The sequence below is a fragment of the Felis catus genome, chromosome D3, assembly GCF_018350175.1.
Source record: "Felis catus isolate Fca126 chromosome D3, F.catus_Fca126_mat1.0, whole genome shotgun sequence".
In the NCBI taxonomy this organism is placed as follows: Eukaryota; Metazoa; Chordata; class Mammalia; order Carnivora; family Felidae; genus Felis; species Felis catus.
Genome location: NC_058379.1, coordinates 31,758,435 through 32,030,166, shown reverse-complemented (window position 1 = coordinate 32,030,166; position 271,732 = coordinate 31,758,435). Strand labels below are relative to the sequence as shown.

The following is a 271,732-nucleotide window of genomic DNA, read 5'->3' as shown; positions in this document are numbered from 1 at the left end:
AGACAATTAACAGCACTAGAATTTATATCCACAAAAGTATATTACTGAAACATAGTTTTTCCCTGTACAATTGCTCTCATTTTGATCAAAGATAATCACAGCAAGACTAATTCATCTGCAAAACAAATCTAGTTTCAATAAAGTTGGCCTGATTATTTACATAAGTACATCAAGGATAGTAATTGACCACTAGGCTCTTTTAAATCTACTTGGCTGGACCTTTTTGTAAAGAATCTACGATTGAATTTTTAAAAGCCTCTTGAGGCTAAGAAGCCACACCAAGGACTTGCCATAAGACTTTGCCTGCAATACCTAGAGATTTAGACGAATTCTCCTCTTGTCAAGGTCCCCAAAATATCCTGAAGTTCCTGTGCTTGCCCTGAAGTGACTTTCCTTACCTAGTAAGGCTTCTGGGAACCCTGTAAGCTGGTACCAGGCCAATTTTTACAATAGGCTTTATTGGCTCCATAAGGTCAACGTTAGCTCCTTAAAGCTATCTGGTTGCATCTAAGTCTATTTATATCTCTCTCAAATACAATATTTAGTTAAAGCCTTGGTATTTTAACCATTGTTTCCAATTGTGTCCTGTTACAAGGAGAATAGATTCTTATTGAACTTATGTCAATAACTATATTGCATGAAAATAAGAATACTCATTAAGAGTTTTTGAATTCTGGAGGGATCCGGTAGGGAGAAAAAATAGAAAATTTTCAGCTCTACTTACAAGGAGATAATTTACCAAATTTCTTTTTTTGTTTGTTTATTTATTTACTTAGAGAAAGTGAGCAGGGGAGGGCAGAGAGAGAGGGGGAGAGAAAGAATCCCAGAAGGCTTCACACTTCCAGTGCAGAGTCTGATGCGGGACTCGAACTCACAAATTGTGAGATCATGACCTGAGCAAAAGTCAAGAGTCTGATGCTTAATCTACTGAGCCACCCAACTTACCAAATTTCTGTAAGTCATAGTTAGCTTGACAGGAAAGATTTCTTATATCTGAAAAATAAAAATTTTTAAAAACAGCAATATTTCCTTTTTTTTTTCCTTAAAGTTTGTCTGTTTGTTTATTTTTAAGAAATCTCTACATTCAACATGGGGTTCAAACTCAAGACCCTGAGATCAAGAATCGCATGTTCTTCTGACTGAGCCAGACAGGCACCCCAAGAATTAGCAATATTTTAAACAAAAACTCATAAATAATTATAATTATCCTCCTTAGATCATGTAGTCCCATGTAATTAATAATTGTTTTATTTGAATCCAGGTTGTTTTCTTTGCCATTAGTTCTGGAAATTCTTACCCAGTTCAGTTTTATGACCTTAAAATTACCAGAAACCTGTGTTAGTCAAAATCCTTTCCACGAATCTCTTTGAAGATGAAACACATTTGCAAAAGCATCAGAGTAAAACAATAACTGTCTATAAATAGCAAAAAACTTAAAAATGCCATGGTTAAAGATATGATGAAAGTTCATTATAATGTAATTGACAAGGGAATTGGGTTGTTTTTATGACATACATCTTAAGAGAGTAACTAGAACTATGACTATACTAGGACATAATAGAATTTTAAGAATTTTATACAATATCTAGAACTCTTGTATTAATGCTATTTGCCCATACAATATAACTTAAGAAAGTTTATCATCATTTATTTGACAATGCTTCCCATGTAATTTAACATACCACATAAGTTTAATTAGTTTAATATCTCTCTTTTATAAAAAGAGATAAATCCTTTGAGATGTTCCAGGGATCCTCTGGAATATCTTATATCTCAAAGTTAGTTCTAAGTCAAAAAGCCATTTTTTAAAAAATGTTTTTTGTTTATGTATTTTTGAGAGACAGAGACAGAGCGTGAGTGGGGAAGGGACAGGGAGAGAGGGAGACACAGAATCCAAAGCAGGCTCCAAGGTCTGAGCTGTCAGCACACCGCCTGATGCAGGGCTTGAACTCATGGACTGTGAGATCATGACCTGAGCAGAAGTGGGACGCTTAACCGAATGAGCCACCCAGGTGACTGAAAAAGCCTTTGTTTAGAATTTGTATTATGGGAAATTTGTCAAAAATATCAAAAGGTTTGAACATTTGATTAAATAGGATCATAGGCCAATATGAAATAATACTTATCTATTTAACCAAAGTGACAATAAACATTTTAAAGGCAAATACAGAAGATTACATAGTTGTTAGCAAAACCTAGCTCTTATAATATGGAGAAGATTGAGTTTTCTTAAGTAATCAGAGACCTAATTGAGACAAAGCAAAGGACATTATTTTGACAAAACACAGAAATTTTGTTCTCTAGGTAGATTACTTTAAGAGCAAAGAAAATCCTGTTGCACCCAGGTGGCTCAGTCGGTTAGGCAGCCAACTCTTGATTTCAGTTCAGGTCATGATCTCATGGTTGGAGAGACCAAGCCCTGTGTTAGCTCTGTGCTGACAGCATGGATCCTGCTTGGGATTCTCTCTCTCTCCCTCTCTCTCTCTGTCCCTCTCCTGCTCACACACTCACTCTTTCTCAAAATAAAAGTGTGTTTTTTTTGTTTTTTTTTTAAGAGCAAAGGAAATCCTTTCACAATCTTTTATTATCAAGAGCAGGGGCACCTAAGTGGCTCAGTCAGTCAGGCATCTGACTCTTGATTTTAGCTCAGGTCTTGATCTCACAGTTCATGAGATAAAGCCCCAAGTTGGGCTCTGCACTGACAGTGCAGAGCCTGCTTGGGATTCCTCTCCTTCTCCCTCTGCCCATTTTCTGCTCCCTCTCTCTCCCCAAATAAATAAACTTAAAAAAAAAAAGCAAACCAATAGTACAAGAAACGTTAGTCCTTTTAACAGAGAGAAAACCAAATTTTAATTGTGCACCAGCTTATTTTGATATTAAAACTTGTTCACTTAATTAAATTTATTCAATCCTAGACAGTCCTGACTATGCAAAACAAAACAAAAAAATCCTTTCCAAAGATTCCTTTTCTACAAATCTTTTACAACACACACTTGATTTTCCTTGCACACTAAGATGTTTCCCTTATTTCCAGCATCATTAATTAATATGGGAAACAAAGGCAAAAGAAAAAATTAAATTTCCTTACAACTTACAACCCATTGACAAGTCCTTGAAACAAGAAGAATGACATTCCTCTAGGATCTCAGCTGCCTCCATGACGACACTTTGCTAAGGGCAAAAGGCAATCTTAGCCCAACCCCTTACCCCAAGATCCTGTAAGTCTACTTTAACATATAAAAATTCCTTTGAAAACTTCCTTTATCTCTACCCCCCAAATATATGTTAGCAATCATCCTCCAAGGATATGGCCCACTGATAGGCATCTGAAGGGTCTCATGCCTGAGGTTTTACTAGACAGTTATAAGTGACCTTTTCCTAACAACAGCTAGCCCCTTAGGATCCTGCAAAATTTTGCTGCCAAAATTCCTTAGAGACTTATGCTGTCCCTAACCCCCTCCCAATTTGAAAGTATATAATCAGTCACCCTTCACAAGCCCAGTGCAGCTCTTTCTGCCCATGGGTTCTGTCCCTGTGCTTTAATAAAACCACCTTTTTGCACTAATGACATCTCAAGAATTCTTTCTTGGCTGTTGGCTCCAAACCCCAACATTTTCCACATCATTAGTCCCATATATTAATTAGAATTCTTAGCCTTTAGAAACCTTAATTCCTAGTAAAAACTAAAAAGTAAGCAATTGTGAAGTGTGTCATACCAGCACTCTTTACATTGGCAAATTTATTAATCCATTTCATAATTTCTAGAAGCATAGGCTTCTTCACAGTATGATCTTTCAATGTGACACCTATTTACCAACAGATCCAAATATCTTTTTCTTTAATGGTGTTTTTAAAAACCCACAAAATTCAGGGCACCTGGGTGTATCAGTCAGGCATCTAACTCTTGATTTTGGCTCAGGTTGCGAACTCAGGGTCTGTGGGATTGAGTCCTGAGTTGGGCTCTGCACTGGCAGTGCAGAACCTGCTTGGGATTCTCTCTCTCTCTCTCTCTCTCTCTCTCTCTGTCTCTCCCTGCCCCTCTCCCATTCATTCTCTCTCTCTCTGTCTCTCTCTCTCTCTCAAAAATAAATAAAAAAATTTTTTTAACCCCACAGGGGCACCTGGGTGGCTCAGTCCATTAAGCATTCAACTTCAGCTCAGGTTATGATCTTAGGGCTCTCTGCTGTCATCGCTGATCCAGCTTCAGATCTTCTGCCCCCTCTCTCTCTGCCCCTCCCCCCTTGTTCTCTCTCTGTCTCTCTGTCTCTCTCAAAAATAAATAAACTTAAAAAAAAAAACCCACATGGGGTGCCTCGGTGGCTCAGTGGGTTGAGCATCCAACTCTTGGTTTCGGCTCGGGTCATAATCTCGCAGTTTGTGGGTTCGAGCCCCGTGTTGGGCTCTGTGACATCAGGGAGCCTGCTTGGGATTCTCTCTCTCTTTCTCTCTCTCTGCCTCTCCCCCACTTGCTCTCAATCGCTCTCTCTCAGAATAAATAAACATAAAAAAATTCTAAAACCCACAAAATTCAACTGAGTAAATTTGAATATGTAATTGGCAAAATTCATGAATCAAGCAGAATCCCATGTAGCAAATGGAAAGGAGTTCTGTGGAGCTGAACAAAATGGAAGGCTTCCATAGGCAGAAGAGCTAGTAATAAATGTTCAATATTTTTTCTTATTTGTAAATTATCTAGATATTTAATGATTATCCATCATCTAATTCAGCTTAGCAAAACTCTAAGGTTTTAAGTTACCAAAATGATTTGAGGTAAGTATTTAAGTAAACATACCTTAAAACATAAATATTATGACAAGTTCATTCATAAATTTTTATCTTACTTACATCTTATTTAATTCACTTTTTCTTAACAACTATGTTTAGATTAGTCATGAAAATTTCATGTGACGTTAAACAGCTAGCCATCATCTTAAGTTATCTTTCTTGCTGACAAATTCTGTAACAGAGATAATTTGAGTTTATTTGACCTTTAGTAAACTTAGGTGGAATAAAAGTACTATATTTAATACCTGTCTGTATTAATTAAACCAACAAACTTAAACTAGCTTTTATTTTACTTAAAATTATCCTAGATCACAAAAACTCAAAAACATTTGGGTTAATTTCTATTATATTTCTGAGATTTAGAAACGCTTAATTTAGAAAGGATTAATTTTAAGCCAATTAAATAGAGCTCTTTTATAAATTAATTTTAACAATACATTCAGAGGCAGAAAAATATCACACATCTAAATATACACACATAGCAATACACAGACGTATGGATAGACACAGAGATTTTGTAGTTACTAACATTTGTGGAGAAGATTTTTCCTATGCCCAATTTCCTATACTTCCTCTCTCCTCTTTTTTCCCCCCTTGCGATAAGAAACTTCTCTCTAAAGTTTGCATTTCGAAGAATGGCTCTTTGGTTATAAAGAAAATGGGAGTAGAAAATCTTCATCACAGGGGCTCCTGGGTGGCTCAGTTGGTTAAGTGTCCAACTTCGGCTCAGGTCATGATCTCACGGTTTGTGAGTTCAAGCCCTGCATCAGGCTCTGTGCTCACAGCTCAGAGCCTGGAGCCTGCTTTGGATTCTGTGTCTCCCTCTCTCTCTGCCCCTCCCCTGTGCTCTCTCTCTCTCAAAAATAAATAAACATTAAAAAAATTTTTTTAAAGAAAAAAAGAAAAGAAAATCTTCGTCACAAAGGTACAGAGAAAGTACCCAAGATCCTCCAACAAAAATGTTGGTTTCCTGAGGACAATACTTACAAGCCTTTTGAGATAAATAAGGGAGGTTTGGGGATTGGTAAAAGGGAAAGATTGACATTGAATTGTTTCTGGGGTCATGTTTCTAGTTTTGCAAGGATTTGTAAAATAAGGACAGCTGTTTTTAATCCCCAAGGAATTGGGTTGCAACATCAGTGACATCATAGACTGATCTACCCATCCAACTACATTATCTTGAATATTCTACTTTCCCCCTGGGTACATAGTTTTTCTTTAGCTTAGGAGAGAAGGTCTTTAAAATTTTCTATCAGGCTCTGAGTAGCAGCTTCCAATCTGGCCAACTTTTGACTACAGAGCTACATTAAAATTTTTTTTTTTATTTTAAATATCTTGTCAGTTTTCAGCCAGGACAAATAGCATTTTCAGGGTTTAATGCAACGTGCCTTTGTGAAGTCTGCATAAAATGTTTTAACAGAGGCCTTTCTGAGTGTGCAATTCAACCTTGAATTGATTCACCTTAGGGGAAAAGTCTATCAGTCCTTGAATATTGATCCTCAGCTAATCATTTGTAGGAAGGCCTAGAAGAAATTCTGATCACCTGTTTCCTCTGGAGGGGGGATGTTCCAGAGGGTTACGTGGCTAGTCTGATAACTACAATATAATCATGGATGGGAAGACTACCCCTTAGAAGCCAAACAAGATCCTTCTGAGTGGGTTTGTAAATAGCCATTAATTCTTTTTAATTCCTTTTAAATTCAGTGGGATCCTCTAAAAGTGGGGAGAAAGGGGCTTTATAATTTAAAGAATCTGCTGCTGTCTATGGGACATTAATTCTTTGGGGAGTGAGAGTCTAGGAAATATCTGCTAAGATCATTGCATAGGAAGACCTGAAGCTGGGAGAAGCTAATTACAGAACCCCACAAAGCAAGCATTACTGCCAGTCCCAAGTGATTCTGCTAAATTCACTTCCTGACTTTCAGCTTGTACACAAGTAACCTGTATACCTGGACCTGGAGATCAGGCCAGAGCGCTCTCTGTAAATCTTGTAGGGAAAAGGAAGTTAAAACAGGCAGTGGGGCTGGATTGTGAAAAGACCTTTATGTTGGCTTTAATTTTTGTTGTAAGTCTAATTTCTGTTCTTTCATCTTGTTAAGGAGTCCCCAAGGCTAATCTTTATATTTTTGTGTGTCCTCTATTTAATTTGGCCCTTTTATAGGTACCAATAAGACAGTTGTGTCAGTTTAGTTTCTGTTTTTTTTTTCTTTTCTTTTTTTTTTTTTTTTAACAACGTTTATTTATTTTTGGGGGGACAGAGAGAGACAGAGCATGAACGGGGGAGGGGCAGAGAGAGAGGGAGACACAGAATCGGAAACAGGCTCCAGGCTCTGAGCCGTCAGCCCAGAGCCCGACATGGGGCTCGAACTCGCGGACCGTGAGATCGTGACCTGGCTGAAGTCGGACGCTTAACCGACTGCGCCACCCAGGCGCCCCAGTTTCTGTTTTTTAAATTCTTTTTAATTAATTAATTTTGAGAGAGAGAGAGAGAGAGAGAGAGAGGAAAGGACAGAGAGAGAGAGTCCCAAGCAGGCTCCACACTGTCAGAGCAGAGCCCGATGAGGGACTCAATCCCACGAACTGTGAGATCATGACCTGATCTGAAACCAAGTGTCGGACCCTTAAATGACTGAGCCACTAGGCTCTCCAAGGCAGTTGTTTAGGATGAGAGTTCTCTAATTTTTTTTTTTTTTTTTTTTTGTCTTTCAGATATAGCCAATTCAAAGGATCCATTGTCTGGCCACTGACAAGCAGGATCTCATTAATCTCAATAGCGACTCAAACCAATAAGCCTTTTTTGGCTAGACCAAGGATGCAAGAGGCACCACAAAAGACATAACCCTCACAAGATCTAGAAAATTCACTCCCAGACTTAGACTGAGAAAGCAAAGGACTTAATTGCACAGGTAGTAAGGATAATGTAGTGAAAACAGTGTCTCCAGTTTTCCACAAGAATGTAAGACACCTCCAGTCACCCTGCCAATTTGTGACTCCAGGCAGGTACTACTGGAATGGCACTAATAAGATAATGAAGGTTGAGACAGAAAAAAGACCACCTTACATGCTGGGACCCTTTATATCAATGTCCCCTAAGAGATGGCATAGTCAAAGAGAGCATAGCTTGTGACTTCATGTCTGGGAAACCCAGTCTATTCAACTGGCCACCAAGATGTGGTACCCTTGTAAGTGCACCTTCCAGCTGACAGAGACCAGAGAGAATATTCTCACTGGTCAAAAAGTCAAGCTCTTAGGACATAGAATAAGACAACAAGAAAAACCTCATCTGGTTTTTACTTAGGGGACCCACAGTAAAGTTTGTCTAGTCTAGTGAGAACCATGAACTCACCAGTCTATGAGTCTGACTTGAACAGCAGGTTTATAGGGCATATGCCTGTGGTCTGCCCTATGGTTTTTCCTCCCTAAGACAAACAACACAATGGACAGAGACAAAGGAAAACAGCAACCATCTTTGGGTGGGAAAGGATCAGTAAAACCAGGAGTATTCATAGCAAATCTTTAGCAGGGTTGCTATACCCAAGGAAATAGTTCCACAAATATTTTCTCTTGCTAATCTAAATTTAGAAAAATAAAAAAGATTCTCACCACTCTCACTTCCACCTGACCCTGAAGGTAGAGATCCAGGAGACTAATGTGGTAGGAATTTTTATCCTCTCTGGCACTTGTCAGAGGCCCCAGGATCTCTCTGCTGTGGCAGTGAGCAGTGTCCAGCCAGCAAAATATCCTGCCAGCTGTACCAACTGTTGGGGAGGGAAAAAATTTTATTATGCCCTTATAGGTTCTTTGGCTGGCCTAATAATCAAGTTTACATGAAACAGATTGACAGGAGAAAACCAAATTTGATTACATACTTTTGGGAGATCCACAATATGACACTCACAGACCAGCCTGGCAATTGAGGTTTATATGCCATCTTGAGCTAAAGAATGGGATAGGGGTCTGGGCTTCAAAGGGGAGGAGGTGATTCACAGGATGATAAAAAGAGCAGACGTTTGGTAATTCAATGTTTGTCCTGCCAGACAGATAAAAAAGTTATCTCTTGGGGATAGTTTTCTTTCTGGACCATGCCTCCTACCCAAATTATTTTAGGGAGTTTAAGGGAGAGGTGAAAGTTTTTCTTGAGTCTGCTGGGTCTTGAGTGCCTTCAGCTGAAAATAGTCCATAGCCAAAATGGTACATTTTGGGGAGGCTTGTTCTGAACCTCTTCAGCATTAACCAGCTCATCAGGTTGCTTTCCAATCTGAAAATATATGCTGTTCTATAAGGAAAGGAAACACATTTGCCCACTTAAATCAACTCATTTTCTTCAAGGTTGGCAATATTGGGGTATTTCTACAAAAGGAATAGCATCTTGATCTAAAAGCAACAATTCTGTCACCAGATTTTTACCACCCTTTTGGAACTCACTTGTCAACCTCCCTAGTTGGGGAAGTAGTGCTTGCCCCTCTGACAGTCAGCCCATGTTGCTGAGAGCAGCTAATGTTCTAAGGCAGTAGATCTCACCAGCATTATCAACTGTGAGCTTGTTAGAAGTGCAAATTTCAAGCACCAGCCCAGCCTACTGAATCAAAATATCTGGTGATGGAGTCCAGGAAGTTGTTTTAACAAGCTCTCCAGGAGACTCTTACACATGTTGAAGTTTGAAAACTATTGCTCTAGAAGAATAGGTGTACAAGGTTTTCCTAAAGCTCAGAGATGGAAAGAAAACAAGAGAGTAACTTGTTTCTAGATATTCTGTGTACAGAGTATGGCTTGTTCTCTGGCATATAATGCCCAAGTCAACCAGGTCTTACCTTACCAATTCCAGGGACTGCACCTAGATCTTTGCCCAGTCTAAAGTTGAGATCAGAAGTTTTCAAGATTTGGGGTACCTGGATGGCTCAGTCAGTTGAGCATCTGACTCTTGATTTTGGCTCAGGTCAAGATCTCAGGATCCTGAGATTGAGCCCCAAGTCACACTCAGCTCAGAGTACAGAGCCTGCTTGATATTCTTTTTCTCTCCCTCCCCCTCGACCCCTCCCAGCTGTTGTGCAGGTACTCTCTCTCAAAATAAATAAAGAAAATGTTTTAAAAATGCCATTCTTTAAGAAAAAAAGAAGTTTCCAAGATTTTTAAGTTAACTAAGTATCCTTAGCTTCTAAATTGTTGAAGTCTCCTTGACAGTAGCTATACTTTTATGTACATAGTTTTATGTATTTAAGAAAATACACAGTGAACAAAATCTGTTAATTTAAAAATTCTTTTTAAAATAAATTTCAATTGGGATACCTGGGTGGCTCAGTCGGTTGAGCGTCCAACTTTCACTCAGGTCATGATCTTGCAATTCGTGAGTTCAAACCCGGTGTCGGGCTGTGGTCTGACAGCTCAGAGCCTGGAGCCTGCTTCAGAGTCTGTGTCTCCCTCTCTCTCTTCCCACCCCCCCCCCCCTGCTCGCACTCTGTCTGTCTCTCTCTCAAAAATAAATAAACATTAAAAATTTTTTAAATAAATTTTAATTTGAAAAAGCAGCCACGTGTATTTTCAAATCTATCAATCTATTTATTCATTTTACAGATAATGTTTGATGGAGTGTATACTTGAACCCATAGTAGTGTCTTGCCCCCTTCAGCTTCTGCTGCCACAGATTGGGAACCACTGGCCTAGACCAAAAGAAATGAAGCATAACAAGAATTTAGAGTCCCTTCTTTTACTGGACTAAGGCCTACCTTCTGAATTTCAGTTTCCTCTCTAAGAAGTTCCTCTTCCTCCAATTAACATAAGAAATTTATACCCCCTTCAGGGCAAATGTACCTACTACCTTTAGTAGGGACAAACATATCAAAATATAACTCAAAAACTTATTGTCTGTATAGAAGATATACATTTACAGAACTGGGCAGACATTTGTTGTGTTGCATAGTTTCCAGTGAGAATGGAACTTCAATTTAGTGTGTGTATATATTCGTATATTTTTAAATGTTTAGTTATTTTTGAGAGATAAAGAGAGCGCAAGTGGGGGAGGTGCAGAGAGACAGGGGACAAGATCCAAAGTGGGCTCTGCACTGACAGCAGAGAGTCCAATGTGGGGCTCGAACTCACAAACTTTGAGATGAAGACCTGAGCTGAAGTCAGACACTTAACCAACTGAGCCACACAGATGCCCCCTACATACATATTTTTACAATAAAACATTTATCAGAAAAATTTTTTAAGTCCAAAATGGAGTCACTTGTGCTAGGCTCTATGTCAGTAGACCAAGACCTCACACCTGACCTACTTACAGTTTCAGCTTCTCGCAGGAATGTAACCTCTAACCAACCAATCTGGAATCACCTGGTCAGCATTAGTGAGGTAACTCACTTGGTAGACCCCTTCCCCAATAGGAAGGTGAGCTTGTCTGAAACAATCTACTCTGTTAGAATAACTTCCTTGCCATGTCTTCTTCTGCCTATAAAAGTCTAACATTCTGTACAGCTCCTCGGAGCTCCTTTCTTCTTGCTAGATGGGATACTGCCCAATTCATGGGTTGTTGAATATAGCCAATTTGATCTTCAAATTTACTCAGTTGAATTTCATCTTTTAACAAAATATATATATGGGAATAGACACAAGTCATAAATGTGTAACTTGTGAGTTTTTTCACAGTGAACACAGCTGTATACCAACACTCAGGTTAGGAGCAGGAACTCTAGCTGTCCTCCAGAAACTCCCTCTCACCCCGTCCTAGATACCGCATTCACCCTGGGAAACCAGCACACTGCCCTTTAACACCTCAGATTAGTTTTACTCTTTTTGTACTTTATTATACAGAGAATACTTTTTGGTGTCTAATTTCTTTGGCTCAACATGTTTGTGAGATTCTTCCATATTGTTGCATGTAGAAATAGTTCACTCATTCCCATTGCTAAAAAGTATTCAATTGTTTGATTATTCCACAATGTATTTATTTATTCTAAATTTGGTTGTTTTCAGTTTGGGGTTATCATGAAGACTACTGTTATGAATATTTTTGTACTTATCTTTTGGTGGATATATACACTCATTTCTCTTGGGCATATATCTAGGAGTAGGGTGATGGATCATAGTGTATGTGCGTGTTCAAGTTTACTATATATTGTAGAACAGATTTCTGAGTGGTTTTGCTCCCCTCCGATTGGACATGGGACAATGGTGCCCACTATTATCACTTATGTTCAATGTTTTATAGCCATAACAACAACAGAGAAAAATTAAGAAATGGTACAATGAATGCAAAATATGGAACAAAGTTAATATTACTACAGCCAATATATTATACAAACAGAAAATCCGAAGTAATCTACAACCAAACTATTAGATTAATAAGTGAATTTAGCAATGTCACCGAATACAAAGTCAATATTTACAAAAATCAGATTGTAATTTTATCTAATAACAAATGGAAAATAAAAATTTTTATAATATAAATCATTTGGGAAAATATTTAACAGAATAGCAAAACTTCTAGGCCGAAAACCACAAACTACTACTGAGAGAAACAAAAGAACTACATAAATGGAAGGATATATGATGCTCATGCCTTGAAAACTTTAGTGTTATAAAGTTACCAATGCTTCCCAAAGTGAGTATGGATTCAGTTTAATCTTAGTTAAAATTCTGCCAGATCTTATTTGGTGGTGTTAAAAGAAAACTTTCTACAGATGATTTACTGATCTAGTAGGCTTTTTTTCAGCAATTCATGACATGGGTAGTACCCACTCTAGAACATAGAGAGGTGCTCTGAAGAGCCATACAAGGTGAAAGATTTGTATAGACAAAAGTGAGCAAAAGACTTTTTTTTTTACACTTATTATTTTTTTAAATCTGGTGCAAAAGGAAATTATACTGGGCATTTGCTGATTGGTTAAAGTGGAGTTATTTTCCTTGTATAAAGGAAAGAGAAAGAGAAGTCTTGGCTGTGGATCAGACAACTTGCGCTGAGTGGGCAAGTACTAACTGCTTGACCTAGGCCTTCCTATTCTGGGAGAGCCAAGGAGGGAAACTTGGGTGAGTTCTGTGGAGCTCAGCAGGAGCAAGTCCATTTTAGGACTAGGCTGGACACTTCCATAGCATAAATTGACTAGCTGAATCTAACATTTATGTAAAAATGCCAGGGGCCAAAAATAGCCAAAATAATCTTAAGGAAGAGGAAACTAGAGGTTTTGCTCTGCCAGATATTAATACATACTCTAAAACTACAATAATTAAAACAGTGCAAAGATAGACAAATAGAATGAAACAGAATAGAATCCAGAAACAAACTGTAGGTTCCAAGAGTAGACAAGAAGAAGAATGGATCTGGAGAACTTCATCCCCCCAGATACCAATATCTATTATAAAGACAGTGTGATATTAATGCAAGGGTTGACAAGCTGACCAGTAGAACTAAATACAAAGTCCAAAAACGGGCTCATGCATACACACTTGTGTGTGTGTGTGTGTGTGCGCGCCTCATAGAGGCAGACACTGGTACAATGGGGGAAATGATGGTGTCTTCAAATGGTGCTGGTTCCAAAAAAGTATATACTATATGTTTCCATTTATATGAAGTTCAAACATAGGCAGCAGACATTTAAATAAAGATGATATAAAGTTTGAGAAGAGACAACAGAATAGTGTTTACCAATGGGGCAACAATGGTGTGATAGGGATGTTTGTTTTTTTTTTTTTAATTTTTTTTTCAACGTTTTTATTTATTTTTGGGACAGAGAGAGACAGAGCATGAACGGGGGAGGGGCAGAGAGAGAGGGAGGCACAGAATTGGAAACAGGCTCCAGGCTCTAAGCCATCAGCCCAGAGCCCGACGCAGGGCTCGAACTCACGGACCGCGAGATCGTGACCTGGCTGAAGTCAGACGCTTAACCGACTGCGCCACCCAGGCGCCCCTGGGGATGTTGATTGTGAAGGAGCATGAGAGTACTTTCTGGGATCTGGAAATATTGTATATATTAATCTGGGTTATACATAATATACACATATTTGTGTATCTGTGTATAAAAATTTATTGAACTTTACATTTAAGATTTTTGTACTTTATTGTATGTATGCTAACCTTAATAAAAATTTAAAATTTTAAATAAGTAAAAGTAAGTGATGCTTTCATTTTCTTTGGGTAAATACCTGGTAGTGGAATTATTGGTTCATATGGTATTTCTATTTTTAACTTTTTGAGGAACTTCCTTACTGTGTTCCACAGTGGCTGTACTGATTTATTTACATACCCCCCAACAGTACATGAGGGTTCCTTTTTCTCCACATCCTCACCAGCACATGTCATTCTTGTTTTGTGTTTGCGTGTGTGTGTGTTGAGATGATATATACGCCTCTCTGTTTATTGCAGCATTACTTACAATAGCCAAGTTATGGAAGCAGCCAAGTGTCCCTTGATAGATGAATGGATAAAGAAAATGTAAGATATATATGTAATGAAATATTACTCAGCCATAAAAAGGATGTGATCTTGGGGTGCCTGGGTGGCTCAGTTGGTTGGGCATCTGACTTTGGCTCAGGTCATGATCTCACGGTTTGTAAGTTTGAGCCCCACATTGGGCTCTTGCTGACAGCTCAGAGCCTGGATCCTGCTTTAGATTCTGTGTCTCCCTCTCTCTCTCTGCCTTTCCCCTTCTCACACACACTCTCTCTCTCTCAAAACTAAATAAACATTTTTAAAAATTAAAAAAAAAAGGATGTAATCTTGCCACTTGTGACAACATGGATGGATCTAGAAGGTTTTATGCTAAATGCAGTAAGTCAGACAGAGAAAGACAAATACCATTTGATTTCACTTATATGTGTAATCTAATCAAACAAAACAAATGAATAAACACATAGCAGAATCAGACCTATATATACAGAGAACAAACTGATGGTTGCCAGAGGGGAGCAGGGTCAAGGAATGGGAAAAATGGGTGCAGTGGAATGGGAGATACAGGCGTTCAGTTATGGAATGAACAAGTCAGGGGAAGAAAAGGCACAGCATAGGAAATATAGTGAATGGTATTATAATACCATTGTATGGTGATAGGTGGTAACTATGCTTGTGGTAAACACGGCATAATTTATAGAGTTGTTGAATCACTATGTTGTATATTGAAACTGATGTAACATAGTATATCGACTATACTCAAATTTTTAAAAAAGTAAATGGTGCAGTTATTTAGAAATAAAAATAGCACACAGGATCTCACATGATATTTAACAGGCTTATGACATCTAGTGAATATAGCAAGAGACTATACACAGTTCCAAAGCCACACAATGCACCTAGATTTTCTCAAATTGCCAGTATCAATAAGGTATAGATATGAAGATCAAGGGATTGAGATGAGAATTCACTCATTCCATATTCTGGAGCCATAAACTATACCTGCTGCCTGAGTTTGTACCAAATACAATCAATATATCTAACAAAAATGCTAATACTTACTCAGCTTTATGTACCACCTCCAAAATGGCTTTGGTAAAAGCCCAAATAAGTTATAGCTTCAAAGAAACAACAGGTGTTGGCAAGGATGTGGAGAAAGGGGAGCCCTCTTGCACTGTTGGTGGGAATGCAAACTGGTGCAGCCACTTTGGAAAACAGTAGGGAGGATCCTCAAGAAGTTAAAAATGGAACTACCCTACGTCCCAGCAATTGCACTACTAGATATTTACCCAAAGTATACAAAAATACTAACCCAAAGGATGAGTGCACCCCAATGTTTATTGCAGCATTATTTGCAATAGTTAAATTATTGAAACAGCCCAAGTGTCCATCGATAGATGAATGGATAAAGATGTGGCATCTATATACAATGGAATATTATTCAGCCATAAAAAGAATGAAATCTTGCCATTTGCAATGCTGTGGATGGAGCTAGAGAGTATCATGCTAAGTGAAGTAAGTCAGTCAGAGAAAGACAAATACCATGTTTCACTCATATGTGGAATTTAAGAAACCAAACAAACAGCAAAGGGGAAAAAGGGAGAGGCAAACCAAGAAGCAGACTCTTGCCCTCTAGCTGCCATCTTGTGTCCCCATGTGTATGCAACTAATCTCAGCTGGTCCACCTGAGCCCCCTTGAGCACCAACCCTAGTCCCTGCATGGTCTCATTTCCACTCCAACAAAATGAAAGAAACTATCATGAACCAGGAGAAACTTGCCAAACTGCAAGCACCAGTGCATATTGGTGGGAAAGGAACTGCTGGCCGAAAGAAGGTGGTTCATAGAATGGCTACACAGATGATAAAAAAAACTTTCAGTTCTCCTTAAAGAATCTGTGGACGGAAAAGCACCACTCTTCAGGGGTGCCTGGGTGGCTCAGTCAGTTGAGCATCTGAGTCCAGCTCAGATCATGATCTCCTGGCCCGTGAGTTCCAGATCCACATCGGGCTCTGTGCTGACAGCTCAGAGCCTGGAGCCTGCTTCAGATTCTGTCTCTCTCTCCGTCTCTCTCTCAAAAATAAATAAAAACAGTTTTTTTTAAAAAAGAAAAAAGCACCACTTGAGAGAGAATGATGATGATGAAGTTCCAGATCTTGTGGAGAATTTTGATGAAGCTTCCAAGAATGAAGCAAACTGAACTGAATCAACTTCTGAAGAAGATAAAACTTGGAGAGTTACTGGGAGCTATTTTATATTATGATTGCTTTTTAAAATTTTGTTCATGGATCTGATACAATCTAGATCTCTAATATTTTTAAGCCCTAGCTCCTTGGACACTGTAACTCTTTTCTGTTTTTGCTTATTCACAATTCTTCTTTGCAGCTAATTAACCTGAAAAGCCTGGGGATACAGTTTAAAGGTTAATGAAGTTCTTTGCCTAGAGAAAAGAGAAGGGAAGGGAAGGGAAGGGAAGGGAAGGGAAGGGAAGGGAAGGGAAGGGAAGGGAAGAGGAGGGAAGGGGAGAGGAGGGAGGGGAAGGGAAGGGAAGGGAAGGGAAGGGAAGGGAAGGGAAGGGAAGGGAAGGGAAGGGAAGGGAAGGGAAGGGAAGGGAAGGGAAGGGAAGAGGAGGGAAGGGGAGGGGAGGGGAGGGGAGGGGAGGGGAGGGGAGGGGAGGGAAGGGAAGGGAAGGGAAGGGAAGGGAAGGGAAGGGAAGGGAAGGGAAGGGAAGGGAAGGGAAGGGAAGGGAAGGGAAGGGAAGGGAAGGGAAAACAGACTCTTAATTATAGAGAACTGATGGTTACCAGAGGGAGGGAGGCGGGGGAGGATTAAATAGGCGATGAAGATTGAGTGCACTTGTGATGAGCACCAGGTGTTGTATGGAAGTGTTGAATCACTATACTGTACACCTGAAACTAATATTACACTGTATGTTCACTAACTGGAACTTAAATAAAAACTTTAAAAATTTTTCAAAACTAACTACATAGCTCAGCTACACGGCATAAGTGGTAGACTTCCAAATGAACTTTCATGATATTTGAGTATGATGGTTATCAACTTACTGCCTTTAAGCTCCAAAGTCTCCCTTCTGGTCTTCTCTGTGAAAATAGATCTGGGCTCTTTAAACATTTTCCCTCTGCCAGCTGACACAATGTTAAATTTTATTGAGATCAGTGAAGAGACATTGCAAGAGAAAAGGATTTGCTTCCTGGCTCCCGTGTGCTTGCTCAGCAGTCTTCTACAGCTCAGGAGGCTTCTCCAGCACTAAGCCTGCAGCATCCTGTTCCTGGGGTGGTTTTGTAGCAGAGTGCCTTCCATGAGACATCTCACATGAACAGCTTTCCTGTGCATCCTAGACAGCTATTTCCAGCAGTGAAAGCAGTGTAGTGGGTTGAATGGTGGCCTTCCGAAAATATGTCTCCTCCAAACCTGTGAGTGTGGCCCTGTGCAGAAAAAGGATCTTTGTGGATATACGAGTCACGAGACAAGGTCCTTCCAGATTACCTGGATAGGGCCTAAATCCAATGACAAGTGTCCTTACAAGGGCAGAGAGATATTTGATGGGGCGCCTGGGTGGCTCAGTTGGTTAAGTGTCCGACTCTTGATTTCAGCTCAGGTCATGATCTCATGGTGCCTGAGATCAAGCCCCATGTAGGGTTCCATGCTGACAATGTGGAGCCTGCTTGGGATTCTCTGCATCCCTCTCTCTCTGCCCCTCCCCTGCTCACTCTCTCTCTCTCTCTCTCTCTCTCTCTCTCTCTCTCTCTCTCTCTCTCAAAATAAATAAATAAAACATTTTTTGAAAAGCAGGACAGAGAGATATTGAGACAGGAAGCAGCAATGTGAAGGTGGAGATGGAGATTGGAGTGATGGAGCCACAGGAACACCTGCAGCCACCAGAAGCTGGCAGAGGCAAGGTAAGAGTCCCTCCTGGTGCCTTCAGAAGGAGCACAGCCCAGCAGAAACCTTGATTTCTGACTTCTGGCCTCCAGAACTGGAAAAGAATGAATTGCTGTTGTCCTAAGCCACCGAGGTTGTGGTGATTTATTATGGCAGCTGGCTTGTGCAGGATTTCCAGCAAGTTCCCCTGCTGCAGTGCAGCACCATAGGGACTTCTCTGCCATTCAGTATATCAGGGGCATGACTCCTCAAGGAGGTCTGGCTCTCAGCCCCAAAAGGGTGTCTGTGGTAGGAGGTGAATAGAGGCAGGGGGTGCTTTTTCTTGGACACTATTTCAGCTAGAGGAGGAGATGGCTGTTTCTTATACCTACTACTCATATTTAGAGTTCCATGTACTTTTTCTAGTAAATCCCTTGTTTCTCCAACATCCTGTTATAGTTAATAAATCTTTACATTAAATTTTCTTTGTTCAAATTATTGTGTGATTTCTCTCTTCTGATTAGACCCAGACTGATACTCTGAGAAATAAGAAGACTCAAAAAATTATGTTTCTAAATTTAACTTCTTGAATGAAGAAAAAGGTACACTTTCTTCTTGATAATTGGATATAACATTTAATTTCTTAATGAATGAATGAATGAATGAATGAAGAATGATACACATATCTATGGAATTCACCTACCCTGACTTATGTGCTGCCTACCCTAATGAATAATCATGTCAAAAAGGAGGGGAAAAAACATAAAGTAAATGAGGCTAGTTCATTGAATAAGCATACGGAAAAATTAATCTTGACCTACTGCAGACCACTCACAATGAGCAATTCTGATAGACTAGAGACCTAAACATGGAAGATAAAATAATAAGGCCTTGAGGGAAAAAAGACCTATAAAAAGACACAGAAAGCGCTAAATGTAACAAAGACAAAAATATAAATTGAGCTACTTTAGATTAAGAACTTCTGTTCAGCAAAAGACAGCATTAAGAAAGGGAAATGGTGAGCCACAGACTGGAGAAGTGTCGCAATGGATAGATCTAACAGATGACTCAGGTCCAGAATGCATAAAGAATGGCTACAGATCAGTATGTAAAAGACAACTCAATAGGAAAATGGGCAAGAGATCTGAATAGGCATTTTGTGAAAAGGATATTCAGATGGTCAATAAACATTTGAAAAGGTCACTAGAGAATGCAATGTCAATCTGCAGACAAAATTCCTCATCCCCACCAGAATGGCGAGAGCAGGAGTGACCACAGTCCTTCCACCCTGCTGAATAAGTACATTTGGACCGGGAGGAAGTAAGGTTCTAGCAAGTCGAGCCACACTGAACCATTCCAGAGGACAAAGGTGGCATGAAAATCTGTTAAAAGAGAAGTTGCCTGAGGGGAATAAATATGTAACTTGCCACATCATTTTGCCTTGAGCAATCTTGGAAGGAAGTATAAATAATGGGTGAGGAAGGCAAAAACTAGGTAATGGTGACTAGGATTCTAAAATGATTCACTTTTAATACTTTATTACAACCATATTCTCTTGTGTCAGATGGTTCTTTTTTAAGTTTGTTTGTTTGTTTGTTTGTTTGTTTATTTATTTATTTTGAGAGAGAGCATGCATGCAAGTGGGGAAGGGGCAGGGAGAGAGAGAGAGGGAGAGAGAAAAACCCAAGCCGGCTCCACACCACCAGTGCAGAACCTGATGCAGGGATCACGAACAGCAAGATATGACTTGAGCTGAAGTTGGACACTTAACCCACTGAGCCACCCAGGCACCCCTGTGCCAGATGGTTCTTAAATCTCCTCAATTCTTGAAATTTAGGATGTATCCATTGATATCCTAGGAAGAAATAGTTGGTACACTCAAAAGGGTAATTAAAGAGTGTTGAAGAACAAGACAATTCACAAAGTTGTGACCAATATTAAAGGAAATCAGTAAAGCAGGGTGACACACTTTAGGTTAGCAATAGTGGAGAAATCTTAGCATGTATGGGTCTGAAGGTACAAAGGAAGGGAGCAGTTACCAAACCCAGACAGTGGCCAGGAGAGGGCTGCCAGATGGGCACAGTGACCTTCTTTAGAAGAACACAGCCGCCACAATCCAATGACTTCAGCAGGAAGACACACCGTATTAGTCTCCTTTTGCTGCTGTAACAAGTTACCACAAACTTTGCGAATTAAAACAAACTTATTTATATTAAAGTTTTACCAGTATAAATTCAAGGTATTGGTGGAGGCTCAAGGAGAAAAATCTGCTCCTTGGCTCTTCCAGCTTCTAAAGGCTTCCCACATCATTCCAGCAACGGCAGCACTCTAACCTCAGCACACATTGTCACATTGGCTCTTGTATTCTGCCATTTCACTAACCTCTTTCATCTTTCAAGGCTCCTTGTGTTTTCATGGGACACACCCAGGTCATCTCCCCATCTTGAGATCTTTAACTTAACCACATCTGCAAAGTCCTTTTTGCCTGGTGTTGGAGATTAGGACATGGACATTTGCAGGGGACCATCATTCTCTCTGCTACACATACCCTTTCTCTCTCCTGCCCCTGATATCCTGCTGGTGTCTCTCACTGCTGAGAAACAGGTAGCCAGAGGCAAGGAAGCCACTGATGTGTATAGAAGTCAACCTCTGGGGCACACAAGAAGGAGAGAAGGGTGGAGTACAGATCTGTAGTTGCAAATGCCAACTATCAGGCACAAAGGCAATTAAGGATTTTATACATACTGGGGGCACCTGGGTGGCTCTGCCGGTTAAACATTCAGCTTCAGCTCGGGTCATGATCTCACTGTTCCTAGTTTCAAGCCCCACATGAGGCTCTGCTCTCAGAGCAGAGCCTGCTTTGGATCCTCTAACTCCCTCTCCCTTTGCCCCTTCCCCACTCAAGCTCTCTCTCTCTCTCTCTCTCTGTCTCAAAAATAAAAATAAACATTAAAAAAAGGATTTATACATACTGACAAGTAACCTCTTTGTTCTGATTAAGAAAGTAGGGGCACCTGGGTGACTCTGTAGGTTAAGCATCCAACTTTGGTCGTGATCAAGTTCCAGCCCCTTGTGGGGCTCTGCGCTGATAGCTTGGAGCCTAGAGTCTGCTTCAGATTCTGTGTCTCCCTCTCTCTCTTTGCCCCTCCCCCACTTGTGCATGTTTGCACTCTCTCTCTCTCATTCTCTCAAATAAATAAACAAACATTAAAAAAAGAAACTAATATATGTGCAGCTGACCATAGATGCCAAACTCCAGCTGATCCAATTAGAACCTCTCCCAAAAATTTAGCACTGAGCCTATCAGTTTGTCTCAGTAGGTTAATGGAATGAAAATACTACACCATTATTTCACCATTAAGGCCAAAGAAGCAGAGGAAACATGTATCTATGAAGAATGAGGGGCTCCTGGGTGGCTGAGTGGGTTAAGCATCCGACTTTCGGTTTCTCCTCAGGTCATGATCTCATGGGCTCTTGAGTTCAAGCTTGGGATTCTCTCTCTCCCTCTCTCTCTGCTCCTGCCCCGTTCACACTGTCTCTGTCTCTCTCAAAATAAATAAATAATGGGCATTGAAGAGGGCATCTTTTGGGATGAGCACTGGGTGTTGTATGGAAACTAATTTGACAATAAATTTCTTATAATAAAAAAATTGCAAATAAATAAATAAATAAACTTAAAAAAAAATGAATGGCATACACTTGTAGAAGGGAGCAGAGATTTTGAAACTCTCAATCAGTGTTAGAGTTAGAATGTATTTTCAGACATGCCAAAATATATGCATATATGTTATATATAAAAATTAAAAGTGATCCAATTATCTACAGAAAAATATGATTGTCAGAGAAAGGAAATAGCTTCTTTTCCTGCATTCTCTATCCCAGCTAATGGCTCATTCAGGCCACAAAACCGGAAGTTATCTCCAATATCTCACTGTCCTTTATCTTCTGTTTTTAATGGGTCACTTGGTTCAGTTGATTCTTGCTTTCTAAGAAATCTCCCAAATCTATCTATACTCTACGCTTTACCTTATTCTGTTACTATCTTTGTTCAGGTTTCATCATTTTCCTGTTTGTCTCCTGTTCTATCCAATTATATGACATTTTGTTTGGCTATCCTGAGTGCCAGCCTAGTTCCTGGAATATAATAGATGCAGAATGTATGTGGTTGAGAGAATGACTGAATGAATCTTTGTTGGACATTTAGATTGTTTCTAATTTTCCTATCATATAAAAATACTGTAGTATCTGTTTTGGATCTAACTAGTTCCTCTTTTTATAAGGACTATTTCTCTTAGATAAACACCAAGAATGAGAATTATTGGCAAAAAAAAAAAGTATTGCTACTATCTCCATTTAGATTTTCCCAGAAGCAAGCCCTGCAGTGGAGATTTGAGTATAAGATTGCCATGTGGGAGGGAATGCCAGGAAACACTGGCAAGATAATGTGGAAGGGAGGCAAGGCAAGGATGGAAGCTAATAAAGGGTTTGCTAACAATCAGTTACCACCATAGGCAACTGGATCTCAGTCCCACTGGGGAACTCCGAGAGGAAGTCTGGAGCATACTGTTGAATTATTCAAACTGAAGGGCAAGGAAGCTGGGGTATTATCCACTACCAACTCCCCAATTTGAAGAATGCTTCTAGAGGTTATTAGGCCTCTGGCACTTCTAGTTTGATCTGTGTGAGCTAAGTATGTTCCTGCTATAGACTGAATGTGTCCCCACTAAACTCATATGTTGAAATCTTAACCCCCAAGGTGATGGTATTAGGAGATGGCAACTTTGGGAGTGATTAGGCCATGATGTGGATCCCTCAAGAATGGGATTAGTGCCCTCATAAAAGAGACTGCAGAAAGCCCTCTTGCTCCTTTTCCACCATGTGAGGACACAACAAGAAGACAGAAGATAGCCATCTATGAACCAGAAAGCTGTCTCCTCCCAGACATTAAAGCTGCTGGCACCATGATCTTGGACTTCCCAGCCTCCAGAACCGTGAGAAATAAACGTTGTTTAAACGATTCAGACTATGATATTTTTGTTAAACCAGCCTAAATAGACTAAGACAGTGCCCATGGCTAGAATATCTTTAAGCAGAAAATAGCCTCTGAGAGTGGAGGTGAATGTTGAGAGGTTATGGGCAGGGCACCTAGAGCATCTACTAAGGTGTTTTTACAGCTTTTGAAATGCATTGCTAGGGTACCTGGGTGGCTCAGTCATTAAGTATCTGACTCTGGCTCAGGTCATGATCTCATGAGTTTGGGTTCTACATTGGGTGAACTCGAGCCCCACTTCAGGTGAGTATGAGCCTTGCTTTGGGTGAGCCCCACTTCTCTCTCTCTCTCTCTCTCTCTCTCTCTCTCTTTCCCTCTCCCCCCTCTCTCCCTCTCTCTATCCCTCTCTCTATTTGTCTCTCTTGTGGGATTCTCTCTCTCTCTCTCTTTCTCTCTCTCTGCCCCTCACTCACTTGCACCCTCTCTTTCTCACTCAACAAAAAAAAAAAAAAAAGAAGAAGAAGGAGAAGAAAAGAAAAAGAAACACACTGCTAAATTGCTTTATGAAAGAATAGAACCAACGTATACTACAGGTAGAAATCTAAAATCATACAAGTTTACCCACATCCTTACTAACATTAGTAATCATAATTCCTTTTAGCAAACTTAGATATTTGAGTGCATTATGTTGTTTTCCTTTTGCCTTCTTTTTTATCTATAATTATCCCACTTCCTACTATTTTATGCTTGTGTGTAAATTGGGCTGCTTCTTTTTTTTTTTAAATATATGAAGTTTATTGTCAAATTGGTTTCCATACAACACCCAGTGCTCATCCCAACAGGTGGCCTCCTCCCTCCCACCCCCCATCAGCCCTCAGTTTGTTCTCAGTTTTTAAGAGTCTCTTATGCTTTGGCTCTCTCTAAATTGGGCTGCTTCTAAAGGGAGTTATAACTAGGGGCACCTGAGTGGCTCAGTCAGTTGCCTGTCCAACTCCTGGTTTCAGCTCAAGTCATGATCTCATGTTCTGTGATTTCAAGCCCCATACTGGGCTCTGTGCTGACAGTGCAGAGCCTGCTTGGGATTCTCATTCCCCCCTTACTCTCTGCCCTCCCCCACTCATGCTCTCTCTCACTCTCTCAAAAAAGTAAATAAGCTTAAAAAAAATAAGGTGAGTTACAACTAAATTAATATAAAATCACAAAGAATTAGTGCTTGTTGCAAAAACACTTTTACTCCTAAGTGGGACAGAAACTCTAGACAGTTTTAATTAATATTTTTATTAGAAAAATTCAAGTGAAATATATTCTTGCTACCGGATATACATTCAAATGCCCGAATCTTAGTCAGTTGCATTCAGCATCATAGCAGTGTGAATTCTATCTCTGAACACGTTTTACTTCCTGATGCTGTAGCATGGCAGACCCTAAAGAACCCACTATTCATCCAAACATGCATAACTCAGAATTGCAGGGAAGTTAGCACCAGTGGGACCACCCTTGACGAATGATGATCTCTTCTTTCATCCTTCAGGGACACAATTCTGAATATGTTTTTTAAGGTTTCTTATGAGATGCAGGTAGGAATGGGCACCATCTGTCTCTAGAGATGGTCAATATGATAGGGCGTTTTCCTCCTACTAGCTCTTTCTCCTTACCTGTTCCACCCCCCCATTCTTTTTTTTTTTTTATTTTTTTTCAACGATTTTTATTTATTTTTGGGACAGAGAGAGACAGAGCATGAATGGGGGAGGGGCAGAGAGAGAGGGAGACACAGAATCGGAAGCAGGCTCCAGGCTCCGAGCCATCAGCCCAGAGCCTGATGAGGGGCTCGAACTCCCGGACCGCGAGATCGTGACCTGGCTGAAGTCGGACGCTTAACCGACTGCGCCACCCAGGCGCCCCTCCACTCCCCCATTCTACACCATTGCTCTTTAGAAGCACTTTTGCGGGTAATGCACCTGCACATAAGCCCTTGCCTCAGACTCTGCTTTCAGGGTATTCAGACTAACTCCGAAGTTGCTATAGATAGCAGACTCTCTGGATGGGATTTTGGAGCTGTGTTACACAGCAAGAAGGAACCCATTGCTGGAGGTAAGTGCATGCAGTAACATCACAATTGCTAAGGATCTGACCTGTGGTGGCTTGGGCTGAGGTGCAGGTGGAAGGTGAAACAGTGGATATGTGGTAGCCCTAGCATCTAAATGGTATTGAGGCAAGGGTTAATTTTAAAGATTTTGGCCTTTTCAAATGCTTTGGAAGACTTGAACAAAGTAAAAGACAGGTTTTGGTCACCGTCTATCAAGTTGAGTCAGGTTATAGAAGCAAGGGGGCCTGATGGCAGTGTTCAAGGTGACAGGTTCTTAGTCACAGATTGTGTAGAATGAAAATCAGGCACAAAACCTTGTTATGAGGAAAACAGAGGGGCGCCTGGGTGGCTTAGTCGGTTAAGCCTCCGACTTCAGCTCAGGTCATGATCTCACAGTTCGTGGGCTCAAGCCCCATGTCGGGCTCTGGGCTGACAGCTCAGAGCCTGGAGCCTGCTTCCAATTCTGTGTCTCCCACTCTGCCCCTCCCCTGCTCATGCTCTGTCTCTCAAAAATAAATAAATGTTGGGGCGCCCGGGTGGCTCAGTCGGTTAAGTGTCCGACTTCAGCTCAGGTCACGATCTCACGGTCCGTGAGTTCGAGCCCCGCGTCGGACTCTGGGCTGATGATGGCCCAGAGCCTGGAGCCTGCTTCCAATTCTGTGTCTCCCTCTCTCTCTGACTCTCCCCCGTTCATGCTCTGTCTCTGTCTCAAAAATAAACGTTAAAAAAAAAAATTTAAAAATAAATAAATAAATAAATAAATAAATAAATGTTAAAAATTAAAAAGAAAGGAAAACAGAGATGCAAAGGAGATTAAATGCATATCCATAAAAGATCTCTTCACCAAAATCAAACCATTAGGATCATTGGATGGATAAGCCTGGGAATTTTGCAACTCTAGTGTCTTTTGGACCCTGCAGGCACCAGATGTACACCCTCATTCTTGCTAGCCTTATTAAAGACCTCACCTGAAGAGGTGTCCAAAATGATGCTTCTATGTCTCAAGATTTACCCTTGCCACCACTCATTACCTCTTGACTGATAATCAAGGTGCACTCTCAGCACAGCTTGAGTGGGGGAAAACAATTCATTCTCCAAGAAGAAAGTATATACAATCAAAAGAATTGTAAGACCTGGCCAATATGGACAAATAGGAAGAAGAAGAAAATGGGCAACTGTGAAGATGTTGCATGAAGGAGAAGGCAAATATAAAGATGTGTAGAAGAGGATTTATTGATATAGGAACACACTCCAATGATTTGGAAGCCCTAGTGAAAGCACCTGAATCCACTCTGATTCACTGCTGAGATAGCTTCTTGAAACATGGACAGGATCATGACCTACAATGAATGAGGTGAAGATGTTTGAATTTCCTGCGCAGAGTTCTAGAAAAATTCAGGGAGGTTGGATGTTAGAATGGATTCACTACAGGGGCGCCTGGGTGGCGCAGTCGGTTAAGCGTCCGACTTCAACCAGGTCACGATCTCGCGGTCCGTGAGTTCGAGCCCCGCGTCGGGCTCTGGGCTGATGGCTCAGAGCCTGGAGCGTGTTTCCGATTCTGTGTCTCCCTCTCTCTCTGCCCCTCCCCCGTTCATGCTCTGTCTCTCTCTCTGTCCCAAAAATAAATAAACATTGAAAAAAAAAAAAGAATGGATTCACTACGTGAAAGCCAAGAGCTCAGCATCCTGACCATGTTCCTTAGGAGAACTCAGAAGAGACACTCTTCACAAAGCACAAAGACAACACTGCTGAGGGAGGCATGGGCATCTTTGAGAAGCATGGTAGGGCGTGAGCTGACCTGGGGGAGATACTGCCAATGGGCTGCCAAGCATCAGTGTGCATGGTGGGATTCTGAACTAGTAGAGGGGAGGCACAGCACAAGGAGGATGAAATTACTGTAATGGGCAGCAAGGCCAGAATGGCAATTGGAGTGCAGAGATCAGTAGTGATGACTAATAAATCATGGAGCTCTGTCCCAATAGGTGAGCTAGAATGAATATGCCAGCCAACTAAGGTGTATTTTGACATAGATAATTTTAAAAAAGAAAACATGGAGTATTAGAAAGATGAAGTTTGAAATTAACCACAGTAATGGAAAATCACAATCCCTTACTCAATTTCCAAAGCTAAATCAATCCACAGATGTAAAAGCACATTGATTGAAGGGAAGGCTGCCAGTTCTCCTTCATTAAGGACTCTGCAACACTGCTAAAAGCAGAAATGATAAATATTACCCCAATCATTCCCCCAAGGAAATCTAGAGCCATATAATAGCACAATGGTGCCTAAGGAAATGGGTAGAAAATTTGGGTTGACACAGATACCACAGGACCTGAAATACCATTATGTCCCTCCAGTTTGAGTTGGGGCTTATGAAGGGCAGATGATACATGCAGCTTGATTCAAGTACACCCTACAATGGATCCACTGGGTCCATTGACCAGCCTGGTGGTTGCTTTCCCAGTTCCTACATGTGTAATAGGAATACTTAGTAATTTGCAGAACGCTTTCAATGATTTCTTGACATGTAGAATAAGAGACATAGAGAAAAGTCACTGAAACTGCCCCAAACCAGCCAAAGTAAAAATTAGAAGCAATCCTAGGAAGAATTACAGAATTAGCACCACTATTAGCACCTCGAGAGACTTCAAAGATGTAGTGTGGTGGTCCCCATCAATTTACCTGACTGGCCCTTGCAAAACTCAGGTGGATCATGGTAGACAAGAGTGGACGACTTCAAACTTAACAGTGTAGTAGCCCCAATTACAGGTGCTATACTCCATGTAGTATGGACTGAATAATCAACACAGTTTCCAGAACTTGTTATGTGGCTATTGAGCTGTTAGTATTCTTCTTCTCAATATCCATTACAGAAAATAATCAAAAGTAATTAGCTTTTACTTGGAATGAACAACAATACACATTCACTATTGCCCTGGGACTCTACTTTCTGCTACAATGTAGTCCGCTGGGATCTTGATCTATTTGGCATCTGTGGAATATCAGACTGGCTCATTATTTCAGCTGTTCATTCCAAGTAAAAACTAACTCATTTTTTAAAGGTATTTATTTATTTATTTATTTATTCATTTATTGAGAGAGAGAGGGAGAGAGAGAGAGAGAGAGAGAGCATATGCACACAGGCAGAGAGAGAGGAACAGAGAGAAAGAATCCCAAGCAGGCTCTGCAGTGTGCAGAGCCCAACGCAGGGCTTGAACTCACGAACCTTAAGATTATGATCTGAGCTAAAGTCAGACACTTAACCAACTGAGCCACCTAAGCACCCCAAAAGCTAACTACTTTTGATCCTCTTTACTGATGGCCTCTTTGTTTACATAGGTGGTCTTTGGAACATGAGAATCATTCGTGTATGTTTTCTTGGGGCCCCATTTGAAATTAGGGCATCAGTTTAATTTTGTAATTGGTAATATTTAATTCTTAAAATTTAGATCACATAAAATATGACACAATGTTAATATTTGTTCATTCCAGGTGGTAGCTATAGGGGTATCTGACTTTTTTTTCCCTTTTGGTATTTATTTTTTTTCTATTATGGTAAAATACACAAAATTGAAAAAAATTAAATTAAAAAAACTAAATTTTAAAAAACTAGAAGCTTAAAAAAACACAAAATTTACCCCTTCAATGTGTACAATTCAGAGATGTAATTCTCAATGTTATACAACCAATACCACTATTTCCAGACTTTTTCATTGCCATGGCTGAAAAACCCATACCTTAGATTATATTTAAATATTTTTTAAATTATAGGGGTGCTTCAGTAGTTCAGTCAGTTAAGCATCTGACTCTTGACTTTGGCTTAAGTCATGATCTCACAGTTCATGAGATTGAGCCCTGTGTTGGGCTCTGCACTGACAGTGCAGAGCCTGCTTGGGTTTCTCTATTTCCCTCTTTCTCTACCTCTTCCCTATCCATTCTCTCTCTCTCTCTCTCTCTAAATAAATAAATAAATAAATAAGTAAATAACATTTAAAAAATTTAAAAACAATTTTAAAAACTAAAACCAGAACAGAATTTTTCTTCAGGGGTGTTAACAGGGTGGCAATCATGATCATGCAATGCTCAGCAGAAAAGTGCAGTGGGCAAGGACACCACAGTGTGGACCTGCATGATCTTCACCATCTGACTCACAATGACTACCTGTAATCTGAGCCCTTGAATGAATTCCCTCTTCTTCCCATCCCATGGCTACTCCATCCATCCATTATTTCCTCTGGGAATTCTTTCCTGTTACTTAAGACTAAACTGTATTTCCTCCTTTGTTGAGAACAGTGCAGGTGTTATCTTGTAGCATCTATCACTCTATCATAAATTCCTGTTCATTCATCTCATCTCCTAGATTGCCAGCTTCTTAAGGACAGAGACTATGTGGAATCCATCTTTATGGCTCCCACCCAGCACAGTTCCCAGCTCTGAGGACATGCTTCATTAATTTCTGCTGCATCCCATAGATTCTTGGACAAGACGGTGTGCTGGAAAGGGAATCTATGCTGCCAGAAGGCATAATGGAGATGCCAGTAGGAAATATTCAACACAACCACCTACTGGAAATTGTATTGCTTTATGCTGATTCTCAGGAAAGGAAAGTAAACTCACTTCTTTTTCTTTTTTTTTTTTTTTTTTTTTTTTTGAGTAGACTGCATGCCCAGCATGTAGCCCAACTCAGGGCTTGAACTCATGACTCTGAGATCAAGACCTGAGCTGAGATCAAGAGTCAGACGCTTAACTGACTAAGCCACCCAGGCGCCCCAAACTCAATTTTAATTAAAAATGTAACAGTTGATCTTCAGGTGTCATTTTCATTTTAACAGTTCCATTTAAATGTCTCACTACAATTGATTTAATCAATCCTCTATTGTTGGACATTTAGATTGTTCCAACTTTTCACTATTATAAATAAGAGTAAAATAAAAAGCATTTTGACGCATGTTGCCAAATTTCCCTCTAGAGAAGCTATACTAATTTGCTTCCCGTCAGAAGTGTGCTCTGTGTGACTGAGGCACATTAGCCTGGAAATATGAATATATTTCCTCCAACTGTGTCTTTTCTAGATCCCTTCAGGTTGTAATCACTGTACTCCTAGAATGTGATCTCTTTCAATGATTACCCACTGTGCTTGCCATACCTAACACCAGGTGGGATGAGGGCCCAACCAGAGGTGCCCATGGACTGACTGAGCAGCTCATCCTGAAGGACTTAAGACTGACCAGATAAGATAAGACATCATAACATTGATTGGGTGCAAGAGAGAACATCAACTTGAAGGTCTTATTGGGGTCTGATAGCAAAGGCCACACAAGCCCTCAGAAGAGCTGGCATATGGACTGGTGTCTGCAGAGGGGCCAAAGTTACAACTTTGTGTACTGGAAGGGGTGCATACGGTAAAGATACCTACTGCCAGCCCTGCTTCCCTCAGGTGCTGTTGATTGACTGCAGTCAGAATCCAATCTAGATGGGCCATGTGGGTCCACACACACAGACTAGTAGCAACTTAGAGCTCTGAACTTGCCATGTACCAAAGGTGATTGAGAGTTACCAAAACCAATGTGTTAGCACCACGGTGGTGACCCAATCTCTCAGATTCTGTGAAAGAAACACTATACCAGTAAAAGGTTGTGATCTACTCATGATCCTCCAGGAACTTCCTTGGCCATAAGGCCTGAAACTACCCCATCAAAAGAGAGTCCTCAGTTTCACTCCCTACCTTCCACTCCTGGCTAGATCATTGTCAGGGGGAACAGAGAGTCAGGATGCACCCTAAAGGAGAGAAATGGGTTCCAAGCTTCTGAGGTATCTGGTGTGGGACCAGAGTGGCCACCCAGAGAGCCTAGCCTCAGAGGGAGACAGAAAATATTGAGAAAGGCAGTACACAATGGACTTCTGGCCCTAAATTCCAAGAACATCACCCACAGCAATGACTGAACGATTGCTTTTGAAGTATATTCACAGAGAGTGAAGATTATTTTTGTTGTCACTGTGGGTGGTAAGTGTAATATCAGTATCAAGCAAATGTGGAAAGTCTTATGCCCTCCAGCCAGGGGCACCCCAGTGCTCGTTAGCCAGATTGTTGGCAAATGTACAGGACTGGTTTATAGAATAGAGGAGGGAAAGTATGGGAACACATAGTTCTCATCAACTAAAAATAACTTTTCATGCTTATTTATTTATTTTTTTTAGTAATACTCTTTCAGCTATAAATGTGCTTTGTAGGCTATTGGACCCTCTACTCTCCTTAGCTAAGCTCAGAGACTAACTTTTGTTAAAGTGTTATTGCAAGGCAGGCTAATGTTTTCATAGAGCTTGCCAAAATAGATAGGAATGACTTTTTAAAAAAAACAGTTCCAGGAAATATGTAATGACTTTTTTTAAACAAAGAACTCAGATTCTGGTTTTGTGAAAAACTCTGTATTGATGCCCCTATAACATTTTTGGGATCTTTAAAAGCAGAAATAATAGTTTAATTAACAAAAATGTGTGTTTTGAAGGACTGTTTGTGGAGTTGTTGAAATTTTTTAAAATGAATTTTTGGCCTTTCATAGGCTGGTAAGGTCTTTTCTATGTATTATGAGAGTGAATAATAATTGTTTCTTCATTGTACAGACCTTAAACATAATAAAAATTTTAGTCTTTAACCATCCTGTATTCTTTTTTTTTAATGTTTATTTATTAATTTTGAGAGAGAGAGGTAGGGGCTGAGAGAGAGGGAGAGAGAGAATCCCAAGTAGGCTCCATCCTGACAGCACAGAATCCAATGTGGGGCTTGATCCCATGAACAGTGAGATCATAACCTGAGCTGAAATCAAGAGTCAGATGCCTCACTGACTGAGCCCCCTGGGGGGCCCCTACCATATTGTGTTCTTTAGGCTCTAGCCTCAGCTTTCCCATGAAAACTTAACATAAGCAGTTCTGCCCTTTTGATTTTCTTCCATGGAAAATAGAAGAGAAGAAGGAAAAAGAAGGAGGGAGGAAAGAAAGAAGGGGAAGGGGCACCTGGGTGGCTCAGTCGGTTGAGCATCCGACTTCAGCTCAGTTCATGATCTCGCAGCTCATGAGTTCGAGCCCCGCGTCGGGCTCTGTGCTGACAGCTCAGAGCCTGGAGCCTGTTTCAGATTCTATGTCTCCCTCTCCCTCTCTCTCTGTCCCAACCCACTCGCATTCTGTCTCTGTCTCTCTCTCTTAAAAAAAAATAAACATTAAAAATTTTTTTAAATAAAAAAAAAGAAAGAAAGAAGGGGGAGAGAGAGAGAGAGAGAAGGAGAGAGAGAGAAAGAGGTACAGAGGGGGGAGGGAGGGAGGAAAGAAAGAAAGAGAGAGGCAAAATAGAACATTCTGGATTCACAGTTAATGAACCATCAATCTAATGACACCCATGTTATGGTGTGTTTGAAGGCCATTACCAGCAGATGTCCCTTCAACCTGAATTCTCAGCAATGCCCCCTTAATAAGACTGCTTGTTGTATTTCTCTCTGGTCCACATGACTAGGTTGTTTGGGGGCAGGCAGGAATTGATGAGAATTATTTTGGAAAACTGACTTCTCTCAATCAGACATAGCTTTTCCGGAGCAGAGTATTTTCAGAGCATTTACTGGCAGCATAACATAGATGATATCACAGAAGTAATTCCCGCACTGCTGAGCTGCCTAATTCCCCAGTTAAACACTGCTCTGATGTCAACAGCCTCACAGCCAAGAAGACTGCCAAAGTCATGTTGCTTTTAAAAAGACTTCTTACCACCCCAGGGATGCCACTTTCCACTAACATTAATTTCAAATAATAAGTTATTCTTTTTCCTAATCAATATTTGATTTATTTTAGATATACAGATTTAGACATACTTTAGTTGGTTGTAGAGATGTGAAATTTTTAAACAAAATGTAAAAATTTCAAATGATTGAGCCTGATCCTATCACTACACCAACAACATGCAGAGTGAGGGATATGAAAAAACATGAATTTGTAGATTTGCATGTTTGCTACACCTTTGTCCCAGGTAATACATTATGTAAAAATATGAAAGAATCAAAGATATTGGCATTTTGAGGCACCTGGGTGTCTCAGTCAGTTAAGCAGCTGACTCTGGCTCAGGTCATGATCTCACGGTCTGTGGGTTTGAGCCCCAAGTTGGGCTCTGTGCTGACTGCTTGGAGCCTGGAGCCTGCTTCGGATTCTGTGTCTCCCTCTCTCTCTGCCCCTCCCCTGCTCGTGCTCTGTCTCTCTCTTGCTCTCTCAAAAATGAATAAACATTAAAAAAAAAAAAAGAATATTGGCATTTTGTAGGAATGCAGATTCCCTGACAACAGAAAGACATCTAACAAGATATCTAATCCCCTTAAATGTCTAGCCCCAAGTTTCAACATCTGTAAGATATAAAATGACATTTTTGTAGATAACCTCTGTGGTCCTTATTATTCTAAGAATCCATAGTTTCATCCCTTGCTTGAGCAAAGGAGATAATTTAGTGGCCAAGATAGACCTTCACTACTAATAACTGTCTTGTTCACATTATGTTGTAACTCAACCCGGAGATGGGTGAGTATCTTGTCTGAGAAGGTACTCTGCTATTACAAGGTTGAAGGGTACCAGTTCAGTTTCAGCTAATCAACTTCCAGAAAGGATCATATACATGTCTTCATCAATCATAGAACAGAAGGCATCCATGGCTGGAATTTTAAGGAGGAGTTAATGTGGGGACTATTTTCAGAGCTGTGGGCAGGGTTCAGGGCACCCACAAGGGATATTGAGGTACCCAGGGCTAGTAATAGCAGAAGATTGTGTTACAGGAACCCAGTGAGACTTGGCCCCATCCATGGCACAGCCCACAAGGCTGGGACTGACACTTTTCACCCAGGGAGAACCAATACACCAGCTCAGCTAAAGCCAGTCAGGTATTCTTTCTCAAGAAATTGAACTCAGTAGCCAGAGATCAAGCCAGTCATATGACATAAGACCCTCCAGCTCTAAGCTCCAGTGGAACTGCAGGCAGTCAGTAAAAGCCATGTGAAAGCAGAAATTAAGAGCATCACAGAGGAGTCTGGTCTGAAGAGAGAAGGGGATAGATACAGAAGATGTAGGAATTAAAGCCCAGGTAGCCCCAGAAACATAGACAGAGAGATGGCCTCTCTAATATCTTTAAATCCCCAGTGCAGCCCAGCTAAGTTCATTTCAGTCCTTAGTCATCAATGACTCACAGCACTTAACACCATTTGGTTACCCTGGCCTAGAGCAACTCAAATTTTCCTGAGACACCATTAAGTATTCAACTAGTTTGTAACCACTGTAGCATAGTCCACTTCATGAAATAAACAAACCATAGTTTATTTATAAGTCTCCCTATTTCCAACATTTTGCATTATAAACATCCTTGTAATCTGAATACATATATCATTTTTTTTCTAGAGATAAATTCCAAGAAATAGAATTGCTGGGCTATCTCGATAGTTTGATGTATATTGTTTATTGCCTTTGGTTCGGCTAATTTATACTTGGCAAACAGTGCATGGCAACCCCTATTTCAACCTATTATCTAAATACTGTCATTTTATCTTTTCACATATGCCAATATGTTAGGTTGAAAACAAGTATTTCATTGTTAATTTTTATTTTATTGATTGAACTTTTTCTCAAATACTGATGGGCACTTATATTTGTGTGTGTGTGTGTGTGTGTGTGTGTGTGTGTGTGTGTGTATCTTGAGTTTACGACCTTTGCTTACTTTCCACTGCTGTAGTCAATTTTTCTTATTGATTTGTAAGAGACTTGAATTAACCACCCATTATGTGTTACCATGCTTAAATATTTTTCTGGTTTATTGTTTGATTTTAAAATTCTGTTTGTGGTTTTTGAACACATAGAAATCTTGCAAATTTTCTCCTGAAGAGATGGTCCCTCTTCCTCTATAGGCATTGTCATGTCTGGATTTAGTGCCTAGAAATGTAGCCATGTTGTGATTTTGAGAACATCTGAGGACAGGGCACCTGGGTGGCTCAGCCAGTTGAGCATCTGACTTTGGCTCATGTCATGATCTCACAGTTCATGAGCCCGAGACCCTCATTGGGCTCTGTGCTGACAGCTCAGAGCCTGGAGCCTGCTTCAGATTCTGTGTCTCCCTCTCTCTCTGCCCCTTCCCCACCTGTGCTTTCTCTCTCTCTCTCTCTCTCTCTCTCTCTCTCTCTCTCAAGAATAAATAAACCAACAACAACAAAAAAGAATAAATAAACCAATTTGACAATAAATTTCATATTAAAAAAGAATAAATAAACATTAAAAAAAATTAACAGAACATCTGAAGCCATATGCTTGTTCTTTAAGGCAGACAGCATGGAAAGAAACCTCAGGACTGGCTAACATTGCTAAGTAGCTCGATCAATCAAGGTAAAATCCAGTTACCTCTTGAGTTTTTGTAATGTGAAATAAAACATTTCATTTAATCTAAAACACCACTGATTGTAAGATACAACATTATTTTATGTGCCACTAAGAAAAGAAAATGCTGCCAATTAAACCACAACAGCCATCAGTGAGAAGAATTGTCCTGATTTCAGAGATTTTAAAATGTAAAAGCCTGGATTTTAGAGTTGATTACACATGATCACACATTTCTTCAAGTCAAATGAGTCAAGATATTTCTGCTACTTGCAGTTGTAAGTATCATATCTAATACATCCAAAACTTCTCTACTTCTCACAGGTGTACTAGCATATGTACATGAAGACATATGACAAGAAAATTCACAAAACATTATTTGTAGAAGAAAAATACTGACAAAAATTAAATGTAAATCATTGGGAACAGACTACATAAATTACGGAAAAACACGTAATGAATACTGAGCATACATTTAAAAAATAAAGAAGAGGGGCACCTGGGTGGCTCAGTGGGTTAAGCGTCCGACTTTCAGCTCACGTCATGACCTCACAGTTTGTGAGTTTGAGCCCCGTGTCAGGCTCTGTGCTGACAGCTCAGAGCCTGGAGCCTGCTTCAGATTCTGTGTCTCCCTCTCTCTCTGACCCTCTCCCACTCACACTCTGTCTCTGTCTGTCTCTCAGAATAAATAAACATTAAAAAAATTAAAAAATAAATAAAAAATGAAGAAGAAAAACCAAATGTTGTGGAGAACAACTTTCTAAGATTTATTACGAAGTGAAAATATAAGCATGCTTTATGTGTTTGGAGAAGTGTGTATGGTATGCTACTATATTTTTGATATATATTTGAAAATATGTGTATACTTAATACACACACATATACAGACACACATATATTTGTTAATCATATCTTTGCTTCAAATGGTACTGAAGAACTAGTAAACATAGTTGCTTCTTAGGGAAAAAACCCAGGAGCTGGGAGATTAGGAAGGGAGAACTTTTTCTTATACACACCTTTCTGCTATTTGATTTTCAAAATATAAGCATGTGTTTTTATACAAAATTACATATATTAATGACAGAAGCTCTTCCTCATGCCAGGAATATATAATATTTTTATTTTGTGATATTATACTTTCCTGGTTTTCTTCCAGTTTCAATACTATTCTTTTTCAATCTATAAATCCCCTCAAGGCCAGTTTGGGGCCCTGTTTTCATCTCTGTCTATACTTAACCCCTTAGTGATTTCATTTAAATGCATGTCTTTAAATATTATTTATACTACTAAAATACTATTTTAAAGAGATTTAATCATTTTTCTTTTTCTTTTTATTTATATTCAAATTAGTTAACATACAGTGTACTCTTGGCTTCAGGAGTAGAACCCCGTGATTCATCTCTTACATATGACATCCAGTGCTCATCCCAAAAAGTGCCCTCCTTAAAGCCCATCACCCACTTAACCCATCCTTCTACCCACTCACCACCTACAGCAACCCTCAGTTTGTTCTCTGTATTTAAGAGTCTCTTACGGTTTGCCTCGCTCTGTGTTTTTATCTTATTTTTCCTTCCCTTCCCCTATGTTCATCTGTTGAGTTTCTCAAATTCCACAAATGAGTGAAATCATATATCTGCTTTTCTCTAACTGACTTATTTCACGTAGCATGATATCTTCCAGTTCCATGCACACTATTGCAAAGGGCAAGATTTCATTCTTTTTCATCACTGAGTAGTATTCCATTGTATATATATACCACATCTTCTTTATCCATTCATCAGTTGATGAACATTTGGGCTCTTTTCATAATTTGGCTATTGTTGATAGCACTGCTATAAACATCGGGGTGCGTGTGCCCCTTCAAATCAACATTTTATTATCCTTTAGATAAATTCCATAGTGCAATTGCTGGGTCATGGGGTAGTTCTATTTTTAATTTTTTGAGGAATCTCCATACTGTTTTCCAGAGTGGCTGCACCAGTTTGCATTCCCACAAAGAGTGCAAAAGGGTTCCCCTTTCTCCATATCCTCACCAATATCTGTTGTTTCCCAAGTTGTTAATTTTAGTCATTCTGACCACATCTCATTGTGGTTTTGATTTGTATTTCCCTAATGATTAATGATGTTGAGCATCTTCTCATGTGTCTGTTTGCCATCCGGATGTCTTTTTTGGAAAAGTGTCTGTTCGTGTCTCCTTCCCATTTCTTCACTGGATTATTTGTTTTTTGGGTGTTGAATGTGGTGAGTTCTTTATAGATTTTGGATACTAACTCTTTATCTGACATGTCATTTGCAAATATCTTCTCTCATTTCATTGGTTGCCTTTTAGTTTTGTTGATTGTTTCCTTGGCTGTGCAGAAGCTTTTTATTTTGATAAGGTCCCAATAGTTCATTTTTCCTTTTATTTCCCTTGCCTCCAGAGACATGTCAAGTAAGAAGTTGCTGTGGCCAAGGTCAAAGAGGTTGCTGCCTGTTTTCTTCTCTAGGGTTTTGAGGTTTCCTGCCTCACATTTAGGTCTTTCATACATTTTGAATTTATTTTTGTGTATGGTGTAAGCAGTCCACTTTCATTCGTCTGCATGTTGCTGTCCAGTTCTCCCAGCACCATTTGCTAAAGAGACTGTCTTTTTTCCATTGGATACTCCTTCCTGCTTTGTTGAAGATTAGTTGGTCATATATTTGTAGGTCCATTTCTGGTTTCTCTATTCTTTTTTAAATCAGTTTTTTTTTTAATTTTTTTTTCAACGTTTATTTGAAGAGAGAGACAGAGCATGAACAGGGGAGGGGCAGAGAGAGAGGGAGACACAGAATCGGAAACAGGCTCCAGGCTCTGAGCCATCAGCCCAGAGCCTGACGTGGGGCTCGAACTCACGGACCGCGAGATCGTGACCTGGCTGAAGTCGGACGCTTAACCGACTGCGCCACCCAGGCGCCCCTCTGGTTTCTCTATTCTATTCCATTGATCTATGTGTCTATTTTCATGCCAGTACCATACTATCTTTATGATTACAGCTTTGTAATACAGGTTAAAGTCTGGGATTGTGATGCCTCCAGCTTTGGTTTTCTTTTTCTTTTTAATTTTTTTTTAATGTTTATTCATTTTGGGGAGAGAAACAGAGGGTGAGCAGGAGAGGAGCAAAGAGAGAGGGAGACACAAAATCTGAAGCAAGCTCCAGGCTCTGAGCTGTCAGCACAGAGCCTGATGCGGGGTTGGAACTCACAGACCGCGAGATCATGACCTGAGCTGTAGTTGGACACTCAACCAACTGAGCCACCCAGGTGCCCCTGGTTTTCTTTTTTGACATTACTTTGGCTGTTCGTGGTCTTTTGTTGTTCCACACAAATTTTAAGATTGTTTGTTCTAGCTCTATGAAGAATGCTGGTGTTATTTTGATAGGGATTGCCTTGAATGTGTAGATTCCTTTGTGTAGTATTGACATTTTAACAATACTTGTTCTTCCAATCCATGAGCATGGAATGTTTTTCCATTTCTTTGTGTCTTTTTCAATTTCTTTCGTAAGCTTTCTATAGTTTTCAGCGTGCAGATCTTTTATCTCTTTGGTTAAGTTTATTCCTAGGTGTTTTATGGTTTTTGCTGCAATTGTAAATGGGATCAATTCCTTGATATCTTTTTCTGTTGCTTCATTATTGGTGTATGGAAATGCAGCTGATTTCTGTACATTGATTTTATATCCTGCAACTTTGCTGAATTCATGTATCAGCTCTAGCAGTTTTTTGGTGGTGTCTTTCCGTTTTTCTGTGTAGAGTAACAGGTCATCTGCGAAGAGTGAAAGTTTGACTTCTTTGCCAATTTGGATGCCTTTTTTGTTTTGTCATCTGATTGCTGAAGCTGGTATTTCCAACACTATGTTGAACAACAGTGGTAAAAGTGGACATCCCTGTCTTGTTCTTGATCTCAGGGGGAAGGCTCTCAGTTTTTCCCCATTGAAGCTGATATTAGCTGTGGGCCTTTCATATATGGATTTTATGATGTTAAGGTATGTTCCTTCTATCCTGACTTTCTTGAGGGTTTTTATTAAGAAAGGATGCCATATTTTGTCAAATGCTTTTTCTGCATCTATTGACAGCATTATATGGCTCTTATCCTTTCTTCTCTTAATGTGGTGTATCACATTGATTGATTTGCGAATATTGAACCATCCCTGCATCCATGTTCATCAGGGATTTTGGCCTGTAATTTTCCTTTTTAGTGGGGTCTTTGTCTGGTTTTGGAATCAAGGTAATGCTGGCTTTATAGAATGAGTCTGGAAGCTTTTCTTCCATTTCTATTTTTTTAGAACAGTTTGAGAAGAATAAGTATTAGCTCTGCTTTAAGTATCTGGTAGAATTTCCTAGGGAAGCCTTCTGTCCCAGGACTCTTATTTGTTGGAAGGTTTTTGATAACCGATTCAATTTCTTTGTTGGTTATGGATCTGTTCAAATTTTCTATTTCTTCATGTTTGAGTTTTGGTAGTGTGTGAGTGTCCAGGAATTTGTCCATTTCTTCCAGGTTTTCCAGTTTGTTGGCATATAATTTTTTGTAGCATTCTTTTATAATTGTTTGTATTTCTGTGGTATTGGTTGTGATCTCTCCTCTTTCACTCATGATTTTATCTATTTAGGTCCTCTCTCTTCTCTTTTTTAGAAGTCTGGATAGAGATTTATCAATTTTCTTTATTCTTTCAAAAAACCAGCTCTTAGTTTCATTGATCTGGTCTACTGGGTTTTTTTGGATTCTTTATTGTTTGTTTCTGCTCTAATCTGTATTATTTCCCTTCTGCTACTGGCTTTGGGCTTTTTTTCTGCTCTTTTTTCCTTTAAAAAATTTTTAACATTTTATTTATTTTTGAGAGACAGAGACAGAGTGCAAGTGAGGGAGGGGCAGAGAACAAGGGAGACACAGAATCTAAAGCAGGTTCCAGGCTCTGAGCTGTCAGCACAGAGCCTGACATAGGGCTTGAATCCATGAACTGTGAGATCATGGCCTGAGCCAAAAACCAGATGCTTAACTGACTGATCCACGCAGGCACCCCTTTCTGCTCCTTTTCTAGCTCCTTTAGATGTAAGGTTAGGTTGTGTATTTGGGACCTTTCTTGCTTCTTCAGATAGGCTTGAATTGCAATGTATTTTCCTCTTAGCACTGCCTTTACTGCATCCCAAAGGAATGGGATTGTTGTGTTTTCATTTTCATTTGCTTCCATGTACTTTTTAACTTCTCCTTAATTTCTTTGTTAACCCATTCATTCTTTAGTAGGATGTTCTTTAACCTCCATGTATTTGGGGACTTTCCAAATTTTTTCTTGTGGTTGATTTCAATTTTCATAGCATTGTGATCTGAAAATATGCATGGTATGATATCAATCTTTTTGTACCTGTTGAGGGCTGTTTTGTGACCTATTTTATGTTATGTGATCTATTTTAGAGAATGTTCCATGTGCCCTCAAGAAGAATGTATATTCTGCCGCTTTAGGATAAAATGTTCTTAATATATGTTAACCCCATCTGGGCTAATGTGTCATTCAGAGCCATTGTTTCCTTGCTGATTTTCTGCCTACATTACCTGTCCATTGCTGTAAGTGTAGCATTAAAGTCTCCTACAATTATGGTATTATTATCCAAAAGTTTGCTTATGTTTGTGATTAATTGATTTATATATTTGGTGTCCATGTTCAGGCCATAAATAATTACAATTGTTAGCTCTTCTTGGTGGATAGACCCCTTAATCATGATATAATGCCCTCCTTCATCTCTTGTTACAGTTTTTGTTTTAAAATCTAGTTTGTCTGATATAAGTATGGCAACTCCAGCTTTCTTTTGACGTCATTAGCATGATAGTTGGTTCTCCATTTGTTCACTTTCAATCTGCAGGTGTCCTTGGATCCAAAATGAGTCTCTTATAGGCAACATGTAGATGGATCTTGTTTTTCTATCCATTCTGATACCCTATGTCTTTTGATTGGGGCATTTAGTCCATTTACATTCAAAGTGATTATTGAAAGATGGATTTAGTACCATTGTGTTATCTGTAAATTTCATGTTTATTGTGGTGTTCTCTCATCCTTTGTAGTCTTTGCTTTAAGTCTTTCCACTCACAGAGTCTCCCTTAGGATCTCTTGCAGGGCTGGTTTAGTGGTCACAAACTCCTTTAGTTTTTGTTTGTCTGGGAGTCTTTATCTCTTCTTCTGAATGACAGCCTTGCTGGATAAAGGATTCTTGGCTGCATATTTTTCTTATTGAGCACTTTGAATATTTCCTGCCACTCTCTTTTGGCCTGCCAAATTTCAGTGCACAGGTCTGCTACTAAGCTTATGTGTCTACCCTTGTAGGTTAAGGACCTTTTGTCCATGGCTGCTTTCAGAATTCTCTCTTTGTATTTTGCCAGTTTCACCATGATATTTCATGATGTTGACCTGTTTTTGTTGATTTTGAAGGGAGTTCTCTTTGCCTCTTGGACTTGGATTCCTATTTCCTTCCCCAGATTAGGGAAGTTCTCAGCTATAATTTGGTCAAATAAACTTTCTGCCTCTCTCTCACTCTGTTCTTCTGAGACTTCTATAATACGAATATTGTTTCATTTCATGGAATCATTTAATTCTCTAATTATCCCCTTGTGATCTAGTAATTTCCTTTGCCTCTTTTTTTCAGCTTCATTATTTTCCATAATTTTATCTTCTATTTTTCCTCTGCTTCTTCCATCTTCACTGTCACTGTATCTAGTTTATTTTGCATCTCAGTTATAGCATTTTTAAATTCATCATGACTAGTTCTTAGGTCTTTGATCTCTGCAGCAAGAGTTTCTATGCTTTTTTCAAGCCCAGTTATTAGTCTTATGACAGTTATTATAGTGTTTATTTTTTTAATGTTTATTTTTTATTGAGACTGAGACAGAGCACAAGTGGGGGAGGGACAGAGAGAGAGAGGGAGACACAGAATCCAAAGCAGGCTTCAGGCTCTGAGCTGTCAGCACAGAGCCCAACATGGGGCTAAAACCCACAAACCATGAGATCATGACCTAAGCCAAAGTTGGACACCCAATTGACTGAGCCACCCAGGTACCCCATTACTGTCATTCTAAATTATTGCTCAGATATATTGTTTATATCTGTTTTGAGCAATTCTCTGGTTGTAGTTTTTTCTTACCTTTCTTTTGGGGAGAATTCCTCCATTTTGTCATTTTGGCTAAGTTTCTGTCTTTTTCATGTTTTAAAAGCTTGTTACATGTCCTGCACCTGAGAGTACTACTATATAAAAGAGGGATCATACACTGTCCAGGACCTGGCACTCTAGGAAGTATTTTTGGTGCATGTTGCATTTTGGCTGTTCTATCCCACTGGTTAGTCTTATGCAGAGCTTCTCCTTGCTTGTAGTGGTGGAGTGTTTGGACCTTCAACCAGGTGTGCTTTGATTTGTTTGTTAAAGTAACTTTGGGGAAAAAAAAAAAAAAGAAAGGTGGAGAAAGCCTGATCCCATAAAAAAAAGAAAAATGAAATTGGTGAAAAGAAAACTAAAGAGAGAATCAAAAAACTATAAGGCTAATTCCAGAGAAAGAGAAAGGAAAATAAAGAAGAAGAAAGAGAAAAGATGGAAAAAGAATAGAATAAAATGCCTGATTACAAATATATATATATGTATATATAAAATATATCATAATTATATATTATACAATTATACAAATAATATGTATATATATAAATATATATAAATAAATATATTATATAAAAATATATAATATATATAAAATAAGAATGACCAAAAACAAATCAGAAACTATGAGCCTGATTCCAAAAGAAAAAAAGAAGAGGGAGGATAGAAAAGAAAAGGGACGAAAAAAAAGGAAACAATTGTCTCTTGGTGCCTGGGACTCATGACTGTGCTGGTCTGGAGGAGAAGCCAGCTGCCTGGGGTCAGTCAGTCTTGCTCCTGTAGGTGAGCAGTTGCCAGGCATGGAGGAGCAGGGTTTGGTGTAAGCGGGTCTCACCTCCATGGGGGCCGCTGTGCTACTCTCCGAAGTCCCACGTGTTGTTATTGGGGGGAAAATGGCGACATCCCAATCTCTACTTCCTGGACAGGGTATCTCAACCCATGCTGTTCAGGCACCCCTCAAGGAATAGTGAGGGCAGTCAACTCGCCCTGCTCCACAGTTTTCTTGCACATTCTGGGAACTTGGCTGGGATTCAAAACCCTAAGTCTTAAAGGACCCAGCTCGGTGCTGCTCCTTTCCCCGTTTTCAGAGTAGAGTCTTTCCACTCTGCTATAAAAGGCCTTTGGCTGGCATCAAAGTCTGTCCTTGGGGAGGGAATAAACCCTATTCTGAATGTACTCTGGTAAAGGGACTGTTCTCTTCCAGTGCGCCCCTGAGGTTGCTACACTGCGCCATGTACTCTGGGGCCAGCTCCCTCTAACCCAGGAATGCGCGCCTTGTCTCCCAGCTCCTCTCCAGAGAAAGTCACGCACTCCCGAGACCTCGAGTTTCAGCTCCAAAGCCTGTTTGTAAAAAAGAAACTGGAACTCTCGGTATTTCTTGTTCCCCAGTCCATGGACCAGAAAGGATTTCCTCTTGTGCGATGTCAATGCCACACTTTAACAGCCCACTCTCCTTCTTTCCCATTGTCTCTCCACAGAAAGTGTTCCCTCTCCTCTGTGCCTATGTCATTCTCTCTCCCCCAATTCAAATACACCCACCTTGATCCTGCCAAGCTCCCTTCAACTGTAGAAATCATTCTGCCACTCTGCAGATCAATTTCCTGCATTTTCCAAGTGATCTGGCCTCAATACAACTGTGTTTGAGGGGCAAGGAAAATCCTGGTCCCCCAAATTCTCCACCATCTTAATCCTATTTTTTTTTAAATTTTATTTATATACTTTGAAAGGGAGAGAGAGAAAGCATGAGTAGGGGAGGGGCAGAGAGAGAGGAGAGAGCAAGAATTGGGCAGCACAGAGCCCAATGCAGGTCTCGAACTCACAAACCAGTAAGATCAGGATCTGAGCCAAAGTCAGACACTTAACCAGCTGAGCCACCCAGGTGCCCCTACTAAAATACTGTTTATCACTTAAATAATATCTATACTATGCACTCAAGTTTCTATCTCCTACAACTGCCCTCTCTTTTGGACTTCAGACTCAAATATCCAACTGTCTCATTGACATTTCCATCCAGTTATCCAAAAGGCATCTCAAACTTAACATGTCTGAATCAAATGGAATACTTTGAGCTCCGTGTAATATAACTTGGATTCCAGGATTTGTTGAAAAGTCCTGTGGTAGATTGTAGACCAGCAGTTTTTCAATGAACAGCATGACTTCACTCTTAGCACTGCCCTCCTGTGAGGCTTCATCCTCAAGCTGGATTCAAGATGATTGCCACAGTACCAGCCTCACTTCTACCTACTATGGCATCCAGAGGAAGAAGAGACAGTATTTTTTGGTGGATTGCTCTTTAAAAAGAATAATCTTTGTTCTCATAAAGCCCCATGAAACCCCTCACTTGAACCCATTCCTAAACCTTCCCTCTGGCCAATGGAATGCCTTACAATGATTGGCTTAGGCCAACTCCTTAATTAGTCAATAACCAGGAGAGATAAAATTACCTTTAGACCAAATAGGCCAACTCTGGAGAAGAAGGTGAAGCCAGCTTTTCCTAAATCTCTTGGGTATATGAAAAACTGGTAAGTAAAATGGTGCTGGGAGAACTGGACAGCAACATGCAGAAGATTGAAACTAGACCACTTTCTCACACCATTCACAAAAATAAACTCAAAATGGATAAAGGACCTGAATGTGAGACAGGAAACCATCCAAACCCTAGAGGAGAAAGCAGGAAAAGACCTCTCTGACCTCAGCCGTAGCAATCTCTTACTTGACACATCCCCAAAGGCAAGGGAATTAAAAGCAAAAATGAACTACTGGGACCTTATGAAGATAAAAAGCTTCTGCACAGCAAAGGAAACAACCAACAAAACTAAAAGGCAACCAACGGAATGGGAAAAGACAAATGACATATCAGACAAAGGGCTAGTATCCAAAATCTATAAAGAGCTCACCAAACTCCACACCCGAAAAACAAATAACCCAGGGAAGAAATGGGCAGAAAACATGAATAGACACTTCTCTAAAGAAGACATCCGGATGGCCAACAGGCACATGAAAAGATGCTCAACGTCGCTCCTCATCAGGGAAATACAAATCAAAACCACACTCAGATATCGGCTCACGCCAGTCAGAGTGGCCAAAATGAACAAATCAGGAGACTATAGACGCTGGAGAGGATGTGGAGTAATGGGAACCCTCTTGGACTATTGGTGGGAATGCAAATTGGTGCAGCCACTCTGGAAAACAGTGCGGAGGTTCCTCAAAAAATTAAAAATAGACCTACCCTATGACCCAGCAATAGCACTGCTAGGAATTTACCCAAGGGATACAGGAGTGTTGATGCATAGGGGCACTTGTACCCCAATGTTTATAGCAGCACTCTCAACAATAGCCAAATTATGGAAAGAGCCTAAATGTCCATCAACTGATGAACGGATAAAGAAATTGTGGTTTATATACTCAATGGAGTACTACGTGGCAATGAGAAAGAATGAAATATGGCCCTTTGTAGCAACGTGGATGGAACTGGAGAGTGTGATGCTAAGTGAAATAAGTCATACAGAGAAAGACAGATACCATACGTTTTCACTCTTAGGTGGATCCTGAGAAACTTAACAGAAACCCATGGGGGAAGGGGAAGGAAAAAAAAAAAGGTTAGAGTGGAAGAGAGCCAAAGCATAAGAGACTCTTAAAAACTGAGAACAGAGGCACCTGGGTGGCTCAGTCGGTTAAGCGGCCGACTTCTGCTCAGGTCATGATCTCATGGTCCGTGAGTTCGAGCCCCGCGTCGGGCTCTGTGCTGACAGCTCAGAGCCTGGAGCCCGTTTCAGATTCTGTGTCTCCCTCTCTCTCTGACCCTCCCCTGCTCATGCTCTGTCTCTCTCTGTCTCAAAAATAAATAAACGTAAAAAAAAAAATTTAAAAAAAAACTGAGAACAAACTGAGGGTTGATGGGGGGTGGGAGGGAGGGGAGAGTGGGTGATGGGTATAGAGGAGGGCACCTTTTGGGATGAGCACTGGGTGTTGTATGGAAACCAATTTGACAATAAATTTCATATATTGAAAAAAAAGCTGGTAAGTACATGAAAGAAAATCAGAATATTATTAGGCAGGGTGAAATGGACACTGACCAGAAAAGTCAACCATGTCCAAATGAGATTTTTTTTTAATTCCCCCCTCCCAATTAATTTCTTCTTAGTTCTCCCAACCTTAGTAAATGGCACTGCCATAATCACAACTATCTAGGACAAAACTCTAGGAGTCATATTTCATTCTTCCAGTTATCCACCTATTACTGACATACATTTTATTTCTATTTTATCTCATAAAAGCCATGATATATTGTTATTATTTTTCCTTAAGCAGTAAATTGATTTTTGAATAAATTAAGGAAAGAGAAAAATATATTTTATGTTTTACACATTTCTTTACTATTTTCTAGCACTCTTCATGTCTTTGTATAGATCTGGGTTTCCATCTGATATAATTTCCCTTCAGCTTTTGCTTAATTGAAAATATCTTTATTGTACCTAGGTTTTTTGAAGGATATTCTTAACTGCATATGGAATTCTAAGTTGACAGGCTTTTTTTTTTCTTTCTGTACTTTAAGAATGTCATCTGAGGGAGCCTCGGTGGCTCAGTTGCTCAGGTGTCTGACTCTTGATTTAGGCTCAGGTTCATGGGTTCAAGCCCTGCGTCTGGCTCTGTGCACTGACAGTGCAGAGTCTGCTTGGGATTCTCTCTCTCCCTCTCTCTCTCTACCCCTCCTGTGCATGTTCTCTCTCTCTCTCAAAATAAATAAACCTAAAAAATAAAAATGTCATCTCATTGTCTTTAGCTTACCTTATTTCCAATGAGAACTCAGCTATCATTTTTGTCATTGTTCTCATGTAATCTGTCTTTTTTTCTCTGGCCACTCTTAAGATTTTCTCTTTATCTTTGGCTTTCAGCAATTAGACTATGATGTATCTAGGTGTGGTTTTATTTATATTTTTTTCTGCTGGAGTTGTTTGTGTTTTTGAATCTATGCTTAATGTTTATTACCAAAATTGAGAGATTTATAACCATTATTCAAAATATTTTCTGGCCCATTCTTTTTTTTCTCCCTTTCTGGGACACCAATTACATGTATGTTGGACTGATCCATATTGTCCCAGAGGTCACTGATGATCTTTTTATTTACTTATTTCTTTCAATTATATTCTCTCTCTTGCTTCAGCCTGAATAATTTCTAATGAATTCAAGTTCACTGAATCTTTCTTCTGTTGTATCAACCTGATGTTAAATGTACCCAGTGAATTTTAAATTTATGTATACATATCTATATCTATATCTATATCTATATCTATATCTATATCTATATCTATATAGATAGATATACATAGAATAAAATTTAAATAGAATTTCCATTTGGTTTTTTAAAGGTTTCTATTTCCCTTTTGAAACACACATCTCTTCATATATATAACATACATATATTATATATGTGTGTCTATCTTTTAACATATTTATCATAGTTTTTTTTTAAGTTCTTGTTTGCTAATTCCAATAATGAGTTATCTGTGAATCTGCTTCTATTGACTATCCTTTCTATTGATTATGGGTCATATTTTCTTTTTTCTTCATGTGCATCATTTTTGTTTGTTTTATTCTTTACATAGTGCAAAAAAGAACAGTGGAGACTAAGGTATAGATTTTGTGTTTGTATTTAGTTTATTTCCAAAAAAAAAATACAAGTAATTTCCTTTGTCTGGTACTTAAGGTGGAGAACTGATCATTTATAATTCTCATAGAGCTAGATTGAGTTGGTGTTGGGCCACAACTTCAATTAGACTGAGCTTATGTGTGATTGTCTTAGCCCTAATATTCTATATAGCAGTTACCTTTTTGATCTTCTCAGCCTTTCTATGGAAGGAGTTGGACTGCAACTTTAGGGTTTTTTTTTTAATTTTTGTTTTGTTTTGTGTTTTAGAAAGAGAGAGAGAGAGAGAGAGAGAGAGAGCACAAGTAGGGGAGAGGGGCAGAAAGGGAGAGAGAGAATCTTAAGCAGGCTCCAACTCAGCATGGAGCCCAACATGGGGCTTGATCCCATCACCCTGGGATCATGACCTGAGCTGAAATTGGATTCTCAATTGACTGAGTCACCCAGGCACCCTGCAACTTTAGTTTTTTTTTTTTAATGTTTATTTATTTTTGAGAGAGAGAGAGAGACAGAGAGAGACAAAGCTCCAGTTGGGGAAGGGCATAGAGAGAGGCAAAGGGAATCTGAAGCAGGCTGCAGGCTCTGAGCTGTCAGCACAGACCTCAAGGCAGGGCTCAATCTCACAAACCATGAGATCATGACCTGAGCCGAAGTTGGACACTTAACCGACTGAGCCACCCAGGTGCAACTTTAGGTATTTTTGATTCACCTTTGGATTAAATTCCATCAGGATACCAGAATCCAAAAGCTCTGAGGAATGCATGGGTCTATTTGATTATTCTCTGCTTACCAGCTCCTCTTCCACTACCCCTTTTCAAAATGTGGAGGCAAGATGGGGGATTATTCAGCCAAATGTTTTTGCACGGGCATTTGCTTTGTACTTCTAGATTCTAATCAATCCTGCTAATCCTCACTTTCATCTAAGGCTTAGCCAGTCCCTCCTCTTTAAGTCTTAATTGATTGCAGGCTTGTTACTCCTGCCCATTCGTGCTTGCCTCCAGATATGAAAGCTGGTGCAACTCTATTCACCTGTAAAGGTCTCCTGTGGGAAATAGGTTTAAGAATTCTCTAGCTTACACCAACGGGTTAAGGTTTAGGGCAGAAAAGTACGGCAGGGTGAAAGCACCCAAGTCTAGTCATTAAGTAAAATAAATTATAGGGCAGAAAGCTGCCACAAGGCTGGGCAGAAAGCCGCCATAGGGCAGGGTGAAAGAGTCTAAGGTTAGCTAGCAAGAGTGACTATAGGTTGTTATCCTTAAAGCTGCATGCTCCATCAAAAACTTTAGAGATGCAAAAAAACATTACCATCTGGCACCAGTATATCATTGTGCTTTGTTCACAACTTCAGACCCCCTTTCCCCCCACACTCTTCTTACACAAACAAGTTAATGGCTACTATCTGATCGTTTTCTTCTGCAAGTTCATCAAGTATGTAAGATCTTGAGAGCTCAATAAATATGGAGAGAAACCCCTGTTCGGGGCTCTTAGCCTCTCTCATTTTCATTTTTGCGTCCTCTCTCTTGCTGTACAAGAGAGAAATCCAAGCTCAAAGTGCCACAGTTTCCTTTCTCTTTAAATTCATTTTATTGAAGCTTATTTCCCCCACTATTTATTAGGTCTATAGAAATGTATGATTATTATTTTATTCAGGTTTTTCTTGTTATTATGAGAGGGAAGAATTTTCATTCTCACATCCTAACTGGAATCAGACTTTAGGATATCTTAAATTTCCTTGATTTCTTTTCTTTTCTTTACTCCTCATATCCAACTTCTCTGCAAATTCTGACAGCTACATCAGCAATACAAATTCTGAATCCATCCACTATGCTGTCTCCAGTGATTCTACTGAAGTTAGCATCACTCATGTGCGTTACTGGAGTAGCCTACTAACTCATCTCCATGCTGTATTCTTGATAACCTCTATATTCCATTCTCCAAAGAGAAACCAGAATGCTCATTTAAATGAAAAATCAGATTCTCTTTCTCAAAATCAATCAGTTGTTTTTATTTTATCTGGACTAAAATCCAAATTCCTTATCACCACCCACAGTGCTCTACAACATGTGAATATTGCTTACTTCTTTACTTGCATCTCATACCACACTTTTTCTTACTGACCAAACATCCACCCACACTGATTTCCTTACTTTCCTATCACACCCCAAGATCTGTTTTTCTTTTTGCTTCCCACTTACTGGCCTTTGCATTGCTATTACTTGCCAGGAAAGTTCTCACAACTTTTGGCTGTCAGATATGTTCTTCACTGATCCTGTCTGCATTGCATGGTACCCAAATCTGCAAACACATTTCCTGAGATCCCCTTGCCTACTAGGTTTTGGCTAGGTTCCACCAAAGAAAGGCACTACCAGAGGTTAAACAGTAGCAGGAGGGGAGTGATTGTGGTATTCCCCTCACCTCTCTGTGAAGAAATATCTTCAGTAGTGATTGCATCTTCTCTGTGGTTCCAGTTCTGGCCTGGCAGCTCCTGCCATGGTTATGGTAACACTACCTCCTTTGTATTACTTCCATAGTACTAGGAGTGGATTCCCTTCCTGCTCATCTCTGGGTTGTCTTACCACATCCTTTTTTTTTTTTTTTAAGTTTATTTATTCATTTTGAGAGAGAGAGAGAGAGAGAGAGCGCACACAAGCAGGGGAAGACCAGAGAAAGAAGGAGAGGGAGGGTCCCAAGCAGGCCTGTCAGCACAAAGCCTGACTCAGCAGCAGGGCTCAATCCCAGAACTGTGAGATCATGACTTGAGCCAAAACAGTGGGATGCTTAACTGACCGAGCCACTCAGATGCCCCACCACACCTTGTAGACTTAACAAGTCTTCCAACACCCATATTAAGTGACGTGTATTTAGCTACCTGTTGTAATTGTTTTGTTTTGGTTTTATTTCTGATGTAATTTGGCTGATGTGTTTAGCTATATGTTATCACTCAATTCTGAGCTCACATAATATCTCTTCAAAAAACTATTCCCTGACAATCCTATGTATAATAGTATCCTAGTAACTCTCATAATATCACCCTTTTTATTTCATTGCCCATCTTCTCCCAATAGAACACAGACTTTAAGAGAGCACAGGCCTCATTAGTCTTACTTAGTTCTGTCTCCCTGTGTCTAGAATGGTGTCTAAAACACAGTAGCACCTCAATAAATATTTGTGGAATAAATGAAAAACAATTTCTAGTACCTTTACAATTTTAAACTTCATGTTTACATTTTAATTCATCTTTATTTTTGTATATGATGTATAGATATAATTTTTGTGTTATATAGCCATTAGCATAAACCCATTTATTAAAAAAGTATTCCTTTGGGGTGCCTGGGTGGCTCAGTCGATTAAGCACCCAACTCTTGATGTCAGCTCAGGTCTTGATCTCAGGGTCCTGATCTCAGGGTTGTGAGTTCAAGCCCTGCATTGGACTCCATGCTGAGTGTGGAGCCTACTTTAAAAAAAAAAAAAAAAAAGCCCCATATTGAAAAACTATACCTTCTGCCCTGTTTCATACTGTATTACCCTTTATATACTGTATCTTTATATATATTGAGCTTATATGTGTTACTAGACTTTCTAATCTGTTTCATTGTTCAACCCATGAAAGCAATACAATATTTAATATATTGTAATACATTGTAGTAACTGGTGGGCCAAAATCTCCCCTCTTTCTAAAAAAATTGTAGCAAAAATATATCATTTTTATTGATCTAGATGTACTTGAGAATAAAATTTAGAGGCCTACAAACATCTTACTGGTGTTTGTTGAAACTGTTTTAAATATATGGATTATTCTGAGGGAAAAATGACTTTATAGTATTGACTCTTCCCATATAAAAAAACAGTATTTCTTGCCATTTTTTTTTCAAATCACTTATGTATAGTACAGCACTTTAGTAAAATTTTAGAATTCTTCTTGTATAAATCCTGCATAATTTTTCTTCTTAATATTAACAGCAAATATTTATTGAGCTCTGACTATGTGTCAGGAACTGTTTTAACTACTTTAAATGTATTAATATAATTTAATGTGCATAATCATATAGATATTTACATCTACTACCATTATTCCTAAATAATTTATATTTTTGTTTTTATGTTGAATGGAATGATTTTCTTTTGCATTTTCTAACACTTTATCTCTGTCTGTCTGTCTGTCTCTCTCTCTCTCCCTGTATATATATATATATATATATATATATATATATATATGAAAGCTATTGATTTTTATAGATATATTTTGTAACTGGGGCATGTCTGGTTTTTAAAAAACCAGTTAAAGAAATTACCAGTTTAACATGCACTTGAGAATGCTGCTCTATGATAGATAACATATGATTATGCACATCCACATTCACATAAAAATTTTATTATACTTTATTTAAATATTTGTCATTAATTATATTTAACAATTAGAATTACTACTATCTAAGAAGATCCCATTCTGTGACAAACACTATGCTTGACACTTTATATATATGATCTCTTTGAATCCTTGGCACAACATTCTATAGTAGGAATTATTATACCCATTTTACAGATGAGAAACCTGAGGCTCAGAGAAAATAAATAGTTTCCCTAAGTTCACATATTTTTATTTTTATTTTTTTTATTTTTTTATTTTTTTTCAATATATGAAATTTATTGTCAAATTGGTTTCCATACAACACCCAGTGCTCATCCCAACAGGTGCCCTCCTCAATACCCATCACCCACCCTCTCCTCCCTCCCACCCCCTATCAACCCTCAGTTTGTTCTCAGTTTTTAAGAGTCTCTTATGCTTTGGCTCTCTTCCACTCTAACCTCCTTTTTTTTTTTTTCCTTCCCCTCCTCCATGGGTTTCTGTTAAGTTTCTCAGGATCCACATAAGAGTGAAAACATATGGTATCTGTCTTTCTCTGTATGGCTTATTTCACTTAGCATCACACTCTCCAGTTCCGTCCACGTTGCTACAAAGGGCCATATTTCGTTCTTTCTCATTGCCATGTAGTACTCCACTGTGTATATAAACCACAATTTCTCTATCCATTCATCAGTTGATGGACATTTAGGCTCTTTCCATAATTTGGCTATTGTTGAGAGTGCTGCTATAAACATTGGGGTACAAGTGGCCCTATGCATCAGTACTCCTGTATCCCTTGGGTTTGCTGCTTTAAATAAATAAACAGTTGTTATAACAACCGTTTTCATTTTTATTTTTTATTTTTATTTACATGTTTATTTTTTTAATATTATTTTATTTTCGAGAAAGAAAGAGTGTGGGTGGAGGAGAGGGGCAGAGGAAGAGAGAGAGAGAGATAAAGAGAGAGAGAGAGAGAGAGAGAGAGAAAGAATCCTAAACAGGCTCCACATTCAACGAGGAGCTTGGCAGTGGGGCTCAATCCGTGACCTTGGAATCATGACCTGAGCAGAAATCAAGAGTTGGACGCCCAACCAACTGAGCCACTCAGGCATCCTTGTTTACATTTTTAAAAGTGAATTATATAAAAGTATAATTAGATTTTGTAGTAAAAGATGAACATAAATGAGAAGAGTAAAAAATGGTATAAATTTCAGTAGCACTGCACTCTTAAATTTTTTATTTTGGAGTGAGGGTCTTTATCCCTTTGTGTAATTTTACTATAGTTTGAGGCATGGAGGTGTGATGTTGTCTGATTCTATACCGCTATGAATGTTTTGTTTGATTCTCACAAAGCTTTAATTTCTCAGTGTAGTGAGAAAAAAAATTTCAAAAGAAAATTATGTATAATAAAGATACGTAGAAGTACTGAACCAAAGAGGGGAAAGACCTGTACTCTGAAACTATAAAACATTGATGAAAGAAATTGAAAATGACACAAAGAAATGGAAATATATTCCATACTCATGGATTGGAAGAACAAATATTATTAAAATGTCCATATTAGCAAGGCTATCTGCAGATTTAATACATCCCTATCAAAATACCAACCTCATTTTTCACAGAACTAGAACAAAACATCCTGATATTTATATGGAGCCACAAAAGACCCCAAACAGCCAAAGCAACTTTGAAAAAGAAAAACAAAGCTGGAAGTATCACAATTCCAGACTTCAAGTTTTACTAGAAAGCTGTAGTAAACAAAACAGTATGGTGCTGGCACAAAAATAGATAATAGATCAATAGAACCAAATAGGGAGCCCAGAAATAAACCCTCAATTATATGCAATTAATCTTCTACAAAGGAGGAAAGAATATCCAATGGGAAAAAGACAAGCAAATGGTGTTGGGAAAACTAGTCAGCTACGTGCAAAAGAATGAAACTGGACCACTTTCTTACACCATCACACAAAAATATACTCAAAATAGGTTAAAGACCAGGGTACCTGGGTAGCTCAGTTGGTTCAGCCATGGACTCTTGATTTCGGTTTAGGTCATGATCTCACGGTTTGTGAGTTCAAGCCTGCCATTAGGCTCTTTGCTGTTAGCATGGAAGCTGCTTGGGATTCTCTCTCCCTCCCTCTCTCTCTGTCCCTCCCCCATGCACGCATGCTCTCTTCCTCTCTCTCTCTCTAAATAAATAAATGTTATCTAACTAAGTAAATAAATAGGTAAAGACCTAAAACCATAAAAATCAGGAAGAGAGCACAGGCAATAATTTATCTTATATGGGCCATAGAAACATTTTTCTAGATATGTCTCCTGAGGCAAGGGAAATAGAAGCAAAAATAAATTATTGACCCCACATCAAAATAAGAAGCTTCTGTACAGTGAAGGAATTAACAAAACTGAAAGGAATCCGGAATGGGAGAAGATATTTGCAAATGACATATCTGATAAAGGGTTAGTATCTAAAATATATAAAGAACTTATAAAACTCAAGATCCAAAAAAAACAAATAATCTAATTTAAAAGTGGGCAGAAGGCATGAGCAGACATTTCTCCAAAAGAGACATAAAGATGACCAATAGACACATGAAAAGATGTTCGACATCAGGGAAATGCAAATCAAAACCATGAGATATCACCTCACACCTGTTAGAATGGCTAAAATTTAAAAAAGACAAGAAACAACAAATGTTAGTGAGGCTATTGAGGAAAAGGAACCATCTTGTACTGTTGGTGGAATTATGAACTGATGCAGCCTCTGTGGAAAACAGTATGAAGATTCTTCAAAAAGTTAAAAATAGAACTACCCTACAATCCAGTAATCACACTACTGGGTATTTACTCAAAAAATACAAAAACACTGATTCAAAAAGATATATGCACCTCTACATTTATAGCAACATTACTTACAATAGCCAAATTATGAAAGCAGCCCAAGTGTTCATTGACAGATGCACAAAGAAGATGTGTTATACATCTATAACAGAATATTACTTCAACCATAAAAAAGACTGAAATCCTGCCATTTGCAACAACATGGATGGAACTACAGAGTATTATGCTAAGTGAAATAAGTCAGTCAAAGGAAGACAAATACCATATGATTTCACTCATATGTGGAATTTAAGAAAAAAACAAACGAGCAAAGGGTTAAAAGAGAGAGAGAGAGAGAGAGAGGCAAAAAGGGTTAAAAGAGAGAGAGAGAGGCAAATCAAGAAACCCAGACTCTTAACTATAGAGAACAAACTAATGGTTACCAGAGGGGAAGTGGGGCGGGGGGGGGGGGGGGGAGGGTGTTAAATAGATGATGGGGATTAAAGGGTGCACTTGTCATGAGCACCAAGTGATGTATGGAAGTGTTGAATCACTATATTTTACACCTGATACGAATATAACACTGTATGTTAACTATACTGGAATTTAAAATTAAATTTAGTTTTAAACAAGAAAGAAAATTATGTGGATCACTCCCCAGCCCCCAAACTATTTGCCCTTACTTTTAAGGTCTACTTTAAGCTGTACAAAGGCTTTACTTCAAGCTATCTCATACACTTTACCTTTCTCCTTTATTTTGCTCAATTTGAATTAACTCACTAAAACCATTATCAATGCCACCATTAAGTTCTTCCACTCTCTTGAACCTGCCAACACTCAGACTGAAATTATGACAATGCTGTGAGGTTATTCTGTTTCTGGTACACATTGCTTGGTGTTTCTCTTTCTCCATCTAATCCAACACTTGTAGAAATTTTCATTTCTTTCTTGCTTATAATGGAATATGTAACTCCCATTTTTCATTGCATGCCAGGCATGTAACTAAAAAAATGTCTTTTTCCTTCTGCTTGGAAATTATAATCTCTTATGATTTACATACCTTTATGATAGTCTCAACTCAAAATTGCCCTTATATTAGAAAGAAGCATAACACTACTAATCGCCAAGGAAATGCAGATCATAACTATAATGAGACATCATCTCAAACCATTAGGGTGGTTACTATATTAAAAAACAGAAAACAAGTATTAGCAAGGATGTGGAGAAATTGGAACCCTTTTGCACTGTTGGTGGCAATGTAATATGGTATAGCTACTATGGGAAACAGTATGGAAGTTTCTCCTCAGAAAATTAAAAATAATATTACCATATGACCCAGAAATTCCACTTCTGGGTATATACTCACAAGAATCAAAAGCAGGGTCTTGAATAGATATTTGTGCACCCGTATTCATAGCAGCATTATCCCCAACACTAAAACATGGAAGCAACCCAAGTGCCCGTCAACCAATGAATGGATTATCAAAATGTGGCAAACTCACACAAGTAATATTATTCAGTCTTAAGGAAGGAAATTCTGCAATATGCTATAATATGGATGAATCTGGAGGACATAACACTGAGTGAAATAAGCCAGTCACAAAGACTCAAATACTGTATGATTCCACTTGCATGAAATACTTAAGCAGTCAAAATAAAAAAGACAGAAGGTGTAATTGTGGTTGCCAGGGTCTGGGGAGGAGGGGAGAATGGGCAGTTGTTTAATGGGTATAGAGTTTCAGATTTACAAGATGAAAAGAGTATGGGGTTGGACAGTGGTGATAGCTGCAGAAGAATATGAATGTATTTAAAACCACTGAATTGTTACCTTAAAAATGGTTAAGATAAGCAAGCAGAGTGTGGCAGCCGAAGCACACTGGGCCCATAACCTAGAGGTTGATGGATCGAAAAATAGTTAAGATGGAAAATGTTGTTATGTATATTTTAAAACAATAGAAATTGAAAAAAAGGAATTAGAGTCCATCAGTATATGACTGAGTTAAAAGTTAAAGTTATTTGACTTTATGTAGATATATAGCAAAGGTTGATTTTACTGAATTCAGGCAGGCCATTTGGTATGGATAGAAAACCTGAATCTAGTCAATGATATTTCCAATATACCTTTGTTGATGTGAGAAATAGTCCATCAATCCAATCAAAAGAGGGATGCAGAGACTCTGAGCACAGTGAAGTGAGACTTTAATCAATGTTCTTGCAAGAGTGGGTGTCTGATGGACAGGCACACTTGAGGGCAGTTACAGTGGACAATTTATCTCCTAGTGTGCAAGTCCCTCTCCTGGTTCCTCATTGGCTGAGTAGTACAGATGTTACAGCCTTACCTGGATGTCGCCTATGCCCATGTAAGGCCAAAAAGTAGTCTGATTGGAACAAATTACATTCCCTGAGGTGATGCAGAGAATTTCAGTCCCTCCTCCCTTTGTTCTTTGGCACAGGCTCATTGGAAATCCTGTGAAAATAAGCCTGCAAAATGGAGAGAGAAAGAAGAACCAGGAAGTGAAGTGTCTAAAGGTTTGGAACTCTATTGTGGGGGGGGGGGGGAATCATATGTATTTCCAATAGGTTGTAAACCTACTATTAACTAGACAGCACAGCTTTTATTTGGTATTTCTGAAAATGCATCCTCTCCTTTACTTCTCACAGTTGAGAAAGAGTTAATAGCCTTCAGCATGATAAATGCTTGTAAAATTTATTAGGTTCAGATAAATAACTTTTAACTCCTTGGTTTTGGAAATTCACACACACATTATTAATAGAAAGGACAATGCCTATGGTTTTGTAAAATGTTACATTAATGAATCATTATTAGAAAAAAGAATCATTATTTTATTAATTTACTGGCTTTTCATAAAAGCTCCTGAGATCACTCAGACTCCTTCATAATGAAAGAGGTGTTGTGTCCCTCATTCCCACTTGCAAGCGTTGTGCCAAACTAAATGTTAAGAAGAACCGTAAAGAAAAGTTTCACTGCCAAACCACAAACTGCGCTCTGAAAGTGCAAAACAGCAAAGAAGTAAAAAGTCAAACAAAAACAAACAAGCCTGGGGCTCTATGAAGCCAGAATAAACCACAAACCAAAGAAAAACACTTTCCTTTCCATGGCCTCAGTATCACCATAGTGGAGGAGTGTCGTGAGCAGGGATGTTTGGGTGGAGGCAGCTGCCATCCTGAGGCCTCAACCCCATCATTTCCCCTCTCAGTAGATGCTAAATGAGGACAGAGTATATGCATGGTTTTGAGTGGTCTCTGTTGCCTCTCCTCTCCACATTGGCACCCAGAGAGTCTTCCTGTTGGCTGCAGCGATCTCTGTATTGTCGAGAAAGATCATCCAAAGTAACTAACTCCTCAAACAACTTTGCCAAATCACATTCATGAGGCATTTGATGCATAACAAGCTTATTATTTTCCAAGTGGGTAGATTGATTAGGAAAGGAGGAAGAGACTCCATTTGTACCATCAACTTGCCCCTTTTAGACTAATCTCTTAAACATTTAAACAGCAAAATAGGCAGGTATTTACCAAAAAGCTCCTATAAGCACGTGAAATTCCAAATTTTAGCTTCTTAAGAAAAAGATATTTAACCACGGGACACTTCCATGAAAATATAAATATTTTGTTTTAATGACTAGTTTGCATCATGGAAAGGAATGAAGTTTGGCATTAAACAGATTGGGATCCTATTCAAAGATCTATAATAAATTTTCCTCTAATGAGAAACAGTTTGTCAACAGCTTAGTAAAGAAGCATTCATTGAAAAAAACACACATCTAGAAAACAAATTTTAGAAATTCGGATTCATTATTCAGGAAATATAAACTGTTCTTTTAGCTACAGTAGGGTCTGAGTAACTCAAAAAGTAATAGGGACCTAAAATGAGATCTCAAGAAACATCACACAGTCTAGAAAACAGGTGGGATATTTCAACTGTAGTTGAGAACAAACTTCCAGGTGTTTGGTGAAATATTTATCAACTATTTAAAACATTTATCAAATATTTCAATCAAATGTTTACCAAATATTTCATACATTCATATCAAATATTTATAAAATATTTTAAACATATTTATCAAACATTTGGCATGCCTACTTGGATTAAAGCACCTTACTCAATCAAATTTATTGTTTTACTGTCCTAATGGTCCAATGTCCATACTCATATCTTCACTCATCCCTCAAAAATGATAGATGAGGTCATGGTGGGGCCGGGTCAATGCAAACCCATGTCCAAGCACAGAGAAATAACAGAAGTCGTTCCCACTGTTCAGACAAGTGGTCCATTCAATCACATTTGCATATGCACAGCAACATTGTTATTGAAAACTGCTAAATTGCTAGCATTCTATTCTCTTTTGTGGAAAGGAGAGAAATAAAAGCCTTGTCTTTCTCTTAAATTGCGGATGGTCTGGCATCAAGTAAATCAAACACATATGAAAAAACATGAGGAGAAACTACAAATCAATGTAGAAACAACTGGTAAATAATAGAATGGAAATTCAGGAGGATCATAAATCTTTAGAATGAGAAAATAGATGGTCCAGTTGCTTTATTTTGCAGGAAAGGCAACTGAGACCCACAAAGGGCCAACATGTAACAGCCAGATCTCAAACTCATAGAGATACATAAATGGATGCAGCAAGGTGGAAGAACAAGTTATTTAAAAAAAATTTTTTTCGGGGCGCCTGGGTGGCTCAGTTGGCTGAGCATCTGACTTTGGCTCAGGTCATGATCTCACAGTTTGTGAGTTGGAGCCCTGTGTCAGGCTATGTGCTGTTAGCTCAGAGCCTGGAGCCTGCTTCATATTCTGTGTCTTGCTCCCTCTCTCTGCCCCTCCCCCACTCGTGCCATGTCTCTGTCTCTCAAAAATAAACATTAAAAAATTTAAAAAAATTTTTTTAATGTTTATTTATTTTTTAGAGAGAGAAAGAGTGTGAGCAAGGGAGGGGTGCAGTGAGAGGGAACCACATAATCTGAAGCCAGCCTTGGGCTCAGAGCCCGACATGGGGCTTGATCTCGCAACTGTGAGATCATGACCTCAGCTGAGGTTGGATGCTTAACTGACTGATGCACCCAGGCGCCCCACAGAGTAACAAGTTATTTTAACAGATAGTGTCACCAGCTAGACCCCAAGACCAGCCCTTTACTGCCTGGCTGCTTATACCCACTGACCTTTGTCCCACATTTTTCCTTAAGCTCTTTTTCTAGTTTATCTCTTAACTCAGGCAAAAGACCCAAAGGGTATAACTTCCGGTGGTGGAAACTGAAACTACTCCTCAAACAATAACAACTGCCCATATGAAGAGCTCTGGTGGCCCAGACCACCTAGACCAATTTGAATTCAACCCCCGACTCATGCCTGTGTAGACGGACCATGGACTGACCAATTTATAATATTAAATTCTTCACCCAAGGAGGAATCTCAGCCTCAGTTACATAATATACTGTGTATGTATAGGCATGTTTCCTTCAGGTGAATGCATGATCTATGCCCACCCTTACATACGGTGACAAGGTTTCCCTATCTAAATATTCATCCTAATTCTAAATAAAAGGAACCCATTCACTCTCTCTGAGGGAGTCAGAGCTTTGGAAATCATTCCCTTTGATCTCCTTATTTGCTGCAAATAAAGTTTTCTTTGTGGGACAGCTCAACTTAGTGTAATTTCTATCTGTGACTCACCAACAAGCAAACTTTTGTTAGTTTGGTTCAAGAAGTCTTTGGGTAACAGTGAGACCTAAACACATGGTCTACAGGAGGGAGGAGAACAAAGTAGTTAGATGGTCTCTCTAAGAAGTGAACAGGAATTTCAAAAACAAAACTTTAATTTTAGAATAGTTTTAGATTTGCAAAATAATTGGAAGGATAGTGCAAAAAGTTCCCACGTACCACATACCCAGCTTTTCCTCTATTATCAATATCCTACATTTGTATTATGCATTTGTCACAACTAATGAGCCAATATTGACCCATTATTATTAGGGTCCATACTTTACTCAGTTTCATTAAAAAACTTCAGTTTCATTAAAAAAAATTCTTCAGTTTCATTAAAAAAAGATTTCTTCAGTTTCATTAAAAAAAAAATTCAACTGAGTGAACTCTGAAAATCTTATTGGCTTTATTCAGTGATTTACGAATCAGGCACTGTCCCACCTCGAAGACAGAAAGGAGCTCAGAAGAGCTGAACAAAATGGAGACTTCTATAGACAGAAGGGGGCAGGGGCAAGGAAGGAGATTACCTCATCTTTCTTTGGGGGTCAAAAATGGTCTGTCAGATGGGTTACCTCACTAGTACTGATCAAGCGATTCCAGATTGACTGCTTACAGGTTACATTCCTGGGAAAGGTTGAAACTGTAATTAGGTCAGATATTAAGTCTTGGTTTGCTGATGTGGGGTTTAGCACAAGCGATTCCATTTTGGGCCTATTGTATCTTTTTTTAAATAACAACTTTTACCTATTATCATTTTTCCTATCCAGGAAACTACATTCCATTTGGTCCTCATGTCTCCTTAGGTTCCTTGGCTGTGAAAATTTCTCAGAGTTTATGTGCTTTTGATGATCTTAACAGTTTTGAGGGATACTTATCAGGTATTCTGTAGAATATCCCTCTGGAGGTTTATCTGACATATTTCTCATGAGTAGACTGGGGTTATGTGTTGGGTGGGGAGGGAAGACCACAGAGACCGTCTCATCACATCATAACAAGGCAACATGCTGTCAACATGACTTATCATTGTTGATGTTGACTTTGATCACCTGGCTGAGGTCCTGTTTGTCAGGGTTTTCTGCTATTTAATTACTCTTTTTCCTCCTGGATATACGTACTCTTTAAAGAAGTCACCATGTACAGCCCACAATTAAGGATTGGAAAGTGATGCTCCACCTTCACCTACATAAATTATGTGGAATTCTGCATGGGAGGGCTGTCTATTCTTTCTCATTTATTTTTCAATTGTTTATTTTTGTTTGTTTTGAGAGAGAGTGAGAGAGTGAGCATGAGTGGGGGAGGGGCAGAGGGAGAGAGAATCTCTAGCAGGTTCCACACCCAGGGCCGAGCCCAACATGGGGCTCGATCTCATGACCATGGGATCATAATCTGAGCCATAATCAAGAGTCAGATGCTTGGGGCACCTGGGTGGCTCTGTTGGTTAAGCATCTGACTTCCGCTCAGGTCGTGATCTCACAGTTTGTGAGTTCAAGCCCCATATCGGCTCTCTGCTGTCAGCACAGAGCCTGCTTAGGATCCTCTGTTCCCTTCTCTCTCTGCCCTTACCCTGCTTGGTGCTCTCTCTCTCAATCTCTCTCAAAAATAAATAAGCATTAAAAAAGAAATGCTTAACTGACTGAGCCACCCAGGTGCCCCCAATTGTTTATTAATATTGGTTTAGATGCATGGATTTTATACTTTGGGTTATAATCTAATACTACTTTATTTGCTTAGTTGCTCAAATTGTTCCAGTGTTGGCCATGGGAGTTCTTTCACTTAGCTATTGTGTCCTTTAAGCTGATACTAGAAACCAAGATGTGCGTACTATATGTGCTTATTGCTACTGGGCAGTTGTTGCCCCCACGTGACAGAACAAGGAAATATATGTGTGTTTGCTAATATCTAGAAATATTTCTATGTGTAACCATTTGTACCTATATTAAACTAACAAGGAGTTCATACTGGTGTCTCCAACTCTAATTCATTATCATATGGATCATTGTAGCTTTTCTCTTTTTCTTATCTGTGACCTCCTATGTCAATGGTGAGAAACTTGTTTACCCCATATATCATCCATTTACTAAATTGTTCAATATAAGTGTAGCAGTTTCAGAATTGTTAACCCCTACCCCTTGAAAGGAATTAAAAAAAAATTTTTTTAACATTTATTCATTTTTGAGAGACAGAGAGAGACAGAGCATGAGCGGGGAAGGGGCAGGGAGAAGGAGACGCAGAATCTGAAACAGGCTCCAGGCTCTGAGCTGTCAGAACAGAGCCTGACATGGGGCTCGAACCCACAAACTGCGAGATCCTGACCTGAGCCAAAGTCAGACACTCAACTGACTGCTCCACCCAGGTGCCCCGAAGGAATTTTGAGGTAGAGTAGAGCAACTAGAGAAAGGAGAGAAGGTTGGGGGAGACCCAAAGAGGCCATCAGTATGGTGGAAGTTGTAAGTGGGCAGTAAGGAACCAGAAAAAAATTTCTGGTGACAGAATGCCAGATTTATAAGAGAAAAGAGTTCTTTAACAAATGTGGAGAGCTGTACAATCTCACTTACAAATAGAGATATGTAGAGTTATGCAATAAGGCCATTGTTATTTATCACATGGGGAAAAATAAAAAACTTGATAATATCCCAGTATTGTCTGGTGACATGAGGATGCTGTTGGGGAAGTTGTGAACTGATAATCTGTCAGTGCTATCACTTACGGTTTACATGCTCTTTGACCCAGCAATTTCACAGCAATCTACTTTGCTGCCCTGTGTGTAATAGCAACAAACTGGAACTAAATGTCCATCAATAGGAGACTGGTTAAAAAGCCTGTCACATAGTAAATGCTCACTAAATGTTTATTGAATGAATGAATGCATATGCAAATTTATAAAATGAAACCTATATAGCAGCCTATTATATATATATATACACACACACACACACACACACACACACACACACATGCACACCTATATACATGTATATAAAGAGGGCCAAGATAAAATGATGAGTGAAAAAAGCAAATCATAAAATAATCTTATTTATAATAGGAGCCAATTTTTGGAAATAATGTTTGTATATGCATAACAAATTTCTGGGAGGATACATAAAAAACAATTCTGGCTATTTCTGGAGAGTAGAAATGGTTGAGGAGAAAGTGCTAAAGAACTATTTACCTTTGCCTTCATTGTTTGAATTTTTAAATGAGGAGTGTTTATTACATTTACAACAAAAAGAACAAATGATCTCATTTCTAGGTCACTTCCTTTGTGTTTATATGGCAATTTCTGTTGCTATTTAAACTGTTCATGTGATGGAGACTCTAGATGCTGGAGAGGATGTGGAGAAACGGGAACCCTCTTGCACTGTTGGTGGGAATGCAAATTGGTGCAGCCACTCTGGAAAGCAGTGTGGAGGTTCCTCAGAAAATTAAAAATAGACCTACCCTATGACCCAGCAATAGCACTGCTAGGAATTTATCCAAGGGATACAGGAGTACTGATGCATAGGGCCACTTGTACCCCAATGTTCATAGCAGCACTCTCAACAATAGCCAAATTATGGAAAGAGCCTAAATGTCCATCAACTGATGAATGGATAAAGAAATTGTGGTTTATATACACAATGGAATATTACGTGGCAATGAGAAAAAATGAAATATGGCCTTTTGTAGCAACGTGGATGGAACTGGAGAGTGTGATGCTAAGTGAAATAAGCCATACAGAGAAAGACAGATACCATATGGTTTCACTCTTATGTGGACCCTGAGAAATTAACAGGAACCCATGGGGGAGGGGAAGGAAAAAAAAAACAGGTTAGAGTGGGAGAGAGCCAAAGCATAAGAGACTCTTAAAAACGGAGAACAAACTGAGGGTTGATGGGGGGTGGGAGGGAGGAGAGGGTGGGTGATGGGTATTGAGGAGGGCACCTTTTGGGATGAGCACTGGGTGTTGTATGGAAACTAATTTGTCAATAAATTTCATATAAAAAAAAATAAACTGTTCATGTGAAGGTTCGACAAAGAACAGGTCCTCTATTCAATTTTAAGTGGTATTTCTATGATGTAAATGTCCTCCATAACTCCAAACCTTCGTTAAACTTTGCCACTCATTTAAATGCTTTGTGTGTATTTATTTTAGGGAAATCAAGGAAAAAGGGTTATGATTTAATCAACATAGCAAAAGGAACACACCAAATGAAGTGGGTGTAAGAGAGGTTGAGAATCCAATGGAGCGAGAAACTTGGAAATAAGGTGACTAGAAATGTTTGCTTCTGGGGAACACTGAGACACATAGGAAGCTTCCAGGTTAGATGTATCAGCCATCCTAAAAGGGGTCTTTGTTGGAGCTATATTTTATTTACATCTGAAAGAAAGAATGAGCCCAGTTGAGACTTAGGTTGCAAATTAAAAACCACATGCTGTGCTTTGGGCCACAGTAGAGATGTGCACCAAGGCTTCTGGGAGCACCCAGGAGTGTGTGGCTGGCACCTCTGTCCATATAGCTAGGAAAACTTCACAAAGGACAAGGTGTCAAGACTGAATCATATAAAGGGAATAAGGAAGTTTGGTAGAAGAAGGGGTGTTAGGGGAACACTTCAGGAATAGGAAAAATCACGTGGTGGTAGACATTAATAGTGCCCACTGACTTCTGGTGACTGTACTTCCTGGCAACCTTGTAGTTAACCAGTGGACCAATTCTGTCCAATGGGCCATGAAAGAAAGTGATGTGCGTCAGTTGCAGACTGAAGCAGTGAAAAGTCCCCGTAGAGCCCTCCAGCTTTCTCTTGTCTTGCTGAGGTTGCCTGGAAGCTGTGTATTTTTTTTATTTTTTATTTATTTATTTATTTATTTATTTTATTTTTGGGACAGAGAGAGACAGAGCATGAACGGGGGAGGGGCAGAGAGAGAGGGAGACACAGAATCGGAAACAGGCTCCAGGCTCCGAGCCATCAGCCCAGAGCCTGACGCGGGGCTCGAACTCCCGGACCGCGAGATCGTGACCTGGCTGAAGTCGGACGCTTAACCGACTGCGCCACCCAGGCGCCCCTGGAAGCTGTGTATTGATGTGACAGAGCCATGGGATGTAAGTGGATGGAATTCCTGAGTCCCTACATGGGAAAGAGCTGTCCTGGAGAGGCGAGGAAGACTGAATAAGCAAAAAATATATACTGCAGTATTCATCCTCGGATATTGCAGATTTAAAGTGTGACTGCAGCATAACCCTGATTAATAGACACATGCTATCTTTCCAGGCTTTGCCTCCTCATTGTATGATACACAGCCAAAGCTGCTTTGTGTGGATCAGACCACTCCTATGGTGTGATCTTTGCTACAGTTTCTGTTGCCTCCAAAGTTCTGTAGGTTCCCACCTATTTTCTAAGTCATATCCTCCAGCTTCCTGTTCATTCTGTGAGCCCCAGTATCTCTCCAATAAATCTTCCCCATGTTTGAGATTGCAACCAAGAAATCTGATGGATATGTATATTAAATGTGGTAAAAACAAATTCACTGTATACCAGATTTCATTTACAGCAAGCAGTACTATTTTTCAGTTCCAGTGTAATAATAAAGGTATCGCTTTTGAATTAGTTTGGTCATTTGCTGGTATACCAAATCTCACTTCATCCCATAAGTAGTTTGGAAATAAAATGAAATCTCCTCACTTCATATGGATGTCAGAATGGAGCTCAGTAATTAGGAAGGCTTCTGGAAGATCAGAGGCTTCAACGAAGAGAGAGGTCCCAAATATTTTACAACATGAATATATGTACACCAATGACAGTAAGTACAATGCACGAGGTTGCTGGTAGACCTATTGATTTAGTTGTAGTGGAGCAGCCAAGTAGGACAACAAACAAAGAAAGTTGCAGAGACACAGAGGTCAAAGGCAAGTGGAGGAGAATTCTTTTCCATGTGGCTTAGGACATAAATAAGTACTAGGAAACCCAACAGATAGTGCTATTCAAAATTGGGCCTGAAGAAGAGAAATGGCAGGGGAAATAATTACATGCAATAGCGTTACACTCCCCAAAATACTGTCATCTAAGTTATCTGTATTTAATCTTCAAAGTAACCTTATGAGGTATGCATTTATCACACCATTTTGAAAATGGGGAAGCAAGCCTCAATCAAGGGAATGTATTCCTTTTTGTCTGGAAGGTCCAAAAAATAGACCCTAGGGCAAAGGCTAAGTCCTTTCTTTTATTAAGGACTGCACTTCTGACGAATAGTAGTACAGGCCCAGAGGAACCAAACAGGAGGAAGAGGAGTCAATCTGAGATCACGGTTTTTGAGGTGGCACTGCTGAGTGCAGGCATGGTCTGTGGGACAGTCCTGGGAGCTGCTGTACAGCTGACTGTAGGAACAGCCAGGGGAAGCAAATATTCACCAGTTCCTGTATCCTGTTGGATGGAACTTTACCTCACAGGGAGTTAACGCCCCATGCTTCCAACGCCCCATGCACTTCTGTGCATGTGTGAGCACTCTTGCCACGCCTCCTTATCAACTGAGAGCCCTGGGCAAGATGCAAGAGGGACAGACAAAGGCAAAGTGCTATAAGGGTGCATCTGCAGGAGCTCAGTTGGAACCATGTGCAGCTGATCCCTGCAGAGGCACCTGGAACCAGAGACAAGCATGTGGAGAAGACCAGAGGTGTCTGGCAGCTATTGAACTGGAGCCGAAGTTTGTTCCCGGTCTTCTGTAATGTGCAGAGAACGGGTGAGTATGCAGAAGTAAAGGAGGTGGCAGCTCAGTTAAATCCTAGGCCATAGATAGCTCAAGATCCTAGAAGGCTTGTTTAGCTCATGAGAATCCCAGGATTAGCTTTGGTATGATGCAGGACTTTCCATTAGTCTTAAAGTCACTGTCCTACAGTCAGAAACTGTATAAATTGTTTACATATATGAGCGCAAAAAAAAATTTAGCATGAAATAATATACAAAGTTGAGTTTCATTCATTTATGATTTGAACAAATACACTTGCCCAATGTACTAATCATACCTTCTAGTCAGACAAAACTACAATGTAGGTACTATGAGTAAGGAAAAACTTCAGCAGAAATTGCCTTCATGTTTCCCAGGGATGGGAAAATTGTTTCTAGGTGGGAGTTCCTGATTCCAAACCTCTTATCTGGAAGTAAACTTCCATGGAGGAGAAAAATATTCCTTCTCACTCCTATCTTCTACCCATAGTATAAATAGGGCTCCCACATTAAAAAACACTCTTGATGTAATGTGAGAAGTGGAATCAATATGCCAATGGATGAATCACAAAAAAACATGTAGACTGAGGTTTATTTTTGAATTGAATTTCATTGCTATTGCAGATTATTCAATGGATATTGAGTTATTATTAGCAAGTTCTATCAGTTGCCTGGAAAACATCCATCACCAGGCAGAACAGCCACTAACCGGCAGAAATAGATGCTGTGCAGAAGAATCCATTACGTTCTCCCACATCACTGGAGAAAAATGACTATATGGTAATTCATTGCAAAGGCCTGCACTCTACAAGGACTTTATAAATAACAATGTCAGCATATCCATTCATCACATATAGTGGCCAATATGTATTTTTCATGCAATTTTCTAAGAATTAGAATTTACTCAGAAAAATATCTGTCATTTATTTTGGTCGGCATTCTAGTTCATAAGCATGAAAACCAATGACTTAATTTGAATTTGAATTTACTTGCCCCTCTTACCATCACCTAAAGCATTATTAAATGAAACTAAATGATATGCTCCTCTTCATCTCTAAGTGGAACTTCACATTCAATTTATTTTAAAACATTTAGCAAAGCAACATCACTTTCGGAAAACACTTAATAATTGCCTGGCAAGTTATTCTCTGATGGCCCAGTACTATTCTTGTCATAGCCAGGAGCATCTTGACGCAGGAAAACCTCAGGGGACTGAATAAGCAACGGCCTCCCTGCTGTAAGGTTGGGCCTGAGGGAAAGAAGCCCAGATTCCTAACTCTGTCCACAAACTGAGACATTAAATTAGCTCAGTCCAGCCATCCTGGCTCTCCATCTGCTCCCGTCTCTCTGCTGCACACAGAGCCTGTCCCTGCAGCATAGATACAGGCACAGGCAGGCAGGTGGGGAGCAGGGCACCAGCTGCAGGTGCATCCTGGGTTTCAGTATTGCCTGCAAACCTGTGCTCGGTGCGACATCCCTGGTTCTACACAGAGGCTGCTTGCACTTCTGCATCCCCAGCCTAGGGGAGATATTAAAAACATGGAAGGGCCAGGACAGCAAGGGCACTGACAAACAGAACAGATGTGCATCACCAGGCTGAACTGGGGCTTCCCAGCTAATGGTCAACCCTGCTTGAACCTGCAACATGCCTCCTTAGCCCTCCATTCGCCTGGCCCCCAGACGATGTTTCTAGGTACAACAGAGTACCAGAACACTTCAGAGGACATAGCCTTGGGAAAGAAATGTGAGAGCAGTGTTCTAATTTGGACAAATAACAAGGTTGGAAGAGCCTCAAGGAAGATGGCAGGAGAAAAAAGAAAGGACAGAGAAAGGAGACAAAAAAGAGACAAGGGGGCATCTGGATGGCTCTGTCGGTTGAGGGGCTGACTCTTGATTTCGACTCAGGTCATGATCCCAGAGCCCGATGCAGGGCTCCACACTGGGCATGGAGCCTACTCTCTCTCTCTCTCTCTCTCTCTCTCTCTCTCTCTCTCTCTCTCCCTCTCACTTTCTCCCCATCTGCCCCTCTCCTCTGCTCATGCTCTCTCTCTCTCTCAAATAAAATAAAATAAAATAAAATAAAATAAAATAAAATAAAAAGACAAGGACACACACACACAGCCCACTGACACACACTGGTGGGACAGGCCCTCAGGGGGTCCCAGGATCTGGTTGAGGTCCTGCCAGGCAGCTGGGAGTTGGTCTCTGCCTCCCCTGGCCAGCAGTGAACAGGTAGGAAGAGCTGGATTCTTCTGCACAGTCTCTGGGAGTGGTCAGGAGGGGTGAAGAGGGGGTAAGACCCCCTCAGAGTATCCAGGGTGTCCTTCCCATGCCTGACAACATTGTCTTCTGCGAGGGAGTTTTAGCTGGCAATAGCATGTCCCCAGGAGGATTCTGAGGAGAACCGTCACATCCAGCTGGGAGGACGCCACATTATTTCTTCCTCTGTGTAGTCTTTTCAGTGTGGAAACGTTTCTGTGTCCTTTGCTTTTAGAGAAACCTAATGCTTTTTTACTTTGCATCTTTTTGTCAATTTTGTGTGTTGTGACACCAATACACATGTTTACACATTTGAAGGTAGATTCCAGAATAATGTAATCTACAGGCCATGGCAGTACCCTACTCCATGCCAGAAAACACATTTTCTCCATCATTTCTTATTTCCTCCAGTTAGGAATCAAGCCTACTCACTGCCAGAGCTCTTGACAAAGGTTAGGATAAGATGTTTTCTGGCACTACAACCTTCTTATCACCTGCAGTTTCTTCTGCTGTTTTCCCCTACTTGATCCTGGGAAAGGAGGAGCAGTCTACAGAAAACTAATTGGTTTGGCTGATTAGTGAGGCTTACCCTTGGAGTGTGTACCTGGCAGAAAGCCAACTTCTACATGATTTTTGTTCAGAGGTCAGCAGTGCATGATGATGACTACTGAAAATGGAGCCCTGTGGCTAGTTGATTCACTAAAACAGTGTGATGTAGCCCTTGGCCATTCAGAGTGTGGCCCATGGGTCAGTATCAGTATCAGCTGGATGGTCATCCATCCAAAATATAAAAACTTGGCCCCCACCAGACCTACTGAGTCAAAATCTGCATTTTAACAGACCCTCCAGGGTATGTAGATTCAAGTTTGACAAGCTCCTGTGTAGGTGTAAGGCCCTGGGCTTGGACTTGGAAATTTTTTTCTAATTTTTTTTTTAATGTTTTATTTTTGAGAGAGAGACAGACAGACAGACAGACAGAGCTTGAGTGGGAAGGTGCAGAGAGAGAGGGAGACACAGAATCTGAAGCAGGCTCCGGGCTCTGAGCTGTCAGCACAGAGCCTGACCAGGGGCCCGAACCCACGAACCGCAAGATCATGACCTGAGCTGAAGTTGGATACTTAACCAACTGAGCCACCCAGTGCCCCTAGACTTGGAAAATTTGACTTCTTGTGACAGGCCTAAGTTTTTCCAACTGTGTGGCCTCTGAGGCTAAGCTTCTTTATCCACAAACTGGGGATGATTGTCCTTTCCACTCCTTCCTCACAAGATTGTGATAAGTTTATCTAACATAAATATGTAAAAGCACTTGTAAACCATACATCACTCTGACCAAAGCACCATGATAATAAGGCCATGCTGCTTTTAATGTGGATTCAATGTTAACTAAACTTATTGGGACCATTTCACAACATATATACCAAATCATTATGTTGTATACCTCAAACTTGTACAATGTTATATGTCAATTATATCTCAATAAAACTGGGGGAAATTAAATTGAATTTTAATTTAAAAAAATTCATAATAAAATAACATAAAAATGAGTTACCTCAAACATGGATTCAATTCCTGTGTTGATCTATTAGCTAGATCTGTGTGTTGTCACAGGCTTAAACAGTTGCCATGCAGACACGAGCCTCAATACCCCCAAAAAACAGGTATGAGAGTGAGCTGGTTTAGTACTACTGAATAGTTGACATACCCAGTGCCAATCTCAGTCTTGAAACTGCATTTGGAAAACCTGCAATGCTAGACTCTGTGTTACTGCCAGCCAACACTGCCCTCCCTACATCTCCTTCCTCCTATTCCCTTCCCTTATTAACCGGGGACAATCTGAAGGACAAGGAGTTAACAAAACAAATACATAGTGGAGATATTATTTTTGAGGTGTTCCTTATATATGTAGAGTATTATAGCCATCCCCTCCTCCCACACTGGTCTTTTATACAGGGCACAGTATTTACTGGTGACTTGAAAAACTTGCCTAAAATAGAATATCGACTATAAGTATGAGAAATTTTATTTCAATTTTTTTAAAGATTTTTTTTAAGTAATCTCTACAACCAGGGTGGGGCTTGAACTCACAACCCCCAGATCAGAAGTCGCAAGCTCTTCTGACTGAGCCAGCCAGGCACCCCCTGAGTATGAGAAATTTTAAAAGGAAAGCCTGATAGTGTCCTGAAGATGCCATAATCCATGCATGCGGTGTCAGTTACCATATTAACGGTTCTGCATTTGATCTCCTTTAGTTATTGTACTTTTCATGATTCTATTAATAACTTTACTTTAGAGGTAAGAAAATGAGGTACACAAGCTATGAAGTGACTGGTAAAGTGATTAAACAAAGAGGCCATTAGACTGGGGTAACTCTAACGCCTTGGCAGCCCAAATAAAGAAACCAAAACCAAAGCCTGTGTCAATGCACTCTGATCCGAGAGAATGAAACTTCAGAAAAACCAATCACAGACAGACAACTGGCTTTCTCAAATAGGGCCACCTCTTAAGCTTCAGCCAATCAAATCGTTTCCTTGCTTTGCTTCAGTGTCTTCTCTGTAAAAACCTTTCCCTTGGCTCCTCCTGTGGAGCACTCATACCCCCATTGGCTTGGTGCTGCCACATTTAGATTCGTGTACAAACTGCTGAAAATTTTAATGTGCCTCATTTTCTCTTTTAACATGACTCACCAAAGTTCATGTGGCAGGCAACTGTTTAAGCCACGTCAACACCAGGCAGTGCTGATTCCAAACCCTGCATGGTGAACTCGATTTTGCCCTCCAAAGAAAAAAAGGAAATAAGTACTAGTCAGTGGTCTCGACCTTGGTTGCATCTTGGAATCACACTAAGGTCACATAGACTAGGAAAAACTGTTCATGGTTTATTTATCTGACAAAAGCATTATATCCAGAATATACAAAGAATTCTCACACATGAATAATAAAAAGACAAACAATCTAGTGTCTAAAAATAGTCAAAAGACTTGAACAGATGCTTTAAAAAGTAGACACATGAATGGCCAAAAAGCACATGGAAAGGTGTTCAACATCATTAGTAACAAAAGGATTGAAAATAAGATGACCATGAGATGCCCTTTCACACCCACCAGAGTGGCTACCATCAAAAAGAAAAAAACCAAATGTTGGCAAATATGTAGAGCAACTGAAACTCTCATGTGTAGCTGTTGATTGGGTGTGTAAACTAATACAACCACATTGAAGACCTTTGGCAAAATGTGGAAATAAAGTAAAAAACACATTCACTCTTCAACCTAGCAATTCTATCTGACATAATGACAGAAATGGACAGAAATGAATGGTTTCCCAAAAAAGACTTCTCCAAGAGTGCTCATTGTAGCATCATTCCAGTTATCCAGTATGACTAAAAAACCACCCCAAAGTTAATGGCATACAACCAACCATTTTTCATACTCAGAATCTACGGTCAGGAACTGAGGAAGGACACAGTAGAGAAGCTTCTTTCTGCCCCACCATGGCCATTCCCAGATGGCTTGTTCACTCATATCTAACCTCTGGGCTGGGATGGTTGAAGTCTGGACTTAGCTGGGACTTTCAGCAACAGTGTCTACAATAGCCTTTTAGCATGGTGAGCTCAGGGTAGTCAGACTTCTTCCACGGCAGCTCAGGGCTCTAAGGCAGGTATTTCCAGAGAACTTCCCAGCTTTGGGGAGTTGCATGGCCTTTTATATTATAGCCTCAGAAATAATGTAAAGTTTATATTAGTCTGCTAGGGTTGCCATAACCCTAGCGTTGCCAAATACCACAGGCTTAAACAAGAGACATTTATTTTCTCGTAGTTCTGGAGGCTGGAAAGTCTAAGATTAAGGGTTGGTGTTTGGTTAGGCCTCTCTTCCTGGCTTGCAGATGGCCACCTTCTCACTGTGTCCTCACATGGCCTTTCTTCTGTGTGTATGCAGGGAGAGAGAACCCTGGCCTCTTTTCCTTTTTTTAACTTTTTTTTATTTTTTAAAATGTTTATTTATATTTGAGAGAGAGGCAGAGACAGAGAGAGGCAGAGACAGAGTGAGCAGGGGAGGGGCAGAAAGAGAGGGAGACACAGAATCTGAAGCAGGTTCCAGGCTCTGAGCTGTCAGCACAGAGCCTGATGCAGGGCTCAAACTCACGTACCTGTGTGAGAACCATGTGAGATCATGACCTGAGCCACAGTGAGACACTTCACCAACTGAGCTACCCAGGTGCCCCCTCTTTTCCTGTTTTTATAGGGACACCAGCCCTATCAGGTTAGGGTCTTGGTTTTCTTACTTTATTTAACATTAATTGCTCCCTACAGGCCCCATCTCCAAATTTAGTCATACTGGGGTGTTAGGGTTCAACATAGGACTTTTAGGGCCACAATTCAGTCCAGAACAGTGTCTTTTACACTATCCCTACTAGTTGAAGCAGTCACAAGCCTACACAGCTTTAGCAGCAAGAGGTAAGAAGACCATTTTCGATGAAGGAGTGGCAAAAATTTTGTTGCCATGTTTTAAAATCAGTACGTAGCCTTACTCATAACAACCCACAACTGTAAACAACAGTAAAATCCAACAACCTCCAAATGGATAAATTACAACATATTCATATAACCAAATACTAATCAGCAATAAAAAGTAATATATAAGCACATGGATGAATATCAAAAACGTTATTTTGAAGAAGCCAGACCCAGGCAAGGTCTGGCAAAAGTCACCTATAGTAATAGAAGTCACAAAGTGGTTCCCTATTGGAGGTGGAGGGTGGTCAGAATTCACTGCAAAGGGGCATGTAACTTTCTCTTGCAGTAGAAATGTCTTGTATATTATTTTGGGCAGTGGTTACATAGGTATATACAACTGTGGAAACTCTTTGAACTGAACACCTAAGATATGGACATTTATTGTCATGTGGACTATTTCTCTATTAATAATAATAATAATAATAATAATAATGCTGTCTGGGTGCTACTCCCAGAGATTCTGATTCAATTATTCTGGGGTGTATCCTGGGTAAAAGGAGCTTCAAAAGGTTGCCACATGGGGCATCTGGGTGGCCCAGTTGGTTAAGCGTCCAACTTTGGCTCAGGTCATTATCTCACAGTTCATGAGTTCAAGCCCCACATTGGGCTCTGTGCTGAGAGCTCAGAGCCTGGAGCCTGCTTTGGATTCTGTCTCCCTCTCTCTCTGCATCTCCCCCACTCACACTCTATCTCTCTCAAAAATAAGTAAACATTAAAAAAAAAAAGTTTTGCCATGTGATTCCAATATGAAGCATAGGTTGAGGCCCTCTGCACCAGGCCAAATTCCTTGGTGAGGGAAGAAGCCTATGTGATAATCAAGAACCCAGTGCTTGTTGTGTATATGTGTTCCAACTGCCGCTATAACAAATGACAACAAATTTAGTGGCTTAAAACAACCCAAGTTTACATCTCTTGCTCTTCTTGATGTCAGTAGGCTCAAAATGAGCCTTAAGAGGCTAAAATCTGGGCTATGCTTCTCCTGGAAGCTCCAGAAGGGACATGTCCCTTGCCCCTTGCAGCCTCTAGAGACTGTCCGCATTCTTTGGCTTGAATCCCTGTTTCCCATCACATCACCTTTTCCTGTGACTCTGGTCCTCCTGCATCCCACCCATGTAATCCAGGGTCATCTCTGTCTCCTGACCCTTAACTTAATCACATATGCCCAGTTTCTTTACCATGTGAAGTAACCTATTCATGGGTCCCGGGGATTAGGATGTGGGCATATCTGGGGGGCACTGTTCAAAATGCGATTATTTAGGGTCATTTGGCTGGTTCAGCATGCAGTTCTTGATCTCGGGGTCATGAGTTTGAGTCCCACACTGGGGATAGAGATTACTTAAAAATGTTTTTTTTTTCTTGGAGCACCTGGGTTGCTCAGTCAGTTAAGTGTCCAACTCTTAGTTTCAGCTCAGGTCATGGATCTCAGGGTTTCGTGGGTTTGAGCCCCACGTCAGGGTCTTCCGTGATGACAGTTCAGAGCCTGCTTGGGATTCTCTGTCTCCCTCTCTCTTGCCCCTCTGCCACTCACGCTGTCTCTCTCAAAATAAATGAATAGGGGCACCTGGGTGGCTCAGTCGGTTGAGCATCCAACTTCGACTCAGGTCATGATCTCATGGTCTGTGGGTTCGAGCCCCGCGACCGGCTCTGTGCTGACTGCTCAGAGCCTAGAGTCTGCTTCCGACCCTGTGTCTCCCTCTCTCTCTGCCTCTCCCCCATTCTCACTTTGTCTCACTCTGTCTCTCAAAAATAAATAAATGTAAAAATTTTTTTTCTTTAAATGCAGTTTTTTCAGATGTCAGAGTGAGAACTGACTCCTCACCTAGAATGTTGGAACCCAAAGGGCTGAGGAACGTCCCACAGCCATCTCAAACTACTTTTTCAAAGTGACCTGCAAAAATTTTCCTTTATCTCTCTTTGACTATATAGCATTGCATGGCAGCTGTCCCAGATAAGCAGGCCCTGGGGTAGTGATCGCATTAGCAGAAAACTCAATTTCCTTTCTCAGGTCCCAAGACAACAAGCCCCATTAAGATGTGAGAATGGGAACAAAAGAAGAGTAACTGCCCTCTATTGTGAAGGAAGAAGAAGTGCAAACATGAGTCAAAGTGCAGTGAGGAATATTTGTAGAGGCATATACTCCCACCTATACTGTGATGGTAGGTTTGTAGAAAGCTGATTTTGAGAACCATGTATGATAGTAGAACCAATTGTGAGACATTGTCTCTCTCTCTCTCTCTCTCTCTCTCTCTCTCTCTCTCTCTGTCTGTCTTTCTCTCTCTGTTTCCTCACAAATATTTTTGAGGGCTTGCCATGTGCCAGGTGACAAATGTTCCAAAAGAAGCTGTTCTTCCTTGCCTGCTTTTATTCTTCCAGTTTCCTCTGGAGGCATGAGCATTCCTAAGACACCACTCTTCTCTGCTGGTGGAGCACTCATAGCTCACTCCTGCCTAGAGGATGAAGACCGGGGTCTCTGGCACTTGGGGGCACTTGTCCTGCCTATGCAACATTCTCCCCAGCACTCACAAAATGAACTTTGCACTCCAGCAGAACCAATCTAAATAGAGATACTTAACTCTTTTTTTATTTTGTCACTCAAAGTCTTGACACAAAACATCATAAAGGATTCTTCCTGCATGTTTCAGTGGAGGATACTAAGGCTGCTGGATTCTGCCACTGTACCCTGTGGCCGTTTCCGACACCCACAGTGCATGGTGCCTAATTCCTCATCCTGCTCAAGGCCACTACCTCCCACCTGGTCACCCCAGCCATACCAGGCACACCAGACCAATCTCTCCTTGCCCAAACTCCAGAGACCTGTCTATTCTATTTGATCCCCAGTCAAAAGACAAACATCCAGGGGGTCAAACGTGTCATGCTAGGAGAGGGTTGGACCACTGAAACCTATATGTAAAGGCTTGACGAGTCCTAGGAGCTCAGTCAAGAAACTCTTAGAGGGGCACCTGGTGGCTCAGTCGGTTGAGCTTTTGACTCTTGATTTCAGCTCAGGGTATGATCCCAGGGTCGTGGGATCGAGGGTCCTGTACTTTTACTCCTAATTTTACTCTTGTCTTTTTAATATATGATATTAACTATGGTAGGAAGTGCAGATCCCAGGGAAGTGACCATGGAAAATTTGTGCTTCCATTATACCTACGATCACAGGCATCCTTGCCCTGAAACACAGACCTTTGCTGGCAGTTCAATCCAACTGCCCTGTGAACCCTTTGAAGGGAAGAGATTGAATCCTTCATCCCAGCCTCAAAAGCTATTGCTTGCACACTGGGAGATAGAGGCTAGAATAGCAAGGGTTTCTCTCTAAAACCTAACCAGTGTTCCAGAAACAGTCTCTATTCTCACGAAGCCTTTGTTGGACCTACATAGGAAGGTGGCCCTCCTGGGCTCTTACCATCTTCCTCTGCCTTTCTTAGTGTGGCTCCTGCCTCTACTGGAGCTGCAAATGCATCGCCTTTTCTCTCTTCTTCTGCCCAAATCAGAAAGGACAATGTGTCCCCCGGCTCTCTGCATCTGGTTTAGATCAGCTCCCCGTTCCAAATGTCAGGAGCAAAGCACCAAAGATCTCTTCTCCATAACTCATTGGAAGGAGATAAGAGGGAGAATGCCACCTTCTCCAGTCCTCAGGAGGGGAACACCACGGAAGGCCACATACCCAGGCTGGTCTCCTTCCCTTCCAAGATCACAGTCTTTTACCCCTGAGGACCGACAACAGTGCTCAGAACCATCTTCTCATTTCTAGAGGTGGACCTCTTTCTCCACCAAATCTTCCAGTGGAAGAGGACCTCCCTCACCCTCTGCAATCCTCCTTTCACAAGATGATTCTCCATGGGTCTCTCATTTTCTGCATGTTCTTCAAGCAAGGCACTGGCTTCTCTGCCCTGGATTATCTTTTCAAGAAAGTTTGTATGGCACACCTGGGTGGTTCAGTCAGTTAAACATCTGACTCTTGGTTTCAGCTCAGGTCATGATCTCATGGTTTGTGAGTTCAAGCCCCAAGTTGGACTCTGCAGCTGGCAGAGTGGAGCCTGCTAGGGATTCTCTCTCTCTCCCTCTTTCTCTGCTCCTACCCCACTAGTGCCATCGGTCTCTCTCAAAATAAATAAATAAACTTAAAAAAAAAAAGAACATTTGTATAGTGAATAGACCTTCTCCAGAGCAAAGGCCAGTTTGCTTACACCAGGAGTAGATAGAGTGTCTTCCTCAGGAACAAAAGGGTAGGTAGGTTTGCTGCCCATTACCACATATTCAGAGTCCTTACACTCAGAGGTCCTTCTGAATTGCAATCACTTGAGTGTGCTGGTGTCATCTGGGTTGGTCATGTTGGAGCTCAGGAAAATGATGCAAGAAAATGTGTGCTGGGGTATTTCTTTTGTCATGAGTAGTCCTGCCAGCCTCCACGAGACTGGGACAGCCTCACTTGTTTGCTTGCAAGTAGGGTGAAATCTCAGACCCGTTCCAGGTGTGGACACTTCCTAGTGTTGGATTCAGGGCAAATTGCCCCTCCCACCCCAAACCCAGGCCTCTAGCCTATTCTGTCAAGGCCTCTGAGTCCTCAGCACTTCACATTGATTGAGTCAATTAGCAGTGAATTTAAGAATGTAAAGATTTCATTTCTAATTTTATGATATGTTGTCTTCTCTGTTATAGATGCTGGAAAATTTTGGACATTGCAGTTACAAGGCATTCCTAAATTCTACCTACGTAAGATGTTCTAGTGCCACCTACAGGCCACTGTCTAATGAGGAATTCTAGATCACACAAGTGGCCCAATTCTGCAGTCTGTCCACAATGCCCACAATGGAGGGACCTATGTAAAGCAGAAATGAATCGCACAAATATAATGTGGAGCAAAAGAAGCTAGATAGAAGAAGGATGTATTGGGCCATTTATAGCAAGTGCAAAACCAAGTGAAACTAAGTGTGTCACAGTTTTCCAGAGAAACAGAACAAATAGAATATATATATTACTTAAATTCCTACAATCTCCCTTACACAAAATAATATATAATAATTTATATAAATTAAATCCATATATGTTCAGGGAGATAAGAGGGAGAATGCCAACATTTATATTTAGGGATTTATTTTGAGGAATTGGCTCATGTGATTGTGAGGGCTGGCAAGTCTGAAATCTGTAGGTCATGCTGGCAGTCTGGAAACTCAGGCAGGATTTCTGTGTTACAGTCTTAAGGCAGATTTTCTTCTTTTCCCCTGTGAAATCTCAGTTTTTGATGGTAAGCTTTTCAGCTGAATAGATGAGACCCATCTCTATCATCAAGGGTAATTTTTACTTAAAGTCAAGTGATTATAGACATTAATCACATCTACAAAGTACCTTTATGGCAACATCTAGACTGGTATTTGACTGTACAACTAGGTACTATAGTCTGGCCACATAAAATTAACCACTGAAGTCAATGCCTTGTCAACTTGGTACCTATAATCATTTCCTTAAGCCATAACTATTTTCCAAATAAACACAATAACAAGGTCATAATTCTATCTAGCATGATACAACTATCCTGCAGGCAACTGAAAAGTGCACCAATCCTTTCCCTAGGAGAGGATGCCAAGTCCTTGAGTGACGTTTACTTTTCTCCTTAAATATTGTGATATAAAAGTCTAAATACTATAATGTAAAGTTAATACATCTTATGTTTCATAGTAAGGGAATAAGAGGGGAAGAAGACAAAGATATTTTACCGCGCGCACACACACACATACACACACTCACACACATTTGTAACAAAATAAGAAAAAAATATTTATTATAATCACCATCCCCATTTCTGTAACTGATCATGTGGTCATAGTTTTTATTTATAACTACCTTCTTCCACTGCTTATTCTGTATTTCCTTTGCCTTTAGCAAGCGTCTCAGTTGGTCATTATTCTTTACCTGGTGCGGTAACCCAAACCTTCATTCCTGCCATTAGTAGTCCTGCCTGAATTGGGTTGTTGAAATTTTCCATTGATCTAATGGATCTAATGTGATAATACTAAGAGACACCCAAAGGGATCTCCAGTATTCCAGACATGTTCTTCCTTACCTCCACTATAGAAGAGTAGCAGCCCAATTTCCCCTTACTAGTCATGACCAATCACCCCAGTCAGCATAGTAACCCCTTCTCTGCTGAGTCAGAGACAAGAGGAGCCTACAGTGGCCAGATAATAGTTTTAATTTCCAATTCAATGGAGTTATTTTTGTGTCTCTGTGTGGAGGCACTCCTCCCTTTAAAACTAAAATTTCTAGATTAGAAGGAAATAAGCATTTTGCTAATGGGTCACTAGGGGCAAAAGCCAGTGGTACCCCTCTCATTCCCACTTCTGGATTCCTGGTTATGGGAAAAACAGCACCATATATTAGATACTGATTCAGAGCAATACAGCCTCCTAGACAACATTGCCTCAGCCCTGCAAGGTATTGCTGTCTAGCTCACCACCTAGTCATTCACTGTAACTGAGTCTTCAAAGGCCATTCTACCATTCTATCATGACTACTGCTTCTGGATATTGGATATAGTAAGATCAGCTAATCCCATGAGCATAGGCTTATTACCACTCTTCATTCACTATTAAGTGAATTCCTTGATCAGAAGCAATGCCGTGTGAAGTATCATTATGATGAAGAAGACATTCTGTAAGTTCACAGATGGTAGTTTGGGCAGAAGCACTGCATGCAGGGAAGGCAAATCCATATCCAGAGTGTCTCTTCCAGTGAGAATGAAACACTGACTCTTCCATGATGGAAGCGGTCCATTGTAATCAGTTTATCACTAGATAGTTGGCTGATCACCCAGGGGAATGGTGCCAAACTGGGGGCTCAATGTTGGCTTCAGCTGCTGGCAGATTGGGCATTCAGCAGTGGCTATAGTCAGGTCAACCTTGGTGAGTGGAAATCCACATTGATGAGCCCCTACATAACCTCCATCCCAGCCACCATAGCCATATTCATGAGTCTACTGGGCAATAACAGATTGGTTGAGACAAGAGGCTAACTGGTGTCCGCAGAACATGCCATCCTATCCATTAGAATATTAAAATCCTTCTCTGCTGAGGTCATCCTTTGGTGAACATTCATATGGGACACAAATATCTTCATGATTTATTTTCCCACTCAGAAAGATCTATCCACACATCTCTTCCCTAAGTTTCCTTGTCACCAATTTTCCAATCATGTTCCTTCCAAATCCCTGACCATCAAGTCACAGATTATGAATTGTTATACAATTTTATTTCTGGCCATTTCTCTTATCAAGCAAAATGAACAACCAGGTGTACTGCTGAAATTTCTGCATACTGGGAGGATTTCCCTTCATCACTGCCCTTCAAGGATGTCCCAGAAAAGGGTGGTAGTGCTGTGGCAGTCTGCTTTTGGTTAGTGCCTGCATAATAGGCAAAACCTCTGTGTACATGATCCCAAGTTTTGTCTTCCTCAGTCAACTGGTTATAGGCAACTCTCTATGAGTCCATAGGTGGTAGTTGCAACAGAGAAGGTAGTATAGCAAGAGTGGGAGCCAAGGGCCCTACTCAAATGTAGTAACTTTTTGGGTCACTCAGTAAACAGGCCAGAGTAGCACACCCAAATAAAGAATACATTGCCTCCAAAGTCCAAAAAGGCCCATTGCATGTTGTATCTCTTTTTTGGTTGTAGGAGGACATAGATGCAACAATGTATCCTTCACCTTATAAGAGAAAACTGCATACGTCTGAGGCCACTGGACCCTATAAATTTCTCTAAGGTGCAAGTCCCCTGAATTTTTGTCATATTTATTTCCTATTCTCTGACACAAAATATCTTACCAATAAATCTAGAGTAGTTGCTGCTTCTCACGCACTAGGTCCAATCAACATAATGTCATCAAGGTAATAGATGAATGTAGTATCTTATGGGAGAGAGAAGCAATCAAGATCCCTTGTGAACTCAAATTTTCCAAGATAAACATGTTTCCAACATCAGGAATCCTTCCTATGTAAATTTTGGCAAGATAATTGAAACATAGTGCATATAGGAAATGTAGTTTGGTTAGGAAAATCTCAAAATAAGATATTTGGTTAGCTTTACTGCATTTTAATTGTTATAGCCAATAACTACAGATTATAATGAAGTTACTTTATTTAATTTTTTAATGTTTATTTATTTTTGAGAGAAAGAGATAGAGGGAGAGAGAGAGTGAATAGAGGAGGGGCAGAGAGAGAGGGAGACAAAGAATCTGAAGCAGGCTCCAGGCTCTGAGCTGTCAGCACAGAACCTGACATGGGGCTTGAACTCACCAAATGCGAGATTATGACCTGAGTGGAAGTCGGAGGCTTAACCGACTGAACCACCCAGGTGCCCCATAAAGTTACTTTACTTAAAAAAATCCCTGTGGGGGCGCCTAGCTGGCTCAGTTTGTTAAGCCTCGGACTTCCGTTCAGGTAATGATCTCACAGTTTGTAGGTTCGAGCCCTGCCACCTTGATGGTGGCACTAATCTCTGCAATCCCAGGAATACAATATTGCTTTTGGTGTACTATTTCCCTACGTAGAGGCAGTTCTAGTGGCTTCCACTTGTACTCCCTCTACTGATCAGAAAACCTAGGTGAAGATTCTGCCAGTTGCTGAGTATGTCTATCCCAATTATGTATTCCAGAACTGAGGAAATAACCACAGGATGGGTTGGGGGACCCCACTGGACCCACTGTGAGATGAACTTTAGCTAAAACTCCTCTGGTCTACCTGATCTTCATAAGCCCCTACTCCAAATGGTAGACCACAGTGATATTTTGGGTCTCCTGGAATTGGTGTCAGTTCAGAGCTAGTGTTTAGTAATTCCTGAAAAGTCTAATTATTTCCTTTGCCCAACACATAAACACTATGGTCAAAGGCTGTAGGTCCCTGAGCAAGGCTGAGAGAAATAGTAACTGTACATATTTTTGACAGTCTAGCATAGTCCTTCCTCAAGTGGATTTGGCCTCCCCTTTAATTCAAGGGTTTTTGGGTCTGTAAACTGGGTCAAGTCAGGAATTCATTGAAAGATTGTGCCTCTTGGTTTTATGACACAAGTTAGGATTTTTTTGTGCATGATCATCTTCCATGATCAACTAGCCAATGCCATAGGTCTCTGTCAATAAAACTATTCTGATTACTGCTTTGAATCTGTTGTCTGTTGTGATAACTAATTCCACTTTGTCTTTGGCAATTATTCTGATATCCTGGGATTCAATTATTACCATTGCATTTAAGGATCCCAGTTTAGAGGCAGCAGTTCCTAATCTTCCTTCCTTCCTCTCTCCCTCCCTCCCTCCCTTCCTTCCTTCCTTCCTTCCTTCCTTCCTTCCTTCCTTCCTCTCTTTCTTTATTTTTTGTTTGAATTCCAGTTAGTTAATATACGTGTTATATTAGTTTCAAGTGTACAATACACTTCCATACACTTCCATACACTTCCATACACTTCCATACACCACCCGGTGCTCATCACAAGTCACTCCTTAATACCCATCACCTATTTAACCCAACCCTCTGCTCTCCTCCCCTCTGGTAACCATCAGGTTGTTCTCGACAGTTAGGAGTGTGTGTTTCTTGGTTTGCCTCTCTCTTTTTTCCCTTATGATCGTTTGTTTTGTTTTTTAATTTTGACATAAAAGTAAAATTTTATGGTATTTGTCTTTCTCTGACTGACTTATTTTGCTTAGCATAATGCTCTCTAACTTCATCCATGTCATTGCAAGTGGCAAGATTTCATTCATTTTGAGCTCTTCCCTTAAGTTGGCTATAGTTGATAATGCTGTTATAAATGCCAGGGTGCATGTATCCCTTTGAATTAGTATTTTTGTATCCTCTGGGTAAATACCTAGTAGTGCAATTGCTGGATCCTGGGGTAGTTCTATTTTTAACCTTTTGAGGAACCTCCATACTGTTTTCCAGAGTGGCTGCACCAGTTTGCATTCCCACCAGCAGTGCAAAAGAGATCCTCTTTCTCTGCATCCTCACCAACATCTGTTGTTGCCTGAGTTGTTAATTTTAGCCATTCTGACTAGTTTGAGGTGGTATCTCATTGTGGTTTTAACTTGATGAGTGATGTTGAGCATTTTTTTTTCATGTAATTGTTAGCCATCTGGATGTCTTCGTTGAAGAAGTGTCTATTCATGTCTTTTGCCTATTTCTTCACTGGATTATTTGTTTTTTGGGTGTTGAGTTTGATAAGTTCTTTACAGATTTTGGATACTAATCCTTTACCTGATATGTCGTTTGCAAATATCTTCTCCCATTATGTCGGTTGCCTTTTAGTTTTGCTGATTGTTTCCTTCGCTGTGCAGAAGCTTTTTTATTTTGAAGAGGTCACAATAGTCCATTTTCGCTTTTGTTTCCCTTGCCTCTGGAGATGTGTTGAGTAAGAGATTGCTGCAGCCCAGGTCAAAGAGGTTTTTGCCTGCTTTCTCCTCTAGGATTTTGATGGCTTCCTGTCTTACATTGAGGTCTTTCATCCATTTTGAGTTTATTTTTGTGTATGGTGTAAGAAAGTGGTCCAGGTTCATTTTTCTGCATGTCGCTGTCCAATTTTTCCAGCACCATTTGCTGAAGGGACTGTCTTTATTCCATTGGATATTCTTTTTTTATTTTTATTTTTATTTTTGAGACAGAGAGAGACAGAGCATGAACGGGGGAGGGGCAGAGAGAGAGGGAGACACAGAATCGGAAGCAGGCTCCAGGCTCTGAGCCATCAGCCCAGAGCCCTACGCGGGGCTCGAACTCACGGACTGTGAGATCGTGACCTGAGCTGAAGTCGGCCGCTTAACCAACTGAGCCACCCAGGTGCCCCTCCATTGGACATTCTTTCCTGCTTTGTCAAAGATTAGTTGGCCATATGTTTGTGGACCCATTTCTGGGTTTTCTATTCTGTTCCATTGATCTGAGTGTCTGTTCTTGTGCCGGTACCATATTGTCTTGATGATTACAGCTTTGTAATACATCTTGAAGTCTGGGATTGTGATGCCTCCAGCTTTGGTTTTCTTTTTCAGGATTGCTTTGGCTATTTAGGGTCATTTCTGGTTCCATACAAATTTTAGGATTGTTTGTTCTAGCTCTGTGAAGAATGCTGGTGTTATTTTGATAGGGATTGCATTGAATACGTAGATTGATTTGGATAGTGTCAACATTTTAACAATATATATTCTTCCAATCCAAGAGCATGGAATATTTTTCCTTTTTTTGTGTGTATCTTCTTCAATTTCTTTCATAAGCTTTCTATAGTTTTCAGTGTATAGATTTTTCACTTCTTTGGTTAGGTTTATTCCTAGGTATTTTATGGTTTTTGGTGCAGAGGGTAATTTCTTTTACTTTAATTCAAGTGATTATAGATGTTAATCACACCTACAAAATACCTTCACAGCAATATCCAGTGTTTGAACAAACAACTGGGCACCATAACTTAGGCAAGTTGACATATAAAGTTACCCATCACACTAACTTATGCCATTAGAAATGAGGATAGTGGTTACCATTGGGTCAGGGACATAATGCCCAGAAGGGTGCATAAGGAGGGCTTCTGCTGGTCTTGTACTGTTTCTTGATCCAATTATGGTTGCATGGATGTGTTCACTTTGGAAAATTCAGCAAGCTGTTCACTTACAATTATGTGTACATTTTGGAATGTACGTTTTACGTCATTAAAAAAGAGTAAAATGTTAAGAAAAAAAAGAAATAAGATAAAAACAATGGAAACAAGAAAAAAAGCATTACATCAATTATGGAGCTTTTTTAATTATAAGAAATTACCAGATGTGGGACACCTGGGTGGCTCAGTCAGTCAAGTGTTGGATTCTTAATTTCGGCTCAGGTCATGATCTCCAGGTCATGAGATCAACCTCCATGTTGGGCTCCATGTGGAGCATGGAGCCTGCTTAAGATTCTTTCCCTCTCTCCTTCTACCAATCATGCTCTGTCTCTCTAAGGAAAATAAAATAAAAACTTAAAAACTTAAAAAAATTTTAATTTAAAAAATTAAGAAATTACCAGATGTAATAAATATCTCAGTGAAATGATTGATTTTTAAAGGAAACTAATGATCAAAATTGACTTGGAAAGGTGAAAAATCTAAAGACACCAATAGTTTTTTAAAAATTTAAGGTAATTAAAATCAAAAGCTCCCTCACTACCAAAGGTATCAGGCCTGTACAATTTTGTGAGTGTCATCTACAAAACCTTTGTATAATAGTAATTCCTATGTTACTTTTTAAAAGTTTATTTATTTATATATTTTGAGAGGGGGGAGGCGTGAGCAGGGAGGGGAGGGGCAGAGAGAGAGAATTTCAAGCAGGTTCTGCACTGTCAGCATGGAGCCTAATGCGGGGCTTGAACTCATGAACTGCAAGATCATGACCTGAGCGAAACTAAGAGTCACATGCTTAACTGACTGAACCACCTAGGCATCCCAGTTCCTATGTTATTTAAACTAGTCCAGAGCAGAAAAATATGAAAGCTTCCTGACTTATTGTTGGTTAATACAATTTAGAGACCATAAAAGGACAAGAACACCATGCATGTGTGCATGCAAAGTACACACAAACTATCTGCCTATATTCCTTTTAAATATAGAGTCAAAAATCCTAAATTAAATATTAGTGAATTACCAGCCATGCATTAGAAACATAATGGTTCGGCATTAGGAAATGTATCAATGTACTAATCAGAAAAGATGATAAAACACTAATTCCTAATGAAGATTCCTCAGAAGCTTGAAATAGAAATTCATTCTTTAAAGAAATTCTACCACATTAAGAACAGTTTCATTTACATTAGAAACGATATGTATGACCATAGCTCTTATTCAACAGTATGTTAGAATTAGCACTGGATTTATTATCCTATCCTTCTTTCTTTCCATAATACAGGAAACTGAAACCTCTGTTAGTTTCCCCAGACTCTTCACCAACTCTCCCTAGTCAGGTTCTTCCTACTAGAGACACTGGTAGGAGATTGGAATGCGAGAGAAAGGAGGAAGGCTTTTTTCCTTTTCTGTGGAGGCATCTCAGATGCTTGCAGCAAAGGTACAAGATGGTGGCAAAGGGCAAGGGTGACTTCCTGGTTAGGAGTGGGATTTTAACGGAAATAGTAGGAGCAGCACCCTGCTCTGGCTCCTGCAGTTGGGGCAGCGGCTCCAGGAACCTCTGCTGTGCAGGGCTTGTGGCCTTCGCTCCTTTGGCTGTGGCTACCGTTGGACACCTGCAGAGTCATCTGGAGAGTTAGCTCCAGGCTTCCTGCCTGTTGTTGATGTTCCAACATCAGCAGCCTGAGGGGCAGTGATGTCAGGCTCTATTTTCTCTTTCACTCTTCCTGCCCTATGGGTGGGATTAGTTTCCTGCAGTTATTAATCTCTAGGTAACCACACGTTTTTCCTTTTTGCTCTTAATTTATGCTTCCAATATATTTATAACTAGTTTTCTGTGTTGAATTCTCTGTTTCAAATAATTTGAATGGATACTGTGTTTGTGATTAAATACTTACTGACACAAAGTATCTATAACTCATTATTTATAGCTGGTGTGATTTTTTTTAACCTATATACCCAAGAGATTCAATATAGAAGCTAAATGAGCTAAGAATGCAATAAGGGATCAAATACAAAATAAACATACAAAATTTAATAGCTCTCTTATAAACAATATAGAAAAAGAGTCTGCTCCCCAAAGAGCCCATTCACAACAGTATAAGAAATTGTTAAAAGATTTAATAAACCTAACAAGAAATGCGTATACAATTATATGAAGAAAATTTTTAGAACTATAGTGCAGCACATATAATTAAACTTATATGAATGAAGAAATAAAGCATGTCTATGGTGATCTTCACATGTTGGTACATTAGCAGGGGGATGGCTAAATAAACCACAATTCATCCATATTTTGGAATGCATAGGTTACAAGACTGAAGGACTGAACTGGGCCCATGTAGAAAGATATCCAAGACATATTGGATATTTTTTAAAAAGCAAAAATCGGTATAGTATTTGTAAATTTATTTTCAAAAACCCAAACAAACTTTCTGATCCTTGGTACACATATATGTTTTATGTTCTGTAAATCCATAGAAAATGGGTAACACAGTAATAATCACATTCTTTGGGCAGGGAGATTAGACTGTGGGGTGAAAGGAAACTTTAACTTTTTATTCTATATATTCTTGTATTTTCAAACATTTCTTACAGCAAATAGTCTTGATAATTATGTAACTTTAAGAAATGGCCAAGAGTAAGAAGATAAGTCACAAAATGGGAGAAAATATTTGCAAAAGACACATCTGATAAAGGATTGTTATCCAAACATACAAAGAACTTTAAAACTCAGAAATAAAACAAAAACCTGGTAAAAAAGAAGAGGGCAAAAGACTTGAGCAGACACCTCATCAAAGAGGATATCAAATGAACATAAGAAAAGATGCTCCATATCATATGCCATCAGGGAAATGGAAATTAAAAGAATAATGAGATACCACTACACACCTATTAAAATGATGAAAATCCAAAACACAACACCAAATACCGGTGACAATGTGGAGTAATAGCAACTCTCACTCATTGCTCGTAGGAATGCAAAATAGTATAGCCAGTCTGGAAGACGGTTTGGTGGTTTCTTACAAAACTAAACATACTCTTACCATATGATACCTAAATCACAGTCTTTGGTGTATATATACCCAGAGTTGAAAATTTATGTCCACACAAAACCTGCACATGGATATTTATAGCAGCTTTATTCATAATTGCCAAAACTTGAAAGCGACCAAGATGTCCTTCAATAGGTGAATGGATTGATAAACTGTGGTACATCCAGACAACGGAATATTATTCAGCACTTCAACTATACTTCCAAAAGAAAAAAGTCATCTATACATCAATTAAAAAACATTATTCAGTGCTAAAAAAAAAAAAAAAAAAGAGCTATCAAGCCCTGAAAAGACATGGAAGAATCTTAAATGTACATTACTAAGTGAAAAAAGCTGATGTGAAAAAGCTACATACTTAATGATTTCAACTTTATGATGTTCTGGAAAAGGCAAAAATTTGGTGACAGTTGAAAGATCAGTAGATGTCAGGGATTGTGGAGAGGGTGGGATGAATTTGCAGATCACAGAGAATCTGTAAAACAGTGAAACTCTTCTGTACAATACTATAATGGTGGGCATATGTCACTATCCATTTGTCAAAACCCATAGAATGTGTAACACCCAGAGTGAACCCCAAGGTAAACTATGAACTTTGGTTGATAGTGATGGTGGTGAGTCAACATAGGCTCATCAATTCTAATAATTGTACCACTGGGGGAGGTGGTGGGGGAGACTGTGTGTGGGGAGAGGAGGCATGTATATGAGAACTCTATGTATTTTCTGCTCAATTTTACCATGAACCTAAAACTGGTCTAATAAAAGTCCTGAAAAAGAAAATCCCCTGTACTTCACTTATGCAACTCTCCACCTGGATAATCTTGGCAAATATTGATCTGTTTAAAATGTTTTTTATTTATTTTCAACTTTTATTTATTTTTATTTTTTAATGTTTATTTTTGAGAGGATGCATGTGCACAAGTGCAAGTGGGGGAGGGGCAAGAGAGAGGGGGACAGAGGATCCGAGGTGGGGCAGCAGAAAACTCAATGTGGGGCTTGAACCCATATAATCTGAGATCATGACCTGAACCAAAGTCGGATGCTTAACTGAGTCACCCAGGCGCCCCTGATTGAAATTTTTTAATTTTAAAAATATTGTTAAAAAGTTTTAGAGCTATAGGTGGCACCTGGCTTAGTTGGAAAAGCATACAACTCTTGATCTCAGGGCTGTGAGTTTGAGCCCTATGTTTGGTGTAGAGATTACTTAAACCTTAAGAAAAAAGTTTTAGAGTTTTATAGATTGATTGGACTTTTATAGATAGTAGGTAATTTTTTTAAGAAATGAGTGTCTTCGACCTTAAAGCAGTTACATTTGTTATTAGTAATCATACCTGCAACTCACAGATGTGGAACCTATTAAAGTACCAGTAACATCTCAATTTGTAGTGGGGGAAAAAAAGGCAAGTGAAGAAAAATCCAGAAAGGCTAAGTCATTTCTCCACCTGCCTCTGCATGTTTCTGTGCAATCCATCAGGGGACAGCTGGGATTAATTATTTTGAAAACTTTCTAGCTTTCTAATCACACCATGCCCTACATTCTTGTCAATTCTGGCCAGAATAAAAAATATAAACCCTTTCTTGCAGACTCATTTAAAAACATTTTTTTTTCTCTTTTCATTCCCCCAACCTAATCTGGTTTCCCATCCTAACTTTACCACTAAGCCCTCTGGAATGCCTGATAAACAAAATACCCTAAATCAGTAAACTGAATACAGGTATCCTTTGCTTTTTGAAAGTTGATGTTACACCACTTTGCTTTTACGCAAGACCTACATTAGTACCTGTTTTTGCTAACAGAAAAAAAAATCTAAAGCGGTTTTTCACTTTTCAGAAAGCGGTGAAGAGCAAAACTATCAGTGTTTATTTTGCAGCTGGCTGTTTTAGAAGTGGCACTAAAGGTGAGCATCAGTGGCGCTGCCGAGCTCCTTCCCTAGGAATTACACAGCATCTGAGCACCAAGCAGCCAGACCTGTGAACTGTGCCTGTGAGTATTTGTGCCTTATGCTGACTTGTGTATCCATTAACAAGATGTGTGGTAAGGTATCAGAAAAGCCTATATCACTTATTGAGTCTGGGAACTCTCAAAAAAACCTTCCATGTACATTTATGGTAATTGGTTCTTCCCTTCATGCCATTTCAGCTTAGAAAAGGTTTCATTGGAATGCACTATTTTCAGCTAGGCAAGGGAAATTTGCATCTCTCTACTTCCTGGGTTTGACAGAATCTTTGATTTGAGGGCTCTTCTTCGCTGGCCCCTTCTCAGGTTTTTTTTTTTTTTTTTTTTTCTCTTGACTTATTTCTTTATTGGGAACTCTGGCTGCAGGTTCCCCAGTCTTTCAGTTCATTTCGGATCCTGCCATTCATTTTCCTAGATGACTTCAACTTTCTAGTTTCTTCATGAATATACATTCACGAAGTCATTATTATTATTATTATTATTTTGAGAGAGAGAGAGAGGCAGAGAAAGAGACAGAATCCTAAGCAAGCTCCAAGTCCAGCCGGAACCCAATGGCCCAGCTGTGGGGATCCATCCCACAACCCTGAGATCAGGACCTGAGCCAAAAGCAAGAGTCCAGTGCTTACTCCACTGAGCCACCCAGGCTCCCCTCTTTATGAAGAACTTTCTAATTTCTATTATCTCACTGCCCACATCTTGATTCTTGACACTACCAAGCCTGTTCTACCTGTGAAATCTTTAAACATTTTGACTTCGGATCCTTCCCTTTTCTGTCCCTCACACCTGCTCTTCCACCTCCATAACCCCCCAGTTTTTCCCTGTCAATCCTATTCCCGCGGTCTTTACTTTTCGGCTGAGCCTGTACTCCTCTGGTGACTCTCCACCCTTCATTGCTCCTTAGTTGTCCCAGCAAAGTTCCTTTTCTTCTCCACTTCTTCCGAGCATTCAGCCCGTGTTTGAGGGCGGTGGGGAATGACGCTGACCAATACTGACTCAGGGCCCAGGACTGTAGATGGTGTTTCTAATTTTCTTAGTTTTCCCAATTATCATACTTCAACAATGAATTCCTTTAATTTTCATTACAGCTCAGGAAAGGCCACTCTCTCCTAAGCCCTTGCCGCGGTTAGACTCTTTCAGGAAACGCAGGCGCAGTCGTCCTCGCCCTGGCCTCGCGGGGCATGACGGGCAAAGGGGTGGGGCACGGCGCGGGGGCGCGGGTGGCTCGCGCTGTGCGCGCCCCGGCGGCGGCGTGGTCCTGGTGGGCTGCGGTCCGCGCGCTGCCGCGGCCGCCCTCTTCGGAGGTGGGAGGGGCAGACGGAGCAGGCGCGGGCCCGGCGGAAGCCATGTTTGTGGCGCGCAGTATCGCGGCGGACCATAAGGATCTCATCCATGATGTCTCTTTCGACTTCCACGGGCGACGGATGGCTACCTGCTCCAGTGACCAGAGCGTCAAGGTGCGCGCGGAGCTTTTGGGTGGGGCCGAGCCCAGAAGGAGGGGGAGTGGGGACTTGCATGACCCGCTGTTAGAGCGGAGGGAACGGCGCGTGGAAAGGGGACTACCTCGGATTTTGAGGCACGCCGTTGGACACGAGGTCTGGAACCCAAGGAGTGTGGGCGGCTGGGCTGCTCCGCCGTGCTTGCCCCAGTATTGTGGGGTCACAGCCGCTCCCCCGCTCTCACTCTGCTCTGCGCTTGCGCGGAGGGGGAGGGCGGGCAGGCGTCTTAGCCACGTGCGCGCTCCCGCCAGTGGGGTCCTGGGCAGCACGCGGGTTCTACCTCCTGCAGGTTTGGGTCATTGTGGGCGAGAGCTAGCGATTCGGCTTAGTCTGCGAGAAGGATTTGTCAGACTGCGCGGGTGGGGGAGTACTTGTCCTGTTACCACACTGGTTCAGCCAGAGGCTTTTGCCTCGCCACCTGTAATGCAGTCGGTTCAACGTGTTGTCTCAAGTGCTGTGATGAGCTTGTTGCTCATCTTGAGATTGTTCTCTCCTTGCGTTCATATAGGAAACAAATCCATTTATATCCAATGAAGTTCTCTACTTGTTATTAAAGAAATGGAGTGCTTGTTTCATAAAGTTCATGTAAATGTCTGCACTACTTTGACCAGAATTTTCTGTGATAAGAGGATGGTCTTTGGGATTTAAGAACTTTAGAGATTATTATAGCGTTACCGACAATAGACTTGCAGATGAAAGCTGGAGTTCGGATTATTTGCATTTTCGACAACTCCAAAATAACTGAAAATCTGAAGGATAGTTTTTATTACTTGCCTTTCACATGAGTCAAGTTTGATACCAGTGATCCCTCAATGATGAATTACAGCTGGTGTTCCCTTTCGAAAAAGTGGTGTCACCAAATACATGGAATAACTATAGCGTTCAAATTCCTAAAAGGTTTAAAATCACTTAATTTTTTTTTTTTTTTTTTTTTTATTGTGGTAAGCTAACCATCTTTAGATCTACATTACAGTTCAGTGGCCTTAAGCATAACATTCATGTTGTGCAGCCGTCACCACTATACATCTCTGGAACTTTTTCATCATTCTAAAGTAAAACTCTACTCAATAACTCCTTTTTCTACCCTGCCCCAGTCCCTGGTCACTTCTAATACTCTTCCCTTTTTTTTTTTTTTTTTTTTTAACGTTTACTTATTTATTTTGAGAGAGAGAACAAGTGGGAGAGGAGCAGAGAGAGAGAGGGAGAATCCCAAGCAGGCTCCATGCTCAGCGTAGAACTGGACATGGGGATCGATCTCATGACCCCTGAGAGCATGACTTGAGCCGAAATTAAGAGTCAGGAGCCCAACTGACTGAGCCACCCAGGTGCCCCTCTAATACTCTTTCTTTATAAATTTGACTCTGCTGGGTATCTCTATAAATGTAACCATATAGTATTTGCCCTTTTGTGTTTGGTTCATTTCACTTACCATGATGTTTTCAAGGTTCATCCATATTTGTAGTATGTATTGTAATTTCATTAAGATTGAATGATAATTTTGTTGTATGTGTACACATTTTCTTTAGACATTCATCTATCCACCTGTTTTTGAATATTGCAGTAATTAATGTCTGTTAACTGAATAGGTCATAGATTTTTTTTCCTCATCCACTTATTACTGAATCTCTAAATCTTTCCGTTTGTAGGTTTTGTTTGTTGGAAGTAGTATTGCAATGGAAATCTTCATTACTTTAAGCTTTTTGTGTTTTGAATGATTTCCTTAGCCTAATTCAAGTAGAGAAATTAGTGAATATTTTAAAAGCTTTTGTGAATAATTGGCAGATTGTCTTTTTGAAGGTTATACAATTTTACAGTTAAAGTACTGATTTGATAGGATAATTGTCCATGTCAGGAATTACTAACATTTTTTCTCTAATTTTTAAAATTGTGGTAAGATACACGTAAAATTTACTGTCATAACCATATTTAAGTGTTTATAGTTCAGTGGTATTAAGTACATTCATATCTGTGCAATCATCACCACCATCTATCTACACAACTTTTTCATTTTGCAAAATTGAAACTTTGTACCCATTAAATTATAACTTCCCATTCTCCCTGTCATCACACCCTAGCTACTACCCCCATTGTACTTTCTGTCTATGAATTTGACTAGGTACCTCATATAAGTGGAGTCCTACAGTATTTGTCCTTTTTGTGACTGGATTATTTCACTTAGCATAGTGTCTTTGAAGTTTGCACATGTTGGAGCATGTGCTGGAATTTTCTTCCTGTTTAAGGTTGAATATTACATTATATGTATTGTAAATAACACATTTTGCTTAACATTTATCTGTCAGTGGACTTGGGTTGCTCCTATGTTTTTTGCTGTTGTGGATAATTCTGATATACATATGGGTATGCACATATCTCTTGGAGAACCTGCTTTCAACTCTTTTGGGTATATACCCAGAAGTGGAATTGCTGGATCATGTGGTAATTCTATTTTTAGTTTTTTGAGGAGTTTATCATTTCATTTTTTAAGAGGTTAAAATGTTGTCTTGTTATAATCTATATTTTTGTTGATAGTAAGATTAAGTATTTTGCTTTTGTTTGTTACATAAACAGTTGGTCCTCATTATTAGCCAGTTGTGTATTTGTGAGTTCACTTACTCTTTACAATTTATTTGCGACCCCAAAATCAATATTCTCAGTTATTTGCTTGACATGAGCAGAGTAGCAAAAAATTGGAGTTGCCCAGTGTGCATGTTCCCAACTGAGGTTAAACAGGGTGACACTGCTTTCTATTTTATTTTGTTTTATTTTATTTACTTATTTTAAATTTATATCCAAGTTAGCATGTAGTGTAATAATGAATAATGATTTCAGGAGTAGATTCCAGTGATTCATCACCTATGTATAACACCCAGTGCTCATCCCAACAAGTGTCTTCCTTAATGCCCCTTACCCGTTTAGCCCATCCCCCCTCCCACAATCCCTCCAGCAACCGTGTTTGTTCTCTATATTTAAGAGTCTCTTATGTTTTGATCCCCTCCCTGTTTTTATGTGATTTTTGCTTCCCTTCCCTTCCCTTCTGTTCATCTTAAATACCTCATATGTGTGAAGTCATATGATAGTTGTCTTTCTCTAATTTCACTTAGCATAATACCCTCTAGTTCCATCCACATAGTTGCAAATGGCAAGACTTCATTCTTTTTGATTGCCGTGTGGTACTCCATCGTATATATATGTTATATATATATATATATATATATAATACATATATTATATATATTACATAATATATATAATATATATTATATAATACATATAATATATACATTATATATATTATATATATATTATATATATGTATACCACATCTTTATCCATTCATCCATCGATGGACATTTGGGCTCTCTCCATACTTTGGCTATTGTTGATAGCACTGGTGTAAACATTGGGGTGCATGTGCCTCTTTGAAACAGCATACCTGTATCCCTTGGATAAATGCCTAGTAGTGTTATTGCTGGGTTGTAGCGTAGTTCCATTTTTTATTTTTGAGTAACCTCCATACTATTTTCCAGAGTGGCTGCACCAGTTTGCATTCCCACCAGCAGTGCAAAAGAGATCCTCTTTCTTTGCATCCTTGCCGACATCTGATGTTGCCAGAGTTGTTCATTTTAGTTATTCTGACTGGTGTGAGGTGGTATCTCATTGTGGTTTTAATTTGTATTTCCCTGATGATGAGCGATATTGAGCAGTTTTTCATGTGTCTGTTAGTCATCTGGATGTCTTCTTTGAAGAAGTGTCTGTTCATGTCTTTTACCCATTTCTTCACTGGATTATTTGTTTTTTGGGTGTTGAGTTTGAGAAGTTCTTTATAAATTTTGGATACTAACCCTTTATCTGATATGTCGTTTGCAAATATCTTCTCCCATTCCGTCGGTTGCCTTTTAGTTTTGCTGCTGTTTCCTTTGCTGTGCAGAAGTTTTTATTTTGATGAGGTCCCAATAGTTCATTTTTGCTTTGGTTTCCCTTGCCTCTGGAGACATGTTGAATAAGAAGTTGCTTCAGTGACACTTTTCTTATTTGGACTCTCATACTGTAAACAAGTCTTTTGTTTTTTTGAAAGAGAGAGAGGGAGAGAGAGAATCCCAAGCAGGCTCTGCACTGTCAGTGCAGGGCCTGATGTAGCACTTGAGCTTGTGAACTATGAGATCATAACCTGAGCCAAAATCCAGAGTTAGGCGCTTAACTGACTGAGCCACCCAGGGGCCCCACAAGTGTCCTTATCATTGTCTATTTTGTGCCACATTTTTGTTTTTTTGTTGGTGATTTCACTGTCTAAAATTGTCCCCAAGTATATATAGTGCTGAAGGGGTGCCTAGTGATCTTAGGTGCAAGAAGGCTGTAATATGCCCTGCAGAGAAAATATGTGTGTTAGGAAAGTTTCACTCTGCCATGAGTTGCTGCTGGCTCTGATTTCAGTGTTAATGAATCAATAATATCCACTAAAGAAGTGTCTTTAAATAGATACATACATGAAACGAGATTATGTATTGATTAGTTGACAAATATTTCCCCTGAGAGCAGTGGTTTGGTATTTGCTGGTTCAGTGTTCACAGCAACATTGTAGAACACAACTACTACGATAACAAGACTTGATTGTAACTGTAGTTGTCTCTGTTACCTATGAGAGCACAGATTCCTTGACCCCCTCCTGCTCAGCCTGGTGCCTGGCACTCCGCAGGTCCTTTTATTTTAATGTTTGTTTATTTAGAGAGAGAAAAACAGAGAGAGAGCATGAGCAGGGGAGGAACAGAGAGAGGAGAGACAGAATCCCAAGCAGGCTCTGCACAGTCAGCGAAGAGCCAGATGTGGGGCTCGATCTGATGAACCGTGAGATCGTGACCTGAGCCAAAATCAAGAGTTGGATGCTTAACCGACCGAGCCTCCCAGGCGCCCCCCCCCCCCCCCCCTCAGGTTCTTAATAAACATCTGAATGAATGAATGAATGTTTACTTACTGGTTGTATTATTTTGTGAATTTATGTTCATTTCTTTTGCCTTAATACTGATTCACTCTTTATGTTTGTCATGTTTATAGGAATATTTTGCATAAAATATGTCTTATTTTCTTACAGGTCTGGGATAAAAGTGAAAATGGGGATTGGCATTGTACTGCTAGCTGGAAGGTTAGTATTTTTAGTGATTTTTTAAAAAAAATTGAGATGGTTACTATTTATTTGGTAGTGTCAGTGACTTGCTCTTCTTCTTGAGAGAATTATAAAATGTATACTTTTCCTAAAATATTTTGATTTTAACTGCTAAAGTATCAAAAATATACTTCAGAAAATTTGAGAGTAGGGAAACGTACAATTTCATAGCATTCTAACATAACTATTTTTAGTGTTTTAGTATTTATTACTTATTTGTTCTTTTGCATATTTTTAATAGTTGTGATATTTTGTACAATTTTTATTTTCAGCTTTATTCAGGTAGAATTTTACATACCATTAGAGTCATCAGTTTTAAATGTGTAGTTCAACGAATTTTAGTAAATTTCTATGTACACTTGCATGGCCCTGAAACTTCCCTTGTGACTGTTTGGGGTCAATTCCCATTCTGTACCCAGGCCCTAGGCAACCACTGAAGTGTTTTCTGTCTCTGTAGTTTTACTTTTTCTAGACATTTCATATAAATGGAATTCTACGATATGTAGTAATTTGTGTCTAGCTACTTTCCCTTTTCCTTGAGGTTCATTCATGTTGTGAATTCAGTAGTTTGATCCTTCATACACAATACAATGGCGTTTACTACATTCACAATGTTGGTACAACTACCGCCTTTACCCATTTCCAAAACTATTGCTCTAAAAAAGAAACCTCCATTTCTTGCCTTTTAATTTAACAACATATTTCGTAAACATTTTGGTATGTTTTTAAAGCTTGTTTAAAAACATAAATGTAGCAGTAAAACATGAATATACCAATAAATATACCCTGTTTTTGTTCAACTTGTGATAGCTGGTATAAGTTGTTTCCTTTTTATTGTGATGAACATCTCTTTGTAATCTTTAGTTTTTAGGTAGGTTGTGCTTTACTGGCAATCTAATATTTAACAGAGTCTCACTGGTCTAGTGCATTCTTTAACTAGTAGCTTATATAAATAATAATTAAAAGTGAAACAAAAAAGACCAGATCAAAAAAAGGATAAAAAATAAGAGTGCAAAGTTTACCTTTGAATGACATATTTACCATGTGGAAATTACACGATTATGAAAGTGTTCTGAGATTATTAAGTGTGAAAGTATTAGATATACAGAAGCATGAAACAAATTTTATAAACATAATTGGTGGACTGATGCTTGTTGTTATACTGTATTTTTACTGGAAAGAACAAACGAAATTCTGTCCATGTGAAATTCTTTCTTTTTCTTTCTTTCTTTCTTTCTTTCTTTCTTTCTTTCTTTTCTTTCTTTCTTTCTTTCTTTCTTTCTTTCTTTCTTTCTTTCAGAGAGAGAGAAAGAAAGAAGTGGGGCTCACCTGGTCTCGTGTTTTACCTGAAGTGGGGCTCAAGCTCACCTGATGTGGGACTTGAACTCATGAACCATGAGATCGTGACCTGAGCCAAACAAAGACAGATGCTTAATGACTGAGCCACACAGGCTATAGGTTTTTTTTGTTTTTTTGTTTTTTTTAAGTTTATTTATTTATTTATTTATTTATTTTGAGAGAGAGAAGAGAGGAGAGGAGAGAGTGGGGGAGGGGTAGAGAGAGAATCTCAGGCAGGCTCCACGCTGTCCTCCCAGCTCGATGTGGGCTTGATCTCATGAACCTCAAGATCCTGACCTGAGCTGAAATTAAGAGTTGGACACTTTAAGAGACTGAGCCACCCAGGTGCCCCGATGTGAAATGCTTTGAGACCTTTCTGTTTTTTTCCTTTTGTCAACACGAGAGTTTGAGAATAGTAATTTGACATTTTTCAAATAATAAAGGTAATGCTACTGAGCTTTAAATTATTTTTTCAGAATACAAGGATTTGGGCTTCTCTGTATTTTATCACTCATTGCCTCACTTCCTAGAATAGTCGACTGTCTAGCCAGGTATCAGAGTCATTTAAGCATTTTACTGCTGTAGTTTCTATATAGTGTTAGGCTTTTGAAGCAAACAGTTTTGGTTAGTCTTATTTATTTTATTAGATGGCTGTTTCCTGTAGAGAGAATTTGCAAGTAAAAAAAACGGTGGACTGATAGATCTTTTTTTTTAAGCTTGATAAGGCTAAACTCTGAAGCAGGTCTCTGTTAGTACTGGAAGAGGTCAACTTTATCCAGCTGGATTTTTCTTTATTAGTAAAATGTCAGGGGGTGCCTGGGTGGCTCAGTCGGTTGAGTGTCTGACTTCGGCTCAGGTCATGATCTCGCGGTCTGTGAGTTCGAGCCCCGTGTCAGGCTCTGTGCTGACAGCTCAGAGCCTGGAGCCTGTTTCAGATTCTGTGTCTCCCTCTCTCTGACCCTCCTCCGTTCATGCTCTGTCTCTCTCTGTCTCAAAAATAAATAAACGTTAAAAAAAAAAAAATTAAAAAAAAAAATGTTAGAAGGACTTGACTCCAGAAGGGCCATAATCCTAAGTAGAGAATATCTTCTAAAAGTTAAAAATTTCCAGAACTTAATTGTTTATTTTAATGTAAAATTGAATAGCATTCTGCTCTTATTGAAGACATCTGTGTTGTTTCCTCAAGTAAAACTTTGTGTGAAATATGAGTAAATTTTTGTTTTTTTTTTTTTAAATAATTCCTCAGACACATAGTGGATCGGTGTGGCGTGTGACATGGGCCCATCCTGAATTTGGACAGGTTTTGGCTTCTTGTTCTTTTGACCGAACAGCTGCTGTGTGGGAAGAAATAGTAGGAGAATCAAATGATAAACTGCGAGGACAGAGTCATTGGGTGAGACATTTGTTGGTTTTGGGGGTTTTGGGGAGGAGGGTGCATGATCGCCAAGGAACATCAGTCTTTCCAAGAACACTTCAGGCACTTGATAAGATGTTATCACTCTTCTCTGTGTTTACCAGTTCTATTTTTCCTCTTCCGTGTTTTTCTCCTACTTGTTTATTTAATTTTGTCTTGGGCCTGAAGTGGTACTCAGGAACACTCATGGCATTGTTTAATGATAACTTTCATGATAAATCTGCAGTATTTGCATTGTCCTAGAGTGAGTGCACTCTAAAAATCCATTAAAATATTGTTTTTTTTCCTTTGTGGTTACCTTTGCTTTCTTATAAAATATACTCTTTATCTGGTTCTGCTATTCTCTGCTCTTCCCTGATTGGATGTTTGATTTTAAGAGTCTCATGCTCTACCGACTGAGCTAGCGGGCATGGATGTTTGATTTTAAATAAGAGTATAATGTGTGTACTAGTCAAGTTCCATGTCTATAAAGTGAGGGAATTGAAGTAGATTACCTTTAAGACCCATTCCAATGTTTTTTCTTTTTTTCTTTATTTCTTTAATAGATAATTATGCACAAGGTATAAATGAATGTATACAGTGACAATTTCCTCCCCTTTAGTGACACAGTTGGCTCCCTAGAGTCAACCACTATTATAAGTTTTTTGTGTATTTTTCCGGATATATTCTCTGCCTTTATAAGGACATAAATAACAGTGTTTCCTTCTCTGTTTACCAGTCCTATCCACCTTCCTCTCAACACTAATGCTTGCATGTTATCAATACTACTCTTTTTTTCTGCTGTATATTATAAATTGTGGTAGGATATACGTAACATAATATTTATCATGGTAACTTAAGTGTACAATTCAGTGGCATTAATTGCATTCACAGTGCTGCGTACACATCACCAATATCTGTATATAAACTTAATTTTTCCCAACATAAGTCAGTACCGTTGAATAGTACCTCCTCTTTCCATTTCCCCAACCCCTGGTAACCTCTGTTCTACTTTCTGTCTCTAGGAATTTGACTGCTCTAGGTACCTCATATAAATGGAATCATAGAATATTTGTCCTTCTGTATCTGGCTTGATTCACTAAGCAAAAGGTCCATCCATATTGTTGCAAAGACCAATTTCATTCCTGTTATGGCTGAATAACATTCCATTGTGTGTATATGACACATTATGTGTATCCATTTATCTGTAGATTGATAGTTGGGTTGTTCCTACCTCTTAGCTATTGTAAAAAATGCTGTAACCAAACTCAAGGGATTTGCCACTTGGGGTGCATCAAATTCAACACAACCCAAGAAAGTGTTGAAAGCAAAAACCTGTTTATTATTTGTTACAAGGAGACAAAGAGATAGCTCCCAAAGCACTGTCTCCTTGTGGAGTTAGGAAGGTTTTATCCAGTGTATTGGGGACAGGGGCAGGGAGCTTGCATAAACACTTGGGTTGCTCATGCCTAGGATGTCAACATGCTAGTGTGTACATCAGTGTTCAAAAAATGGTGGAAAACTCCGCCCATAGGAGATCTTAATATAAGGAGCTAAAAGTAGCTTCAGGATAACTTGGGGGCTTCTCTGCTTGTCCTCAGGTCTAGTCCAGCTCACACTGGATCACGTAAGGGGCTATCAGTATCAGGTAAGACACCTAGTTGGGTGTCTCCTTGGTTAGAACTATTGGTTCCCCAAAACAAAATATATTCCCTGCTTTTGTCCCTTTCCCTATTCCCTTCTGCTGATAGCTTTCAGCCTTCTTACTTGATTAACTTCTTGTTGCATCCTAGCTAGCATTGCTACTATGAAATTTGTTATGTAGATATTTGTCTGAAGTCTTGCCTTTAATATTTTTGAGTATGTGCCTAGGAGTAGAGTTGCTGGCTCATATGGTAGTTCTGTGTTTTAACTTTTGGAAACTGCTAAATTATTTTCAGAATGACTGTACCATTTTTCACTCCTACCAACAATGCAGGAGTGTTCCAGTTTTTCCACATCCTTGCCAATGTTTGCTATCTTTTTTATTTTTCCATTATAGCTATCCTAGTGGGTGTGAAACGGCATCTCCTTTTTTTTTTTTTTTTTTTTAATTTTATTTAATTCCAAGTTAGTTAAGATGTAGTCGAATAATGGTTTCAGGAGTAGAATTTAGTAATTCATCACTTACATGTAGCACCCACTCCTCATCCCAACAAGTGCTCTCCTTAATGCCCATCACCCATTTAGCCCATCCCCCCATCTACCTCTCCTCCAGCAGCCCTCAGTTTGTTCTGTGTATTTAAGAGTCTCTTACATTTGCTTCCTCTGTTTTTATCTTATTTTTCTTCCCTTTCCCTATGTTCATCTGTTTTGTTCATTAAATTCCATTTTTTTTTGCATTTCCCTAATGGTTAATGATGTTGAACACATTTTTATGTGTTAATTGGTTATTTGTATATCTTCTTGCAATGTCTTGATTTATAAGAAATTTATTTTTCATGTATATTTGGTTTTACTAACTCAGTTCCTGAGTTACAACTCCCAGAACCCTTGGAATTTCCTAAGTGTACAGAGTGATAAAGGTATCTTTTATTATGTTAATGAGGTGACTTTGGGAAAGTGCCTAAGGTTGGGGGCTGGTTGCCAGTGAAGCCAACCTTGTGATTAGAGGGCTAGAACTTTCTGTGTCATCCCCAGCCTCTGGGGAGGTAAGAGAGGCTGGAAGTTGAATCGCTTGCCATTGGCTAATGTGTTAATCAGTCATGTCCTTGTAATGAATGAAATCTCCATAAAAACCCCAGAGAACATGGTTCAGAGAGTTTTGGGGTTGGTGAACTTGTGGAAATGTGGGGAGAGTGGTTAGCCTGGAGAGGGCATAGAAGCTTCTTACCCTTTCCCCATACCTTGCTCTATGCATCTCTCCCATCAGGCCGTTCCTGAGTTCTATCCTTTGATAATAAATTGGTAATCTATTAAGGGAAATGTCTGAGGTTTGAGAGCTGCTTAGGTGTCCGAAGTGGGGGCAGTCTTGCACGATTGAACTCTTAATCTGTGGAATCTGATGCTGTTTCTGGGTACATGGAGTCAGAATTGAGTTGAATTCTTGGACAGCTTTACTGCTATCTGAGAATTGTTTGTGTGTGTTGGGGGGGGGGGGCGGGTTCTCCCCCAACCCCCGAACTGGAATTGTTACCAGAATTCTTTACTTCTTTACGGACATGTCTTTTCAAGTCCTTTGACCATTTAAAACAATTTTTTTTTTTTTTTTTTGCTGTTGAGTGGTAGTTCTTTATATTCTGGATATTAATCCCTTTTCAGGTATATGATTTGCAAATATTTTCTCCCATTCTGTGAGTTGCCTTCTCTCTCTCGACAGTCACCTTTGATGTACAAAATGAAGTCCAGTTAATTTTTTTCTTTTGTTTGCTGTGTTTTTGTTTCTTGTGTCATATTCAAGAAATCATTGTCAAGTCCAATGCCATAAAGACTTTCCCCAAAGTTTTATATTAAGAGAATTATAATTTTTAGCTCTTACATAGGTCTTTTGTTCATTTTTACTTAAGTTTTGTATATGGTGTAAGGTAAGGGTACAACTTCATTCATTCTCTCCCCCCCCACCCTTCTTTTTTAAAGTAATCTCTACCCCCAACGTGGGGCTCAAACTTATGACCCTGAGATCAAGAGTCACATGCTATACCAACTGAGCTTTCCAGGCTCCCCCAACTTCATTCTTTTATATGTTAATATCCAGTTTTCCCAGTATCTTTTTTTGGAATGACTGCCCCATTGCCCTTTGTAGTGGCCTCTTTTAGACAACAGGCTTATGCAATGGAATGTAAAAAGCAAGGCAGAAGGGCCCACAGTAACCCCCTGGGTGAATCTAAACAGGCCCATTAGGCAGCCTACCTCAAAGTGTTCATAGGCCCTAACTAACCAATGGGCCACTTACAACCAGGCACAGTTACCAAAAAAGGGAAAGTTCCATATGTCCCCATACCTCCTTTACTTTCCTCCTTTAAATGCAGCCCCCACCTGCTGCCTCATAGCAGACAGCCTGTGCTTTGCTCTCCTCTCCCTAACTCCCTTGTGTTCTATTCGATAAACTTCTATCTCCTTTGTTCTGCCTCAGGTGAATCCTTTCACTGCCCTTGCCTCCAGCTTCCACCCTTTAGGGTTGCCCCACATTTAGGGGCCCCCATCTGATCAGGAGAGACACCACACCCTTTCCCATTTGAGTGGTCTTGGCATCCTTATTGAAACTCAGTTGACCATATATAGAGGGTTTATTTCTGGACTCTATTCTGTTCCATTGCTGTATGGGTTTCCTTAATGGCAATACCATAGTATTCTAGTTACTCTAGATTTGTAGCTTGCATGCTATAAATTTTTTAAAAAAATTTATTTAAGTAATTTCTATACCTAATGTGGCACTTGAACTCATGACCCCAAGATTAAGAGTCACACGCTCTACCAACTGAGCCAGCCAGGTGCCCCTACAGTTTTTTTTTTCATTAAAAAAAATGTTTTTTAATGTTTTATTTATTTGTGTGTGTGTGTGAGAGAGAGAGAGAGAGAGAGAGAGAGAGAGAGAGAGAGAGAGACAGAGCATGAGCAGGGAAGGGCAGAAAGAGAGAGAGACAGAATCTGAAGCAGGCTCCAGGCACTGAGCTGTAAGCACAGAGCCCCATGTGGGGCTCTAAACCCATAAACTCTGAGATCATGACCTGAACCGAAGTCAGACACAAAACTGACTGAGACACTCAGGTGTTCTGTTTTAAAATTTGTTTTGAAGTTTATTTTGAGAGAGAATGGGAGAGAGAATCCCAAGCAGGATCCTCACTGTCAGCATGTAGCCGGATGTAGGGCTCGAACTCATGAACCGTGAGATCATGACTTGAGCTGAGAGTCTGATGCTTAACCAACTGAGCCACCCAGGCGCCCCACCCCCACAATTTTTTTTTTAATGTTAGGAGGGGCTGGTCTTATGTTTGGCCTAGGCCCTCCCTAAGGCAAACAACTGTTTAAGGGGAGGAGAGAAGAGAAATTTATACTAGGGATTTTTCTAGCAGTCAGTCTGAGATGGGTCAGTATCTGTGGTGGGTTGGCTTGAGGAGTAAGTAGTAACATAGGGTTTTTACTTGAACTTAGTTAAAGATATAGGTTTCCCCTGTTATATGAAAGTAAAGCATTCTTAAGGGAACTTTTCTAAGCTGAAATGGCATAAAGTGGAGAAGCAGTTACCGCTAACTTACATAGAAAAAATTTTGAGCATTCCCAGAACCAAAAAATTACTTCTCTTAGGCTTTTCTTTTTTAAATTTTTTTTTCAACGTTTTTTATTTATTTTTGGGACAGAGCGAGACAGAGCATGAACAGGGGAGGGGCAGAGAGAGAGGGAGACACAGAATCGGAAACAGGCTCCAGGCTCTGAGCCATCAGCCCAGAGCCCGACGCGGGGCTCGAACTCACGGACCGCGAGATCGTGACCTGGCTGAAGTCGGATGCCTAACCGACTGCGCCACCCAGGCGCCCCTTCTTAGGCTTTTCTGATACCTTAGGATACACTTTGCTAATGGATGCATATCATAAATTGAGATAAAGCACAGATGCTCAAAGACAGTTCAAAGCTATGTCAGTTTGATGGTGAGATACTGTGTAGTTCCCAAGGAAGGAGCTGGTGGTGCTATTGTTGAAGCTGAGGGTGCTTCAAGTAGTGGCTTGCAAAAGCAATGTTGAAAGCTGTTTTCACTTTTTGCAAAAGCAAAAATGCTCTTCAGATTTCTTTTGGTTAGCGAGAAAAGGTACTAATTAGGTCTTTTGCAAAAGCAAAGTGGCATAACACAAACCTTTGAAGAGCAGGGGATATCTGTATACTCATTTGTATTTAAACAAATTGTAATACAAGTGTAAATTGTATTTAGTCATTGATCATTCACTATTTCAGCAGTTGTATTGGTATTGGTTATTCAGTGGTGTTTGTAGACAAGAGTTTGCAAAGATACAATCTTTGGGGTTTATGTGATATTCTTTTAATATTGAGACTCCTTAAGATGTATTTTAGTGGGGCGCCTGGGTGGCGCAGTCGGTTAAGCGTCCGACTTCAGCCGGGTCACGATCTCGCGGTCCGTGAGTTCGAGCCCCGCATCGGGCTCTGAGCTGATGGCTCAGAGCCTGGAGCCTGCTTCCGATTCTGTGTCTCCCTCTCTCTCTGCCCCTCCCCCGTTCATGCTCTGTCTCTCTCTGTCCCAAAAATAAATAAACGTTGAAACAAAAAATTAAAAAAAAAAATGTATTTTAGTAACCATAGACACTAAAGTGCTGATTTCTCCATTTTGTTGATATTGTCTGTCAGAAATCTAGGTGTTAGAAAGTAGCTTGTACATACCATATTGGAATTCTGTAATTATCACAATGCCAGCTTTGTACTATTCCCTTGGTCTCTAGTAAATGCCTTCTTTTAAAAGTGGATAGTGGTGATCCACACAGGGCTAACTGGCATTTATGCTTGGAAGATGGAAGTTGCAGGTCTTCCATCTTACTGTTAAAAAATCTTAATTCATTTAATTTACTGCTTGCAGCATACTTGGTGAGACAAAGCTACCTATGTGAAAATTTGAACATTTTCTGGTTCAGTGACTGGTCTGCTTAAGGGAGAGTACCTACTTTTAATAAAGTTAGACTTTCTAAGGTCAACTTTTTTCTACCTTAAAGGGAATAATTAAATTCTTTTTATACATTAAAAAAATTTTGTTTTAATTTTTTTTTTAATGTTTATTTTTGAGAGACAGAGAGAGAGAGTGTGAGTGGGGAAGGGGCAGAGAGAGAGGGAGACACAGCATCCAAGGCAGACTCCAGGCCCTGGGCTGTTAAGACAAAGCCCAGGGTAGGTCTTGAACCCATGAACCGTGAGATCATGACCTGAGCTGAAGTCAGACGCTTACTGACTGAGTCACCTAGGCATCCCCCCACCAATTTTTTTTAATGTTTATTTATTTTTGAGAGAGAGAGAGAGAGACAGAGACAGAGCGTGAATAGGGGAGGGGCAGAAAGAGAGGGAGACACAGAATTTGAAGCAGGCCCCAGGCTTTGAGCTGTCACCACAGAGTCTGATGCGGGGCTCAGACTCACGAACTGTGAAATCATGACCTGAGTTGAAGTTGGACACTTAACTGGCTGAGCCACACAGGCACCCTGGCAATAATTAATTATAGGTCACTCTTACTGCTGGCTGTGTATGTGGTATTTTGCTGTGGAGGAAATTGAGGCCTAAGTGATTTTTAAATAACTTTTTCAAGGGTTACATACCTAGTAAAATAGTGTGATTTCAGAGTCTATGTTCTTTCCACTGTATGATCCTTTATTTTGTATATAAATTTTTTTTTTTTTTTTCAGGTTAAGAGGACAACTCTAGTGGATAGCAGAACATCCGTTACCGATGTGAAATTTGCTCCTAAGCATATGGGTCTTATGTTAGCAACCTGTTCGGCAGATGGTATAGTAAGAATATATGAGGCACCAGATGTTATGAATCTCAGCCAGTGGTCTCTGCAGCATGAGATTTCATGTAAGCTAAGCTGTAGTTGTATTTCTTGGAACCCTTCAAGGTAAGCTTACACAGAAAACCTGATAATGTAATCCTAGTAAAACAAATTTCATAATTTTTAAACTAAGCATTTGATGGTTTAATTTCCTTAAAATGTTTTTCTTAAGTAGTTATGTTTATTATTAAAAAAAAAATTGTGTAGAATAAAAATTCTCCCTAATCTACCCTGCACCTTTCATGTCTCTTGTCCCCTATTTTTATTCCACAGAAGAAGCCAACCATTGTAAATATTTTGGTGTGTACCTTCTGGCTTTTCCCATGTAAATACAAAGAAATATTTAATGTGTGTATAAACATACAAATATATGCCAGTATGCACGTATCATTAAAGGTAGATCCAAAACACACAGATACATATAGACATACATTCTGCTTACTTGAAATTTGCCTTTTTCATTTACAAATACATTGTGTCTACTTTCCCATGTATTAGTATAATTAATCCTACCTTATTTATTTATTAATTTTTTAAATGTTTATTCACTTTTTATTTTTGAGAGAGTGAGCTAGAGAAAGACAGAGCATGAATGGGGTAGGAGCAGAGAGAGAGGGAGACACGGAATCAGAAGCACACTCCAGGCTCTGAGCTGTCAGCACAGAGCCTGATGTAGGGCTCGAACTCATGAATTGTGAGATCATGACCTGAGCCAAAATCTGACACTTAACAGACTGAGTTGCCCAGGCACCCCAGTCCTACCTTATTTTTTTAATTGCTGTATAGAGCATGACTCTGACTAGATCATAGTTGGTTTTAATTAAACTATTTTTAAAAATTAAAAGAAAAACGAATCACTTGGTAAAGAAAAAATTTCAAATAATACAGAGGAGTATAAAATGAAAGGTAAAAAGTTCCTCTACCCTCTAAAAATGCTAATAGTTCTGATTTTATTTATTTATTTATTTATTTATTTATTTATTTATTTATTTATTTATTTATTAAGTAGGCCCCATGCTCAGCGTGGGGCTTGAACTCCCAACTCTGAGGTCAAGAGTCGGATGCTCTACTGACTGAGCTACGTGCCCCTAATAGTTCTTATTTTAGATTTTAATTCTGATAGTTGCTATTATATTGTTTTTAATTTTTAAATTTTTTTTAAGGATTTTGTTTTTAAGTAATCTCTACACTCAACATGAGGCTCAAACCCCCAATCCTGAGATCAAGAGCTGCTTGCTCAACCAACTGAGCCAGCCAGGTGCCCCAGTTGCTATTATATTTTTAAATGATTTACTTATGCCTTTGATTCTGCTATGTTAGCTTTATACAGTATTTATAGTCACTGTATGAAAGATGAATTTATCATTTAGCACATTTATAAAGCTTTCCACTTCTCAAGGTATGACTAGAGAGATGTCTTTTTTTTTTTTTTTTTTTAATGTTTTATTTTTGAGAGAGAGAGAGACAGAGTGTGAGCGGGAATGGGGCAGAGGGAGAGGGAGATACAGAATCTGAAGCAGGCGCCAGGCTCTGAGCTGTCAGCAGAGAGCCCTACTCGGGTCTTGAATTCATGAGCTGTGAGATCACGACCTGAGCTGAAGTTGGATGCTTAACTGACTGAGCCACCCAGGTGCCCCTGATACCTTTTTGTTCTTTTAAGATTTTATTTTTCTACAGCTAGTGTGGGGCTCAAACTTAACAACCCTGAGACCAAGAGTCACATGTTCCACAGACTGAGCCAGCCAGGTGCCCGATAGAGATCTTATTTGTGGAAATGTTGATGGTTTTTTACTTATGTTTGTAATTATCATAATTTCAAATGATATATATCCATTTTTCTACTGAGCGATTTATCAATTTTTAGATTGTATATGGACTCACATTTTTTTAAAAAGGAAATTAGCTTATTTTGTTTCTACCTTCCATTCACCTTTCTGTTTTGTTACGTTGCTTATAAAACTGGTAAAATGTACAACATTTATATTTACATTCTGTAAAAATTTAATACATATACTAATATTTAAAAAAAATATTTTTTAATGTTTATTTATTTTTGAGAGAGAGCGTGAAGGGTGGGTGGGGGGGCATGGGGCGCAGAGACTGAGGGAGAGAACACAGAAGTGGGCTCCAGGCTCTATGCTGTTGGCACAGAGCCCTACTCAGGGCTTGAACTCACGAACTGTTGAGATCATGACCTGAGCCGAAGTCGGACGCTTAACTGACAGAGCCACCCAGGCACCCCAATATAAGTATTTGTCTTTCCCCACAAGTTGATTCTAAAAGTTAACAGCCAAATTTACATTATTAGACTGTAAATATTCGTTATAGATGCAAATCTAATCTTTTTCTTGAAAATTATTGTTCATGCAGAATATCTGGTGTTAACTTTTGTTTTTTTTTTTTTTTTTTCTGATTTTACTTTTTATTTTTAAAAATTTACATCCAAATTAGCATATAGTGCAACAGTGATTTCAGGAGTAGATTCCTTAAGTGCCCCTTACCCATTTAGCCCATCCCCCCTTCCACAAACCCTCCAGTAACCCTCAGTTTGTTCTCCATATTTATGAGTCTTTCCTGTTTTGTCCCCCTCCCTGTTTTTATATTATTTTTGTTTCCCTTTCCTTATGTTCGTTTGTTTTATCTCTTAAAGTCCTCATGTGAGTGAAGTCATATGATTTTTGTCTTTCTCTGACTAATTTCACTTAGCATAATACCCTCCAGTTCCATCCACGTAGTTGCAAATGGTAAGATTTCATTTGTTTTGATTGCCGAGTAATACTCCATTGTATATATATCCCACATCTTCTTTATCCATTCATCCATCGATGGACATTTGGGCTCTTTCCATACTTTGGCTATTGTTGATAGTGCTGCTATAAACATGGGGGTGCATATGTCCCTTCGAAACAGCTCCCCTGTGTCCTGTGGATAAATGCCTAGTAGTGCAATTGCTGGGTTGTAGGGTAGTTCTATTTTTAGTTTTTTGAGGAACCTCCATACTGTTTTCCTGAGTGGCTGCAGCAGCTTGTGGTGTTAACTTCTGATGGATGCTCTGTTTTCTTTCTTGAGTCTTCTGGGTTATACTTGGCTGTCACAATTTTCATATCACATGTTGTCTTTAGATTTTTTTTTTTTTTTAATTTTGGTGACTGACACACCTCTTAAAGTATATTTTTTTTCATAACGGATGGATGCCAAACTTCTTTGAATTCTGACATACCAGAAAACGTCTTAATTTTACCCCATGGTTAATTGTAGTTTGGCTAGTTTTAGAGTTCTAAGTTCAAAACGTAAGAATTTCGAAGATAGTGTCCTTGAGAATCTTTTTAATTTAAGTGTTGAGAAGTCTGAGGTCAGTCTAATGCTGGTTCTTTTGTAGGTAGCCTGTTCTTTCTGGAAGTTTTCAGGATTTTTGTCTTAACTACTTTGAGCTCTGTTGCATGTGTATTCTCCTAGTTTGTGGTTTGGCATTTTGACACTGTGATGACTTTTGACGGTAGGAAGTTCTGAATTTTATTGTATTATTATAAATTTTTGAGGTTTCTTTCTTTTGAGAGAGAGCATGAATGGGAGAGAGGAGCAGAGGGAGAGAAAGAGAATCTTAATCAGGCTCTGCGCTCAGCATGTAGCCTGATGCAGTGCTTTGTCTCAATGACCATGAGATCATGACTTGAGCCGACATCAGGAGTTGAACATTTAACTGACTGAGCCACCCAGAAGCCCCTAGAGAGTTCTGAGTTTTAATGTAACCACGTGTATTAGTCTTTCCTTTATTGTTCTAGTGCTTTTTGTATTTTACTTGAGGGATTTGTCACCACCTTAAGGTTTTCAAGTGTATTCTGAATGGAGTTTGGTTTTGCTTTTCACATTTAGGTCATTATACCTCCTGGAATTGCTTTGTGTGATTTGAGGTAGCAGAATTCTAAAATGTATCCAGGATGTTTATAGGTATTATTTTTACAGTTTTTATTAGGCAAATTTTCATATCTACCAAAAATGATAATACAATGGGCAGACCCTTCACGTATTCATCACCCAGCTGCAATAACTCAAAGCTAGTCTTTTTTTCATCTGTATATGACTTACCACTGTCCCTCTTCCCCCGATAAAAAACTGGATTATTTTGAAGTAAACCCAGACATATACTATTAGGTGTTGGTCTTTTTTGATTCATCCTGCTTGACATTTAGTGGTGCCTTTCAAAATGAAGATTCTTGTCGAATTGGAAATTTCTTATGATTTTTTAAAAATTTCCTACGATTCTTTGATAATTTTCTTATGTTGTCTCTGTTCTGCCTTTACGGAACTCATCTTTGAATATTCTTGGATTTACTCTCCCATTTCTTTAAAATGGTTTGGAGATTTACTACTCTGTCATCAAGATCTCCTGCTAGTTTTCTGGGTATCCAGTCAGTTTTTGTTACATGGATATGATATTTCTTTGAGGGTTGTAATTAAAATTTTTTTAAATTTGTGTTTCTTTCTTGAATTACAGTAGGTCTCCTTATTTGCAATAGTTATGTTCTATAAAGCTCAGTGAACACTAAATGAACTGAACCGTTGCATGTGTATTCTCCTAGTTTGTGGTTTGTCATTTTGACACTGATGACTTTTGATGGTAGGAAGTTCTGAATTTTATTTCATTATAAATAATAATAAATTTAGGGTTCTCAAATGGAACAGGTTCAGCCACTGGCTGCTAGTAAATCCGGAGGCAGAGAAATGAGTGGTGATGGAACAACAGAGTAATTTATATTAGTGAGGCCCACACCGGGAAGACAGTGGACTAGTGTCACAAAGGCTGTCTCCAAAATGCTGAAAATACTTCAGGTTTATATAAAGAAAATATGGGATAAAGGTCATTGGGTATGTTTAGCTGTGCAGTAAAGGTCAGGTTAGTCACTGTGTTGAGGTCATTCACTTTGGTCTTGCTGCAGCAGGGCAGCTGTTACTGCCTGAGGGGATAGTTTTGGTTCTCATTAGACGATGCTTTTCAGGCTAGGTCTTTTGCCTGAGTTAAGACATAAGTTGGAAAAAAGAAAAAATCAGAAAGTACAGACTGAGGTCCAAATGGAGGCAGTTAAGGGGACAAGTGTGTCTTTCACTCCTTTGAGAGATATCGGATTGGTTTCCCATGAGCCTTTGATCACATTTTTGTCAAGTGATAAATACTTAACCTTGTTTTATGAGTGTTTGTGTTTAAAGATACCTTTTTTTTTAATTTTTTTTTTTAACGTTTATTTATTTTTGAGACAGAGAGAGACAGAGCATGAATATGGGAGGGTCAGAGAGAGAGGGAGACACAGAATCTGAAACAGGCTCCAGGTTCTGAGCTGTCAGCACAGAGTCCGACGCGGGGCTTGAACTCACGGACGTGAGATCATGACCTGGGCCGAAGTCAGACGCTCAACCGACTGAGCCACCCAGGCGCCCCTAAAGATACCTTTTTAAGCATATGTTGCTGGTTCGTTAACATTGAAGTCCGCCAACAGCATTAAAACTCAGGCCTTAACAAAGCTTATCTAACACAGTATTTTCTCCATGAGGCACATTGTATAGTCTTCTTGCTAAGCATAGAAACTAGACTGCACTTCAGTACTACCCATGAGGGCCATTTTAAATAGTGAAATCACCAACACAAAGCACAAAAATATGAAAAGCATGGTGGTGAATAGAAGGCAACACTTGTTTTCAGCATGAGAGCTGAAATAAGAAAGCAGAACCTTATCTTGTTCGATCTCATTATGGACTGCGTGGGTCAAATGACTCAAATTTTTTGCAGAGCTGCTCCAGGCATGTTCATGGGTGACCACAAAAGTCCCAAATATTGAATTTGGGGGGGGGGGGAGGGTTACAAACAAATTTTAGTAAGTAGGTCAGTTTATAAATAAAGAACCTGCAAATAATGAGGATCAACTATATCTACTTTCTCAAAGATCCATTTGTATATCTTGGTCTTTATTTTCATGCTTTTTGTTTTCCTTGTGTCTTAGTCTTATCTATTTGTAGTTATGAACAAAAGACTATTATGCCTAGTAGAGAAAACAGGTATTGGTATTTTTCTTCTGCTAGGTGCTCTGTTTTCTTAGTAGCTCACTCTCTTACCTAGGGGTTGGCTGAGTTTCATCTTAGGTGGAGTGTGTTGGCAGGATTTCCTTGTAGGGAGTATAGACCAAGGGAACTGAGGAAAACAGGCTGGGGTACCCCAAATTGCCAAAGTCAGGAGGACTTGACTTTTGGGATGGGGCACCTTAATGTGTTTTGTTCCTTCTGTTCCTCTCCCTGCCAGTTTTGGAGTGCTGTTTTATTTCAGGGTCTCTTTCCTGTTAAGTTTTGATCATCTCACTTATCCTTCCTCAGACTCTCTTTAGCTAGAGCCTAGTTAGCCGCCAGCTAAGGGGTCTTCTGATTGCAGTTCTTTAAATGAATCATTTCATGATTGTCCCCTTACTCATTCCTGTTCTTTGCATGTATTGAGGAGGCTGGAGTTTGTGGAATTTCTTCCTTACTGATACTGATAGAGCTCTTTGCTTGTCCCCCTTGCATGTCTTCTTTCTTTCTGCTTCCTGTCTTCCTGGAATTCCTTTAAATTTCTTGATTTCTGATGGCACATTGATATCTAGGACTATTATGATGGTGTTATTCTTTCATCATTTCCATGGAATCTTAGGAGGGAGGGGAAGGAGATGTAGGTGATCAATCTACTTTTTTTTTAATTGCCACATTCTGTTTTCACCTTTATGAAGTTGGCAGATGACAGTGTCAAGGTCAGATGTTAAACAAGGGGTAATGTTGACAGAGATATTACTTAATTTGGGTGAGGGAGGCAAAGGAAATCAATATTGAGGTAATTAGGTATAGAAATGAAGAAAATAATGTAACCTAGGGTTTATTTCAGTAGAGTTCATTATCTTGTTACTTCTCTTGCCTTTTTAAAAATGAATCTAGAGAAGAGAATGACATGTGGGTAGCATGCTTTCTTGAGGTGTGGTCTTTTTCTACTTTTTCTCCTTTTATCAGGATTTCTTATTTATTTATTTATTTATTTATTTATTTATTTATTTATTTATTTATTTATTTATAAGTTTATTTATTTTGAGAGAAAGGGCCCATGCGGGGCTCTATCCTACAAACCTTGAGGTCATGACTTGAGCCTACTGAGCCATCTAGGAGTCCCCAGGGTTTCTTCTTTTTGTACAAAGCACTTAAAATCTTTTTGTCATGAATTGGTCACTGTAGGGTTGCTTTTTATTCCATAGTGAATGACCAAATCTTTCGGGAAGAAAAATTCTAAGACCTCTTGGCTGTCGCCTTTTTTAATAAAATTTTCTGTTTGTTTTTTTGGCTTTTTTTTTTTTTTTTTTTTTTTTTTTTTTTTTTTTAATCTACTGAATGCTTGAAACTTTTTCTTTTGGGAAAAGAGCTACTTTTCTGTCAGCAAGAGGGGCAAGAGGATGGTATTATGTGTCCCCACCTTGACCATTCTCAAGGACACACCCTCCCAAGGTGTGACTGTGTCAGATACATGGTGGGGATCTAGTCACAGTAGTGGCATACTTACATGTGGGTTGTAGAGCTACTTGATGCCAGGTATTTCTAATTCTTTGAATTAGATGTATATTAACTTATGTAAAATAGTTTTTACTCTTCATTTCTAGCTCTCGTGCTCATTCCCCCATGATAGCTGTAGGAAGTGATGACAGTAGTCCAAATGCAATGGCCAAGGTTCAGATTTTTGAATATAATGAAAACACCAGGTTAGTACTATTTGGTCTTAATTATTGTTCTTAATTGCATTTGATTTTTTAAAATGTTATTTCTTCATTCACTGAATTATGCATCATTCATTACATGTTTACTAATTTCCTAGGCTATGTCAAGTTCTGTGCCAGGCTACCATAATATAAAATTGAATGGTATAGAGGAAAAGGTGACTGATTTCATAATATGTACCATCTTGCAGAGAAAACAAACAAAAATAGTAAAAAATGGTGATGAATTTTATCAACTGGGAGAATCAGGATGTTAAGGGCTTACTACACCTTGGGAGAGGGGGCCAGGAAGGTTCACTCCAGACAAGACTTACAGGATGAGTGAAAAGTAAAGTGTTAAAGGGGGGAAAACATTCCAAATGGAGAAAACTACATATGATAAGGTACATGAACAAGATAAAACCAGTATGTTTTTATTGTAGTTGAAATGTAATAGGCAAAAGGGAGTATGTGAGAAATATGCAAGGCTTATATCTGCCTGACCTCGTGTTTTGTGTTTAGATTTTATGGGTGATATGAAGCCATTGAAAGAGTTTTAAGTTGGGGAATAATAGGGTTGGATGGTAGTTAAACTCTTCCATAGGTGTGAAAAGTATTTTAGAGGGCAACATGAGTGGATTCAGTGATTGGGTGCTGTTATAACAGTCCAGGTGGGAGATTATAGTGGCTTTGGCATAGAGTAGTGACAAATGGGGATGGAGAGAAGTGGACAGTGAGAATAATTTAAGAAATGGTATCAATAGAATCTAATGACTAGATTTAGAAGGTGAAGAAAGGGGGATCTGTTGAGATGATTTTCAAGGTTCTGGCTTAATAATTCAATGGGTGGTATGTGATTTCTTAAAATAAGGACATCTGGAAGCAGGACACATTTGGGTAGAGTATAGCAGCATGTGAAGTAAAGTCTATTTTGGGTCATGTTGAGATACCTGCAGTACTTCTGAGAACTGTAAGCTGTGTGTCAGAGGTGTTCTCAGATCTTGTAGGAGAAAAGAGCACCCATCAGTTGATCAGGTAGGCTTCACATGTGCTAGGTAACAAGCACATGGGTCTAGGAGTCAGATGCTGGGTAGGGCCAGAAGTGGAGGAGAAGAAAGAACTACAGTTGTCCCTCTTATCCATAGGGGATACGTTCTAAGACCCCTAGTAGCTGCCTAAAACCTCTAATAGTACCAAATTCTGTGTCATCTGTGGTTTTTTTCTATACATACATACATACTTACGATAAAGTTTATAAGTTAGAATATTAGATTAACAATAGCTAGTGATAAAATAGAAGAATTATAACAATACACTGTAATAAAAGTTATGTGATTGCAGCCTCTCTCTTAAAATATCTTTTTGTGCTGTATTCACTTCCTGTGACCATGAGAGATGATAAAATGCGTATGTGATGAGATGAGATAAAATGCCTACGTGAGTGATGTAGGCATGCTGACCTGACGGTAAATCCGGGGCATCATCTTCTGGATGTAAATTTGATTGTGGGTAACAAACTGTGGAAAGCGAGACTGTGGCTAGTAGTGGAACCAGTATATTTTAATTCCTGTGGGCTCTGCATTTCAGAATGTTACTAGGAGTTTTGAGGGGTTCTTACTCCAGCCCTCTACTTCCCAGATTCTTGATTTCTTCAGACAGACTGTTTACAATAGTGCTGTCCAGTAGAACTTGCTGCACTGATGCAAATGCCCCGTACTTGTGCTAGCTAATGCAGTGGTCACCAGCCACATGCCACTGTTGAAGCTTGAATGTGACTACTATAGCTGAAGAACTGCATTTGTTCATTTTTATTAATTTAAATTTAAATAGGCACATGTGGCTAGTGACTGGAGTATTGGCCAGCACAGTTCTAGAATATAGGAACCTTCCTTTAGAACTTTTTGAGGCTTTCATAGCCTTTTAAGCTATTAAAGCTATGAACCACATCACTATCACTTCTTAAAGAGGCTTTATGAAGAGTTAATACTGTTAAAGTGATTTCTTTCAACCTTAGCTGAACAGAATGAATTTGGAGGCATAAATCTAAAACTTTGAATGTGGGACCATTTCTAAAACGTAGGAGAATGAAACTACTTCATAAATAATATTTGAGTAAAGGGATAAATAACTTGCAAGTTAATTCTGAAAGAATATACAGGGCAGATAGAAAGTACCTAAAACTTAAAAGAATTCAGTGATAAAGATAATCCAAAGTTGTGTATAAGTCTCTTAGCAGAATAAATCTAGATTAGGGGCTGGATTCCCTGTATTTGCTCCTGTAACAAGGAGCCTGGCACTGGAACAGTTCTGGGGTTAAGTGGCTCACTTGGTGCAGTGATGACATCAGAGTTTTTGGTATTTTCCTTAGTCATCCTTAGTGTGTTGGTGACAGCTCCCTCTTAGGATCACAAGAGCATTTCCAGTTTTCACATGCAGATACAAAGAAGGGCATTGGCTTTTATGTATCTTTTTGTATGAGGGAGAGAAGAAAAAGTTTTCTCGAAGCACCTTAGCAAGCTTTTTCATTGGGTCCCACTGACCAGAATTGGGTCACTTACTGTGTTTTAGCTGCAAGGGAGTAGACAGCAAGTGCCAGGCATTTTCTGCATCTAGAATGGCCAGAAAGTGGCACTGGGAAGGTAACTGTGTCTGTGTGTGGGTGTATGTGGGATTGACTTAGGAAGTTACCAGACCTTTTAAGATCAGCCATTTTGGGGATGGTCCTTGTCTGTTTCTTTGAAGTAAGAGTTGTTCAAAGTTGTTATACAGATTGAACATGTTACGTGGAGGCTATGTGATAGTGGAGTATGTAGCATCCCATTATGAATACCTAACTGAGCTTTCTGTAAGTAATAGTAATAGTAGTAACAAATAGAAAACATTTGTCGAATTTACCAGTATTGGATATATTTATTTCTATTGGTGAATGAAAATATTAAGACAGACCTAGTCTAGATAATAGTACAAGTGCCTATATTTATACAGGTTATATGGAATTTTCACATACATTATGAAATTTGAATTCTAACAATCACCTTATGAGGAGGGTAGGTAGCTTTTATATTATCACCATTTTATGAATGAAGAAACAGATCAACAAAGTAAAATGACTTGTCTAGGATCCAACACAGGAGTTATGACCAGACAGTAGAAGCCGCAAGGGTGTGGATTAGATTACTCAGGATGATCATGTAGGGGAAGACGAGGTCAAGGAGCCTTGAGGCATGTGCTAGCTTGGAGACATTTGGGGAAAATGTTGGCATGAAAAGAAGGCAAGCATAGATTTGTTGGGAACACCAGTATATTAGAGGAGGGTAGTGAAAAGGTAAGAGAGGTACCTCTCTCTAACTCCCTCTGTTACATACAGGGTTATGTGCTTCATTTCTGTCCCTGATATTGAACTTACAATGGAGAAAAACATAATAGAAAATTCTTATCTGTTGTCTCCTTCATTATCTTCTCCGTTTGCACATGTAGAAATAGAATTGTAAGGATAAACATTTCAGTATAGTGCCCTTTATTACCACTAGAAGAACTCAGTTCCTCCTGTTATCAAATTCATTTTCCAATTTATACTCAAATACTTAGGAAATTCAATTACCCTTTTGAAAATAGATATTAATGGCTAATAAATCAGCATCTCATCCTTTTTTTTTTTTTAAGTTTATTTATTTAGAGAGAGAGAGAACGTGGGCAAGCAGGGGAGGGGCAGAGAGAAAGGAGAAATAATCCTAAGCAGGCTTCTCATTATCTGTGCAGAGCCCAATGTGGGGCTCAGTCTCACGAACTGCGAGATCATGACCTGAGCTGAGATTAAGAGTCAGCAACTTAACTGACTGAGCCACCCAGGTGCCCCAGCATCTCATTCTAATTAGTTTTGTTAAACTGTTCTAAGCTAAACTTACAAAATCAAAGAACAAAACCTGGAGGCTTTATATAAATTTTCCAGGGCTGCCATAATAAATCACTACAAACAAAACAATTTATTCTCACAGTTCTGGAGGCCAGAAATCTAAAGTCAAAGTGTGGTCAGCACCATGCTGCTTCCACAATTCTTCCTTGTCTCTTAAGGCTTCTAGTGGCTTCGGGAGGTCCTTGGTGTCTGGCTGCATAATTCCAATCTCTCCCTGTTTTCACATGGCTTTCTTCTCTGTATCTCCTTTTCTGTCTTTTATAAGGATGGTCCAGGATGATCTTGTCCTGAGATCCTTAGTTGTATACACAAAGACCCTTTTTCTAAATTAGGTCACATTCAGTTTCTGGGGGTTAGGCCTTGGTCATACTATATATATATACTGCAGAGGTAAACACTGTTTCATTGTGAACAATGTAAAAAACGTGTGGATTTTTAAAAATTTTAATTTCTGAAAATTTTAACATAAATTGTTTTTTTATTAGGAAATATGCAAAAGCTGAAACCCTCATGACAGTCACAGATCCTGTCCATGATATTGCCTTTGCTCCAAACTTGGGAAGGTCTTTCCACATTCTAGCCATAGCAACCAAAGATGTGAGAATTTTTACATTAAAGCCTGTGAGGTGAGGTTTTGAAGCAATTACTAATTTAAAAATGCTCTTAACTCATGATTATTTTCATTTGTGGAAGAGAATGAAGAGGCAACTGTGATCTGAAGAATGGATTCTTCAATGAACATTTTATCTATAAATACATGAGTTTTGGGGATGGGGAATTGAATAAAGATAGGAGATTTATGTTTTCTTAATTGCATTTTATTTAGGCTACTATGATGAATTGGATCCTCTGAATATAATTGGTACTGTGTAAATGTTTGAACAAATGCAAGGTGTCAGGTAACTTAGGGACAATTAAATTAGCTCAGACATTCTTGTGAATGTCTTTATTCAGGCTTTAATTTTGGAATTGTGAATTTCAGTTCCTTTTTTTCTTCCTTCCCCCCTTCTATTCTTCCCTTCCTACTGCTTTCCTTTTAAAATTAATTGTTATGTATTTTATTCCTCAACTGTGTTTGGGTGAATAAAGCCTCTTTTGTTGTTCCTTTCTTCCATGAAATAATCACTGAATAATTTTTATGTGGTAGGATCATGCCAGGTGCTGGAGAATCAAATGAAAGTGACATGGCCCAGCTCTCAATGAGTTAAGGTGGGGAAGTATGGGAGGGAACGTGGTAGTTTTAGATATGAACATAATTATAAAATAATATGGTAAGTGTATGTATTTTTTTTATTTAGAACCATGTGTGTAAAATCTTTTCTCAGCATTTCTCAGGAAAATCTTTTTATTAATAGGAAAGAACTTACCTCTTCTGGTGGACCAACAAAATTTGAAATTCATATAGTGGCTCAGTTTGATAATCATAATTCCCAGGTCTGGCGAGTGAGTTGGAATATAACAGGAACAGTGTTAGCATCTTCTGGAGATGATGGCTGTGTAAGATTATGGAAAGGTAAGGTTTTAATGAAAGGATTGTTGCTGTATGTTGCTACTTAAGAATTTTCATTTAGAAATGTAAACTCGGAAATATTTTGGAAAAAATGATCTTTCTACAGTTATTTTCAAATTAATGTCTTATATTTGTGTTATTTTGAACCTCCATCAGTTTACCTAGTTCATGGCAGTTAATGACACTTGAATTGTTTTTTAAGTTTCCATGTGGATCTCCTTTTAAAACTAAAAGTAATTGTAACAGAATATGCAGTATCTCCAAAAGGTACCGTTTGCTATGTGTGTGACTTGTGTGACTGCTCTACAAACACAGGATAGGGGTATAGACATCTCTTATTAAATAATTGCTCTAGCTAACCAGTCCTTAATAGGAGAAAATCCAGTATCATCTCCACTTCTTCTCTGCAACTCTCGAAAGTTCAAGAATCTTCTGGCCACTGATTCTGAAAGTTTCTTGTAAATGGCATGCTGAGTGAGAATTCGGTCTAGTAACTCTATGCTAGCTGTGGTTGCTGTAGCATGGTCTACATTTTTCCATGGACGTTTATCTACTGGGTGGAGGTGTCCTTGGTCCTTGTCCCACTCTAGTCGGTGGCATCCCATATAACCTATAGCTTAGCTCATGTACCCTGAGTAGTTACTGTTTCTCAAAATGCAATTTGGCTGAGTCTCCCATGGTCAATTTTAGGCTGTGGCAGAACCGGCCCAGACCTCCCTTTCCTCAGTATCATTTGCTGTCAAGGGCTTTGCTTCTCTTTCTTGCCCCTGGTCTTTAGTCAGGACCACCCAGCTTCACTCCAGCAGGCTCCCTAACTTGGGTTTCCTGGGCTAAGGGTCTCCAGTGACCTATTTTGTATTAGAAGAATTAGGCCATGTTGGTTAGCCACTCAAACCCCAAAGGGGTCTGTCTCTGAGGACATTAAGTACCCACATGACTTACACTTGCATAACCAAGAAGACAGCTCCATAACCCTACATATACAAGTAATCGAAATTCATTATCATGAAATGAAGAATTTATTTTGATATTAAAGTTAATGTGGTAGCTTAGAGAATTGTCTCTGTTAATATTTGTCTTGTAAGGAAAGGAAATGGTAGAAACTTTTTTTTTTAAATTAGTAATTTTTCTAAAACTTTAAAAAATAATTGGTAAAATTGAGATACGTATTTCATTTATCTTGAGAGATATGTAGTCCTGTTTTGTTTTTTTCATTGTAGTTTAAGAATTTGAACACAGATTTGTGTCCTTGAACAAAGCTATTAGCCATGTTAATGTATTTGACCATTTTCCTTTCAGCTAATTATATGGACAATTGGAAGTGTACTGGTATTTTGAAAGGTAATGGGAGCCCTGTCACTGGGAATTCTCAGCAGGGAAACTCAAATCCTTCCCTAGGTTCAAATATCCCAAATCTTCAAAATTCATTAAATGGATCTTCTTCTGGCAGGTAGGCTGTTTTTGTGGGAAAACTAGAAATTATCTCCTTTTTAAAATCATTCTGATAGCCAGACTAAAGGTGTGTAATTTCATGGATTTTAAGATTGAATAAAGAAATTCATACACAATTATAATACTAGAAAAAATTCACTTTGTTAGCTCTGTATTTAGCTTACATAGTCATAATATTTATTAGGTAGATTGTTAAGCCATTAAACAAACTAAATTATATTCTGAAATTTAGTGGTCCGTCAGAAATGTTTATAACTTAAAGATTTTACTTTGCTTCTCAAGTAAGATGAAGAGCAAATCTGGGATAATGCTGAGGATTTTAGTCCTAGATGAGCATTGGTATGTTAGTGGTAGTAGTGTAGCCTTTGAATTAGGTCAAGCTGAAATTTTCAATAAAATACATTAAGCCTTTGTAGATGAGAGTGAGTTAAATGTGTTTTGTGGGTGTTGGGTGTGTGTGTGGGTGTGTTTAAACCTTTAATGGAGATTGTAAGAGAAAATGGTAAATTGTGATTTCTTGATTTTTAGAATTTTTAATATATTTTAGATTCTTGTTTATCTTGACAATGTGATCTGAAGAGTCATCCTTTGTTTTCATATTCAGATTTCAAATATGTGAATTTTTAAGATCAGCTTATTTTAATATGCCTTTGTGAATAATTTGGAATACGATTCAGGAAACTTCAAAGCATGGTCCTTATTAACAAACTGTCCTGTGGTTATTCTGTTGTCATCTTAGAATTCTATTTAAAATTTCTTCAACTATTGTTATAATGTTAAATTTTTATTTAAAAAGTCCTGTTTGATTTTGAGATTTAAGTATTTGCATGTAAACAATTTCAGGTTACCACAGAAGAGATCAGATTATAAAAATGATTTCATGAAACAAAGGATACTACTGTTAATTAAAAAAAAAAAATCTGATTTTTGGTTGCTGCCTGTACTGTGTATATTCTTTTGTAAAGAGCTTTGAAGTTTTGATCTGTATTCTTATTGTGCCAATAACCATGTGTGTTAGATCTGTGATGCATTTTCCCTTCTCCATTTGTATTATGTCCTTTAACAGAAAGCACAGCTGAGTACCAGCTAACTGGAGTAACTTTGCTGTTTTGCTGCTTGTTGCATGCACACAGGAATGGAAAGCGAGCTCCTTTTCCCCTTCCCCAGCGCCGTTTGACCTCTCCCAAGATACACCAGCAGCCTGCTTACTACTAAACGCAATCCAAAAGGCCTTTAAAAATATCGTGTATATCATTTTTTTTTGTACTAGCCAGTTTATTGACACTATTTGAAACTTTTGAAATATAAATGGAGAGGCTTTTTGTTGAGACATTGTCACCAAAACAATTTTTTGAAATGTTCCCGAAACTAACATGGGTTTAAAATTAAAAGGATTGTTACTATCCTTGTAAGTAGTTGGGAGGAGGGAAAATACCACTTTATTCCATTTGGAGAATATAGGCTTATTTCTTTTGTTTTCTAAAACAGCGAAAATGATGAATTTTTATAATTTTAATTTGAAGATTGAATAAATATTTTTCATAAAGATTGTTTTGAGTGCTAATCTGTTTATTACCTTTTGTAGAATTGGCTTATACGTGATATTATTTAATACAACTCTGTCATTTCTTTGTAATATTTAAAAAATATTAGTAAAGGAGTGAGAGAAGTAGTAGTGAAATGAAAGTAATTTGACTGTACAGTTTGTGGCCAAATTAAACATATGGTATTGCTTCATTTATAATATGGTAGTAAAATGAAAACATCTTTGTAAGTTTTCAATTCATATTCACTAAAGAGCTAAATGTTTCTAATATGTGCTTGTATATTTTTTATGGTGTAATTCCATGGCTTAAGTTTTCTTTCAAGTCAAAATTTGGAAACATACTTAAGAGGAGCAGTTAAAAATTTGCTGAAATTGTGCATGCACATTAACCTCCACATTCCAAGCCTCAGGATTTTAATTTAGTTGGCTGCTTCATTTAGTTCATATTCTTTAGAACTTTGACCTTGATGACAAAGCTATAAGTCTTTGTTTGCTAATGTGCTTAAGTATTACGGGTAAGTTGTAAAATGGCAGAAGAATAACAATAGGACATATTCTTTGAGCTCTTTTACTTATCAAAATTTTGTACTATTTAAAGTTTTTGCAGAAAAGCAGCTAAGTGTTTTCAAAGATTGTATTTCTTCAGAAGTATATTGCAATAGCTGGCCATACTTTGTGAAAGTATATTTGGATTGGTTCTCAGTGTCCTGTATGCACTACAAAACATGTGCCTGCTGCTACTACAAACGAAGCATTGCTTAAAATAAAAAGCTTATTAGATTTGTAAATTTCCAGGATCGCATCAAATATGTTTCTGAAAGATTAGAAAATGTTTTAAATTATAAAATGTCTTTTTTTGTAACATTCATACTGATAATTTTTTTTAACATTTTAAGTTTAACAGATTGTATTTCTTTCTTTCAAGTTTCTATACTTGCTTAAGCAAGCTTGATTTGAGTAAGGGTCTTGATTTTTGCGATTATGTTCTGTTAGTTTTGGCATGAATATACTAAAGCTTTTTTTTTCCAGCATGTGTTTTCTCCTCTTTGGTTCTCTTTGTATTTACTACTTTTCTCTTTTTCTTCTGTTTTTTTTTTCTTTTTTTTTTTTTTTTCTGTTGTTTTTGTTTTGTTTTGGTGTTTTGTTCCTGTCTTCATTGTTTCAGGTATTTCTTTCCCCCTCTGGATTCCCCACGGGCTGGATCGAGATGGTCCAGTTATGCCCAGCTCCTTCCTCCTCCTCCTCCTCCTCTGGTAGAGCACTCTTGCGATGCTGACACTGCCAACCTCCAGTATCCTCACCCTCGCAGACGATCTCTCTCTCGGCCTCTTAATCCCTTACCTGAGAATGAAGGGGTTTAAAACACTGATTTAACACTTAAAGGCCTTATTCAAGTGCTTGTAAATGCTTTCATTCCTGGCTGCTTTTTGTTTTTCTTCATTTTCTTTCAGAAGATTTTTCTAAGTTAGGGTCCGTCTTGCATGTATTACAACCAGAACACAGTGTTTGGAACCTAAATGTGTTTGTGCTTCTGCATCAAAGGAACATTTGCCTCACTGGTTGATAACCTTTGATGAAATGCGATAAGTACAAGTAACGTGAACTATGAGATTTACAGTAGCTGATTTCACTTTCAAAGTGCCTATTCGTTTTATCTTGAACTGTTACGGTGTTAATTTTCTTATGGTTTGTCATTCTGGTTAATGTGAAAGCGTATCATAGAGTTCACTTTGCCTTTGAGACATATTAAGAAATGTTTTAAAATTTACAGGCTAATGTTGGATCTGACTAGTTTGTAAAATAAATCATTCCTGTGTATAAAGCAGCAAAACATAATAATGGACTCTGGTTTTTTTTTTTTTTTGAAAGGAAATTGCCTTTTACTACTTGGAATTACTGTTTAAAGCTTTTGTAATTATTTTCCAAGTAGATTATTTAATAAAATATATTTTAAAAGATATGAATCTGTTGCCTTATGAAAACAGAATGAACAGCTGGCCCTTGAACAACATGGGTTTGAATTGCACTCATCCACTTATACATAGATTTTTTTCAGTAAATGCAGCATGGTACTGTAAATGTAGTTTCTCTTATGATTTTCTTAATAGCATTTTTTTTCTCTAGCTTACTTTACTTGTATAACATACAAAATAGGTGGTAATTGACTGCTTATGTTACTGGTAAAGCTTCTAGTCAACAGTAGGCTATTAAGTAGTCCAAGGTTAGAGTCAGATTTTTGACTGTGGTCACATTGGCACCATCTAACCCCTGCGTTGTTTAAGGGTCAACTATATTCTATTTGTTAGACGGTAAAGCTTATATCTCCTTATACAATGTTGAAAAAAAATCCAAACAATCAAAAAATTGGAGGTAAGCATGACATTTATTTAAAAAGGTAGGAAGTTAGTATGTAGACTAACACCTACAACTGACAGATGTTGACTTCCAATCTAATGGCACATTATTTTATTTTATTTTTTATTATTTTTTTCAGTATATGAAATTTATTGTCAAATTGGTTTCCATACAACACCCAGTGCTCATCCCAAAAGGTGCCCTCCTCAATACCCATCACCCACCCTCCCCTCCTTCCCACCCCCCATCAACCCTCAGTTTGTTCTCCGTTTTTAAGAGTCTCTTATGCTTTGGCTCTCTCCCACTCTAACCTCCTTTTTTTTTTCCCCCCCCCCCCCCCCCCTTCCCCTCCCCCATGGGTTTCTGTTAAGTTTCTCAGGATCCACATAAGAGTGAAAACATATGGTATCTGTCTTTCTCTGTATGGCTTATTTCACTTAGCATCACACTCTCCAGTTCTGTCCACGTTGCTACAAAGGGCCATATTTCGTTCTTTCTCATTGCCATGTAGTACTCCACTGTGTATATAAACCACAATTTCTTTATCCATTCATCAGTTGATGGACATTTAGGCTCTTTCCATAATTTGGCTATTGTTGAGAGTGCTGCTATAAACGTTGGGATACAAGTGCCCCTATGCATCAGTACTCCTGTATCCCTTGGGTAAATTCCTAGCAGTGCTATTGCTGGGTCATAGGGTAGGTCTATTTTTAATTTTCTGAGGAATCTCCACACTGTTTTCCAGAGTGGCTGCACCAATTTGCATTCCCACCAACAGTGCAAGAGGGTTCCCGTTTCTCCACATCCTCTCCAGCATCTATAGTCTCCTGATTTGTTCATTTTGGCCACTCTGACTGGCGTGAGGTGATATCTGAGTGTAGTTTTGATTTGTATTTCCCTGATGAGGAGCGACGTTGAGCACCTTTTCATGTGCCTGTTGGCCATCCGGATGTCTTCTTTAGAGAAGTGTCTATTCATGTTTTCTGCCCATTTCTTCACTGGGTTATTTGTTTTTCGGGTGTGGAGTTTGGTGAGCTCTTTATAGATTTTGGATACTAGTCCTTTGTCCGATATGTCATTTGCAAATATCTTTTCCCATTCTGTTGGTTGCCTTTTAGTTTTGTTGGTTGTTTCCTTTGCTGTAATTGCACGTTATTTTAATGCTACTTTTAAAATTTGAAATCAGAAAGTACTTGACAATAATTATGGTAAAATGATTAAAACTATAGAACTAGTAATGTTTGTTTTGGTTCAGTTTTCTCAAGAATTACCAAGTATTTAAGTCTCTTTAGGACTTGAGAAGAATGTAATTTGAAAAGTATTTCATATGTGTCTCAATCACATATATAATTGTTAAAATCATATAATTTATAACCTAATTTTCAAAGGCATCTTTCCTATGAGTAGCCTCATACATTTGATGCTTCTTAACCTGCAAAGGTGAACTTTCTTGTGACTAATCATTAAAATCTTTTGTCTGTCAAGTTAGCATTTTAGCATTCCAATGTATGAAGAAAAGTCTTTTCCAAATCTCAGAGGTCTTCTGTTAAAGGACTTGTTTTAGACTTGTTGGTTTGTTTAGGTTCAAAGCAAGGGGTCTCACTTAAGACTGAATCTAGCTCAGAATTAATAATCGACACCTTTGAGATTTTAATCATTGTAGAGGTTCTTAGGGTTAGAATGGGATAATGAAGTGAGATTATCCAATTTAGTGAATATTGAACATCTGTGTGCAAGATACTGTGCTATAAAACACTGGGGTATGTAAAAAATAGAGAAGGTATTTACAGAATTTACAGAAGGTAGTGAGGATTCAGTTTCATTATAAATGTTGAAACACAAAGTGATTTATTTGAGCTGGCCAGGTTTGGAAGCAATGTGGGATTTCAACAGATGGGGTAGTTGAAGCAGAGGAGGGTAGGATTTCCAAGGTGATGGCCCAGAGATGAAAGATGACAGGGCTGTGTTCGGGCAACAGGATATTAGTCTGATGTAAGGTTTATTTGGGGGAGCTGGTGGGAGATTAATCTAGAATAAAACTTTGTGGTAACATTGTAGGCGGCTTCGGATATCCGTGGCTGAGGTTTGCCACTTAAAGCAGTTGGTAAAGGGGATCTATGGGAGATGACTGCCTTTTTTTAACTGGGTAGATGTCACGTCTCATTCCCTGGGAGGCATTCATCTCTAGCCCGGGACTTCTGCAAGCTCTACCCAATGTCTAAGAAGATGTGAAATTTACTGGGAGTTTTATGCCTCCTTTTCAGTTGGCAAGTAAGGTTGGATAACACTAATGTTTTTTGAGTACTTCCATGTGCCAGTGCTCTTCCAGATACTTTATGTGAATTTATTAATCCTTAGAACAAACCTCTGCGGGAAGTGCTCTAATTATCCCCATTTTACAGGTGAAGAAATAGGCAGATTAGAGCTATTTGCCCAAGGCTGCACAGCTAGGAAGTGAGAGCCAGGATTGAGATTTAGGTTATCTGGCATAAGTCTGTGTTCTCTCTCTTGCTTGCAGATACTTTGGATTACAGATCCTTGTCACTAGAGTCCCACTAGGTTGCTGGGTGTTGGGAGAGCTTGATCGCTTGATTTTTATGGAGGAAAAGGACATTTATGGAGTTGGGTACAAGGGGTGTAGGGTAAATGAATAGACATACATTCCAATAGTTCACCTCCAGTTATGTGATCATGGTGTAGACAGTTCAGCTACTTTGTGAAACAAGGATGGCTCATTACACACTCAAGTAGCATCCTTTCAGCTCTAAAGCTAATAGGTTTATTTTTCAGGATTCAGAAAATTTCCTCCACTTATCTTTGTTCATTGAGTGTGGACAAGGGTAGAATAGGGGTAATTACAGTTTGGAAATGCCAAGGCTTGAAGGTTTCAAGAAAAATGCCAGGAGAATTGCAGAGACATCAATTGAGTTTGACAGGAGGCTAGTTCTGATAAAATAAGTATGGGATAAATGACATTAAGGTGTGAAAGTGGAGGCAGTTTAAAGATGGGAGAGACAGAATGGTCTTAAGGTGATAAAACAATCCAGCAACAGGTGAGCTGGTTTTGGTTTTGGTTTTGGTTTTGGGTGGAGAGGGGCAGCATTTCTAAAGGTAGAAAGGAACCGGTAGAGAAGGTATACGGGAATGTTAGTTGAGCAGTATTTTAGAGGACGCAGAAAAGTAAAGTGATCAAAGAAACGTGTCATTCCCCAACAGGCTAAAATTAGGAGTAAGGATTGTTAAACTCAATTTTGTGTTTTTCATTCTCTACTCCCAAGTGTGCCGGTGTATCTTAAACATTCAGTAACTGTTGCATGAATGAAGTTAAAGAGTTAGCTTTGGAAAAGCAGGACTCTTAGACTATGGAAGAAATTTTGAGGTAAAGGAAAGTGAAAGGCATGAAATTGAATTACCTCTATGGGTTCAGTAAAGTGGTAGTTAAAGCATTGGGCTAAGCAGAAGTCAGTGTGGCCCTAAGGAGAACAGGAAAACGTGGGAATTAGGGAGGAATTTTATCTCACCTCTTTCCACCCCGGACCATCCTTACTCCGTCACAAAGAGGCGATTAGATGTAGCGAACTATCGTGAAGCTTGGATCCTGAGACATGATTTCGTAATGAAGCTTTATTGCAGTGTATAACATAAGGCAAATCACGACACATTTCAGCGTCTGCCAAGCAGTGATAGAAAAGATCTGCATCTGATCTTGTAAAGACCAAAAGTGACAACAGTACTGAACTCAAGGTAGTATTAGCTAATTTGTGCACCAGAAATACTGCTTTGAGTGTAAGGTGAGTGATGGTGTTTTGGGGTCCCAGACTCCATACGGTAAGCTTTTTTTTCCCCCCAAGTTGGCCAAGGCTTTCATCACGTTGCTTTCGCTTCAGCTATAGCGGGAAGGACTTTCGCGGGGCGGTGAGCCTTTCGCAACACTCCACTCCTCCGGACCTGTGGCGCGCGGCATCCTCGCTTCAAATTCAGGGACTAGTTGTACTCGCCCAATCACCGGCCTCTTGCTCGCCCCGTCCCTTCTCGCCGTCCAATCCTAGGCCGGCTCTGAGTCCCCGCCCCGTGGCTCGTGCCGCGAACGGACGTAAACCTGAGGGCGCGCTGTACGGCCAGTCCGGGCGGCCTCGGGTGCGGGGGATATGCGCAGGCGCATTTGCAGTGCCACCGGGACGTCCCCTCCCTCTGGACCTTTCCGGCCAACTCTCGGCTCCCGACCCTGGAGTCGCGGGCTTGGTGAGGAGGGGTCCACTGTGTCTTGACTGTGGTTTGGCAGCGGGCAGGTGAATCCACCTTCGGCAGGCATTTTGGTTGCCGAGCTGATAGGGCAGTGTCGGTTGGGCCGGGGTAGGGCGCGGGGCTCAGGCTCCGGGCCCGGGACTACGGGGCGCTGGCTGGAGCCCGGCAGTCCTGTTTCGTCGGCCCCTTTGCATTCAACCCCGCCGCCACGCTGAATTCTGCTCAGTGAGTTTAATTGGGCGCCTCTGAGAGATTTGCCTTGAAAGAAACGGGTTTTGATTTTGGGGATCACATCTTTGTGTTCCCCACCTTCCACATGGTGACTTCCAGGGACCAATGCGCTTTGCTCTGGAGTTTCTTGTTGGAAAGTGCCTTGACTGGAGTGTTTGCTTCGTGTGTGTCGTGACCGGCGACTCTGTTTCTCCTTTTCATCCAAGACTGACCCACGAAGTAACGTTGTTAAGTAAATGTAGAGGTGTCCGCCAGTGTCACCCGATTTTTCACATTTTGTTTTGGTTTCTGCTAGGCCGCGTTCACATTTACTCCCAGTACCTTTCCTACATTCCTTGATCTGATTTCTGTATGAAGAAAAAAAAAACATGAAAGGAGACAATGTTTAATATCCCTATACTTTTGATGTCTCTTAATTTCAGAGTCTGTTTAGTAAAACATGAGGTCCTTTTCAAGGCAGTCGTTTGGAGGACAGCTGTTTTTATGAAGGTATCTCCGTTTGCTGTTGCCATTTTGAGGTCATTCGACTGGAGTTTTTACTGTTCCAAAAATCAAAATTTTTCACCGAATTTCAGTTTTGTGATCAAAGTTTACGGTAAGCCTTGAAAAGTAACATATTAAATGCATACCTGATTACAGATTGTTTCTTAGAACACCAAGAAAAAATGATGAATGTTAGGGAAGCTTGACAGCATATGGTTTTAAATGTTTAAATTATACGTGTAGACTTCCAATTAATGATTTACGTAAATGAATTTTTATGTACCCAGAAATGTAATTAAAGCAATTAAATATTAGTAAACTGAAATGTGAAACTCAAATGTGAAATTCCTGCTTTAAGGAAATAGCAAGAGAAATCCCAAAGGTAGCTACATAGGTAAGATATAGTAAAAGGAAAGGTAATGTTATGTTGTGTTCACTTTTAGGTGATGGAAGAGGGGTGGGTAATGCAATATAGAGGGAATTTAGGGAATTTTTCCTTCTGGGAAAATTTAGGCGTGTAGTATGTCCATGGATGTTTAGAACAGGTGTAATCCTTTCTGGAAACGAGAGACTAGATATTAGATTACATCTCAAGGAATCTTCCCCTGGCTTGTATTACCACTGGTCCCATAGCAAAGCTGTATCCCAGCACTTAACACTGTCATAATTAATAAGGATCATAGTTGATCATAATTGATAGGAACTGTCAGCTCCCTGAGGGGAGCAGCTTCATTTTTGCATTCCCAGTGATAAGTAGAGTGTGTTTCATTGTTTGCATTTGATAATGATTGTTGCATGAATGATCTTTGCTTAATATCTGAATTTTGTTGGATTTGACTCTAAATAAGGATAAATCCTCAAAGAATTTGGTATATATTTTAATGTGGTTTACATATGTGTAAATGAATGAATAACTTAGTGATTACAAGGTTGGATGTGGGGAGGCTACTTGGAAGACTTGTGCAATAGTTTAGATTAAAAGGTGATAGGTAGCAGATGTTGGGAATATAGAAGTGGATCTTAGCTCCAGAGATCTATTTGGAGTCAGAAATCTATTTGGAGTTAGAAGCATTGGAGTTTTATAACTAATTGAGAGAACAAGAATAGGGATAACATAGGTAAAATTAAAGATAATAGGAAGAGTGGGTGGAGGAAAGGTAATGAGTTTGGTTTTATATTTGTTAACTTTGCAGCACTTAAGAGCCAGTTAGGAGTAAAGTAGATGTCAAAGAGCTATTTGGAAATAGGAGTTTAGAGCTCAGGATAGAGAGGTCTGGGCTGAAGGGGATTTCAAAATGAGGAAGATGGCATTAGTGCAGAGGAAAAGATTACTCTGGGGCAGACTTGCCTGGCTGTGAATCCTCTGATCCTACTTGTGCTTTGTGGCCTGGAAAATTCTCATAATTCCCTTTCTTGGCTTCAGTTTTTTCAGTAGTAGGAATAATGACTATGTTGCAGATTTGATGCAGGGATTAGAGAAATGTATATAAAGTAGTTGGTGCATTATCTGGTAATAGAGTAGACACTGTATGTCAGCTAGGTAGCTAGGGGGTATAGATTATTTCTTTCAACTCATTTTTTGTTCCAGTTCATATTCCTAACTCTGTATAAGTTACTGAGTATATATGGGTGAATGAGATTGACGTGTCCCTAAGAAACTGATATCCTAAAATCAAAGATGTTATCAGTCATTCATTCATTTCATAAATATGTGCTAGGCATTATTATAGGTGTTAGGTAAGAGTGATGGACAGATAGGCAAGGTTCATGTCTCAGGGAAAAATATTTTTAGTGGGGGAAGAAAAATACAAAAATAGTGATGAGTGCTGGAAGAAGTTAAAACAATTGTGAGAGACTGTGGGGCTACACTTGATTAATGATGAGGGATCACTTCTCTTACAATGGGACATTTAAATTAAGGTGAATGTTAGGAAGGAGCTAGCTTGTGCAAAGATCGAGCAGAGTATTCTAGGCCCCAAGGCAGGGATGAGCTTGGGTGTTACAGCAACAGAGACACCAGTATGTGGTGAATGAGCCTCAGGACTGGAGGGTGGGGTGGCTCCCTGAAAATTTCAATAGGGGTGTGGTACCTGGTGTGTATTTAATGGTCCCTTTGGTTGCCGTGTGGAGACTTAGCTGTAGGGTGGCAAGAATAGAAGTGTGGAGACTGGTTGGGAGCCTTTTCAGTAGAGGAGAGTGTTGATAGCAGACACAGAAACATGTAGAAAGATATAGACCTGTTTTGCCCTCAGGAATGGGCTCCACCAGTGGATGTATTTTATTTGGCAGTGGTGTTTCTTACCGAATTGAAATGTGTTCAAGTGGGGTCTGTAACTTCTAGTTGACCTCCACTTGGAGTCCTATTGTCTGATAGTATTTGTGCCTAAAAGCATTTGAGTTTGAGTTCCCTACCTAAGGGTGTAAGATGTACATTGCATAACCTAAGCTCTGAGATTGGAATCCTGGGTATTCCTACCATGTAAGAAACAGAGAAAGATGTCAAGTGACATACAGAAGTTGTAATTTGGATTCTTCTAAGACACTTGGCTGTGAAGAGGAGGTGAGAAGGTGGTGGCAGGAAGTACTAACATGGGATGGTTTTGCACATGTGTATAGAAATCAAGAAAAGAAAATAGAAATACTGAAGAAAGGAAAATACTGGGGCATGATCTGTGAGAATGGTGCTTATATAGTAGTTGGTGATAAATTTGCTATGAATTGACATAGTATGAAGACATTCGTTCATTCAACAACTTCATTCAGGATCTACTCTAGGCAAGGCACTGCTTTAGATAGAAATTCAGTGGTAAAGTAGGCCAAGTCCTTGCCCTCATGGAGCTTACATTCTAATACGGAGAAAAAACAGTTAAACAGGTAAATTATATACCATGCTGGATGGTGGTCAGCACCACAGAAAAAAGAAAGGAGGGCAAGACAATTGGCATTGATGAGGAAGATTGGTGAGGAAGACCAGGTAGGGTAAGTGGACTTTTACCCAAAGACTTGAAAGAAGTAAAGGAGCAAAATGTGAGGCCATCTAGGGTTTCATTGTGCTGGGTGGAGGTTAGAGCCAGGGCACAGGCCCTGAGGCTGGAGCCCTGGTGAGTTGTTGGGACAGCAGGAAGGTTAGGATGGTGAGGATGGAGTGAGCAAGGTAGAAGAGTGGTAGGAGATGAGATAAGATTATTCAGCCCCTTGTTAGCCATTATAAATATTGATTTTTAGTCTGAATGAGATGGGAAACCAGTGGAGGGTTTGAGTTAAGGAGTAACAGAATTTGACTTATTTTATATGGATAATTTTAGTGTGTGGGGAATAGACTAGGGAGGAAGAGTGGAGGTGTGGAGATAGTTGGAAGGCTTTTGTATTATCTGGGCAGGAGGTGGTGGTGGCCTGACCAAGGTGGTAGCAGTGGAAGTATGAGAAATGATAGGTTCTGGTTAGGGATTTTTGCTTAGGGATTGCATTTAGGGTGGGGTGTGTGTGTGTGTGTGTGTGTGTGTGTGTGTGTGTGTGTTGGGGGCAGTGGTTAGTAATCCCTAAGATTTCTGATTTGAGCAACAGGAGAATGGAGTTGTAATTTTCTCTCTGGGGAAGCCTCAGAGCAGGCCTTCTTCAGGGGGCTGCAATGAGATGGAATCAAGATTCAGATTTAGGTGCCTTTAAGATATGTAAGTGAAAACTACTAGACAGTAGGTAGTTGCGTATCTGCAGTTCAGGGGAGAGGCCCGGCTGGAGATATAAATTTCATATTGTATTTAAAACTTTGAAACTGAGGGCAATCACCCAGAGAGGTTGGGTAGGTGGAAGATATCTAGGAGCAAGCCCTGGAGACTTCACCGTGTGGAAGTCCGGGAGATAAGGAGGAATCAGCCAAGGAGAAGGAAAAGCAGCAGCTGGTTAGGTTGGAGAGCCCAGACAGCTGTGTCTTGGAAGCCAGTGAAGAAAGTATTTCTATGAGGAAGGAGTACAATCCCATATTGGTAGGTCAAAGAAGACGGGACTGAAAATTGACCATGGGATTATTGGAGCTCGGTGGTGATGTTGACAAGCATTTTGATGGGGTGAGCCAGTTTGCAGCGGGTTTAGGAAATGGCAAGGGTGAAATCGGATGCCAGTAATGATTCCTTTTGGAGGAGTATGTGGTAAAGGGAGTGCAGATGCAAGTGGTGGCAGCTGCAGGGGGACGATCAGGTATGAGGTAGGGGAAAGCTTTTTTAAAAGATGGGGAACTAACAACATGCTGGTGGGAACTGACAGAGAATATTTGATGATGTTTAGGAGGAGCTTTTTTAAAACATGGGGATCTAACAGCATGCTGGTGGGAATCAACAGAATATTTGATGATGTTTAGGAGGCGGGCCAGTTGCTGGAGTGGTTGTCACTGCATTGGTGATAGGGGTGGGATCAAGTGCAGGTGGTGGAGAGGTGAGCTTCCAACAGGAGCATGGATATTTCACAGATAAATTTTATACCTCTCTAATGAGTTATGAATGTTTTCTACTTTATAGAGTAGTTAAGTTAGCCCATATCACCTAAAAGCTGTACTTTAATGTGTTTGTCATTGGCCCCAACACAGTCCATCGTTATCTTCTATCTCACCAGTTGTGGTAGCTCTTTGAATATCCTTCCAGGCATTAAGCCCTCTGCCTTCCTCTGCCATAGGCTGCCAGGATCAGTCCTTCCCTGGGCTGCAGAATACATACCATACTTCCTAATACACCATTTAAGGCTTTCAGAGTCTGACTCCATGGTTTCATTCACCATGTTCTTTTGTACACCCATTCCCAAAACACATTGGAGCACTTGGCTATTGCCAACATACACTTAGAGTGGAATTTGGAGTCAGACCTGGGTTTGAATTTTACTCATTGTGCAACCTTGGGTAAATTTAGCTAATTTAGACTCATTGTGTTTTTTTCATTCATAAAATGGGATAAATGAGTTAAGGTAGTAGGTATGCAATAAATCTTAATTCTCTTTACCCATTGCTATTGTTTGTCATCTTTAAAAGCCCCCTCATCTCATACTTTGCCTATAAAAGTTCTGCTAATTCTTCAAGGTATAGGGCTAGTACTCTCGTTTATTGAGGCTTTCCTGATTTAATTTTTTACTGAATTCCTACACCCCTTACATGATAAATACTCTGAACCATTTTTGAGATTAAATCTCCTGAGTACTGTGATCAGGGTCAAGTAGAACCAGTGGCCAATGTTGGTTGAAGGCTGTCAGTAGTACAGATTCTGTGCTAGTGTTTTCGAGTTAGTTCTTTGTAGACCACTTTCACCATTTTTGCCTTGTCCATGTGCGAGGTATACTTTATTTAACATATTTTTATTTGAATGGACTCCCTTTTTAAACTAACATTTCCTCATCCTTGATAATAATCTCTGAAATCAGGGGCTAGATTTTGCTGGTTCAATTTTTTTCTGTTCCATTTTAGAATCAATACTTAACCAGTAGACATGTAAGTACTCCTGAAATCATCTGTATATTCCTGCAGGGTGTGTCTTCTTTGCTTCTTTACTAAATAAGTGTGGCAATTGATACTCCTTGTTATAGCAAATATGAGTAAATTAAGCTGTGTTATATTTTGTTACTATGTTAATTATAAAAAGATAGTTTGATATTTATAGTCTCAGCTAGGAAGTAGCAAAGTACTCTGAGAATTACCTTACCTCCAAATGCTTGCTGATCATATCTCTTCGTGGTGTTCCAAAAAATGACTTTTTCCCTTAAGATTTATCAATTTTCTAAGATTTATGAGACTTTTAGTCATTTCAAAAAGTTTTATAGTAGTATTTGATTTATAAAAATCTTTTATTATTGCAGTGAGATGGAAGATTTTCGAGGTATAGCTGAAGAGTCCTTTCCAAGCTTTTTAACCAATTCATTACTTGGTAATAGTGAGATTTTGGAAAATGTCACTCTTTCTTCAAATCTTGGCTTACCTGTCGCTGTTTCAACACTTGCTAGAAATAGATCCATGACTGATAACAGGTAAGAATTGTTTGAAAAGACGATTTTTTGTTAAGGTCTTAAACGCCTGTAATACATTGATACTTCTGTAAAAATGTCTCAGTCATGCTTGAGCTTTTGCTTTATGTATACTATATATACATAAATATATCACGTGTTTATATCTATTACATATATTCATATATATATAATTGTTATAAAAAATTTATTGTATGTTTCCCTAGACCATTGTGTTCATCACTAGTGGATGGGTGGATTTGGAACTGAGCACCAGGGACCTTTTGGTCTACTAATCCATTTTTCTGTTCATAGTGTTTTGGGTTTATATTAGTTCAGCCTTACTGGTAGCTGGTAATTTGAGTTGTGTCTCCATATGTGCTGTGTACAGTTCATCCATCGTGTATGATGTGTAAAGTTTGCCCATACTTAAATATCTTAACTACTTCCCTTAAACGTTTGGAAAGAAGCATTATCTTTACCTTTGGGATGAAGGGGTTGAGTTAACTCTCTAAAAACTTTAAGCTTTAAGATTTCGGTGACTCTTTTGTTTAGTACAGACAGACCTCATTGTTGATGCACAGATATTCAGAGCTTTTTATATGAGATGATGATTTTGAACACCAGAGGCCCTATTTGTTTTCATCCCCCCTCAGTTGGTTATAGTCATATAGCCCTATGTCATGGTGAATTTTAAATGTGCATAATTTAATTATTAACAAAACCTTTTGTGTGCGTATAGGTATTCTGATATCCAGGCATCTTATTTAGCAGAAAGGAGATTTTCAGTTCCATCGGAGTCATCTCCCAGTAGCCAGAGTGAAGCTGAATCAAGAGAGAAGTTACACCTTAGCTTCCAGGATGATGAGTAAGTTCATACCTTCATTTTGTTTTTTCCGTCCTAAAAGCAGGTCTCATCCTGTGTAAAATGAAAGTGTGACTCTGTCTCTGAGTAAGTCTAAGAATCTTTAAGAGTTTTCTTTGTATAATTTTAATCACAAACATTTTTAGTCTTTCCAAACAACTTTGCTCATTCCAAAAGTAATATATGCTCATTAAAAAAAGTAGAAAATACAGAGAATTATAAGGAAGACAATAAGTCTATAATCTTACTAACTAGACTGTTTTCTGTGCACCTATACATATGTATATTAAATTGTTTCACACATACAGGATTAAACTGTACATACTATTTTTAACTTTTAAAAATTAATATGCTCTTGTTTCAATTATAATTAATGTATATATGTGTCCTGTTAATGGCTGCACCATGTGAGGCATTTAGATTATTGAGATTTTGCTATTACAAATTTACTGAATTTTATTTATACATTTGCACATCTAGTAGGTTATTTTATTCAGATAAATTCCTAGGATTGAAATTGCTGAGTTAATATTTAATTTAAAGACCGTTACAAATCACCACATTGCTCTTTAGAAGATTTGTACCACTTTATACTCCCACTAAAAGATGTACATGAGAATGCCTACTTCTCTGAGCCCTCTCCAACATTTGGTGGTATTATTTTTAATCCTTGATTTTAGAAGTAAAAAAATTTGTACACATGCATAAATGCATAGAAGAAAATCTGGAAGGCTATAAACCAAAATGTAAATGGTAGTTATCTCTTGATGGTGGTATTACAGGCATTCTTAAAGTTTTCTGTGTTTGAATTCATAATGGAGTATTTATGGAATTGAACATACTTTAATGTTTATTCATTACTTATATTTTTGTTGTGAATTGCCTCTTGGTAACATTTGGATATAAGTGCTTTCTATATATTAAAGATGTTAACTCTTTGTATACTCATTCATTCCATGTGTATTTTTGACCAAGTGCCTACTGTGTGTCAGGTACTTCTCTAAGTACTTAGGAAATACCAGTGAACAAAACTGACATTAAACAAAAAGACATTAAAATATACAGTTTTATAGTATATTTGAAGGGAAAAGTGCTAGAAAAAAGTAGAACATGATAAGGAGTGTAATTGGGTAGGCTGAAGGGAATGATCAGTGGCGGTCTCATTGAGGAGGTGTAAGATATGAGTAGAGACTTGAAGGGGGTAATTGGTCATGTAGACATCAGGAGGAAGAGGATTTCAGGTGGAGGCTGCGTCAGTGTAAAGGCCCTAAGCTAGGAGCATACCTAGGTTCAGTCAGCAGGAAGGAAGCAGCTGTGGGGTGAGCAAGGGTTTTGAGAGAGATGGAAACCTTTAGAGGGTTTTGTTTTAAAAGGTTCACTCTGGCTACTGTGGGGTGAATACACTGTTTGGACGCAAGTCTGGAAGCAGGAAGACCACTTAGGAGGTTGGATTATCAAGGGGGTGAGGTAGATGAAGAGAAGAGCACCAGGGCCTCATGTCGGGGCACTTCAACGTTAAGGTGGAGAGAGGAGGAATAGACATGAAGACTAATAATTACTGGCCTGAGGTAGGAAGAAAGCAGTATCTCAGAAGTCACACAAAGAGCATATGTGAAAGAAGCGAGAGGGGTCCAATTGTGTCCAAAAAACTGAGGACTAGGAAATGACCATTGGAATTAGCATAGGTTAGGTCGTAGGTAGCCCTGTCAGGTGGCTTCGGTGGAAGCAGGAGGAGGCACACTAGTGTCAGAGGTTAGTATTGGAGATGGTATGTTTTGCTGCAAAAGTCAGCCAAAATGCAGGGCTGTGATAGCTGGTGAGTATAGTAGGTCAAGAGAAGTTATTTCTCTTTTCTTTTTTATGGTGGGAGAAGTTATTGCAAGTTTACATGGAGATAGGAATGATCTGGAAAAAGAAAGTCTGATTATATAAAAAGAAAAGAGAATTGCCAGAGCAATGCCTTTACATAAATAAGAGTGGACGGGATCTAACATGCCGTGGAGGAAATGACGAGAGAGGTAGGACTCTGGATAGTTCCTCTGTATTACAGGTGGGAAGGCAGTATGTGTGGGTACATGTGGTGGTAGGAATTTGAATGTTGTCTTTTCGGTGCTTGGGGTCTCTTAGTGCAGGAGGAGGCATGGTCATCAACATAGGGTGGAGGAGGAGGAGTAGAGAGATGTAAACAGTCACGGGAGTGTGGGAGTGTGAACAGAGAGGGAAATAGTGGGATTGTCAGACAGCATCAGGAGTCCCATCAGGGTCATGGTAATGAATTTAATGTGATTGTGGTGTTTTCCCCAACCACATTCAGCTGCAGGGATGCTGGCAAGGTGTGAGGGGAGAGTTGGGTTTAACTAGGCTTGTAGTTTGATGAAAGCAGTGAAGGATAAGGAAGTTGAAGATGTGTGATGATTGGTTATGAGATTTAGGTTAAGGAAGAGGAAAGGATAGCAGAAGGGTGAGGGAGTGTGAGATGTGGTGGTATGAATGAATTGGGGGCTTGGGTTGTGTCAGAACGTTATAGAGTTGAGGTCCTAAGGCAGATGACATGAGGGGTTGTAGGACTCCAGGCCTAGAGACTTCAGCAAAGGTGATCTGGAAGTTGTACCGAGAGGACATGTTGATGGAGACACACATTCCATCTCTACACCCAGTGATTCCAAGGCTGTGGGAGAGATGACAGTTCTCATTTGCCAGTGTTTAGGGCAGGCAGTGTCCTCATAGGACATACAGGTTTTCCCTAAAGCGTGAGGTGAAAGGGGTGTTCACAGGAGGAGTTCAGGAATAACAAGATTTGGCTGATCCAGCACTGTACCTTGAAGGTACAGTAGAAGGGTTTGTTGGGGAGGATTCGTGGGGGAGAATGTGCTTGTGGATCTTTGAATGAAGTTAGCCCCACTGAACTGATGTTGGTGATGAGACAGTGGATATGAGGAGAAGGGAGGGAGAGTATCAGTAGTAGCCTCTTGATTCTTTGATGTGGGCCAGGAGATCTGGGAAGTGGTCTTGTAGATCCCTGTTAATGGAAGATAGGAGACCTGGTGAGGTGGAGTCCTAGGTGCAGTGTACTGGCCTCATTCTAGACTTTCGATGGGTGGAGGTGAGTGCTTTGGGGCTATTCCTTGCCTCCATTGAGTAGTCTGAAGATCTGGGTTGTTGTCTGAGAGCCAGACTTCTATGTCTGCTGTGATGGTGCTCCACAGGCTGCAGAGCTATGCATTTCACCCATGTGAAGGATGGCTTCTGTGCCTCCTTCTGGGGGAGGGTGGAATTTATGTCTTAAAAATATCCTTATTCTAACTTTGGAATTAATAAATATTTTAGCTGAGGATAAGATTTAAAGATGAAAATAACTTTTCACAATATTTTGAAGGCATAGCTACATAGTATGAGAAGCCTGATGTCATTTTGATCCTTGACCTTTGGTGTCTGAACTTTTTTCTTTCTGGAAACTCCTAGAATCCTCTCTCAGTCTGTGGTGGGTGATTTTTGTACTCATCCCCCCCCCCCCCCCCCACCAAATTCTAATTGGCATCGTCCAGAAATCTGTGTGCTTTAGTTCTAGATAATTATTACTTTGGTAATTTTCTATGTTTCTTTCTTTTTTACTGTTTGGATTGCCTGGGTTGATCTATTTCCATTATTTTTTCCTTTGTTTGTTTTTGTTTGTTTGTCTCAGTGCAAACAATGTTCTAGATAAGTTCCCAGTTTTTTTCCAACCCTTCAATTAAATCATTTGGCAGTCATAATTTTGAGAGCTCGTTTTTCTGGTCTCTCCCCCCGCCCCCCCCCCCCTTAAGTTTTTTTATTTATTTTGTGAGAGAGAGAGAGAGCAGGAGAGGGGCAGAGAGAGATTCCCTAGCAGACCTCGTGCTGCCAGTGAAGAGTCCAACATGGGGCTTGAACCAACAAGCCATGAGATCATGACCTGAGTGGAAATCCAGAGTCAGACGCTTTGCCCGCTGACCCACCCAGGTGCCCTAGTCTTCCATTTTTTATAACTCCTTTTTGTGGATGTAATGGCTACTTGAACATTTTCTGAGAATACTAATTGGGATTTTTCAAAGTTCTATAAATTATTCCTTGTCTCTGGGGTTGTTTAGTTTGTTCATCTTTATTTTTATCTCTCAAGCTGCTCCTTCTCCTGAATCTGATTTATGGCTGCCTTCTTGATTGCTAGTATGGGCTAGTGGGTATCCAGGTCTCATTTCTGTTAGGTCTTCGTGCAAGCTAGGCAGTGCTCCTGGCTGGCTTCACTTTGGGGTGAGCAGGCTGGGGAGTCTTCCGTTCATGCCAGGTGTTTAACACTGCTGTCACCACTATAGTTTCATTCTGCACAGGCGTTTCATATGCCTTGTGTGGAGAAGTGCCATCCTAGGTGTGTGGTGTCATGTTGACACTGTTGTTTTGTTTGGTTGGGGAGCAGGAGTGGAAAACCGCCCAGCACAGGCATCTGGTAGACTTTCAGTCAACCCCTCCCTCCAGACTCCCTCCTGCCCTCCTTCCTCCTGTAGTCAGGAAACATTTCTGGAGCTCTTCCTGGCAGATTTGCTTTCTGCTTCTGGGCCCTTTTGTTCTTGTTCTGGACCACAGCTTTCTTTCTCCTGCGTACCCCATCTGCTTTTCAGATTCAAGAATCTGACGTAAGCTTGGGCTAAGACTGGTGGCTCTCGTTCAGATTGCTTTACTTTTATAGATGTTCTTACTGTCGTTTTCATGCACTCCTAGAAGTTACTCTTGCCACTTTTACTTGAAACTTATTTGACTTAATTTGAAGAATTTTAATGGGCAAGTGATAGCCCATTAGTTTTGAGGAAGTAGATTTGGGGGGAGGTGGTTAACTGGCTCTGTTATGAAGTTCTAACGGTCACACTACAGTTGACCCTTGAACTGCATGGGTCTACTTATATGCAGATTATTTTTTATAAATATAGTACTATACGTGTATTTTCTCCTCCCTATAATTTTCTAAATAACATTTTTCTCTAGCTTTATTATAAGAATACAATATATAATACATATACAAAGTATGTGTATGTTTTTTCTACATCAACAGTAGTAAGTAGTTAAGTTTTGGGGGAGGCAAAAGTTAGACACAGATTTTCAAATGTGCAGGAAGTTGGTGCCCCTAACCCTTATCTTGTTTAAGGGACAAGTGTGTATGCTCTTCTTAGAGTGGGGGCCTTTAAAATATGAAATGAACCTGAATGTCATGACTTCTTTTTTATTTATTTCATGTAACCAACTTGCCTTCCCTACCACCTTCTATTTTTTATTTTTTTTTAATTCTTGGGAAAATGAGAGCGTGAGCGAGGGAGGGGAAGAGAGAGAGGGGGACAGAAGATCTGAAGTGGGCTCTATGCTGACAGCAGAGAGCCTGATGTGGGGCTTGAACTCACCAACTGTGAGATCATGACCTGAGCCGAGGTCAGATGCTTAACCGACTGAGCCTCCCAGGTGCCCCCACCTTTTTTTATTTTTAAAAAGTCACATAGAGATCTTTATCGTCTTTTTTTCTCTTTCATATGCTCATTTTATTTATTTGAAATATAATTGACACATAACATTATATTAGGTGTACAATGTAATGATTAGATGTTTGTATGTGTTGTGAAACGATTACCACAATAAGTCTAGTTAATATCTATCACCTTACATAGTTACAGAAAATTTTTTTCTTGTGATGAGGACTTTTAAGATTTACTCTCTTAACAATTCCAGATATGCAATATAGTATTATTACTGATAATCACCATGCTGTATGTTATATCTCCGTGACTTATTGTATATCTGGAAGTTTATACCTTTTGACTCCCTTCACCCATTTCTCCTACCCCCAGTCCCCACCTCTGGGATACATTAATCTGTTCTCTGTATCTATGAGCTTAGTTTTCTGTTTTCATTTTTATTTTCTGCATATAAATGAGATTATGTGGTATTTGTCTTTCTCTGTCTTAATAACCATAACACCGTTAAAGTCCATCCATGTTGTTACAAATGGCAAGATTTCCTTTTTTATGGCTGAACAATATTCCATTATGTATATATTATAACTTTTTATTCACCCATGTGTTGATGTACACTTAGGTTGTTTCCATCTTGGCTGTTGTATATAATGCTGCATTGAACATGGGGATGCCATATATCTTTTTGAGTTAGTGTTTTAGTTTTCTTTGGATAAATACCCTGCAGTGGGATTGCTGAATCATACGGTAGATCTATTTGTAATTTTTGAAGAACCTCTGTACTCTTTTCCATAGTGGGTGCACCAACTTACATTCCCAGTTTACATTCCTACTAGCACTGTACATCTGCACCAATGCCTGTTATTTCTTGTTGTTGTTTTTTTTTTTTTTTTTAATAATAGTTACTATAACAAGTGTTAGGTGATATCTCATTGTGGTTCTGATTCGCATTTCCCTAATGATTAGTTGATGTTAAACATCTTTTCATGTACCTGTTGGTCATCTGTGTGTCTTCTTTGGAAAATACTTTTTCAGATATGACCATCTTTTAATTGTATTGTTTGGGTTTTTGTTTTTTGTGTTTTGTGGGTTTTTTTCTGTTGTTTGTTTTTTGTTACTGAGTTGTAGGAGTTCTTTATACATTTTGGATATTAACCACTTATCAGATATGATTTGCAGATATTTTCTTCCATTCAGTAGATTGCCTTTTCATTCTGTTGGATTCCTTTGCTCTGCACCCCCACCTCTTTTTCTCTCTTCTGTATCTTACAACTTTGTATCCATTTATAGTCTTTTCACCTACTCCTACCCTCTCTTTTACTCAGCTCCTGCTTGGGGTAAAACTTTCCTTTATCTACTTATGAATGCACTTTTGGATTGAACTAATGGTAATGGCTTTCTGTGTATTACAGCCTCAATAGAGAGATGGAAAACCTGGGAGGTGAATTAGAGTTGGGAGTTGCCTCAGGCACAGGGGGTTAGCACTTGGAATAGAGAAGGACTATCTTCATTTCATCCATCCTGGCCAGATTATAGCCTGACCCTAAGATATCAGTTTGTCAGATGATGAATTTATTGCATTTAGAGGCCTTTTTCTAAAAAGTTCATTGCTACCCTTCCTCTTGCTGGTGGAAGGCTGTGGTGAATTGCATCGGACCCAAGAAGTTTTGTAGGAGATTGGGAGGAAAAAATTGCTTTTAAGGAAAAATACTGTCATCCATATATAAAACAATAGAAATACAAAGATGGGGACAAGGCCAGTAGCAGGGGCTAAAAGTAATGTAAAGCATTTAGTAATTCAGAGAATCAGCTTTTTGGCAAATATATCAGTATAGTTTAAGTCTGTCTTGTTTTTAGAAAGCTGAGTTTTTCTGTAGATGTGATAGATTCAGAGATATTTGAGAAAGAAAACACCCCCATTTTATAACGTGCAAGGCAGAATAGCAATAAGATGCTATATTTGATTTTGGTAGATTGTGTATCTCTGGACCCCAAATGGTGGTGCAGTCCCCAGGGCACCTACAGTGGAACGAGTAATAGTTTCTGGCTGGTCCTAGAAATTTTTCTTTTCACTGTATCCATTTTTTCTTTTTGGGAGATTAAATACATAACTGATTAATGACTATTTTATTGATTTACCCAAGATAACTAACATTTCATCATCATTCTGTTCCCTAATGAAAAAGTTGTATCTCTAAGAAAAAGAACCATATAGAAAGTCAGCATTTGTCAGATGCTGTTCTCGAAGAGTCTGATTTGCAAAGAAATATAGTAAGAACAGAAGAGGAGCAAGCTAAAACTGCAGAATCCTTTCAGAGCCAAAATCATTTTGATAGGATTTCACCACTGGAACAAGTGCAAGGTACTGAACATTTAGAAATTACTTCTTAACGTATGTATTTCAATTTCCTTTCTCATTTGTCTTTGGTATTTATCTTAAGCTGTGATACGGAAACTGAAAACACTTATGGCTTGGCATTTACCTATTAATATTTTTATAGGAAAAGGTCTTTTAATCTCTTAATTATTGTTGCTGATTAAGCTGAAAACTCCTTTCCTTAGGAAATCATGCTGTCAGATGGTTGCAGCACCCTTTGTGCAAGACACACTTTTCACATTTCCTGCTCCAATTAATTAAAAAAAATTTTTTTTAACATTTATTTATTATTGAGAGACAGAGAGAGACAGACTGTGAGCAGGGGAGGGGCAGAGAGAGAGGGACACAGAATCTGAAGCAGGCTCTAGGCTCTGAGCTGTCAGCACAGAGCCCAACATGGGGCTCGAACTCACGAACCGCGAGATCATGACCTGAGCCAAAGTTGGACGCTTAACCGACTGAGCTACCCAGGCGCCCCTGCTCCAATTAATTTATATTTTTACCAGTAGTCATTTTTGTTCCTAAACTTATTTTTATATACATTGGTGAATTATAAATTCTAAAAGGTTATTATTTCTTTTTTTTTTTTTTTTTAATTTTTTTTTAATGTTTTTATTTATTTTTGAGACAGAGGCAGAGCATGAGCAGGGAAGGGGCAGAGAGAGAGGGAGACACAGAATCTGAAGCAGGGTCCAGGCTCTGCGCTGTCAGCACAGAGCCCGACGCGGGCCTCGAACTCACGGACTGTGTGATCATGACCTGAGCCGAAGCCGGACGCTTAACCGACTGAGCCACCCAGGCGCCCTGGAAAGATTATTATTTCTAAGAAAACCAAGTTTAACACTTTGGAGTCATTTGAACAATTGTTTTCAAATTGAATCTGGGAAAGAAACTACAAAAATGTGGGGAAGATTGTAAAATAAATAACTTACAGACTGCTGCTTTCAGATTGCTTTTAAGTACTCTTTGTTCTCTTTCATCAGAGAAATTAAAGCTAGATATTTTAAACCATGTATTGTAGGCTTATGTAGTTAAGATAGCATGTAACTCCAAATGGTTCAGTACTTCAAAGGCCTTGCTTGAGCCTATATTTTACAATTGATGAATGAATGCACATTTTTATGTTTGTGTTAAATTCTTTTTTTTTTAATGTTTATTTTGTTATTTTTGAGAGGGTAGGGAAGAGGGGCAAAGAGAGGAAGACAGAGGATCCAAAGTGGGCTCTATGCTGGCATCAGAGAGCCTGGTACAGAGCTTGAACTCATGAACCATGAGATCATGACCTGAGTCGAAGTCAGATGTTTAACCAGTTGAGCCTCCCAGATGCCCCTGTTTATGTTAAAAATCTTGAGATGTTTGTATTTCCCTTGATGAAAAGTGTCAAATATTTATGAATGTAGTGAGAATGATATTAACTCCTCATACTCACAAGCAATAAAAGAGAAAATTAATAAATTGGACTTCATTGAAATTGAAAACTTTTGTGTCTCAAAAGACTTATTAAGACTGTGAAAAGGCAACACAAGGATGGAAGACAATGTTTGCAAATCATATATATGATAAGGGATATATAAATAAGTCTTACAACTCAATAAAAAAAAAAACAACCCATACGGTAAAATGGGCAAAGGATTTCAATAGACATTTGTCTAAAGAAGTTGTACAAATGGCCAATAAACAAATGAAAAGATGCATAACATCTTAGTCATCAGGTAAATGCAAATCAAAACCACAAGATAATCACTATGCACCTACTAGAATAGCTATAATCAAAAAGTTGGAAACAGCAAGTGTTGGTGAGGATATGGAGAAATTGAAACTCTCCTCCTTTGCTGGTAGGTATGTAAAATGGTGCAGTTGCTGTGAAAGTAGTTTGACAGTTCTTTAAAACATTAAACATAGCACTACCGTATAAGCCAGCAGTTCCAGTCCTAGGTGTATACCTGAGAGAAATGAAAACATGTCCACGCAAAAGCTTGTACATGAATGTTCATAGCAGCATTAATGACAGTAGCCAAAAAGTAGAAACAACTCAAATCTCCATTAACTGCTGAATGCATAGACAAAATGTAGTGTGTCCATATAGTGAAGGGTTATTGAGCCATAAAAAGCAGTGAAGTACTGATATGTACTGTAACATGGATGAACTTTGAAAACATTAGGCTAAGTGAAGGAAGACAGATACAAAAGGCTACATGTTATAAGAGATTCTGTTCATCCACAGGTACATCTGTAGACACCAAATAGACAAATCGATAGAGACAGAAAGTTGATTAGTGGTTGCCAGGGCCAGGGAAGGGGAGAATGGGGAGTGAGTGCTACTGGTACAGTATTTGTTTCTGGAATGGTAAAAATATTATGGCATTAGAGAGTGCTAATGGTTGCACAGCCTTGTGAATATACTAAAAACTGCTGAATTGTACACTTTAGAAAGGTGATTTCATGGTATGCAAATTTTATTTCTGTTAAAAAAATCTCCTATACTTATCCCACAATCTAGTATAAGATTTATTCATACTTGCTTTATTTCTTCTGTTTTTTTATTACCTTTTTTCCTGATATTTTAACATTCCAAATGTCATTTTTTTCCTACATATTTTAGTGTGCATCTCTCAAAATACAGATACTTTCTTATATAACCACAATGCTATTAACACTGCTAACAGACTTGACAGTTCTTTTATTACATAGTACTCTAGTCTATATTCATTTGCTAATTATCCAGGTTGGTTTGCTTGAATTGGTGTCCAAGGAAGATTACCTTATGTTGTGGTATATTTGTTGTTGTGTCTCTTTAGTCAGTGCCTGTTGACTAGGTCAGTCACCCTGTAGATTTTCCATATGCTTAGTCATGCTGTCATTTTTCTTGTTTCTCTGTTCCTGTATCCTCTGTGAAGCAAAAGTTTGCTTAAAAGGCTTGATTAGATTCATGCTCAAGTTTTTTTTTGGCATATGTATAATTTTTTATACTTCCCCACCCTGACAGTGTTTTAATTTAACTGATCAAATGATAAGTTCCTATACCATCATTTAAAAGTGCTCTATTCTCCTTAAAGGGAAAAAAATGTTTAGTTTATTAATTTGCTATGTTTAGGAATTGTTGGGTATTTAGTTGATAAAATAATTTGGTCTCAGTTATTTTTGTTTTCTCCAACAGACTCGCCTATTGATTTTTGTTTACAATCATGGACGAATAATAAGGAGAACAAGGTAATTGTTTACATGTTAATCAATTTTTGGAGTGTTACTGGGAGAGTAAAAGTTCCTATCTCACATGTGTAAGTGCTAAATAGTAGTGATATTAGAGGTCTCTTACTTGTAAGTAGTAGAAAGCCATGTTACTCCTTCAAGTAACTAGGAACTGAGTAGTGCTGGTCCAGAGCCTCATGTGTTATCAGGATTTCACCTCTGCTGTACTTCACTCCTTGCTGGCTCTCTCTGCAATGATGGCTCTGGGAAGGTAAGGGTTTCTCTCTCTCTCTCTCTCTCTCTCTCTCTCTCTCTCTCTCTCTCAAGTTTATTCATTTAAATTTTGTTTTATTTTTGAGGCAGGAGGGTGGGAGGGACGGACAGAGAGAGGGGGACAGAGGATCCGAAGCGGGTTCCACACTGCCAGCAGTGAGTCCAATGTGGGGCTCAAACTCACGAAGCATGAGATTATGACCTGAGCTGAAGTTGGACAGTCAACCAACTGAGCCACCCGGGCACCCCTCACTTTTTTTTAAATGAGCAAGAGCACAGGAGGGGCAGAGAGAGACAGGGACAGAGGATCCAAAGCGGGCTCTGCACTGATAGCAGCAAGTCTAGTGCGGGGCTCAAACTCATGAACCACGAGATCATGACCTGAGCTGAAGTTGGATGCTCAACCAACTGAGCCACACAGGTGCCCCAAGTTTATTTTTGAGAGACAGAGAGAGAGAGAGAGAGAGAGAGAGAGAGAGAGAGAGAGCGCAAGCGTGCACATGCACAAGCAGGGGAGAGACAGAGAGAGGGAAAGAGAATCCCAAGCAGGCTCTGCACTGTCAGCACAGAGCCCGATGTAGGGCTCAAACTCATGAACTGTGAGATCTTGACTTGAGCCGAAATCAAGAGTTGGACGCTTAAGGATCTGTAACCGACTGAGCCACCCAGATTCCACCCCCCCACCCCCCTGCTTCATTCTTAACATTTATGATCAAAAAAGAAGACCATGATCTTTCTTTAAGGATGAATTAAAAAAGAAAAAGACAGTTCTAATGAGATCACTTGGGTCATGTGTTCTCCTTTTTGTAAATCACTGTGCCAAGGGGTTAGATTGGAATAAAACACTCTGTTGAGCCTGGACTTATGTCCACTTCTGTGTGTGTGTGTGTGTGTGTGTGTGTGTGTGTATGTGTGTGTGTGTGTGTGCATGCACACACACATATGTATGTACATATGCCTCAGTGTCTATATATATGCACAGAGTGGAGTGTGGCTGACTACCCCACCAGGTCCATGTGATGTAGAAAGAGATGCGCTCCTCAAAGGAAGGGGCACTAAGCAGAGAAACAGTTCCAAGTCCAACATAAATGGTTAGCAGGGATTTCGGGCTTGGAGTCTCATATTTATGAGTTTTTTTTTTTAATATATAATATAAACAAAAAGTTCTAAAGAGTTATTTCTCTGTGCTATGTACGGGTTGGCAATCTGTGGCTTATTGTCCAAATCCAATCTGCCTGTTTCTGTAGTTTGTTGGAACACAGCCATGCCCATTTGTTTCTGTATTATTTAGGGCTGCTTTGTGCTACAACAGTTGAGTTGAGAAGTTGTGATAGAGACTGTAAGGCTGATAAAACCTGAAATACTTTGCTAGCTGACTCTTTACAGAAAATGTTTGTCAACCCCTGTTCTATATATTTGCTCCTTATGTATAAATAACTACTAATAACTTTCAAATTTGAGAGATGCTTTTTTGAGGAAGTTCAGGTGTAGTCAAATTGAAATTAAGTCAGAAAGCATGATTTCCTGAACATTTAGAAGACATGGTTTCTAAAGGGAGAGACCATAACTTTTCTTTTCTTTCTTTCTTTTTTTTTTTTTTTTTTAATGTTTCTTTCTTTATTTTTTGAGAGAGAGAGATCGAGAGACACAGAATCTGAAGCAGGCTCCAGGCTCTGGGCTGTCTCAGCACAGAGCCCGACATGGGGCTTGAACTCATGAACTGTGAGATCATGACCTGAGCCAAAATTGGACACTTAACTGACTGAGCCACTCAGGTGCCCCTATAACTTTTCTTTATGATAGGAAATTTATTATTTTTAGGATTGTTGAAGAATTGACTTCCTAAAAGTATTAGAAATCATTGATGGTAAGAGAGGGACCATAAAACTGGAAAGCAGCAAAACAAGTATAGAAGTATAAGATACTTGCTAAAAAGGAGATGATGAAGTGAGAGCAGGAGGAAAATAAATATATTAGAAAACGTAGACCAGAGGGAACTACTAATACATTTGATTTGTGTGTGCGGGGGAGGGAGTGGTGAGAATAAGCTCCTTTTTATTTTTAATTGAAGTGTGGTTGATATACAGTGTTATATTAGTTTCAGGTATACAGTGTAGCAGTTCAACAATTCTGTGCTTATAAATGCTCCCCACCAGAAGTGTAGTTATCCTCTGTCACCATCGAAAGTTATAACAATATTATTGACCGTATTCTCTATGTGGTACTCGTCATTTCTGTGACTTATTTGTTTTGTAACTGGAAGTTTGGACTACTTACTCAACTGTTTCACTCATCCTTCTACTCCCCTCCAGGAACCACCAGTTTGTTCCTGTGTTTGAGTCTGTTTTTTGTTTGTTCATTTGTGTTTTTTTTAGATTCCACATCTTTAGGTTTTTATGAGCATAATTCAGCACTGTTCTCTGCAAGTATGCAATTGCACAGAGAGGCCAAGTTTTTGTCTTAAAAATTGCTATGCATTTTGCAATCTAATTTTAAAGATGGTATTGTCTGATACATAATTAATATGATTGTGAAATAAAATTGATACTTAGAAGGCAACATCAACTTTTATTCTGGACTTTGAATGCCCTTAGCAAACTGCTGTGTGCCCTTAGGGTTATGTGGTTCTTGGGTTGAGGAACAGAAAAATCTGTGATTCCAATGTAAGCTGTGGAATCCAAAGCCAGCCTTGTGTTCAAATTCATCTGGGTATTTGTATACTGACTAGAATATTAGGTCCTTGAGCATCATTCACACAATTTAAGACGTTAAATTTTAACAGTGTCTCATTGGGTGGGCCAGGGAAGGAAGGTGGCATGGGGGCAGGAAGAAAGTTATTGATTCATAATAAAACAGCTAGCCCTTATTACCTAAATTGTGAATTACACAGAGTGAGCACATTGGCGGTCTTTTTTGTAACCTTGTGCTGTGGTCTTCAAAGAAATGAGTTTGCTTCTCTTACTTGCATTTTATTTCTTACAGATTGTTGTTCCTCATGCTGGAAAGAAATTTGAAGACAAGAATCCAAACAATGACTTAAGCCACACTAGTTTATTAGAAAATGAGAAACTTATGTCACTGACAAGCTTGGACGATTCTTCTGGTACTGTAAAGTGACTTGTGTTTTCCTAGTCCTTACCTTGCTGCTCCATGTCTTTCTGCTTCTGTGTTTCAGTAATCATTGCAGCTTTTTGTTTCTTTGCCTTCTTCTTCATCTCCTCCATACCTATACTCAAATGGTCACTTCTGTTGAGTGATGGGATTTTTCAAAACTTATTTATTATGAATCCTGGTATGATTTACCTCATTCCTCAGTTTACTATCATTAGAGACCAGAGTATAAAGCACTATGTTAAGAAACTGGGGGAACAATGAAATATTTAGCCTCTGCTCTCTGAAAGTTTTGCCAAGTGAGAACAGAGATGCACAGCCAACCTTCTGACTACATCAGATGTGTGTCAACAGTACAAATTGTACAGGAATTGTAGGAGGGTAACAAATGAGTTCTGATATTGAGGAAGGTAGCTGTGAAGGCTTATTAAAAGGGGATGTAGGTGGGCCTCCTGGGTGGCTCAGTCGGTTGAGCATCTGACTTTGGCTTAGGTCATGATCTCACAGTTCGTGAGTTTGAGCCCTGCTTTGGGCTCTGTGCTCACAGTGCTGAGCCTGGAGCCTGCTTTGGATTCTGTCTCCCTCTCTCTCTGCCGCACCCCTGTTCACACTCACTCTCTGTTCTTTGTCCCTCTCAAAAATAAATAAATATTAAAAAATTAAAAAAAAGAAAAGAAAAGGATGCAGGGCGCTTGGGTGGCTCAGTCAGTTGAACGTCTGACTTGCACAGAGCCTGCATTGGATTTTCTGTCTCCCTCTCTTGCTGTCCCTTCCTTGTGCACGTGCGTGCATACTCATTCTCTGTCTCAAAATAAAGAAACATTAAAAAAAATTTTTTTTTAAAAAGGGTGATGCATTTTTTCCTCTTTCTTGAAAAGACCTGTGATAGGCCTAACATGGATCTGGGAAGAGAAGTATATTTCAGGAAGCTGGAATAGCTTCTTGTAAAGGCCTTAAGGTAGGGGCATTTTAGACCATGTTTGGAGACTAGCCAAACTCTTGTGATTTTGTGTGGCAGGTTTACAGCACTTGTAGGAGGCTAAATTGGGGAACAAACTCAGACAGGTAGGAAGGGACCAAATTATTCATGGCTTTGAAGGTCAGGCTGATGAACTAACTGATTGGGATAAATACAAATTATAAATTAAGGACAGGTTTTGCTGCCACAATTTTTAGATATTTTGGATTATGGAATTGTGAATAAGGAATCATAGATTGAGTTTATATAGATCTTTGTTTTAGCAGGCTAGATTTTTATGTATGTATTTATTTTTGATTTTTTTCTTTTTTTTTTTTTTCTGTTTCAAGTTTTTATTTAAATTCTAGTTATCCTATAGTGTAATATTGGTTTCAGGAATAGAATTTAGTGGTTCATCACTAACACCCAGTGCTCATCCCAACAAGTACCCTCCTTAATGCCCATCACCCTAGCCCCTCTCCTCTCCCTCCATCAACGCTTAGTTCTCTATGGTTAAGAGTCTCTTATGGTTTGCCCCCACTCTTTTCCCCCCTCTTCCCCTATGTTCATCTGTTCTGTTTTTTAAATTCCACATATGAATGAAATCATTTAGTATTTGTCTTTCTCTGACAGACTTGTTTCACTTAATATAATAGACTCTAGTTCCATCCACATCATTGTGAATGGCAAGATTTCATTCTTCTTAATGGCTGTGTAATATTCCTGTGTGTGTGAACTGCATCTTCTTTATCCATTCACCTATCCGTAGGCACTTTGGCTGCTTCCATAATTTGGCTGTTGCAAATAATGAGGCAATAAACAGGGATGCATGTCTCCCTTTGGATTAGTGTTTTTGTATTTTTTGGGTAAATACCCAGTAGTGTGATTATTGGATCAGAGGGTAGTTCTGTTTTTAATTTTTTGAGGAACCTGCATACTGTTTTCCACAGTGGCTGCAGTGAAGTTTGCACTGGGTTCTTTTCTCTCTATATCCTTGCCGACACTTGTTGTCTTTGTGTGTTTGATTTTAGCCATTCTGACAAGTATGAGGTCATATATCTCATTGTGGTTTTGATTTGCATTTACCTGATGATGAGTGATGGTGAGCATCTTTTCATGTGTATGTTGACCATCTGTTTGTCTTCTTTATAGAAATGTGTGTTCATGTCTTCTGCCCATTTTTAAAAATTGGATTGTTTTTTTGGTTGTGTATTAGTTCTATATATATTTTGGATACCACCCCTTTTTCAGATATTTTGTTGATTGTTTCCTTTGCTGTTGAGAAGCCTTTTATGCTGATGTAGTCTCAATAGTTTATTTTTTATTTTATTTTCCTTGCCTGAGGAGACCATATCTAATAAGTTGTTATGGTCAGTGTCAGAGACATAACCCACTGTGCTCTCTTCTAGGATTTTTATGGTTTCAGGTCTCACATTTAGGACCCTGGTGTAAGAAATTGGTCCAGTTTCGTTGTTTTGCATGTTGCTGTCTAGTTTTCTTAACACCATTTATTGAAGAGACTTGTCTTTTTCCCATTGCATATTCTTGCTGCCTTTGTCGAAGATTAATTGACCATATAATTGTGGGTTTACTTCTGGGCTGTCTGTTCTTTTTTTTGTTTGTTTGTTTTTTAAGTTCATTTATTTTGAGAGAGAGAGAGAGAGAGAACATGAGCAGGGGAGAGGCAGAGAGAGAGAGAGAGGGAGAGAGAGAATCCTAAGCAGGCTCCATGCTGTCAGCACAGAGCCCTACATGCTCTAACCCATGAACTGTGAGATCATGACCAGCCGAAATCAAGAGTTGGACACTTAACTGACTGAGCCACCCAGGTGCCCTCTGCGCTTTCTATTCTGTTCTCTTGATCTATGTGTTTGTTTTTGTGCCAGTACCATACTGTTTTGATTACTATAGCTTTGTTGTGAATCTTGAAACCTGGGATTGTGATACATCCAGTTTTATTATTTTTTAAGTAGGCTCCACACCCACTGTGGGCCTTGAACTTATTAGGACTCTGAGATAAAGAGTCATATGTTCTACCAACTAAGACAACCAGGTGCCCCCAGTTTTGTTATTCTTTTTCAAGATTGCTTTTGCTATTAAGGGGCTTTTGTGGTTCCATACAAATTTTAGGACTATTTGTTCTCGTTCTGTGAACAATAACTTTTGGTATTTTGATAGGGATTACATTAAATCTGTAGATTGCTTTTGGTAGTATGCACATAGTATTTGTTCTTCTAGTCCATGAGTTTAGAAGATCTTTCCATTTGTGTCTTTAGTTTCTTTCATCAGTGTTTTACAGTTTTGAGAGTGCAAATCTTTCACCTCTTTGGCTAAGTTTATTCCCAGGTATTTTATTATTTTTGGTGCAGTTGTAAATGGGGTTATTAATTTCTCTTTTTGCTACTTCTTTATTAGCGTATAGAAATGCAATTGATTTCTGTATATCAGTTTTGTATTCTGTAGCCTTACTAAATTCATTTATCAGTTCTGATAGTTTTTTGGTGGAGTCTTTAGGGTATTCTACATATGATATCATGTCATCTGCAAATAGTGAAAATTTTACTTCTTCCTTACCAATTTGGATTCCTTTTATTTCTTTTTGTTGTCTGATTGGTGTGGTTAGGACATCCAGTCATGTGTTGAATAAAAGTGGTGAGAATGGACATTTTGTCTTGTTCCTGACCTTAGAAGCTTTCATTAGTTTTCCCCCACTGAGTATGATGGTTGCTATGAGCTTCTCATGTATGGCCTTCATTATGTTGAAACCTACATTGTAGTAAACCTACAATGTAGTAAACCTACAATGTTGTAAACCTACATTGTAGAGGGTTTTTATCATAAATGGATACTGTACTTTATCAAATGCTTTTTCTGCATCTACTGAAATGATCATATGGTTTTTATCCTTTCTTGTTAGTGTGATGTATCATGTTGATTGATTTATGAATATCAAACATCCTTGCATTCCAGGAATAAATTCCACTTGATTGTGGTGAAATATTGTTCTAAATATATTATTGGACCCAGTTTGCTAATATGAGGATTTTTGTGTCTCTGTTCATCAGAGATATTGCCCTGTAGTTCTCTTTTTTTTTTTTTTTTTTTTTTTATAGTGTCTTTATCTGATTTTGGTATCAGGGTAATGATAGAATGAATTTGGAAGCTTTCTTTTTTCTTTTATTTTTTGGAGTAATTTGAGAAGAATAGATACTAACTATTCTTTAAATGTTTGATAGACTTCATAGCTGTCTGGTCCTAGACTTTGGTTGGGAGTTTTTTGATTACTGATTCAATTTCATTGCTGGTAATTGGTATGTTCGGTATTTTTATTTTTTCCTCATTTACTTTTGGGAGGTTGTATGTTTCTATGAGTTTATCCATTTCTTCTGGGTTGTCCAGCTTGTTGGCATATGACTTTTCATAATACTCTTTTATAATGCCTTGTATTTCTGTGGTGTTGGTTGTTATTTCTCCTCCTTCATTCCTGATTTGAGTCCATTCTCTCTTTTTTTATGAGTCCTGCTAAAGATTTCAAAGAACCAGCTCCTGGTTTCATCCATCTGTTCTATTTTTTTAGTTTCTGTTTTATTTATTCCTGCTCTAATCTTTATTACTTCCTTCCTTTTACTGGTTTTTGGGTTTTGCTCTTCTTTTTCTAGCTCCTTTATTTGTAAGGTTAAGTTGTTTATTTGAGATTTTTCATGCTTCTTCAGATAGGTCTGTATTGTTATAAACTTCCTTCTTAGAACAGCTTTTGCTGGATCCCAAAGATTTTGGAGTGTTGTATTCCCATTTTCATTTGTTAGTGTATTTTTGGATTTCTTCTTTGATATCTTTATTGAACCATTCATTGCTTAGTAGCATGTTATTTAACCTCCATGTATTTTTGTTCTTTCCAGATATTTTCTTATGTTTGATTTCTAGTTTCATAGCATGTGGTTAGAAAAGATGCATGGTATAACTTCAGTCTTTTTGAATTTGTTGAGACTTGTTTTGTGGTCTAATCTGTAATCTATTTTGGAGAATGTGTGCTTGCAAAGAATGTGTATTCTGCTGTTTTAGGGTGGAATGTTCCAAATATATCTATTAGATCATCTGGTCCAGTGTATCTTTTAGAGTCACTGTTGGTGATTTTCTGTTGGATGATGTGCCCATTGCTGTAAGTGGTGTGTTAAAGTCCCCTACTGTTATTGTGTTACTGTTGATTGCTTCCTGTATGTTTATTTTCAGCTGCTTAATGTATTTGGGTCCTCCCATGGTAGATGCATATATATTTCTAATTGTTGTATCTTCTTGTTGGGTTGTCCCCTTTATGTTTACATAGTGTCCTTCTTTTTCTCTTTTTACAGTCTTTGTTTTGTCCCAGTAAATATTGCCACCCTGGCTTTCTTTTCACTTCCATTTGTTTAAGAAATGCTTCTTCCCTTCACTTTCAATCTGCATGTTTCTTTAAGTCTGAAATGAGTCTCTTAAAGGCAGCATGTAGATGGGTCTTACATTTTTTATCTACTCCATCACTTTTTGTGTCTTTTGGAATGTTTAGTCCATCTACATTCAAAGTAATTATTGATAGGTATGTACTTATTGCCATTTTGTTACTTGTTTTATGTCTGTTTATGTAGTTCTTCTCTGTTCTTTCTCTTGCTGTCTCCTCTCATGGTTTGCTGGCTTTCTTTAGTGATGTATTTGGATTCCTTTCTTTTCATTATTTCAATATCTATTATTGATTTTTGATTTGTGGTTACTATTAGGTTTGTATATAATATTTTCTGCATATAGCAATCTATTATTTTAATAGCCACTTAAGTTTTAACCCATTCTTTACTCCTTTTCCCTCCACATTTTAGGTATATGGTGTCATGCTTTGCATCCTTTTATTTTGTGAGTCACTTGACTAATTCTTATAGATACACTTATTTTTACTGATTTTGTGCTACGTGCTTTTCTTACTCCTATATATAAGTCTTTCTTCTCAGAGTTACCTTTAACATTTCTTGTAGGGCTGGTTTACTGGTCTTGAGTTCCTTTAAGTTTTGTTTGGGAAACTGTATCTCTCTCTCTCTATTGTAAATGATAGCCTTGTTGGATAGAGTATTCTCGGCTGTATGTGTTTTCCTTTCAGCACACTGAATATATCATGCCAGTCCCTCTGGCCTGCAAAATCCTGCTGAAAAATCTGCTGATAGTTTTATAGGGTTTCTCTTGTATGGAACTGTTTTCTTATCTCCTGCTGCTTTTAGAATTGTCTCTTTATCACTGCTTCTTGCCATTTTAGTTGCTATGTGTCTTGGTGTGGACTTTCTTGAGTTGATTTTGTTGGGGGCTCTCTGTGCCTTCTGGATTTGGATTTCTGTTTTCTTCCCCAGATTCAGGATGTGTTGAGCCATTATGTCTTCAAGTAAATTTTCTTCCCCCCTTTCTCTCTCTTTTCCTCTCTCTCTTCTTTCTCTTCTCCTTCCCTATAATGCAAATGTCATTATGTTTGATGGTGTTGCTGAGTTCTATAAGTCTATTTTCACTTTATTATTATTATTTTTTCTCTCTTAACGTTCACCTTGTTTTCCATCCCTTTGCCTTCCAGGTTGCTAATTTGTTCCTCTGCTTCACCTAGTCTATTTATTCCATCTAGTGTATTTTAAATTTTAGTTATTGAGTTGTTCATCTCTGAATGGTTCTTTTTTATGTTTTCTGTTTCCTTGTTAAGTGTCTCACTGATGTCCTCCACTCTTTTCCCTAGTCCTTTGTGTATCTTCTTTTTTTAAAGTTTCATTTATTTATTTTGCGAGAGAACAAGAGAAAACACGGGTGTGGGAGGGGCAGAGAGAGAGAATCCCAAGCAGGCTCTATGCTGTTAGTGCAGAGCCTGATGCAGGGCTCAAGCTCACAAACTGTGAGATATATGACCTGAGCTGAAATCAAGAGTCAGTCATTAAACCAGCTGAGCCACCCAGATGCCCCCAGTGCATATATTTATGACCATTACTTTAAATTCTCAGTAGGAATATTACTTATCTCCCTTTTGCTTGGGTCTTTGCTGTGATTTCGTCCTGTTCTTTCACTTAGGACATATTACTCTGTCTTCTCATTTCATTTAACTCTCTGTGTCTGTTTCTATGTGGTTCAACAGGCAGCTACATCTCTTGCTCTTGAAAGTAGTGGCCTTATGAAGAAGAGGTCATTAGTGTGTTACAGTGCAGTGTCCCCTGTTCACCAGAACCTGCCACTTAGGGGCATCTCCTGTGTGTGTTGTGTGTATCCTGCTGTTGTGGTCAAGCCACTTTTGCCTTCAGTGCAGTCATCTGCAGAGTTTCTCTTTGTCTGTTTTGGGCGGGGTTTATTCCCCATGTTGTAATGGGCCACTCTGCACTGCCTTGGGCTTGAGTTGAGTCAGAATAGGCATTTGCCAGAGCTGTGGTAACATCAAACTGCAAGGTGCTTTCCCTGTATTGTCCTCTGAGAAGCTTTTGTTGGTGGGTAGGTCTGCAGTCAGATCAGCTGTCTGCCCTCAGCCCACTGTCAGGACCACAATCTGACCGGTGTGTGTGGTTTTCTTTCTCCTTTCCTGGGGCAGGAGTCACTTTGGAGTGGTGCTGGCCCCTATCAGGGCTGCTTGCATACTGCCAGACTTGTGGCACTACTTTGGGTGGGCTCTGGCAAAAGTGTATTGGAAGAGGTGTGTCCACAGGAGAATGCGGGGCGCACTGTTAGCATCTTCACCCCACTGGTCCCCACAGGTGTTTGTGTATTTAAGCTGCGGAGCAGGGAAGGGAAATGGCACCTGTCAGCTCCTTTTTTTTTCTGGAGAAGTGTCCCAATGATCCCTGCCTGCCTAGCAAATGCATCAGAATTAGTTAGCAAATGCATCAGAATTAGTTCCCACATCTCCCTCCACATACCGTTTCAAACTGCTGCTTCTGTGTTGTGTCTCTGCAGGGCTGTTTGTTGTGCTGTCACTTAAAAGGCAGGGACTCCGTTTCCTCTTGCCCTCCTGGCTCTGCTAAAGCAGAGCCTGCTGATTTTTAAAGTTCCAGGTGTTATGCCCTAGTGATTGTTAAGAACCTGTGAAATCCCTCTGCACCCTTGGAGTCCCTCCCTTTTGCAGACTATCCCATGGGTTCACTTAGCTCCTGACCATGTCTCTGCCCTTCCTACCCTCTTTGATGTGGCTTCTTCTCCACATTTAGCTGTGGAGTGTTTGTTGTGCCAGTCTTCGGATCCTTTTCTGGGTTATTCACACTGATGTGGGTGTTATCTAGTTGTATCCATGTAACTAGTTGAACTTAGGGTCCTCCTACTCTGCCTTCTTCCTCAGAAGTCTTTATCAACCTTTTTGATTAAATATTATTTATAGTTCAGTCAGTACCTTAAAAAATTTCCTATTTTTTTTTCCATTTTACCGATAGATGACGATATTGATGATGAAGAGTTTTATGATGAACATTTGGAGGCTTACTTTGAGCAACTGGCTATTCCAGGAATGTTATATGAAGACCTAGAAGGACAAGAACGCCCAGAAAAAGATTTTAAATTACCTGCAAATGATCCATTTCAGGTATGTTCCAGTCTTATGGTTTTTCAGAAATTTGACTTTAGAAAACTGTTACGGGTCCCTTTAGATATTACCATAAAACACAAAATTTGGTTTTCTTTGGTTTCTGTTTTTCTGGATAGAAAGTTATGAGAAATACCTTGCCCATCCTTTCCTGCTTCTTGCTTTTTCTTCATCTACAGAAAAATGGAAGAATATTACAATGAACATGTATGTGTATTCCCCTTATCCAGATCAACCAGTTGTTAACATTTGGCCATCTTTACATTTTCTTTATCCCTCCATGAATACTTTTTTCCTGTATCATTTGAGAGGCATGTACAGATATTTTGACATGGCACCCCAATACTTTGACATTTATCTCCTGCAAATAAAGATATTTTCCTGCATAATCTCAATTCTGTTATCTAATTTTGATACAGTAATATAAATGGATATATCGTCCGTATTCATTTACATTTACCCAGTTGCCTCTAAAATGCCCTTTACTTTTATTGTTTTTGAATCAGGATTTAATCAACGATTACAGTTGCTTTTGGTTGTCATGTTTCTTTAGTATTTTGATTTGTAGTTCTTCCATGTCATTAAAGTTATATAAAATCTAGGCCTTTTTTGTAAAATGACTCGTAAACTAGGTATGTCTGATTGGTTTTCCTCCTACTGATTAGATTAAACATTTTGACAATTCAAATTAAGCATGTTCATTGTGAACAGGTTAAGATTAAACATAAGGATATTGTGTGCTTCTCCTTGTATTACATCAGGAGACATGGGAGTCTCTTTGTCCAACTCTTAGTGATGTTGTGTTTGATAATCTTGGTTAATGTGGTGTTGGCTAGCTGTCTCTTTGTGTAAGTGCCTTTCTTTGCTCCTTTGTTATCAAGAAATAATCTGGGAATGACACATTGAGGCCCTGTGAGCTTTCTATTCCCCAAGAACCTTTTGCCAACTGGATTTAGTATTATTGCTGAGGCCTCCTGGAAACAATTATTCCTGTGGTGGTTATACTGGTGATGTTTCCAGTTCCTTCTATGTTATTAATTACCTGGCATCCTTTTGTCAAGAAGTCATTCTCTGCTTCTCATCTTTTTCCCCTAAAAAAGTTTTTTTTTAATTAAAAAAATAATACAACTAAGTTATTTTTTAAACAGGCAAATGAAAATGGTAGCTTAAACTATAAATCTCAATCAGAAAATAACAGCTCTCTGACTTCCCATGGCTCACACTCTTCAGGAAATTCTGAAACAATCCACAAAGAGTCTGAAGAAGGCCATGTTGTTTGTGTGCCTGGGATCAGTAAGTATTAAAATACAGTTCCATTGTTCTTAAATTGTGTTTGACTTTGCCTTTTTTCCAAAGAAAAATCATTTATCATATGATTTCTAAGTCCTATGATTTGTCATATGGTTGCTAAGTGTCATTTCTTTGGTATAATGTAACCTGTATTAATCATTGCATTCCTTCAGATTTTTAAACAGTCTAAAACTTTCAAAAGAGTTTTTAATAATACCTAAGTACATTAGTATTATTAGGAATACTGCAATATGAATTATGGAAAGAGCCTAAATTTCCATCAACTGATGAATGGATAAAGAAGATGTGATTTATATATTCAATGGAATACTACTTGGCAATGAGAAAGAATGAAATCCTGCCATTTGCAGCAATGTGGATAGAACTAGAGAGTATTATGCTAAGTGAAATAAGTCAGTCAGAGAAAGATATCATATGTTTTCACTCATATGTGGAACTTGAGAAACTTAACAGAACACCATGGGGGAAGGGAAGGGGAAAAAATAGTTACAAACAGAGAGGGAGGGAGGGAAACCATAAGAGACTTCTAAATACAGAGAACAAACTGAGGCGGGGGGGGGGGGACCAGAGGTGGGGGACAGGGGAAAATGAGTGATGGGCATTGAGGAGGGCTCTTGTTGGGGTGAGCACTGGGTGTTGAGCACTGGGTGTTGTATGTGAGCAATGAATCATGGGAATCTACCCCCAAAACCAAGAGCTATATACACTGTATACACTGAATGCTAGCTAACTTGACAATAAATTATATTTAAAAAAAAAAAAAAAAAGGAAATACTGCAGTATGAAGGGCACCTGGGTGGCTCAGTTGGTTAAGTCTCTGACTCTTAATCTTGGCTCAGGTCATGATCTCATGGTTTGTGAGTTCGAGCCCCGTGTGAGACTCCATGCTGTTCGCGTGGAGCCTGCTTGGGATTCTCTCTCTCTCCCTCTCTCACTGCCCTTCCCCACTCGCATTCACACACGCTCCCTCACTCTCTCAAAATGAATAAATTTAAAAAGATACTGTAGTGTGTATTGCTTGCATTGGTTCCTACAAATGAGTGTGTTTTATTCAAACATTTGAGAATTAGAAATGAATTCTCTGTGTGGTAGCAGTTTGTCAGTTACTGTTGCCTTCTACTGATGGTTACCTTCTCTTATATGCAAATTGCTATATTTATCATATGATTTCTAAGTCCTATGATTTGTCATATGGTTGCTAAGTGTTAGGTTTACATGAAATAATTTAAATAGCAAGAAGCAGTTATTATATTAGATTACTGAAACTTTGACCTTGCTCCATTAATTTCCTTTCTTGTTTTTCAGGTAAATTTATAGATCCTGGAGATAGTAGAAGGCACGTAGATGGTGTGTTATCATTTTCTTCTAGTACTCAGAGAACTGAGCAAGAGAAAGAAAGGGCAGACAGTTTGAAGGGTATTATGTCACATCATGGCAGAGTAAGTTTATATGCATTTTCTTTAAGTTTTCTACGAAAGGGATAAAAAATCTTTTGTATGGTATCAATTTTTTTCAAACCACAACTGTTGACTTCTGGAAAATGTAGAAAGAAGTATTAAAAAATTTCCCTGCTTGGGGCACCTGGGTGGCTCAGTTGGTTAAACGTCTGACTTTGGCTCAGATCATGATCTTGTAGTATGTGGGTTTGAGCCCTGCGTCGGGCTCTGTGCTGACAGCTCAGAGCCTGGAACCTGCTTTCCGATTCTGTGTCTCCCTTTCTCTCTGCCCCTTCCCTGCTAATGCTCGCTCGCGCGCTCTCTCTCTCTCTCTCTCTCTCTCTCTCTCTCTCTCAAAAGTAAACATTAAAGAAATTTAAAAAAATTTCCCTACTGATAATGTTTCTGTGTGTGTGTTTGTATGTATCTTTGAGATCACTAAGATTATGTTAAATGTATAATTACATACATTTTTTTAAATTTAAGTATTCATTGACTTGCATTTAGATCACTCACTTGAAAAGTTCTTTAGCTTGGTGTCAAAACAAAAAAGCGAACTATTCATCTTGCTCAAACATGTTTGTTTTTCATTTTATTGTTTTCTGTTTGTTAATGGTAACCCATTACTCCTACACTTGAAATTTGGTAGTCATTTCTGGCTCTTAGCAATTCTTTGTCCCCTTTTTAATGTATGCCTCAGGATTTGTTTGATGATTTTTAATTTGGAGGGAGTGTGTGTATTGATATATGTAGAGACAGTTATTTATCCTCATAGTAATCCTTTGACTGATTAAGGCGGTAAGTGATAATGGGATTGTTGTTTTTAAAGCTCAGAAAACCTAATTTCTGTCAGTGTGTTCTAAGGACTGTGTCTTAAGTTTATTGTTTCTTATTTATTCTCTTTACCACTATTCAAATTCAAGATGCTTACTACCTCATGTCTGATTTATTGTGCCATCTATAGTATTTTTACTTTCTTTTATTAAATTAAAAAAATGTTCTTTTATGTTTATTTTGAGAGAGCGAGTGAGTGCACAAGTGGGGGAGGGGCAGAGAATGGGGGAAGAGAGAGAATCCTAAGCAGGCTCTGCGCTGTCAGTGCAGTGCCTGAAGTGGGGCTTGATCTCATGACTGTGAGATCGTGACCTGAACTGAAATCAAGAGTTGGATGCTTAACCAATTAAGCCACCCAGGCACCCTGCCATCTACAGTATTTTTCCCATTCCATTACATTTGTCAATACCAGGTTAATCTTGTTACAAAGGTTTTTAATGTGTATGATTGTATGCATGTGTACATATGTACATATATATGTATATATACTACATAAAATATTCTTTGTGTCTCGGTGTTTCAAATTAATAATCCTTAAAATGCTTTATAATCTGGCCCCATGTTAATCTGCTTTTCTCACGTATGTTTCTTCTATACATCTGTTCCTATTTTGTTTTCTCCCTTTCTTCCCTAATCCAGATAATGATCATCTTTCCAGTCTTTTAAATTTTATTTTTTAAATATTTTTTTAATGTTTGGGAGAGAGAGAGCATGTGTGAGCGAGAGGTGAAGGGGCAGAAAGAGAGGGAGACAGAGAATCTGAAGCAGACTCTGCACCCCAGCACAGAGCCCAATGCAGGGCTCAAACCCATGAACCATGAGATCGTGACTGAGCCAAAGATGGAAGCTTAACAGACTGAGCCACCCAGGAGCCCCAGTCTTTCCAACCTTTTATGAAGTCCTTGGTTACTTTTCAGTAACTCTGGACTACATTTATTTTTCTGAATTCTCATTACAGTGATTGTATTGTACAATGTAGTGCTTTATTGTGTATAGGAACATTTTACTTATGCAGAATTTGCCTATTCAGCAGCTTCAAGAATTTCTTACTTATCCAAGGAGTTAAGAACAGTTAACTGTACAGTTAAGTACAAACATGATAGAAAGCCCCTTGCCTCAGGTAACCAGAACAAGTGTTCAGAATCAGTGGGTTTTTCCTGCTCTGGATGCTTTGTCATATGTATAGTCATCTGACAGTATGGAGTTATGATTCTAATATATCTGGTTAACAGTCCAGCTCTCATCTGATTAGAGGTAGCCAATGAAAAAAGGGAGAGAGCATCTATTCATCTTGATTTTGTCAAAAAGTGATATTTGATAAATTTTACGAGTATGTCTATCCATACCATTTAATTGTAGGCTAAGGAACTTGTCCTGTTATAGTATTTCTCTTATTAGCAATTATTTGTCATTAAAAACAATATTTTTAGTTTTAATATTGTTGAATATTCACAAATTTCTTGGCAACAGGTATGGTGCTTGATGTTGTAGGTCATATAAAGATAATCTCCTTTCATGAAACATAGTAGGAAAGTAAAGGAAATCCATGGATAACTATAAAATAAAGCAAAATCCTGGTTGTTGAATCTCATCATACCTTTGAAGAAAGTCCCCAAGTTCTGATTGAGTTACATTCTAAAAGTTTTAAGTTTCAGAGTCTTTCTAAGTAAAAACATAGTTTCTGATACTCTATTTCCAATCCTTCTAAAAAAGGATTTAATCACTGTTGGTATATAGAACTGCAACTGATTTCTGTATATTGATTTTATATCCTGTGACTTTGCTGAATTCATGTATCAGTTCTAGTAGTTTTTTGGTGGAGTCTTCCATTTTCCATGTAGAATATCAGGTCATCTGCAAAAAGTGAGTTTGACTTCTTTGCCAATTTGGATGCCTTTTATTCCTTTTTTGTCTGATTGCTGAGACTAGGACTTCCAACACTATGTTAAACAACAGTGGTGAGAGTGGACATCCCTGTCGTGTTTCTGATCTCAGGGGGAAGGCTCTCAGTTTTTCCCCATTGAGGCTGATATTAGCTGTGGGCCTTTCAGAATATAATGGATTTTATGATGTTAAGGTATGTTCCTTCTATCCTGACTTTCTTGAGGGTTTTTATTAAGAAAGGATGCTGTATTTTCTGCTTTTTCTGTATCTATTGATAGGATCATAGGATCATATGGTTCTTATGCTTCTACTGATGTTAGCTAACTTGGCAATAAATTATATTAAAAAAATAAATATTAAAAAAATATTAAAAAATAAAGGATTTAATCACAAGATAGCCAGACTCTGGTGGAGCATTCAGGTACTATGAATGTGAAGCCCTGAAGTCTTCAGTAGTGGTTTAAGGAGGGTGTTGAATGTAGAGAGATGGTGAGGGCTGGCCTCTGGTCACAGAGAATCCACTGTGGAATGAGCACTTCCATTAAAGCTTTGTTGCTTGGGAGCTCCTGGGTGGCTCAGTTGGTGAAGCATCTGGCTTCAGTTAAGCGTCTGGCTTTGGCTCAGGTTATGATCTCGTGGTTTGTGAGTCTGAGCCCTGCATCTGACTCTGTGCTGACAGCTTGGAGCTTGGAACCTGCTTCTGATTCTGTGTCTCCCTCTCTCTCTGTCCCTACCCTGCTCACGCTCTCTCTCTCTCTCTCTCTCTCAAAAATAAATAAACATTAAAAAAAAAAAAAAGCTTTGTTGCTTGGATGGGGGGAGGGGGAATTCCTACTTGTGGGTCAGTCATAAAGTGTGTTACATTATTTCATGAGATGTCTTCTTTTTCCCATGTCTTAAGGTCATGAAGTTTGTGTTACCATGAGGTGACCATTTTCTGTCCTTTTGAGGGCAAGATTAGCAGCCCATTTTCCTTAAAGGCATTTAAAGAGCTCATAAATACAAGCTACTATCTTAAGTAAATTTTTTCCCTTTTTGTTGTAATATTGCTGTATATAAGGAATAGACTTTGCCCCCCACTAAAGTATAGCTTGCCCTTGAACAATGTGGGGTTTTAAGGGCACCAACTCCCTGCACAGTAAAAAATACACATGATAACTTTTAAGGTCCCAAAATTTAAGTACTAATAGCTTACTATTGACTGGAAGCCTTACTGATAACATAAAGAGTGATAAACATATTTTATATGTTACATATGTTATATACTGTATTTTTACAATAAAGCTAGAGAAAAGAAAGTTATTAAGGAAATCATAAGGAAGAGAAAATACATTTACAGTTCTGTACTGTTTCAAAAAAAAATCCACATATAAGTGGTAAAAAAAACTTCTTCAGCTTTTGTTTATCTGGGAATGTCTTAAATTTTTCCTCATTTTTAAAGGACCGTTTTACCAAATGTAAGATTCTTGGTTGACAAGTTTTTTTCCCCTCCCAGTACTTTGAATGTATCAGCCTATTGCCTTTTGGCCTGAAGGTTTTTTGATGGGAAATTTGCTGGTTATCTTACTGAAGATTCCTTGCATGTGACAAGTAGCTTCTCTTGCTGTTTTCAAGATTCTCTTTTTGAGAGTTTGATTATAATGTCTTGGTATGGGTTTCTTCAGATTTAGCCTACTTGGAGTTTGTTGAACTTTTTTCAGTGTTTATAATCCTGTCTTTAATCAGATGTGGGAAGTTTTCAGCTATAGTTTCTTCTTGTTTTTCTCTTTCCTGTGCTTTTTTCAGAAAATGCTGTTGGTCCCCAATGTGTTGATGGTATCCCATGGGTCCCTCAGACTCTGTTTACTTTTTCTGAAGTTTAGTAATTTCAGTTGTCCTATCTTCAGTTGTCCTCTCTACACATCTGCACAACCTCTCTAGTGAATTTTTCACTTTAGTTATTGTACCTTCCAGTTCCAGAATTTCTTTTTGGCTCCTCTGTATTATTATCTTTTTATTGATGTGCATTTTGTGTATAGATCATTTTCTTGTTTGTCCACATCTTCTTTAGCTCTTTGAGCATCTTCAAGACAGTTGTTTCAGTCTAGTCTGACATACAGGTTTTCTCATGCAAGTTCTCTGTTGATTTATTTTTCTCCTCTGAATGAACCATACTTTCCTGTTTATTTGTATGCTGTGTGATCTTTTTTTTTGTTTGAAACTGTACATTTGAATCTTATGTGATAATGCTGGAAATCACATTCTCTCTTTTCTCTATGGTTTGTTCTTTATTTAATTTTTATACAGTGTGTCTGTACTGGGATCAGTATGTAGTGAAAGCTAGAGGTTTTACAGGTCTTTTCTGAGCCTGTATTTTTTCCTGGGCATGTGCAGCAGCTCTCTTAATTTTCTCCATATATGGTTGTTTCTGATAGTCAAAGAAATAGGTAGGACTCCTATAAATATGCTGGTGTTCACTTTAGCTGGTGGGTGTTTAATCACTGGTGAGCGGGCTCTGTGCCTGCAGCTCTGCAGTGAGAAGAAGCAGCAGTCTGCCATCAGAACACAGAAACCTGATAATTGGAGACAAAATCCTTATTGTTTCTCTGGCTCCAGCAAACCATACTAAAAACAGGGGTTGCCCTTCCCACAGTTGTCTGCCTTGGGGTTCAGGGTGGGTAGCCACAATCATTCTAAAGTCTGAAGTTACTGACATTATTTGCAGTTTACCAGCCAAGCTTTTTTCTGGTAGCTGTAATTGTTCAAATAGATTCCAGAATTCCACAATAGTTACTTCATTTTTTTTCCTTCAAAATAGTTACTTCTGAGGTTTTTGCCAGTCCAGTCCTTGTCTAGGTGGAAAGACAGATTCCTGGTGCTTTCTTTTCTGCCATCTTTTTTGATGTTACTCTTTGTTCTTTCCTTTCTTTCCTTTCTTTCCTTTCTTTCCTTTTCTTTCTTTCTTTCTTTCTTTCTTTCTTTCTTTCTTTCTTTCTTTCTTTCTTTCTTTCTTTCAGAGCGTGTGTGTGCACATGTGCATGCAGGGAAGGTGCAGAGGGAGAGAGAATCTTAAGCAGGCTCCACACATAGTGTGGAGCCTGATGCAGGGCTTGATCTCACGACCTTGAGATCATGACCTGAGCTGGAATCAAGAGACAGATGCTTAACCAACTGAGCCACCTAGTTGCCCCTTTATTTTTTATTTCTAACTTTATGGGCTTATAATCAGTATTTGGTCTGAAAAATCTAACCTTTCTAAATGTTTTGGATAAAAGTATATTTATATGTGTATTTCATGGACATAAGAAAAATGAAAACTAAAAGCTCTTTTTTGAGGAATGTTTAGTTTTAAAAAGCTATTAGGCTATTTAGTGTATTAATCAGTTTCTCTATGATCACTTTTATTTTTATGTAGTAGATGTATCAATTCCAGAAAAGATAAATCAAAGTCTCCAATTTTAATTTAATTTTTTTCTTTATGTACTTCTCTCCAATATTTATTGCATATAAGATTATAGATTTTATAACCTATTATAACCTATTTGATAAGAGTGTACCTTTTTTAGTAATTCTGTCCTTTTATCCTGTTACTGCTTCTAATCTTAAATTGTCCTTTGTATATTAGTATTGATACCTTTGCTTTTTCTATATTTTGTGTATGCTTGTTATCTTTTCCATCCCTTTTACATTTTTCTTTATCATTTGTTTAGAGAGCTTTTTATCTATAGCATGTAGCTAGGTTTACTTTTTAATGTACTCTGGTGGTCTTTTTTTTTTTAATTTTTTTTTTTAAGTTTATTTATTTTTGACAGAGACAGAGTGCCAGCATGAGCTGGGGAGGGGCAGAGAGAGAGGGAGACACAGAATCCGAAGCAGGTTCCAGGCTCCAAGCTGTCAGCACAGAGCCTGAGGCAGAGCTTGAACTCCTGAACTGTGAAATCATGACCTGGGCCAAAGTCGGATGCTTAACCAACTGAGCCACCCAGGTGCCCCAAAACTCTGGTAGTCTATTTTTTAATGAGCTAGTTAATCCTTTAACACTTACTGTAATTATTGATACTCTTGATTTTATTCTTTTTTTTTTTAATTTTTTTTTCAACTTTTATTTATTTTTGGGACAGAGAGAGACAGAGCATGAATGGGGGAGGGGCAGAGAGAAAGGGAGACACAGAATCGGAAACAGGCTCCAGGCTCCGAGCCATCAGCCCAGAGCCTGACGCGGGGCTCGAACTCCCAGACCGCGAGATCGTGACCTGGCTGAAGTCGGACGCTTAACCGACTGCACCACCCAGGCGCCCCTCTTGATTTTATTCTTACATTTACTTCATTTAATATTTATTTTATCATTTTCAAACATTTTATTGCATTATTTATCCCTGCTCTCCCCTTCACTTCTTCCCATCTTTCCTCTTTATACATTTGGCCTTTCTTTGCATTTTCATTGATTCTCAGATCCATATTTTTCATATTTTAACACTTCTGAAATCAATATGTTTCTTACAGTTACTAGTATGTCATAGCTTAGTATTCTCTTTCTTAGTGGCACATACAGTAATGGTAAATCTTTAAATCAATGGTTAGATTCTATGAGGGATGCTGTTTTTCCCTTATTTGGAGGGCATTCATATATTTTTCAGCCATTATTTCAGATGATATTAGCACCAGAGTGCTTTGTTGCCTGTTTGTTTCCCTTAGATGCTAATAAGGTAGGACTTTGAAATACTTTAATTACCTCCTTTCAAAACCCCACCTCCTAAGAGAACTTTGGATTGCTTTTACTTTTTCTTTTCTTGTCACATTTCCTAACTCTTAAGTTTTGCTGAGCGAGTTACGCTGTCAAAATATTAACAAAAACCAATTTTGTGTTTAGATTTGAAAACTGTCGAAGCAGCTGCATTTGTGCTTGTATTGTTTATTATCAGATCACAGCAAGGGAGCTGTTCTGCATAGGGAACTCTGACTCGGAAACAAGTCATTATGAAATAGTGTAGTACCAGGTTTCCCCCAGCAGTGCATGTATGTGAGTTGACAGGGTGGCTGTCTGAGACCCCGTGCCGCTGCCCTATTGAGCCCAGGCAGGATTCTGACATAGAGGCTGCCAGTCCAAATCCCACAGCCCAAGCTACCTGGTCCCTGGCCCCGGCCCCGTACTTTGGTCAGACTGCCTCTCTCCCCATCCAACCCTCTCTCCCCCCAACCCCAGCCTCTCCTCAGAGCCCCACACCCTAGGTGAGTCCTAGGTCCCTTCTCACTTCACACGCAATGCCTAGCTGCCACCTTTGCCCTGTTGGCTCCTCAGCCAAGCACAAAAAGGGTTCAGGTGCATTTCATCAGATGGTGCAGTGATTCTGGAGACTATCATTTGGCTGTGTTCCTACTTCAAGACTGTTTTAAGTAGCTTTCCTGAGGGGATAGGTAGTTTCCAACATTCTGGCATTTCTTTTTTTTTTTTCTTTTTTTAAAATTGAAGTAGAAATACAAGATTATATTGATTTCAGGTGTACAACATAGTGATTTGACAATTATTTGTGTCATGAAATGCTCACCTTGTAAGTGTAGTTACCATCTGTCACCATACAAAGTTTTTACAATATTATTGACTGTATTTCCTATGTAGTACTTTTATCCCTGTGACTTATTTAATTACTGGAAGTCTGTATCTCTTATTTTTAAAAAAAAATTTTTTTTTTCTTAACGTTTTATTTATTTTTGAGACAGGGAGAGACAGAGCATGAACAGGGGAGGGTCAGAGAGAGGGAGACACAGAATCTGAAACAGGCTCCAGGCTCTGAGCTGTCAGCACAGAGCCCGATGCGGGGCTCGAACTTACGTACCGCGAGATCATGACCTGAGCCGAAGTCGGCCGCTCAACCGACTGAGCCACCCAGGCGCCCCAAGGAAGTCTGTATCTCTTAAACCCCTTCATCTTTTTTACCCATCATCCCTCTACCCCTCTGGCAATTACCTGTTTTTTTTCTCTGTATTTATGAGTCTGTTTCTGTTTTGTTTATTCATTTGTTTTGTTTTTTAGACTCCACAAAGAAGTGAAATCATACAGTATTTGTTTTTTTCTGACTTATTTTACTTAGCATAGTGCTCTCTAGGTCCATTCATGTTGTCACAAATGGCAAAATCTTTTCTATAGCTGAGTGATATTCCTGTGTGTGTGTGTGTGTGTGTGTGTGTGTGTGTGTACTACATGTTCATTATCCATTCATCTATTGATGCACACCTAAGTTGCTTCTGTATCTTGGCTATTGTAAATAATGCTGCAGTAAACATGGAGGGTGCATGTATCTTTTTGAATTAGTATTTTCATTTTCTTTGAATAAATGCCCAACAGTGGGATTACCAGATCATATGGTATTTCTATTTTTAATTTTTTGAGGAACTTCCATACTATTTTCCATAGGGGCTATACCAATTTACATTCGCACCAACAGTGCACAACATCCACATCCTTGCCAACACTTGCTTCTTGTGTTTTATATTTTAGCCATTCTGACAGCTGTGAGGTGATATCTCCTCATGGTTTTGATCTGCATTTCCCTGATAATGAATCATGTTAGGCATCTTTTCATGTGTCTGTGGGCCATCTGTATGTCTTCTTTGTAGAAATATCTGTTCATGTCTTCTTCCCATTTTTCCATTGGATTGTTTGAGATTTTTTGAGTGTTGAGTTTTAGGAGTTCTTATATATTTTGGATATTAACCCCTAATTGGATATATGACTTATTTATATCTTCACCCATTCAGTAGGTTCCTTTTTCATTTTGTTGATTGTTTCCTTTGCTGTGAAAAAGCTGTTTAGTGTCATGTAGTTCTAATTGCTTACTTTTCTTTTGATTCCTTTGCCTGAGGAAGCAGATCCAGAAGAATATTGTGAAGGCTGATATCTAAGAGATTATTGCTTATGTTTTCCTCTAGAAATTTTATGGTTTCAGGTACATTTAGGTCTTCAATTCATTTTGAGTTTATTTTTGTATATAGTGAAAGACAGTGGTACAGTTTCATTCTTTTGCATGTAGCTGTCCAGTTTTTTCAACACTGTTTATTGAAGAGATTGTTATTCTCCAATGTATATTCTTTCCTCTTTTGTCCTAGATTAATTGACCATATAAGCATGGGCTTATTGTAGACTCTGTTCTGTTCCACTGATCTCTGTGTCTGTTTTTGTGCCTGTACCATAACTTTTATTTTTTAGAGTGTGTGTGCATGTGAGCATGAGCAGGGACGGAGGGGCAGAGGGAGAGAGAGAATCTTAAGCAAGCTCCACGCCCAGCACAGAGCCCAGAATGGGGTCAGTCGCACAACTGTGAGATTATGACATGAGCCAAAAATCAAGCATCAGATGCTTAACTGACTGAGCTGCCCAGGTGCCCCTTGTAACTATTTTTTTTTTTTTTTTTAAGCATTAACTGTTTTGATTACTGTAGCTTTGTAGTATAGTTTGAAATCTGGGATGGTGATACCTCCAGCTTTGTTCTTCTGTCTCAACATTGCTTTGGTTATTTGGGGACTTTTATGTTCCATACAAATTTTAGGATTATTTTTTCTAGTTCTGTAAAAAATATTATTGGTATTTTGATAGGTATTGCATTAAATGTGTAAATTGCTTTCAGTAGTATGGACATTTTAACAATATTCTTCCAGTCCATGAATATAGTTTACCTTCCATTTATTTATTTGGGTCATCTTTCTTTTCTTTCTTTTTTCTTTTTTTTTTTATTTTAGAGAGAAAGTGTGAGTGGGGGAGAAGGGCAGAGGGAAAGAGAGAGAGAGAGAGAGAGAGAGAGAGAGAGAGAGAGCAAGCAAGAGAGAGAGAGAGAGGGAGGGAGAAAATCTTAAGCAGGCTTCATGCCGAGCATGGAGCCTGATTCAGGACTTGATCCCATGACTCTGGGATCACGACCCGAACCAAAATCAAGAATTGGACATTCAGCTTACTGAGCTACCTGGCACCCCTCTTTCATTGGTATCTTATAAGTTTTCAAAGTATAGATCTTTCACTTCCTTGCTTAAATTTATTCCTAGATACTTTATTCTTTCTGATGATATTGTAAATAGGATTTTAAAAACTTTCTGCTACTTGAAACAGAACCAATTTCTGTATATTAATTTTGTATCCTGCAACTTCACTAAATTTATTAGTTTTAATAGTTTTTGGTGGAATCCTTAGAGCTTTCTATCTATAGTATTATGTCATATGAAAATAGTGACAGTTTTGTTTCCTTTTCAATCTGGATGCCTTTTATTCCATTTCTTGTCTGATTACTGGGCTAGGACTTCTAATACTGTGTGAATAAAAGTGGTAAGAGTGGACATCCTTGTCTTGTTCCTGATCTTTGAGGAAAAGCTTTAAGCTTTTCACTACTGAGTATGATTTAGTTGGGGGTTTATTATATATTATATTCGAGTATGTTCCCGCTAAACCCACTGTGTTGAGAGTTTTTATCATGAGTAGATATTGAATTATGTCAAATACTTTTTCTGCATCTGTTGAGATAATTGTATGATTTTTATCCTTCATTCTGTTAATGTGGTGTATCATGTTGATTGATTTATGAATATTCAGCCATCCTTGCATACCTGGAATAAATTACATCTGATTGTAATAAATGTGTTGTTGAATTTGGCTTGCTAATATTTTGTTAAGGATTTTTATATCTATGTTTATCAGGGATATGAGTCTACAGTTTTGGTGTCAGGTTAATGCTGGTTTTGTGGAATGAACTTGGAAGCATTCCTTCTTCTATTTTTTGAAAGAGTATGGGAAGAATGGGTGTTAACTCTTCTTTAAGAGAATTTATCAGTGAAGCTATCTAGTCCTAGATATTTACTTGTGGGGAATTTTTTGATTACTGATTAATTTGTTGCTAGTAATCAGTCTGTTTAGATTTTCTATTCCTTCCTGATTCAGTTGGAAGATGTTTCTAGAAATTAATTCATTTCTTCCAGGTTGTCCAGTTTGTTGGATTATAATTTTTCATAGTATTCTCTTATAATCCTTTGTATTTCTGTGGTGTCAGTTGTAACTGCTTTCATTTCTGATTTTATTTATTTGAGTTCTTTCTCTTTTATCTTGATAAGCCTGGCTAAAGGTTTATCAGTTTTCTTTATCTTTTGAGAACCAACTCAGTTTCATTGATACTATCTATTGTTTTTTTTTTTAATTTCTGTTTCATTCTGGTTCTTTTTTACTCTTTGCTAGTATTCTATATGAAAAATAGTTATGTCTTTAAATGGCATTTCTTTGTCTCCTTGTCTTTTTTTCTCTTGTAATATTCATATTTTAAGTATTGTTTTTATAAGCTTTCTATGTTAAAGAGATATTTTGATCCTTATGCATTTTATGTGTTTATTTACTCATTTGCCAAACAATAGAAATTTATTTTCTCACACTTCTAGAGAATTCAGAGATTAAGGTTTCAGTAGGGTTGGTTTCTCCTTGTGCTTCTCTCCTTGCCTTATAGATGGACTTTTTCTCCCTGTGTGTTCAAGATGGTCTTCCCTCTCCCAGTCCTTATGCATTTTTAGACTTTTATGTTTGTATTAGTTTCCTAGGGCTGCTGGAACCTTAGCCTGCAACAAGAGAAATGTAGTCTCACATTCTAGAGGCCCAAAATTGGAAATCAGGGTATTGGAAGGGATAAGCTCCCTCCAAAGGCTCCTCTTCTTGCCTCTTCCAGCAGCTAATGGCTCCTGGTTTTCTTTGCTTGTGGCAGCATCACTTGAATATTTGTCTTCCTCTTTACATGGCCTTTCTCTCAGTGTCTCTGTATCCTGCTAAAATCTTTTTTCTCTTATAAGGACACCACTCACTGGGTTAAAGGCCCATTCTAACTCCAGGATGGTCTTATTTCAAGATCCTTAATTTAACTTAATCTGCAAAGACCCAGATTCCAAATAAGGTTACAATTTATAGGACTGGGGGTTAAGGCTGGGAAATTTTTAACCCAGGAGAGTGTTATACTTAGATGTTATCCACTAAAGACTTTAAAACTATTCATCTCTATTTTCTCCTAGTACTTTTGCATCTAAATGTTTAAACCGTCTGGAATTTATTTTGATATAAGGTAGGATGTAAGTTTATTTTTTGTAAGACATTTTTGGAAGATCACCCAGTTAGTAAGTGCTGGCAGTAGGATTTAAACCTATGACTTTATTTCAAAGTCAGCATCTTTTCTTTTATGTAGAACTACCTGCTTTTAGTATTTTAACTTCAAAAATCTTGTGAGGCTGTTTTTGTCATCATACATCTCATGACAGAAAAGACTGCTCTTACAGGATTTATTGGCACTTGAAATTACAGTGGTAGCTGGATTTCTAAAAGTATTGTAGGCACTTGGGCTCTTTTTCAGCAGTTGTTATTCTAGGAAAGAATAAGAAATGCCATTTGGGAAAGTATGTCAGAGAGCATGGTTTTGAGGCACTGGCTTAATTTGCCTTGTCTGATGCAGTTGTTATTTGACACCTCATGGGCATCTGTAGTATATGCTATTTTACTCCTGTTAAAAGATATTAGTACACCTGTTTTCAAGGGATGTTACTCATATTAATTTTATGAGTCTGGTCACGTTAATGGGCTTGCCATGCCTTTAGAGAGTTTTAGTGGTAATTATAAGAGTTGAAACTGATATTTCTAATGTCCTGTATGTAATATAATGAACATGTTGAGCTCACCTTTGGTATCTGAATCTGTTGATAGACGTTTGCAATGACCACGGCATGAATTTTGGTTTTGGTATATTGCTTAAAATTGGTTCTTATGTAGTCTAATAGAGTACAGTGAACACTATATAGTCTGATGCTTTACATAATAACCATTTACATCTACTACGTAATTTTTTCCCATAAAGTTTGGAATGAGTCATGAAAAACAAAACTTATGGCTACTTTGTTATTCATTTTTAAAGGAGAGCGCAAGAGAAGAAGTTCCTGTGAAGACTATCAGGGCTACTAATGCGAAATTTAACCCTGTTTATTTTCATGACACAAATGCCAGTGAAGGTGATTTTGATGTAATGGACCCTTTAAAGCTGGAGGCCAGGTCTCTTCATCAAAATAAGCACTTGGCATCTGGTTCAAAAACAGTTTTACCTATGGATAGATGTTTAGACACGGAGACTCCTAAAGTGTCCATTCAAAAATATATGGACAGAGCATCTTTGAAGCCTGTTAGTGACAATGAAATTAATTCCACTAATACTCTTCAGTCACCAACAAGTGAAAGAAGGACATGTGAATGTTACAAGTCCACTGAAAAGAGTAAAGAGCGTAAGTAGGTTTTATTTTTCTTCCAATTTTTATTTAAATTCTGGTTAGTTAACCTATAGTGTAGTAAGAAGGCTTAAAAAAATAAAGATGTATAAAATGTTTATACAATAGAGTATATTTTCAAGGGGAACTTGCCTAATCTTTCATATTAAAATATTTAAGTGTTTTATGGATTAAAAATTATATCTTTACTTACAGATCTGGTAGACATATACTATTTTAAGTCTTAGTTTTCTTTTTCTTTTTCCCTCATTCTCCATTATAGATTTCTCCTGGGGTTAAGGTCAGCTTTTCCACCATTGGAGGACTTTTGTGGGAATGGATTCTTTTTTTAAATTAGTTTTGGGTAGATTTCAATACTGTTGATATCTAAGATAGGTCAACTAAGTAAAATTATTTCAGAATATTGTATCATTTTGTTTCATATGTCATTGTATATTTTTGGATTTTTTAGAAATAGATCTGCCACAGAGTGTGGTCTATCAAAATGAAGAGGGCAGATGGGTCACTGACCTTGCATATTATACATCTTTTAATAAGGAACAAGTTTTAAATATGGCTCTAACTGATGAGATAAATGAAGACTTCAGATCTGGTTGTAAGTGTATTGATAACCACCTTATTATCCCATTTTCATTGTTTTTAATGGTGTTCTGAGATTACTCTGTATATATTGGTTGGCCACATCAAATCATTTTTGGACTATACATTTGAACCCTGAACAATGTGAGGAATAAGGGGTGCCAGCTCCTTGCATCATTGAAAATCTGTGTATAACTTTTGACTTTCCAAAATCTTAACTACCAATAGCCTACTGGTTACCAAAAGCCTTAAGTGATAACATTGTCTATTAACATATATTTTGTGTGTTACATGTATTATATACTGTATTCTTATAATAAGATAAGCTAGAGAAAAGAAAATGTTAATAAGAAAATCATAAGAGGGACCTGGGTGGCTCAGTCAGTTGAGCGTCCGACTTCCACTCAGGTCACAATCTCACGGTTCATGAGTTCGAGCCCCACAGTGGGCTAGCTGCTGTTAGCCTGTTAGCGTATAGCCCACTTTGGATCCTCCTTTCCCCTCTCTCCGTCCCTCCCCCACTTGCACGCTCTCAAAAATAAATAAACATTTTCAAAAGATATTTTAAAAAAAGAAAATCATAAGGAAAACACATTTATAGCACTGTACTTTCTATATTGAAAAAAAAATCTGTGTGTCAGTGGGCCTGTGCAGTTCAAACCTATGTTGTACAACGGTCAACTGTAATACTGAGCTTTTCAGCTGTTTTTATAGGAACAAAGGCTTGAGTTAACGCTAACCATTGCAGAATGAGCTGAGCCTTTTCTTTAAGCAAGGACAGTGAGTCAGACTATCATTCTTTTACATCAGTTTAGAACCTTCATATGACAGAGTTGGAAGGGACCTTAGGGTTACATTCTCACTTTTTTTTTTCCTTAAAGATTTTATTTTTAAGTAATCTCTACACTCAACGTGGGGCTTGAACTTTTAACTCCCAGATCAAGAGTCATATGGTCTACCAAGTGAGTCAGCTGGGTGCCCCAGTTTACATTCTCACTTTTTTTATTTTTATTTTTAACGTTATTTGAGAGAGGGAGGGAGGGAGAGAGAGACAGAAAGAGAGAGAGAGAGAGAGAAAGAGAGAATCCCAAGCAGGCTCCATGCTGTCAGCACAGAGCTTGACTTGGGGTTTGAATTCATAAACCATGAGATCATGACCCAAACTGAAATTGAGAGTCAGATGCTTAACTGACTGAGCCACCCAGGCACCCCTACATTCTTACTTTTAAAATCCTGTCTTGAACAAAAGAAATATTTTGATAAGTGAACAGTTGCAAAATCCATTTTAGAGTAAAACGTAAGAAATGTAGAAATGATGGGAGAAAGGTGACAGAAAAGATAAATCTCAAAGGATGAGAGCATTAGGAATATCAGCTAGGTTTCTTGATTAGCAGAATCTCTGACCATGCAAGGAAAAACCGAGTTAGGTCTGCAGTACATATGACACGTGGCATTTTGAGCCTTAGGTTATGGAGATGCTCTGGCACTGAGGCCTCCAGTGCCTGAGCACCTCTAAACCTGCCATGAGGAAAGGCATCCAGTGGCCTGTCAAGCCTGTTCTTATATATTTATTTATCTATCTATCTATCTATCCATCCATCCATCCATCCATACATCCATACATCCATACATACATAATACATACTTTAGTGTGTGCATGCATGAGCCCGGGAGAGAGGCAGAGGGAGAGTGAGAGAGAATCCCAAGCAGGCTCCACGGTCAGCACAGAGCCTGACGTAGTGACTTGATCCATGACCCTGGGATCGTGACCTGAGCCAAAATCAAGAGTTAGATGCTCAACCAAATGAGTCACCTAGGCTCCTCAAGCCTAGTCTTATTTTTCATAGCCTCAGAACATGCCACAGGAAGAAGTTATTCTAACTGCTGCTTGTACTAAGCTCCTCTTAAACTTCTAATGATGGGAATAGTGGAGACAAATAAGGCATTTTTCCAGCCTTTAAGCAATTGTTCATCAGTCAAGAGGGATAAGACAAGAGTGTAAAACAACAGTCAGTATCATAAGAAACACAAACTAAATGGTTTTGGAGTTTAGAGCAGAAAAAACTTTTTTGTGTGAATGGGTGACAGGGATTTCATATAGGAGGTGGCTTTTGAGGCAAGAGTTTGAAGAGGTAGATGTTTGAGGGCATGAGATATTCCAAATGGATAGAAAACCTAATGAAAGACAATGAAATGAGGAAGTCTGGGTATGTTTTGAGACTGGCAGATAGTCTAATGTAGCTAGCATTTATGTCAAGCTTTGGAAGGGGAGAGTAATAAAAGGTGAAGAGGTGAAGCTAGAAAGGTATAAAGTATAAAGGGCCAGGGAGTGGGTTGAGCTTTGACTACTATGTTGGAGTTGAGGCTTGTTGGCAAGCAGTAGGTAGCCACTGAAGACTTGATTGTCCAACTACCTTTGTGAGTCATCTTCTGGTACTGATGGACAGTTGAGTGGGAGATTCCTTAGGATGTTGTAGAAATCTAGGTGTCACAGAATGAAAAGCAAACAGCTGGTGAAAGTCCTGGCAATAAAATGGTTAGGATTTGGTGACTGGATTTCAGGAGATAGTAGGAAGGCAAGAAAAGATTGAAGTTTGTGGTCTGAGTTATTTGGGAAAATAGCAATACCATGAACTGAGATGGGAAAATCAGAAGAGATTGTAGAATTTTGGATAATTGTGGTTTGTGGTGGAGATATTCGGTAGTTGGAAGTATAAGCCAGGAATTGGAAGTTAAGTTACAGTTAAAGCTTGCTCAATGACATCTTGATTTGGGAAGAACAAGGGGGTACAGACTGGATAGTGGATAGTTGTACAGCATGGAGCCCAGTGCGGGGCTAGAACTCACGAACTATGAGATCATGACCTGAGCCGAAATCAAGAGTTGGAGGCTTCACTGACTGAGCCACCCAGGCACCCCTAAAATAAATTCTTTAATTCCAAGACATAGAAAAGCATATAAAATATTCTGACATTTGTATCACTTAGAAAGAGAGTGGTCATGGAATTCTCATGTGCAACTGGTGGGAATGTAAAGTGATAGAACCATTTCGGAAACTTGCCTAACAGGAGCTTTTGGAGGTGAACTTTATGAACTTCATACTTGAGGACCCAGTAATTCTGCACCAGAGTTATATATCCAGTGTACAGGTATATGTTTAACCAAAAGATCTACACTGAAATATTCATAGCAGCATTATATGTTTATCTCCAAATTAGAAACTCCCTAATTCTCATTAATGATAGAATGGATTGTGTTTATTCATACATTGGAGTGCTATGTAGCAATGGGAACAAGTGATGTGTAGCTACTTGCAGCAACATGCATGAATTTCATAAGTATGTAGGATGAAATAAAGCAGAGTAAGGATACCTGCTATGTAGATCTATTTGTATATATTTTAAATGTACCCTGCCCTGTGGAGTAAGGATAGTAGTTACCCTTGGATGGGCATGTAGTGATGAGAAGGAAGCTTGAGGGGCCTTTTGGGGTGCTAGTAGAGTTCTCTTTCTTCGTCTGGGGTACTGATCTGGCTATATGGTTGTGTTTATTGAGTTGTACACTTATGTATACTTTTCATATGTATATTGTGCTTTGGTGAATAGTTTTTAAAAATTAGTGATCAAACTGAGAAAAAATATTTGCTATTCATGTTACAGATTAAGGCCCATTTTCCTAGTAGTAAATAGTTCTAACAAACAATAAGAAAAAGACTAGCTACTCAATGTAGAATTGGGCAAAGGTGTAAACAAAATTTATGGAAAATGAAATGAAAATGGTTGTTAAATATTCCAAAAAAGTTCATGGAACTTACTCATGGAAAGAAATGCAGAGTAAAACCACTCCATGATACTATTTTTCAGTTATTTCATTGACAGTGATCTAAAAATTTGGTACTATAACTATGTTGGCAACAGTGTGAAGAAAACAGGTGTTATAGTACTTTAATAGGCACAGCATGTAGGTAGAGCAGTATTACAGCATCTAACAAAGTTACAAATGTACATACCAAACAGTTCTTTTGGGAACTTATTCTTCAATTATACTTGCAGAAATGGCATGTGATGTATATGCAAGGTTATTACTTATACATTGTTTATAATCACAAAAGGTTGGAAGCAATGTGGATGTACAAAACAGGACTAACTAAATAAGGTACATCCATATAAGGAAATACATTGTGGTTATTAAAAAAATGGAAAAGGGCTCTTTAGGTGCTAGTATGGAGTAATCACTAAAATTCTTTTTTTTTTTTTTAAGTTTATTTATTTTTGAGGGAGCGAGCACGCACGGGGGTACAGAGACAGATGGGGAAATGGAATCCCAAGCAGGCTTTATCTACACTGTCAGCACAGAGCCCAGTGCGGGGCTAGAACTCTTGAACTATGAGATCATGACCTGAGCCGAAATCAAGAGTTAGCGCTTAACTGACTGGTGCCCCTAAAATAAATTCTTTAATTCCCAGACATAGAAAAGCACATAAAATATTCTGAAATTTGTGTAAAAAGGTGGAAGAAGGGAGGACACACATATTTGTAAATACATAAAGTGGAAAGATTTTTTTTTTTAATTTTTTTTTTCAACGTTTATTTATTTTTGGGACAGAGAGAGACAGAGCATGAACGGGGGAGGGGCAGAGAGAGAGGGAGACACAGAATCGGAAACAGGCTCCAGGCTCTGAGCCATCAGCCCAGAGCCTGACGCGGGGCTCGAACTCCCAGACCGCGAGATCGTGACCTGGCTGAAGTCGGACGCTTAACCGACTGTGCCACCCAGGCGCCCCAAAGTGGGAAGATTTTTTAAAAACAAAGAAAGAAATGGATTGCAAGAATCCCTAGCTACTTGAACTCAAAAAGCAAATAGAGGGGCGTCTGGGTGGCAAGAATCCCTAGCTACTTGAACTCAAAAAGCAAATAGAGGGGCGTCTGGGTGGCTCAGTCGGTTAAGCGTCTGACTTTGGCTCAGGTCATGATCTCACAGTTCGTGAGTTCGAGCCCCGCGTCGGGCTCTGTGCTGACAGCTCAGAGCCTGGAGCCTGTTTTGGATTCTGTGTCTCCCTCTGTTTCTGCCCCTCCCCTGTTAATGCTCTGTCTCTCTCTGTCTCAAAAATAAATAAACGTTAAAAAAAAAAAAAAACAACAAATAGATTCAAATCAGGATTTCAGGAGCATTTTATCTATTGATTGCTTCTGGAGGTGTGGGATGTGGGGTCAGGGATGAGGGGGAGACTTCAGTGTTGTATTCCCTTTTATGTCTTTGGTTAACTTCTGAAAACTCTTGGACATATGTGTACCTTTGCATTTTGAACGGTGTGGGTACGTTACTATTAAAGGAAAACTAAAATAAAAGAGATGTTTAATGAAGCCATCCTTGTGGTTCGGGAATAAACAATAATGAGCAGGTTGGAAAGGATGAGTAGCATGGATGGTAAAGAAATGGAGAAAATGATTATGGAAAACTATGGAAAAAAGTTTGATGGAAGGGAAGAAAGGATGTACTGGGTCAGGAAATCAGGGTCAGGGGAGCTGAATGCAGTGGAAGCATTTTTATAGGAAAGAGGAAGGGAATTTTGAAAATGTAAGAGGAGATATAATTCAGAAGAGGAAGGTGGGACCAAGGCGTAATTTCATAATGTCAGAATCATTTGAAACGAAAATTTATCTACTTAACAAACTTTATTCAGGAAGTTTACTTAAGAGATACGACTCCCTCTGCCCCATTTCTGTCTTACCCCTCTCTGACAGCTCCATGCATCTTAATCACTACATCACTTCAGCTTATGGCCTAGGATTTAAACATGGCCTGAGGCCTGTGGTATATGTGCTGCTTCAAATTTTAGCAACTAACGTATTCAGGAGATGTTTGAAAGGACTGTTTGAGATTTGGCAAAGAATTGGACATAGAGTCTTATAAAAAATGAAGTTTTTTCATAATTGCTGACTGATTTGTGATGAGCATTCAAGGTAATGGTACTGTAGATTTTTCTTTAATTGAAGAATCAGAGTACAGGGAAAAAGTACTTAGGGATATGATAAACAGCTTTTGGAACTGTTTACTTAATGATTTAAAGAACATTCAGTATTTACCTCATTGAAGTAAATTGTTTTTCTGAGTTATCTTCATTAGGCCTGATTTCCTACTTTCCCTTCTTTGGCTGTTACATTTGGTTGATTGATACTTTTATGTTTTAAGGCAATGGTTTTTAACTTACTTGGAGTCATGGGCCCTACAGAGAATCTTCATAGAAAAATTTTTATGTGAAAGATTATATTTTTCATGTGATTTTGAGAATTGCATGGTTGTCTTCATACCCATTCATAGACTGCTAAGTTAAGGATGTGTTTGTATAAGAAATGATGGGCTCACAAGGTAAAGGATGAATACTGTCCTAACAAGTAAGAATCTGAGCTATCTCTTGTGTTCTGCTTTTCCTGATTGGAAATATTCTCCTGTTTCAATTTTCATTTGGTCTCTCAAGGTATTAATGTTGAACTGTTGGGTTTCCAAAAGGGCAGTTTGGATCTGATTAGCCCCTGATGGATAATGAGAGAGGGGGACATCTCCCTTGTTTGGACCATGGTGGACACTTCTGGATTGCATGCACCCTTCCCATTTCAGCCATTCTCCTGAAGTACCAGGCAGAGGCCCAGCCTGGGCAGCAGGCAGGCAGAGAGCTTTGAGGGCAGATGTTGGGTGACCACTTGTTTCCATCTGTTCAGGCTGTGGGGTTTGCTGGGATGTGGAACTTTCCAGTCTAACACTGAGACAGTCCTGGGCAAACAGGTGGTTGGGCACCCCAGCCCACCTCTTCACAATAAATTTAGAGAGTGGCTTGACGTCGTGATGATTCAGATAAAATTTCACAGGTATTCATGGGCAGGTACCTTAAATCAGGTGTGCCAAAATCTTCAAAGGCTAAAGTTAATGTGAATCTTCTACAAATAAAAAGCTTACATTGTAAAGCCCCTTTGGTTAATTAAGTTAGGGCACGTTAGTAACTGATAAAAACACTAACAGTAGAATGTTCATTACCAAAACTTTGAGAATCACAGACTTACATACTTAATACAGATGCATCAGTTGCATGATGAAAGCTTTCATATACTTTTTTCAAATTTATTTCTTTATTTCATCTTCCTAACTAGATAAGTTTTATTTATCTGTTGGTATTTAATTAGGCATTAGTATAATTTAATTATATAAACTGATTCTCTTTTAAGCTGAAGCATTGGATTTGATTGCACAAGATGAAGAGGAATTTAATAAAGAGCATCAATTTATGCAGGTTTGTATTTTATTGGCATTAACCAAAGTTTAAAATATACCTGTATTCTTTCTGGATAGGTACATAGTTTTATAGAATTATGTCTTATTTGCTCATGTTTAGACAATTTCTGCTCTTTCCTTCATACCCTCAATTATTAATTGAAAAAGAACTGACATACTAAATGTTTAATTCGCTTAAAATCACCCTAATAGGCTTCAAAGATCTCTCTATAGTTTTTAACCATGTTTTTTTTTTAAACTTTTTTTTTTACATTTGTTTATTTTTGAGAGACAGAGAGAGACAGAACACAAGTGGGGGAGGGGCAGAGATAGAAGGAGACACAGAATCTGAAGCAGGCTCCAGACTCTGAGCTGTCAGCACAGAGCACGATGTGGGGCTCGAACTCATGAACCGTGAGATCATGACCTGAGCTGAAGCTGGATGCTCAACCAACAGAGCCACCCAGGCGCCCCTTAACCATGTTTCAATATGAAGTAATGCTATGTAAAGAAATTAAGCTGCTTTATTAGCTGCTTGAGCTTGAGTTTTGTCCAAATTTTTAAAAAATTAAAATGCTTACATTTTCTTAGTTAAATTTTTTATATTTGCATGTTAGAAAAACAGAAGCCTTGCTGGGGAAATAAAATGAAACAATAACTTTCTCCCTAGGAAGAAAATATAGATGCCCAAAACACTTCAGCTGCACTAGGGGATACGTCTTGGGGAACTTCAATTAATTACAGTTTGTTGAGGAAATCACTTAGCACATCAGATTTGGACAAAGATGATGCCAGTTATTTACGCCTGTCTTTAGGAGAGTTCTTTGCTCAAAGATCTGAAGCTCTTGGTTGCCTTGGTGGTGGTTACAATGTGAAAAGAGTAAGTATGATACGTGCTACAAGTGGTTGAATTCACCAGACCTTATATTTGGAATGGTATGATGGTATTAGCTACAGCATAGTATCTTTACAGCAGGGATAGAATAGGGACATGTTAGGACTGTGGTAGATAGGTTAGGTTTTATAGTCGGTCAGACCCTGACTCCGGTCCTAGTTCTACCTTTTAACTAATTCTGTGACATGGAACAATTTATTTAACTCCTCTATGTCTTAATTTTCTAGTTTTTAAAATCCAGCGCTATTTAATAGGGTTTCATAAGAATTAAGTGTGATGGGACACACAAAGCAGTTAGCACCAAGATTAACTTGGAGTAAGTATTCAATACCTGGTAGTTGATGCTGCTATTATTACATCATTAGTTGATGGGAAGAAATCGAGGATTGATTTTTTCTTTAACCTCTTATCTGAAAACATGTTTTGAAATATAGGAATGTTTTTGTTTAATAAGTGGCAATACATGTAAAAATTTGAAAATGCAACAGTGGTAATTTCTATGAAGCATGCTAAGGAGAAGGAGTTGCTATAGCTGTGGTGGTCAGGGGTGGCCCCTGAGGAGATGTTACTGAGCTGGGACCTAAATGATGGGAAGGAGGCAGCTGCCAAAAGATATGGAGGCAGAGTGTTCCAAGCAAGGGGAGACCCTCTATGTGAAGGCTTGGAAGTAGGAACTAGAAGTGGCCTGTGGAGGATCAGAAAGCAGAACAGTGGAGCTAATGTGAATGGGGGAGAGGGGTGGGGTGATTTAATGGTAGAAGATTGGGCCAGATCATGTGGGATCCTTGTAGGACTTGGGTGCATCTGAAATGAACTGGGAAGAAGTGCTTAGAAGCAGAGAGCAACTTTGTCATGGTGCCAGCCTCATCTCCATGTGTGAAATGATGCTATTATATATGGAGCCTGGGTGGAGAGGGTCAGTGAACCAAAAAGGAAGAATAGAAGCAGGCAGAGGCTTAGCACGTGGGAAGAGATATGGTGAAGGCTGGGGTCTAGAATGATAGTAGGGACACAAAAAAATCAAGGATTCAAGATTTCTTTTGGAGGTAGAGTCAAAAGGCTTGATAAATTCCATATACGGAGTTGGGTTATTGGAGGGAGTGGTTATTAAAACTGGATTTCACTAACAGTGTAATTTGAAATAATAGCCATGGTATTAGAACTCAAAGTTGAATTACAGAACTCAAATTTGAAACTGAACTGTGAGTCCTGTCTGTGTAGTGAATTAAAAAATGAAAATAAAAGCTTTAGAGAGACAGGATTAACATCCTGCCTGGATCGACTTTTTACATTAGGGGAGAAGTTGAAGAGTTAATGAATTCCTTCTTACTAAATAAAGCACCAGGTCATGGAAAAATAGATCTATCATTTGGAGTTTCTGTTTTCGTTTTAGTTATGAAATGTTACTTACATTCAGGTTGTTGGATCAAGGGAAGAAATTCCCAGGTAAAGATCAGTGGAAAATTGAGTGCATTTAATGAATTTACATTTCAGGTCTATCATGTGGAAGTTCTATAATAAAGACAAGTGGGAATTCCCGGCTCATTAACTGCTAAGAACATACCTAATCTTAATAAAGATTTTCAAGGACGTAGTATATAAAATAAATATCCTTATACTGTAAGTTCCAGGAAGGCAGGAAATTTTGTCTTTTTTTCTCATTGACATGTCACCCTATGATTAATAGTGCTTGACACAGTAGGTGCTCAATAATAATTACTGAAGGAACGAAATGTCATTTCTAGGTTGTTTGAAGTTGGATTTCTTAATAAGAGCGACTTATTTGACATATTAGTTTTGATGATTGAAGATGGCACTAAGGAAATAAAACTAGACTTTTACATTTTATCTCTAGTAATTTAAGTTTAAATGAAAAGAACAGAATTATTTTGTTGAATTCATTTAGTTAGGTTACCCATAGTAAAATAAAATAGTCTAGAATTTCTCAAAGTAGTTGAAATTAAGGAAATAATTCACATGTTTATTTTGTAGCCATCATTTGGTTATTTTATTAGATCACCAGAGAAGAGAGAACCTGTTGCTCTCTTAAGAAAATCTGATGTATCAAGAAGTAATTTGGAAAAAGAAACGGCTCATGTTAACCATGATGTATTTTCAGGTAATGGATTAAATGAAAGAGTTTTTAGTAACCTTTTTTTTTTTTTTAACCTATAAATTAGTGGTTGTGTGATCATATTCTTCATGAGTGACAATGTATACATCACCTTGGATATTGTCACTATTAGTCACAGATTTTATCCTTCTATCACCCCACATTGCCTTTTTTATTTATTTTATTTATTTTGTTTAATGTGTGTTTATTTTTGAGAGACAGAGGCTGGAGAAGAGTAGAGTGAGGGAGACAGAGGATCTGAAGCAGGCTCTGCATTGACAGCAGAGAGCCTGATGCGGGACTCGAACCTACGAACTGCGAGATCATGACCTGAGCTGAAGTCAGACTCTCGATTGACTAAGCCACCCAGGTGCCCCCCCGCCACATTGCCTTTTTAATCAAAAGTGGAAACAAGTCAGCCAAAACCCACCTAAACCCTTTTGTAAAAAACCCAAAGTAAATAAAATATAATCTGTTCAAATGGGCTAGTTAAATTGGCCTATTAAACTACTGAGTTAAAAAAAAATTGAACTACTTAGTTAATGAACTGTAGCTATTATATTCAAGTAGACTTTTGGTTAAAAAGCTGTTTGAGATTTGGGGGTGCTTGGATGGCTCGGTCAGTTAAGTGTCTAACTTCAGCTCAGGTCATGATCTCACGGTTCCTGGGTTCTGGCCACATGTTGGGCTCTGTGCCAACAGCTCAGAGCTTGGAGCCTGCTTTGGATTCTGTGTCTTCCTCTCTGCCCCTACCCCACTCACACTCTGTCTCTATCTCCCTCTCTCTCTCTCAAAAATAAATAAACATTAAAAAAATTTTTTTAAAAAGCTATTTGAGATTTGGACTATGATAGTCTCTAAGTATGATTAATATCCATGATATATATTTAAAATCAGACTTTGTTGCTTAACATACAATTATCGAACAGCTACTTTTTGCTAGTGTGGTGCCTGGTGCTAACATATCATATAAAATTGTACAAAATACGCTCCAGTCCTTAAAGAGCCTGTCTTCCAATAGAGGAGTTGGGATAAAGAGGCTGTATATATAATTAGTTGATTTTCTGTTATTGTAAGGAATACTCATTTTTAAATTCAGCTTATTATATATTTGTGAAATATTTAATTAATTGAAATATTAATTGAGTTTGTCAGTATTTGCAAAGGAGAGATTGAAATCCACAATCTTCAAAGTTTAAACTTGGCAGAAGCAAATTAACAATGCCCTGGTCCTTTGTCTTAGCGACTATACATTTAAACAGTTTTTGTGAAGATGACTGATGTTGAGGTACAAAGACTTCTTCCTTGGCGGTTAATCATGTTGAGTGGTCCTTATCCCACAGATTATTTTTGTGAGATAGTATATAGATGTAAGTTGAATTACTGTGTATTTTCTACAGGAGACCTAAAAGCACAGCTAAGTGAAGAATCAGTTACACTTCAGGCTGAAGAACTGGAGAGTATTTCACAAGTGGATGAAAGTGATGTGACATTAACGGCCAGTAACAGCAAAATAGAGGTATCTTAAGCCTTCCATGGAGGAAAACTAAAACCACATTGTCTTAGTTCTTGTATAAGATCAACATAAGGTCACATGAGAAAAATACATGCAGTATAACATGGTTGGGGTTTTTTGGATTCAGTTTTCTTATAAATGTCCTTTGATGTTTAATAGCATTTTAATCAATGTATAATAAATATACATGCTACATACCTACATACCTACTAAACATAATAAACATACATAAATTTGTTTATAAAGCAAACTGAGAGTCAATGAGTTATCACAATTTACACACCTTTGTACATTCCAGATCAAAAAAGAGAGCATTGCTAGTAGCCCAGAAACCATTTTTATGCCCCTTCTGAATGCTACTCCTCTTATCTTGACTCTAACACTGTATTAATTTTGCCTGTTTTTGAACTTTATGTACAAGAAATCATATAGCATGTATTCTTTTTCTTCGATTTTTTTTCACTTGTGTTTGCTAGATGCAACTATGTTGTTAAGTATTAATAGAAGCTTATTTTCATTACTATATAGTATTCAGTTGCTATGTTCATTAGATACGTCAGACATTTGGGGTCTATCTTATGTCAATATGATACTGTTAAAATACTGTGGCTTTATAAGTTTTGGATAAGTCCTCTTCTCTTACTTTTCTTTTAAAAGTATTTTGGTTGTTGGCCCTTTGCATTTTCATATATATTTTAAAATCAGATTGTCACCTTCAGTAGACCAACCAACCAGCAACACTATTGGACTTTTAATTATGGTTGTGTTTTATCTTAGAACAGTCCAGTTTACATCTTTATAATACTAAATCTTCTAATTCATGAAAATATATATATTGTTCCACTTAGGCTTTAATTTTTCTCTGTATTTTATGATTTGTATGTGTGTGTGTACGCAGAGATTTTTGCACATCTTTTGTTAAATTTCTTGCTAACTTATTGAAATAATATTTTTTTTGACACAAACAATATTTTAATATTATCTTTCTTAACTCCATTCTTCCTTTTTGTAGCTAAACAGAAATACATGTTATGTATATATATATAATTTTTTTTCTACGTATGCAGTTTTATCATCTAAGAATAACAACAGTTTTGTTCCTTTCTGGTTTTGATACCTTCATTTCTTTGACTAGCTAACCTGACTACACCTCAAAATTGTGTTGAAGAGAAGTGCTGATGTTGGGGTTTCCTGACAGGGTGGGAAAGCTCTTCAGTATTTTATTTGTAAATTGGAAATGTGCTGTAGGGTCTTTTTTTTTTTTTTTTATCATTGATTTTTAAAATTCCCTTCTAATATTTGTCTCCTAGTTTGTTTTTAACTTGTAAAGAGGTTGAATCTTGTCAAATGCTTTTTTGTATCTATCAAGGTAAACATAAGCTTTTTTTTTTTCTGGTAATGTGGTGAATTACATTAAATAGTTTTTTAATATTATACCGTTCTTCTACACTTGGAATAAACTTTACTTGGGTTATGATCCACTGTCTTTTTTATAGATCACTTGGATTTGGTTGCCTAATGGTCTATTTAGAATTTTGCATCTGTGAGAGAATGCCTTTTTGGTTTTGGTATCAAGGTTTTGATGGTCTCATTTTTTATCTTTTTCCAGAAGAGTGTAAGATTGATGCTATTAGATTTTGGTAGAATACATTGGTGAGATCCTCTGAGTCTGGAGTTTTCTTTAATACTTTTTAATTGCTGATTCAATTTCTTTAATAGTTATAAGACTATTCTGATGTTTAAAACTTGTGTCCGTTTCTGGGTGCATGGGTGGCTCGAGTTGGTTAAACGTCCTATTCTTTGTTTCAGCTCAGGTCATGATCTCACAGTTTGTGGGTTTGAGCCCTGTTTCGGGCTCCACTATGACAGCTGCTTGGGATTTTTCTCTCCCTCTCTCTGCTCCTCCCTGTTCTCATTCTCTCTCTCTTTCAAAATAAATAAACCTAAGAAAATTGTGTCCATTTTAATAAAGTGTAGTTTCCTAGGAATTTTAACCTTTCATCTAAACTTGAGAGGCACCTGGGTGGCTCAGTCAGTTAAGCATCCGACTATTGGTTTCAGCTCAGGTCACGATCTCACATTTCCTGAGTTCGAGCCCCACATTGGGCTCCATGCTGATAATGCCAAATCTGCTTGGGATTCTCTCTCTGTCTCTCTCTCTGCCCCTCCCCTGCTGTCTCTCTCTGTGTCTCTCTCAAAATGAATAAATTAAAAAAATTTTTAAAAATTAAATAAATAGGGGCGCCTGGGTGGTACAGTCGGTTAAGCGTCCGACTTCAGCCAGGTCACGATCTCGCGGTCTGTGAGTTCGAGCCCCGCGTCGGGCTCTGGGCTGATGGCTCGGAGCCTGGAGCCTGTTTCCGATTCTGTGTCTCCCTCTCTCTCTGCCCCTCCCCCGTTCATGCTCTGTCTCTCTCTGTCCCAAAAATAAAATAAAAAACGTTGAAAAAAATTTTTTTAAATTAAATAAATAAACTTGAAAACCTATCACTCCATAATATCCTCTTGTGATTGTTTAATACGTTAGGTTCTTAAGTGATGTCTTCTTTGTTATATATTGGTTCTTTGCCTCTCTCTTTTTTCTGTTAGTAATTCTTACCAGATATTTCTTGATTTTATTAATTCATTAATTTTATTCTCTTTCTGTTCATAGTTTTTGGTTTTTGTTTCCTTCCTCATATTCTCTGTGGATTTAATTTGTTGTTTTTTTAACTTCTGGAAATGCATACTTAGCCTAATATTTCTGCTTTTCCTACATAAACATCTGATGATCTAAATTTCCCTGAAAGCTGGGATTTTGTTGCATCCCATTCTATTTTTTTATCACGTTTTGATATGTCATACTGTCTTTATTAGTCCATTTAATGTATTTTCTAATTTCTCTGGTCCATTGGTTTTTTCAAGTGTATCGCTTAGTTTCCAAACATTTGAGGATTTTCCTAATTTTAAAATATTGATTATAGGCCTGGTTGTACAGTAGTCAGAGAAACTTGGGTTTTAGTCCTTTGAAATTTATTGAGACATGTTCAATTTTTGAAAATACTTTCTATGCACATGACAGGAATGCCTGTGGTGTGATCTTTGGTTGCTCTCTTCTGTATATTTTATTTAGGTGAAATTTACAAAATCATGGTGATCAAATGTATCCTTAAAATTATTGTGCTTGTTCTTTCAGTTACTTAGATATTATAAAATCTCACCCTATTATTATGGATTTGTCTGTTATTCATTTTGAATCTGGCAGTATTTGCTTGAAAAATTTCGAGGCTATGTTTTTAGGTACGTACAAATTAGAATTGTTTCTGGTGAATCGAACCTTCTGTCACTGTGCATGACTGCCTTTGTCTGTAGTTATGCATTATGCTTTAAGCCTAATCTGATATTAATATAGGTAATACCAGCTTTCTTTCTTCAGTGTTTAATTATTTAGTGTTTGCATGTTATATCTTTTTTATTTTGCTTTTTAACCTTCTATATCTTCATATTTTAGATGTGTCTCTTAAAAGTACATAGAATTGGATTTTATTTTTTAACCAGTTTCACAGTCATTCTTTCTTTCTTACATTTAATGGAATTACCAATATATAGGCATTTAATTCTGGTCTTTTTATTCACTTTCATTCTTTTTTTTGGTATATTCTTGTGGACTTTTTAGAAGTATTTTTTTATATTACTCCAGTTTCCTCCCTTTGTTAATTTGGTGATTGTATATTATTTTCCTGTTATTTTAGTAATTACCTAAGAAATTATAACCTGTTTTCTTTGATTACTAATGTTTAATAAAAATTGAAATTTGTTCTTTTTCTTACCTCTTAGTTAACAGGACCAAAAAACACTGTTTATTCCACTTCAGTCTTACAAGTTACTATTGTTTTATATTTTAATTCTCTATTTAAACCCTATAAGCCATTTGATGAAGGTTGTGGTGACTGCTATTATATACAAAACCAATATGCATCTGACTTTCCATCTGAGATTTTATTTTGCTTGAAGAATATCCTTATAATTTCTTTTAATAAGGGTCTACTGGTAATGGATTCTGTTTTTATCTCTAAAAAATATCTTTATTTCACCTTTATTCTTAAAGCATATTTTTGTTTAGTATAGACTTCTATGTTAAAAGTAACTTTTAGCAATTTGAATATATTATTTCATATTTCATTTAAAAAGTTTTCTATCAATCTTATTGCTAACTTTATTAAAGATAATATATCTTACCTCTGCCTTCTTTAAACATTTTTATCTTTGGTTTTTAATCTGTTTTGCTGGGATGTGCTTAGATACCTTTTGTTTTATCCTGTTTGGGGTTTGTAGGGCCTTCTTGAATCTTGGGTTGTTGATCATAAGTTTTAGAAAATTTGCAGCCAGTTTATCTTCAAATAAACTTTTTGTTCTATTTCTCTCCTTTTTCTTCTGAGAGTTCAGGTACAGGTATGTTAGACTTTCTCAGAGTATCCCTTTTTCCTGTTCTCTCTGTTCTATTGTGTATTTTCTGTTACTTTCTCTTTTATGGTTCATTCTGAATATTTTTTCAGACTTCTAAGTCTCATTCTTTTTTCACTTGAGTCCAAGTTGTTGTTAAATCTATCCACTGGGTTCTTAATTTGTTATTGTATTTTTCAACTATATAATCTAATGTATATTTAGTTCTTTATAATTTCTAGTCCTCTGTGTTCTCAATATTGTCTTTTATTTCCTTAAGTATAATTTTAGATCTTATGTTTTAGATTTATATGTGTTTTAGATTCTGATAACTCCATTGTCTGTATATCCCCCATGGGTCTGTGTCTCTGGGATTTGGGTCACTTTATCTTGGAACATCATGTGTCATTCATTGATGGAGGTGTGTATTGTTACAGGAAAAGTTATTGAAATGATTTGAGGCCATGGGAGTTATAATCTTCTAGACAGGGTTTATGTTTGCTTCTGACATGAATGAGGAATGCTAGCAATCTCAGATCATTTTAGTCTAGTTACTGAGATTGAACTGATTGGAGCCTGGCCCTCAGTCCTTATGAGAACCAGTCTAATTTTGGTTTCCCTTTTCTCTAGGGTGTAGTCATTTGTGGTCTCATACTAAAGCATGGATGTTTTGCAGGGCTACACCTTCCCCCTCGTTATTGGTCGACAGTGAACTCTTTTTATACCCTCACCACCATAAGAACAGCTTTGCTGAACTGCTTCTTAAAGTCGTGTCCACAGCCTTTTCTTGAAACAGTAGATCCCCATAGGGAAGAGCATCCTCATTACTGGCTTCACCTCTCTGGGATTGTTGCTTCTTTTGGATTCTGACCCCATCGTTTTTGTTTCTTTTTTAGCTCTCCAGTGCCTTCTGAGAGAAGCTTCTGGATATGCTCTCCAGTTCTAATTGTTCTCAGCCAGAGTTGGTTTCCATCATTTAGTCTGCTATTACTGGAGATAGAAGTCTTAACTTGCATTTTTGTATTAAATACATCTGTGTTTTTTGCTGTTAGTTCCATTTCCATTGTTTGCCCATGGTTCTTATTTGTGTCTTCTTAATAAGTAATTCCAACGGTTGAATGAAATTGCCAAGAATTATGCTTGGAATCACAATGGCTCAGTGATTTCGCAATCTCAGTATCTTAATTTTTTGTTTTAAATTGCTGTCTGGTTCAGTTTTAACATCTTTTTAGCATCTCTTTAACTCCTAAAGTTTTTTTTTTTTTTTTTTTTGGACAATTGATAATCTAATTTTGTGGGTAAACCAGGACTCTGTAAGTAAAGTTGATAGTAGCTGTCTTTTTAAGTTACAGTATTAATTGGTATTACCATTAATTTCTTGTTGCTATTAAATCTTATGTAATGTCTAAAGATTAAATTAATATGTACATGTTCATGGAAAGGAGGTAAATTTATCTGATGTGAATTTTCTCATTTCTAGGACACTTCCTTCATGAGTAGCAAACCCCAAAGATACAAAAGCAAGCCACCTACTGGTGGTGATTCTGTACTTAGGATAAGCACCATTGCTTCAGCCATTGCAGATGCATCAGTGAGTACTGATCCTTCCCAACTTGCTGCCATGATCAAGGCACTTTCAAATAAAACCAGAGAGAAGACTTTACAGGAAGACGATAAACAAAAGGACTATTCCATTGTGTCTCAGTTTGTGCCTAATGATACAGAAAAAAGTAATGGATCCAGCATGTTTGATATGGAGAAATACCTTAAAAAAACAGAAGTTAGTAGGTGTGAAGGTGGGCTGGAAAACTTTTCAAGAGCTGGTGTGTCTGATATTTGGGATTTATCTTTACCAAAAGAACAGACTACACAAGATATCCATACAGTGGACTTAGATGCTGCTAATATAAGGGAACCAGAAAAAAATACAGCATGTACTTTTTATGGTGGAAATGGAGAGCACAAGAATCAAGAATCATTTAGAGCAAGCTCTCCAAATTCAATTCTTACAAATAGAAAAGAGAGTGAAAGTGCAATAGTTGATGTGAAGACATACCCTATTGATAACAAATTACCAGATACTGGCAATCACAAAACAGCCACCTCAGTATGCACTCCAATACCTAATAATTATTCATTAGTAAAGAACCCCGGAGTAGCATCCGTTTGGATGTCAGAAGAGTGTGAAGAAATACAAAATAATAGAGAAAATCAGAGCCAAAATGAGTATCTTAGTGAAGGAAGCAACAGTGAAAAACATGTGACTTTTGGAAAACATTCCATAATTGCGCCTAAAAATGTTGGTAAGTGTCGAAGTAATTGGTCACATTTGCAAAATTGCACACAAGTGGTGTATTTTGTTGTTGTTCTCATTGGAAAATAACACCTTTCTGGTAGATTTGAAAAATCACTCTCCTGAGCATGGTGAACACAGCTCAGAGGACGACCAGGAAAGCTTCAGACCTTCCTCCTCTCCACTGAGTCATTCTTCTCCTAGTGAAATATCTGGAACAAGTTTATCAGGGTAGGTGCTTACCTTTTGTTTTCCTTTTTCTTTAATAAAAATATATATTCAGTATAAGAAAATTAGAAAAAGTGTGAAGAAGAAAAATAATCATTTATAGGTTCATTTCTCAGAGGTAAGTATTGTAAATACTTTGTGAATTTGTTTCAAGCCATTTTTCTGTGTAAATTCTTATTCACTTATTATGATGATTCTTTGTATATTTAAGAGGAAATTAGTAATGTTACAGTCTGCACAATGAATCCGGAATGGATTATTTGATGGCTTTGGTGGATAGTGGTAGATACTACAACATTTTACTGTGTTTTGCCAGTTAATTGTATTGTTTGTTTGCCATTTTAATGATACAGAGATGAACAACTTTGCCCTTAATTTTTTTTTCTGTGTTTTGACTGATTTCTTAAGGATAGATCTCTAGAAGAGAAATTACCAGGTCAGGAAATTATTAGTGAATTATTTTCTGAATAGGTCTTAAAGACTTGCATTCTCACCATCAGTCATGGTAAGAGTATCCATTTCACTGTTTTCTTATCAGCATTAAAAAAAAATTTTTTAGTGTTTATTCATTTTTTGATAGACAGAGCGTGAGTGGGAGAGGGGCAGAGAGAGAGGGAGACACAGAATCCAAAGCAAGCTCCAGGCTCTGAACTGTCAGCACAGAACCTGAGTGGGGCTCGAACTCACAGACCGTGAGATCATGACCTCAGCTGAAGTCGGACGCGCAACCAACTGAGCCACCCAGGTGCCCCTTCTTATCAGCATTTTAAATAGCTTAAAGTTTTGGATTTTTTTTTTTTTATCTTGTAGTGTTAATTTGATTTTTTAATACTAATGAGATTGGCAAATAATTTTTCAAGGGTTAGAAGAAGAATCATAGTATTTCATAGGTTTTAACTCAAGCCAATTTAACCATGTTCTTAAAAACCAAGTTTTAAGAACATTTTAAAATGTAATTTTTTTAGGGGTGCCTGGGTGGCTCAGTTGGGTAAGCATCCAACTTTGGCTCGGGTCACAATCTCACAATTCATGGGTTCAAGCCCTGCATCTTGGCTCTGTACTGACAGGTCAGAGCCTGGAACCTGCTTCGGATTTTGTGTCTCCCTCTCTCTTTGCCCTCCCCCCTCCTGCCCGCACTTGTGCTCTGTCTGTCTGTCTGTCTGTCTCTCTCTCAAAACAAATAAACATTAAAAAAAATTTTTTTAATAAATAAAATGCAATTTTTTTAAGTGCCATAATTTGCATTATATACATATATAAGTATATGTGTATGTATAATTTTTGAAGAATGTAAATTTACTGCTTTGTGAAATGTATGTATATGTAGTTATGTGTAGATGCACTCGTGCGCCTCTGTATATTTCCCTTCATTACCGTGTTCCTTGTCTGCCTAGTTCCCCAATGCCTTTACCAGGGAGCTGCTGTTATTAGTTTCTTAGGTATCTAGAGTTTCTTTATGCATTCATAACCAAATATGAATATATATTCTTGTTGGCTTCACTTTTTATACTCAATATAGGGTCCTTTACACACTCCTCAATGTTTTGCTATACAAGGTTACTTTTGTTATACAAGCCTCATCTGTATTATAGTCATTTTGTTCATGTGAAATAGATACATGTGAAATAGATATATGTAGGATACATGCCCATAAATGAGATTATTGAATCAAAGAGTATTTGCATTCGTGTTCATATTTAAATTAGTACAACCACTCCATAGAGATTGTATTGATATAATTTTCCCACCAACAGCTTGAGAGCCTGTTTTCCCACAGCCTCATCAGCAGAATGTTTATAAAACTTTTTGATGGTTGATATTTTGATAGGTGAAAAAAACAGTGTTTCAACATGACTTTAATTCATATGTTTTAGGAGTGATGGTGAGCATCTTTTCCTCTATATGTGTGTTTCCATGAATAGATACTTTGTAGATACAAAGTATCTGATAGATACTGTAGATACAAAGTATCTATTCATGTTTGTTGCTCATTTTTCTGATGATTTTTAGTCTTTTTTTGTCTCCAATTGTAGGGGCCTTTGATGGTCCCTACAATTAGGGGCCCTATATTAGGGAGATGAATAGCCCTTTGTGATATTAGTTATAGTTCCTAGTCTTAAGAAGTTTTTTATTTCAGGGTGCTTGGGTGGCTCAGATGGTTAAGCCTCTGACTCTTGGTTTCGGTTCAGGTCATGATCTCACAGTTCATGGGTTCGAGCCCCACATCAGGCTCTGTGCTGACAGCAAGGAGCTTGCTTGGGATTCTCTCTCTCCCTCTCTTTCTGCCCCTCCCACACTCATGCTAAAAAAAAAAAAAATACTTTTTTTAAAAAAGAAGGCTTTTGGGGCGCCTGGGTGGCTCAGTCGGTTAAGCGTCCGACTTCGGCTCAGGTCATGATCTCGTGGTTCGTGAGTTCAAGCCCCACGTCGGGCTCTGTGCTGACAGCTCAGAGCCTGGAGCCTGTTTCCAATTCTGTGTCTCCCTCTCTCTCTCTGACCCTCCCCTGTTCATGCTCTGTCTCTGTCTCAAAAATAAATAAACGTTTAAAAAAATATATTAAAAAAAATAATAAAAAAATAAAAAAGGTTTTTTGTTTTTTTTTTTTTTACTTTGCTTGTATTTTCTGCCATATAGTAAGTTTACTATTAAATTTATACATTTTGCTTTTTATGGCTTTATGAAAGATCTTTTATATGTTTCTCTATTGAAGGATGTTAATAAACAGCAATTGAAAGATGTTAATAAACAGAAAAACTTGCCTAAACAGTAAAATTATAAAAATTTTCAATATTTAAAAAACATTTTTTGAGTGTTTATTTACTTAGAGAGAGAGAGAGAGAGAGCGAGAGAGCAAGTAGGGCAGGAACAGAGAGAGGGAGACACAGAATCTGAAGCAGTCTCTGAGCTGTCAGCACAGAGACTGACATGGAGCTCGAACTCACGAGCCCTGAGATCATGACCTGAACCAAAGTTGGACACTCAGCTGACTGAGCCTCCCAGGCACCCCAAAAATTTTCAATATTTTGGAACAGGTTGAAATTGTATCTAATTTCAAAGTTAACTATTAAGTGTTTCTCTAACTGCCATTGAAGTTTTGCATACTCATCTGTAACAGTATGGGTAAGCTAGAGCTTAATATCAGTGGAGGGCTTAATAATTTCCAGTTTCAGTTATTCATATATAAGTTCATCTTGCAATACTTTTTCATATACGCAGCCACCTCTTATTTAATGGTTCATGTTTACAAAACATTAGAAGTCTCCAGCCCAACCACATTTGAAGGTCATCTGACCCTGACTTGTCATGATTGATGTCATCCACTGATTTTTCTCCTACATCTCCTCCCTGATATTTGTAAAGTTATCAAGTATTTATCTTTAAATTAAATACACTTCTGCTTCTGACACTTGTTTTAAAGGCTTTTAAATGATGTTCTTTGAGTTCCAGCTGTGTTAGTTTCCCATAGCTGCCATAACAGTGTCACCAACTGGGTGGTTTAACACAACAGAAAGGTATTGTCTCATACTCTGTAGGTGGGAAGTTCAGGGCCATGTTGTCTCTGAAGCTTTTGGGGGAGGGGGGTGCTTGGCTGGCTCAGCTGGTATAGCGTACAACTCTTCTTATTTTTAGTTTTATTTAAAAAAAATTTTTTTTAATGTTTATTTATTGTTGACACAATGCGAGAGACGGGGAGGGGGGTGCTTGGCTGGCTCAGCTGGTGTAGTGTGCAACTCTTTATTTTGTTTTATTAAAAAAATTTTTTTTAATGTTTATTTTTGAGACCATGTGAGAGAGTGCAAGCAGCAGAGGGGCAGACAGAGGGAGAAACAGAATCTGAAGTGGGTTCCAGGCTCTGAGCTGTCAGCCCAGAGCCTGACGTGGGGCTTGAACTCACAAACCGTGAGATCATGACCTGAGCCAAAGTTGGACGCTTAACCAGCTGAGCCACTCAGGCACTCCATACAGTGTGCAACTCTTGATCTCGGGCTTGTGAATTCCAGCCCCACATTGGGTGTAGAGATTACTTAAAAATAAAAAAGTCCTTAAACTGAGGCTTTTAGGGGAGGATCCTTCCTTACCTCCTCCAGCTTAGGGTAGTCCTGGGTGTCCACTGGCTTGTAGATGAATTACTCTAATCTCTGCCTCTGTATTCACATGGCTGTCTTATGTCTTTTTGTCCAGAGTTCTCTCTTACAAGGACACCATTCACATTGGATTGAGGGCCCAGCCTACTCCACTATAACCTTATTTTAATTAATTACATCTGTAGTGCCCCCATTTCCAACCAAGGTCACATTCTGAAGTACTGGGTGTTAAGACTTTAACATACATTTTTTGGGGAAACAGCTCAACCCATAATAGTGTTTGTGACCAATGAGACAATTAGAGAATTTATTCTCATGTTCTTTCCCTTTCTACTTTTTTCTTTTAGGTACGTAGTTTCTCTGTTGGCATTTCATTTACATTTTGATTCATCACTGTATCCTACACTTGTTTAGTTTTTATTCTGTATTTAAATATATTCATTTTTAGCCATTAGGTGTTTCCTCTCTTGACTGAAGTATGTTCTGTGGTAATTTGCTCAGAGGATGGAGGGAACAATACTCCCTAGGCTCTTTTATGTTCCATAGTTAAACCTGTGTCTTTTGTAATGGAAGTATGGTGTGGCTCTGTTTAAAATCTTTGGCTTATGCTTTCCTCCGTTAAGATTTTTGTAGGGATTGCTTTACTGTCGCTGTAGAATGTAGGAGGGAAATCTGAGTCATCCCAATTCTTTCTGTCTCAGAATTGACTTGATCTTTTTGTAAGCTTATGCCAAAGATGCCTTATCTTTCAAGTCTAGTTTAATTTTAGTAGGCTCTATCTCTATGTTGACTCTTCGTGGTTACTTTGTGCCATCACACAGTATACCATTCAGTATGTGGATTCAAGCATTTAAGGAAGGGAAAATTTTTTTGAATTACTTGTTAAAGTACGATCCTGCTCCATCACGTTACTGCCCCCAGGGCTCTAGAGATTCCTGTGTGGGATCTATTTTGCTTGACATCTGCATTTATTTTCTCTTTAGTCGTTTGTTTAAGAACTTACTATTTTGGAAAAATTATAGATCCACAGGAGGTTACAAAGATACTGTAGAAGGATTCCCATGTCCCCTTCACCAAGTTTCCCCTAGTGGTTACATTTCTTATAATTATAGTATGGTGTCACCATCAGTGAATGTATGGGTAGAATTCAGTGTCATTTTATCACAGGTATGAATTCATGTAACAACCACCACCACAATGAAAGATACAGAACTTCACCACCACCACCATGATCTGACTGTTTCTTAATTTCTGTTTCATCTTGTTTGCATTTCACATGTTTGATCTCTGCATTCCTTACAATGTTTTCTGCAGTGTCTCTTCCCTCTGTGTACTTTTCCAATTTCATCTTGTTTTCTGTGGTTTTGATATTTTTAAATTGTATGTGAAGGCATTTAATGAAAGCTATCAGTATAAAGACTTACATTTTTTCCTTCATAGTACCCTTGGTCAGACACAAAATGCTGGCTGGACCCACCCAATTTTTCTTGTGCTCCTGAAAAAATATACTTCTCTATTATGTGTAGGAAATATACTTAGGGAGATACTAAAGTTTTTCATGAAGTTGGTATATGTTCAGATATTTTGAATGTGGGTATCATGTTTACCTTTCTAAAGTGATCATGGAATTGGTAAGCTTACGCCACATGGGTAAGCTAGCCAGTTACCTGCACCCTCACCTGTTAGCCTGGGACAAAACAACAGGCCTTAATGAGAAAAGGCCAATTTAGAAGTGGGTAAATGTGCTCTGAATTAACATTGCTGGGGAAAATGCAAGGAGAGTGATGGTGTGTTGCCGAGTTGCTCAGCATATGTATTTTCCTGCCATCGCCACCAAAGTAAATACTGGTTGAGATCTCTCGATCAGTCTGTGACATGAAATTAATCCATGAATCATTTTGGGTGCGGTTTAGCCTACTAGCAAGCTTATTGTCCAAGTTTTGGCCCACTCCTAACCCAATTTTAGGATTTAACAGTATGCATTGTTGTATTATATTTTTACTGATGTGTAATTAACATGTAGTAAAATACACAGATCATAAAGATTTCGGTCAGTGGATTTCTGACACTTACGTACACTTATTTAAATACCCCCTGCCCGCTGGGGTGCCTGAGTGGCTTAGTCGGTTGAGCGTCCAACTCTTGATTTCTCCTCTGGCCATGATCCCAGCGTTGTGGGATCAAGCCCTGTGTCAGATTCCGCGCTGAGCATGGTGCCTGCGTGGGATTCTCTCTCTCTCCCTCTGCCCCTCTCTCTCACTTGTGTGCTTGCTCTAATAAAAATTAAAAAAAAAAAAAAATACCACCTTCTAAAAGATATAGCACATTTACATCCCCACCCCCCGCCCCCGCCCCATTAACAATCCTTTACCTTTTTCAAGTCAATTCTCCTCCTCCTTCCCTGGCCCCACCCTAGCATTCACTTTCTGTTCCATATCACCATAGTTTAGTTTTGTCTGTTCTTGCATTGTATTTCAGTGGAATCATACATTTTTCTGTGTCTAGCTTCCTCCGCTTAACATGTTTTTGAGATTGATCCTGTGGTTGCCTGTACCAGTAGCTCCTTGTGCTCATGGCTGCATAGCACTCCATCACATTACTATGACCGTGCCGTGTATCTGTTCCCCTGTTGCACAACATGTGTTTTTGTTCCAGCCTTGTTTCTAGCTCTGTTTTAGGTTCCTACTACAGCCTTCTTCTCTCTTTTTTCCCTCCTCAACTTCAAATGCCTATATCAGTCTCAGTTGATTTTCCTGGGTTATGCTAACCTCTGCATACATAATTCTTTCTTTTTTCAAGTTTTATTTTCTGTTACCTTTGATTGTTGATTGTGTTCCATCTATTCCCCCTTCCTTTTGAGAACCCTGGTTTCCCATTAGTGGACACTGTTTTCTCTGGTCATCTATGACTGTTTTCTTTTTCCTAATTTTCATTTTTTTGTACATTCACTCTGTATGATGGTGTAGCTGCTCAAGTGTTTACACTCTGCATTGTTGATTTTCTCTAGTATCAATTATGCTTTTTGTTCCTAGATAGACTAATTTTGTATACATTTACTTTTATTGAAGTCATCCTTTTTTATTATGATAAAATGAGTGTGATTTTTTTTTTGAGTGGGATATTTTTATTCTTTTTCTCTAGTTTCTGCCATCTTGTATTCCTTTAAGTGTTTTGTTTTGTTTTTTTTTAACTCATGGTTTACTATTGGTCAAAATTTTCATCTGTCCAGTGGCAATATTTTTTTGGTGAGTGTACTTTTTCTGATAAGTTTTGCTGTTCATTAGCATTCCTGTTAGCTGATCTTCCACCTACTTTCCAGCAGGTTCATAGGACTGATTTAGACCTTCTAATTCCAGAACCACCTTTGTGTCTCCATATGACTAGCTCCTTGGCAGTTTTGGGATTCCTTTGAAGTTTGACATCTCAACTGAAATTTCTCTCCTTATTTCCATGCATTCTTACAGTTCACTTGTCATTACTTGAAGTAATAACCCAAAGTACATTTGTTCCTTTCCTTTTTTTAATGAGTTTTTAAAAATTTATTTATTTTGAGAGAGAGCATACATGAACGAGTGCGCGAGCAGAGGAGAGACAGAGAGACAGAGAGAGAGAATCCAAGAAGGCTCCACACTGTCAGCACAGAGCCCCATGCAGGGCTCGAGCTCACAAACCATGATGTCATGATGTGAGCTGAAATAAAGAGTTGGACACTTAACTGACTGAGCCACCCAAGCATCCCTCTTTTTTTTTTTTTTTTAATGTAATGAACATCTTTCTGAGTCAAAGGATAGTACTCAACAGCATGATTTAAAATGGCTGCATAGTGTTTTATTGTGTGTGCCATAATTTCTATAGCCTAATTTCTCCTATATGATTAGGATTTCTTGCTTTATTAAAGGATGACATACCCTTTTGACAAAGTCTTTATAAATAGCATTGATTTTTTTCCTTAGGATTAATTCCTAGGTGTAGAATGTCTGAGTCAAAATGATATGCGTTGCTTTTTTTTTTGACATGCATTGCTTAATTGCTCAGCCAAAGGTTGTTTCACTTCATATTCCGCTCAGCGGTGTATGACTGATACCATTTCTTTGCACTTATATATGTGATTCTTTTTTTCATCTGTACTCTTTGAGGGCAGGAATTTTTGAACACTCTGCTCCTTGCTTTATATCAGGTATTCAATAAATGTTTATCAAATAAATGACTAGCATTGTTCTGTGACTGTATATGAAGTTTATTAATGAAAATGCCACAACCTTTTTCTTAACAATAGTTTACCAAGTACTTTATTCAATAGGGATATGATTTATAATTTTAGATAATTAAGGTAAAAAAAAAGAATCCATGATTGAGTTATTATATATGGCAGCTAGAGCAGAGACTATAGATTAACAAACTTGTAGGCAAGCAGAAATGGCTTTTTGTCAGTCTAGATAATGTTAAATAAGGGAATGGAAAACTCTAATCATGAGATGTTCTCCCTTTTAGGTGTGCTTCAGAGTCTTCTGGTTCAGCAGCTCATCAGAAGCTTCCCTGTGAGAGTGAGTTGTCTCAGTTGGTGTGTCCACAAGCTAGTGTGAGTAGGCTGACTTATGTGTCTGAACAAGAGAGCACCTGTCCCACTCTAGCCTCAGATCATTGCCTTGAGGACTGCAAGGTGGGCAGCATTTCTGTTATTTCTTCATTAAGGCTTATGCTTTAAAGTATTACTGATGTAGGAGTCAGACTGAAATTTAGGCCTATGTAATTTCTGTTGCTGTTTTACCTTTAGGGTGTGTGTGTATATGTGTGTGTGTGTGTGTGTGTGTGTGTGTGTGTGTGTGTGTGTGTTGATCAAACAGCTACTCATGTCGAGTAGGCACTAGATGTACACAAGTATTTTAGTATCTGCCCTCTAAAAGCTTCTAGTCTGGTGGGGGACACTTACCAGATATACTGTAATGAAGTACACTGTGATCCACCTAGGTATGCTGTCGGATTCAGAAGGAGGTAACTACAAATCTGACTGGACTTGGTGATGGTTCAACAAAGGTTTATGGGAGGGATAAACAATGTATTGAAACCATATTTTGCAGAATTACTTGGCAGGGAGGAAGCAGACGAATGAGGGAAGATATGGAGTTGTACAATAGAAGGCTGCAGTGAGTCATACGTGGGGATGGGGAGAGGCCAAACCATGAAGAGTCTTGGATGTAAAATTCGGGAGTTTGAAGGCTCTTAAGCAGGACACTGACATGACCTGTATTAATTTTTTAAAAGCTCATTAGAACCAGGAGGATTTGACACCAGACTGCTGTAGTCAGTCAGGCAAGAGACGCTGTGGGCTTGGATTAAGCTAGTGGCAGTGACGATAGGAGAGAAGCAGGTAGATCTGAGGGATTTATGTGGGAGAAACTAGATTTTATTATCTGTGTGTGTGTGTGTGTGTGTTTTGTGAATATGATAGTATTCAGTTTTTTAATGAGCTGAATGAATATAACTATTGCTTGCAATACAGTCCTCCTCCACTAACCCATTACTAAATATATCTACTAAAGTTACTATATATATGATGTCATGTTGGACAAATCCTTGAAAGCTGTCATTTTGATGGTGCTGTTAAATGTTGGGTCTTTATGTACTTAGTATAATACAGGCTGAATTATGGAGTTAGATGGGCTCTCCTCTGCTACTTTCTGAGATAGACTGTAGCTTCCTCTTTCTTCATCTGTAAGGAGAGACACTGATGTGAAAACAGGGCTTGGCACCAAGAAGTCACCACTGAATACATACTGGCTGTTATTTATTTTTATTGATTTGATTGGTTGATGATATCTGGCAAATAACCTGGTCTTTGTTTATTAATGTCTCTATCTGTTTGGTGTAAGAAAAATTTCCAAACCAAGTGCTAAGAATAGTCAGTGAGGGTTAAGTGCATCTTAACTTGTACGTAAATTCCAGTTGGTTGACCCTGCAGAGCTGTAGATGTCACTCCTATGGTGATGCATTATCATGAAATGAATATATGAACATTGACTGCGGCTGTTACTTCTTATTTAAGAAAACAGAACCACATAATCTTAGACATCAGAAAAGAGTGCTCATAGAAATCAGCATGGAGGCGCCTTGGTGGTTCAGTCTGTTCAGAGTCTGACTCTTGATTTCAGCTCAGGGTGTGATCTTGCAGTTCATGGGATTGAGCCCTGTGTTGGGCTCTGCACTGACAGTGCTGAACTGAATATGCTTGGGGATTCTCTCTTCCTCTCTCTCTGCCTCTCCCCAGCTTGTGCATGCACACGCTCTCTCTCTGTCTTTCTCAATAAATAAAAAAGAGATTAGCATCTTCAAGCATAACAGCAGTATAGACAAACAATGGGGTGGGAGAGCCTGTGAGTTACATTGATTATTTCTGAACTCATGTCGATATCACTTGAAAGCTTGCTCACCCCCAACTCCTGTGTTACTAATTTACTTAGATTTTAATTGTACTTCTTATTGTAGTTCCAGGAAAACAATCCCTTAAATTTAACGAAAGTACTTGTCTCTGGTCCTTTATCTGTGTAAATTTGTCAGAGATGTAATTGGTATATATCTCTTTAGTCTCCTCATAATGATTTCTGTGAAACAACTGTACACTTTTCTAACTTTTAATCTTGCATTTCACAGCTGTAAAAAGTTGGCCTTTTTTTTTTCAGAGTTAATGTCATGTAGGTCTTTTTTATTTGAGATTATATCAGCATGGTTTGAATTTGTAACGGTTTGTGGATTATTTAACATTTTATTTGTCACACACAGAGTGATGTCACCAGTGAATTGAGTACCACAATTATTCAAGCCAGTCCAGTTCCATCAGAGGAACAGGCTGTGGAAAAACTGACAGAAAAAGGTTCATTTCAAAGTAGAAGTAAAGGAGCACTATCGTATATTATCCAAAAAGACTCAGATACAGGCAATGTGGCAGAAACGACTTCTCTGAGTAGCAAACCTGAAGATGCAAAACCTTACTTTAGGTTGAGTGAAGATCTTTCCTCCAAGAGTGGAGATCTATCGGAAGCCAGTGCAGTCGGGTTGACCTCTCACCCCACTGAATTGGACCAGATGGGCCTGGCTCTACTGAGCAAGACAGGTCTCGCCCGCCCAGCCATGTCAGCGATGCCACACCTCCCTGTGTCACGTCAGGCTTCTGTGAATGAAAGTGAAAGAGTATCCTCTGAAGATACGCTAACTGCCAGCAGTGCAGTAAGTGGCCAGATTCCTCATCGGATGGCCCCTGGAAACGAGGGCGCCCCTATTCCCAGCACCATGGCTCGTGGCTCTGCTCCTGAGATGCAGAACGTGCCCACTGCACTTCCTACACTCTTGACTCAACATTCTTTTACCACGGCTCCCTTTGCCCAGCACTATTTAGGAACACTGTCTTCAGCTGGAAATGTTGTTTTGCCTCAGTGCCATGCTGGCAGCGCCACTGTCTGTGGATTTTCGGGAAGCTGTCCTTATTCTGCTGTTGCAGGAGAGCATGTTCAGAACTCTGTGGCCATGGGAATTTGTCTAGGGCAAAATACCAGCTCTGGATTGATGGGTACCTCTTCCCTTTATAACCCATATTCTAATGCCTTAAATCAGAATCTTCTAAGTACGGCAAAACCTTTTTCCGTGCAGTCCGTTGGTACAAACTGTGGAATTGAACCATGGGATTCAGGAATGCCGTCAGGATTTGGTAAGATGTTTTTCCTCTGTTACTGCTAATTGTCGCTTGCTGTTATTGAAAAATTGTGTTTTCTCAAACGAGGCCACAAAACTAGTTTGTTTCAGGGAGATACTGGTTGGCCTGAATTTCTCTTAAGTTTTATTCTTTGTTCTCAATTGAAAGCACAGACCATGATATATTTCTGTGCAAGGGTCTCCAACATGGCTTTAGAAAAGCATGAACACTTAATGCAGGTGAAACTCCTGATGTCTTTGTCTTCCTGTCTTTCTTGTGCTCTGCACTTGGATTTCTGTAATTGCTTCAACAAGGAACTGTCCAGTTCAGGATTGGCTCTCTGGAGGAGTGAGTCTCCTTCCACTTAAAAAATAATTTTTTTTAATATTTATTTATTTTTGACAGAGAGGGAGACAGAGTGTGAATGGGGAGGGGCAGAGAGAGAGGGAGACACAGAATCTGAAGAAGGCTTCAGGCTCTGAACTGTCAGCACAGAGCCCCACATGGGGCTTGAACTCACAAACCACGAGATCATGATCTGAGCCAAAGTCAGACACCCAACTGACTGAGGTACCCAGGTGCCCCTCCTTCCACTTTTTAAAGTCTTTTGGGGGATAACAGTTGTGGTGAGAGACAGTATCCTTCCACTTTTGTCTGCAGTGGCTGAACTGCTCCTGGATTCTTTTGCTAGAGATGGTCACTCTAAGCAGAGTTCGGTGTTGTGCGTTCCCTGACATCATACACACGGCCACTGGAGTGCTCTCTTTTCTACCCCCCCCCCCCCCCCCCCCCCCCCCCCCCCCCGTTCTTCTCAAGGAAATTCCAAAGTTACTGCATAAGGATAGTGAAAAGATTTGGTCTTATTAAAACTGAGCAGATGTATAAATCTTGAAAGTTCGAGCCCTGTGTTGTTTCTTACTAGGTTAGGTAGTGGCTTATATTTGTGGCAGAAAAAAGGAAGAGATTATTAATAGGCAGTACATTGAAGAGTTGATTCGCTGTAAATTGTGGGTTTGATCAGTTGTACTTGTTCTTCCTGAGCTGGATACAGCAAGCAAAAATTGTTGGCCTGGGCTGAGGCTTATACAATGTCAAGGACTCCTAAAGACCCAGTGCACTTCGTCCTGTAGCTCTTAGGTGTAAAATAGGTAGTCTTACATAAAAATTTCCATTTAACGAATTGTTCTTTTAATCAGATGTTTGATATCACTTGCATTTGACTACCCTCTATCTTTACCCAGGGAAAGTCAGAGTACCTGAGGAGTTGAAGTTTCCTCATGCTTGCTGTGTTGGCATTGCTTCCCAGACCCACCTTAGTGTACTTAACCCAACTGACCGCTGGCTACAGGTCAGCATTGGGGTTCTCACTGTTAGTGTTAATGGTGAAAAGGTAAGCTTTCTGTGTCTTTCTCCTGTCACTTAGCAATTGCATTTTGATTAATGTTAGATTTCTCCTTTCTCTAGTATTTCCTTTTATACTTGGGAGTCTGTCCTCCCCCCCCCCCCCTTGTATGCCTTCACAGAATCAATGAAATGGTATGTGAAAGAATAACATTGTGTCTTTTTCTTAGCACCTCCTTTTCTTGTAGTACTGCATTGAGAAGTGAAATGTGATTGTGGTTCTCCGTTTCTATCAGTTATTTATTTATCATTATATTTCATTGTTATTTATTCATAAAACCATGTAAATATGCTTTAAGTGCTATTTAAGCCACCGAAAACTTGGATTTCTGCTATTTGTTGGTTTTGTTAAATGTGATTGAATATAAGTTACTATCATTTATCAAAAAACAAGTTATTCTTGGGACCTATATCTTCATTCAATAAGTGAAACCTTTTTGACTAATTTATCTGATCATGTTTTTACATGATCTTTTGAAATATCTGGAAATACAATTTTAACATTAACTCTTTTTTTTTTTTTAATTTTTTTTCAACTTTTTTTTTTATTTTATTTTTGGGACAGAGAGAGAGAGAGCATGAACGGGGGAGGGGCAAAGAGAGAGGGAGACACAGAATCGGAAGCAGGCTCCAGGCTCTGAGCCATCAGCCCAGAGTCTGACGTGGGGCTCGAACTCACAGACCGCGAGATCGTGACCTGGCTGAAGTCGGACGCTTAACCGACTGCGCCACCCAGGCGCCCCAATTTTAACATTAACTCTTAACAGCAAGGGTCTCTCACATGATCAGTTAGAGGTAGTAAAGTACAATACTCTAAATCTCCTTTCATGATTACAATGACGATGTAGACATGATTGAGCAGGAAAGGTGGGAAATGCGGTCAGCAGCTCCTATTTTGGAATGTCCTGGTTTTGTGACTGCCACTTGCAGATGAGCATGGGTGGATGAGTTTACTTTCTCTCTTACCTCTTGGTAAGATTTACCTGGCAAAATAAGATTGTGTCTAGGGGCTCCTGGGTGGCTCATTCAGTTAAGTGTCTGACTTTGGCTCAGGTCATGATCTCATGATTCGTGGGTTCGAGCCCTGCGTTGGGCTCTGTGCTGACAGCTCAGAGCCTGGAGCCTGCTTCTGATTCTGTGTTTCGCTCTCTCTCTGCCCCTCCCCTGCTCATGTGCGCGCGCTCTCTCTCTCTCTCTCTCTCTCTCTCTCAAAAATAAATACACATTGAAAAAAAAAAAAAAGGATTGTCTCTAGTCTCCCTCTTCCCTTTTCCTAGCCTTTCCCCTCTGATCCTGAGGTTGGATGGAAAGCATGTGACAGCAGGAAAGTGTTAAGGGTGGGAGGTAAGCTTGGAGGCCCTTTTAGGGGCATGTAGGAAGTAGTGTTGCCTCTGGATGCGGGAATAGAAAAGAATGCCCTCATGTATAGTGAGGAGGGAGGGTTTGGAATGAGTCATAATCATGGACTGAGTAGCCTGATCAGGACCTTGGAAGTCAGTCTAATGTCCCTGATCACACAAAAACCAGTCCTGGGTGATTTGCAGGGCACCAGAGTGCTGCCTTTTCCAGGGGCTCTTTCATTGGAAATGAGGGTATAGATAAGCTGTGTTTGCTTTAAAACAGACTAGGGGACACACAGTCAACTTATCTTCATAAGTCTTCATAACTTTGACTAATTGTATTTTATCGATAATGGGTTATAAGGCTTAGATATTTTGAAAGGTAAATTTCTAGATTTGGTAGTTTGAGAAGAAAAGGATCTTAAACTAGTTGATTTCTGATTCTTGATTTTCAATGTGAAACCATTTCTTAACGAACCGTGTGGCACTTTTTTTTAAAGGTGGATCTTTCAGCATATCCTTGTTTAGTTTTCAAGAATAAAGTCATCATAAGACCTCATGCCACAGAAGAGATAAAAGTACTTTTCATACCATCTGATCCTGGGATTTTCAGATGTATATTCAGTGTTGCTTGTTGGCCATTTTCAGCAGATGCTGAGACCATAGCACAAGCAGAAGCCTTGGCAAGCAGAGTCGTTCTCACAGCTGTTGCTGAGACGCCTGTGATTGAGGTAACTACTTGTAAGCAAGTCTTTGTCATGCCTGGCATTTGAATGAAGCCTGTTTAACCCTTAAGAGGTAATATTTGGGAGAAATGAATATGTGGGTAAATATGTTACTATCAAGCTACCATTAGTTCTTAATTAGCTTCTTACTTTAGAATTTAAAATTATTTCTGTTGGGGCTCCTGGGTGACTCAGTTGGTTGGGTGTCCAACTTTGGTTCAGGTCATGATCACACAGTTCGTGAGTTTGAGCCCTGTGTTGGGCTCTCTGCTGACAGCATCTGCTTCAGATCCTCTGTCTCCCTCTCTCTCTGCCCCTCCCCTGCTTTCTTTCCTCTCTCTCACACACTCTCTCTCTCTCTCAAAAATAAACATTAATGGAGCATCTGGGTGGCTCACTGGCCAGTTGGTGAAGCGTTTGACTCTTGGTTTCGGCTCAGGTCATGAGTTCATGGCTTCGTGGGTTGTAGCCCTGCATCAGGCTCTGCACTGGCAGTGGGGAGCCTGCTTGGGATTCTATCTTCCCGTCTCTCTGCCCCTCCCCATTTGTGCTGTCTCTGTCTCTCAATATAAATAAATAACTTAAAAAAAATAAACATTAAAAAAAATTACTGGGGCACCCGGGTGGCTCAGTCGATTAAGTGTCCAACTTCTGCTCAGATCATGATCTCACGGTTCACGAGTTTGAGCCCTGCGTCAGGCTCTGTGCTGACAGCTCAGAGCCTGGAGCCTGCTTCAGATTCTGTGTCTCCCTCTCTCTCTGTCCCTCCCCTGCTTACATTCTGTCTCTCTTTCTCAAAAATAAACATTTAAAAAAATTAAAAAAAAATAATTTCTGTTGTTTTACGGAAATTCAGCTCTACTTGCTAGATGTGGGTGTTAGTTTGGGATGTTCTGAAAAGTCACCAGACATATTGGGTTGTTTGTTTTAAAAGCGACTAAGAAATGTAATGAGATCAGTGATTTTCCCTGGTGGTATGTAAACGTTGGATGTTATATATTAACCTTTTAAATACCACTTTAAGAAAGAATACAGGAAGTGGTTACGTAGGGGACATCTTGAATATATGTGTATAGGGAAAATAACTGCCTTATGTTACATGAATGAGTGTTTCAGCTTGGAATAACTTTCAGTAACCACATCACATACGGATTTAAAAAGTGTTTTGATATCAGTTTGGATGCACATGAAGACTAAGCTTCATGGATGCTGGAAGACAGCTTAGACAGTGTCTCTAGTGATGAAGAAGCCACCAGTGTTGACGATCTTGCCAGGGTTTGAGTACAGTTGTTTTCTGCCTAGAATACTTCTCCCACACACCGCATACTCTCTCACTGTTGGTGGAATGGCAGTCCCCACCTATTCCCTCATCCCACCTCCCTTTGCCCACTTTACTTTTCTGCTTAGCATTTTTAGCATTGTCATACTAAATATTTACCTGTTTATTGTCTGATCCTCTTTGCTCCCACTAGAGTGTAAGCTCTGTGGGGGCCAGGACATGTGTCTCTTTTGTTCACTTCCAAAATAGTGCTTGGCATATAGTAAGGGCTCAAGTAATAGTTGTTTGAACTATCAATTCAAATAGAAAGTGGAAATAGCAATATTTCTAAATATATGTGGTTTCTGAAACATTGCATTACATTCGTGTGGACCAAAACCAGTGACTATAGTCAGTTAGCTATTTCATCCATATCATTAAAGATTTATGTAGTAAGTCTGGCCAAGGAAGACTTTTTGATCTTGGAGAAATTGGATTGTTACGCATTTTAAAGTACATTTATAGTTTCCAAATGTTTTGGGAATGTTCCAGCAGCCTCTCCCCATTGCATGCCCCATGTTGGAGTCAGAATATGGGTTGAGGAGGGGAAGAAGGAAAGAGATTCTGTAGTTTAGCATGAGTTCAATCTATGTTAATGTTTCTTGTGTGCTTGAAAAGAAGGACTCTTAGGTGAAAAGAATTTCTCTTAGGTGCAGAATTCTTTTACATGTCCTTTAGCTCTACTTTGTTACTGTCTTCTGTATCATTACTAACATTTCTGTGTGTTTAGTCTTTTTGCCTTTGAGACAAGTTTTGTGGATTTGTCTGTTTCTCCTTATAATTCTATTGATTTTTGTCTTGGGTATTCTGAGCTCTGTTATGTGTGTTTAGACTCAAGATAATTTTATCTTCTAAGTGAAATTGTTCCTTGTTAAAGTTATAATTCTCTTGCATCTGCATTAGTTTGGAAGTTACACATTTCTGTTCCCTTCTTATTCAAATTGGTTACTGAAGTCTAAAATTAATCAGGAGCCCAAACAACACAAAAAGCTATAGTCATTTTAATGTTGATCTTTTCCTTCCGTCATATCTTTGACTACTATTTTAATCCCAAATGGTTTTAAAACCGTAACATTAAATGTTTTTTAACAGATTGCTCATGCTATTTTACTTTTTTTTTTTTTTTTTGCTCACCATTATTTCTTGAATCTTTTGTTTTTACCTTTTTCATGGACTCTATTTGTATTTAAAGTGTACTTATTTTATAGTTAATTTCAGATTATTTCCAGTTCTTCAGGTGCTAATTTTTCTGCTAGCTTTGCTAGGTCTCCCTGATTACTTTATTCATGAGGTTTCTAATTTTTTTTTAATGTTTATATTTATTTTTGAGACAGAGAGAGACAGAGCATGAGTGGGGGAGGGCAGAGAGAGAGGGAGACAGAATCTGAAGCAGGCTCCAGGCCCTGAGCTGTCAGCACAGAGCCCGATGGAGGGCTCAAACTCACGACTCGGGAGATCATGACCTGACCCAAAGTTGGACGCTCAACCGACTGAGCCACCCAGGCGCCCCAAGGTTTTTAATTTTTTAATTGACTTAAAATAATTTTTAAATGTGAGCTCACATCATTAACGCCGCTCTTTGCTGTAGTAATTCCATGTGTCCTGGTTTTTCAGAGTGTCCATAGAGAGCACTTTGTACAACTGCTTGGGGCATGAAGGTTGTACTGATTTTCAGCTTGGAGCTTTCATATCTAGTGTGGCATAGGCCTAGAGTTTTACTTTCTTGCAAATGATCTTCTGACACCCACCCATTGCCGGACAAGCTTCCCTGTTACCTCCTCAGACATATAAACAGGTTTTCTAGTTTCCTTTTCATAAAAGGCACTTCTTTCAATTTCTGCACTTGATTGCAGGGAGCTCAGATTCCATTCTAGCCTTGCCCTGCCCACAGCAAGCTCAGGGTCATACTTTCTGTGGTTAGGAGGGTGTTGAAGCTCAACCACCTTGGAAGTAGCTTGATCCCAGACCTTCATGGGCTACCATGGAAGTCAGTTCCCATTTGCCAGTCTGTTTTTGATTTCCCATTATATTTGGCCAGGCTGAAGAAATTTATGTGTGTGTTAAATATTATCCAGCATTTCTACATGTGTGTGTGTGAGAGGTCTGTGTTAAGTTGTTCTTAGGCACACATTTTAAACTTTTGATATGCCTATTTTGGTATCATTTTAAACATTTTTAGTTTTGGGGCGCCTGGGTGGTGCAGTCGGTTAAGCGTCCGACTTCAGCCAGGTCACGATCTCGCGGTCCGTGAGTTCGAGCCCCGCGTCGGGCTCTGGGCTGATGGCTCAGAGCCTGGAGCCTGTTTCCGATTCTGTGTCTCCCTCTCTCTCTGCCCCTCCCCCGTTCATGCTCTGTCTCTCTCTGTCCCAAAAATAAATAAACGTTGAAAAAAAAAAAAACATTTTTAGTTTTGCCCGAAATTTGGACTAAATCTGAAAATTCCAACGTATATTTTGAAGGGAATTGAGAAGTTAAAATTATAATAATAGAGTTCATAGTAACTCATTGAAGGGAGGCTTGTATCTTTTATAAAATTGTCAGTTTGTCTTAAGATCTCAGTCTTTTCAAAGTAGCAACAGCAAACATATTACTTTATTCTGTAGTACATTTGCATACATAGACTACCTCAGAAAACGAATTTAACATTTATTTTTGTAGAAAATAGCAGTTGTAAAATGGCCTGGGGATATTTAGGTAGGCTTACATTTAATGCTGACTATTTGTAACTGGAAAAAGCAGTGATATGAATGTAAGCTGTGATATTAATATATGACTTTTTATAAATTAGTCTTTTCTTTCATAATTAGGTAGAAACAGAAAAAAAAGATGTTCTTGATTTTGGTGACTTGACTTATGGAGGCTGGAAAGCTTTGCCATTAAAATTGATAAACAAGACTCATGCCACTGTGCCAATCAGACTTGTTATTAATGCTGTAAGTATTAATGTACAGTAAGAAACTTTACAGAACACTTGATTTGGAATTCTAGGTACTGCTGATATCATTCTTGGTTCATTTTTCTTATGGAAGTAAATTTTTTGGTAACGATTCGGTCAACAAATTTAACATCACATGAACATTGCACTGTTGGCTTTACTGAGACTGATTCTTCTATTTCTGAACAGAATGCCATAGCCTGGCGCTGCTTCACATTTTCCAAGGCACCCATCCATGCTTCTTTGAAAGCAGCTCCGTATGCTGACATGATTGCTCAGCTGGCAGCTCCTTCTGTGGTCAACCACATGATGCCTGCCAGTTATGACGGACAGGTAAGCTGGGTGGATTGAAGGAACTGGCTTCAAATTAAAGAGGGAGTTAAGTTTCCAAACTACTTATCTTTCATTAAGATTTACATCTTAATGCTAAATTAAATTTTATTTTATTTTATTTTACAGGATCCAGAATTTCTGATAATTTGGGTTCTTTTCCATAGTCCAAAGAAACGGATCACTTCTTCAGGTATTCATGTTTGTGTTTTTTGGGGAATTGCTCTTCTCTGTAGCAAAATAAACTACAAAGTTGAGGCATGTTTCTTCCATCAGTGAATGTGAATACTTTGAGGAATTTGTGAAATATGTTATGTTGTTTTAAAAATGGGGCAGAGAGTGTGCTGTCTTGGCTCAAATCCATGTAATTGTGGTTAACCCCAGCAAGTACCACTGAAAACCTTTTGGGATCTTTTTTGTACACTGATTTTATCACATCTACCAGTTGGATGTTTTCTTTCTTTTTCTCCTTTCTCCTCCACTAATTTCTATTCCTCTTCAAAGAGGAATTCTTCAAAAAATCATTTTGCTGGGGCTCCTGGGTGGTTCAGTTGGTTAAGCATCTGACTCTTGGTTGCAGCTTAGGTCATGATCTCATGGTTTGTGAGTTTAGGCCCCACATCAGGCTCTGCACTGACTGCTTGGGATTCTCTCTCTCTCTCTCTCTCTCTCTCTCTCTCTCTCTCTCTCTCTCTCTCTCTCTCTCTCTCAAAATAAATAAACTTAAAAAAAATCATTTTGCTTAGGATTTCTTGGGATCCCTGAGGGCATAGTGTTGGACCACATACAACATTTAGACTTAAATAACTCTCTGGTGTCTGAACTAAAAGAATGAGCTTTTGTAGAGATTTTAGGCTCAGCAGAAGAGTTCTTGGCAAGAGTCGATATAGAAGTTGATAGCCCAAACCCTACCCCAGTCATTAAAAGTATTGGTCTTCAAGCAAGAACAGGAATAGCTAGGATACATGCTCCAAAAGACTTACAGGTACCCTAAACTCTTTTCTTTGCCATGATTTTATGTTCAGGTTGATTTCATTCTAATTGTGACATTATTTAAGATGTTGGTTTTACTCCATTCTCTAGACTATGCACCTGTTTGCCAGTTTGGCTTCCTCAGCAAAGCAGCACTTACCTTTGAAAAATGCAGGGAATATTGATGTTTACTTAGATATCAAGGTAAGAATTTGTGTAAGAGTGCTATGACATAGTATTTCCTTAGTCTGTGAGACTCTGAGTATCTTCTGACATTGTGAACATGGCTGAGCTGACCCAGAGATCAAACAGAGTGCTTAAAATCTGAGGATTATACCAGTAGGAAATAGATGATAGGACACTTTAACATCTGATGTTTTATATGTAAGAACCAAGTTCTAGATTAATTCCTGAAAAATGTGTATGTTATCCTGTGGTTAGGTGGAATTGGAGGAGAGTGATCATATATGTAGACATTTCTGAGAGGTGTGGATGAGTAAGAGGGTGTTAGTGATAGGAAATAGGAATGGGAGTTTAACTTTTTTGTGGAAAGAGAAAGTGCCCTTTCCAAGAGAATAAGACAAAGTGGGATAGTGACAGACAAGGCAGAAGGGAAAAATAACCTGTCAGAGTAAATGAAAAGTGAGAGTAACTGAGTAAAAGCCACATTTGCATAAGTCAGTATTTAGTTATAATTGTATAAATATTTAGATCCCAGACCAAGGAAGTCACTTTTCAGTGGATCCAGAGAATCTATTCCTTAAACCTGGAGAAGAACATGAAGTTATAGTTACATTTACTCCAAAGGATCCCAAAGCCTGTGAGGAAAGGTAATATAAAATTATTTATAATGACCAGTTTTTACTCTTCTCTGAAAATAGCCACTTATTTAGATGTACTTCATTCCACAGTCTGAATGATCTAGGACATGTTTCGTCTCATCTGATAGATAGTATAGCTCTGTTTAACTTCTGTTAGCCTCAGATTTTCTTCTTTTTGTGTACTAAAACTCTCCTTTTAAACCAATTGACTAGAAATTAAGAAATGACTATTTTTAAATATATTCTGACAAAAGTAAATAATAAAATGTCAATCTTGATGTTTCTCATTAACTTTCTCTCTCTCTCCAAGGAAACCATCACCAGTTGTTGGTAGTTTAAGATGCTTCCCCCTGCTCCCACACCCCCTCCCCCATTTCTCCAGGCTTATGACTTTTTGGCACCTAAATCATAAGTGAATATTACCTGATAGTGGTCGGAGCATCATTGTCATTAGTATTTGAATTTGCTTGGTAAACAGAGCTTAGAAGCACACACTGCTGAGACACATGTGCCCTGTGCCCTGTCCCCTGCCTGGGTTATGGAATGCCTTAGTGTGCTCAGTCTGCTACTGTGACCTTTCAGAGAAGAGCTGGCCTGCACAAATGTGAACACTTGTGCCTGGAACAGCTGCCCCCAACTTCATTGAGTTACCTCCCCAACTTCATTGAGTTACCTCTTTCATCTGGGAAGCTTTCCTCAACTGTTCTCAAACTCCTCATAAATAGTCGGTAGTATTCCTGTGGCCCCATGAACTTCCCTTGTCCCATTGTGTAGATGGTATTGTGACAGTCTTTCCTTGTCGATATTCCTCTGGAATATAAGCTGTAAGTGTGGGAATGTCATTGTATTCTCAGCACCCAGTTCAGTCTTTTGGACAAAGGAAGCCTGTGGGAAATAGTTGCCAATAGAATTGTGGACATTCAACTTAGATGGTTTTCTTTGTTAGGATCTTGAAAATATTCGTGCAGCCATTTGGACCACAGTATGAAGTGATGTTAAAAGGTGAAGTAGTTTCTTCAGGAAATAAACCTCTAATACCTGGATCTTGCTGCTCAGATGCTCCATCAATTTTGTCCAACAAGCAGTTTCTGGCCTGGGGGGGTGTCCCTCTTGGTAGAATACAGTAAGTATGCATGTAGCAGCTCCTGAGCACAAAGATTCTGCTGCCATCACCTAGCATTGTTTTCCACTCTGATAATTATGACCATGTTAATATTTTTAAAGTTGAAATAAAGTTGTCCTATGTTCCGTAATCTTCCTATTATGAATTCCAATGTTTTAATTAAAAATTTTCACCTCTGGGGCACCTGGGTGGCTTGGTCAGTTGGGCATCCGACTTCGGCCTTGCGGTTTGTGGGCTTGAACCTCATGTCGGGCTCTGTGCTAACAGCTCAGAGCCTGGAGCCTGCTTCGGATTCTGTGTCTCCTCCTCTCTCTGCTCATGGTCTGTCTGTCTGTGTCTTTCAATAATAAATAAACGTTAAAAAAAAAGTGTTTTTTTTTAAATTTCACCTCTGCAATCCAAAAAAAAAAAATAGGTTTCAATTTTCTTAAGCTCTTTGGTGGATTCTCTGCTGATTATCAGATTTAGGCACTTAAGAGTTTCTTTGTTCCTTCTCTGGAAAGCCCTATGGAAAGGTAGGAAGAAAAAATAATCAGAGACCTTGCATTCTGCTTCAGGAGTTTACAAAGTAGTAGAATGTGAATGCTTTGTACCATAAAGAGTACAAGGGGTCTCTAATAGAGCAGATCTGTTCTGTCATAGTTTAATGTGAATTATATCTTGAATCTTATTTTTATGTGCACTTTGATTATACATTATGAATATGAACTTTGAGTTAATTGGCATATAATAAATAGTATAGTAATATTTTTCCTTTCATAAGCTTAGCAACATAGCTAAATACTTCTAATTAATAACCTAGGCAATTATTAAAGCTCAGTGTTTCTTCTTCCATATTTTGCATTTTTGTGTTTGACCTAAATGTTTTACCCACACATTTCTATGGTACCTGAGAGATAAGAAACTTCTGGCTGAATCTGTACTATAGGTGTGAAGAATTACTTTTTAAAATTATAGTTTTGTTAGTGCAAAAAAGATCTAATTGAGCTTCCTTACTTTATAGAGTTCATACATCTGCTTAACCATCCATGTAGTCAGTCATATGTACCTTGTCTTGTTGCAAAGGCAGCTTTCAAAAAGATACAGTAAGGTAAAAACTTGAGGGCCGACTGCTGTGGGATGATGAGATATGGTAATCATAAAGGTCGTGCCCGAAGGCTCACCTGCAGAAGGCTCACGCTTTGCACTCACCTTGATGTGGGTCTTATGCTTGGTTCTGACTCTAACCCCATCATCCTGAGATAAGTCACAGTGTTCAGAGGTTAAGAACAAACCAGTTACTGTGTGAGAGAGGATAGCTGTTCCTGCTGTAGACTTTAGACAGATGTTTCTTCCAGGGGTCCTTTCAAAGAGAAATCAATACAGCATGCCAAGTCTCAAAGTAAAACTACTTCATAGTAAATGCTCCCATCAGGATGCTCCCTCTTTGAGGTGCTTCATTCAGGTCTGGATGTGTCACACCTGAAGACCCAGCTGAAGATGTTTTCTGGGTGCTGAGGCAGGTGGTGGCTTGAATGAGACAGCTTAGGCACCTAGAAGAATGGTGGGCTGCATGTTCTTTAGGGAGCTCTCAGTAAAGATTCTCTCAGCTAGACTTTTGAAAAGTCCTGATTGGCAGGGAGTGTGAGGTATTGTGCCCTTTTCAGTAGCTCCTGTGTTGTTGGTTATGTCATCTGGTTTTTGCAGACAGCCGAGATGGAATACACGTTGAAAGGAAGGGCGGAACAAGGGCATGCGCCTGTATGGAAGAATTTTCTGGTTCTATACAGTTGAATCTGGACAGTGTATACCAGACTTTTCCTCAAAACATTAGTGGTCTGCTCCACTACACATACAAATAGTGATTTGAGACTTTGAAGTTCTGTGCCATGGAATGTGGTCAAAATAACATAGCTGTTCAGCTCAGCCATCAATGTCTAAGGTAAAAGGAAGATCACTTTCCAATATGTCCTAGCAATCATAGTCATTATTACAGTGCAGACTCTGGCAAGCGTCAGCTACTGAGTGCTCCTGTTGATACACCACTTATCCTATAACTGCTCTTTCCTTTAAGACAAAGGCAGAAGAGAGCTCAGTAAGGGCCATCAGCATCCTTGTGTTGTTCCTGACAGAATTCCCTGTCTTGTGATAAAATTTGCAACATATGATTAATAGAGATGGCTGCTCTTAAAATCTAGCTGTTCCAGATGCCATAACATCTTGAAATCTTAGAGCTCATCTGAAACAAAATTAATGTGTGTTAAACTTTTTTTTAAATCAGAAATTAGTTAAGTTGAAAATGGGGGCACTATCTCGTGCGTGCTTTTGGACTTTCAGTGGCATTTTTCCCTGGCCCTTGCCTAAGTGAAAGGCATTCAGGCCGTCCTCCTTTATTTCTTGCTTCACTTCTTCATGGAGATTCATGGAGTGCCTTCTGATCCAACAGATCTAAGTGTAAGCCCCATGCCAGTACAGGGAAGTGACCTGAAAACTGTTCTATCCCTGTTTATGGTTGGTTAGATATCTTAACTCAGCCTGGAGGAGCTCGCCACTTCTGTGAGAACGACCTTAGTCTGTGGATGCTGTGACACATGATGTCTCGAAGTGGACTTGTTGAAAGCAATAGATCCGTAGGTACCATGCTAATGTATGTACAGTATTTAGCGCAGCACCTGCCTAGGGAAACGATGGACTTCTGTTTCTGTAGTCCCCTTGCTTCCATTGTAGTGTCCTACATAGATGATTTTTCCCACCCCAAATATCTCCTGCTACTCCTTTATAAGGATGTTGCAGCTTGGTTAATGATACAGAGGTGTATTGTCTGCTTAGAAAGAGATCGTCCTATTTTCTCTCCCTAAGAAATGTCCTAGGAGGCAGTCAGAGGCTGTGACCCAGTGGGTGCTAGGAGAGGACCCAGAAACAGAGGGCAAGGGGATGCTGGTGTTCTTTTGATGTGGTACTTGCCTGCTGCCTGCCTTTGTGGAAGAAGGTGCTTGTTGCAAAAGGGAGATTTGAAGTGAGCTCTTCTTCCAGAGGAAAGAGGAAACAATTCATATATAATTTCAGGGAGAGTGTTCTCATCGAGTCATTGATTTTGCCTCAGTTACAGATAGAAATGATAGTTAATAAATTATATTTTCTAAGGGTAAAGTGGTCCAAAGTGGTATTTCATTCCAGATTGATGTTTTTTTAATTTTTGAAGTTCTACATTTTTCCATATATTCATTCATTTATTCTGATTTCTCTCTCATAAGTCTGCACATGTACTTTGGCTATTTGTTGGTTAGGATTTAGTATTTTTTAATTATTATTTTGTGTGGACTGTATATAATAAAGGTGTTAACCCTTTTTACTTTGTATAGTTCTTTTTTGAAACTAGAAACTGAGCCCCCCTCCCTCTACTTGATTACTACTTGCAAATGATAGCTACATTTCCTTAAAAATAGATAAAAATAAAAGGTTTTAAAGATTTTTTGTTGTTGTTAGGTTTTTCCCAGTGTTCTTTGAATGCTTTCCTCAGGTCTTAGATTTAAATTTTTAAAATATAGTTATTTATTTATTTTGAGAGAGAGAGCACGTGCACGTGCATGAGCAGGGGAGGGGCAGAAAGAGGGAGAATCCCAAGCAGGCTCCACACTGTCAGCACAGAGCCTGATGCAGAGCTTGAATTCATGAACCGTAACATCATGACCTGAACTGAAATCAGGAGTTGGCTGCTTAACTGCCTGAGCCACCCAGGCATCCCTAAAAATTGTTTTAATGTTTACTTATTTATTTTTAGAGAGATACTGAGCACGCAAGCAGTGGAGGGGCAGAGAGAGAGGGAAAGAGAAAATCCCCCGTAGTACGGGGCTCCATCTCACGAATCATGAGATCATGACCTGAGCTGAAACCAACGGTCAGATGCTTAACCAACTGAGCCACCCAAGCACCCCTGTAGGTCTTAGATTTTATTCTGAGGTTGAGCTCAGCAGCCTTTCCCCTTCATCCCAAGGTGGACAAGACATAGGCCACAGTTTAAATAATTTAACTGCCAATCTTCAAAATTTGAGTAAAATGGAGATGTACTCGTGTTCTCTGTTCTCCAATGAAGAGAAGATTTGTATATTTTCACAGATTAAAGGATTTTTTTTTTACCACCAGCTAGCTAGTATTCTTAAGTCTATTCTACTTGCATATTGTAACTTTTTATTTATTTTTATTTTTTTGCATATTGTAACTTTTTAAAAATATGGTTAATTCAATATAGTGTTTAAATAACTAGTTTGTGCAAATGAGGCTCTTAGAGTAAAAAATCCAAGCAATGTGCCTGAGAGTGGTATTGACTTAGGAACTTAATTTGTTATCTGGCTTTTTGTTGTTTTATAAGACAGGTAAGACTTTATATGTATATGCATATGTATATGTATATACATATACGTATATATACATATGCATATGTATATATACATGTATGTATATATACATATGCATATGTATATACACACACATATACACATACTATATATATAGTATATATACTATACACACACATATACACATACTATATATATATATATATATATATATATATATATATATATATATAGTATAAATAATGAAGTTGGCTAGGGAGCTATAATAGGAGAGCATTTAAACCAAAAACTTGCTCTGACACGATGAGTCTTGAATGTATGTTTTCAGAAATGGAGGAATGTGTGTTTTCAGGACTGTGGAGACACCTTTGCAGGCTACTAATAAAGTGGCATATGCAATCCAGTCCATCTCTAAACATTGCAGTTAGTTTTAATTGATTTTGTTTTCACGGTTGTAGCAACATCCATGGAGTAAAACCACATTTATAATGTGTTCTTGTTTCTAGGCTTCAGAAGCTAGCTTTAAGAAATAATTGTACATCTACAACCCAGCATCTGCGACTGCTCATTAGAGGACAAGACCAGGACTGCTTTCAGGTTTGTAGTGTGCATGATGCTATTTCATGTTCTTTCAAAGCACTTACATGTGCAGACCATTATGTGTGCTTCATCTTTGAAGCTTTGGTTTGGTGGTAGTTTTGTCTTCTTGCTTTTTTGTATGTAATGATTGTTTTTAAATTGTAGCTTCAGCACACTTTTGGTTCAGAAGAGCGACTGACCAGTAACTGTGAGATTAGAATGCGTCCAAAGGAAGACATTTACATCTCTGTGTTATTTGCTCCTACTCGATTATCTTGTATGTTGGCTAAACTAGAAATTAAACAACTGGGAATTCGATCACAACCAGGCATTAAGTTCACGGTAAGATGATTTTATTGCTTTTTGTCCTCCCATGGAGTTTCTGACATGTTGTAAATATTTGTTTAATATTGGTAATTATATATCCTTTGCTTTTTATAAGTCAAAATAGGGGATTGCCTCGCTTTACAAACAAGTTAGGGAGTAATTATGTACTTTGTACAAGTGTCATGTGATAAAAATAGCTTCCATAGTATTCTATAGGAAACATTCTCTTCTCACACCTTTAAGTTTCATTTCAGTTTGAGAATTTTGAAATGTACCCAGTTTTACAGGAACACATTTTTTTTTGGTAAATCTGGATCAAACTGTTTAAGATACTGACTTTCCAAGTAAATTGTATTCTTTCAATTCAGCAAAATACCTATTGATACCATTTACTAGATTCTGTTCCAGAACTAGGGCTAAAGACAAGAACTTTTATTTATTTGTTTAATTTTCAGTTAGTTTACAGTGCAATATTGATTTTAGGAGTAGAATTCAGTGATTCATCACTTACATACAACACCCAGTGCTCGTCACACCCATTTTGCCCATTTCCCACCCACCTCCCTCCATCAACCCGTAGTTTATTCTCTATCATTAAGAGTCTCTCGTGTTTTGTTTCCCTCTCTTCTGACAAGAGCTTTTATAGTTTTGTTTCTTCCCAACGTAATTTTTAAAAAGGATTTCAACTCATTTCTTTAGATATATTTAGAGCAGTAAGAGATAAAGGTCGTAAATCATTGAAAAAAGGAGAGGACAGGGTCGTCAGATGAACCCCAAGCTCCATAAAAGTGCACACCTTAAATCTTCACAGTTTTGGCTGTAATCCCACAGTTTGGGGACTAAAACTTTGGTCCATTTTCTAGAATCAGAGGGAATGTGATGAATTGCAAGATTAAAAATACCTAAACTTTTTTTTTTTTTCCAACGTTTGTTTATTTTTGGGACAGAGAGAGACAGAGCATGAACGGGGGAGGGGCAGAGAGAGAGGGAGACACAGAATCGGAAACAGGCTCCAGGCTCTGAGCCATCAGCCCAGAGCCCGACGCGGGGCTCGAACTCACAGACCGTGAGATCGTGACCTGGCTGAAGTCGGACGCTTAACCGACTGCGCCACCCAGGCACCCCCTAAACGTTTTTTTTTTTAAAACAATAGATATTTATGGCAAATCTAGCTTTTTTTTGATGCTGAAACTTGACATATTCTCTGTGGAGCTCTTTACTTGCCCACCACAATTTTGTGGTGGACAAAATTGTTTAAACATGTAAGTGATTGGGCGCCTGGCTGGCTCAGTCAGTAGAGCATGCAACTCCGGATCTCAGGGTTATGAGTTTTAGCCCCATGTTTTCAGGGTAGATTTTATTTAATTAAAAAAAAAAAAAAGAGAGATATAAGTGGTCATCTTTAGGAAAGAACATCCTTATATGTGAGCCCAGGACACAATGCCAAAGTACCACATATCCTGATGATCTGGCTTCAAGTTAGAATCAAATGGTTTGTGGAGAAGACTAAATGGGCTATATCTTTCAGACTATCCTGAACCTATTTCTTTTTTTTTTTTTTTTTTTTTTTTTTTTTTGAGAGAGTGTACGCACTTGCGCATGAGTCGGGGAGGGGCAGAATCCCAAGCAGGCTCTGCACTGCCAGTGGGGCTTGAACCCATAAACTGCAAGATCAAGAGTTGGACGCTTAACCAATGAGCCACCCAGGTGTCACCTTTTTTTTAAAAAAAAAAAAAGTGTTTATTTATTTTGAGATAGATGGGCAGAAAGAGAGGGAGAGAGAATCCAAAGCAGGCTCTGTGATGCCAGAGCAGAGCCTGCCTTGGGGCTCAAACCCACAAACCATGAGGTCCTGACCTGAGCTGAAATCAAGAGGTGGACACTTAACTGACTAAACCACCCAGGCGCCCCTATCCTGAATATATTTCGATTAGTTTCAGGTTTACTAGCCAAGATGTTAAGGTTATTATTAAGTAAGAATTTCTGGAGAGCTAGTAATTCCCTGGTGGTTTAGGGCAAGACCATTTGATTTGATAGTCACCAGCAGAAGTTCAAGCTGACCTTCTTAAGACAAAGTAGGATCCTGGTGGGAGTCCTGCCTATGTAGATGCCACTTGTCCTCTCAGAGGTGGGCTGAACGGGGACCAGAAGTGCACAGATATGGCCTTTATCTCACAGGAAGACTTTGCCTACTAGCACTGATGTACATTTGTGGAGATAAGGAGCCTGGCACAGTGGTGGAAGAGCACTTAACTCTAGTGATGAGAGACTGGGAACAGCCACTGTTCTTCACACTCACCCTGGATCAGTCTCTACTCAACTTGTGCTTCACTCACTTACTGTCCTGGTTTGGTTCTGAGGAGCAAGTGAAATTATGCTTTGTGTACTATATAGTACGGTGGGACTGCAATAAAATATATATTTATTGCATTCTGAGTATATGCCAGGCATTACTCTCTCTCTCTTTTTTTTTTTTTAACATTTATTTATTTTTGAAATAGAGAGGGGGACATAGCACGAGCAGGGGGAAGGGCAGAGAGAGAGGGAGACACAGAATCCAAAGCAGGCTCCAGGCTCCAAGCTCTCAGCACAAAGCCCAAGGTGGGGCTCAAACTCCTCGACCACAAGATCATGACCTGAACTGAAGTCGATCACTTAACAGACTGAGCTACCCAAGTGCCCCTGCCAAGCACTACTCTTAATCATCACCACACGAATTACCATACTTTATCTTCAAAACGACTGTCTGTCATACCATTCTTCATTTTACACATACGGAAACAGAGAGATACTTGCCATGGTCATGTTTCTTACATGGCAGTAAATCATCCAGGATGGGTTCAAATTCAGACTACTTGACTACAAAGCCTGTTTTTATCTATTGTGCAGGTTCTAGGTGTGCATACTGCCTCTGTTTTCTAGTCCTGTAGAGCAGCAGTTCTCAACCAGAGGCTGTTTTACCCTCCAGGGGACTCTTGGCAATACTAGACACATTTTTGGTTGTCACTACTGGGGGTGGGAAAAGGGTGCTACTGGCATCTAGTGGGTAGAAGCCAGGGATGCAGCTGAACTCCCTGCAAGGCAAAGGATAGCCCCCACCACAAGGTATGATGTAGCTCAAGACATTGTAGTGCTGAGGTTAAGAAACCCTGCTCTAGAACAGTAGTTTTTCCTCTTGAATCTTTGGATCTGTTAGCATTGGTCAGATATAATTTTATTTCATCATTCTTTTTCTTTACCTTTTACTCAGCAGTTCTTTGTGATTCTTTAGGCTTGGAAAATACAGGAAGAATATTTATATTGAGTGTGTTCAAAAGCTAACTTTTTCCCTGTTTTCTAGTTTCATATATAAAGTTTACTTGCAAATTTCTATGGGAAGAGAAATTAGAAACACTTTTGGCTTTTGAAACTACCAAGAGTTCACTCTGAGTGAGGAGGGATTTGTTTTGAAACTACCAGGAGTTTACTCTGAATGAGGAAGAATTTGTAGGAGCTTCACATCTGAAGCACTAATCCAGGGGCACCTGGGTGGCTCAGTCGGTTGAGCATCTGACTTTGGCTCAGGTCTTGATCTCACCATTCATGAGTTTGAGCCCCGCATCAGGCTTGTGCTGACAGCTCAGAGCCTGGAGCCTGCTTTGAATTCTGTGTCTCCCTCTCTCTCTGCCCCTGCCCCACTCTATCTCTCAAAAAAACACAAAAAACAAAAAATAAAACATTGACAATGCAAGCTGGTGCAGTCACTCTGGAAAACAGTATGGAGGTTCCTCAAAAAGCTAAAAATAGAACTACCCTACGACCCAGCAATTGCACTAGTAGGCATTTATCCATGGGATACAGGTGTGCTGTTTTGAAGGGACACATGCTTCCCCATGTTTATAGCAGCACTCTCAACAATAGCCAAAGTATGGAAAGAGCCCAAATGTCCATCGATGGATGAACGGATAAAGATATGGTATATATATATATACAATGGAGTATTACTTGGCAATCAAAAAGAATGAAATCTTGCCATTTGCAACTACATGGATGGAACTGCAGGATATTATGCTAAGTGAAATTAGTGAGAGAAAGACAAAAATCATATGACTTCACTCGTATGAGGACTTTAAGAGACAAAACAGATGAACATAAGGGAAGGGAAACAAAAATAATATAAAAACAGGGAGGGGGGACAAAACAGAAGAGACTCATAAATATGGAGAACAAACTGAGGGTTACTGGAGGGGTTGTGGAAGGGGGGATGGGCTAAATGGGTAAGGGGCATTAAGGAATCTACTCCTGAAATCGTTGTTTCACTATATGCTAACTAATTTGGATGTAAATTTTTTAAAAAATTAAAATGTGAGCTAAAAAAACATTAAAAATTAAATTAAATACTACTAATCTGTACTCATTTTGGCAAGCCAGTACCAATTGATGAGGTCCCTAAATTTAATTTTTCAAAACGTTATTTTAAGTGCATAATACAACTCAAAGTAAGCTATTGATGTTTTCAAGTTTGCAAGGTATTCTTTGGAACGTATTTTATTTTATTTTATTATGTTTTTTGAGAGAGAGAGAGAGAGAGAGAGAGAGAGAGAGAGAGAGAGAGAGAGAAGGGCACAACTGAGCAAGGGGCAGAGAGAGAGAGAGAGAGAGAATGAGAATCCCAGGATGGGGTGGGGGCGGAGAGAGAGAGAGAGAGAGAGAAAGAGAGAAAGAGAAAGAGAAAGAGAAAGAGAAAGAGAAAGAGAAAGAGAAAGAGAAAAAGAAAGAGAGAGAAAGAGAAAAGTGGGACTTACCCGAAGCAGGGCTCGAGCTCACCCGAAGCAGGGCTTATGCTTACCCGAAGTGGGACTCGAACTCACGAATTGTGAGATCATGACCTCAGCCGAAGTCAGATGCTTAATGACTGAGCAGTCCAGGTGCCCTAGAACTATTTTAATAATTGGAAATGAGAGGTCATTTTTAAAGGAGTGCATTTTTAAAAGGTATGGGAAGTTTGTTTTCCAGCAGCATACCTGTTTTCCTACATTTTTATTTATAGACTTTATTCTGTGAATCCTTATTTCCTGGTAGTGCTAAGCCCTGTGGAAGCAGCCTGGCTTAGAGACAGCACCAGTTGGCACCTAAAGCCTGCCTCCATTCTGCACCCCAGCTACCAGGGGGGTCTGTCCTCTTGAGAATTGAGTTCTTGGCTTCTGTTTGGTCCCTTTGGCACACTTCTTTCTCACTCTGGTAGACCAAAGGCTAACAGGATTATAGAACAATAGATTTTTTTCACCAACACATTTCATTTTCAAAATTGAGAATTACTGGGAAGTTGGAAGAATTATATGGTGAGCTTTCACCCTACCACTTAGATTCCACAATTAAATGTTTTGCTATATTTATGTTATCACATATCTAACCATCCATCAATTCATCTCTTTTTGTAATGCATTTCAAAGTAAATTATAAACATTATGTTCCACCCTAAACACTTGTTTTTTGTTTTTTTTTTTGAATGTTACTTTTGACAGAGAGAGACAGGGTGAGCAGGGGAGGGACAGAGAGAGAGAGAGAAAGGGAGACACAGAATCCAAAGAAGGGTCCAGACTGTCAGCACAAAGCCTGACATGGGGCTCTAACGCACAAACTGTGAGATCATAACCTGAGCTGAAGTTGGATGCTTAACCATGAGCCACTCAGGTGCTCCCACCCTAAACACTTCTTAAACAAGTTTATTTATACTTATCTTTTATTCCTTTATTATCTAAGCTTGGCTTTTATAACAATGAAATAATTTAGCATATTGGAAGGTAAATAATTTTGCAACTCTTTGTTTTTCTCCTAAGAGAAGTTCTTCAGTATAATGCGGGGCTGGAAGTGGGGTAACTACCAACCAAAGTACACAAAGAGTAATAATTTTTTTTCAATGTTTATTTATTTATTTTTGAGAGAGAGCAGGATCAGGGGAGGGGCAGAGAGAGAGAGAGGGAGAGAGAGAATTTTCACACTGTCAGCACAGAGCCCAACTCAGGGCTTGAACTCTTGAACTCTGAGAAATCAAGAGTTGGACACTTAACCGACTGAGCCACCCAGGTGCCCCAAGAATAATAATTTTAATTGTATTAAATTGGTATGGGTTTTCTTTTCTGGCTTTAATTTAATCTTCTTTTTACTTACATAAAAATAATTTTGGATTTATATATTTTCTCCTTTTAGATACCTTTGTCTGGATATGGAGGAACAAGTAATCTTATTTTGGAAGATGTTAAAAAGTTATCTGACAGTTACATGGTAACAGTGAATGACTTAATACCTGGAAAAGAAAGTAGAATTGTTTTTTCTGTTCATAACACTGGCTCTCGGGCAGCTTTTGTTAAAGCAGTAGGTTTTAAGGATTCTCAGAAAAAAATTTTGCTGGATCCTAAAGTATTAAGGATTTTTCCAGATAAATTTGTGCTCAAGGAAAAAACACAAGAAGTAAGTATGAGTCTGTGCACGAAAAATAGAAATTCATTTTTAGGTTAAGTTAATAATTATGTATTTTATGAATAAAAATTAATAGTTGAAAGTAGTAAGGAATGGAAGTACTTACCTTTTCAGAAATGCTATCATATACATCCATGTCTGTTGACTGTTTAGGTTCATATGATAGTTAATTCAGAATGAAATGACTTAAGAAAAATATTTAATATTTACTCCTGATTTGTTTTTCTTGGCATCAGGATGTTACTATAATATATAATCCTTCAGACAGAGAGAACAGTTCTACAACTATAACAGAACTGTCAACTGTATACTTCTTTGGTGGCGATGAAATCTCAAGGCAGCAGTATCGAAGGTAAGTTACTTATATTAGATCATGTTGGGAACTATTCAGTAGAAATAATGAAGGCTTAAAAATGGTTTGGGACTTGAAATTTATAGAACATGCTCAGCTGCTTCTTAGTGAACCGGTAGATGAAAAATCTTGGTAAAATTTGTGTGGCTGACAGTCCACCACATTGTGAGGAAAGAAATGCCTGTAGGAAACCCATCTGCTGTGTTTGCAGTGTGCGTTCTTTACTAGGCATACCTATTGTGCCCCTTCTCTTTTATGCAAATAGGCACCTTAGACTTCATAACAGGACGATCTTCCTAATGATGGTACGTCAAGTTTAGAAAAGATTTAAGAACTACTGAAAAAATATATTGTATATAAACACACCTGACTTATTTGTAGTATTTCTAGGAATGTTGTCAATTATTGGAAAGGATCAAGTTGTGTTTAGAAGTGTGTAGGATGTTAAAACACATGCTAGCTAAAACATGTGCTTCTAGAAAATTTGGTACCTCTAAATATAGTTTAATATACAGAAATGTCAAATTTAGACATTTAGATTTAGATGTGATTTAAACATAGGTAACATTCTTGTATGTTGAATTCAGAATTCTTGTGTTATAAAAATCTGCTTCCTAGCCTAGAGGACTGAATACAAAACGAAGCTCACGATATTTCATCTGTCAGTAGGAAATCATTAGCTCTCAGTGGGGGAGGGGTATATGCATATACCAATATTTCCTTCTTCCAACCCTTTGTGCTCTGCTATGTTCTATTTTGGTATGTAATTTAGGAAATTGTTTTATTTTTAATCTGTTGAGGATTATTGGAATGTTAAAAACGAGATTTGAGGGGCTCCTGGGTGGCCCAGTCGGTTGGGCATCCGACTTCGGCTCAGGTCATGATCTTGCAGTCCATGAGTTAGAGCCCCGCGTCCGGCTCTGTGCTGACAGCTCAGAGCCTAGAGCCTGTTTCGGATTCTGTGTTTCTCTCTCTCTCTCTCTGACCCTTCCCTGTTCATGCTCTGTCTCTCTCTGTCTCAAAAATAAATAAATGTTAAAAAAAATTAAAAAAAAAAAAAAGAGATTTGAGTGATATGTTGCTACATGATGTTAGAATAGACCCAAGATCTCAACTTTGAACCTGCTTTTGTTTGTCAAGTAAGTATTTTAGATACAGAAACTGACATTTGGAGAAATTAGATTACTGGGTATTGGTTTTTATTTTTCCCTTTTTCTCTACTGGGATATAACAATCAGCATATTGTTTTAGAACCCCTCTTTGCTGCATGTGTACAGCATATAATTTCTTTTGTTTGTGAACATCACAGTATTACAGAGAAATTTACATTTCAATTCTCTCACCTCAGAGATTCTCTAGAAGAGGCCAGGTAAATATAGTTACATGGTAATTTAAATGTCCCTCTCTCATGTACTTAAATCATGTTCTTGGCCTATTCTTTTGGTTTTTTTCTGAGACAGATTCCTAACTATGATCAAATTCTTACAAATAATGAAAATGTAAGACCTGAAGATAATCTAATTTTACTCTTCTTTCTACTCTTACAGTAGGGAGTTCTCATTTTGATGTTAATATTTAACTGAAATTGATGACTGCACTGCCATGTATAACTTTTAAGGGAACGTCCAAAACAGATTTTCTTTTAAAAATTACTTATATTAGGATTTAAGACATGAGATCTATATACTAATGAATCATTCATGCTGTTTGTGAGATTTGCCAAATACACTAATGAAAATTGAATTTATGTAAAATAGTTTTTGAGTAAAAATCTCTGTTGGCAGAGCCCTATTGCACAAACCAGGGATTATAGAACAAATACTTCCAGAACATAGTGTGCTGCAGAACATTGATTTTGCTGAAACATTTCAGGATGAGTTACAAGTAACTGAAGGTAAGAATTTCATCATGACCCAAAAGATTTATCTAGGTCCAGTGATGTAATATAAGGAGAGAGAGTATTAGTTTAGATTGTGGAGTTAGGCTGAGTTTGAGCCACATTTCTGCTGTATGGCTTTCGATGTTATGTAAATTCAGTTTCCTTATTTGTAAAATGAGAGTAATAATATCTATCTTCTCATGCATACAGAATTGTTGTGAAGATGAAATGAGAGAGCTTTGCTATATAAATGTTAGATGTTATGAATAATGTTATGACACCTACTTTATGGGTAGACTTGTAAACAGGAGAATGAATGGTCATTATTAAATCCAGAGTAATTACTATTTAAGATTTAATCATTGGAAAAACTTGAACTCATTTTGAGATTTGTGCCGGCTATGCAGTTTATGGAGGATGTGATGGTGGCAAAATCAATCAATCAATCAATCAATCCAAAATAGACAGCGGTGGAATAGCTCCAACCTAGATATTTAGCTCTATTTGAGCTGAACCATTCAAGCATCTAATAGTATTTATTACTGATACAAAAAACATGTCTTGACACATACAAATTATGTGAAAATGGACAGATTTTTACCACAGTGTTGTTTATAATAGCAAGAAGTAACCTAAATGTCCAAGAATAAGGCATCGATTATGTTATAGAAAATGTTGATGCTATTAAAATAATGACATGATTTTATATTAAAGACATGAGAATGTCTTATTATTTTCTTTTAAAATAACTTAATTATTTTAAAGTTGCATAATAAGGTCTTATTATGGTAAAAATAATTTAATGTGTCTATATACAGCTTCACAGGTAAAATCGCAGGATTTAGACACCAGATATTACCAGTGGTTATGTTCTGGTAGTAGAATTTCAGGTGGTCATGTTTTTTTCCTTCATTTTTGTTTTCTAGGTTTTTTTTTTTTTTTAAGTTTATTTTGAGAGACAGAGAAAGGAAAAGAGAAGGCGGGTGAGGGGCAGAGAGAGGGAGCCCCATGTTGAGCCCCAACATGGGTCTCAAACTCACAAACTGTGAGATCATGACCTGAGCCGAAATCAAGAATTGGACACTTAACTGACTGAGCCAACCAGGCACTCCTGTTTTCTAGGGTTTTTTTAATGGTAAAGTATATATTGCTTCTAAATTATGAAATGGTAAAAGGATATTTATGCCTATGTAGAGGTGATGCAGAATACTCATCTTTTCAGTAGTTAGGAGTCTAAGTCATCTGCTCAAAGGGAAGGTTGGGATGGGTAGTTAAAAATAGTGAAAAGAGGGGTGCCTGGGTGGCTCAGCCAGTTAAGCACCCAACTTTGGCTCAGGTCATGATCTCATGGTTCGTGAATTCAATCCCCGCATCGGGCTCTATGCGGACAGCTCAGGGCCTGGAGCCTGCTTTGGACTCTGTCTCCCTCTCTCTCTGCCTCTCCACCGCTCACACTCTGTCTCTCAAAAATAAATAAACATTAAAAAAAATTTTAAAAATAATGAAAAGATTTGAAATGAATCTTGTCAGCAGTGCGTTAAGGGTGCAGAGTATAGAACGAACCTTGGATTTGGAGGTGAAGCAATTCAAGACCTCTCTACAACTTCATCTCCTCTGAGTTTTACCTTCCTTATCTCTTCATCATAAGAAAGATCCTAATCAGAGAGTTAAACTGAACTGTGCTTTGTAGATGGAAACACTTAGAATGGGGAGGAGTTGATAAGATGGAGAAGATGAGGACCAGAATGGGGAAGGATAGTCCAAGGAGAGGGAGTTGTGTGTACAGAAATTCAAGAAATGTGTTATATTAAGGGTCGTGTTGACAAACCCAACCAAGAGCCCAAGTAATCTGTCAAGACCACTCATCTAAGATGGGGAAGAGGTAGGACTTCAGGTAGGTCTTTGGGACACCAGAATACTGGGTTCCTTGAGGTGGTGTATTTATTGTCCAGAGGAAGGGAGGAAACAATCCCACTTTGTTTTGTGTTGGTTAGTTTTAGTAGATCACCTATGGGAGTGTTGCAGTTGAACTTTTTATGTGGTTATTTTGAATAACGTTTGTTTGAGTATATTACTATTATAGGTATTTATAATCTTGTTTTGTAAAATGTGTGATTTATGGCAAATATTTTCACACTTGATATAAACTTTTGTAGTCTGATATCTTTGGTTATTACAAATTTCAGCTTACACTTACTGTGTTCTTTTTAAACACTTTTCATTTAAAAAGTGTCATTCTTTTTTTTTTTTTTTTTTTTCAACGTTTATTTATTTTTGGGACAGAGAGAGACAGAACATGAACGGGGGAGGGTCAGAGAGAGAGGGAGACACAGAATCGGAAACAGGCTCCAGGCTCTGAGCCATCGGCCCAGAGCCCGACGCGGGGCTCGAACTCACGGACCGCGAGATCGTGACCTGGCTGAAGTCGGACGCTTAACCGACTGCGCCACCCAGGCGCCCCTAAAAAGTGTCATTCTTAATGTCTAATTTAAATGTAGAATCCAGAATACATAATCCCTACTTCAAAGGGTTGCTGTGAAAGCTAACTAGAATAATATATATGAAGGGATTAAAACGTTACCTGGCCCACAGTCAGCTTGATGCCATATGTAGCTTTAAACACATTCATACTTTAATGCTCACAACAACCCCTGAGATGGATCATAATTTTTTATATTATCCTTGAGGAGACGAAAGCTTGGAGAGGTTAGGTCACCAAATCCAAGGCCAGAGCCTGAGCTGCCTATAATTTCATCCTCATCAATAGTTGTAAACGTCAAATGTCACCCACCCCAACCTGTTGCTGTAAATGTATAAATTTATCTGTTATATTTTTGTGGTGTGATTATGTGAATATTCATATATTTCAAATATTATTTTCTATTTCAGTGTATGATCTTCCCCAACGGCCTAATGATATTCAGCTCTTTTATGGAAACATGCGTAAAATTATACTTTCAGTAATTGGAGAATTCAGAGACTCCGTGTCTAGCAGTGAATTCCTTCAGCCTTCTTCCAAAGCTAGCGTAGAATCTAAAAGGTAAAACAGAAACAAAACATCTCTCATCATATTTCAAGAGAAGTTAATTCACAGTAGAGCTGATCTTTCCTCCATACTTTTTTGCCTCAAAATGTTTATTACATCTTTATATTTTGGTTTAAGTTGAAATAATTTTAAATTTACAGAAAAGTTTAAAAATAGTACATATTAAAAATAAATAAATAAATAAATAAATAAATAAAAATAAAAATAGTACATATTAAACCTGCATTGAGATTCCCTGGTTGCTAACATTTTGCCTCATTTACCTTATTATTGTTTATGTGTGTATAACTTTTTTCTGTACCTTTTAAGAGTAAATTGCAGGCATGATGACCAGTTCATCCTGTTTTCTAAAAACGCAGACCCTCTCCTATATAGCTATAGTAAACCCATCCAGATTAGGACCTTAGTGTTGTTACAGTACTAACATCTAGTCCACAGATTTCATGCAGATTCCCCAGTTCCCCAGTAAAGTTCTTTATAGTTAAATCAAAGAAATAAGCAAAAACCTCCTCTTTTCTTTTCCTCTTTAGTCCAGAATCTAATCTGAGATCACACGTTACATTTAGCCTGTCTCTTTACCTCTTTCAATATAGAATACTTCTTCAGTCTGTCCTTCTCTTTCACGACAGAACGCAGAAGTTTGGATCATCAAATCAGAGCCACAGAATCAAAGATACTACCCAGAACTAAGCTTTAGTAACAATTTTAGATGAAACATGAGGAAATCAGGATTGCTAATTGTGTTTCCTAGGTCCTTCTTGCAACATGAATACTCCACTCTAGTTCACATTTAACATGAGGTCTCTAAGCTGTGCATGTGATACATTACTAACATGAAGGGGTGGCTGTTTCCATCATGAAAGCTCTTTTATTCTTGTGTAATTACATACCTTATGTGATAATTTTTTTCAAACAACTATGTTGAAAAAATTCATAAATTTTTATTTTCTTTACCATAACCAATTCTAGACAGACCAGGAACATTCTTCATAAGTATTCTATAGAAAAGTAAATTAGTATGATTGCTGGGAGATGTCATTAGGAAGATTACAAGGGGATTTGACTGAGTCATCTTTCTTTTTTTTTCCTGGGCTTTTCCTGCCTGGTAAAAAGGGGAAAATGGCACAGGCCAGCTGCTAACCCTTTTCTTACCAGTGAGTGACCTTGATGTTTTTGTAGAGCACAGACTAGTTACTTTGTAAAATGTCCCTCACATCACAGATACGATGCTGTTTGTTTCCTCAGCGCATCTCAGGTGCTAAACAGCTGATTTGTCCCATTACTTGAAATATTTTTATCACTTAGTTAAAATGGTGTCTGCCAGGTTTCTTCATGGTAGTTAGTTAATAAATGTCTTAAAGGAAGATCCTTAGAGTTGATGAGTTATCTTATTCCTTTTCAAACTTGTAGTACCCACTGATGATTATTGCTTGAATCATATTAGTACTGTCTTATTTACCAAATGGTGATTTTCTAATTCTATCTTTTTACATTTACTAGTTGTCTTTCCACTATGAGGAAGAGATTTACTTCACCCTCTTTTGTGTACTTACTTATATTTGGGCAGACTGGTGAATTCAGTATAAATTCTTTACTGTCCTCATTCGGTTGCTTAATCTGACTTTTTATTCACTGGCATGATGGTTATTTTAGGTTTGTCTTATGCATTTCCTGTCCCAGCCCTGGGATAGGGGTCCTGGTTCATTTTAGTAGAAAATGGTATTAGAAACTAGGATATGAGTGTGCTATTACTTTTCAGGTGTTAGTACTTCTAGGCTCCCTCCATGGACAGAGCTAGGAAATATATGCATTTTATATAAATCCACATGTATCCACATCTATTTATAAATATGTTGAAATCATGAGTTTATACTGATAACTCCAATACTGAGAATCTGCCTTCATTATCCTCAGTATATTTGAATTTTACTCTATCCTCCTATTTTTAACCAATCTTCTCATCTTCTCCTTGGCACATCATTGCCAACTCATGTTGGCTGAGGGTTCTCTACAAGTCCCAGCCACCAACTAATAGCTGACTCAGACCCACCCACCTGGAGCCTCCAGCTCATTTAACCTTGCCCTCTTTTCCCATACTTTTTAAAAGTTTTTATTAGAGTATAATTAACATACAATAATCCTATTCATTTGAGATGTACATCATAGTGATTTGATTTTTTTATACATTGTGAAATGAAATGATCCCACAATAAGTCTAGTTATCATCTGTCACCAAACTTATAATATTATTGACTATATTTCCTATGCTATATATTCCATCCCCATAATTTATTTTATAAGTGAAAGTTTGTACCTCTTAATCTCCTTCACCTATTTCACTCACCCCTATCCCCTCTCCCTGCCTCCTGTAACCAACAGTTTGTTTCCTGTGTCTAAGAGTCTGTTTTTTTTGGTTTGTTCATTCATTTTGTTTTTTAGATTCTACATATAGGTGAAGTCATTTAGTATTTGTTTTTCTCTGACTTATTTCACTTAGCATAATACCCTCTAGGTTCATGTTGTCACAAGTGGTTAGATTTCATTCTTTTTTTATGACTAATATTCCACTGGGTATATAAACCACATCTTTATCCATTCATCTGTCATTGACACAGGTTGCTTCTGTATCTTGGCTGTTTTAAATAATGATGCACTGAACATAAGGGTGCATATGTCTCTTCCAGTTGGATTTTCATTTTCTTTGGATGAATATTCAGAGTAGAATTGCTAGATCATATGGTAGCTTTATTTTTAATTTTTTGAGGAACCTCCATACTATTTTCCATTAGGGGCCACACCAGTTTACATTCCCACCAGGAGTGCACATGGGATTCCTTTGCTCTCCATCTTCGCTAACATTTATTTGTTGTCTTTGATAATAGTCGGTTTGACAGGTGTGAGGTGATTTCTCATTATGGTTTTGGTTTACATTTCCCTGATGCTTAGTGATGTTGAGCATCTTTTCATGTGCCTGTTGGTCATCTGTATGTCTTCTTTCGGAAAATGTCTATTCAGGTCCTCTGCCCATTTTTTTGATCAGGCTAGTTATTTTTTTGATACTGAGTTGTATAAGTTCTTTATGTAATTTGGATTGTAACCTCTTATCAGATAAATGATTTGCAAGTATCCTCTTCCCTTTCAGTAGGTTGCTTTTTCATTTTGTTTTGATGACTTCCTGTTCAAAAAGCTAGTATCTATCCTTCTCAAATTATTCCAGAAAGCTGAAGAGGAAGGAAGTCTTCTAAACTCTCTTAATGTGACCAGCATTACCCTGATAATGAAACTAGGCAAAAACACCACAGAAAAAGAAAATTACAGGTCATTATCCTTGACGAATACAGATGTAAAAATCCTCAACAAAATATTAGCAAACTGAATTCAACAATATATTAAAAGGGTCCCTATACTTTTAATGATAATTTTTTCTAAAATATGTAATCAAATAATTAAAGATAGTAGTTCACATTAAAAATTATTTTGAAATTCACTTAAATTGTGAGAAACAGATTCTTAGGAAACTAAAAAGCCAAGGATCAGCTTTATAATTTTTAAAAAATTGTTTCTGACTTATTGGCTGGTGCCTCCATTATTTCTCTGGGCAGTCGAGGTCTGATTTCAAAAGGAGCAGGTGAGAGGGCAATGGGTAAGAGGTGAGGAGAGGATTCCCTCTGTCTGCTGAGTGTCTGCTTAAAATAAAGATGTAGCTCTGCTGTATGGTAGAAGAATTTGGGCACTGCCCCGTTGAACTTCAGGTAAATCATGTGCTACTGTGATTACAAAATTTATTCAAGTTACAATTTTTTGTAATCTAAGGCTTATTAGAAAACACTTTTAACACTTAAAAATCTTAAGCCTCATCAGCATTTCTCACCATAGTATTTTGCCTGGAAGACTATGTTTGGTGTTAGCATCATGAAACCAGTTATCACTGTACAGTTATAGATACATTAAGAGTTTTGTTGTTTTGGGGGGCGCCTGGGTGGCTCAGTTGGTTGAGCATTCGACTTCAGCTCAGGTCATGATCTCACAGTTCGTGGATTTGAGCCCCGCACTGGACTCTGTGCTGACAGCTCAGAGCCTGAAGTCTGCTTTGGATTCTGTGTCTTCCTCTCTCTCTGCCCCTACCCTGCTCACATTCTGTCTGTCTGTCTGTCTGTCTCTCTCTCTCTCTCTCTCTCTCTCTCTCTCTCTCAAAAATAAACATTAAAATAAGAGACTCTTAAAAACTGAGAACAAACTGAGGGTTGATGGGGGGTGGGAGGGAGGAGAGGGTGGGTGATGGGTATTGAGGAGGGCACCTTTTGGGATGAGCACTGGGTGTTGTATGGAAACCAATTTGTCAATAAATTTCATATAAAAAAATTTGTTTTTAATGAAAAAAGTTTTATTGTTTTTAAAAAATTCTTAATATTGGGTAGTTTTCTGGTAAACCTTTTAAGAGACTTCAGATGGCATGCTGAGGTTAAGACAGTAAAGAAATCATTGAGTATTCTAATTAAAGATAAGTATAATAATATTAGACCTATACTGTATTTTTTAAACATTAAGAATACACAGTGAAGAATTTTTATTCCATGAAATATACACAATATATTACATAATGCACCTTTAGTTTTATCTAAATGTTTTTATTTTTTTTAATTTTTTTTTTTTAACATTTAATCATTTTTGAGAGACAGTGTGAGCAGGAGAGGAGCAGAGAGAGAGGGAAACACAGAATCCAAAGCAGGCTCCAGCCTCTGAGCTGTCAGCACAGAACCTGACATGGGGCTTGAATTCACAGACTGCAAGGTCATGACCTGACCTGAAGTCAGACACTTAACTGATTGAACCACCCAGGCACCTCTAAATGTTTTTAGACTTAGGAAGAATTCATATAAAAAGGTGACACAGTCTGGCTTTTTATCTTTTTTTTTTTTTAAAGCAGAACATTATTAGATTTCTTTTTTTTTTTTTTTGAGAACATTATTATATTTCAATACACAACTTCTATTCAACCAAAAAGTAAAACATCACAGTAAAAATGTTGGTGAGAAAACATGGTATTTCATTTGCAGTGCATGGCAAATGGTTAACATTCTTAGTCATAAGCTTTTATTCATATTTTATTTTTTTCCTCTCCCCCTCTCTGTTTCTGTCTCTCTCTGTAGTGAATCTGACAGTTCTGGGAAACATGGTGGCAATGTTTCTTTGGATGTTTTGCCAGTTAAAGGTCCTCAAGGTTCTCCACTTCTTTCAGAAGCTGTTCGCCCACCTCAAGATAAATCATTCTCGAAGGAAATGTGGGCTGTCCAGCCTGAACACTTGATTTTGATAGCTCCTTCTCCTTGTGAGTATATCAACAACAACACAACAGCAGTGAGCTCTGGAAACCAGGCCTATACTCATTCTGAGTCTGTGGCTCATCTAGTAATGTTCATGGACTGTATGCAAAGGTGACCAGTGGCTTACACAGGTCCTCTTCTACGTAGGTCTCTTTGAGACCTACCTCACGCTCAACCAGAACATTGTCCGGCACAAGGCCATGGTCCTCATTCCAAGCTCCCAATTCCCCATATGGCAGGGCCACTCACCCATGGGCCCTTCATCCTACCACATCCCTTGCCCCAAGGTACTTGGCCTATTTTACTAAGTCTTAACATCGATATAGTTGGTTCAGAGTAGGAAAAAATATGGTACCAATGTATGTGCCCAAGATAAGACCAGGGGGTAACAATTTCCAGATGTCCTTTTTTCTTTGTTCAGGGTGTTGAACTTTGTTCAGTATCTTTATAGTTTCCAAGAGTAAATAAATGGTCTTCTTTTACCAGGGATTTGAAATTCCTATAAAGCAAAAGATGGTAGACTAATGTATTTAGGATTCATTTTTACTATTTATTAATTTTTTTTTCACTAATGCTAAATGTAAGTTATATCTTACTTATCTGATATAATAGGTGACCTGGCAAAAACTGCATGTTTCCAGATTTTAAATAATTCCATTAGGTTACTGAAATTTGAGTTGTACTGGCCAGCACATTGCCTTACAGTAACACCACAACATGGATTTATCCCACCAGAGTAAGTATGACTTCCTTTTCCTCCAGATTTTATGCAGGTATTAACATGGTGACTTTTTAAGGATCAAATAATACGCCATTTTAACTTATTCATTAGAATTTTGCCATATGCTCCCCGTACTGAGCTCCATTTGGTTTTGTGAGACCACAGTGAACTTCAGGATTCATGCTCTTTAGCAGAATAGAGACCATGTCCACAGTCAGTTATGGTGTACATAGCCTAAAAGGGTCAAGAGGTATGAGTGAGGTGGGAAGGATTTCCTGGAGTGGAAAACATCAGAATGTGTAGATGTGTTACTCTGCCTACCAAATTACAAAGCAAGGGATGCAGTTGGGCATACGATGAGAGGTGGTAGTCCCTAAAGCCCAGAGGGTTCTATCTTTGGTTATCTTAGGTCTGGCTCAATTTATTCTGCTTGTTTTGTCTAAAGGACATTTTATAGACAAAGCTTCCTGATGTTTAATATGTCTGAGCCATAACCTAGCTTGCTGTTTTGCACAAAGACTAGTCTAAGACAGAAGGAAGTATTTGGGACCAAATGCTGATGAACAGCTGTCCACTGTCTGCAGCTTAGTTACTGATAGGAGGTAAAGCTGCAGTTCTACAGCTTTTCAGGAACGTTGTCTGGGTCAGCACAGAACATTCACGTCTGAAAGTCACTACCTGTTTGGGGCTAGCAACTTTGCAGAAGAGCAGCATGAATTTATTAACTTTTGCAAAGTGATGGAGTATGCATTTTAGGAGAGCTTAGTGACTAGTATTGAGGTATGGTTAGGCATACTCCAGAGAAATATTCCTAGGACCAAAGCAATCAATTAAACATTTACTGATTAATGGTTGGAAAGTTAGGGAAATGAATTGTTCATGAATCACTTTTTCTGTCACCCTGTGTATTTAGCCATTAGGAATGGAAAATAATCTTGCTCTGCCATTTTTGATATGTATGCCAACGTATCCTTTTAACTGGTCGTTTCTTCTAAGTCACAAATCTGATTACATTGTCCACATTTAAAAGTCTTCTTTAACATTCCATAGCTCTTGAAGAGAACAGTGAGCACAAAATTTTAGCAACTGGGTAAATAGCAATATTGTTGGGGCACCTAGGTGGCTCAGTCGGGTAAGCGTCCGACTTCGGCTCAGGTCATGATCTCACGGTTCCTGGGTTCAAGCCCCGCATCAGGCCCTGTGCTGACAGCTCAGAGCCTGGAGCCTGCTAAGGATTCTGTGTCTCCCTCTCTCTCTGCCCCCTGCCTGCACTCATGTTCTGTCTCTCTCTCTTTCTTAAAAATAAATAAAACTTTTTTTTTTTTTTTTCAACGTTTATTTATTTTTGGGACAGAGAGAGACAGAGCATGAACGGGGGAGGGGCAGGGAGAGAGGGAGACACAGAATCGGAAACAGGCTCCAGGCTCTGAGCCATCAGCCCAGAGCCCGATGCGGGGCTCGAACTCAACGGAGCGCAAGATCGTGACCTGGCTGAAGTCGGACGCTTAACCGACTGCGCCACCCAGGCGCCCCAAAACATTTTTTAAAAATTAAAAAAAAAAACAATATTTCATTTATTTCCCATCCCCCCTTTTTCTTCCAGTTTCTTTCCCAGTTATTTAATTCCCTTTATACTGTGACTGTATCATTCTTTATTATGATAAGTTTTATGATAAAGTGCCTCAGAGCTTCTGTATTTTAGTCTTTTGCTCCAGAAGTTTTAATTTTGAATTGCTTTTTAAATGGTATTTCTATGGCCCCGGTCTCTTTTCACATGAGTTTTCCCCTTCAGTTCATAGGTTTATGTCACTCAACTTTTTGTGAGCCACAGAGTTGGGGCTGATATAAAATCACATGTGGATGGGATCTCACCTCTTCTCAGCTCCTTCTTGAGCAACACGGAAAGAGTTGGTCATTGATGGAACAGTATTGATAACTCTGTGGTTATTGCTATTAAAGTATAGGATGTTCTTGCTTTTCATTATTAAATTCTTTCTTTTTAGGAGTAAGCTACAAATTCTTGTGAGTCCTAATTCCTCCTTATCCACAAAACAGTCAATGTTCCCATGGAGTGGTTTGATTTATATACACTGTGACAATGGACAGAAGGTACTTTTAGTGTTTTTTAAGCAAATTTTTCCTGTTTTGCAGCTTAAGTGTCAGGAGGCTTATTAGCTCTAACATCTCAGAAATGAAATGAAGGGGGGCTGTTCTTTTAGCTGAACTAGACTTATTCAGACAGAGCACTTAGCACATAGTTTTTCCATTAGCGATCTGAACAGTTCTCCTGAGTGGGGGCAGGAATGGAGAGTGGGGCCTAGAAACCATTACTAATTTGCAAAATCTACTTTGAAAAAGAAGGGAGTTGGGGAAGAGAGGGAGGAGTCAAAGATTCACTTCGAGATCTGAATAAACTTTCTCATCCATCAGTGTTTTCCATTTGTTTGGCATTACTTTTCTCCACCGTGATTTAAAAATAGGAATTGTTTCTTTAAAATGATAGCTCCATTTGTGTCTTATCTCCTTTATTTGGCTCATTTCAGAAAATTGTGAAAGTTCAAATTCAAGAAGACTTGACCCAAAAAGAACTCCTCACTCGTTTGGCTTCCGGCCCATTTGGAATCCTTTCCCCAGGAACTGAGCCTTCAGTTTGTCATCTGGTAAAACCAATGACAAAACCACCTTCCACAAAAGTTGAGATAAGAAACAAGACTGTTACTTTTCCTGCAACAGAACCTGGTGAAACTTCAGGTGTGGTTCACAAGTTATGTAATTCAAATGGTCACTGATCTGTTGAGTCTAACACTGTTCTTAGTGAGCCATATTGTAATGACAGGGATAAAATTGTCCTCTGTTTCAGGAGAGAGGTGGTCACTGGTAGTCATTTCAATGATGGGCAGGATTTGGGGGAGCTTTAAAATCCTAAAATGTTAAATCTAGGTGTTTAAGAACCATTTATATTCTGGGAGTCTCAGATTCTACCTGGTCAGAACCATCCCTTCTCAGTTCTCACTAGGTCTTTTACTAGACTGCTAATAAGCAGCTGAAGAAGAGAGGAAAGTGGGTAAAACCTGGTTCTGTCACTCACTAATGTGACTTTGAGGCGCTACAGAGGTTAAATAGACTCAGTTTCCCCATATGTAAAATGACCATCATAATTGACTCCTCTCACAGAGGGCTTTGAGGAGTAAATGAAATAATATATGTAAAGCACTTGGCACAATGTTTGTCACCTAGTGGACACTTAGTACTGCTAATATTCTTCAAATGTCCTGAGAACACTGCTTTTGCTCTCCCCTCTCCCCTGCCCATGATGGCTCAGTCTCAGTGAATGGGATTACATGTGGGACCTGTTGGAAAGGGTTTGGACCTTCTGTCACATGACCCTCCACTCCTTGCCTCTCTCACTGGCTTTGTCTCCTACTCATGCTCAGATTCTACTGTCCATCAAGACTGTCCCCCTCCGACCATCACCCATCGCTTCGCCCGTCTTCCCCACTCGTGTCCTCTGGGAGTTCCAGCAGCTCTGTGGCTTCATTCAGATGTTCAGGCCACTGGCCCTGCTACCTTCTCACTCTCCAGCCTTGTCCGCTTCTGCTTGAATTCTGTGGTCTGTCACTGCAGTTACTGCCTTAGGAATGTTTTTAACTGCCGTGTGTCCCTCCTTCTGCATTCCTCTCTGGCAAGATCCCAACCCTTGTTAGAGCCAGACTTTTCCCAGCCCTATGTCTCTACTGTACTAGGCAGCACTTCTGGAGAAACCTGGGGCTGTGTCCATGGATTCATGGTCTCAGCTCTCAGATGCTCCTCAGTACCAAGCTTTCCTACCAGCCCTCCTTGGTGTGTGTCCTTTCCCATTTCTGGCCATCGTTTGACAGTTTCATCTCTTCTCAGCATCCATCTGCTGTTCCTGCTCTCACTCTTCCTAGCTCTTGACTTTGCCTCACTCTTCACTGCCAATATAAAAGCCATTAGACTAAATGCAAGACTTCTGCTTCCATCCCAGATAAACTCTTATGCTTGGAAGCTAGGCTCTTCTCAAGGCCTTACTCCACCTCTTCTTTCTCCTGTGTCATCAGTTTCTCCCTTTGTTGATGCCTTTCTGTTGGCACACAGGGCACCCTGCCGTCACATGTTTAAGGAATACCTTCCTTGGCCTCGTCTCCTTGCTGCTCTCCCTGCTTCCTCGGCATCCCTCCCTCATGGTGGGATTGTGCTCTCTGCCTTTCTTTTCTTAGTCTGTAGCAGAGCTGGTGCTGCCATCTTGCCCTGACCCCACTGCTATAGAGGTCACTGAAAAGGGAGCATCTCTTCTATGGGTCTTTTTTTTCAATTAGCAGTAATTGCACTTCTGATAAACTTCATTGGCTATGATACTGCCACTGTGCAAAGCTTATGGGTCTTTGTTAATTTGACCTCTCGACACTGGCGACCACTCCTTCCTTCTTGGACTACATACTTCTTGTGCCTCTCCTGGTTTTCCCTGCCTCACTTGCTCCACTGAGGGCAGGTTCCACTGAGGGCTCTTCTTCCTGGGCCTGCGTATGTCCCCTTCTTTCTCTCTGCTCTCCCTGCACCCTGCTCAGCTTCCATGGGTGGGCATCTCACAAACAGAACTCTTAATTTACCCATGAAACCAGCTTCTCCAGCCTTAACCTGTGTCAGTGAGTGGCACCACTGTCTGCCCATTAAGCCAATTCCCTGGAAGTTGATTGCTTTTCCTCTCTCTCTCTCTCTCCTCATCCAGTCCACTAGCAAGTCCTTTGCAGTCTGTCTTCAGAATGGATCCCCTGTCTGCCCACTGCTTTTCCTCCCACTGCCGTGACTCAGGCCTGATACAGACCACCCCGTGCATCCTCTCTCAACTGCTGCTGTGGCGCCTTACCAGGACTCCTCATCTACTCTGACTCCCTAGCGGTCTCTCTTTCCCACAGCAGCCAGTAATTCTTTACACATGTAAATCATCTTATTGCTCTCTTGCTTAAGCCCTTCATTATACTTTGATTAAAAACCAAAACAAGATAGGGGCACCTGGGTGGCTCAGTTGGTGAAGCATCTGGCTTCGGCTCAGGTCATGATCTCACAGCTCATGGGTTTGAGCCTTGCGTCAGGCTCTGTGCTAACAGCTCAGAGTCTGGAGCCTGCTTCGGATTCTGTGTCTCCTTCTCTCTCTGCCCCTCCCCTGCTCACGCTCTGTCTCTCTCAAAAATAAATAAACATTAAAAAAAAAAGGTACTTGTAAATCTTGATTTTGTTAGAAAATACTATAAATTCCTGTTGGGTTCCTCTGGGGATCTAATGATTGTATTTTTCCCCCTATGATGAGGTAATTAGTCATTGTTACACATTGTCACAGTAATCTGCTTGTTTACTTACCTCTGCAAGAATTGAGTTGTGATACGTGTGTTCCTTGTAGAAAATTTTCTGGAACTTGAGAATCATGGTAACACAGAAGTGAAGTGGCATCTGTCATCTTTAGCTCCACCTTATGTCAAGGTCAGTAGTAATGGCCTTAAATATATTCATTTTAATGTTTAAACTTTATGCAGGGTGTTTTAAAACTGAGTTATGAGCATAGGTTGAGATTACTGTCTTTTTTAGTTCCACTAATTCACTTACTTGATTTTCTCTATAGATGTGGCTAATATATGCCCCATCTTTTTCACAAGGTGGTTTTGAGAGTCAAATTACAGAATGGATGTGAAAATCTGGGCTTGCTCATTTAATGAACTACCTTCTACAGTCCTGATTTTTATCTGAAATAACTATTTTGAAAAATATATAAAAGCGTTATTATGGAACATTGTGTGTATGCTCGTGCACATGTGCATTCATTTTTCTCTCCCTTGTTCTGAGTGCTGTTTTGTGTTTTCAGCGGGTAAGAGCTAGTGCAGGAGACAGAAGTGAATGTTCTGTGTCAGTGCGTGCTAGCTACTGTATACTGCAAATAGTCTCTGCCAGTAGGTTCTGTCTGAATTAAGCATATTGTCATGTGTGTTGTTTACAACACTGTGGCCTTTTTGCCGTGTGTTTTGTGTGACAGAAGCAGTTTTGAGCCACAATACCCACAACATACGTGCAAAAGATAGTGCTGGACCTACTGAAAAGAAATAAACAACTAGTTTTGCATAGGTTATTAAAATGCACATTCAACAGGGTCTTCAGGGTTTTCGAGGAGAAGGCAAATCCTTTGATATTATGAGCGTCATCCTAAAGATGACTGTAGCCAGGAAGGAATGGTTGCTGATGGAGGGAGGAGAGGCAGCATGAGGTCTTGTGTGAGCTGAGTTTAGTAGTACTCCTGCTTCTAGGCAGGCTTTGAGCTCTCCTGTGCCCTACAAAACTGGTTTGTGTGTCCTTGGTAACCATAAAGATAACGGTCTCACTCTGAATTGATGAACTGACTTTTATATTTTTTCATTTGATTGCTTAAATGATTGTAGGGAGTCAATGACAGTGGAGATGTCTTTAGAGCTACCTATGCAGCATTCAGATGTTCTCCTATTTCTGGTATACTGGAAAGCCATGGAATTCAAAAGGTGAGTGTTGACATTTTTTTTTTTTTTACAGCTTTTGGTAAGAAACTGGTGTTGTTTGACCAGGAGTGCTTTTGTTTCCACCCAGAGTAGTTGCTTCATCTAGACTAGTGCTGCTAACAGCCAGGTTGCCATAGGAGAAGAGGTCTGCCTCAGTACAAGTCAGTCGAGTGCTTCCTGCAGCAGAGGTCTTGCTTTCTACATAGCTAAACAAAATGCCATACTTAGTGGTAGGATTGATTTACGTTTTGGTATAAGCACTTCATGTGCCTGCAGGCTGCCAGTACTTAGAACACACTTCGAGTAGCTCTAATCTAGGCAATAGTTTTGTCCACTAGCCCTATGAGAAACATCTGCCACTACTTAAAAACAAGTCAGTGTTCATATCATAGTCAACAATATGTCTTCATGGGTAAATGGTGATGGATTGTTTTAGTACCAAGACCCTCTTTTTATTTTTTTAATGTTTGTGTATTTATTTTTTAGAGAGAGCACAAGCAGGTAAGGGGCAGAGAGAATGGGAGAGAGAGAATCCCAAGCAGGCTCTGTGCTGTCAACACACATGGGGCTCAATCCCACAAACCATGAAAGCATGACCTGAGCCATAATCAAGAGTCAGACGCTCAACTGACTGAGCCACCCAGGCTCCCCATAGTATCATGACCCTCTTAAGTTCTTTTTTTTTTTCTAAACTTTATTTATTTTTTAGAGAGAGACAGAGCGCGAGCAGGGGAGGAACAGAGAGAGAAGGAGACCAGAATCCAAAGCAGGCTTCAGACTCTGAGCTGTCAGCACAGAGCCTGACGTGGGGCTTGAAACCATGAACTGCAAGATCATGACCTGAGCTGAAGTCAGACGCTCAACCAACTGAGCCACCCAGGTGCCCTCATGACCCTCTTAAGCTCTAATTTGTTTGTAGACCTGACATAGTTTCTTCAGATATCTTAGTGATGCTAGTCATTCACTTGGCCTCAGTAATACATTTTTTCATGCCAACAGCTGAAACTCAGTTAAACTGTACCATTTATATGACATTGGTCCATTTATTCAGGGATTTAGACTTGTAATCAGTTCTATGCTACAGTTGTAAACTCATTACTGACTATAAAAGAATCTTTGAGCAATGATCATCACAAACTGTGTACTTTAGTAGGTCTGTATAACAGGCTTCTAGAGCCTGGCTTTTTGGGAAGGATCTGCTGTTCTACAAGCATAGTTTATTTTACTTCCCAGCCCACGATAGAGGCAAAGCAGCATAATAGGGTACAGACACATTGTTCAACAAAAGTTTAACATTTGGGGCAAAGGTGGTGGGAGGAGGGTTGGAAAGAAAAAAAAAAAAAAAAGCCAGCAGGAAAGGCATCCCATGTTCATGGATCAGAAGATCTAACATTACTAAAATTGCAGTACTTCCTAAATTGATCTATAGATTCATTATAATCCAAATTGAAAATCCCAGTTGGTGTTTGGTTTTTTTGTTTGTTTTTTAAAGAAATTGACATGCTGATCCTAAAATTCATATAGACATGCAAGGGAACCAGCATAACCAAAACAATCTTTTTTTTTTTAAATATAATTTATTGTCAAATTGACTTCCATACAACACCCAGAACAAAGTTGGAGGATTCACACTTTCTACTTTCAAAACCTACAGTAATCAAAACTGTATTGTTGACATAAGGGTAGACATTTAGAATATGTGGAATAGACTTGAGAGTCCCCAAATATACCCTAATATTTATAGTCAGTTGATTTTTTTCAATAAGGGTACTGAGACAATTCAATAGGGAAAGAGTATTTTCAACAAATGGTGTCCAGACAACAGATACCCACATGCAAATTAAGTTTGACCCTTACTTCACACTGTATCCAGAAAGTAACTTGAAGTACACCATAGACCTAAATGTTAAGAGCTAAAACTATAAAATTCTTGGAAGATAACATAGTAAATATCCATGACCTTGAATTAAGCCTTGATTTTTTAGATGTGATACCAATAAAGCACAAGTGATAAAAGAAAAAATAGATGAATTATCAAAATGTAAAACTTGAGTACATCAAAGGATACCATTAAGAAAATGAAAAGGCAGGGCACCTGGGTGGCTCAGTTGGTTGGGCAACCGACTTCGGCTCAGTTCTTGATCTCACAGTTTGTGAGTTCAAGCCCCGCGTCAGGCTCTGTGCTGACAGCTCAGAGCCTGGAGCCTGCTTCAGATTCTGTGTCTCCCCCTGTCTCTACCCCTCCCCTGCTCACGCTCTGTGTCTTTCTGTCTCTCAACAATAAGTAAACGTTTGAAAAAATTTTTTAAAAAGCGAAAAGGCATCCCAGATTATGGGAGAAAAATATTTAGAAGTCCTATGTTAACGAAGGGCTTGTATCCAAAATGTATACAACTAGATAATACAAAGACAAATTACCTGTTTAAAAAATGAGTACAAGAGGGGCACCTGGGTGGCTCAGTCGGTTGAGTGTCCGACTTCGGCTCAGGTCATGATCTCACAGTCTGTGAGTTCAAGCCCCACATCGGGCTCTGTGCTGATGGCTCAGAGCCTGGAGCCTGCTTCCGATTCTGTGTCTCCCTCTCTCTCTGCCCCTTCCCTGCTCATGCTCTGTCTCTCTCTGTCTCAAAAATAAATAAAAACATTAAAAAAAAATTTCTTTAAAAAAAATGAGTACAAGAACTGAATAGACATTTCTCCAAAAACAGATATGAAAGTGGCCAGTAAATACATGAAAAAATATTTAGAATTACTGTTCATCAGGGAAATGCAAAAACAAAACCACAATGAGATATCACTTCATGCCCCAGGATGACTGATTTCAAAAACCAGACAGTAATAAGTGTTGGTAAAGATACAGAGAAATTAAGACCTTCATACATTGCTGGTGGGAATGGAAAATGGTACAGCTGCAATGAAAAATAGTTTGACGGTTCCTCAGTAAGTCAATGTAGACTTACCCTATGAGCCAGCAACTCCACTTCTGGACATATATCCCAAAATATTGAAAACCAGCATTCAAACAAAAATTTATACACAAATATTCACAGCCAAAAAGGATAGAGGGTGGCTAGAGCCTGGGTGGCTCAGTCAGTTAAGCATCCAACTTCGACTCAAGTCATGAGTTCAAGCTGAGTTCTCACAGTCTATGAGTTCGAGCTCTGCGTCAGGCTCTGTGCTGACAGCTCAGAGCCTGGAGCCTGGTAAGGATTCTGTGTCTCCCTCTCTCTCTGCCCCTCCCTGCTCACACTCTGTCTCTCAAAAATAAACATTAAAAAAAAATTAAAAATGAAAAAAAGGATAGAAATAACCCAAATGTCCATCAACTGATAGGTGGATAAATAAAATGTATGTCCATGCAATGAAATATTACTTGGCAATAAAAGGGAATGAAGCACTGATAATGTGCTACCACATGAACCTTGAAAAAGCATGCTAAGTGAAACAGTCCAGACACAAAGGCCACATAGTATATGATTCAGTGTGTGTGGAATGTATAAAATAGGTAAAGCTGTAGAGACAGAAGGTAAATATGTCCTTGCTGGACATGGGAGTGAGAGAGGGGAGTGGGAAATGACTGCTGATGGTATGGGGATTCTTTTTGGATTGTTGAAAATATTTTAAAATCAGATTGTGGTGGTGGGTGCCCAGTTCTGAAAATATACTAAAAACCCTGACCACACTTGAAGTGGGTGAACTGTATGGTATATGAATTCTGTCTCAATGAAGCTTTGAGAAAGGAAAAACAAGGATGCAGGACTAGATTGTCTCTTGGGAATTTCTCCTTTCACATAGTACCAGACATAGAAATGAAACCTCCATGAAGTCTTTGTTTTTTGCTTACCATACTGCCAGATCACATTTGTTAACTGAATTCCAGGTCTGGGTACTTAATTTATGTTAGGGGAGATCTTCTAACATCTCCTGCCTAAGTAAGGCACATCATTCTGGGAACATTTAAGGAAATACTACCAAAAAGCACAACTATTGATGTGTATAATTAGTGATCCAAATTAGGGTCACTTAAGAGTTTTAATGTTAAGTTCAGATCCAAAGATACTGATTAGTGATTAACCTAACTAATAGTATTTTTAACACTAAATTCTTTGATAAAGGAAGCACTTAACACTGGTAAACTTTGTAAGATACTACTTTTAAATATTACAGCTTTCTCATCCTGAGCTTTTTATAGGTTGTACTCATACAGTTCATATGTGTAACTTTGAAATGTGTGGTCAGGGTAACTGGTTCTGGGCATTAGGCCTTTACTGCATGGCCAGCAGAGGGTTCCATAAGCATTGTAATGAAAGACTGCATTGTGTTTCTGGGATGACCTTCCTCATTAAGGTCTTGTACATGACAGCTCTAGAATTTTTTGATAATGTAAATAACATTTACATTTTGAGGAATATGTTACATAGAAATCTAAAGAAAAATGTATTTTGGATGTGGTATATAGTAACAAGACCACCAAAAGTAGAATTGTTCAAATTCTTTTTCAGTTAGCAGCAAAACTAGCCAGTGCAAAACCGTATACCAATTACAGGTACATGAGATTTGGGACTAAATTTCTTCCCCTGGATGTGTTGTTTTGTAGGTCTCCATCATGTTTTTGCCCAGAGATAGAGGAGATTATGCTCAGTTTTGGGATGTTGAGTGTCACCCCCTTAAAGAGCCTCACATGAAACATACCTTGAGATTTCAACTCTCTGGACAAGTGAGTGTTACACTGAATTTAAGTAAATTATTGTGTGTATATATTAAAAACATTAAGTGAAACTGACATGGAAAACTGTCCTGAAAGTGCAGACTATTTTCCTGGTATTCTAATTTCATTAATTCTGTTGTCTGGCCCTGTAATCTTAATTTTCTCATTTGCCTTGATTGATTGGCATGTTTGAAGTCTGGGTTTGGGTCTATGAAATCTATGTTTGACTTGATTAAGAGCGTGTGTGTGTGTGTGTGTGTGTGTGTGTGTGTATGTAAAAGAAACTGAACAGTATAAGGTATAGTGTTTGCAATTTAGGGAATTTAAAAATCTTAAGTTTTCTTTGAAAAATTAAGAAGGAAATAGTAGAATTCAAATGGGTAAATTTCCAGATATTTTCCTAGTATTGATTTCTCATCCCCCACCCTGTGATTTTTTTTTTTTTTATACAGAGTGTCAAAACAGAAAATGAGCCTGAAAATTCAGAAATTTCCACAAACTCTCTCATTAAACTAGATAATTTGGTTAAACCCCGGAGACCAGCTGTATCAGAGGCTTCTGCTCTCGTACCTGGGTATGTTGTTTTTGTCATTCTTATGACATATTTTCCAGTACTTTACTGAGATATAATTATATACAGTAAAATGCTCAGTGACCTTACCTATGAGTTTCCATGCATTGCTACCACTCCAGTGAAGACAGAGCATTTCTCTCACCCAGAAAGCTCTTACACATCCCTTTGCAGTCAGCCCTGCCCTCACCCCAATATTTGTTCTGTTCTCCTCTTTTGGCATAGGTTGGTTTTGTTGAATTTCATACATATACACACCCCTTGAGTCTGGCTTCTTTCACCACACATAATTTTTGGGGATTCATTTGTGTTGTTGAGTATGTCTGTAGTTTGTCCCTTTTCATTATTGAGTATTGCTTTATGTGAACATATCACAATTTATTCATTTTCCTGATGACACTTGGGTAGCTTCTCATTTGGAGCCATTATAAAGGAAGGTGCTATGAACACTATTGTGTGTATTTTTTTTTAATTTTTTTTTTAACGTTTTTATTTTTGAGACAGAGAGAGACAGAGCATGAACGGGGGAGGGACAGAGAGAGAGGGAGACACAGAATCAGAAGCAGACTCCAGGCTCTGAGCCATCAGCCCAGAGCCCGACACGGGGCTCGAACTCACGGACCGTGAGATCGTGACCTGGCTGAAGTTGGACGCTTAACCGACTGAGCCACCCAGGCACCCCTATTGTGTGTATTTTTGTGGGGATATTTTTTTAATTTCTTTTGGGTAAAAATACCTGAAAAGTAGAATTGCTGAGTCACATGGTAAGCATGTGTTTAACTTTATTTATATTTTTTAATTTTTTAAATGTTTATTTTTTTATTTTTGAGAGAGAGAAAGAGAGTGTGAGCAGGGCAGGGGAGAGACGGGGGAGAGAGAGAATACCAAGCAGGCTCTGTGCTGATAGCACAGAGCCTGACATGGGGCTCGAACATGTCTGAGCAGAAATCAGGAGGTGGCCACTTAACTGACTGAGCCACCCAGGCACGCTGTTTAAAAGTATGTGTTTAACTTTAAAACAAACTGCCAAATTGTTTTCCTGAAGTGGCCATACCATTTTATGTTCCCAAAAACATTGTACAAAAGCCGATTCTTAAAAACTTTTTAAAATGTGTTTTTTATACCAGTAGCTTGCACAGCTGTGATGAAAATATTTAAGTATTTTACCTAATACACATGTTTTTTACAATCCTTAAGTAACTAATATTTAGATCTTTGTTCTGGAGGAAGATGCTTATAAGAAAAATATATGGTGAATACCTACTTAATTTAATATAAATGTGGTCATTTATTTTCTAATAGGAGTAAATAATGTGTTTTGTAAGAAATTAGTCTCCTTTAAAGAGTATGTGTTCTTACCACACTCTTTTGATGCTGTTTACTCATCTGCTCATCTCGTAATTACTGAGCACACACCATGTGCCAGGTAGTGGAAGCAGAACTGCCCTCGTTCTTGCCTCCATGGACTTCACTTCCTGGAGGAGGAGGCAGCACATCAACAAATTATCTCACTAACAGGCTTGATTACAACTCGTGGAAAGGACTGGAAGGAAATAAATGGGAAACATGACACAGGGAGCTTGATGTGTGATACCTGGGAAAAGCCTCCCTGAAATGGGACCTTTAAGTTGAGGAGGATGAGTGGAAATGATGGAGAAAAGTTCCCAGCATTGTGAGGACTGGCTTGTGGGGATCGTTGGCCCTCGAGGAACCAAAGGCAGCACGTAGGCCTAGAGCCCAGAGGGAGGGAGAGTATGTGAGGGGAGGCCAGAGGGTGGGTGGGCAGAGGCAGACCACACAGAGCCTTGCATGTCAGATGTTAATTTGGGGGTTTATTTGGGAAGCTGTTGGAAACCACTGAGTGACATGATCAGATTTCAGTATTTATAGAAAAATCCTCTGTCTGTGGTACAGGCTGATTAGGAGGAGGCCAGGGTAGATATGGTAAAACAAGTCTGAAGCTATTATTAAGCAGACCAGGATTAAAGTAGTGTCAAGGAAAATGATGAGAAATGAACAGATCTGAGAGGTATAGAGGAGGAAAATTTGAAGGACTCAGTGGATGGGTTGAGTAAGGGGGCTTGAGAGAGAAAGGGGGTCAAAGTTGGCTCTCAGAAAAACAAGTGGAGGGTCAGGTTTGAGGAGAAAGATCCCGGGTTTAGTCTGTATTTATGGTGACATATCATTGTGTGGTGATAGGCATGTTGCCCAGAGGCTCAGATCTGGGAGTCATGGGGTCAGGTCGATGGATCACTGAGATGGGATTGCCTAGGGAGACTGCAGGAAGAACAGTTAGGGATGTTGAGGGCTAGGCCACACGGGACAACAGCATTGGCAGTGAGGGAGTGGGCATGAGCCTGCTCAGACTGAGTATGGCATCTAGGTCACTGCCATCAAATTCTGCCAAGAGGCCAGAGCTTGTGTTCCACTCTCAGGGTAGTCTGACCTGAAAAATGGGGATCATCCGTGGACTGCACTGGGAGTGGTCCAGCTGAAATGGACTAAGGTGAAAGGAACACCTGTGGATGCATTGAGTGTGAGCCGAGTGGGGAGCTAGAGCCCCAGCCCCCCTGAGGAGAAAGGGGTACTGTCCTGTCCCACTTTGTGGCTGATCCCACACCTTATCTGAGTGCTCTGGTGGGCATTTTCTCTTCACACAGACTAGTGAAGTTGCTGTTACAGAACTATTTTCTAACTGAGTTGTGAGAGAAAACACAAATCAACACTTTCAAGGTTAATGTATATAGCCTAACTTACTGTGGAATTTAAATGGTTAACTTTTCAACATGTTTCCAAAGCAGGCAGCTTGACTTGACTCACCGTGGGGTTTATGCCCCAGAAGATGTATATCAGTTTCTGCCGACTAGGGTCGGGGAATCAAGGACGCTGAAAGTCAACTTGCGAAATAATTCTTTCATTACGCACTCTGTAAGTTGGAAATAGTACTGTGGGCTTTGGGAAAGTGGATATATTCAACTATTTTATAAATATTTTCCTAATAATTTAGAAGCTTGAGTTAATTTTTTAAATGACTCATACTGCATTTGGAAAGATACTCATGGGAAGAATTGAAAATATTTAGCATTTGTTTTCATATTTTCATTTTTAAAGTTTTCTCTCATTTTCTCTTTCTTCTGTACCATTATACCAACATATTTCTGGATAGCATTTACTCTAGTCAGAACTAGGATAAATTCATATTGAAATTCTTTTAAATTTGTTTTCATGTGCAATTACCTAATTTTGTGACTACACTTAAATTTACTAAATATCTTTAATTAAAGAAATGTTTTAAGTATGCTCAAATATCTAACTTGCATAATTTCATAAAGTGTTTCATATTAAATTCCAGCTGAAGTTTTTAAGTCCCAGAGAGCCTTTCTACGTCAAACATTCAAAATATTCTTTGAGGTGAGTTTATTATAAATCAAAATGTTCTCATCCTAGTGCAGGACTTGTTTTCAGGACTAAAAAGAGCTGAGGAGCCTGCAGGGAAATCATTTCACGACTGCCCATAAGTGTGCTCTACTGTCCAGCAACCCAAACTTTGTGCAATGGTTTGGACTTAGCATATGATTCCTGTTATCTAGTATTTTGCCAGCCACATAAATACATAGAAGCTTAATCATCTTGTGATTAACTTTAGAATAATTCCTGCTTTAAATGTTATTTTCACTGTGCTAAGAATCAAGGAGTTAAATTCTCAATAATTGGGACAAAAACCTTCCCAGATTAACTGGGGAAACTTTTATTATGATATTTTCTAGTTGTCATTCTTCAAATACCCTATATTGTTCTTAAATCCGGGCCTCATTTTCTTGTAATCCTTGCTACTTTTCATTTTCCATATGATATACATTTAGATTGATATCTCAAACCGGTTTAATAGTAGGGTTCTATTGGACTTAACACTGAAGAATAATTTTCTCTTCATCTTTGAATCTTTAAGCTACTTAATCATAAGGTATTTCATTTTAGCATTGGATGATTCCGAAAACATGTTGCATGAAAACTTGGACCACTGTGCCTAGGACTAGTCTAGGACTGCCTCTTCCTGAGGTACTAAGGCCAGCAGTGCCATACTCTGGAAAGTTGCACGTATCTCTAGATCCTGAAAAGATAAGACACTGTGCGAGGGAGGCCCTTCTCTCGTCTCCTTCTCTTTCTTTTCCCTCCAAACCTGCTATTCCTGTACTTGAGGTTCTGGCACTCCCTTTGCCTCCCAGGGGACTGACTTAAGGGCACAAACTGCAAATTATATAATGAATGTATCTAGAAAGTTATCATAGGCTTCATGTCTCTAAGCCTAGGTTTCCTGATTTGTGAAATGCAATGCTCCTGGCAACCTGGGCTCCTTAGGAGGCTGACGTAAGCCATCTGTGGGTGTCAGCACCTGGCCCTGTGGGAGATGCTCAGCAGGTGGTGACATCTTCAGCAGTACTGACAATGTCCTAATTTCGGCCAGCCTACTGGGGGTGGGGGGGCCGTCTGTGAAGACCAGCCCCACAGATTTTGATGGAACACCACAGATGCCTGCATGTCCATGCTTTTCCATTAACCCCTTCAACAGCCACATGGAGGAGAAAGACCTAACTTCATTTATTTGTTTTTTTTTTTTTAATGTTTATTTATTTTTGAGAGAGGGAGAGACAGACCAAACACAAGCAGGGGAGGGGCAGAGAGGGAGACACAGAATCCAAAGCAGGCTCCAGGCTCTGAGCTGTCGGCATAGAGCCCAATGCGGGACTCAAGCCCACAGACTGTGAGATCATGACCTGAGCAGAAGTCAGACCCTTAACCGACTGAGCCACCCAGACACCCCAGAAAGGCCTAACTTTAAAAAACAAAAAACACTAACTGAACATTTTCCAGCTTCTCTACTCTTGAGTCCTTGACTCCCAGCAGCCTGTGGACCTCCAGTCAGTGAGCCTTTGCCCTACTGGTTTAAGACAGGTGGTGCTAGACTGTTACAGTAGATGGACGCTGCTAAATACATGAGTGAGAAGACCAAGTGAAGTACACCCCAGGTCACAGAAAAACTTCTCTCCTGACTCCTCCACAGGCTAAAATTTTACATAAAGTAAAGCAGAAAAGCTGGTTTCTTTATACTTAAGAATGACTTCCTTCAACTTCGCAGAAGCAAAAATTTGCTACAGTAGCTCACTTGAAAATTTTTACACAAAACTGAAATAATGGTGCTTCTTCTGTAAGTGTTGAGTGCTTTTGTATTTATCCCAAATATTAGACACTTTGACTTTGAACAGGGGCTCATGAAATACAAGTGCTGGGGGAGAGCAGTGATGAGCTTGCTTTGGCAGGTGGAACAGAATCTATTCTGAGAATCTGAAAAGCAGTTCCCAGCTTTCTTTTAGTGGCGTTTTTGTTCATTAGATGGTTCTTTGCTCTATGATACCATTAGCTCCACCCTTCCAGAGTAATAATGTGACTTTACTCATCTCTAGGGTACATGAGGTAATCAGTGCCTTACTACAAGTATGCACCTCCCCGGGGCAGTTGTGAGGCATGATGGGGCTGCTTTTACACATGAAAGTGCCCCGAGGCCTTTGGGATATGAACCGCAACATAAATAGGTCAGAAGAGCTTCACCCAGAGGTTCTGGGGGTTTTGTCTAGTGCAGAGGCGGGGAACATGGATGGATATTAGGGATATACCCCCCTTTTTTATTTTATTATTTAAAAAGTTTTTTTTATGTTTATTTATTTTTGAGACGGGGGGAGACAGAGCGTGAGTGGGGGTGGTGGGCAGAGAGAGAGGGAGACACAGAATCCAAAGCAGGCTCCAGGCTCCGAGCTGTCAGCATAGAGCCCAGTGCGGGGCTTGAACCCACGAACCATGAGATATGACCTGAGCTGAAGTCAGACGCTTAACCGACTGAGCCACCCAGGCGCCCCAGGGATATACCCCCTTAAAGCAATAGATTATAAGGAAGGTAATAGGGAGAAGGAAACCCTGATTATCAGTTTTTTTGTAAAGGTCGTTTTGGGGGGTCTAGGTGACTATCTCTATCATATCTCCATAAAAAGAATTCATTCATGTTTGCACTTAGCCCTGAAAAGCATTCTTCTGTTAACCTATTGTTTTATTCTAGTTTAATCTCTGCTGTGACATTTTAGTGACATGTTTCCCCTCTCCTGTGCCCACGTCTGCATGCACCCAGCGTCCTGGCAGGCTCCTGCTGCTGACCTGCCAGACCCTGCTGTCTCATTCCAGAGGGCTTTCTCACAAAAGTCACAGCCAGGGACAGTGCTGTCATTGAGCTGTTGTTACTTCTCACCAGCACACACAGGAACCAAGCAGTTTGTTACTTTGTGATGGTACCTTGGCTGTGCCAAGAGTATTCCTTTTAAATTAAAAGAAAGAAAAGAAAAATGATGGTTTATAGAATTTTCAGGTTCTGTAGATGGGGGCAGGCAGTGGAGGAGGCAGTTTGAATGCATGTTCACAGCTGCTGTGTCCCTCTCTTAAAGCATCTTTGCTCTTTGTGTGCCTGTGCTGTAACAGTAGCCCTTGCCTGGTACCTGGTAAGAGATTTTGAGCTAGACCTGTCCCCTGGGTTCAGCATACTTTACTGTTACCTTTAACGTTTAAAGTTGTGTGTGTGTGTGTGTGTGTGTGTGTGTGTGTGTGTGTGTGTAGAGATTAAAAGCAGTTTTTAATAATAGTACAAGGTACTATGGTAAATATATCCATGTTACTTGAAGTGTTCTAGAACTATGTTAAATTTTATAGTTCTTTCTAAATCGCATTCAAGTTTATTCAGAGTATCTGTAAGTCTAAAACAGATGATATATGTTTATCATAATACATTTTTAAAACACTTTCTCAGTTGAATATAGAACAGTTCTGTGTTCTATATTAAAATTTGTTAATGATGGATCTGTCAGATTTATTTCAGGATATTTTATTACTTTTAGCAATTCATAAGTTATAAAGCCTCTTAAGTTGGCAAATTGTACTACATTATTCTGGGTACTGAAATGCTAACATGAAAGAGAAAATGGTAGTTTGTCAGTGCCAGGCACTAGGTACTGTGTTTTTAAATTTGGACATGGGAAATTTGGGTATAATGCATTAGGGGAAAATAACCCAGACTTAAAAATTTGGTGTGTGTGTGTGTGTGTGTGTGTGTGTGTGTGTGTGTGTGTGTACGTATGCATGTATTTTTAAAATTCTGCATTATCAGTTATATCCAGGAAAAGGGCTTTGAAATACTAAAACTGTTTTCTAAATTTTTAGCCCACTGCAGTTTTATACCCAAAAGCTAACACTGTACACAGGAAATGTGTTGGAAACAAAAGCATATATCAGTTCCGATTGCTGAACTTTAAGACATGTAGTTTGGAAATGAGACTCAGGGATGAACTACCTTCCCTCTGAGGGAAGTCTGAAAGCTATTAATTTTCACTCAAAACAAGACTAAAAGTCAGTGACATCACATAGGCTTTGATGAACTTTATGTAGTTTCATTCACCATGAGGATAAAGGTGTATTTTAAACTCTTGGGACCTGGTTTTGTGAACAGAAACCTCCCAACATAATACTTTTAAACACAGGGTACTCATTACCTGCCTCTATACAGCTGACCCTTGAACAGAGCAAGGATTAGGGGTGTCAACCCCCATGTGGTAGAAAATCTGTGTATAACTTTGGACTCCCCCCAAAACTAAATTTACAATAGCCCACTGTTGACCAGAAGCCTTACCAATAACATAGTCAATTAACATAACTTTTGTATATTAAATGTATTATGTACTATATTCTTACAATAAAGTAAGCTAGGGAAAAGAAAGTGTTATCAAGAAAATGATAGTACATCAAGCTCTGGCCTCTTGGCAGCATTTGATGGCAGTGACCTAGATGCCATACTCAGTCTGAGCAGGCTCATACCCACTCCCTCACTGCCCATGCTGCTGTCCCGTGTGTACATCAGTTCAAACCCGTGTTGTTCAATGGTCAAACGTAATCTAAAAATAAATTTTCAGGACAGTTTTTTAATAAAAGTTCACACGAATGCTGGTGGAGCAGAACCTGCACAGCCCTGTTAATGACCAGCACGAGTGGCGTGGGTTCATACTCTCCCCAGTTGAGCGTGCTGCTGAAGGAGGGTCGGGGGTCCCCTGTTCCTCTGCCCTTTCTTGGGCAGATGGCTACCTGCCTGCGGACAGAACACTTTCACGTGCAATAGAACAGACCTCTTGTTTCCCTTTTCCTATTTTTTTGGATGGCCAGGAATATATATGCAATACTATTTGAATCAGGTTTTAGATTTTCCCTTTCTCTGTGCCAGTTTCTTGTTAAATAATATCATTAAAGAAATGAGAACCAAATTTAAACCAAACATAACTCCGCTGAGTTCTTCCATCAAAATCCGACCGCACCCTGCCATGCACGGAGCTGGTTACAGTGGTGGGTGATGCACGTGCTGCTGTAGCACCAGGCCGACGACCTTTCCTTTCTCTTTCCAGAGCCCAGCATTATATCAACATGCCTGTGCAGTTCAGACCAAAGTCGGCAGGCAGATTTGAAGCTTTGCTGGTTATTCAAACAGATGAAGGCAAGAGTGTTGCTATTCGACTCATGGGTGAAGCTCTTGAAAAAATTAACTAGATACATTTTATGCAAAGTAAACTACATAAGTTATATTTTGGTAACTTCATTTTATTTTTACACTGCAATATTCTTTTGTATATATTTTGTAAGATTGTTTTGATAACTAGATTTTTGTTTGTTTTGAGAAGCTAATATTGAATGAAGACCTGACTAAAATATCATGTATGTAGCCGACAGTATTGTACTTAACTTTTTTATAGGGGACAAGAGAGTTCTATTTTTGCATTGATTATGATACTCTGAATAAATATGGTATATATTTTAATGTGGTATAACCAGAAATAAACTTCCATTTCCATTGAACCTGTCTTTTTTATATCATGTAATACATAAATCAGAATATTGCTTTATTCTAATTATTTTCAAGCTACTGGGTCTGTTTTGTGATTCTCCCCACTCCATTACACAGTTTCCTTTCCTCTAAGAAATTCCTTCTTTGGTCCTTCTTTCTGTTAGCTAATTGCCCAGATTAGAACAGAAGTGTACTTTTAAAGAAATTATTTTTCTCCAGAGTAGCAGAATTCATATTCTGTGCAAATACATTGGAGAGGTTGATGTATTTTAAGATAGCATTTATTGTAATTAAAGCCAGATGGGACAGCTGCTCCAGAACACTGCATAGAAGGTATGCTCCACAAGCAGGTGCCTGTGGGAAGGCAGTGAGTTGCTGAGGGGGCAGAACAGTCCTCCCCTTATGTCATCTTGAGCTGTGAGGTAGAAAAGGTGACACAGATACCTGGTTTTACCCAGGAGGAACATGATTATTAATTGCCTCTCAACCATTACTGTTAAGTCCCCGAGCCCTAGCTAATAGCCTTGGTCTTTGGAGCAACAAAATTCCAGATTGTGAGCAATTGTGTAATGGGTTAGGGTGATCACAGTTGGATATTACTGATGGAGTAGAAAGACCGTGGAATGTGTAAGAAGCTGCCTAGATGGCTTAAATCTACAGCAGTTTGGAAGCAGCGATGGTGAGCTGGAGGCAGGAAAACATTTCTTCTTTTCTCTTCTACCTTATTTCTCTGGCTTAGACATTTATAAAAACATTTTTCACAAGTTAAACAGTTGTTGCTGTTACTGATACTGTCCTACTCCAGTTTTAGAGTTCATACATCAAATGTCGGTGACTTCATGCTTGAACATGTATTATTTGACAACATTCAGCCTCAAAAATTTTGAAATGGTGGTACTGCTTTTTAAAAATGTTTGCCCTGGTCTTTCAGTTCCTAAGAATTGTTACATTTCTGTGTAACCATCACTTTGCCTTTTACATTCTACTCAGGAGGTTTAAAAAAAAAAAAAAAAAGGTTTAGGCAAACAAAAACTTTAAAAGTGACTCTCCTTCCCAGACCATATGCTTTTATGGGTATGCATTTCTTCCTGTCCCTTCCGTGTGTTGGAAACCTGATGCTTGGAATTTGGGGAACAGTTGGATGTGAACCAGTGGTTGACTGCAGCCAGTCATCACTGTAAAGCAACTCCAGTCGCTGGCTCCCTTCACTGTGATCTGCAGTGTGGAAGAGCATCTAATGGGCAAAGTTACCAACCCCTGATTAGGTTTCCATCTAGAAGCTGGTTCCCCTTCTTTCCCATCCCTTCCCAGATTGATATCTTGAGTCTTAAACTCTCCTGTAAGCTTCAGGCTCAGCTGGACATTTCCACCTGGTTATCAAATAGGCATCTCAAACTTGGATTCACTCCCTGCCTTACATATGTTTCTCTCTAGCTTTCCTCATCTCCATAAATTTCCCCACTTTTCATCCAGTTATTTAGCTAAAACCCTAGGTTTGGGTGTTTTACCCTCATCCCCACTGACTCTACCGAACCTTTCTCACAGAAGTCCTTCAGTCTGTGTCCAGAGGTGGCCACTGTGGCCCGGGCCACCATCCTTTCAAGGACCGCTGTCCTTGTCCCCTCCCCACACTGCTGCTGGTGCTCTTGCCTCAGGAAGCCCTTCTGCACCAGCAGGCAGAGTTACAGTTTGTAAAAAGGTAGACCAGAGCCAAGGCTCCTCTGCTTATACCATAAAACCTTGGTTTGTGAGCATAATGTGTTCAGAAACATGCTTGTATTCCAAAGTATTTGTATATCCAAGAGAATTTCCGCATAAGAAAGAATGGAAACTCAGATGATTCATTCCACAACCCAAAAATATTCATATAAAAGTGATTACAATACTGTAATATAATACAAACTAAGAAAATACAAAGTGTAAAGAAAAATAACCTGCATTTACCTTTTTGAAAACCTTTGTGGCTGGTGTGAGGGAGACAAGAGAGGAGGGTTATTGTGTGGGGTGACTTTCACTATCACTAACGGAATCACTGCTATCTATTGGCTCATTGGAATCTTTTTCTTTTCGTGCAACTTTAATAACCTATCCAATGACACTTGCTTTTGTCTCCTTTTGAGGATTTCACAGAAATGTGACATTGCATTGTCATTAAGCAGATTCATTGCTCGCACTGCTACAGCCTTATTTGGGTGGTGCTTTTGTACAAAATTTTGCTCTGTTTCCCACATTTTACACATCTGATCTCATTTGCAGTGAGGGATTCCTCCGCACTTTTCTCCTCCTTCTCTGCAGATGAGATACAGATGTAGACTTCTTGTAAGATCTTGCAATTTTGGCCACTGTGTACTTCTCAATGATTTCCTTCTTTCACCATAATCATCTTCTTATCACTCTTCTTTTCAATATTTTTCTGAATGAGGCCATTGTATACACTTGCATGGATATTGACTACAGTACAGTATTAATAAACTCATCATACACTGTATTTAATGTAAGTGGCAATAAGGCAGCTGAGGAAAGGGTCTATATCTGCAGGCAGCCTGACTTAGAATGAAGCAAAGCATTCCTAAGCTTACTCTTGCATAGAAAAGCAAAGGACTGTCCATAGGTGCTTTGAAGTGACAAAAAATACACTGGTGCCAGTTATGGGCACCTTCCAACGTTCTGAAAAATCACTGATTTCTGCCAACTGCTGCAGGTTGAGACCGAGCATCTGAGCTTGAAAGATCATCACCCACAATCCCACAGCAAGGGAGAGAGAGAAGGACCATTGGCTCAGTTGTGATCATGTGACATTTGGCATCACGTACTACTCGTACTGCAAAACCTCGCTTGTTTTATCAAGTTAAGACTTATTAGAAAGGATTGCTCTTCTTGCGGAACACTTGCAGAATAAGTTACTCGCAATCCAAGGTTTCACTATGTATAATTACATTACGTGCAGTCTGAGCCCACACTCCACTCTCCTGTTGGCCTGGGCAGCTGTTGGTCATTTGGCTTCTGCCTTCTGTGGCCTCAACTGCTGCCCCTCCAACCACTTGCACCAGCTCTGTGGCTGTTGTTTTCTGGCTCAATCACTAGGGCCTTCTCAGTTGCTGGGCCCTTGCCATCTCAAGCTCTCCCCCAGATCTTGGTATGGCTGTTTCCTCCCCTCCCTTGGGGAGCCTTTCCTGACCACTGTGTCCAAAGGAACCCTGACTATCTCACATCACACTGCTTACTTCCCATTACAACACTCTCTCTACCTGACCCTTTCTTACATACTTATTGACTAGTTAATTATCTCCCTCTAAAATGTAAGCTCTGTGTGACCACACACCTAGCTGCCCTTCTGACCACTGCATCCCCAGACCTGGTCAGCCCATGCATGTATGATGATCACATTCATTGTTCTGGAGGTTTCTCTGCACATCGTCCTGATCCAAAGGCCCAGCCATGCTTCTCACCAACCCCAGTACACAGCATCCCAGGTTTCCCCAAGATTTCTTACCTAGTTTCTCACCAGTCTCCTGTGGACTGTTCCTCACCATAATAGGTAAATGTTTATTGAGTGCTTCCTATGTGGCAGGTAATGTCTCAGTGCCTTACATGACTGTCACCCTAAATTCATATCAACTTTATAGCGATGGACCCTTTCTTGGCAGGGAGGCCTGGGGGGGAGAGGATCAGAGGCCTCCCTCCTGCTGCAACCTCCAGGTACCTGTGACCATGTCTGGGGACAGACCAGCAGATCAGTAGCAGGCTCTGGGCTCAGGAGGGCAGGATGGCCTGGTGTGGATGAGCAGGCCAGGGCTGGGATCCGAACCTTGGTGTTTCTGACTTGGGTACCCAGTTGCAGATAATAGGAACTGTTCTGGAAATAGAGAAAATGTAACATTGGTATATGTCTTCTTTTAAAAAGTTGATTCCCTTTGTAAAGTGACCCTGAGATCACAGATGAGTGTGTCCCGCCTGGGTCCCACATCTGACACACGATCCTGCTTCTCAGCCAGCCAAGATATTTAGCAGGCAAGACCCAAAGTTCCGTAGAATTCAGGGATGATTAATGTGCATCATTACTGATTTAATTAGTCCAGAAATGAGACCGGGTAAGAGGGCATCTGTTTTTAGTCTCCAATTAAACTCAGGGATGATTTTATACATAGGATACATATATTTTATGGGACACGGATCTCTGGGTAGAATTAAATTGGGCTATGTCTCACAAATATGAACTTGTTCTCTTTGTTTATTGAGTGGCTTTCCTCCCTTTTTGATTCAGTATTCATTTTCTAAAATTTTATATTTAACATGGGGGATTCTTGTTATTCTATAGAGGTTTGATGAAAACCTTGTTCTGAAGTGAAAAGTCTATTTCCCAACATCTTCCACTTAGTGAGAATTAATGCATCATTCTTCTCAAAGACACATCCCCTGGCTGCTGCTCATGCTGGATGCCCAGCCTGGCTCAGATCTACGGGTGTCATGTTGCTGGCCCTCGGATTCCAGCCGCCGGCTCATTGACCAGCGAGTTTGATAAAGTTTACTTTTCAAATTGTGTGCGAGTTGTATCTTTTTAGGTGGCTAACCAGCTCTTATTAAATTTCAAAATGCCATTGTGATTCTCATAACCACACATGTCCAGCGTCCTGCCAGCTCCCCTGTGTGCTGTCATGCTGCCTTACAAACAGTGCTCCTTGTCCCAGACCTTCCTAAATCCTTGAACTCTACAGGACCTTGGTTATGGAAATTATTTGATATTGCTACTTACTCTGTCATTTTAGACAGGCCAATGACATTTTAAAGCAGTGGAACTAAACCATTCAAATACTTATTTTAAAGAAATAGCTCACTTGTTTTTGTGTTTTTATACCATTTCCTATAGCTTGGATAAGAGAATGAGCAGATAAAAATGTTCAGAGCTGTAATATTCTAAAAATAGTTGCTTTGTAAATAAGGATGACTTGAGTGATGGGTGTGGTGGGCATTATGGGCAGTTTCTGAGATGGCCCAAAATGATTCCTGTCTCCTTGTGTTCACGGCCTGTGTAATCGTTCCACCTGAGCAATGTGCTTCTAACCTCAGCATTGGTGGACGTGTCATTTCTATGATTAGATTACAAAGAGATGTCCGTCTTGCCGAGAGACTCCCACTGGCTTTAATGGAACGAGATGCCATCTGGGGAGGTCTTTGTGGCAAAGCACTGAGGACAGCTCCCAACCAACAACTGGCTAGGAACTGAGGGGCTCAGTCCAGCAGGTCAAAAGGCAGTGAATACTGTGGACCACCATGTAATTGAGCTTGAAAGTGGGTCCTTCCCCAGTTGAGCCTTCAGACAAAACCCTAGTCTCGTCCAACCCTGGGTTGCCAAGCCAGGCCCCCCACTCCCAACCCATAGAAACTGATATCATACATGCTTATTGTTTAATCCACTAAGTTCCTGGTAATTTGTTATGCAGCAGAAGATAACAAAGTGATGCTTAATGAAAAACTGCTGCCAGTATAACAAGCTCATATAATCAGCCACATTGGTAAATAATTACATGTAATGAATGGAAACAGTCCAACAACTATTGATCTTTCTGTGATTAGAAAGCTCTTTTTTTTTTTTTTTTTGAGTTTATTTATTTTGAGAGTGTGTGTTTGTGAGCGAGGGAGAGGAAGAGAGAGCAGGGGGGAGAGGCAGAGAGAGGAGAGGGAGAGGGAGAAACCCAAGCAAGCTTTGTGCTGTCAGTGCAGAGCCCGATGCGGGGCTCAGTCTGACAAACTGTGAGATCATGACCTGAGCCGAAATTAAGAGTTGGGATGCTTAACTGACTGAACCACCCAGGCGCCCTAGAAAACTCTTTTAGTCTCAAATGGGCACTCCCCTTTATGCCCAAGCAAAGGTCTTGGCATACTGGAACCAAGAATCCTATAAGTTTTCAAATGCACACCAAATGATTACAAGCAGTTAGAGCTTATTGAGCATTTAGGGAAACAGAATGAGAGCCTATGTTCACTTACCTCCAGTTGCCAGAGCGATGGACTTGTTTGGACAGGAAGCCATGTGGGGTGGGTGGCCCTATGCCTAATGGCGCTGAGCAGCACTGGCTTTGAGAGCGTGGCATTGAGGTATAGGAGGAGCTAGGCGGATGAAAGCACAATTGGACGTTTGGTCCTCCTTGGCATTGTTATAAATTTTATTCTTACAGCCAGTGCCTAACCTGAAAAATACATATAAGCACATGGAAGCGATTGTATTTAATTCTACAAACAGGGTTGGCATACACAGCCTATGGCAACTTTCTTACTATGACTTCAGGTGGGACAGGACACTGCTTGGTTCAAGCAGATTCTCTTTATGTCGTGGCTGATCCATAAAACTGCCCTTGTGTAGGAATCAGTGTGAGGAAATGCAGTATTTTATGCTTTGCCACATGTGAGGCTTGGGCCCTGAGAAGCTTTGAGGCAGGGCCAGAAACACCCTCGTCATCTGAATGGACTCAGCAGGCATCCTCCACATCCGTGCTGTGAGGGGGCAGGACTGCTGGGGAGAGGGGGCAGGCACCAGCGCCACTTGACTGCGGTACAGTTTTGCAGAGGGCACTTCTGTGGACGGAGCACTATGTCCTCAGTCTTGGAAGGTGATGCTCCAGCAGCTTCTTTGGCAACTGTCTTTATTAAAACATCCAGAGAGGCCAGTTTGTTCTGCTGCTGGGGCCAGGTGTACCTAATCCCTCTGGTCCAGCCTGCTTTCCCCTCACTTGCTTTCCACAGGCAAGGCCACCGGGGAGTGGGCCTCCCAACACCTTCTCTTTCACAGGGGCACTTTCCCCACAGGGGGACCTTTCTTACCTGCCTTTCAGGTCCTCAGGGAAGATGGCCCATTGACTAATGGGTAACTGTTGAATGGTGCTCTGTTGAGTGTCTGTTCCATACATTCAATTGGAAGTGCTATGAGGGCAGGGACCAGGGCTGGTTGGTTTACCTCTGAAGTCTCTGCCTAAAGTAGTGCTGGCTTATGATAGGTTTTTGTATGTTTTGAATGAACGAATGCATCATCACTGAAGTTTCCATGTCTTAATATTTCAAAGGAAATACCAAGAGTATATAAATAATAACATAGGAATGGATGGACCCCTGTTTAATACAATGATTTTTTTTTTTTTAAAGTGGGCTCCACACCCAACGTGGGGCTTGAACTCACAAGCCTGAGATCAGGAGTTGCATGCTTTACCAACTGAGCCAGCGAGGCGCCCCTAATAGAATGATGTATTCCTATCTCAAGCCACAAGCAAATGTTGCTAATGTAAAAGCACTAGAATCAGGAACAGGCAACCCTGTTTACACCATAGCTGTCTCATGGTGTGGTCCTGATGGCTTACCTGCTGGCACCTGTGCAGGTGAACAAGGGGAAGAGATGAGATGGATCAGACAGGTGATTAAATTGTTGATGTGTGTTTCCAAGGGATTCCTTTAAAAATTGTGAATAGGGGCGCCTGAGTGGCTCAGTTGGTTAAGCATCCGACTTCAGCTCAGGTCATGATCTCACAGTTTGTAGGTTCAAGCCCTGCGTCAGGCTCTGTGTTGACAGCTCAGAGCCTGGAGCCTGCTTGGGATTCTGTGTCTCCCTCTCTCTCTGCCCCTCCCCTGTTCACACTCTGTTTCTGTCTCTCTCTCTCTCTCTCAAAAATAAATAAACATTAAAAAAATTAAAATAAATAAAATAAAAATTATGAACAATAAGCATTCAGTCATGTGACTGGTACAAAATTGATATACAAAAATCCATAGCCTTTCTGTATATAAAAAAATAATAATG

General features: G+C 39.0%; 2 protein-coding genes across 5 annotated transcripts; both read left to right on the top strand.

The window, feature by feature from the left end:
- Positions 1-92,471: 92,471 nt before the first annotated feature.
- Positions 92,472-126,169, top strand: SEH1L (SEH1 like nucleoporin). Of its 2 annotated transcripts, none has more exons than XM_003994999.5 (9): positions 92,472-92,711; positions 97,840-97,890; positions 100,496-100,642; positions 108,016-108,227; positions 115,820-115,918; positions 120,311-120,451; positions 121,181-121,338; positions 122,635-122,785; positions 125,499-126,169. In XM_003994999.5, exons 1-9 carry the CDS (start codon positions 92,601-92,603, stop codon positions 125,692-125,694), a joined length of 1,266 nt encoding a protein of 421 aa, XP_003995048.1. In that variant the 5' UTR covers positions 92,472-92,600; the 3' UTR covers positions 125,695-126,169. The 2 variants fall into 2 exon arrangements, with proteins under 2 accessions (XP_003995048.1, XP_003995047.1); XM_003994998.5 differs by lacking the exon at positions 125,499-126,169 and adding an exon at positions 123,854-124,336 and having other exon boundaries at positions 92,474-92,711.
- A 1,975-nt stretch (positions 126,170-128,144) lies between these two features.
- CEP192 (centrosomal protein 192) lies at positions 128,145-263,957 on the top strand. Of its 3 annotated transcripts, none has more exons than XM_019814959.3 (46): positions 128,145-130,930; positions 131,587-131,759; positions 137,480-137,647; positions 138,366-138,491; positions 146,143-146,318; positions 149,491-149,543; positions 152,778-152,898; positions 161,268-161,416; positions 162,565-162,709; positions 164,033-164,166; positions 177,777-178,137; positions 178,592-178,735; positions 185,940-186,004; positions 186,656-186,865; positions 188,873-188,999; positions 190,394-190,512; positions 196,412-197,234; positions 197,329-197,455; positions 206,030-206,198; positions 208,316-209,237; positions 210,464-210,612; positions 212,464-212,694; positions 216,814-216,939; positions 217,131-217,274; positions 217,401-217,464; positions 218,117-218,256; positions 218,355-218,447; positions 218,955-219,073; positions 220,011-220,187; positions 225,028-225,118; positions 225,266-225,442; positions 231,617-231,877; positions 232,123-232,238; positions 234,023-234,132; positions 237,007-237,157; positions 242,314-242,492; positions 243,100-243,223; positions 245,212-245,317; positions 245,752-245,959; positions 248,625-248,704; positions 249,652-249,747; positions 254,342-254,461; positions 254,905-255,026; positions 257,825-257,951; positions 258,376-258,434; positions 263,510-263,957. In XM_019814959.3, the coding sequence occupies exons 3-46, from the start codon at positions 137,484-137,486 to the stop codon at positions 263,649-263,651; spliced, it is 7,647 nt and encodes a 2,548-aa protein (XP_019670518.3). In that variant the 5' UTR covers positions 128,145-130,930; positions 131,587-131,759; positions 137,480-137,483; the 3' UTR covers positions 263,652-263,957. The 3 variants fall into 3 exon arrangements, with proteins under 3 accessions (XP_019670518.3, XP_023097494.2, XP_044897045.1); XM_023241726.2 differs by having other exon boundaries at positions 257,822-257,951; XM_045041110.1 differs by lacking the exon at positions 128,145-130,930 and adding an exon at positions 130,998-131,158 and having other exon boundaries at positions 257,822-257,951.
- The last annotated feature ends 7,775 nt before the right edge of the window (positions 263,958-271,732 follow it).

Bases quoted from the DNA above. Each gene is read 5' to 3' on its own strand.
- CEP192 (XM_023241726.2), top strand. From the start codon at position 137,484: ATGGAAGATTTTCGAGGTATAGCTGAAGAGTCCTTTCCAAGCTTTTTA. The intron at 217,465-218,116 runs GTATTCATGTTT...GAGCTTTTGTAG, and splicing joins GAAACGGATCACTTCTTCAG to AGATTTTAGGCTCAGCAGAA. The intron at 220,188-225,027 runs GTAAGTATGCAT...TCTTGTTTCTAG, and splicing joins GTCCCTCTTGGTAGAATACA to GCTTCAGAAGCTAGCTTTAA.
- SEH1L (XM_003994999.5), top strand. From the start codon at position 92,601: ATGTTTGTGGCGCGCAGTATCGCGGCGGACCATAAGGATCTCATCCAT. The intron at 108,228-115,819 runs GTAAGCTTACAC...CTTCATTTCTAG, and splicing joins ATTTCTTGGAACCCTTCAAG to CTCTCGTGCTCATTCCCCCA. The intron at 115,919-120,310 runs GTTAGTACTATT...TTTTTTTATTAG, and splicing joins GAATATAATGAAAACACCAG to GAAATATGCAAAAGCTGAAA.